Source organism: Staurois parvus, unplaced genomic scaffold, assembly GCF_062004578.1.
Source record: "Staurois parvus isolate SC_StPar_1 unplaced genomic scaffold, SC_StPar_1.0 ptg000438l, whole genome shotgun sequence".
Taxonomy (NCBI): Eukaryota; Metazoa; Chordata; class Amphibia; order Anura; family Ranidae; genus Staurois; species Staurois parvus.
The window spans coordinates 1,675,609-1,963,966 of NW_028318234.1; the positions used below are offsets into that span (position 1 = coordinate 1,675,609).

The 288,358-nt window shown below is 41.9% G+C and overlaps 2 protein-coding genes across 3 annotated transcripts; one reads left to right on the forward strand and one right to left on the reverse strand.

Annotated features, from left to right (window-relative positions):
- Nucleotides 1-3,050: 3,050 nt before the first annotated feature.
- On the reverse strand, nucleotides 3,051-40,558 carry RIMOC1 (RAB7A interacting MON1-CCZ1 complex subunit 1). Of its 2 annotated transcripts, none has more exons than XM_089687810.1 (6): nucleotides 40,426-40,558; nucleotides 31,287-31,393; nucleotides 27,119-27,265; nucleotides 14,457-14,585; nucleotides 6,292-6,406; nucleotides 3,051-3,426 (listed from the first exon to the last, which is right to left on the reverse strand). In XM_089687810.1, the coding sequence occupies exons 1-6, from the start codon at nucleotides 40,529-40,531 to the stop codon at nucleotides 3,179-3,181; spliced, it is 852 nt and encodes a 283-aa protein (XP_089543936.1). In that variant the 5' UTR covers nucleotides 40,532-40,558; the 3' UTR covers nucleotides 3,051-3,178. The 2 variants fall into 2 exon arrangements, with proteins under 2 accessions (XP_089543936.1, XP_089543937.1); XM_089687811.1 differs by having other exon boundaries at nucleotides 40,413-40,516.
- Nucleotides 40,559-65,716: 25,158 nt separating this feature from the next.
- Nucleotides 65,717-237,564, forward strand: OXCT1 (3-oxoacid CoA-transferase 1). Its single transcript, XM_089687812.1, has 17 exons — nucleotides 65,717-65,882; nucleotides 74,015-74,123; nucleotides 83,731-83,821; nucleotides 103,907-104,042; nucleotides 107,847-107,996; nucleotides 127,553-127,659; nucleotides 153,020-153,080; nucleotides 161,092-161,199; nucleotides 164,933-165,047; nucleotides 168,002-168,096; nucleotides 171,285-171,333; nucleotides 175,089-175,161; nucleotides 176,748-176,823; nucleotides 212,948-213,037; nucleotides 232,823-232,903; nucleotides 235,849-235,950; nucleotides 237,362-237,564. Exons 1-17 carry the CDS (start codon nucleotides 65,784-65,786, stop codon nucleotides 237,401-237,403), a joined length of 1,584 nt encoding a protein of 527 aa, XP_089543938.1. The 5' UTR covers nucleotides 65,717-65,783; the 3' UTR covers nucleotides 237,404-237,564.
- Nucleotides 237,565-288,358: the final 50,794 nt, after the last annotated feature.

Genomic DNA, 288,358 nt, shown 5'->3' on the forward strand with positions numbered 1-288,358 from the left:
CAGGAACCTGTTACTGTACCATTTCTCTGTATATGTACTACGTATCAGTGGGTTAGATAATTCTACCATTTATATGATTTACCTTTACATGGGGGGGATTTACTTGAAAATCTTGCAAAAAAAGTTTTTCACATCTTTTGAAGATATAGTTACCGTATTTGCCGGCGTATAAGACGACTGGGCGTATAAGACGACCCCCCTACTTTTCCTGCTAAAATGTAGTGTTTGGGCTATACTCGCCGTATAAGACTACCCCTCTTCCAATGCACACCAGTGGGAGGAATAGTGCCCCATCATTGATGTCAGTGGGAGGAATAGTGCCCCATCATTGGTATTAGTGGCAGGAATAGTGCCCCATCATTGGCATTAGTGGCAGGAATAGTGCCCTATCATTAGTATCAGTGGAGGAATAGTGCTCCATCATTGGTGTCAGTGGGAGGAATAGTGCCCCATCATTGGTGTCAGTGGGAGGAATAGTGCCCCATCATTGGTGTCAGTGGGAGGAATAGTGCCCCATCATTGGTATCAGTGGCAGGAATGGTGCCCCATCATTGGTATCAGTGGGAGGAATGGTGTCCCATCATTGGTGTCAGTGAGGGGTGGAATAGTGCCCCATCATTGGTGTCAGTGGGGGGTGGAATAGTGCCCCATCATTGGTGTCAGTGGGGGGTGGAATAGTGCCCCATCGTTGGTGTCAGTGGGGGGGGAATAGTGCCCCATCATTGGTGTCAGTGGGGGGGAGGAATAGTGCCCCATCGTTGGTGTCAGTGGGAGGAATAGTGCCCCATCATTGGTATCAGTGACACCAATGATGGGGCACTATTCCTCCCACTGAGACTTGCTGACCCTGTTCTCGTATGGTGCTGCTGCAGCCAGCATATGTGGTTGCAGCAGCACCTCTACACAGAACACTTACCTGCTGCTCCGGCACTCAATTTTCGCGGGGCCGCTCGGCTCCGCCCCCTCGCCGGTGATTGGCCGCCTGTGTGCCTTTCCTGAGCTACAGTTCTGGCGGCCAATCACAGGTGAGGAGGCGGAGCCGAGCAGCCGCACGAACATCCAGTGGCCGAACTGAAGGAGACGCCGCGCTTCCTGGACCGGATCGTCGTGGGACTGGATCCAGGTAAGAGACATCAGCCCCTGCAAACCCCTGTACTTAATGCCGCAGCCCCCCTAAACATGTGTACCGGCGTATAAGACGACCCCCGACTTTTGAGAAGATTTTCAAGGGTCAAAAAGTCGTCTTATACGCCGGCAAATACGGTATATTATTTATTTGTATACAGGTATTGGAACTTTTGCATGTTTTGTGTATTCTTTGTCAGAACATTCAGCATGGGCTAGGGGTGGACTGACAACTCATACAGACCTACCTGTCAGAGGGGTCTCCATACATACCTACCTATCAGAGGGGTCTCCATACTGACCTACTTGTCAGAGGGGTCTCCATACAGATCTACCTGTCAGAGGGTGTCCATACAGACCTACCTGTCAGAGGGGTCTCCATACAAACCTACCTGTCAGAGGGGTCTCCATACAAACCTACCTGTCAGAGGGTCTCCATGGACTCATCTTTGTTATGGATGCACTATTTTCATGGGTCTTATTGTCTAAGGCTCCATGCACACATGCGTTTTAATAATGCTGGTAGCGTTAGCGGTGTAAAGTCATGTTAAAAACATGAGTTTTTTCATTAGCGTTTAGCGGTGTTTTCCTGAGTTTGCGCTTTTTTTATTACCCAAAAAAAATTTTTTTTTGGACCTCGGTTTATTTTTGAGCACCAGGAACCTGTCACTGTACTATTTCTCTGAATATGTACTACGTATTAGTGGGTTAGATAATTCTACCATTTGTATGATTTTCCTTTACATGGGGGGGGATTTACTTGAAAATCATGCAAAAACAGTTTTTCACATCTTTTGAAGATACACACAGTTTTATTATTTATTTGCATACTATTGCATGTTTTGTGTATTATCTGTCAGAACATTCAGCATGGACTCATCCTTGTTATGGATGCACTTTTTTCATGGGTCTTATTGTCGAAGGCTCCATGGACACGGGGCGTTTTAATAACGCTGGTAGTGTTAGCTGTGTAAAGTCACGTTAAAAAAAAGTGAGTTTTCCAGCGTTCTTTCATTAGCGTTTAGCAGTGTCTTACCGAGTTTGCATTTTTTATTACCAAAAAAGAAGAAAATGTATTTTTCTCAAAAATACAAAAACGCTGGTTTGCCACGATTTACTGCGTTTTGCCGTGTTTTTCAGTGTTAGAGCATTTTTACAGCTAAAAAACTCTAGAAACCCACTAGTCCTGGGTTTTTTTTCCAGCCAAACAATTCTGATTACAGTCTATGTGTGCATGGGCACATAGGATATCATGCTGGGGGGAGTTTACTGGCTGTAGAAAAAAACATCAAAAAACAAAAAAACAGCAGCTGTAAAAACGCCCCGTGTGCATGAGGACTTATACTCCTGGCACTTTAAAAGCCATAATCCAGATCATACCAGACCTGGCTTCTAGTTTAAGAGCGGGGAAATTTTTGTCTAGAAGGGTTTCTTTGGGATGATGCAAGTCTCTTCCATGTGACATTTCCACCCCACGCTCTGCCTTCACCTATACTTCAGATAGACTTCAAGGTCACCCCACTCCCAGCATCCTCATTCCCCTTTCCTTCTGCCACATGCCTTCATATACCAAACCTTGCAAACCATAGCCTACTTCCCATCCTCTGCATTCATATCTCGTATACTGAACCCTAAGCATCCACCACATCTGTACCCCATCCCTAGCATCTCCATACCACAATAAACATAGTAAGAATTACAAATTGATGCATGGGTGGCATGCATGAATCCTCACTATGCCTAAACAATTGCAGTGCAAACACTCCCACTGTAAGGCTGATCTATAATTTCAGATGCTTTTTAATGTGATCACTTAGCCTGTTAGGGACCAAGTAAAGGTTCTCTGGACAGTCCATCTCCACAGCTATTAACACCTCCTCCATCCCCCATTTGTGGCTCACATTCAGGAAATGTGCACAAAAAAGGAGGTTTCATATGCTTGCCTGAAGCTATTCTTTATTAAAGAAAATGCAAGGGCTGTGGCATAATTTCATAATACTTTAAATATAAAACTGAATTAATAGGCACAATCAGCAAGCACATTCATTAAGCCTCATCTCATTTTTAGAAATTCTAGAATCTTCTTGGCATTCTCTGTATTCCAGCCTTGTCCACTTAGAGGACCTTCACAAACACTAATATAAGTGTCCAAAACTTTCTCCCCAACTTCTTTAAAGTTCAGGATTTTGTGGTGCGTCTCAGAATCAGATCCAGGTTGGATGGCTGAACAGTAGCTGAGGGCCCAGAAACACATCTCTCCACAGTACATCAAAGCCAGGACATGGACGTCGCTGAAGATACCTAAGAGGGAAGTAATGCACAGTTATTATCAGGAACATTCACAAGAGTTTACAAAATGTACATGTATTAAAAAAGAAGAAAAAGAAAAAAAAAAAAAGATTGTCAATATGCCAACATTAAATGGAAGTCCACCCAAAACTCATATCCCAGTTTGTGGTAGATGCTAGAGAGGTAAAGCACCTGATTTCTGCATAAGTGTTGCGGCCATTATAAGGAGGTCCTGCTCTCCTGCTGTATTTTTAGTTTATTTTACATTATGAAAAATGCAACTGGAACACACAAAGTTTGCCGGGAAAACTATCAGAGAATATGGAGCCCACCACTGCTTACCTCGCCACTTAATGATTGAGTGTCTCCAAGTTGCCGAAGTGACGGGAGTCGCTTTGGGTGGGGGGCCCATGGAACACAGCCCCTTTGGAGAGGTGGGGAGACCCCTGTCTCAGCTCCCCATATCCCCATTATGTGTAAGTCACCCTGTGCCTGTTAGGGGTACAGGGTGAAATGTGCTAATATTGGTGTGGGGGTTGTTCATTGTTCTCTGCCATGTGGCTGCATCCCATTGTTCTAGCAAACTATTATGGGATGTAATGTTTGTGTATGGTGTGGGGGTTGGTCATTGTCCACTGCCATGTGGTGCATCCCATTGTTCTATTGTGTGTCTTGCTTGAGAGCAAACTATTATGGGATGTAATGTTTGTGTACTGGTGTGGGGGTTGGTCATTGTTCACTGCCACGTGGTGCATCCCATTGTTCTATTGTGTGTCTTGCTTGGAAGCAAACTATTATGGGATGTAATGTTTCTGGCAGCCCTTCTCCCTGATGGGACGGCCTGCTGATGTGTTTCCTGTTACTGGGTGTATTGCCACACCCTGTGTATATATCTTGTTTCTATGTTAAAATAAAAGCAGTTTATTTCCGGTCTTTCATACGAGTCTGGTGCTGTCTCGTCCTGTTTGGTCAGCGGTGGTGTCCGTGGATCTGTGTTCGGACAGGGAAGCTGGAGTCTAACGGAAATACCCAAGTGCAGTCTGGGTCCGGTTCCATTACAGCACAGTTTTAGGCTTTGTTCACAAATATGTACTATAGTGCATGTCCATACAAGGCCCACCGGGATGCACAGGTATTCCATGCTATAGGCAGTCCCAGTCATGTCCACAGAAAAGTTTGTTCTAACACTCCAGCGCTCAAACTGTTCTACATCTGATGGTGTCACTACCCTTAATGCTTCGTCTAGTGCAGCCCTCCTCAGACCGAGAAATCTCCAAAAGAACTATAAAAACACACAGGAGGGTGCAAATGTCTAGTACATTACCATAACCACCATTTAGCGGATCTAAAAAAACCTTTGGCATACATAGTCACACATTACCGCCTACAGCTGGAGTTGTGTTTGATACGCCTGTTCCTTTTTATGCTTGTAAGTAGGTTTTTGTCTTTTGGATCCAATAAACGTTGGTGGTGGTAATGCACTAGGCTTTTGCTCCCTGCTGCGTGTTTTTAAAGTCCTATTTATGTCACTCAGACACTACTCCCAATTTGACAGCCGTGAACATTGTAATGTTTAATTGGAATAAGTGGCTTCACTGACCAGCAGAATTCACTTGAGAAAAAAATTGGTCCCCACCTCCTCAAAACTAATATAGCTGCCTTTACTGCCAAAATCGTCTCCATATCTAACACCGGCTTTTTTACCTGAAGTCCAAGTGTTTACAATTTGGCCCTATAAAAATCTACAGACACTAAACATCAGCTCAGAGGAGTAAGGGAAGAAGTGTAACAAAACTTTTGTGAAAATTTGCTTACCCTTTAACCGCTTACCGGCCGCCCTATAGCAGAAGTACTGCTACAGGTTGGCACGGGTGCGCAAAATCACGCATATATACGGGATTTTGCAGTTCCGGGTAGGGGACACAAGCCGTGTGCACCCTACCTGTGCCGCCATTCGCGGCTTCGGCTGTCAATTACCCGGTCCCGACCGGTAATTATTCGCTGGTGCATCCACAGCAGTGTGCTTACAGTGAATCACCAACACACCGCCCTCTAGTAAAACACTCTCTTCACATAGTTAATCCTTTGATCGCCCCTCATGTTAACCCCTTCCTCCCCAGTGCCATTAGTACAGTGTCAGTGCTTTTTTTAGCACTGATCACTGTATTGGTGTCAATGGGGATTTCAGTGACACCAAGTCAGTTCCCCCCAGTGTCAGAATGTCCATCGCAGTCCCGCAATAAGTCGCTGATCGCCGCCATTACTAGTTGAAAATAAAATAAAAATTCCAGTATCTATAGAGCCATTTTGTAAATGCAATAACTTGCACGTAAACCAATTAATTTACAAGTATTGGGATTTTTTTTAGCAAAGACATGTAGCTGAATACATTTCGGTGAAAATGTACGACGAAATTAGATTTTTTAAATTTTTTTTACTGGATATGTTTAATAGCAAAAAGGAAAAAATAAAAAAACGGCAAAAAATAAAAACGGCACAGGTGATCAAATACCACCGAAAGAAAGCTCAATTTGTGGGGAAAAAAAGTAATACATTTAATTTGGGTGCAACGTTGCATGACCGCGTAATTGTCAGTTAAAGTAACGCAAAAAATGGCCTGGTCAGGAAGGTGGGTAAATCCTCAGGAGGGAGCTCCAGTCAAAACGTAAAAAACATAAAAGTCGGCAACTACAAAAACTGTAGCTGCTGACTTTTAAAAAAACAGACTCACCTGTCCCTCAATCCAGCGGTGTGCTCACCACAGCCGGTTTTATAGGCCGTCCTCTTGCTCGGCTGTGACAGCTCCCCTTGGGTGGAGCTCCGCCTTAAGGTCAATATCAATAACAGCTATGGTTATATCAATACTAGCTACTGTACCTTTAGCCAACAATGTGGCCGTATTTATGTCCTTAAATGAAACCTCGTTGTTCAGTTGTATAGGACTTCTTGTCTTCAGCATTTTTAGTAGATAGTAAACACCATCCTTGAGACACTGGAAAAACATATGATGGCAGTGTAAGTATTGAAACAGGATAAAAATAGAAAAAAAGAGGGCTTTTGATTGGTCAGCTCTATCACATGGATGGTGCTGACCAATCAGTAGCTGTCTAGGCCCATATGGTCATCCCTGCAAAGAGAGGAGAGAAGCCGCAGGGATATCAAATCCCCAGACCTGTGAAGCAGTTTTTTCTCCTCTCCTTGCAATGATGAAAGTATGGGCTCAACAGCTTCTGATTGGTCAGCACTGTCCATGTGACGGTACTGACCAATTAAAAGCCCTCTAGCCCGAACTATCATCCTTGCAAGGAGGAGAGCAAGCAGCAGAGATTTCTAACCCATGTGGCTTTCTTTCCTCTCCTATAGCTGAGAATTCATCAGGAAAGGCTTGCAGCATCTCGGTGCATAAATATGCGCATGCGCAGACTAGCAACGGGCCAGGCAGATGTGCACAAATAAGGGCATACAGTGAGGAACAGAAGTATTTGAACATCCTGCGATTTTGCAAGTTCTCCCACTTAGAAATCATGGAGGGGTCTGAAATTCACATTGTAGGTGCATTCCCACTCTGAGAGACTGAATTTAAAAAAAAATTCATGAAATCACATTGTATGATTTTTAAAGAATTTATTTGTCTTGCACTGCTGAACATAAGTATTTGAACACCTGAGAAACAGCAAGAATTCTGGCTCTCAAAGACCTGTTACTGTGCCTTTAAAAATTCCACCTCTACTCCACTCAATCTAACTTAGTAGCACCTGTCTGAGCTCTTTAAAGACACCTGTCCACCCTACAGTCAGTCAGACGCCAACTACTACCATGGGCAAGACAAAAGAGCTGTCAAAAGACACCAGAGACAAAATTGTGGACCTCCACAAGGCTGGAAAGGGCAACAGGGCAATTGCCAAGCAACTTGGTGAAAATAGATCAACTGTTGGAGCAATTGGAAGAGGCTAAAGACGACTGTCAGTCTCCCTCGGACTGGGGCTCCATAAAAAGATCTCACCTCATGGGGTATCACCGAAAGGTGAGGAATCAGCCCAGAACTACAAGGCAGGAGCTGGTCAATGACATGAAGAGAGCTGGGACCACAGTTTCAAAGGTCACTGTTGGTAGAACAATACGCCGTCATGGTTTCAAATCATGCATTGCACGGAAGGTTCCCCTGCTCAAGTCATCACATGTCCAGGCCCGTCTGAAGTTTGCCAATGGCCATCTGGATGATCCAGAGGAGGCATGGGAGAAAGTCATGTGGTCAGATGAGACCAAAGTAGAACTTTTTGGTCTAAACTTCACTCGTCGGGTTTGGAGGAAAAAGAAGGATGAGTTGCATCCCAAGAACACCATCCCTACTGTGAAGCATGGGGGTGGTAACATCATGGTTTGGGGGTGCTTTTCTGCGAAGGGGACAGGACGACTGTACTGTATTAAGGAGAGGATGAATGGGGCCATTTATTGTGAGATTTTGAGCAACAACCTCCTTCCCTCAGTCAGAGCATTGAAGATGGGTCGTGGCTGGGTCTTCCAACATGACAACGATCCGAAGCACACAGCCAGGATAACCAAGGAGTGGCTCCGTAAGAATCATATCAAGGTTCTGGAGTGGCCTAGCCAGTCTCCAGGCTTAAATCCAATAGAACCTCTTTGAAGGGAGCTGAAACTCCGTGTTGCTCAACGACAGCCCCGAAACCTGACAGATCTAGAGGAGATCTGTGTGGAGGAGTGGGCCAAAATCCCTGTTGCAGTGTGTGCAAACCTGGTCAAGAACTACAGGAAACGTTTGACCTCTGTAATTGCAAACAAAGGCTTCTGTACCAAATATTAACACTGATTTTCTCAGGTGTTCAAATACTTATGTTCAGCAGTGCAAGACAAATAAATTCTTTAAAAATCATACAATGTGATTTCCTGAATTTTTTTTTTAATTCTGTCTCTCAGAGTGGGAATGCACCTACAATGTGAATTTCAGACCCCTCCATGATTTCTAAGTGGGAGAACTTGCAAAAAACAGGGTGTTCAAATACTTCTGTTCCTCACTGTAGGTGCGTGCAGTTGCGCGTGGGCATGCACACTCGCACATATGGGAGCGTACCTGTCACCAAGGCTGGTGCCAATCGGCTTATTTAAGTGGAACTACTGCCAATTGCTGTTTGGTCTGCAGCTTCTGTGTGTGTATATCCTGATTCCTGTGTTCTGACCTCTGATTTTGACCGAAGTTGCTCCTGACACTGCTTGTCTACTACCTGCCCTGACTTCAGCTTGTTCTCCAGATTCTGCCTCTGCCTGATCCGCCTCCACCGCTGCGGACATTGGCCTGTAACCCGACTTCTCTCCTGTCTGCAGCCTTTGCCTGATCTGCCAGTCTGTTGCGGACCCGGCTTGCATTACCCTGCATCCTGTTCAACCAGCCTGCTACAGCTCTGTAGTCCAGCACGCTCCTATTTGATTCATCGGCCTGCTATCAGCCTGCCTTGCTGTGATATCTGCCTGCTGCCAACCTACTCTGACGAGACATCTGCCTACCACTTACTGCTCTGTTCCTGGCATCCTTTCAGCAAAGGGACAGCTATTACCCACACAGACTACTGGACTGCTTCACTAAAGCTGGCCATACATTATACAGTTTCCTTATTCAATTTCCTTTAGATTTACCTTTAACGATGTAGTGCAAGGGCCTGCCTGATCGTATACAAACTGAAAGCGTTTAGGTATGACCCCATAATATAAGGTCATGGTAAATTTAAAGGAAAATTGTACATAAAAAATTGTATAATGTACAGTGGATATAAAAAGTCTGCACACCCGTTAAAATGTCAGGTTTCTGTGTTGCAAAAAAAATGAGACAAAGATAAATTTCAGAACTTTTTCCACCTTTAATGTGGTCTATAAACTGTACAACTCCTTTGAAAAACAAATCTTTTAGGGGGAGGAAGAAAACATAAAAAAACTATAATAATGTGTTTGCATAAGTGTGCACACCCTCTTATAACTGGGGATGTAGCGGTGTTCAGAATTAACCAATCACATTCAAAATCATGTTAAATAGGAGTCAGTACAAACCTGCCATCATTTAAAGTGCCTCTGATTAACCCCAAATAAAGTTCAGTTGTTCTAGTAGGTCTTTCCTGACATTTTCTTAGTCGCATCCTACAGCAAAAGCCTTGGTCCGCAGAGAGCTTCTAAAGCATCAGAGGGATCTCATTGTTAAAAGGTATCAGTCAGGAGAAGGGTACAAAAGAATTTCCAAGGCATTAGATATACCATGGAACACAGTGAAGATAGTCATCATCGAGTGGAGAAAATAAAAGAGTGGCATTACCAGGAACTGGACTCCAAAATTCATGAAAAACTGAGAATAAAACTGGTCTGGGAGGTTGCCAAGAGGCCAACAGCAAGATTAAAAGAGCTGCAGGAATATCTGGCAAGTACTGGCTGTGTGGTACATGTGACAACAATCTCCTGTATTCTTCATATGTCTGGGCTCTGGGGTGGAGTGGCAAGATGGAAGCCTTTTCTTATGAAGAAAAACATCCAAGCCCGGCTAAATTTTGCAAAAACACATCTGAAGTCTCCCAAAAGCATGTGGGAAAATGTGTTCTGGTCTGATGAAACCAAGATTGAAAGTTTGGCCAGAATTCCAAAAGATATGTTTGGCGCAAAAACAACACTGCACATCACCAAAAGAATACCATACCCACAGTGAAGCATGGTGGTGGCAGCATCATGCTTTGGGGCTATTTTTCTTCAGCTGGAACTGGGGCCTTAGCCAAGGAGGAGGGAATTATGAACAGTTCCAAATACCAGCCAATATTGGCACAAAATCTTCAGGCTTCTGCTAGAAAGCTGAACATGAAGAGGAACTTAATCTTCTTTCAGCATGACAACGACCCAAAGCATACATCCAAATCAACAAAGGAATGGCTTCACCAGATTAAAGTTTTGGAATGGCCCAGCCAGAGCCAAGACCTGAATGTGATCGAAAATCTGTGGGGTGATCTGAAGAGGACTGTGCACAGGAGATGCCCTCACAATCTGACAGATTTGGAGTGTTTTTGCAAGGAAGAGTGGACAAATATTGCCAAGTCAAGATGTGCCATGCTGATAGACTCATACCCAAAAAGACTGAGTGCTGGAATAAAATCAAAAGGTGCTTCAACAAAGTATTCGTTTAAGGGTGTGCACACTTATGCAACCATATTATTTTAGTTTTTGATTTTTACTTTCCTCCACCTTTCAGTTTGTTGTTCAACTGAGTGGTATAGTTTAAAGGTCACATTAAAAAGGCAAAAAAAGTTCTGAAATGATTTTACTTTGTCTCTTTTTTTTTACATCACAGAAACCTGACATTTTAACAGGGGTGTGTAGACTTTTTATATCCACTGTATGGCCAGCCTTAGTCTAAAATATGGTGAGAAATAAATAAAACCAGGGTTTTTTTTTTTAACAATTGTATTAGCATGGAAATGTAGGAGCCAGGAAATAAAGCAAAACTAAACTCCAGTTGGTTTATGTCATAATGTGCTAGTATGCAACACATACTAGGGCAATATGACAGACCCACCTGTGAAATGAAACCCTCCAGCGCTGTGATGTCAGTGCTCCAGCTGCTAAGGGGTGCTTCAATCTTCACCTGGTCTTCCTTCAGGGTTTGCTCTGTTTGGCAGCGATGACATTAATCCTGCGCTTGCACACAGGAATCAGATCATCACAGCACAGAGCTGTGTTGTATATGTACTCTGAGCTGCGCATACGCGGCTCAGTGTAGATTACCACTGACAGGCATTAGTGTACATTACCACTCTGTTATAAAAATAAAAACCCTGCTTGTCAGAATTGTGAATTTAATTCCGCTTTAAAGACAAATGAAAGAGAATGAAAGCATTCGGCTCAGTACACAAATTTAGTAACACTTCAGGAAGCTCGAACTCCAAGCTACCCTAAACCTTAAATAGGCTGGCTGCAACAGACATCTCTAAAATATTAATGCCTATCTTTATGTATGAGAAACTGCCTTTAACGTAGAAAAACAATGATCCTCTGAATGTCATAAATAGAGCAAAATACAAATATCTTGTCATTGTGATATACATACCAAAAAAATGATTAATATATGTCGGGCTCCCAATCTGAGTGAAAATATAAAAAATATATATAAATCAGCTCAATAAATCCCTAAAACATAATCTAAATCCTGGGGGAGGGGCTACGATGTCACAGACCATTTGTGGACAGCGAGTATACACAGAGCACGCTGTAATCAGCTATAGATTTTAACAAAGCGATTTTAAATGATATTGAATGTGAGGGCATTTAGGCACATAATAAAGTAATTCAACTTTAAGAGCATAAGGCACTATTTTTGCATTTCTCTCCCACTGAGGAACACCTAAGGAGGAAAACAAGAGAGTAGCAGCAGCAGAGAGAGAGATCCCTGCGGGGATAGCAGTACGGGGAGCCAACTGACAGATACCCACCACCCTTCATATGATGCAACACAGGTTTCAAAAGCTCCATAAGTGAACAAAAATCACAGTAAGCCTATCATAGGCTAATAAGGAGGTGAGCGCACAACTTAATCACACTAAGGAATCACCGGAAATTTATATTTTATTTGAATTACATCACTAGGAGTTATCACCTTATTTCAACAGAGACATCTTTGCATTTTTCAATATTTATTTTTATAGTAGTCACTATATATTTATTTGATCACATTGTTTTTGGATTTGATCATTTAGATGTTTTTTTGTTATTATTTAGATTATGTTTTAGTGATTTATTGAGCCGATTTATATATACCCGTATTTTCCGGCGTATAAGGCGACTGGGTGTATAAGACGACCCCCTAATTTTCCAGTTAAAACATAGGTTTTGGGCTATACTCGCCATATAAGACTACCCCCCTTCCGAGGTAACACCATTTAAAAACATCAGATTTTTTAATTGAAATGGTTATGACTTACCAGTACTTAAAATCCTTCAAAATCCTCATGTTCATCCTCTGACATCATAAGTTCATGAATGACATCTTGTGATACATTTGTAAGACAGTCATCATATGGATCAAATTCCAAATCAGATGGTTACTGCTGGATGTGCAGTAATACGGTAGCTTCGGCAACATACAGTATACAGTATATATACAGCCCGCTGGATGTGCAGTAATGTACATACAGTATACCGTGCTAAGCCAAGCTGGCTCAAAACAAATGTCCCTATGACAGATGAATCTGTCAGCCCGCTGGATGTGCGGTATATACAGTACACTGCGCTGAGCCAAGTGGTTTCAAAATGTACCGGTACGTCCCTACTGTAATCAGCCCGCTGGATGTGTATGTACGGTAGCTGCGGCTACATACAGTATACACTGGGCCAATCACGGTGAGTGATGTATTCTACTAATGAATACAAAGACTGTTTTGTTTTGAGCCAGCTTGGCTCAGCACGGTATATTGTATGTACATTACTGCACATCCAGCCAGCTTGACCCAAACAAACTCAAGGTTCACATTTTATACCCCGCGTATAAGACGACCCCCAATTTTTGGGGTATATTTTTAACCACTTCCAGATCGGACACTTTTACCCCCTTCCTGACCAGGGCAATTTTCAGCTTTTAGCGCTATCACACTTTGAATGACAATTGCGCGGTCATGCAACACTGTACCAAAATGAATTTTTTACCATTTTTTTGAGACAGATAAAGCTTTATTTTGGTGGTATTTATTCACCACTGCGATTTGTATTTTTTTTGCTATGTAAATGAAATGTCCAAAAATTTTGAAAAAAAGTGTTTTTTTTTTATAAACTTTTGCAAATAAATAATATTTCATTATAAATCTTAGCCAAAATTTATTCCGTTATCTTTTTAGTAAAAAAAAAAAATCCAAATTAGTTTATAACCAAACATTATAATTTTTAAACATTTTTTTTTACATTTTTATATTATTATTATTATTTTTTTTTTTTACATACTGTCACCCTAGCAGTACAGTGTCACCATGATGACACTGTACTACTTGTGGGGGGGTGATGAAGATTTTTTTTTTTTTTTTTTTTTACACCGATTGCTTTTACACCCATATAGGATGTAAAAGCAATCATTTCTCTTTCTCTCTGTGTGCATTCTTGCACTCATTGAGAAGTACTGAGTGAGCTGTGATTGGTCACCGCTTGTCACATGGTACAAGGCTTTTGTGAATAGCCTTGTACCATGTGACCTCTGTGATCATTCACAGATTTCACACGTAGTAAGCAATGATGTCAGAAGTGACATCTTGCTTACTACTTTGCATGTGATCACTGATTGGCCAATCAGTGATCACATGATCGGGACCTCGTACAGAGGTCCCGTCCGACGATCGGTGTTTCACTGTGTCCGGAGGACACAGCGGGCACCGGATCGTGGTGCTGCGCGCTCCCAGGGAGCGCGCACAAGCAGGGTGCGGGGAGGCCGTTTATAAATGGCCACCCGACCCTGCAGTGCCACCGTCCGGCCGTTTATATACAACGGCCGGTCGGGAAGTGGTTAAGCATAAAAAGTAGTCTTATACGCCAGAAAATACTGGTATTTTTTATATTTTCACTCAGATTGGGAGCTCAACATATATTAATCATTTTTTCGGTACTTATATACACATGAATAGAGGTTGTGTTTGATGTCAGCGCACCTGTATTGATTTTAATTAGTGGCTCACAAGTAACACTCAATTCTGGCATTGTGATATACATATCCTTAGAGTCTACATGAATCCATAAATATCTAAACATGGTGCAATCCAAATCCACAGATATGTGTTTAAATGGATTAAGTGGATCTGCAGGGTAAATTGTATAGGGCATTTTACAGCACACAGTATATTCAAACAAATGTATCACAGGCAAATAAGGAAATATACCTGCAGTGCTAAGCCAGAAGATTATTCATTGGTTATCTTATAGTGTTGTAAGTCACAGCTTCCACAAGGAACCTCAATGAGAGATTCTGTCTCTTTAGCTGCCTCTTATGCGTGTCTATAGAGTTGTCTTTTGGTTGTTGTGTTTACCTGGTGAAAAGTTCTCTGATCGCTCAGATTCCAGCTCTCTCTCTCACCCACCGTATGACAGTACATGTACAGCAAAGCTCCTCGCCTCCAGTGCAGACATTCCTCAACATCCATATCAAGGAGGAAACGCTGAAAAAACACAAAATCACAATTATAGCTGAAATAATAAGGCAACCATCTGTACAACATAAAATACTGGGGGACCTTTCTTATCTTCAGCTGCATGTTTTATAAAACATCCTCTAAAACAACAGATGCTATAATTCCTAACTAAAGGGCTTTTTAGACTGAGCTATAATGTGGACACCCTCACTTACATTTAACAGCCAATAAGAAACAAGGAGGTTGTTTTCATTTTTGCTTTAATTTTTACTTGTCCTCCAATTTAAAGGGGAACTAAACCTTCTTATTCTTTACAGCCAAGGAAGCTACCATCTTAGCCTCTGTCTGATCTGCAGTTGCCATGGTGCTGCACATGTGAGCAACTATGACACCAGCCATAAAAATACACGTCACCACATGTCAATGGAAGATAATGTACATCTTTTTTCAAACATTTACAGTTTCTCACAGAAGTGAGTACACCCCTCACATTTTGTAAATATTTTATTCTATCTTTTCATGTGACAACACTGAAGAAATGACACTTTGTTACAATGTAAAGTAGTGAGTGTACAGCTTGTATAACAGTGTAAATTTGCTGTCCCCTCAAAATAACTCAACACACAGCCAATAATGTCTAAACCGCTGGCAACAAAAGTGAGCACACCCTTAAGTAACAATGTTCAAATTGGGCCCAAGTAGCCATTTTCCCTCCCCGATGTCATGTGACTCATGGTCTCAGGTGTGAATGGGGAGCAGGCATGTTAAATTTTGTGTTATCACTCTCACTCTCTCATACCGGTCACTGGAAGTTCAACATGACACCTCATGGCAAAGAACTCTCTGTGGATTTGAAAAAAAGAATTCTTGCTCTACATAAAGTAGGTCAGTGATATGATGCTGCCATACTGAGACTGCCCGACACCCCACAGCGAACCGGATCTGCCGGTATCTGATGGTCAGCGCTGAGGAAGTGCCTGCGGAGCCTGGTCCCGCTGCATTCCCTAGTTCCGGAGGAGGGATACGATTCCTCCAGAGTGTGCTTCACCCACTGGTTCGGGCGTAGTGGTGTGCACGTGGCGCTGGTGCCGTAGTTCAATAATGGACCGCGCCGGAGTTGTGGGAAATCCCTGCAGTGGGAGCAAGGCAGAGACGCAAGGCTGAGAGGGGTCTGGTGAAAAAAAACAAAAAAACAAAAAACACCGACCAAGAAAGCCGTTTAGCAGGGAGCGGACGTCCCCAGAGCCTGGGGAGAGACAGGGTGTCTGTTCACAGTCTGTTACTACATGTCATTGGAGATCGGTGAAGTCTGAGGAGAGGAAGAAGGAGATATCCCTGGGGAGGACTGATCCTGGATGGATCCCAGAAGGGACTGCTAAACATGGGCTGTAGGGACTGAGTGACCCTGAGACAACCTGGAATAGAGGAAGCACGTAAACCTGAGACACCCACAAACCAACCACACAGGATGGAGTGAGCTGCCACCTAGGTCCCCCCACAAGGTGAACCCACTTACAAGAAGGAGGAGTCAGAAGGCATATGACCAGTAAACGGAGCCAGCAGTACGGAAGGAGTTGGTGAGTTGCCGTTGGCAACGCCGAGATGTTTATGCATTGACATTGTTCTATGCTGTTATTAGGATTTCTATGCTTGTGAGGTGGGACCAGGCGAGCAATATATAAAGGTGTGAGGTGTGCTCAGAGGTTAGGAGAAATATCACATTCCCTCCTGAAGTTAACTGGAACTGTACAGGGGCCATCCACAGGTCAGACAACACCAACTGTGATCAGAATAAGCAAAACTAAAAGAAAAAATTTAAGTAAAATGAAAAGTAAATCTGCCAAGGGGAGCGGGGAGAAAACCCCACAGTCAAATGCAAATAGGAGTACCATCAAGAAGTATATGTCCACACGGGAAAAAAGCTCAGAGAAACAAGGCCCTGAGAAACAACATGAAAGGAGTAGGAAGTCTGATGAGGAGCAAACTAGACTGTCATTAGGAAAACAAGATGGAAATTCAACCAATGAATCCATAAATACTGACAGTGTAATAAACAAAGTATTTTAGACCAGCAGGGTGCTCTCAAATTCCCACAAGAACCGAGATGGCGGAAGTGTTCGCAAAATTGGTAACTCTGTATGAAAAATGAAATAGCTGGGATCCATAATGACCTGGGGCGTGTACTACCGAGAGTGGAAGGAGTAGAGGAGAAGATGGACGCCCAGGTCCAGCAACTTGTGAATTTTCAGTCGCAGATAAAATTAAAAAAGAACAGCAGGAACTAGCATACAGATTAGAAGATCAAGAGAACAGAAACAGAAGAAATAATCTGAGGATTCAAGGTTTACCCGAAGTTTCTACAGAAGAGGATCTGAGAGAGAAAGTTGGGAATGTGTTGAATCCATTAATTGGGAGACCAGAGACAGATCCCCTGAAATTAGAAAGAGTACATAGAATAAGGAGACAAACAGGAATTGTATCTGAGTCCCCAAGAGATGTGATTGTACATTTCCATCATTATGCGGACAAAAGAGAAGATCTGGAAAAAATTGAGAGATAGACCCGAAATTAAATACAGAGAGACTAGATTGCAAATATATGCTGATGTAGCCCCAGAGACTTTACCTAGGAGAAGAATGTTGAAACCTCTTTTGGATCAGATGAGAGAGAGAGGAATCCGATACAATGGGGGGTTCCCGGCATGTCTGATTGGATGGAAGGACGGAAAATTGGCTAGGCTAAGATTTCCGGAAGATCTAAGAGATTTTTGTGAAAAACTAGAGTTGCAGATGGTAGATATTGTGAGGTGGGCGGAAAGGTCTAGTGAGAGCTTAGAGTTGAGAAATCATAATTGGCAGCAAGTGAATAAAAGGAGGAAGTGAGAGGGGGTGGTGGGTGGGAGGGGTCGGGGAGAGGTGAGGGATCTTTCTATTTCCGAGCCTACCTCTTCCCTTTGACCGCCTTACCGCTGACCCTTTCTTCGATTCCGACATCTGGAAGTCTAATAGGATAAGTTATTAAGTATCCCTAATGTGGAGTATGAGGGATCGGGGAAGTTTTCTATTTTCAGAGTCATACCCAAAAATAGGAATCGGTATTGGGGACAACTCACGTCAGATTCCAGGCCATTATGTAGGTCAGGGAGGTTTTAAGGGGGGAATGGGGGGAGAAGGGAGGGGAGGGGGGGGAGGAAGGGAGATGGGGGAGGAGATAGTTGTCCATTGCTTGAAAGCTTGGGGCAGGTCTACATGGAATCATGAGAGTAGGAGGGAGGAGGATTAACAAAGAGATATGAGTTTGATTAACATTATGACATATAAATGTGAAAGTGTATATGAAAGACAAAAAAGAGGGCGCACAGGCCTAGTGCATTACCTAAAAATAGGATTTACTGACAAAAAGTAAATACTCAAAAAAAAAAATGATGTAAAATCAGATAAACACGGGAAGCATGTCACACGAGATATGCAGTATGGTACAGGAACCCCTGTGGGTGGTCTGGTGGGAGACTGGAAGCCTCTGGATAGCTGGTGGCTGACGCGTTTCAAGGAAGCGCCTCTTCTTCAGAGCCGATGTGTGTGTGTGCACAACCTGAGACCTCTCTTAAATAGACTACAATCTTATGATAATAGAAGGGGGTACACTCCCAAAGGGCGGAAACATCAGGAAGGGGGAGGAGAATGTGAAGGAGGGAGGGAATGAATACATGCATGGAAAAGTGAATAGGTGTGCAATTCATAATGGTGTGGGGCAGGTGCCTGGGAGGCTCAAAAGGCAGGATGTATAGAGCCGCCCGGTGAGCTCCGGCAGGAGACAGCCGGCTCGTGGCATCCGTAATGGTATATCCGGTCCCTGTGCGTTCCCCGCGGACCAGAAAAGGTAGTATATGCCCCAGTAGGTGGCTGTGTGCAAGTGCGAATGAAGGAGGGGTGGGTGTGTAGAGATCCACCGTGATCTGCTGCGCGTGCGCACCCAGAGTGACAGGGACACTCGGAGTGCCAGAAGCGCATGCGAACACGTGAAAGGGCCGGAGTGAGATGTGTGCCGTCTGTCTATACTGCGCACATATAAGAATCTGCGAGATGACAGTGTCATGTGGGCTAAAGCATGTACAGCACCAAAGGAGTGTGTGTATATGGATGGAGAGGGGGGAGGACTGGAAGAGGGAGGGTATATAAGTATACCACGATGGATGGAAATGATATCCCAAACAGTTTATGTGTATGTGTGAAAATCAAAAATCAAAAGGAAACAAGGAGGGGAGGGGGGGGGGGGGGGGATACATAATGGTATAGTCGATACATCTCAGTATGTAAATGGAGGAAAAAAAAAAAAAGGGGGGGGGGGGGGGCGCAAATGAATAAAAATAATAAATGATAATAATAATAATGCAAAATGAATGAAAAATGAATAGTGTACCATTGCGTAACATATACATGTATATGTGTACGTATACATGCATATTTGCATACATACAGGAGTTTAAGGGTCGTTTCATACGTATGCAGTAGTAGAATGATTGAAAGAGGGACAGGCACACACTACTCTGGGATCCCATCTCAGAGCGAACACATGAAAACAATAATAATGATGATAACAATGATAATAATAATAATAGTAACAATAATAACAATGGTGATAATAATAGTGGCAATGATAATGATGGTAGGAATGCATACACATGTATAAAAACACACACCCACATACACACGTGTTATACATAAAAATCTCTATGGTTAATACGTGGAATGAATAAAATATATATAAAATGTATCAATGGATCATCTAAAAATTGTAAATGAACAATATTAAAAAAATAAAAATAAATGAATGGACATGTATATAGTGATATAATGTAATAGAGAACAATAGAAACATGAAAAAAAAATAATATATATAAAAATATATATATTTGCACATATGCATGCGCACACACACACACAAATGTATACCTACACGTATACATACACACATACATATATCCCACACCATAAGTATAAGGCGTTGGACAAGGTCCTAAGTATTTTCAAAATGTGTGTGTAAGAACAGAGACATGATGAATACTAGGATGAACTAGGGATGAATGGGAATGAACTCCCGAGGGAGCTGGGAATATTGAAGAGGATGAACTAGGATGTAGCTGAAATAGTGTATCATGGTGGGGGTGGGGAGAGTCCAGGGACTATAAGGATAACGGGGACTTGCAGATAGATGACTTAGATGGGGGACTATAAGGATGAAGGGGACTAGCCTTTAATGGATTCTACGCCTCCAAAAAACCATACAAGAGAAATTATTCTGTTTCTCGACATTTTCAAGAACAACATCACAATAATCCATCAGGTTTGAGGCTTTTCGGTATAGAATCCATTAAAAAGGCATTTCAGACAGTGGCAGAAGATTCCAGAGACTATGCAATAGAGAAACATACTGGATCTTTACCCTAGGATGCCTCGCCCCGGGTCGTATAAATGAGGATCTCGAATCCACGGAGCCATCCATTAAGTCATCTATCTGCTAGTCCCCTTCATCCTTATAGTCCCCTAAGTCATCTATCTGCAAGTCCCCTTTATCCTTATAGTCCCCGGAATCTCCCCACCCCCACCATGATACACTATTTCACCTACATCCTAGTTCATCCTCTTCAATATTCCCAGCTCCCTCGGGAGTTTATTCCCATTCATCCCTAGCTCATCCTAGTATTCATCATCTCTCTGTTCTTACATACACATCTTGAAAATACTTAGGACCTTGTCCAACGCCCTATACTTATGGTGTCTGATATATGTGTGTGTATGTATACATTTGTTTGTGTGCGTATGCATATGTTTACAATTTTCAGATGATCCATTGATACATTTTATATATATTTTATTCATTCCATGTATCACCCATAGAGATTTTTATGTATAACACGTGTATATGTGGGTGCGTGTTTTTATACATGTGTGTGTATGCATTCCTACCATCATTATCATTGCCACTATTATTATCACCATTGTTATTATTGTTGCTATTATTATTATCATCATTGTTATTATTGTTTTCATGTGTCCGCTCTGACATGGGATCCCAGTGTAGTGTGTGCCTGTCCCTCTTTCAATCATTCTACTACTCCATATGTATGTAACGACCCATAAACTCCTGTATGTATGCGAATATGCATGTATATGTGCACATATACATGTATATGTTACGCAATGGTACACTATTCATTTTTCATGCATTCTGCATTTTTATTATTATTTTTATCATTATTATTTTTATTCATTTTTGCCCCCCCTTTTTTTCATCCATTTACACCCTGTTCCAAATTATTATGCAAATGATATTTTTCTCATTTACCTAAATAATTGATGTAAATAACAGTCAGCATAATTCTCATGTTATCAATTATTAAGAGTACAATTCAAATTTTATTGAACAAACCTCCTAATGATAACAGTATTTTTTTTAAACATAAAACACTTCCAATGCACTGTTCCAAATTATTACGCACAGTAAGTTTCAAAACACTTTATAGGTTGTAAAGAACTGAAAATTGTCATTTGTTGTGTTTGCAGCATATTTACTGAAATCAAAAGCTATTTCTATCAAACTTTTAACAACATTTTATCTTTTTAAACATTTTATAAGATCACGTTACATTGTAACATAGGACCCCTTATTTGATAGCAGCTTCACAAGTCTTGCATCCATTGAACTTGTGAGTTTTTGGACAGTTTCTGCTTGAATTTGTTTGCCAGATGTCAGAATAGCCTCCCAGAGCTGCTGTTTGGATGTAAACTTCCTCCCACCCTCATAGATCTTTTGCTTGAGGATGCTCTAAAGGTTCTCAATAGGATTGAGGTCAGGGGAGGATGGAGGCCACACCATGACTTTCTCTCCTTTTATCCCCAGAGCAGCCATTGATGCAGAGGTATTCTTTGCAGCATGAAATGGTGCATTGTCATGCATGAATATGATTTTATTACAGAAAGCACAGTTCTTCCTTCTGTACCAGGGAAGAAAGTGGTCAGCCATAAACTCCACATACTTTACAGAGGTCATCTTTACACCTTCGAGGACCCTAAATGGGCCGACCAGCTCTGTTCCCATGATTCCAGCCCAAAACCTAACTCCACCACCGCCTTGCTGACGTCGCAGCCTTGTTGGAACAGGGTGGCCGTCCACCAACCACTCCATCCATCTGGACCATCCAGGGTTGCACGGCACTCATCAGTGAACAGGACTGTTTGAAAATTAGTCTTCATGTATTTTTCTGCCCAATGCAGCCGTTTCTGCTTGTGAGCATTGGTTATTGGTGGCCGAATAGAAGGTGTATGCACAGTTGCAAGACTCTGTAGGACTCTACACTTTGATGTCAGTGGGACTCCAGAGGCACCAGCAGCTTCAAATATCTGTTTGCTGCTATGTAATGGTATTTTACCAGCTGCTCTCTTGATCCGATGCATGGATCTGGCAGAAATCTTCCTCAATGTGCCTTTATCTGCACGAACCCGTCTGTGCTCTGAATCAGCCACAAATCTCTTAATAGTGCGATGATCACGCTCAGGTTTTCGTGAAATATCTAATGTTTTCATACCTCGTCCAAGGCATTGAACTATTTCACTCTTTTCGGCAGCAGAGAGATCCTTTTTCTTCCCCATATTGCTTGAAAATGGTGAACTGCTTAATAATGTGGAACACCCTCCTTTAGTAGTTTTTCCTTAAATTGGGCACACCGGCCAATCTAATTATCACAGGTGTCTGAGATTGTTTTCAGTGATCAAAAGAACCCTGACACACAATTCCATCCATGAGTTAAACTGAAAAACAAAATATTTAATCTTTGTGACACTTAAATAAAAATTTTCAAAATAATTTGGAACAGGGTGTACATACTGAGATGTATCGACTATACCATTATGTATTTTTCCCCCCCTTTCTTCCTTGTTTCCTTTTGATTTTCACAGACAAACTGTTGGGATATAATTTCCATCCATCGTGATATACTCATATACCCTCTCTCTTCCAGTCCCCCCCCCCTCTCCATCCATATACACACACTCCTTCGGTGCTGTACATGCTTCAGCCCACATGACACTGTCATCTCACAGATTCTCGTGTGTGCGCAGTATAGGCAGACGGCACACATCTCACTCCGGCCTATTCACGTGTTCGCGCATGCGCTTTTGGTGCTCTGAGTGTCCCTGTCACTCTGGGTGCGCACACGCAGCAGTTCATGGCGGCTCTCCACACACCCACCCCTCCTTCATTCGCGCTTGCGCACAGCCACCTACTGGGGCATATACTTCCTCTTTCGGTCCCCGTGGAACGCACAGGGACCAGATATACCATTACAGATGCTATGAGCCGTCTCCCGCCGGAGCTCACCGGGTAGCTCCATACATCCCGCCTTTTCAGCCATGTTCACTATTCCATGCACGTATTCATTCCCTCCCTCCTTCACATTCTCCTCCTCCTTCCTGATGTTTCTGCCCTTTGGGAGTGTACCCCCTTCTATTATCATAAGATTCTAGCCTATTTAAGAGAGGTCTCAGGTTGTGCACACACACACACATTGGCTCTGAAGAAGAGGTGCTTCCTCGAAACATGTCAGCCAACAGCTATCCAGAGGCTTCCAGTCTCCCACCAGACCACCCACAGGGGTTCCTGTACCATACTGCATATCTCATGTGACATGCTTCCCGTGTTTATCTGATTTTACATCATTTTAATCTTGTGAGTATTTACTTTTTATCAATAAATCCTATTTTTAAGGTAATGCACTAGGCCTGTGCTCCCTCTTTTTTGTCTTTCACATACAGTTTCTTTTGGATATCCCTGGTCCGTTGAGGGCAGCAAGGCCTGCATTTCTTTTCCCATGTGGGGATCACAATAGCGGGGAATCCACAGTTCAGAACAGGAGTACATGCATTCGGTTGCTACATTCTTCTTATATAATGTGAAAGGGCTGAATTCTCCAACTAAAAGACATAGGGTATTGAGGAAAATACAACGTCACTCTGTAGACGTCGCCTTACAGGAAACGCAATTAACGCATGACTCAAATTACGCAGATTCACTGATGAGGGCCCAGGGAGTCGCAATTGGATTTGCAAAAGATATAGGCTTCAAGGTGGAAGAAACATTGGTCGACCCAGAAGGTCGGTATTTAGGTCTTGGGGGGGTCCTGCAGGGGAAAGAATATACATTGGTTAATGTCTACTTCCCAAACAGGAAGCCTGAAATATTTCTCCAGGATGCCCTTGGAAAGATAATGAGCTTTAAAAAAGGCTTTCTAGTGATGGCAGGGGATTTTAATCTATGTTTAGATCCCTGGTTGATTGCATCTTCAGGTGCGCAGAGATGAGAGTAGAGTTTTAAGAACGCTAAAAAAAAAGGTTAAATCAAAATCAATTAATAGATATTTGGAGAGTGAATCATCCTAGGGAAAGAGATTACACTTTCTTCTCAGCAGCACAGAGATCGTACTCGCGTCTGGACTATATTTTAATTGAGCATAGACATCTAGACTCATTGATTGGAGCTGATATCAAGGTTATGTCCATTTCAGACCAGAGGGCTGCGTGGAGATTAAATGAGTCACTTATACAAGATATAGACATAGAGAGAAGGATAAGGGAGGAATCTGAACAATTTTTTACCTTGAACGAAACGGAGGAAATATCAATAGCCACTATCTGGGAGGCTCATAAAGCAGGTATCAGGGGAGTATTGATAGCCCAAGGGATTAAAAAAAAAGAAAGAACGGGAGAAATAAATGAAGGAGGTGCTGGAAGGACTGGATAATTTAGAACAGATCCATAAAAAGAAGCAGGAGCTAGACATTTATCAGAAGATTATTCACAAGCGAGAATAATTAAAAGATCTAATGGCATACGAGACTACGTTTTTTAACAGTGTCTCAAAAGAAAGATATAGGTGGGGGAACAGGCCAGGGAAATACTTGATGAAAAAGGTTAAAAGATAAGAAATCTAAAAATTATATAGAAAAAATGAAAAATGAGAAAGGAGAGCTGGTTTACTCCACCACAGATATCGCTAATATGTTTCAAAAGTTTTACAGTAAGCTTTATGAAGTGAATCCAAAAAAAAGAAAGGAGTGGAAGAAGAAAGGATAAGGAGGAGTGTTGAATTTCTCAAACAGGCACATTTACCAAGACTCTAAGCAGAGAAACTGGCAGCCCTGGATCGAGTAATATCTCAGAAGGAACTTAATATTGCACTGAAGAACACGGTGGGAGGAAAGAGTCTGGGCCCTGAAGGGTTTACGGTGGGATAATATAGAAAAATTCAAGAAATATTAGTACCTAAATTATGTAAGTATATGAATGCATTAGGGGAGGGAATGGAAATGAGAGAGGAATCATTGCATGCATATATAACAGTCATTATTAAGGAAGGAAAGGACAGCGCACAATGTGCTAGTTATAGACCGATATCATTATTAAATATTGATACAAAGCTATGTGAGAAGGTCTTGGTCACGAGGATGAAGGAATTAATGCCGGAGTGGATACATTTTGACCAAGTAGGTTTTGTTCCAAGAAGAGAGGGAAGAGACAATGGTCTAAGAGCCCTATTACTTTTACAGAAAGCAAGGAGGAGGGAACAGCCGACAATTTTACTAGATGCTGAGAAAGCCTTTGATAGGGTGGATTGGAGTTTTATGTTTAGTACGCTGGAGGCCTTTAGGAATAGGAAATAAAATAATAGGGTGGATAAGAGAGCTGTACAATGGACCCTCTGCATCGATCAAAGTAAATGGGTCCCTTTCACATATATAATGGTACGAGGCAGGGGTGTCCATTTTGTCCCTTATTGTTCGTATTATCCTTGGAACCATTATTAGCTACGGTTAGAAAGAACATAGATATTAGAGTAATTTGTATAGGAGAAGTAGAGCATAAGGTGGCAGCGTACGCGGATGATACGTTGTTTTATATTGTTAATCCAAGAGTGACATTGCCAAATTTAATGGGATTGTTGAAATATTACGGGATGTTGACAAACCTGAAAATAAATTTATCCAAATCTGAGATCTTAAATATTAATGTAGCAAAATCTGAGATGCTGACCCTGCAAAAAAGAATTTCCTTTTGTTTGGAGGGAGAGAGAATTAAGTTATTTAGGAATAAAATTAACTCCTTCATTAAAAAATGTATATCAAGCTAATTATATACCATTATTAAATTAAATCAAAGATGAGTTGAGAAGGCTCTCAATAGAAGGGGTCTTGTGGCTTGGGCGCATCAATTTGGTAAAGATGGTGGTGGTCCCAAAAATCCTGTACAAGTTTCAAATGATCATGATACATTTGCCAGGACCCCTTTTTAGGATAATAAGAAAAATGATATTGAGCTTTATTTGGGCTAACAAGAAAGTAAGAATTGGATATAAAGATGCTTTGCAAAAACAAGGAGAGGGGAGGACTGAATCTGCCAGATGTGAGGAAGTATTATATGTCGGTACTCCTGTCAAGGGTGGTGGACTGGACATATAGTGCGAAAGAAAAAAGTTGGGTAAAAATGGAGGAAAAACTAAAGTATGGCACAGTTGGGGAAGATTATTTGGATTCCACGTAAATTCCGTGTGTTGGGGGTATAATGGGAGTGCTTTGACAAGGGAGGTATTGAGAGTCTGGGATGGGTTACACAAACCTATTGGTTGGGAGTTTAATTCACTTATGATTCCCCTGGTGGGGACTGTTTTTTTTTCCACCAGGGAATGACAAAATAGCAGGGAAATGGTTTAAAGATAGAGATGCATGTTTGGGGGATATTTTAGTCGAAGGGAAGTTGTCTAATGTTGAAGAATCGAGGGAGAGGAAAGATTTATTTTTTGTATTGGATGAGTTTAGATATCAATAAGGATATTTCGTTTCAACACTTCCCCGCCCTCTGAGGGTGGCGGAGGATATGTTTCCATTTGAGAAAATGTTGAGCCAGGATACAGCTATATAAGATCCTCAGCGAGTTGATGAAAGCGGACCCCCCGAGATTCTTAGACAGATGGGAAAGAGAATTGGGCACAAAGATGGATGAGCAACAGAAGGATAAAGTGTTCAAATTGGTGCACGTGGTTGTAAATTTGAGCACGGTGGAAATGAAATATAAATGTTTGACAAGATGGTATTGTACACCGAATATTGCACAGAAATTAAGTGAAGAAGTTTCATCACTTTGTTGGAGGGGTTGTGGAGAAAGAGGGACTATGTTGCATATTTGGTGGGAGTGTAAAAAGATCCAGACATATTGGCAGGATGTAATTGTTTATATACAGGAGATTTTGGGAGCAAGTATCCAAAAAGATCCATGGGTATGTTTATTTTATAGTCCAGAGGTTTCAGTGAAAAAGTTTATATAAAGTAAAATTCTCCAGCAGGACTGTAATATATCAGAACTGTAGATAATCAGTAGTACCATCTGTCTCTTCTAAATTCTGAAAAATGAAAAGGCGTATGGCCAAAGTTCCCTTTAATTTTCACAATACTAACAGATATAATAGGTTTATGATGGGTATATTAAGTACACAAGAAACACAATTTGAAGCACCTGCTTAGAAGCATTGTTCTCTTCAGCAAAACTCTCCGGCTCTGTAATAATCTGAATTAATTCTTGGACTTTCTGCAGAGCATCATCATTCGCAAATTCTTCATCCACCAGCCGATTCTCTTCATAGTAAGTGATGTCTAATATAGCCTGCAGGAGAAGAGTTATGTTATATTGGGGGAGGTGTGCACGATAGGTTCTATGATTATTACTGGGAAAATGTCTGAATGAGGACACAGTGAAATAAAACACAGGTCAACCATGTGTATTGGAAACGTTTCTACAAACCTTACTGTAGATTCCTACCAACGTCTACACAGCCCTTGCTAAGATTGGCGGCAGAATAAGGAGCTTGAAAGCTGGTTCTGACTTATGCCAACAACCAATAAATAAAAGCAGGAGGTCCTTGTAGGTGGCTGGGGCATTGCTAGGGACATAACTACCTTCTGAGGTTGGACAATGGATATCTTTTGAGGTTGGGCCAGGACCATGGCTGCCTTTTTGAGATAAGGCCAAAACTGCCTTTTAAAGACTGAGCCAGAGCTACGTTTTTGAGCTTGGGCCAAGGCTGCCTTTGGAGCTGCTCCCCTCATAAGAAAAAAAAAAAGACTGTAGCTTGAATTACTTCATTAACAATGAAATAGTATTCAGTACCCGCTAACAGTTGCAACCCAAAGTTGAAAAGTAAAATTGTTCTAAAACACAATCGAATCGAGCTCTGGGCACACAGAATTCAAGTAACATATCACACATAGATATATAAGAACACTGAGACCTCAGAAATTTAGGAGTGCCAGTATTTTTGGCCATGACTGTACAAAGTCTAAAATTGCTGTCAGATAATGCACCACTTCGCCAGGAAAATTGTTGCAATTACAAATGTTTAGGCATTCTTATGTTTATTTATTTTGTCTGTATTGGTATGACACAAAAGAATGGAGAAACAATAAGCCAAGTCAAAAAGAAATAAACATGAGAATGCCTAAACATTTGTAATTGCAACAATTTTCTAGGTGAAGTGGTACATTATCTGACAGAAATACAGGGGTGCCAATATTTTTGGCTAGGACGGTATAACATTGTAATAGAGATGCTGGGTGCAATAACTAAAAACAAGTCATATACACACACACAATCAACATGTAGACATGCAGGTACCTTTTAATCAGCATTTAAACCATTACATGTTCTACGCGTGTGAAAGACCAACTACTAAATGAATACCTGCCTGACACATCATAGCATTCACCCGGCACTCCAAGAAATAACAGAATCCAACTGCAATATTCTTGCACTGTCAAAACCTCCACTTTTATCATCACACAACACACAGGAGGATATATCTTATAGTCATCACAATCTGCATAATAACACACACCAGTAAGAGTGTGAGAATTACAGCATGAAATAAAAACATCATGGGACAGCATCACAGCATAGAATTAAGCGGAGTTCCACCCAAAAGGGGAAGTTCCACTTTAAAGATTGGTCCCCCACTCCCCATTAAGGATTGGCACCTGTGGGGAGAAGAGGGAATGGGTACCCGAAATTAACAGGTACTCACTCCCACTTCCGCTACAATCACCTAGGCGATCGGAAACGGAAGTTGTCCTCCTACCCTCCCTCCCTGAAATCTTGTGGGACACGTGACAGATCCCAGAAGACGACGGGGCCATTCAGGAAGGGCAGCGCTACTCACGCATGCGCAGTGGGCACCCAGCTGTGAAGCCGCAAGCTGTCACAGTCGGATGCCCACACTGAAGATGCCGGCCTCCTGGAATACAAGACGGCTGGTGAAACGGGCTGCGGCAGAGGCAACGTGGGATTGTGGAACAGGTGAGTGGCTGTTTTTTAAAAGTAAGCAGCTACAGTTTTTGTAGCTGCTGACTTATTTTTTTACAGAGTGAGTGGAACTCCGCTTTAATACATTACCAAAGCTATGTGGAAGCTGGGAGGAACAAATCCCATCGGAACCAAACTGCCCAGGGGGTCACGGGGAAGCCGTAGGCGCGGCCAGTCGATGAGCCCATATAGCCTTGGCAACAATCCCAGCATCAGAGCATCCTCTGGCCACTTGGGGGGGGGGGCTTCTACTGGTCCAGCCCGGACTTCCGCATTATAAACCTATTTTCTGGAAGCTGTCCAATAGTGGGCGGCTCCACACCCACCACAGGAGGAGCAAGCAGAAGGGTTCCGTGAAGATAACAGAGTCACGTTCAACCACCATATTCGTTATCTGAAAAGTCACACTTTTGCTTCTTATCTACCCCAAAACCTCTTCTCATCTCCCCCAGACTTAAGGATTTCTAACGTAGATGTCCTTAAACAGGTTTTTATCTCCTAATGTGAGGTTACTAGATGTCAAACAGGTTTCAGTCCATAAACAAGTTATCTTGCTCTCAGCAGAATATCTTGTGACTTTGTTCCTTTGACCTAGAGAAAGTGACACATCAGTCACCTCTCATGCCCCTGGCATTTGGGCAACAATGCTTTATTGTGAAAATTATCCAAGAAACAAAGGGTCCAAGGCCAACACATTTCATAGACATTATAAACATGCTAAAGTTAAAAGCAATCTGTATATACTACGAAAAATGTATTAACCCCTACTGTGCACATGGAGAGAAAACACACACACAGAATAGTTGCAAGAAAGATCTCTCATCTATTGAGAATGTTACAACGGCTTTAGTACAGCTTAGAAATAGATATTAGATCACTTAACAATGCACTTCTATGTCTTAGTAGGTGGTCAAGGTCACAGCTGACTTTGGGCCTAGGAATAATGTTATCACAGTTTTTCTCAAGAGAACGCAGCTGCAAAAAAGAATCTTTCAAGAAGAACCCTGTGGGTATAACAAATAAAATAAAGTCTCTAAAACACAGCTCTGAGCAAGGCCAACTTGCTCAAACACTATATGTCAAAACAAAAATGAGTTTTGCCAAGCGCCAGCCACAAAATGAAGATGTATTGTTGTAATTGAACTGGAATACTCTCATACAACATCTCCCATTTGTCATGTGTACTAGTAGGGCAAAGATGCACAACTCCGCATGCGGCTTAATAAATCTGGAGCTGGAAATACACTATAAAGCCCAACTACAGGATGAATTTAAACTCTTTAAAATAATTTAAATGTAAAGCATTGACAATTCTCTGAGTCTTCTCTGTTGCAATGCATATTTTAAGCATATTGTACAATCCATGTGAAGGATTCAGTATGACAAATTATACAGCATTTCTGTTACTATCAGAAAAGAAGATGCACTAGAACACAGCATCCAATAGGGGAAAAAAAATCAGCTACCGTTTTTACTTGCAGGTGCTCTGAAACAACAGGCTCTACCACTACATGGAATCATCCTCCATGAAAAAAAGCTTTTTGGATTGCCCACAATGAAATAATTTACCTACAATAAAGCTTATGCTAGGGCCGCTTTGCTCCTGGTTACTCTAGTACTGACAGTTTCATTCAAGCCAGATATTACAGGTGGCACTCTTCTTCTGGCACTGCAACTGATAGTTCTGGCTCTGGTACAGTGCAGGAAACACATTTGTCACTCCATCCATTCACAAAAAGCCTTGTATTTAACAGAATGCAAAGTTGTTTGTGAATGGACAAGGGCAGAGGAAGGAAAGAGTGAAAGTCATGATACCCGCACTATTGCAGACATGAAATTGCAGCACCAGAGAAGAGCACTGACTGTAATATCCGGCATGAATGAAACTGCCATTTCTACAGTAACCAGCAGCAATGAGGTCCTGGCATTTACTTAACTGCAAGTAACTTAAGTCACTTGTGGACTTTCTAAAAATGAGTTCTTTTATCCAAGTGTTCCATTTTAAGGCCTCGTTCACACCATGGTGCAGAGACGTGAGTTTTTCTGCACGCGTTTTGCATGGGCAAAAAAACAAAACAAAAACAATTGTTCACACCACAACATTAGCGTCACGTGCAGATTTATTTCTGCACAGGAATCTGCAACATGTATAAAACTCACTAAAACGCGCATGAAAACTGATGTCTCTACAAGTGAAATCACAGCGTCAGTTTCCATCAGTTTTTTGCACGTATGGTATGAATGAGGCCTAAAATCGATTTTATTGAAAATGTATTCATGTACAATTATAATGATTAATCCCACAGACAAAATTGTGATAATACTTCACCTGACTATAAAGCCGCAAACATGGTGATCTATTACAGTTCTGGTTGTCTTTGGAACATGTGTCCTTCAAGCTCTGTAGTGTTGCAGATGCCTTTAATAACAGTGGATCTGTTGAACAAAGAAAAACAGGGTGTAATGTGGAAAGTCAGCCCAAACCTGTTTATTTTGTTTTAGTTTTGGGGTTTAGTTAGACATCTTTCAGGTTATTAGTGCTGATTGTGCCCCCACTGGCTACATTTTCCCTCATTTCTTGACCACCAGACCTGGGAAAGGAAGTGAAGAGTAATCTCTGTAACAGGGACGCAAAAAAAAAAAAAACACCTGAACACCTGGCAGAGTTTCTGTAAAGGATTTTATTTATTTTAAAGTGAAATGAAGCAAGGTATTATATGATATGAGTACATGTACTGTATGTCTTCATTCAAAGTGGTTTGGGCTGGTGTTCTGCTTTATGGTATATACCGAAAAGATAAATACCAAAAAACACCCACACTCTTATCTATGTATTTCAGGTACTTATATAGTACGGTCAATTTACACAGCATACATATTTATTACTCATGGATATCAGTCCCTCCCCTAATAGGCTACAATCTAAGGTCCCTAACTCACATTCATACATAAACATACTAGGGCCAAATTAAGTAGGAGCCAAGTAACCTACCATATTTATTGCTAGTTCTGCTTTAAAGTGCATTCTCTGCATTAAGGCAAAAAAATCTTGCCCAAGAACAGAGAGGCAGCAATGGCAATCACTGGGGGGGGTTCAGGTCTGCTCTGTGCAAAACCATTGCACAGAGCAGGCAAGTATGATATGTTTATTATTTTTATACATGTTTATTAACTAAATTATTTATTTTTTTAAAAAAAGCTCTAGAATCACTTTTAGGGAAAAAATGATATCCTTCTAAAGTGCAACTCCACTTTCTCCTTGCTGAGCGCTGAATCTGTCAGCCTTCCTGTTATAGTCATTTGATCAGTGACAGCTGTAATAAAAGAAGTCGTCTAGGAACACATGTAAACCGATCACAGGGGATGAAATTTTGAGGGTATTCTGTACACTCTAGCCATGTACTGAACGCCTGCATCAAAAGGAAGCCAGGTTTGTAATATTTGCCAGTTCTAGTTTAAAATAGAAACAACATTTGTATCACCACTAAACTACAAAAAGGCTTATATAGTATTTATATATGCTATTTGGGTGGGGTAACCCTTTAAAGTAAATTTAACACACATTTACTTAAAATCTCGTAAAATCTTTAACATGGTAAAACAACTGTAAACTTAATTATCAATCTTTTTAAATCTGCAGCTTTCATTGAAATAATAGTTTGTGACCCTTCCATGAAGGTTCTTGTTAAAACACTTCCTGTTACGGAATGGCAACGCTCTGTCACTGTCTCTCAATTGTGCTTTTGCATTGTCACCTTGTCACTTGAGCTTCGGATGGGCACTACATGTTCCACTATTGTCAACAACAACATGGCTGGAGTGAATGCAGATGTGACATGGTTTCAGGAAATCAGCAACACTAAGATACAAGAGGATGAAAAAAAAAGTATATTGTATCTGACGCACAATGATTTAGCAAGTTAAGGGCATCGGTTTGGGACACTTCCGAGATTGTTCAGAATATAGTGACAGGTGTATTTGGCCTCATTCTGACCTGTATTAAGTGGGTTTGACATTCCCATACACATGTATGGGAATGCAAAACCTACCTGAAGCAAACAAAAGGCCCGGTAAGTCATTCACTCAAGAGTTTACATGAACCTTAAAGGGTCAGTCCACCCAATGTTGATATTTCAACTACAGTGAAGGAAATAAGTATTTGATCCCCTGCTTATTTTGAATGTTTGCCCACTCACAAAGAAATGATCAGTCTAAAAATTGAATGGTAGGTGTTTTGTAACACAGAGACAGAATCGCAACAACTATTCAAAAGAAATGCATGTCTAACAAATTATGCAATGATTTGCATGTTTATGAGGGAAATAAGGATTTGATCCCCTTCACAAAACATGACTTAGTACTTGGTGGCAAATCCCTTGTTGGCAATCACAGAGGTCACATGTTTCCTGTAGTTGGCCACTAGGTTAGCATACATCTCAGGGGCACACTTTTCTTGGCAGATCCTCTCCAAGTCGTAAAGGTTTGGTGGCTGACGTTTGGCAACTTGAACTTTCAGCTCCCTCCACAGATTTTCAATTGGATTAAGGTCTGGAGACTGGCTAGGCCACTCTAGGACCTTAATATGCTTCATCTTTAGCCACTCCTTTGTTGTCTTGGCCGTGTGTTTTGGGTCTTTGTCATGCTGGAACACCCATCCACGACCTATTTTCAATGTCCTGGCTGAGGGAAGAAGGTTCTCACCCAAGATTTGATGGTGCATTGCCCTGTCCATCATCCCTTTGATGCGGTGCAGTTGTCCTGTCCCCTTAGCAGAAAAACACCCCCAAAGCAGAAAGTTTCCACCACCATGTTTGACAGTTGGGATGGTGTTCTTAGGGTCATAGGCAGCATTCCTCCTCCTCCAAACACGGCGAGTTGAGTTTATGCCAAAGAGCTCAATTTTGGTCTCATCTGACCACAACACTTTCAACCAGTCCTCCTCTGCATCATTCAGATGTTCAGTGGCAAACTTCAGACGGACCTGGACATGTGCTTTCTTGAGCAGAGGGACCTTGAGGGCACTGCAGGATTTCAATCCTTGTCGGCGTAGTGTGTTACCAATTGTTTTCTTGGTGACTGTGGTCCCAACTGCCATGAGATAATTCACAAGATCCTCACATGTAGTTCTAGGATGATTTCTCACTGTTCTCATGATCATTGACACTCCACGAGGTGAGATCTTGCATGGTGCACCAGACCTAAGAAGACTGACAGTTGTTTTGTGTTTCTTCCATTTGCAAATGATTGCACCAACTGTTGTCACCTTCTCACCAAGCTGCTTGGAGACGTTTGGTAGCCCAGTCCAGCCTTGTGTAGGTCTACAATCTTGTTCCTGACATCCTGGGACAGCTCTTTGGTCTTTTCCATGGTGGAGAGTTTGGAATCTGATTGTTTGATTGCTTCTGTGGACAAGTGTCTTTTATACAGGTAACAAAATGAGATTAGCAGCACTCCCTTTAAGAGACTGCTTCTAATCTCAGCTTGTTACCTGTATGAAAGAAACCTGATAGCCAAAAATGCTGCTGAATGATAGGGGATCAAATACTTATTTCCCTCATGAACATGCAAATTAGTGCATAATTTGTTAGACATGCATTTCTTTCGATTTTTTGTTGCTATTCTGTCTCTCAGTGTTACAATACACCTACCAAACGATTTTTAGACCGATCATTTTTTTGTGAGTGGGCAAACATTCAAAATCAGCAGGGGATCAAATACTTATTTCCTTCACTGTATATTCTAATGCTGGTGGGCTGAATCACACACTGGCAATTTATACCCCAGAGGGATACCACAAGAAAGATTTTCCCATCAGCTTTGTGATCCCAGTGGCTGGACCTGGGAACTTGGTCACAGATATGTTGCTAGTATTCCTGAAAAAATACAAGTTGGTAATGATGCAGTATCTGGTTAAAACTTTGTTGCGGATGGATTGATACCTTAATAAATTGAATTTACTGTGCACAGGTTTCTTATTCTATTTAACACTGTATGTAGACTCTTGTGTACAAATGCTGTATGTTATAAATCAAAGACATAATTCAAAGTGACTTGGTAAGGTGCCTTGATTATCCCACTATATGTCTAAAGGCTGAACAAGATGTAAGAAACAATGTACTATTCCAGGAGTTTATAGTGAGCAGTAATGGACTATTTTATTACTCTCAATGCTATGAATATTGTATAAGGTGCTATACTAAGCTGTACCGCAAACTCTGCAAAGGAGGAAGCTCTAGAAACTGTAATTCTTTAGTTATTAAAACTAGATATAAAGAAATGTATTATACACATAGTGTACCCATCCATTTAGATTGATGATCAGCGTGAACATTGTGAACAAGGTACTATAGAGCTAGCTCTGAGAAAACGCAATTGTCTTTACAGTGCATAATCCCAGATTCCCATATTGTCCATACTAGCCTTTGTCAAACTTGTTACCTTAAAGCAATGGTCTCAAAACTGCGGCCCAGGGGCCTCATGTGGCCCTCTGCTTGCCTTTATCCAGCCTCTGGGGCACTATTCCTCCCACTGATATCAATGATGGGGTACTATTCGCCTACTGACAACAACGATGGAGCACTATTCATCCAAAGGACACCAATGATGGGGCACTATTCCTCTCAATGCCCCTATTCTTCCCCGACACCAATGATGGCATTATGTTCTTCCACTGACACCAGGACATTTTCTACTTCCAATGGTAACAGTCCGGCCCTCCTGACATCTGAAGGACAATAAACTGTTCCTTTGTTTAGAAAGTTTGGAGACCCCTGCCTTAGAGGAACCCTTAAAATAATTTTCCAATCTCAGAGAACCCCGTTAAAAACCAATTCACTCATAGTCAATGGAAAGAATACCCCCTTACTGTGGTGTTCAGAATGCCACCCTTACGATTAGCTAAAACAATCATTGGTGTCATGCCGCTGACTTTGCCAAGTAGCATTGGTCCTGCAACTATGCAGACACCATCAAATAGGAGGCTAATTAGCCACAACTCAAGGAACTCCTAGCAACCTCTGGAGGAACCCTGGAGAAGAATGGCTAGTCTATACCTTCACATCATACAGCTGCACCAAAATGCATGGAAAAAGTAAGCTACACCCCTGAGCTGACTTCCCCCAGTGATTACCGTCAATCAACCAATTTTAGCTTGCAGAACTGAATGCAATTTTTTTTCATTTTGGATAGAGTAAGAGGATTAAAAAATCCATGCCATGTTTTTTTGCCATCTGTATCCAATTGGAGAGAATTCCCTTCACTTCGTGTCCCTTAGCTGTAACAGCCAAAATTTGGGAATTTCTTTCACTTTTGATGATAACAGTAAACAGGAGAAAAAGAGAGGGTGAATCTCACTAATGGAGGCACAAACAGTAATAAAAACCTGATACGCATTCTAATCCCTCTCCACTCTGTCAAAAACAAAAACGTTTTGTCTTTAGTTATACTTCAAAGGAGAAGTACAGCCAAAGCTTTTTTGGCTGTACTTCTCCTGTGGATCACAGGCGTGCAAGTTCATTCTGCACTCCTGTGACCCGTTTTCAGCTGGCAGCGGACTGAAGTCCGCTGTCAGCAGACATCACTCAGCCAGTCCAGGCTGGAGAAAGATCCCAACTTCAAAGTCGGCATCCACCCCAGAGTCTGGAGCGGCACTTGGCTCAGCCTCTCAGTGAGCCACTGAGAGCCCAAGCCAGCCACTCCCTCCCCCTCCACAGCCCAGGGCTCCAGTGAGCAAACTGGGGGCAGAGCAGAAAGCAGTGACTGACAGTCCCGCTCTCTGCTCAGAGCGGCTGTGAGAACTCAGTAGTCAGGTTTTGGATGGCACAGGTGAAAGCCACCTTTTCGATGGCCTAGGATGTGGTAGTTTCCCCAGGCAGACCCTAGGGTATGTAATTGGATGTACAATGTGACAATATTTTCGTGATATGTGTATTACACACTGTTTATGGGACTCTTTGCCCACTGACATTTTATTCCTATCTTCAGCTCCGTCTGGGAGAATTCTTATTTGGACATCTGAGCTGATACTGAAATAAAAAATTAAAAAAAATTAAAAACAATCAAAAAATCATGAAAAAACAGACAAATCCACCTTCCTTCATCAGGGATAAAGCCTATGAAAAACCCAACATTTCCTATTCCTGATATGTGCCTGCTGTACCATGTACTTGTATGAAAATGTATCCTGTTCTCTTTGTATAGCTTCCTTTGTTCCTGGGGTTCCAGCCAGTCCCTTTGCTTTCCTATTAAAAACTAACCACATTAGGCATGACAACACAGCACGGTCAGTTCTCTAGCTGTGCTTGGCCTGCACTCCTCCAATGATAAGACTTATCCTGACACAGCCATTCACTGGGGAGATCAGTGTTCTGCTGTTTCTCCTTCCCCCAGCTCTTATGCAGCTGAGAACAAGAAAGGGAAATGTTTTTTATATCTATACACAAAGGTTTGTATATAAACAAGCACACTTTCTCTGTCCATGCTGCCCTTCCTTATTGTGGATCCCTTTTCAGTTTGCCTTTGTGCAGCTGATGTCCTTGCTCCCATGCTGTCATTTTGAAAAGTATGTCATCCATCACATGCACAAGATGGCACACATGATGACATGCACCTTGTTCCCCAGATCTTCTAGAAGAAGTTTTTTTTAATGTCGTATGGAGCATGGGTGCAAAATGGAATACATGACATCATATGCCATAAAATATTACACCCATTTTTTACTCATTTTTTTTTTTAAGCCTTACCTTTAACAGCAGATGAGATTAAAGTGGTTGCAAGGCTTTTTTACCTTTATGCCATCTATGCATGAAGGTAAAAAAAAAAAAAAACCTTCTGTGTGTAGCAGCCCTCCCAGCCCCCCTAACACTTACCTGAGCCCCATCCTGATTCAGCGATATCCATGAAAGCCTCGGTTCTTTGGGGACTCTCACTCCTGATTGGCGGAGGCAGCAGGGAGCCACTGGCTCCCGCTGCTGTCAATCACATCCAGTGAGCCAATCAGGAAAGGGAGGGGCTGGGCTGAGCCAGGCTCTGTGTGTGGATGGACACACAGATCCGCAGCTCAGGAGCGTGCCTGCTCTGGTGCCCCCATAGCAAGCTGCTTGCTGTGGGGGCACTCAACAGGAGGGAGGGGCCAGGAGAGCCGGCAGGTGACCCCAGGAGAGGAGGATCCAGGCTGCTCTGTGCAAAACAACTGCACACAGCAGGTAGATATGACATGTTTTTTTTTTCTAAATAACAAACCCAAGACTTTAGCATCACTTTAATGCTGTGTGGTGCATGCACAAGATGAAGCACATGACGTTGCGCTTCACTGCGTGCATGCGCAGTATCAGAATACTGTGAGATTCAGTAGATTAGGTACAGGATCTCCCTGAAGGCACTAGAAAACAACAGAGCCCCAGCGCCGGCATCGGGGAAAAGAACAGAGCCCCAGCGCCGGCATCGGGGAAAAGAACAGAGCCCCAGCGCCGGCATCGGGGAAAAGAACAGAGCCCCAGCGCCGGCATCGGGGAAAAGAACAGAGCCCCAGCATCGGGGAAAAGAACAGAGCCCCAGCATCGGGGAAAAGAACAGAGCCCCAGCATCGGGGAAAAGAACAGAGCCCCAGCATCGGGGAAAAGAACAGAGCCCCAGCATCGGGGAAAAGAACAGAGCCCCAGCATCGGGGAAAAGAACAGAGCCCCAGCATCGGGGAAAAGAACAGAGCCCCAGCATCGGGGAAAAGAACAGAGCCCCAGCATCGGGGAAAAGAACAGAGCCCCAGCGCCGGGGAAAAGAACAGAGCCCCAGCGCCGGGGAAAAGAACAGAGCCCCAGCGCCGGGGAAAAGAACAGAGCCCCAGCGCCGGGGAAAAGAACAGAGCCCCAGCATCGGGGAAAAGAACAGAGCCCCAGCGCCGGCATCGGGGAAAAGAACAGAGCCCCAGCGCCGGCATCGGGGAAAAGAACAGAGCCCCAGCGCCGGCATCGGGGAAAAGAACAGAGCCCCAGCGCCGGCATCGGGGAAAAGAACAGAGCCCCAGCGCCGGCATCGGGGAAAAGAACAGAGCCCCAGCGCCGGCATCGGGGAAAAGAACAGAGCCCCAGCGCCGGCATCGGGGAAAAGAACAGAGCCCCAGCGCCGGCATCGGGGAAAAGAACAGAGCCCCAGCGCCGGCATCGGGGAAAAGAACAGAGCCCCAGCGCCGGCATCGGGGAAAAGAACAGAGCCCCAGCGCCGGCATCGGGGAAAAGAACAGAGCCCCAGCGCCGGCATCGGGGAAAAGAACAGAGCCCCAGCGCCGGCATCGGGGAAAAGAACAGAGCCCCAGCGCCGGCATCGGGGAAAAGAACAGAGCCCCAGCGCCGGGATCGGGGAAAAGAACAGAGCCCCAGCGCCGGGATCGGGGAAAAGAACAGAGCCCCAGCGCCGGGATCGGGGAAAAGAACAGAGCCCCAGCGCCGGGATCGGGGAAAAGAACAGAGCCCCAGCGCCGGGATCGGGGAAAAGAACAGAGCCCCAGCGCCGGGATCGGGGAAAAGAACAGAGCCCCAGCGCCGGGATCGGGGAAAAGAACAGAGCCCCAGCGCCGGGATCGGGGAAAAGAACAGAGCCCCAGCGCCGGGATCGGGGAAAAGAACAGAGCCCCATCGTTGGAATCAGTGAGAAAAATAGTTTCATACCCTTGGTGTCAGTGAGAGGAATAGTTCAATAGTCAGTTGTAGGCATTATGCCCCATTGTTGGTGTCATTATAAGTGATAGTGCCTTGTATCAGTGGGTGGAATAGTGCCCCAAGGGCCTGATAAGGGCAAGCAAAGAGCCACATCCAGTCCCCCCCCCGTCCCACAGTTTGGAGACCACTGGCCTAGAACAAAGACAAAATGAATGAAAAAAAAATGATAGATCACCCACCTAAGTTTGCGACTAACAATTACATTTTTAAATCAATGTGCTGCTCAGCAATCAAGATTTTGCTGGGTTTTGTTCTGGCATGAAAGTCTATAGCGACATCCGCTGTAGCTGCATCTCTATGGAATTGTGGAAGGAAGGAGTTGGGTAGCAGAGCACTGCCCAATGCTGGAGAACCATCGGCAGAGACACGGTCAATGAAATGGCGGGCTGCGTCATTGGTATTCGCCATTAATCTCTGCTAACCAATCGCCTATTTGTCATAGAATGATTGCAGAGTGGCCTGGCCATGCATGCAGCGCTGTCTGCAGTGTAAGCAGTGCAGGGACTGAAGACTACAGAACATAAACAAAGCAGAGGGGACATTCCAATCCCTGGATTGTGAAGCTTTAGTCTGCCCCTTCCATGAGCTGTGTCCCCGACTCTTCCTTGTTGTTCTGCTGTCACCGGACAAGCGATATAAGAGAGTAGAGGTCATGTGTGTCCTCCCCTGATCGATCAGACCACACCCTGCCCCCCAGATCTGTCACCCAATACCACGGGAACCCCCTCAGTCCCCCCGATCACCTCCGCTCCTCACCGTCACTGTCCGCCTCCAGCAGACCCGCCAGCCTCCGGTGCAGCTTCTCCGCTCTATCATTACACTGCGGGCTGCTGGACACCGCCATGTTGGACGGGCGGGTCATGTGACGGGCTAGTCATGTGATCAGCTGCTTTCCAGTGCAGAGATGGGACAGAGGGGTCACTATATGCGAGCCTGGCCTGTGTGTTCTCTATTGTAAATTAGACAATGAAATATCCTGTGTGAAGGAGAGTGTGTGTGTGTATATATATATATATGAAATATCCTGTGTGAAGGAGAGTGTGTGTGTGTATATATATATATATATATATATATGAAATATCCTGTGTGAAGGAGAGTGTGTGTATATATATATATATATATATATATATATTCTGTACTTCACCACACCACTCCCCCGTACTCTGCACTGCACCATTCAGGTGTACTCAGTACTTTACCTCACTGCACTATTTAGCAGTTCTCAGTAGTTCTAGGAATGGGGAGCACGTGACCTACTCTGCATGCTCTCAAGTAACAGTGATTTGCCATTGACTGCTCAGGTACATAGCTCTGTAATATGGAGAAGTCCTCAGCCCTGTGCAGCCTCTGACTGGGATCCTTGGAGCTTACACAAGGCTCCATCTCTTTGGCTTCTTTAGTGAACCAATGGGCAGGGGCGGACTGACAACTCATCGGGCCCCCAGGCAATAGGGGATCATAGGGCCCCTGTTTCCTTGCTCACACTCAAAGCAAAAAAAAAAAGCCTATAAAAAGGTACCAGGGGCCTTTCATGGGGCCCCCTACTGACCCCAGGCCCTCGGGCAGTGCCCGAGTGCTCGAATGGTCAGTCCACTCCTGCCAATGGGTGATGTGTGCTGCATTGATCTGCATCTGTTCACAATGTAATGCTGCACTGAGGTGTGTTACGCCGCATACAAATTCAGCACATTTGCATTATAATGCAGAGCAATGCACAGCATCACTTCACTGCAGTCAGTGGTGTATTTAGGTTTAGAGCTGCTCTGGGCAAGACAAAAATTGTGTCCCCCCCCCCCATGAGAGAGCTCAATGAGTGTGTGTATATATATATGATTCTCTCATTCTCCCTCTCTCTCTCTCCCCTACTATCACATATTCCCCCCATTCCTCCTAGCAAATACAACCCCCCTTCCCAAAATCCCAATTACACTTCCTAAAAAAAGTGGAGAGGAAAGAGCCAGGAGGAGGTGAGCTGTGTTGTGTTCTCTGGGTTCTCCCTCCTGTCATCCATGCAGCACATGAGACAGGACCACTGATAGAGCATATGGGACTGTACAGACATACACACAGTATGATTACCACCCCCTACCCACATTTCCTGCTGCCCAGAGATAAGCAGCCCTTGGAGGAGGTAGGGGTGGTAATCATACTCTGTGTGTGTATACAGTCCTATACGATCTATCAGTGATCCTGTCTCATATGCTGCATAGACGAGCACTGTTCTGACAGGAGGGAGAGCCCGGAGAGCACAACAAAGCTCACCTCCTCCTGGCTCTTTCCTCTCCGCCACTTCTCCTCTCCCTGCTCCAGGCTGTCCCCTGGTCCCAGCTCTGAGTGTGGGAGGGGGAAGGGGCTCAGCGGAGAGCGGCTTCTCAGGAACACCTGGGCACCCCCTCGATCTGGCCAGGTCTGTCCCTTCCTCCAGCAGCAGAAAGCTGGCAGAAGGGAGAGAGGGAGAAACCATCCTTCAGCTGCTGGAGGGAGAGATACACAGTGCAGTGTTCTGCAACTTCTCTCCCCCAGCACACTGATCCTCCTGCTGCCTGGGCCCACTACAGGAGTACCCCTCTGATGGCGGCCCGGCATGGGTCAGTCCACCGCTGCTCACCAGGTCCCTTCTTTGGGGGGGGGACGACATGCACTGTGTAGTGTGTACTGTATAGAGAGATGTTTCCTTTTGTGACACTTCAAGTTAACAAAAGTAAACAGTGTGATCCATCGTAACAACACATACTCCCACCCCTATACACTAGCACACATATAGGGGTAGATTTACTAAAACCTGTGCACTCAGAATCTGGTGCAGCTGTGCATGGTAGCCAATCAGCTTCTAACTTCAGCTTGTTCAATTAAGGTTTGACAATAAAACCTGGAAGCTGATTGGTTTCTATGCAGAGCTGCACCAGATTTTACACCATGCAGTTTTAGTAAACCCCCATAGTGTGTACAGGCTGGTGTGAATGAACCCTTCAAATGTACAGGTTCACTTTGATTTGGATAATCTTCTCTATAGATTCAATTCCATAAGATCAATAAGTTATTTTAAAATGTCACTATTTAAAATATTAGTGCAAAAAGGCACTAATATGAAGTGAACACTTCCTTTTTCTGAGCACCACATTATCAGGGACACGATCCATTCAGTAAAAATCTCTTTGATCCCTCACAGCCCTCTCGGGTTCTTCCCTGTGACCTCTACATATTACTGGACACAGTAGTGCTGTGGAAGTCAGGTGGAGGACTCAGTGGTTTAAAAGGCTGCCGGCAGCAGGGCTGCAGCCTCATGTGCCAGGGCTAAACGCCTAGTGTGCCTTAGCTGTGGCTATGTATATAATGTTCGATACTGATCGACTTCCTTCCCACCTTGAGCAATAAAATAAGCGATTCCAGCCAACCATGAGAATGGGGGCATGGTTATTCGGTGAATGTATACCCGAAAGGGGGAATGCCTTCTTCATCAGCACGTGGTGATTTCTTTTTTGGAATTAGAAGAATTGTTTGATGGAAGAGACATTTAAGGACTTTTTATTTTCCCTTATGTTGATTAATCATATATATATTTTTTTTTTTTTTTGCGCTACTGAATCACTTGAGGGTTTTCTTGAATTGGTTGAATTGATTTTGTTTGTAGTGGCAGCATTGTTTTTTGTAACTTATACTTAATTTATTTTTATTTGTTTGATTTTTATTGGCTATCACGCATCTAGCGCAAAAGTCTTTGTTTTTATATGTATATAATGTTATTCTGGAATTCGTAAAGCAAAATACTGTACAAAGGTTAAAAGACTGTTTGTCCATACAGCTCACATGGTTATTACAATAGCCTTCACTTTGACATGCTGAGGAACCTGTGCTCCCTGTTCCAGAAGTGGAAGGCTATCATGTTCAAGAATGCTGCAAACAGTAGAATAAGCAATTTTGTATTCAGAGAAGCAAGATATTATCATTACAATTCAGTAATTAGGTCTACTTTTTAAAGCCCAGCATTTTGTTTGGCTTTGAATAGCATGAGAAAATTAGCCCTGGTGCCCAGCCTGCAGCCTTTTGTTGCCTATTATATGGCCCTTTGCAGAACCCAGCTGTTGTTAATGGAAGCAATTATTTGTGTAGCGCTTACTCCAGCATAGGTGGCTGGTTTGATGCCCAGGTTCCTTCCTATTCAGTACAGAGGCAGCCAGACACACAGCAATAGTCAGTTATTCTTCTGGCTCAATTATTAGTCTAGGGCAGTGGTCTCCAAACTGCGGCCTGGGGGCTTTGCTTGCCTTTATCTGGCCCTTTGGGACATCATGTGACTAGTCCAAAATAGAAACTTGTGGTCATCCGCCATGAAAGTTGCTGGTTCAAACTGGTTTGGACACAAGGTGCTTTTCTTAACCCCTTTACGCCGGCCGCACACAAATGTGCGGCCTCCTGGTGTCTGGGCCTAGACGCCGAACGGCCGCACATTTGCGTTCATGTAAGAAAAAACATATGTGCTGAGAGCGCACGCCCTGCGCGCTCCCAGCACACATGTCCGGTACTCACGGAAAGGTCCCGGTCTGCTCTTTCGATCAGGACCTTTCCCGATCATGTGACTGCCATCACGGCGGTCGCATGATCCCTAAACCATGCCCCGCCCGCCACACCTCCCGGCTTCTGAAACTTTTAAAGGGCCGTAAGGTGCTGGCGAGAAGGGGTTAAACGTGAACAGGAAGGTAGGCGGTTAGGTCACCAAATGGATGCTTACATCACAGGCACAAACTTCAACTTTCGTTTCCTAAGGAAAGGGAAAATGCAGTAACAACTCTTAGAAATGACTGTATATATATATGTTTACAAGAACTTTCATTGTTAGACCCCCAATATTTCTACTCAGTATCATCAGGTTACTACTTAACATTGTTACCCTTCACTCATCAAAGTTCAAAATTTCAATAAAGCATCAAAATAAGATATCCTTATTCCAGGGGTCTCCAGATTTTCTAAACAAAGAGCCAGATTACTGTCCTTTAGACTTTAAGGGGCCGGACTCAGGTAAGTGGGATCAAATACTTATTTCCTTCACAGTATACAATCACGCCTGGACTTTATGACTGTATATACATCAGTTTAACCACTTGCCGAATAGCGGCTTCACTGCGGCTGGCCAGTTCTGGGAGGGCGTCATATAACATCCTCCCACAACGCGCCCCCGGGGGCACGCACCTAGCAATCTCTGTGATCACTGTGTTCTATGGACACAGCTGATCACGTGAGGTGATAAAAGGCCAATCACAGCGGCCTTTTACCACATGATCAGCCTTGTCCAATGACACAGCAGATCACCGGTAAATGCAGTTGCCAGTTATCGGTTGCCCTTTCCTCACGCTGTCACAGCGAGAGGAAAGTACTGCCGATAACCGGCAATTGTCGGTTGTTGAGGAGGGATAGGCACCGATCATCAGGGCACTGATGATCAGTGCCCTGATGATCGGTGCTCAGCAGTGCCACCCACCTGTGCCCAGCAGTGCTGCCCACAAGTGCCCAGCAGTGCCACCCATCAGTGCCACCCATAAGTGCCGCCTATCAGTTCCCATCGTTGCATATCAGTGCCAGCTCATCGGTGACGCCTATCAGTGCCCATTAGTGCCTGCCAGTGCTGCCTATCAGTGCAGCCTCATCAACACACATCAGTGAAGGAGAAAAATTAACTGTTTGCAAAATTTTATAATAGAAACAGAGCATAAAAATTTTTGTTTCAAAATGTTTGCTCTTTTTTTTGTTTATAGTGTAAAAAATAAAACACCCAGCGGCAAGTACATACCACCAAAAGAAAGCTCTATTTGTGTGAAAAAGATGATAAAAATTTCATATGGGTACAGTGTTGCATGACCGTGCAAATTGTCATTCAATGTGCGACAGCCCTGAACGCTGAAAATTGGCCTGGGCAGGAAGGGGGTATAAGTGCCTGGTAGGCAAGTGGTTAAAGCTTAAGAGTTTAGATATATTGATTACCTTGGTCCACCTCCCATGAGGTGAACTTCTGTATACTATATAATCTCCACTGCAGTGTAATAAATGCACCTTTCTTTATCAATTTGGACTATCTCATCTGAAAAGTCTTGTTTCGGGACCCCTAACTTGACACAACAATACCAACAAGTGTCTTTCGATAGTTGGATGCAGGGGTGGACTGACAACTCATGGGGCCCCTGTGTCCTTGCCCAAACTCAAAAAAGCCTATGAAAAAGGTACCAGGGGCATCTCATGGGGCCCCATACTGACCCCAGGGGATCATGGGGCCCCTGTGTCCTTGCCCAAACTCAAAGAAGCCTATGAAAAAGGTACCAGGGGCATCTCATGGGGCCCCTACTGACCCCGGGCCCTCAGGCAGTGCCTGAGTTTCCAAATGTTCAGTCCGCCCCTGGTTGGATGCCTCCTTCTAATATCAGCCAGACATTTCTTCCATGAATTCTTCAATCAAGAACCTAACAAGGAAGTCGGGAATGAGCATGCAGCATTTAACTCTATAGAAAATGACTTGTTATGGGGACACACAAAGAAGAGGAGGTGCCAGGATCACTGGCAGGGGACCTGCGAAGAGAAGGATCGGGGCAAATCTATGCAATACCACTGCATAGAGCAGGTGAGTATGACATGTTTGTTACTTTAATTTTAAAATGTTTCCCTTTCGTAACACTTTCAAATTTGCCTTTTATTTTAATACAGACTTCTGAGAAAATCATATTTTTGGGCGCTCTCAATACACCAGTGTTGTACAGAATGCCTTCAGGTTTGCTATAGTGCATTAAAAATAAATAACAATAAATTACAAAATGGCTTGTATAGCAATTATATATGTTATATTACTTTTTTAATGAAAGTAAAGTTTTCCTGTAATTGGCTTTTATCTAATATTTCCCTTGGGAAACGTATGTTTGTTTATTAACAGCATAAGGGATGCTGGAATGCAAATTTGTTTTAACGTGTTATTGGCAATGTTGTGTGACAATTAATGACACATTTCTTATATGGAATCATTCCCATCAATTCCTTTTTACAGTCTAATGCATTTGCTATACTGACACGTACATTCACTGGATCCAGATTTTGTAGAAACCATTTAAAGAACAACTTCAAGTGCACTGCGATCCCCAGTCATTTCTGTGGGGGACTCTATACTCCAAATCAGGGGTGGGCAAACTTTTTGACTTGAGGGCCGCAATGGGTTCATATATTGGACCCGGGGGCCGGACCAAGAGTAGATGAATGATGTGTATGTGTGAATTAATATAAATGAAATTAAAATTTTACTTACCTTTGCTCCGCGCGTTCCTCTCGCCATTTTCCCGCGCCGTTCCGGTCTTCAGGGCGGACTGTGAGAGGAGCCTAGCTCCCCTCACGTTCATCACGCTGCCCCGCCTACACACATCCTGACAGCCAATCACTGGCTATCAGGATGTGAGTGGCAGCGAGACTGGCCAATCATTGCATTTGAGCGCGCTGAATGATGCAAATGTTTGCCTGCCCTGTCTGTTTTTTTTTTTGTATCACGCTCCGCGGGCCGGATTAAAAGGTCCGCCGGGCCGTAGTTTGCCCATTGCTGCTCCAAATGGACAAGTACGGACCCAATCATATAAAAATAACAGAAACCTAGGCACAAATGAAAACTGACTGGAGAGACAGATTTTAAAATATCCCTGAAATCATGTTTCCGGTAAATCTGTGATCATCTACAAGAAGCAATTGTTGTTTGGCACCTAACCTTATGAGAATAGGAAGAGCCGCACAGTGTCAGTAGTACTGCTTTTTTTTTCAGAATGGTCCTAGATTTTTGTGTTTTATGTCAACAATCTTTTATACAAATTTTGTGCCCACACTGACCTGGCTGTGCCTTAATACTGAAAAGGCAGAAACAAAAAAGTCCCCTGCGCTCAAGAGTGGTGTAGTGTTATAGAAACGTATCAGGTCTTTGGTGCTTCCAACGCTAACATGGGCCAAAGGAAATCACTGTAAAAACAAGGAAAAAGAGGCCACACCAGCCTAGTGCATTACCAAAGATAGCAGCTTTATTAAATCCAAAGTAGATATATACTCACAAACAACTGTGGTTAAAAAGCGAATCAAAGTCCAAAGCAACCAATTCATCAGATTAGCTTCCAATCTCGAGAGGACCTTCAGGACACCTGACGCATTTCCTCAGGCCCTGATGAATCTGAAAGGTCAAGCTAGACCAATTAGATTCACAGCTGAGCATGCTGAAAGAAAAAATGCAGCCATTCGTAGAAAATTCTCAGTACAAAAATAAAAGTAATAGATTGCAACAGCATCTTAGAAAACAGGACCTGGAGGCCAAAAATAAAAAGATTAAAAAATACTGTAAAGACAACAAAGACTATAAAGAGAATAAAATGTATAAATGGCAAGAATTGGGGGGCTATGATATCAATGCATTCCAGGGAGGAATCACAAAAATCCATGCAAGGAAACACTAATAAGGATACCCCCACAAAAAAAACATGAAGCCTCAAGAAAAAAGGCAAAACCCCCAAAAGGCACACTTAGTTCTAACCAAGAGGGACATATGCCCAGAACCCCCCATACACCTAGGTTTGAGATACCTACATATAACAGATTTGAGTTACTGAGGGACTCATCTGGAGTAATATACTGCCTCTTATCCCCAATTTAGGGGCTCACAGTTCTCTAGGCCGTTCAGAGGCAGGGGAAGGGGTAGAGGAAAAAATAGGGGATACGATTATCCACAGCAGGCATGGGGGAAGGAAGGGGATGGAAAGAACCCTATTGTATCCCACATTATGGCCCTATTCAGAGGGGGAGAACATTGTCAACAACCCCAACCCAACAATTACCCAACAAACCCCAGGCCTTAAAGAAGGAGGGGATGTGGGGGGGGGGAAGAAAAAGAGAAACCTAGAATCAGGCATATTTAATTTGACTAACATCAATTTTAACCATGATGAATTAGCTTTATTAAATGAAGAATTAAAGTTCGCTCCAAGTAAACACCTTGATAAATGCGAGGCATTTATTGATGTTGAAATGTTTGCCAGAAAGCTCAATATTAAAAAAGTCTTCCTACAAAATCCATCTAAGGGAGAACAGACTAATAATGATGAGTATATACATACAGGTTTAAGAAACAAGTCCACATTTAATCCCAAAATCTCTACATATCAATATATAGAAATGTTAAAAATATGGTTCTGGAAGATATATCTAATATTACATGTAATAGAGCTAAAACGCATTCTAGGAATATATGGGGGGGGGGCAATCAAATCTTTAGAAAGGAATACAAATATAGTGATTAGATCCGCTGACAAGGGGAGTGGGCTAGTAATTCTATCCAAAGAACAATATGAGAAGGAAATGCAGAGGATATTACAGGACAATACTACATTTAAAAAATTAAAAGGGGACCCTACTGCAAAACTAAAAAGCAATTTAACTAAAACAATAAAAAAATGGAGTAAACAAGGAATCCTAAATAAAAAATAGGCCCAATATTTATTATCTAAAGCACCTAAAATACTAGTTATATACCAGGTCCCAAAATACATAAAAATCAAACTGATCCACCAGGAAGACCTATAATTAGTGGTATTAACTCATTGTATTCCAGAATGGGAGAATGTATTGATTATTTCCTCCAGCCAATGGCTGTAGAAGGCAAGGCTTATCTCAAGGACAGTAGGGATCTCATCAACCTACTAAAAAGCATTGATATAACAGGACAGACTTTGTTAATCACAGTGGATGTAGAATCCCTATATACAAATATAAAACAATTGAATGCCCTTGAAGCCACTAAATGGGCACTCCATAAATATTCTAAGGTAGCACCCCCCCAGAAAGAATTTATATTAGAGGCGTTGGAGATGGCTACGGCCAACAACTACTTCTGGTATAATGGTAAATTCTTTAACCAAATCAAGGGAGTGGCTATGGGAGCTAGGTATGCCCCGAGCGTTGCTAACATCTTCCTATACAAATGGGAGGAAGAGGAAATTTTACATAGAAACATGCCCCAATTAAAAATGTACAGGAAGTACATCAATGATATATTCATCATCTGAGAGGGGGGACTACAGGAACTGGAAACCTTTCTAGGGTCTATGAACATTAATCTATATGGTAATAAATTTACAAGCAATATCCAAAAGAAGGTTATCCAGTTTCTAGATTTGGAAATTTTCATAAGTGGTAACAGTCTAGATACTAGAACATACTTTAAAGGTACTGATAGAAATGGGTACATCTCTAAAAGAAGTTGTCATCACCTGAGATGGTTGAGAGCAATCCCCAAAGGTCAACTTATGAGGATAAGAAGAAATCGTGGAAGGAGGGAAGATTTTGAAGAATGATCAGAGAAATTAATAGAAAGATTGTTAGAGAAGGGATATAAAATCGTAGAATTAGAAATAACAAGAAAATATGAATTGGGATGCATTACTGGTACCTAAGCCCAAGAAAAGTCCAGAAGCAGATTTGGCATTCATCACAGGCTTTAATTTACAGTATAAGGAATTCAAAAAAAGCATTGGTAAAAATTGGGCCATTTTATTGAGAGATCCAGCTTTAAAGCAGATTCTCTCCCAAAAACCTATTTTCATTTACAAAAAGGCTCTGGTTTTGAGGCATATAATTTCCAAGAATGTGTAGAGACCCCCACAAGGCCCCCCACATTCTTGGATGCTACAGGTCCCTACAAATGTGGGAGATGTAGGCATGTAGGACTACACAAGATAGAAAGAGAAGTATTGATAGTTTTGCATCACATGTACCAGGAAAGAATTGCACCATCAAAAAGTTTATTACATGCAACTCGAGATATGTCACCTATTTACTTAAATGTCCTTATAAATTGCAGTATGTTGTTGAACCACAAGGAAATTGTCTACACATATAGGAGAACATATCAAGAGACAGCACAGTGTCTCTAACCATTTTTGATTGCAACACAATAAAACCCCCAGTTTATTACAGTTCTGCGGAATAGATAAAGTCTCTAAACATTGGAGTGGTACCAATATGACATTAAAAGTCTCATAGATGGAAACCCACTGGATCCATAGACTGCAAACACTGGACGGTTTAAATCGGGACATAGACTCAAACTGCTTCCTTACTGATTATTAAGCAAACCCCTTTCTACCGGGAAAGGTGGGGATAGGGCCAGAGGATAGGGGTAGCATTTTAGTTATCAAGGACCCCTCTATGTGAGCATATTATTATTAGCACCTAGTGTGGTATACTCCCATCAGTGTTCTGACTGGTATAATAAGAGATTGGTTTCCTATTTATAAGCCTGTTCCCCCCAAAAAATCCTTAGGGATAAATTCTATTTAGTCCCATTTGATTATAGGATGATGTTTGAATAGTATATCTATATTAAATTTGGTCACAATTCTATCAAAATTAGCCGTAGTTGGCCATCTACTCTAGATATGTATGTAGCCATTACATGCATAAATAATTGTTTGGATCCCCTCATATATATATTTACTAATATTCATATCCATTCAAATCCCTAAGGGTTACATTTTCATATACCACATATGTAGTATCTTGTATCTACCAGATTCATATATCCTCTATAATATTAATACAGTACTTTAATGCCCAAAATTTATATGTAATATTTTCTGATTTATTATAGAATATAGTACATATTTTTTGGCAAAAAACACGATGATTCCGTACTACTTTTTCAATTTGTTTTTTACTTTATTTTTACACATATTGTTTTATTCTTTATTTTATTTGTAACATATATTTTTTACAATTATTTTAATATTTATATATTAAACATTAATTTTGGTTGTATTTTACATGTCTTTTAATCTGTTGTTACTCTGTAAAATATAAACATCCATGCCAAAGGTCCCTGGCACCGCAGGAGCGTGTGTAGCCTTATCCAGGAGTATATTTGTTGCAATGTCGCCTATTTTCCCGTAGCTGCCCAATAGGGTTTAGTCATGCCTGTGGTGACATCCAATCAGCGTGGGTTTGCCTCCATAAAAACTAGCCCGGACATGGTGGCACGTCACTTCCTGAAGATGCCAGCGGGCAAAACGTACGTAGAAGCGTGATTCTGTCACTTCCGGGACCTTGTGACGTCACTTCTGGCCCAACAAAAGCGAAGCTTGGAATGCATGTTGGCCATATTTTGAATCACACAGCTATACAGACTGGTGCCGGTAAGCAGGGTACCCTGACATGTGAGGATAACACTACATGTTCATATTGCAATGAATTGAATAAAAACGCTACACTTAGCACCTTTAAAATCTCTCTGATTTATTAGAGCTACTTGGAGCACCTATTTCCTGTTAATGAGAGCCTGACATCGGTAGTTCACACAGTGCTGGTATCTAGTGATTATGTATCTGCGGCCATTATCTGAGCTTTGCTAATGACTGGGAGGATTATCCTGAGAGAGCCAGAGGCGGACCTCCTACGCATATTATAACAATGTGATTTTTGACCATCTTAATCGGTGTCAAACATCTCTGGTGAGTGAGAAATTCACTTTATTAATCCGCACGAGGTGAAAGCGCACAAAGATTTGATTTACAGCAAGTTACTTTGACGGGACTGTCACTATCAGCATTGGGAATGTTATCTCACGTTCACTAATGTAATATGTACACTACTGTATAAATATAATTGGGAATATTTATGAGCACAACTTTGTTTACTGGATGTTATACGGTACAGAGAGATATTTTGTTGATTACATGTTTTGTGGTTGCACAGCGCCTATTTATTCACGATTGCTTTATGGTTAAGTGAATTGTCACTTTTTAGGGGCAGCTGATAACTCACATAGCCAGCGTACAGTGGGCAGCTTTTTATTATTTTACGCACAGACACCAGGCGGCACAATAATATTGTATAATCTACCTGAGGAAGAGGAGACTGCTCCTTGAAACGCGTCAGCTGTCCTATGGATCCTATCGTGATTGGGAGCTGATCTGGTGAATTCGTTGCTTTGGACTTTGATATGCTTTTTAACCATAGTTGTTTGTGAGTATATATCTACTTTGGATTTAATAAAGCTGCTATCTTTGGTAATGCACTAGGCTGGTGTGCCCTCTTTTTCCTTGTTTTTACAGTGTGTCCTAATACGGCAGACTTAATCTGCAAGATATTTGCTTGTCTAAGAAGAAAGAGTGAAACACTGGCTACAGTTGCTCCCTGTAGCTGCAGGGCATTGCTGAACACAGCTATATCGGAGAGAGGAGGGAGCTGCTGAGCAGGTCAAAAGACTGCGTCAGGCAGCATTGCACTGTGGGAACTGTAGTCCAGAGGAGAGACTCTACTGTAATCAAAAGCTTTTAAACTGCATTTCCCAGAGAGAGAGGTAGCCAGGAGGAGAGGAGCAGAGCTGCATTTTCCTGGGCTGTACAGGACATAACTTCCTCTTGCAGTGAAAAGGACCGGAGAGTGCACATCGATGTCCAGTGTAAATCACCATCACTGCTGCATACTGGCTGCCTGAGCGGGATCTGGAGCACTCCATTTGGGGGTGCCAGCAACCAGAGTCACCTGGGTGAAGAGCAGGCAGTGGACTAACTGTAGTGTGAGACTACATGGTGAGCTGCAATATTGCTGGGACTGGTGATCTGCTGCTGTGGAAATTTACTCTCTGCTGCGGGAGAGAGAGACTGAGCCCTGTAGGAAATTACCATACAGCCTTATAGTAGCCTTATTCACTGCCTGCATGTTTGACCAGAATTATTCTCATGTACACCATTGGTACAACTGGACACCAACACTAGCTGAATAGTTAGAACTTTCTCTTTACGGCTGCTGCTCAGAGACCTTCACCTATTGAATATGCTAAGGAATACCTCTCAGGGGGCATTGCACTATATCCTAGCCATTATCCTAGAGGGCACTCTATTGTAGGCTAGTCATTGTAATATTACTTACATGGCAGTTAATGTATATACTGTGTGCACTGTTTATTGCTAGCTTTGCTGATTAATGGGTTAATTCCAGTTTAGTGTTACAGAACTCTATTCTAAGTTACTTTGGCATAGTGATTATACTGTCTAGCAGTCTGTGTCTGAACCTACCTTCTGTATGCTCACTTATGCTCAAACCACCATTTGCTCTAACCCACATGTATCAAACACAAGGCTTGCCAGGCCATTTCATGTGGCCGTTACACCTCTCCTGAAGTTTTGGCACCTGCTTGTCACTGCCCCCACCTTGTCTCAGCAGTCAACTGCAGAAAGGAGGAGGGAACTCTTCCTACAGATCCTGTGGCTCTATGTGCAGCTGCAGCACCTCCTTGTCTTCACCTCTCCTGATCTCAGAATTCAGCAGATCCCAACAGCTGACTCCATCCCTCCTCTGGTCCTCCTCCAGACCCTGCAGTTTTTGCTTCCTAGATCCACCCCCAGCTTCTTCCCAGCAGCAGACCAAGGTAAGGTAAGGGGAGTGCACTGTTAGAGAGGATGGTGCACTCTTGACTTCTGATGGGGGGAGGCTTTTGACATCTGGTTTAAGGGGGAGTGGGGTGGTCTGGGCATCTGCTTATAATTATGAGAATAATACAATTCTATGCCAGTTGAAAATGAGGGGCACATATTTCTGGTATCATCCACAAGAAACTTTATTAAAGACTACTCAGACTGAACACCTTGGCAGAATCATGTTCTGTCTGAGCAGTCTTCAGTAAAGTTTCTTGTGGATGATACCAGTGGTGTCTGACCCTCCTTTTCAGACCTAAGTCACCTCTACAGCAGTGTGAGTGGGCTCTGCTCCGGTCTGCAAAAGATCTTCAAAGCTTAAGTTTTAAGGTATTACTAATCCCTGCAATAATCAAACGCAGAGGCAATTATTTAAGAGTAAGATACATTTATATAGTCTTACAGATACAGCTCTTTGAGGACAACAATAATGCTGATGTTGCCCATGATGATCCATACTGCATTTGCCAATACCAATAAAAAATATCAGAACATTGAGCTCATTTACCATGAAATGATCTTGTGTCTATTTCCTGACACTAATTCACAGTGCGTTCTTTTACAAAAGTATTTTTTGGGATTTTCAGAAAGTACATACAGCGCAAGATAATACAAAAGACAATAAAAAAGAGAACAAAGAAGTAATATGGGCCAGCAAGTAATATGGGTCAATGATAACAAAGGCAGTGTAAAACAAGATAATCATTGTTACAGCAACAACATATTAATCCAGGACAAGCAAGGTACGGGTGCTCAGTTGCGCTGTCAGGAATCCTGTCGCCGTGCAACGGATCACCTCGGTCCATGGCGGTGCGAGTGCGGAAACGCACGCATGTGCAGTAGCATACACGTCACCGCTAGGCGGGCTATTTAAACCTGCAGAACAGTAAAATCATTGCCTTCTGGTCTACAATGTTCCTGCACATAATACCTGATCATGTTGCCTGTATTCTGATTTGCCTGACTAAGAAAGAACTCCGCCTGCACCGACCTCGGCTGTCTCTGACCATCCGCTTGCCTGCTACCTTGTACTTGATCTGCCCGCCTAATACTGACCCGGCTTGTCTGATTCTGCTACATCCACTTACCTGCACCTGGCTTGCATCCTGACGGCAACCATACTTACCTGCCGCTGCACCCACGGTCCTGCATCCAACCTGCATCCTGCTCACAGCCATACTTATCTGCCGCTGCACCCACAGTCCTGCACCCAGCCACACAAATGCCTATAATGAAGTTTGAATGGTGTTACCGCTCCGCAAACGCCTCGCAAACAGCGTCGCAACTGCACCGCAAACGCTGGCCGGGTGTATGCGGAGCAGCACCATAGATTTGAATAGGAGGCTTCAACTTCTCCTGACTCGACCAGAGGCGTCCGTTTTGCTGCGACGCAACGCTAACGCTCCCGTTTGGACAGCACTATGTGCTGCAATGTGCAGAATTTTCCCAGACGTTTGGGAAATGGTAAAAACGCTTCCCAAACGCCTGTCTGCCGCTTGCTAACAAGGCTAGTGTGAATGTAGCCTTAAGATAATACGATTTAGCTTCTAGGACAAGAAAAATGCTGATAACAGCTTCTAGGAACGTAAAAAATACTAGTGTGTATGGAGCCTTGGGGCCCTTGTCAATCCCTACAGATACTGTATATAAATATAGTATATACCGTATATATATATATATAAAATACCCTTTAAACGTCATTAGTCTTGTAGTAGTACTGTATTAACATAAAAATAATATCCAACCATTCAACATATGGTCACTACATTATCCAGAATGACCTGCTCATCTGTGTGATAAATATAGCTTTCCTGGAAAAAGTAACATCATCTTCTAACATAAGAGCTACACATTTTTACTGCGCATTACATTATCTAGTGTGTGCACATACTAAAGGAAGGGAACATTATGACAAAGTGCATTACAACACATTTACATTGAATATATATTTCTTTATTCATTTATATATTTTTTTATTTCCATTTCATTTTGAAATGTATTTGTGTTATATTATTATTATTATACAGGATTTATATAGCGCCAACAGTTTGCTCAGCGCTTTACAATATAAAGGGAGACAATACAGCAACAATACAGTTCAATACAAGAGGGATAGGAGGGCCCTGCTCCTTGGAGTTTACAATCTAGGACAGGGGTGGGCAAACTTTTTGACTTGAGGGCCGCAATGGGTTCATATATTGGACCGGACCAAGAGTAGATGAATGATGTGTATGTGTCATCCATAGTAAGTATAGTAATATTCCCCCATAGTAAGCATAGTAATTAATCCCCCATATAGTAATTCATCCCCCATAGTAATTCATCCCCCATAGTAATTAATCCCCCATATAGTAATTCATCCCCCATAGTAATTCATCCCCCATAGTAATTCATCCCCCATAGTAATTAATCCCCCATATAGTAATTCATCCCCCATAGTAATTCATCCCCCATAGTAATTAATCCCCCATATAGTAATTCATCCCCCATAGTAATTCATCCCCCCTATAGTAATTCATCCCCCATATTAATTCATCCCTCATATAGTATTTCATCCCCCATAGTACTATTCCCCCCCAAGTAGTAAGCCAAGTCCCCCCTGTGTCAATTTACTTACCTTTGCTCCGCGCGTTCCTCTCGCCGTGTTCCCGCGCCGTTCCGGTCTTCAGGGCGGACTGTGAGAGGAGCCTAGCTCCCCTCACGTTCGTCACGCTGCCCCGCCTACACACATCCTGACAGCCATCCTGACAGTATCACGCTCCACGGGCCGGATTAAAAGGTCCGCCGGGCCGTAGTTTGCCCATTGCTGATCTAGGAGATACAACAAATTATCTGTGTTATGTGTCAGAAAATATTTCTTGGTCTGTGTGTCTAGGTGTGTCTCGGCCCTTTCCTGAATGAAAGCCAACAAGTGTGTCACAGTCAAACTTTAAATAGTGATTAGAAACAAAAACTATTATCTTGACTGCTGGCAGTCTGGCTTGGAGTGCCTATTCTTCAGCCAATGCACAGTCTCACAAAGTCCAGGGGATGGCGCTACACTAATTCTTACATTGTAATTTATTGGGGCTGGTGATGACATTGAGAGACAAGTGTTTTGTGAATGATCAAACGTAGTGCGAGGTGGTGACATGATACCAGCAGTGGCGTATCATCCAGTGTGCAGGAATGTGCATGGAACACGGGCCTCGGGAGGGGGGGGGGGGAAGGGGGGCTGACTTTGCCCTGCCACACAGTATACCAGCATTCTATCATACTAATAGTAATGATGTCGGCAGGGGCCAGAAGCACAGCGGGAACTTTACTATTCACAAAACTAAAAGCACTCTTTTTAGGCTGTTTCAAGAGAGAAGACATTAGGTCATTAGATGCATTAAATTAGGATGCTGTGAAAAGGTTCTGCAGGTTACGCATGTATTTGCAAATGGGTCCAAACTAAACCCATGTTTTTAATGAGAACTGTTAGACAGGACGATTCGGTTGGTTGCAGGCTGGTTGGTAAGTTGATAATAAAGTGAATTACTCGTGAGCTACTATGGTGATATTAACGAAAAACTACCTATTAAATAAAATATTAAAGTGGTGCATCGACACTAGTACACATACTCATAAAACTGTGCGTAGTAAACAAATAATAAATAGTGTCGCGCTCCACCCAAAAGTGTATACCTTGTGGTAAATATTAATAATATAAATCCTCCCACTGAACCGTGCAACTATTTACAATTTTAATATAATTTATCAGTGAGTATAACCTATTTATCCAATCAGAAATGATAAATATGATGCCATACAAAAAACCATGATGACAATAATATTAATAGTGCAAGTGAAATATACCAGTCAGGTGTGACATCAAAAAAAGTGCTTTAAAAAATAATATATAAAAAATTAATAATAAAAATAAAAAAATGGTAATAAAATATCAACATGATAAATAATTAAAAATAAAATATAAAATGTAAAAATAAAATATAAAATATAGAATGTGAAAAAGTCCTCTTTGTGATCACACTGTGTTGACCTCACTCTATAGCCCAGCCATGAAAGAGGCTATATAAGCTGACAGGTCCTTGGTTAAACCAAAAATAAAAAATGTCTGTGCTACAATCAAATTATAAATACTAATGAGTCAACTGTGCTAATGATCTCCTTCCACTGGGGATCTCCTGATTTCCCTTCTTGGCTGTAAGTGAGGAATGGATGGATGAGGATTTCTCCCCTTGTCCTGCAGGGGTCTGTCTCCTATTTCCTCCTCTCCCCTTTATTCCTCCAGTTGAAGCATGTAAAACATAAATATCCACATAGTGCCTTTATCTTTGATGATCAATTTTATTAAGTGCAGAGCAGGGGCGGACTGACAACTCATGGGGCCCCCGGGCAATAGGGGATCATGGGGCCCCTGTGTCCTTGCCCAAACTCAAAAAAGCCAATGAAAAAGGTACCAGGGGCATCTCATGGGGCCCCCTACTGTTCCCGGGCCCTCGGGCAGTGCCCGAGTTTCCAAATGGTCAGTCCGCCCCTAGTGCAGAGACAAATGCGCACTCACATTTAGATTGCAGATAAAATCGCGTATGTTGTGTCAGTGTGTGCTCATGCACACTAACAGTACTCTCTGTTCTGCTGACTCGTAAGGCGTCATGACGTCAGAGCCCCTCCCCTACGCTTTGCGCCACAGGGTTACGTGGCTTCCTCAGGGGTAAGTTGAGTTGGGAATTTTTCTCTACTGTTGTTTGACATGCGTCCCCCTTCCATGTGCTCCTTGCTGCAAATGCCAGTTATAGATTGGGGCAGTTGCCATTTGTTTGTACTGTTTATATACTGGTGAGGGAACGTGCTGGACATCTTGGCTGCCAGTGTGCTATATTCTGGGTGTCCAGTGCGCCCCTGTGCCTTCAAATAGGGATGGGCTCCCTCCAGGCTCACCTGCCATCAGTCTATCCATTATTATGCATGTGCTTCTACTATGGAGGCTATCAAACTTTAGGAAGTTAGGAACTGCAGAATATTATGGTGCCGTGAGCAGGCTCTGCAACGTATGCATGTTTTTGCAAATATGTGCAAACTAAACCCCTGTTTAGCGTGAACTGTTAGACAGAACCATTCAGTTGGTTGCAGGTGTGTTGGTAAGTGGAGCTGGGAATTTTTCTCTGTTGCTGCTTGACACGTGTCGCCCTTCCATGTGCTCCTTGATGCAAAGGCCAGTTATACATTAGGGAAGTTGACATTTGTTAGTACTAGAAGACATTAGATCAGCCTTTCCCAACCTTTTCAAGACAGAGGAACCCTTGAAATAAGTTTCCAGTCTCAGGGAACCCCTGCTAATAATTACTATATCTACAGCTCATGATACATTAGTGTGATGGTCAGTGTGAAGAATGTTCCTTACACTTATGGTCATTGAGAAGAATTAGCACCTTACAGATAGCTAAAAAGAATAATGGTGTCAGTGGGAACCTGTATAAGGGGCAGACATTGCTCATTGCTCAAGAAACCCCTAGCAATCTCTAGAGGAACTGTAGGATTCCATGGAACCCTGATTGAGAAACCCTGCATTAGATTTATACATGGCAGAGATAAACACCTATGAAACCCTCTAAAATTTTGAAAAGGATGGTGCCCTGAATCTTGAACACAAACCCCCCACCTTTCCCATGACCTGCTCCCACCAATTTACAATTATTATTTCTAAGCCCACTTTAAGTTTTCTCAATCCATCATCATAATACTCTCTGCGGCACCTCTTCCAGGAGTGAAGACTACCGCTCTAGAGGCCTCAACAAAAATGATACTGCAGGGTATGGTCAGCAGGCAGTAGTGCTGCCAAATACGGCCTATTCATGTGAATGGACTGTATTACAATTGTGTCTAATGCAAGTGGTGCCTGCTGACAAAGCTAGTGTGAACGTAGCCTTAGTCTGTCATAATGTGCTAATAGGCCAGGCATCCTTTCATTCCAGCAAACAAAGGGGGACAATATCTTGTATTTAATGTGAGTTTGCTTCTACTTTAAGGGTCAGTTCACACCATGCCGGCATCTGAATTGGAATGCGCTGTGCTTTCCTGTTCAATTCACATGTGGTTTTGTGTGGTGCAAGTTCAGCCCTTGAATGGACTGAAATCGCACTGCACCAAAAGCAGTGCATGAGCTACTTTTTAGGCCTGGTTCACACTGATGTGGTGTGATTTCTATGCGTTTTCACAGGCAATTTCAGGAGACATTGTAGAATGACTGAGGCAATTTTACACAGCTGCGATTTCTGTTCTGGCTAATTTTGTGACATAAGAAATAGGTGTATCTCCCACTGAAATGGAATACCTACCAGTATACCTTTCACTGCTGCTTCCATTCAAGTCTATACAGCTCGAAAAGGCACCGCATCTCACCCACAGGACCCTTGTGGAAATCGTATTGTGTTTGGAACGCGTAGGTGTGAACGATCTCCATAATATTAATAGAATCACCTGCGCTACCACAATTTCCTTAAAATGTGATACAAAAAACAAAGAAATAAAAATATATAGTGATGTGATTGCTGCAGTGAATGACGTGTTCCCACACCAGCAATGTCTCATATAAAATTAATTCTGCGCAATCATAATATCCACTCTATGTATAATCTTCTGAATAAATATATCCAGTAAAAACAAAATAAATGTACTAGGGTTGTTGGTTTGAATCCCAACCATGGCACCACCTGCTTGGTGTTTGCATGTTCTCCCTGTGCTTGCGAGGGTTTCCTCCGGGTACTCCGGTTTCCTTCCACACTCCAAAGACATGCTGGTAGGTTAATTGGATCCTGTCTAAATTGGCCCTAGTATGTGTATGAATGTGAGTTAGGGACCTTAGATTGTATGCCCCTTGAGGGTTAGGGACTGATGTGAATGTAGGATATACAGTCAGGTCCATAAATATTGGGACATCGACACAATTCTAAAATTTGTGGCTCTATACACCACCACAATGGATTTGAAATGTAACGAACAAGATGTGCTTTAACTGCAGACTGTCAGCTTTAATTTGAGGGTATTTACATCCAAATCAGGTGAACGGTGTAGGAATTACAACAGTTTGCATATGTGCCTCCCACTTGTTAAGGGACCAAAAGTAATGGGACAATTGGCTTCTCAGCTGTTCCATGGCCAGGTGTGTGTTATTCCCTCATTATCCCAATTACAATGAGCAGATAAAAGGTCCAGAGTTCATTTCAAGTGTGCTATTTGCATTTGGAATCTGTTGCTGTCAACTCTCAAGATGAGATCCAAAGAGCTGTCACTATCAGTGAAGCAAGCCATCATTAGGCTGAAAAAACAAAACAAACCCATCAGAGAGATAGCAAAAACATTAGGCGTGGCCAAAACAACTGTTTGGAACATTCTTAAAAAGAAGTAACGCACCGGTGAGCTCAGCAACACCAAAAGACCCAGAAGACCACGGAAAACAACTGTGGTGGATGACCGAAGAATTCTTTCCCTGGTGAAGAAAACACCCTTCACAACAGTTGGCCAGATCAAGAACACTCTCCAGGAGGTAGGTGTATGTGTGTCAAATTCAACAATCAAGAGAAGACTTCACCAGAGTGAATACAGAGGGTTCACCACAAGATGTAAACCATTGGTGAGCCTCAAAAACAGGAAGGCCAGATTAGAGTTTGCCAAACGACATCTAAAAAAGCCTTCACAGTTCTGGAACAACATCCTATGGACAGATGAGACCAAGATCAACTTGTACCAGAGTGATGGGAAGAGAAGAGTATGGAGAAGAAAAGGAACTGCTCATGATCATAAGCATACCACCTCATCAGTGAAGCATGGTGGTGGTAGTGTCATGGCGTGGGCATGTATGGCTGCCAATGGAACTGGTTCTCTTGTATTTATTGATGATGTGACTGCTGACAAAAGCAGCAGGATGAATTCTGAAGTGTTTCGGGAATATTATCTGCTCATATTCAGCCAAATGCTTCAGAACTCATTGGACACCGCTTCACAGTGCAGATGGACAATGACCCAAAGCATACTGCAAAAGCAACCAAAGAGTTTAAGGGAAAGAAGTGGAATGTTATGCAATGGCCAAGTCAGTCACCTGACCTGAATCCGATTGAGCATGCATTTCACTTGCTGAAGACAAAACTGAAGGGAAAATGCCCCAAGAACAAGCAGGAACTGAAGACAGTTGCAGTAGAGGCCTGGCAGAGCATCACCAGGGATGAAACCCAGCGTCTGTTGATGTCTATGCGTTCCAGACTTCAGGCTGTAATTGACTGCAAAGGATTTGCAACCAAGTATGCAAACTGTTGTAATTCCTACACCGTTCACCTGATTTGGAAGTAAATACCCTCAAATTAAAGCTGACAGTCTGCAGTTAAAGCACATCTTCATTTCATTTCAAATCCATTGTGGTGGTGTATAGAGCCAAAAATGTTAGAATTGTGTCAATGTCCCAATATTTATGGACCTGACTGTATATGTAAAGCGCTGCGTAAATTGATGTCGCGATATAAGTACCTGAAATAAATACATGAATGTATATCAACAATAATTCCAATGTGAAGTCCAATATATATATATATATATATATATATATATATATATATCTACTCTTGTGAAATAATATATACTGCTCAAAACAATTAACCTCCCTACCTGTATGATTATGTCAGTATTTCTGTGCTGAAAGCGGTACCATTATTTTGCATGGAAATATGTATTTTTATTGTAGGTCTGTAATTTTTAGGAATAACTCACTGAAATCTGTCCGAACAAGAGTCTAGTAAACATCCCGGGTAGGATAAAACTTGAAACACAAAATCATAATTTAATAAATAATCCTAAAAATAATAATATAATAATAATAATAAATTTAATTCAATAATATAATCAAACCAAAAACACTGAAATTTGAAATATAGCGCCAAGTTCGCACATCGCTGAGCAAAGTCGCAAAATCGGTTTCAGTGTCTGATGACGAATTTCCCCACGAATCATTATCACTGAATTCTGCAAGTGGTTCTGATTTACTATCGCTGTTCTCTAGTTGGTCTAAAACCGCTTTTGACCAAAAGGGACAGTTTTTGGACACCATGGACTTTTCTAAGTTTCCAGGCAGAAAGAACAGTCAAAATGCAGGCAGGGTGCAGGACAAAGCAGTAGGGACCAAATGTATGTGAAATGGTTTGATACAGTAATGTTTTACTATGTCAAATTCATTTCTAAGAAAATGACAGTTTCTAAAAATTTTTAAATTTGCCGCTGTTCCGGCCCCTGGACGTCCCGACGCTCACAGGGACCGGAACACAGAAGCCGGATGCTGGCATCAGCCAGAGGAGATGGCCGGGGACGCTGCAGGGGACACATCGTGGGAGCGAAGGACAAGGTAAGCGCTGAAGGGAATCCCTGAGCAATGCCACATGGTAAGCCCGAGTGTAGCTCGGGGTTACCGCTTGTGGTACAGAAACTTTACCCCGAGCTACACTCAGGAATACCGTCAGGGAGGTTAAAGGAACACTCAGAGTATAGCATCAAGTCAATTACGCTCCTGGGATATTGATCTGGTCAGTTAAGTAGCAGAGGGGGTTGATTATCAGTTTCAGCTGCTTTCGTGTTAATGAAATTAAAAATGGGTGCACTAGATGGGCAGCAATGAGACGACCCCCAAACAGGAATGGTTTTATAGGTGGAGGCCACTGACAGTTTTTCCCTACTCATCTTTTCTGACTGTTTTTCACTAGTTTTGCATTTGGCTAGGGCAGGGGTGGGCAAACTTTTTGACTTGAGGGCCGCAATGGGTTCATATATTGGACCCGGGGGCCGGACCAAGAGTAGATGAATGATGTGTATGTGTCATCCATAGTAAGTATAGTAATATTCCCCCATAGTAAGCATAGTAATTAATCCCCCATATAGTAATTCATCCCCCGTATAGTAATTCATCCCCCGTATAGTAATTCATCCCCCCTATAGTAATTCATCCCCCCTATAGTAATTCATCCCCCATAGTAATTCATCCCCCGTATAGTAATTCATCCCCCTATAGTAATTCATCCCCCCTATAGTAATTCATCCCCCCTATAGTAATTCATTCCCCATATTAATTCATCCCCCATATTAAGTCCCCCCTGTGTCAATTCACTTACCTTTGCTCCGCGCGTTCCTCTCGCCGTGTTCCCGCGCCGTTTCGGTCTTCAGAGCGGACTGTGAGAGGAGCCTAGCTCCCCTCACGTTCCTCACGCTGCCCCGCCTACACACATCCTGACAGCCGATGTTTGCCACGCTCCGCGGGCCGGATTAAAAGGTCCGCCGGGCCGTAGTTTGCCCCTTGCTGGGCTAGGGTCAGTGTCACTACTGGTAGCATGAGGTGATACCTGGACCCTACAGAGGTTGCACAGGCAGTATAAGTTCTCCAGGATGGCACATCAATACGTGCCATTGCCAGAAGGTTTGCTGTGTCTCCCAGCATAGTCTCAAGAAAATGGAAGAGATTCCAGGAGACAGGCAGTTACTCTAGGAGAGCTGGACAGGGCCGTAGAAGGTCCTTAACCCATCAGCAGGGCCGGTATTTGCTCCTTTGTACAAGGAGGAAGAGGATGAGCACTGCCAGAGCCCTACAAAATGACCTCCAGCAGGCCACTGGTGTGAATGTGTCTGACCAAACAATCAGAAACAGACTTCATGAGGGTGGCCTGAGGGCCCGACGTCCTCTAGTGGGCCCTGTGATCACTGCCCAGCACCATAGAGCTCAATTGGCATTTGCCATTGAACACCAGAATTGGCAGGTCCACCACTAGCGCCCTGTGCTTTTCACAGATGAGAGCAGGTTCACCCTGAGCACATGTGACAGACGTGAAAGGGTCTGGGGAAGCCGTGGAGAACATTATGCTGCCTGTAACATCATTCAGCATGACTGTTTTGGTGGTGGGTCAGTGCTGGTCTGGGGAGGCATATCCTTGGAGGGACACATAGACCTCTACAGGCTAGACAATGGCATCCTGACTGCCATTCGGTATGGGGATGAAATCCTTGGACCCATTGTCAGTCCCTACACTGGTGCAGTGGGTTCTGGGTTCCTCCTGGTGCACGACAATGCCCAGCCTCATGTGGTGAGAGTATGCAGGCAGTTCCTGGAAGATGAAGGAATTGATACCACTGAATGGCCCCCACGCTCGCCTGACCTAAATCCAATGGAACATCTCTGGGATATCATGTTTCGGTCAATCTGATGCCACCAGGTTGCACCTCAGACTGTCCAGGAGCTCAGTGATGCCCTGGTCCTGATCTGGGAGGGAATCCCCAGGACCTGTGTTTGGGGTGTTGTTAACATTTTATTGCCACCCGCTGCAGATCACAAATGTAGCAGCTTTGTATGCTGTGAGTACAATGTAGGCATGGTGTGACCCCCTCCCTAACAATGACTGGAATCCCATTCACACACAGCAGAGGGAACAGACTGGAAGCTGAGTGATAAGAGGAATATAAAGCAGCGATAAGGTGCGATAATGCCCGGCTCCATCCCTCCTCTACACCTCCCAACATGCTGACAATGAGAGGCAGCCGAGCCTCCCCCCCCACGTCATGAATGAGCCCTCCCCCTCCTCCTTGCAGTGATCAGGCCTCTTCTCTTCTGACTCTGCTGAGGGGGGATCTGTCAGGATGTCTGTCTGCAAATATCTGCCTGTCCTGAGAAGGGGCCTGAGCCTGCACTGCACATGGGACCGGAGTGTCAGCTCTGCCTGGACGGCACACACCAAGGTATGACAGCTGCCATGGCCGGTCCCGCCTGCCTGCCCGCCTGACACTGACTGTTTACCACTCTCCTTGGCACAGCATGATGATGGATGGCTGGGAGCTCTGCACACCCGGGGCTAGGCTGCTTCACACTGGATGAGGATGGCTCATGATGTGAGATCTGATTGTATGGTGTGTGATCTGATTGTATGGTGTGTGATCTGAGCAGTCTGATTGTATGGTGTGTGATCTGATTGTATGGTGTGTGATCTGAGCAGTCTGATTGTATGGTGCGTGATCTGAGCAGTCTGATTGTATGGTGCGTGATCTGAGCGATCTGATTGTATGGTGCGTGATCTGAGCGATCTGATTGTATGGTGCGTGATCTGAGCAGTCTGATTGTATGGTGCGTGATCTGAGCGATCTGATTGTATGGTGCGTGATCTGAGCAGTCTTATTGTATGGTGCGTGATCTGAGCAGTCTGATTGTATGGTGTGTGATCTGAGCAGTCTGTATGGTGTGAGATCTGAGCAGTCTGATTGTATGGTGCGTGATCTGAGCAGTCTGATTGTATGGTGTGTGATCTGAGCAGTCTGTATGGTGTGAGATCTGAGCAGTCTGATTGTATGGTGTGTGATCTGAGCAGTCTGATTGTATGGTGTGTGATCTGAATCATCGTTGTATATAATGTGACGTGTGCAGCAAGAGCCTGACTGTGTATAGTGACATGGGCGATGTATCACAATGACTGTGTGTAGGGGGATGTGACACAATGACTGTGTGTAGGGGGATGTGACACAATGACTGTGTGTAGGGGGATGTGACACAATGACTGTGTGTAGGGGGATGTGACACAATGACTGTGTGTAGGGGGATGTGACACAATGACTGTGTGTAGGGGGATGTGACACAATGACCGTGTGTAGGGGGATGTGACACAATGACCGTGTGTAGGGGGATGTGACACAATGACCGTGTGTAGGGGGATGTGACACAATGACCGTGTGTAGGGGGATGTGACACAATGACCGTGTGTAGGGGGATGTGACACAATGACCGTGTGTAGGGGGATGTGACACAATGACTGTGTGTAGGGCGGTGTGACACAATGACTGTGTGTAGGGGGATGTGACACAATGACCGTGTGTAGGGGGATGTGACACAATGACCGTGTGTAGGGGGATGTGACACAATGACCGTGTGTAGGGGGATGTGACACAATGACCGTGTGTAGGGGGATGTGACACAATGACCGTGTGTAGGGGGATGTGACACAATGACCGTGTGTAGGGGGATGTGACACAATGACCGTGTGTAGGGGGATGTGACACAATGACCGTGTGTAGGGGGATGTGACACAATGACCGTGTGTAGGGGGATGTGACACAATGACCGTGTGTAGGGGGATGTGACACAATGACTGTGTGTAGGGGGATGTGACACAATGACTGTGTGTAGTGTGGTGTATCACAATGACTGTGTGTAGTGTGGTGTATCACAATGACTGTGTGTAGTGTGGTGTATCACAATGACTGTGTGTAGGGAGATGTGACACAATGACTGTGTGTAGGGGGATGTGACACAATGACTGTGTGTAGGGCGGTGTGACACAATGACTGTGTGTAGTGTGGTGTATCACAATGACTGTGTATAGTGTGCCATGCATGCAGCAAGATCCTGACTTTGTATAGTGTGCAGCATAACAATAGGGACTTTGTATAGGAGTGCCAGTGACCTTGATGTGATCGGTGGCCTGGTCACCGTCCTGGTCACCGTGTCGGTGGGACAGCTGGAAGGTGACAATGTCTCCTAGCAGTGACAGGAGGGAGTCACATGGTACTGCGTGTCACCTTTGTGTCATGTGCACACTGTGCACTCGCTGCCATTGTCTGGAATTAGATTGCCCCCATACAAGGTCACCTGCACAGCAACGGATCTCAAGGATATTATTCTGCTGGTTAAAGGAGAATTCCCCGTCTGCAAACAACAATAAAGTAATAATGCTAACATGTACGTGTTGTTAGAGGTGTGTGTATATATATATATAAAATGTATTTATTTTTATTTTTTTTTCATTGCAGCCGTAATCTGTGGATTAAAGGTGCAATGCTCTGGCTCCTGCAGACTTTTCTTCCCCCAGCTGCAGTTTTGTACCTTAATTCCTCCGGCTCTGCAAATTATCGATCAAATTCAGCTGCAGTGACTCTGCTGCACTTTTGCTTTTACATTGGCAGATGGGATTTGTAGTTCTTTTTGTTGACAGATTGTCAAATATGACAGGAGCTGGCGGAAAGAAGAACTCCGGCTGTGGACCCTGACTAGGTTTTATGTTGTGACCTAAATATGGGTAACCTGAAATCTGCTCAGAATGACGGAGTAGCTGTAAGGGCTCACTCACACTAGCAGTGCTGTCTGAAGAGCAATTCACGTTCAGATCACTCTTCAGGGAATATTTCACAGGCGGTGCAGAGGCATTGTTGCCTCATCACAGCTTGGTTTAACCCCTTGATCCCTGCACTAGGGCACCGAAACTGGGTGCACAGTGGCCTTATTCACCTTGCGAGCCAGAAAGCAGACAAAAACTCCTTATTTATACACTTTAAAGTAGGATCGCAAACCTCTAGCACATAACTACCAATGTGGCAAAACGCGAAATAAAAATATATAGTGTTGCGCTCCCAAACCTCCAATCAATATATTATTATTTAAATCACTAAATCTCTATTATAAAGAACACAATAATTAAGAATGATGTGTGTGATTGATCATAAATTCTAATACTCATATACTTAGAATTAATTCAGATAAACCATGTGTATAAATCAAACAAATATCAAATAATAAAAAATATATATAAAAAAATAAAAAATAAAAAATAGATAATAAATATAAAAAATAAAAAATATAAAAATAAAAAAAGTGAAAATAATGTCCCAAAAAGTGACTTTGTGCTGAAAAATCTTCAATCTATAATGATTATAAATCGGTGACTGCTTGTGAATCCTCCCTCAAGTGAAGATGTGCGCTCACCTCATAGGAAGCCTGCAATTAGGCTATATAAGCTTGCGGTTCTCCTCCTTTGGAACCTGCTTGTTTAGAACTCCTGCTTTAAGATATCCGTGGTATACGACATATGCTATGGGGTGAACCTCCTCTCCAGAGGGTGCAATTCCTTTATATATTCATCTCCTTGCAGTTCTCCACATACAAAAAAGATCTCGACATGGTGCTTTATCTTTTATAAAGATTGACATTATTTGCTTAGGGTATGGCACTCACATGTAATGTGTACGGATAGTGGTAGCACAAATACGATCCAAAACTACCGCTGACTGTCGGAGCTGTGTACCCGTGGTCCGGCAAACGAACTGACTTCCTCCGAGTGACGTTACAGTCCCACCCCTACGCGTTACGCCACTGGTCACGTGGCTTCACCATGTCGAGATCTTTTTTGTATGTGGAGAACTGCAAGGAGATGAATATATAAAGGAATTGCACCCTCTGGAGAGGAGGTTCACCCCATAGCATATGTCGTATACCACGGATATCTTAAAGCAGGAGTTCTAAACAAGCAGGTTCCAAAGGAGGAGAACCGCAAGCTTATATAGCCTAATTGCAGGCTTCCTATGAGGTGAGCGCACATCTTCACTTGAGGGAGGATTCACAAGCAGTCACCGATTTATAATCATTATAGATTGAAGATTTTTCAGCACAAAGCCACTTTTTGGGACATTATTTTCACTTTTTTTATTTTTATATTTTTTATTTTTTATATTTATTATCTATTTTTTATTTTTTTATATATATTTTTTATTATTTGATATTTGTTTGATTTATACACATGGTTTATCTGAATTAATTCTAAGTATATGAGTATTAGAATTTATGATCAATCACACACATCATTCTTAATTATTGTGTTCTTTATAATAGAGATTTAGTGATTTAAATAATAATATATTGATTGGAGGTTTGGGAGCGCAACACTATATATTTTTATTTCGCCTTATTCACCTGCATAGGCTGTGTGACTGGGGGCATAATTCTTGTCACTGAATGTGTACACACCTGACTGCTGTCTCTGCAGTTAAAGGTGGGGGTTGGGGTAAGGTAAGAATGCGGCTCAACCACAGGGTTTTAATTCCCCTTAACCTCACGTGTGAACAAGCCCTTAGAGTGGAATAAAATCAAAAGCAAACACTTTATTATATTGCAGCTTAACTTTTTTTTAGATGTAATGTCTGCATTAGTTTTCCTTTTTTTTTGCTTTCTTCTATTTTTATCTGGTGATCTGGCCAGTAAGTCTGTTCCTCCTTTTATAAAAGAACAAGCTCTCTCAGTAGAATGTTAGATTACTGACAGGGGTTCTCACAGTGATCAGCTTTTATCTATCTATGTATTAATTTATCCCAAAAGGGGGGAAAAAAACTGCTGTAACTGATTATAAAGTGTGAGCTGGAGTTTGGCTTCAATTGTTAGTGTATCAAAATCTGCTAGCACATCTAACACCCCCCCCCCCAGACTGACAATGCTACTGTCGAATGGTGCTCCTTCATCCAGAGTGGGGGCGCTCTAATACAGGAGGTGTGTTGCTGAGACTTGGTTAACACCTGTGTTGTTGACTGCTGCTGTGGGACCCGCACGTGTTCCTGCAGCTGCGACCACCCCCATACTGAAACTCGTAGGGTGCGGGCAGGTGCGACTTAATACCAATGGACCGCTGCCTGCACTCAAAATTGTCCTGCACTGTGCTTGCAGATCCCGTGCGGGCTGCGATTCCAAAACCAATGCAGGGACCTTTTCCCTGCATACAGGAGGCACTGCAGCACTTTCAAATGAATGGGCTGCCAGTTTCCTGCAAACTGCGGTTCAGAGCCACGCAGAGGTGAACCTGGGGTAAGAAAAGAAAACGAATGCAGCCACTATATCTAATGATTGGTAAACTGCAATATATTACAATTGTGGCTCTTTTGTGCATCTAAACTTTGTTTAGTTTTTGAATAGTATAGGGAATATTAATGAGGAAGTTTAACCCTGCAGCAATCCCTCTCACCCCTCCTCCACGCCAGCATCCTTCATTGTCATGCATGTGCAGATGTCTGCCAAGTGTTTAGTACCTGGCAGAGACCTGTGACGCATCTGCTCATGAAAGGGAATTTCTCACGTTCACATAAATGATCCTATTTTTTTAATGGGCATTGTTGCAATCTGCAGCACGTGCAGAAATCCCCCTGCACGTGCGCAGACTTATCAATGGTGGTAGGTCTGCGCATGTGCTGAACCCTGTGGGATAGGTGTGATGTGATCCCAGGAGGCAGTGGGGCCCAGAAAGTAGGATGTGCTGGTTTGCTCAGCCCACAAAGGTACTGTAGTTTGCAGGGAATAGTGAAACCTCTTCCCCATCTTTGTAGGAGGGGGCAGGAACCAAGAGAAAAGATTGTTTTAACGGGTTAAAACGGAGTTCACTCAAAAGTGGAAGCTCCGCCTATTCCCCCCCCCCCCCTTCCACTGCCACTTCCACTTTTTTTTTGGAGGGGGGGGGGGAGCGGATACCTGTTTTTGACAGGTGCCCGCTCCCACTTCCGGCCCAGTTCGCCGCAGCCCCCTCCTTCCTCCCGCCGCCTCCTGGGAACCTTCACAGGTCCCAGGAGACTGCCGGACCAATTAGGAAGCGCAGTGGGACCTGGCTGTGAAGCCGCAAGCTGTCAGTCTGGTGCCCACAGTAGAGGTGCCATGGAGGACAGAAGGAGAGAGGGATGGCGCGGGTGAGCACATTGCTGGACTCCGGGACATGTGAGAGTGTGTTTATTAAAAGTTTGTTTTTGTAGCTGCTGACTTTTAATAAACACAAAAACGTCTGGAACTCCACTATTAAGTTCTTTCAAAGGACCCCATCCATATTTACAAATGGGGCCTATTGTGATGAGCCAAGGTTCCCTGCGTTTAGCTGCTGGCAGGACGCACCAGAGAAAGCAATGGAAGCTTGACAGCGCCCACAGCTATTCATCGCCATTCACATGTAATTAGTCATACATCGATTACCTGCAGATGATCAGTCATACGTCGATTACCCGCGGATGATCAGTCATACGTCGATTACCCGCGGATGATCAGTCATACGTCGATTACCCGCCGATGATCAGTCATACGTCGATTACCCGCCGATGATCAGTCATACGTCGATTACCCGCCGATGATCAGTCATACGTCGATTACCCGCCGATGATCAGTCATACGTCGATTACCCGCCGATGATCAGTCATACGTCGATTAGCCGCCGATGATCAGTCATACGTCGATTAGCCGCCGATGATCAGTCATACGTCGATTAGCCGCCGATGATCAGTCATACGTCGATTACCCGCGGATGATCAGTCATACGTCGATTACCCGCGGATGATCAGTCATACGTCGATTTCCCGCGGATGATCAGTCATACGTCGATTACCCGCCGATGATCAGTCATACGTCGATTACCCGCCGATGATCAGTCATACGTCGATTACCCGCCGATGATCAGTCATACGTCGATTACCCGCGGATGATCAGTCATACGTCGATTACCCGCCGATGATCAGTCATACGTCGATTTCCCGCGGATGATCAGTCATACGTCGATTTCCCGCAGATGATCAGTCATACGTCGATTACCCGCCGATGATCAGTCATACGTCGATTAGCCGCCGATGATCAGTCATACGTCGATTAGCCGCCGATGATCAGTCATACGTCGATTAGCCGCCGATGATCAGTCATACGTCGATTAGCTGCCGATGATCAGTTCTAATCTATGGCTATGCAGAGCCATACAAAGCAGTGTGCTTACACAGTAAAGCACACACACCCTTTGATCGCCCCAGATGTTAACCCCTTCCTGCCCAGTGTCATTAGTACAGTGTCAGTGCTTTTTATTAGCACTGATCACTGTATTGGTGTCACTGGAAATGCCAGTGACAGTCAGCTCCCCCCCAGTGTCAGAATGCCCGCCACAGTCCTTCTATAAGTTGCTGATCACTGCCATTACTAGTGTATATATAAGAAAAAAAATCAAGTATATATACCGCCATTTCTAGACGCTATCACTTTCACGTAAACACGTATTGGGATTTTTTTTTTTTTTAGAAAGGCATGTAGCAGAATACACTTTGGCCTAAATTTGTATGACTAAATTTGATTTTTTTTTTTTACAGGACATGTTTAATAGCAAAAAGTCAAATATAATTTTTGTTTCTTTCAAAATTGGCGGTCTTTCTTTTTATAGTGCAAAAAACAAAACCCGCAGAGGCGATCAAATACCACCGAAAGAAAGCTCTGTTTATGGGGTAAAAAAAAATGACAAATTTGATTTGGGCGCTGCGTTGCATGACTGCGCAACTGTCAGTTAAAAAAAACGCAGCATCGTATTGCAAAAAAAGGGGCTGGTCAGGAAGGGGGGTAAATCCTCTGGAGGGCAAGTGGTTAACAGCTCACTAGATTTCTGGCAGGATCATTGGGTATTTTTCTGTACATGGTAGTGGGGATGAGCTTAGGTGTGTTCAGATACCAGTCTGAGCTATCCCGTCAGGAAGCTGTCACCGCACATGACCAATCATATGCAGCCGAGACTTTCCGTACTCTATAGCTGCACATGTGCACCCCCCCCCCTTGTATATGGATTGCTGTGGGTGCCGATGCCTTGACCATTTATGAATGGCGGTGTGCAGTGACCGCTTCTTGGCAGGATAGCTCAGGTAGTCTTGGACTGGTTATCTGAACAAATCTGAGTTCTTTTCTACTTGGTATTTCAAAAGACAAACATAGGGAACCGTGTATTTATCATTTTTGACCAGACATACTTTAATATGGATATAATTATAGAGTGAAACATCACATAGGAAAGAACTTGTAGATGAATCTGAACCCAGCAATCCCAGGTTACAAGTGAAGTATTAACAGACTGGATGGGTGTCTGGGGGGAACTGGTCAGACCTGTAACCTTCCACTTGTGTGTCTTTGAACTCTTTTATGAGGCAGTAAACACTTTGCCCTCTGTGATGTGACAGGTCATCTGTACATGGTTAATTGTCTGTGAAATGCCCAAGGACCTCTTCAGCACTTAACTGTTTACTTTCGCTCACTGCCTTTTTTTTTTTTTTTTTTTTTTTCTTTTTATCAGGGTTGTGGCTGTTATTTCTCAACATCCAGTTCCCACAATGCTAAATTCTACAGTGATCCAGTAGAAGCAGTGAAGGATATACCGAATGGATCAACTTTGCTTGTTGGTGGTGAGTATACAGAAGAAAAGTATATACTGTGTGCTGCGCTATAGTAGCAGATTTTTATTTCATGCTGGTTGTGCTTTTCTATTTCAATGTTTTTATTAATTTATAAACAGTTTAAGACCGGAAAAACAAAACACGTCAACGCAGGGGCTATCAATTGCACATAAAAATAAAAAACAGTGTTCTTACATCAACAGAGCAAAAGGTGCGCCCACGCAGGGGCTATCAATGGCACTTAAAAAAATAAAAATAAAAATCAGTGCTCTTACACCAACAGAGCAAAAGGTGCGCCCACGCAGGGGCTATCAATGGCACATAAAAATAAAAAACAGTGCTCTTACACCAACAGAGCAAAAGGTGCGCCCATGCAGGGGCTATCAATGGCACATAAATGACAAAAACATTCGTATAACACCGACAGTAACTCAAACTAAAATCAGCTATCTATAGAAATTGTGCAGCGCTAAGATACTGAGATACGATCCACGTGGATCACAATGGATCAAATATATAAAAGCAATATATGGATATAAAAATAGTGAGGCAAGAATATAATAGGAGGTAACTTTTGTTAATCCAGATAATGTGTAATTCCACAGTCCATGTGAGTGGCAGGCATATAGTAAAAATGCGCACTCACCGGATACGCATAGAATATGTGCAGTATATAAATCAATGAAGATCCGTCCGGAGCTCCTCGTAAGGATGGTACCGGAGATGTCAGCCCAGGGTGGGTGAATTACATCAAGGTTGGCTCTGTGTTCGGAAGACCCCTTTGAGGATATGGACGCAACATCTTCCGGGTAAAGAAATGGTCACCGTGGGGGGGAGGGGGGATTAAAAGCTCACCAAAGGGCAACAAAAGGAAAAGCCCATAGTGTAGTAGTTTAACAATCCCCAAAAAATGTATTAAGTGTATAGGTAGATAAAAGTGCGAACATACATGTGGCAAATCCTTAATGCAGAGACAACAAACAAGCAGCCTAAAGACTGCTATGAGCACTGACCAGCTGGTGTAGATATGGTGGCCGCCGGACCTCCGTGATCCGGCGGCATAACGTCAGGGCGTGCAGGCTTCCTCCAAGACGCGTTTCGTACAAGGAGTACGTGATCAGTTGGGGTATGCCATTTAGCGCTGCACAATTTCTATACATATTTGTTTTGAAGGTTTGTGGTGTCCTTTTGGTGTACAGCTGCTTTTTACCATTTTATAAGCGCTCGCTGATTTTTATACATAAAATCAGCTATCCACCGCCATACCAAAAACAAACCAAAAAGAAAAGGAAGCTGGTTGTACTTTTAATCCTCTTGCTCATGAGAGTAAAGCTGGCCGTACATGTATAGAGAATTTCTAATTCAATTTTCGAATCATTACTGGGGTCAAATCGATGTTCGTTTGACAGCGGTGACCGGAAAATCTGAAGAGGCAGGAAGGAAAACTTTTTTTTTTTTTTTTTCGATCAAATGAGTTTTTGGCCAGTGCATGTTGTTATCGTTCAGGAATATCATTCATTTGTACAAATATTCTCGTCCAAAAATTTACAGCTTAAAGCTGGCCATAGATGGATTGAAGTTCAGCAGGGACCGTCCGAATTCCGATCCATCTATATCCGTTCTGCTTGATAGAAGTCTCACAACTGACTTCTGTCAAACGATGCTAAAATGTTCGATCAGAGACTGCAGCCAAAACCCTTTGTTTTTAATGTGAACTGTTAGTTAATTTAGTTCTGTTGCAGGCTAGTTGGTAAGTGATCTGGGAAGCTTTGTTTGTAACATGCGTTGCCCTTCCATGTGCTCCTTTCTTCAAAGGCTAGTTATAGGTTGGGCTGGTTGCCATTTGTATAGTTGGTGAATTGGTGCGGGGATGCACTGGATACCTTCAGCTGCCATTTGTACCCTTGCTGGGTGTCCCGTGCATCCCTGTGACTTTGGGGAGGAGTGGGCTCTCTCCAGGCACACCTACCCTTTATCCACTGCAATATGTGCTCCAACCTGGGGAGACTCTCAGAATTATAGTTAGGACTGCAGTACACTGTGGTGCCTTGAAGTGACCACTGCAGCTTACACATAGATTTTCAAATGTGTGTGACTAAATCGCTTCTTTTTAACGTGAACTGTTAGGGTTAATTTTAGTTTTGTTGCAGGCTGGCTGGTAAGTGAGCTGGAAAATGTTTTTGAACTGCAGCCAATTGACTGCACTGCTGATCAGTGTATTCTGACAGTAGAGGATTCCTCCACCCTCTGGCTGACTGAAAAAAAAAATCAACTATGGTGCGCCTTTACATGTGTTTGTGCAAGGTCTTTAAAATACATTTTACTCAAAATTGTTCTGTCATCAAGATCTGGAATGTGAACTTTTACATCTGTGTGCAATAGGTCTTATAGAATGTTGCTCCAACATTTCATATTCCTGATTATGTCCCATGTACTTGTATGAAACCGTATCCTGTTCTCTTTGTATTTCTTCCTTTGTGTGAAATCTCCCCCCCCCTCACAGCTATTCACTGGGAAGGTCAGTGTACTATACTTAAATGTTTGTCTTTCATTTCTATTTTAAACTGAATGGGTTGTTTTACAAGGTGAGAGTTCACATATCCTTGAATGTCCTTTTTGATGTTTTGCTATTTTGGTTTGAAAATCTTTAGCATACCAGCAATGCTAACAAGTATTTTAATATATAATCTCATTAATCTGTTGGTTTTGAAAGTGTGTGTTCACAAAGTGTTCCATTGTTGCCTCTCCAGCAAGCCAGGAGAACAGTGAGCAGCACAGGACTGACATTGCCAGATCTCCTGATACCAGCTTTAAGGTTGTAGACACAGGAGTGCCCAGGGGCGGACTGACCATTTGGAAACTCGGGCACTGCCCGAGGGCCCGGGGGCAGTAGGGGGCCCCATGAGATGCCCCTGGTACCTTTTTCATAGGCTTTTTTGAGTTTGGGCAAGGACACAGGGGCCCCATGATCCCCTATTGCCTGGGGGCCCCATGAGTTGTCAGTCCGCCCCTGGGAGTGCCCCACTCACATACCAGGGGGTACACTGCTATTTTTCAGATCAAAGGTAGATTTTTCTGGCTACTGCTTATGTACAAATAAAGGATAAGTTCACTCTTTTTTTTTTTTTTACCAGAAATAATACATGCACATTTTTTTTTGTAGGTAAAAAATGTGCATTTATATTTTTGGTTGCAGGAGCCTGTAAAGCATTGCACCAGCGACCAGCAGATCACTGGTGCCATGAAGATCTGTCAGTATATCTGCTTCCCCATATGGGAAGAATCCATGAAGTACCATGGCGCTCCACAGCACCATGTTTGTTCATTGTGAACTACAAGCCGCCAGTCGTCAAGGCTGCCGGGACTTGTAGTTTTTCATTCATAAAGAACACAGTGTTTTTGTTTTTGTCTTTTTTGGGGTTTTTTTTGGTTTGGTTAAAGCATTTTTTTTTTTTTCATATCTGTCAAGTGCTGTTCAGCCAGCCAGAAAACTTGTTAATTAATAATGGTGTTATCATTGTTCCCTGCTTCTTTTCTGCTCTCTCTGTAGACTACAAAACATTGTTCTAGAGAAGAGGGAGGCGCTATGTAGTCATAACTGACTCCCTTTCCTAGAGTGACAACACTGCTTAGTACAGTTGTCACCCTAGGACAGGAAGTGAGTGGGGTGGGAGGGAGATCCCCTGCTAGCTGTCAAAGGGGGGCCGGTGTATTGATAACAACACCCATATTCATGATGTAACCTATTATGAAAGGTGAACTTATCCATTAACATTTGTAAATGTTCTCTATGATCTGAATGTTCACTCAATGGCTTCAGGTCCACTATAATTGTTCAGGATTTAATAAGTTAGTTATCCAACCAGTCAGAAAAATACAAGAGTACACCATATCCCTTTGCTTTGTAATATCTGGCAGTTACGTGGAGCTGAGAATTCTGGTCAAGATCATCGCCACAGAAATCCCTTGGGTGGCCATACACTATACAATCTGATTGTACAATCTTTATTGGCTACACAAGTACATCCAGTAAAACGGTACTAATGAGTTTTGGCTGCCGTGGTTTTACAAATTACTTGCTTGCAGTTTCCAACCATATCTATCAACATTCAAAGTATTTTTGGACTGCGCATTCCTACACCATACCGCTTTGCTTTGTAATATCTCTGGCAGTTGGGCAGAGCTGAGAATTCTGGTCAAGATGATCGCCACTGAAATCCCTTGGGTGGTCATATACTATACAATCTTTAGATCTACCATCAACTATGTAGTACCCAGATACTACCCTACCCGTGCCCTCCGCTCCTCACAGGACCTCCTGCTCTCTAGCTCCCTGGTCTCCTCCTCCCACGCCCGATTGCAGGACTTCTCCAGGACTTCCCCCATCCTCTGGAACTCACTACCCCAATCCATCAGACTGTCACCTACCCTCCTCACCTTCAGGCGCACCCTGGAAACCCTCCTCTTCAGGAAAGCCTACCCCAACCTCACCTAACACCTGACCTCACCTAACAACTAACCTCCTCCACTCCTCCCACCACTCCATCCCCCACAGCCATCTCCTCCTGTACCACCTTCCCCCTCCCTCCTAGATTGTAATCTCGAAAGAGCAGGGCCCTCGTTTTGAGGAGCAGGAAAGTAAAAGGCAGCAGAACAGAAAAAAAGTATATCATCGCTGCTGGCCTTTCCTTCCTTCTGATGTTAATTCCCTTAATGTCAAGCTGCTCCAATGGCTTCAGAGCTTTCTGAAATACTATGCAGAGCAAGTTTACAGATCCGGGGTTTAAAGTGCAATTTGAGTGCTGGCTTCTTCTAGGTCAGCGAGTTAGGGCTCGTTCACACTTGACTGTCTTACCAACGCTTGCTAAACGCCCCTATAGCGTTTGGCAAGCGTTGGTCCGGCGTTTGTGGAGCGTTTTTCTAACGCTCGGCAAATGCTCCGCAAACGCCGCATGCGCGGTTTAGCGGCGGTTGCTAGGCATTGGCCGAGCGTTAAAAACGGCCAGCAAACGCCTATAATGAAGTTTAAATGGTGTTACCGCTCCGCAAACGCCCGGCGGCACCATAGACTAGAATAGGAGGCATCAATGCCTCCTGACTTGACCAGAGGCGTCCGTTTTGCCGCGACGCTAACGCTCCCGTTAGAACAGCACCATGTGCTGCAATGTGCAGAATTGTCTGAGGCATTTGAGAAGCGGTAAAAAGGCTTCCCAAATGCCTCTCTGCCGCCTGCACACAACGCTAGTGTGAACGTAGCCTAAAAGTGGTTATAAAGCCTAAACATTTTTTACTTTAAGCCCTGGTTCACACCAATGCGGTGCGGGAAATGCAGTGAATTCTGTGCATTTTCTGCACCGCATTGAAATCGCACAGCTTCCATGCAATCTGGTATGGTGTCAATGTTAACCTAACAACACCCTGAAACAGATTGGGGGGGATTTTTGGTGGGGATGTGACTTGAGCCATACAAAAAAAGGTCTCAAATCGTACCGCACAGACATTGTGTGTGATTTGCACAGGAGTATGGTTCCTGTGCAAATCACATGTGATGTGCCACACCGCATTAGTGTGAACCAGGGCTCATACATTCATTGCATTAAGGTAAACCTTGTTTAGGCATCAGTATTGCCCACCCTCACAGAGGCTCGACAGATGGAACAAGCCCACTCGAGTGTTCCCCGTGGAAAGCGGCTTTCTATGGGGGCACTCCCCAGAGAGGAAGAGCCAAGAGTGCCGGTGGGGGACCCAAGAAGAAGAGGTTCTGGGCAGCTCTGCATATCCTTTGCCCAAAGCAGGTAAGTATACGAGTGGGCATACCCCTCAAGACGTGTATGTGCACGAAACACGTTGGGTGGAGCTGCACTTGCTGACGTCACACCGCCTTTGCCAAAGGTCGGAACAGTGGCCATCTTGGAGAGGGTCCACCTGCAGTTTGCCCTTGGCTGAGCATCCTATACAGAGGCTTCATTGCTGTTTCCTATGTCCAGATGAGATGTGCTTACATGCTGTTTACCAGTAGATGTCTGATGAGTGTACATCTGACAGAGGTGGTGGGTTACCTATTGGATCACTTAAGTGTTTCACGGTGTTTTGTCTTGCTTATATGCTCATGGACAATTTTTAGTTAATAATCTCTCTCTCTCTCTCTCTCTCTCTCTCTATATATATATATATATATATATATATATATATATATATAGGACTTTATTTCCACTTTACATACTGCACTTTACTGTTCCACACTCATTGAATGATTTATTGACTTTTTATATGCTGCACTTGACTGTTCCGCTGAGTATTTTTGTTGTTCTATGTCAGATTAGCGCTGCACTTTATTATTTCATTTATTTTGGCGCTGCACTTTTTATATTTTTATCCACAAGGAGTTGTTACCTGTTTACCTTTCTGCTAACTGCTTTATAGTTCCAGCGCTCGCCTATACACGATATTTATAAGTATACCATGTGTGTTTGTTATTTTTAGAAGGGGATGGGGGGAGGGGAAGCATTTATAATCAAGCCATAGATGTCTACAATATTAAAACGAAAAAGAAAAGTCTTAGGAAAATTCTTACAAAATTTTTCAAAACCTTCGTTAATCATTCAAAAGATTTCCTTTTTGGATTGAATAAACTCTACTGAATGAAAACCCACATACACTTTTTTTTGTTTTGTTTTTAGAAATTTTTTTTTAGAAATTTTTTTTTTTTTAACATTGATGGATGTAAGCCGGCAACTTGATGGCCTGAGAATGTTGAAAATCTTTATTGGCTACACAAGGACATCCAGTAAAACGATACCAATGCGTTTCGGCTGCTGTGCCCTTACTCATTACTTGCTTACAGTTGCCAACCATATCTATCAACGTTGAAAGTATTTTGGGACTGCGCATTCCCAGCACCAACACTGGTTTGGACAACATCAGCAGCTGTAGAGCTTTGGTATTGTACTATTCACTGCTAGAAGTTTGTTTGAGAAGTTTTCCATCTTGTTCCTTCTAACTTTCCCTTAACCGTGGCCAAAAATGAACTACTGGACTCTACTGTAGGTAGGCCTGAGAATAATTCCTACTAGCAGATGCTGCAAAGGGTTAATCATGAGACTTTCACATATAAGAAATTACTGGGAACAAGATCCAGAGTGTTGTGAAGTCCAGTAGACAGTAGACATGTAAGAATTGTACTGTCTGTCAGTAGAAGAGAGAAGGGGAAAAAATATATAAAATGTCGCAGGTAACAGAATCTACAGTAGCTCAGAGGTCAGAAGAGAAAACGTTCCAGAGTTTATCAGTTTATTACTGCTAATCTTCCTATAGCCTGATAAATAAAATTAGCTGATCCTTCCTCTTGACTATGAGCTTGTTCCGGCATATGACCAGGGAACTGTAAAATCAGGCAGTTGAGCCATGGTTTTACTGCACCCCCCCCCCCCCCCCCCCCCAGCTTGCAGCTGATCGGGGCTGTACATAGTCTGGCTGAAAAAAGACCATCCAGTTCCACCATAAAAAAAAAAAAAAAAAAAAAGTGATCTTATACCCACAGTTGATCCAGAGGAAGGCAAAAAACCCAGCAAAGCATGAACCAATTTGCTCCTGCAGGGGAAAGAATTCCTTCCTGATCCCCCAAGAGGCAATCGGATATTCCCTGGATCAACTTTACCTATAAATGTTAGTATCCTGTTGTATTTAGGAAAGAATCCAGGCCTTTTTTTTTTTTTCTTTTTTTTTTTTGTTTTAAGCAATCCATTGAGCTGGCCAGAACCAACTCTTGAGGGAGTCTATTCCACATTTTCACAGCTCGCACTGTGAAGAAACCTTTCCGTATTTGGAGATTTAAATCTCTTTTCCTCCAGACATAAAGAGTGCCCCCTTGTCCTCTGTGATGACCTCAGGGTGAATAGCTCTACACCGAGTTCACTATATGAACCACTGATGTATTTATACATGTTGATCATATCCCCCCTTAATCTCCTCTTCTCAAGAGAGAATAAATTCAGTTCCTCTAATTTTTCCTCATAGCTGAGCTCCTCCATGCCTCTTATCAGTTTGGTTGCCCTTCTCTGTACTTTCTTCAGTTCCCCAATGTTCTTTTTGTGAATTGGTGCCCAAAACTGAACTGCATATTCCAGATGAGGTGTTACTAATGATTTGTACCGGGGTAATATGATATCTCTCTCTCTGGAGTCTATACCTCTTATAATACAAGAGAGGATTTTGCTCGCTTTAGAAACTGCAGCTTGGCATTGCATGCCATTATTAAGCTTGTGATCTACCAGAACTCCCAGATCCTTCTCCACCATTGATTCCCCCAGTTGTACCCCCCCCAGTATGTATGATACATGCATATTCTTAGCCCCCCAAGTACAGAACCTTACATTTATCAACATTAAACCTCATTTGCCACAGTTGTCCAATTACACAGAGCATTGAGGTCGGCTTGTAGGTTGGAGACATCCTGTAAGGACGTTATTCCACTGCACAGCTTGGTGTCATCTGCAAAGACTGAAATGGGATTCTTAATCCCAGACCCTGTATTGTTTATAAATATATTAAAAAGGGTCCCAACACTGAACCTTGGGGTACACCACTGATGACCCCAGACCATTCAGAGTATAAATCATTAACCACTACTCTCTGAATACGATCTTTTAGCCAGTTTTCTTTCCATTTACATACAGATTTTTTTCAAGCCAATAGACTTTACCTTACACATTAGCCGTTTGTGGGGAACTGTGCCAAACGGTTTTGCAGAATACAAGTATACCACGTCCACCGCCACCCCTCTGTCCAAGTGTACCACGTCCACCGCCACCCCTCTGTCCAAGTGTACCACGTCCACCGCCACCCCTCTGTCCAAGTGTACCACGTCCACCGCCACCCCTCTGTCCAAGTGTACCACGTCCACCGCCACCCCTCTGTCCAAGTATACCACGTCCACCGCCACCCCTCTGTCCAAGTATACCACGTCCACCGCCACCCCTCTGTCCAAGTATACCACGTCCACCGCCACCCCTCTGTCCAAGGTTTTGCTCACCTCCTCATAAAAAGAAATCAGATTTGTTTGACAACTTCTGTCTTTCATGAATCCATGCTGTCTGTTGCTTTAAAATTGTTTTTTTCCAGCAAGAACTCATCTATGTGGTCTTTTATTAAACTCTCCAGTATCTTCCCAACTATAGAAGTTAAACTAACAGGTCTATAATTACTTGGTAAAGATTTTGACCCCTTTTTAAATATTGGCACCACATTGGCCTTACGCCTATCCAGTGGTACTATGCCAGTCATTAAGAGTCCCTAAAAATTAGAAATTAATGGCTTTGAAATGACAGAGCTCAATCATTTAAGGACTTGTGGGTGTATGCCATCTGGTCCAGGTTCTTTATTCACCTTTATTCTGCCCCCCCCCCCCACGCTTCTTGCTTGCCCCGAGCCATTATCTACCATGAGCAATGATTATGTTGACTTTGTGTGTCCACCATCCTCTTCATCCCTGGTGACCCCTCGCAGTAAACCCTCATAGACTTGTATGTGACCTTCTCTTTAACATGTGCAGGATGAGTATTGTAGAAATATTAGAGATGTATCCAGTATTTGATGTTTTTTTGTGTGTTTGTTATAGGTTTTGGTCTTTGTGGAATTCCAGAAAATCTCATAGCTGGGCTGCTGAAGACTGGTGTTAAAGGGATCACAGCTGTAAGCAATAATGCAGGGTATGTACTTATTACAGGTATTTAGCACTGTACATATTGAATATTCACATCTGTCCCTACTCTAAAGGAGCATGTAAGCATCCTTGTCTCTCAGCTTGGATTCACACGATGAATCGCATAGGAATGCGAACCACACTCCTGTGCAATTCAGTGCTGTGTGATTTTTGAATGGGCTCCGATTGCACTGCATCGCACCAAAGTAGTGCATACTTTTGGAAACACACTGCAACAAGATTGCATGCTAGTTATGTACCATACAAACTGGTGCACTGTTTTCAACCTGCGTTTGGGATATTGTTACTGCCCTGAAACCCACTGCAGATCACAACTGCAGTGCGATTTGAACACGGTGCAGGAAATGCGCACAGATTGTGGGTTTCCCAAATCACGTTCTAGTGTGAACTGGAGCTACAGGGGCATATAAGGTCCAAGCATCCTTAAGGCAGCCTTTCTCAACAGGGGTGCCTTGGAAAAATGTCTAAAAATTGCCAAAAGCATGTATACCAACCAGCGGGTGGAACAAGCCTGCTTTTTTAGTTACACAAAGTCGCAAGTTTTCATTGCGCACCATTTCCGACTTTCTAGCCGCTGGTGTCCTGACAACCAATGACATCATCAGTTTAGAAGGAGGATGTCGGTTGCTTGCACAGCATCCTAGTACCCTTCCCTGCCCCTCTCCATCAGTGCTGGGGTCACATTAACTTCGTGATGGACTAAAACTGAGGGGGAAGAGAAACATTGGAATACTAGTCAGTACCAGTGTGCAAAAGTGTGTTTGCTCTGGAAGAATGGAAGAATTAACCCCCATCGTTGGGTGTCCTACATGTGTGGATGTTGCTGCATTATATAAAACTATTAGAATAGTTTTTCACATTTTAGAATGGGGTGCCCTTTTAAAATTATGGACAGTCCTGAAGCACCCCATTCTAAAATGGGGTACCTCAGGACTGTCCATAATTTTAAAGGGTGCCTTGATTGAAAAAAGGTTGATAAACACTGCCTTAAGGTCACAGGCATTCCTACACCTACTAGAGTCCATTAACCTATAAGTATGTGTTTGGAGTGTGGAAGGAAACTCGAGTACCTGGAGAAAACCCACACAAAAGGGAGGACATGCAGATAGTCTTCCCACCAGGATTTGAACTGGAATCCCAGTGCTGTAAGGCATAAATGCTAGCCACAAAGCCACTGTGCTGTGTACTGCCTGTGACAGACCCAACTGGGACGGGCTTTTGGAGGGGACTAGTGGCTAGCCTTCTGCCTATTGATTATGGCCCATGGAAAGAGCAGATCATTTTCTACTTATGGACAACAACGTGATGAACGCTGAGAGTGAGGCTTGGATTAATTCTCTGCATAAGGACAATAAATCTTCCTTTCTGGAGTGGATGGAATGATGTATTAATCTTGTACAGGTTAAGGGTCAAAGGAAATATGGTGGCCCTCATGCGGATTAGGTTGGAGAAGCTCTAATTGGGACAAAAATATTTATCAAGAATTTCCATCAAAAAATCTATGAAGATGAACAAACTAATTCCACTTTTCAGACTGTTGGGATTTTGTATGAGTTTTTTTTTTATGACAGACAAATTTTACAAGTGAAGGCAAATGCCTGGAAGACTGCATGTGTAATGGACTTTGTGTATTCAGGGGTGGGTTTGTTGTCGGGCTGTCTGGGGTGGGTTACCTAATTAATCAAAGCATTGGCTGGGTGCCTGGCTGTTGATTAGCTTCCTGCTAAATCACTCTTAGCTGTGGGCTGTACTGTTGTGATCAAGCTCTTACCTGATCAGTGTGGGATTTTTATCTCTGTGTAATTGTTTTATTGTTCATATGGGGGCACTGCCCCTATTTCCGAATTTTATAAAACTTGTGTTTTCTGTTCAATAAAGAGTTCCTGTTTGGCATCCAAGCTAGTCTTGTTTAGTCTTGGGTGCAATGCCCATCTAGAATACCTTGCTCCTGTGTCTCAGTGGCGAGGAAGAGGTTCTCTGACGGAATCGCCCAATCTGGGTAACAGGCATTCCATCACTGCTCCTCACTTTTTTTTTTTTTTTCCAGCCAGCACACAAGACACTTTTTTCCTGTGTTCGGTTTGGAAAGGCTCACTGTGACAATTGCCAGACCATATGGTTTTACTAATGTGTTCTACTCTATATACCAGGCACTTCCTATTAATTAAATCTGGTTATTGACAGATTTATAGAGTATGGCGAGCTGATACTTTCTGTTGGCATTTAAATATAATGCTAAATACAGTTAATCCCCTATATATGAACTCTCCTGCCTGCCTAAGTATTGGTATTCTGCACTGCCACGTCTGTGGTTCACACATTCTGCTAGGGAGTTGACACCACTTTAACCACTTGCCTACCGAGGACAATTTTCACCTTTCATCTCTTTTGCACTTTAAATGACAATTACGCGGTCATGCAACACCGTACCCATATGACATTTTTTTTTTTTTCACACAAATATAGATTTATTTGGTGGCATTCAATCACTGCTAGGTTTTTGAAGAAAAAAAAAATTAGCGCTACAAATGAAAAAAGAGACTGAAAATATTTACAAAAAAATGCGTTTTTGTTTGTTTCTGTTATAACATTTTTTCGGTAATGTTTGTACACAAATTTACGCTAAAAATGTATTCTGCTACATGTTTGGTGAAAATAACCCAAATCAGTGCTTCTTATATTTTTTTTTTGGGGTAGGAAAGTTATAGTTTCCACAAACTATGGTATATTTCTAAAAATGGATAAATCCTGAAGTACTGATCTCATTTCTTGAGGCCCAAAAATGCCAGGACAGTACAAATACCCCCAAAATGATCGCATTTCAGAAATTGGACAGTCTGAGGTAGTAAGAGACACGGCGAGGTGTGTGTGTTTGTGTGTAAAATGAAAACTTTGTACATGTTTAACACACTCATCAATGCAGCACAGCATGATCATATAACTGGCATGGCAGTGATCAGGGACAGTGACTGGCGACAGTATGTTTAATCACATGCTTACCGCACTATAGCTGAATGACTGCTACAGCGAGGTTGTCCAGTTCTGGGAGAGCGTCATATGACGTCCTCCCAGAACGTGCCCCTAGCGGCGTGCTCTCAATGATCATTGTGTCCTACGGACGCAGCTGATCACGTGATGAGGTAAAAGGCCAATCACAGCGGCCCTTTACCACGTGATCAGCTGTGTCCAATGACACAGCAGATCACTCAGTAAATACAGTTGCTAGTTATTGGCAGCACCCTCCTCACGCTGTCACAGCGTAAGGAAAGTACTGCTGATAACCGACAGCTGTCACCGAGCAGACCGGCACTGATCATCAGTGCCCATCATTGCTGCCTATTAGTGCAGCCTCATCAATGAAGGAGGAAAATTACCCGTTTGCAAAATTTTATAATAGAAACAAAGAAACTTTTTTTTTTTTTTCAAATTGTTTTTTGCTCTTTTTTTTTTTTTTGTTTATAGTGCAAAAAATATAAAACACCCCAATGGGGATTAAATACCACCAAAAGAAAGCTCTATTTGTGTGGGGGAAAAAAAAAATTAGTACGGGTACAGTGTTGCATGACTGCGCAATTGTCATTCAAAGTGCGACAAAGCTGAAAAATTGACCTGGGCAGGAAGGGGATAAAAGTTACACATTATGATTGCTTATACCAACACATTACATTGGTATGAGCAAGCATTTTTACTGAATAAAATGGATTAATTCAGTAGTTTTTGTTGTGGTCAGCTATGATTGCCCATAGATGATAACATGCTACAGATGGGCTGTAATTGGCCCAGTCTGTAGCATGTGATCACTGTGATCAATTGGTGATCGCAGCACAGCAATAGTAAGCAGTGAATGGCATGAAAGGAAGCCATTCATTGTTTACTGTTGTAATATGCTGTGATTGGTCACAGCGATCACGTGACACTGGCAGCGGGCCGGTGTAGTGATCTGTCATTGTGCATGCCCCGGAGTGCGACCCGTGGTGAGTGCGCCTTGGAGGATGTCATATGATAATAGGGTTCCTGCTTTGCTGTCATTGTATAATAGGCTGGGTGGGAAGGAGTTAAAGAAAAGACTACCCAAGATGTCCTGCTCTCTAGCTTCCTTTTATCACCTCTTTCCATGCTCACCTCCAGGGACTTCTCCTAAGCCTCTGGCACTCCCTACCCCAGTCTCTCTGACTATCTCCTACTCTGTCCACTTTTAGGCGATCCCTGAGAAGCCTGTCCTGCCTCCACCTAACAACTGTACTTTTATATTCTCCTTCAGCTCACCCCCCATAGTTGCGACCTCTTTTGGATCACTTGACCCTCCCTATTTTAAATTTCTAGCGGTAAGAGCCCTCTGATTCCCCCTGTATTGTAACTGTACTGTCTGCCCTCAAGTTGAAAAGTGCTTATAAACTCTTGGCACCGTATAAATCCATTGTTGTTGTCGTGTTAAATGATGCTTCCCCTTTGCTCTGATCCTCTCTGCTTGAAGGGTAAGTTCACCTTTTTGGTGCATGTTCAATGTACAGCTGCGTCATTCATTTACAGTGATCTGTGAGTGAGAGAACTACAAGTCCTGTCTGCCACCACTCCATGAACTGTGATAACATCAATGAGTGCCACCTTAGTTCATCCACAGATTTCAAACTTGAGCCGGGGTTCACATATATGCGTTGCGGTATATCGCATGTGATTCGCACAGGAACTGCACTGCGTTCGTACAGAAAACGCAGCGAATTCCACACCACATCAGTGTGAACAAGGGCTCAATCTATATGGGCTGAAAGCTGTAGGACTTGTCTGCAGGATCCTGACACTGACCGCATGAACCATTGATTGCAGGAGAAAATAATAAATGCACAAAATTTAAATTTTTTTTTCCTGCAAAAATATGTACATTTAATTATTTTTTCCCAAATGGTGAACTTATCTGTTACATTTTTTATACTTTGAGTATTTTCTGAGTACTTTCTGAATGCTTCTTTGTTTTTGGTTTGTGTGGTTTTGTTTTTCTTTTTTAAATGTGTATATTTATATTCAAGAATGTGTGTCACAAAAGCCCTCAGATTAGTCAGTCACTACTCCATATTTATTTATTTTTTTTGTGAAACCTATATCTTTACTCTGTGTTTTCTGCATACTGTTATTTGTGACCTCACAACTATTTACTTTTTTTTTTCTTCTTTAGCCCGAGTTTTCTGTGATTGTCATTTTGAACTAATGAGCCATGTAGCCGTTTTACAAAGTAGTTGACCTATAGCATGTTTTTATTAATAATTTACCACTTGTCCTGTACATTAAGTCTTAATGAAGTAACTCAGGCAGATAAAATGAGATAAGATAGGAGGTAAGAGTGAAAGATAAGGCCATAGATGATACAGAGCGTGCTAGCATTAACTTTTATAGTGTGTGTGTAAACGCAATACATTCCTCTTACTACTTCTCGTTTTTTTGGGTTTTTTTTGGGTCTAGTTAGAGCACAGGTGTCAGACACAAGGCCCGCGGGCCGAATCCGGCTCTCCAGGCCATTTCACCTGGCTCTTGCACCTCTCCTGTGGGTACCCCCTTGTCTCCACCCCCACCTTGTCTTAGCAGTCGGAAGCAGAGAGAATAGAACTCCTCTGCCAAATTCTGCACCTGCTCAGTGCAGCTGCAGCACCCCCTCATCTCTGCGTCCCCTGGTCTCAGCATTCAGCAGACTCTGGGAACTGACTCCACTCCTTCTCTGGTCCTCCTCCAGACCCTGTGCTTTCTGCTTTCCAGCTCTGTCCCCAAAGGGGGTGCATGGTGTTGTAAGGGATTCTTGATATCTGATGTAAGGTGGGGTGCTCTGGACATCTAGTCTTACATATACCGGCCCTATTTTGAGGGCAACCATAATGCTGATACGGCCTGCAATGAAATAATGTTTGACATCCCTGGGTTAGAGCATTTTATTATCTGTCAAATGCTATTCATCCAGCCAGAAAACTTGTGAGTTAGTTAATAATGGTGTTGGCATTGTTTCCTGCTCCTTTTCTGATATCTCTGTAGACTACAAAACATTTCCCTCTGTTCTAGAGAAGAGGGAGGTGTTATGTATCATAAGACTCCCTTTCCTAGAGTGACAATGCTGCTTAGGATAGGAAGTGAGTTAAATGATTAAAAACGGTTTAAATATAGGAAAATGTGTGAAGTGGACAAAAATGCAGCCAGCACATCTAAGGACCGTAAGCTGTAATAGGTCAATTTTTAGGACATCAAATTCAAACTGCTAACTCTGACCTACAAAGCCATTCACAACGCCGCCCCAAACTACATAACTGACCTGATACCCAAATACTACCCTACCTGTGCCCTCCGCTCCTCACAGGACCTCCTACTCTCTAGCCCTGGTCTCCTCCTCCCATGCCCGATTGCAGGACTTCTCTAGGACTTCCCCCATCCTCTGGAACTCCCTACCCCAATCCATCAGATTGTCACCTACCCTCCTCACCTTTAAGCGCACCCTGAAAACCCTCCTCTTCAGGGAAGCCTACCCCAACCTCACCTAACACCTGACCTCACCTAACAACTAACCTCCTCCACTCCTCCCACCACTCCATCCCCCACAGCCATTTCCTCCTGTACCACCTTCCCCTCCCTCCTAGATTGTAAGCTCAAAAGAGCAGGGCCCTCGAACCCCTCGTGTATTGTATTGTTACTCTCTTGTCTCATGTTCTGTCCCCCTTGCTACTGTACAGCGCTGAGCATACCCTTTGGCGCTATATAAATACTGTATAATAATAATAATAATTTTTATTCTTCTTGGGCCTGATATGAACAGTATGAAAATGTTACATCCAGCTTATGTAAAATATTTTGTGTGTTTTTTTTTTTTTTTTCTTTTCACCTGCCCCGTCTCTATTCACTTGTCTCCTGGGATGCTGATGTTGCATATCCTAGAAGGTGTCGCTTTGCTCTGCGGCATCAGATGTCTCACATGTGAAAACAGAGATCTGGCAGCATGCCTGATTTTTATGTTCCCTGAATTGTGGAAAGTAATGCCTCCTGGGATATGTGATCTCTGTATTCTAGGAAGCATTTCTTTTCTACCATTCATAGAAAATGTAAATGGACATGGCATGTGTACCATCTGGCACCATGTCATTGAAGAATGTAGAAGTAGGAAGAGAGCTGATTCATGATGTCATAAAATGTAAGACTGTAACATGGGATAGGTCCTGTAGTAGGAGAGAAGAGGACAGCACTAGATCCTTGGCGTTTGTTGGTACAGCAAAAAATGAGCACAAAAGGTAAATGTGGGCAGGGGGAGAGAATGAAGTTTTCTTTGGGAGAGTGAAGCTCCTGATCAATGACAAATGATTCTCAGGACCCCATATTTTTGCTAACAAGATGAATAAGTTATCTAATTTCAGATAGTGATTGATTGAAACCCTAGATGAATAGAACTCTGTATAGAGGCTTTTTACAGCAAAGGAGCTGAGCTGATGCCATAAAATAGGTGAAAAAGAGCCAAAAGCTCCACCTGGTGGCTGAAAACCCTCAATAGGCAATATTTCATACCGCTGGGTGTCCTCTGAACTCCCACTTTATTGTACTCCAGTTAGCTGCGGGATCCATCCTGCAGTTTATAGAGGCTTGGGGGCTGAAAATGACCCGACCCACAGTTTGAGTACCAAAAAATTGGGAGTTCAGGTTAGAGGGGACTTCGAACCACACTCAACCTCATTTCTCTTGCCAACTAAAGAAAAATTTTGTAAACTTGATTTTAGCTCTGGCTGAAATGGAGAAAAACTATGTAGAAATCCCTTTTGTGTCCTGTGATATGGTGTTTCAGAGCACATTAATGCCGGCCATACATCGATCAAAATTTTGCCAGTTCAGCAGGGGAGCATCTGAATTTTGATCTGTGTATGGGCACTGTGGTTGTACAGAAGTTGATCTACCAATAGACTTCTGTACAACTGCCATGTCAGATATTCCCTGCTTGATCAGCACTGCAGGCCTGCAACCTTGATCAGTGTATTGTGAATCTGCAGGGAGGATTCCTTCATCCACCTCGATTGTGTGGATGGGGGAATCTGCTCAGGTGTTTGTAGGTTTTTTTTTTTCCAACCTGCTGGTTGTTCCATTCCTAGTAAACTAAATTGCAGTTAGGATCATAGTAGGCCATAGCAAACAAAATTTAAAGTGGACCAAATCACTTCTAATGTAAGCTATTTTACAGTCGTGCCTTAATCCTAACTGGATGATTATCACTGACACTGGCTGCAGATGGGTGAAGGTAGACAGACTTTATACAGACCGCAGAGAACAAATCACCTGTGTTTTGGAGCCATTGTTCTAGACCAGTGGTCTCAAAACTTCATCCCAGCCATTCAGCCTGATGTGGCCCTTTGCTTGCATTTATCTAGCCCTTTAGAGCACTGTCTCATCCACTGATCTCAACAGTAGGACACCGTTCCTCCCACTGACACCTATGATGGGACACAGTTCTTCCCATTGACACCTATGATGGGACACAGTTCCTCCCACTGACACCTATGATGGGACACAGTTCCTCCCATTGACACCTATGATGGGACACAGTTCCTCCCATTGACACCTATGATGGGACACAGTTCCTCCCACTGACACCTATGATGGGACACAGTTCCTCTCACTGACACCTATGATGGGACACAGTTCCTCTCACTGACACCTATGATGGGACACAGTTCCTCCCACTGACACCTATGATGGGACACAGTTCCTCTCACTGACACCTATGATGGGACACAGTTCCTCCCACTGACACCTATGATGGGACACCGTTCCTCCCACTGACACCTATGATGGGACACAGTTCCTCCCAATGACACCTGTGATGGGACACGGTTCTTCCCTCTGACACCTATGATGGGACACAGTTCCTCTCACTGACACCTATGATGGAACACAGTTCCTCTCACTGACACTTATGATGGGACACAGTTCCTCCCACTGACACCTATGATGGGACACCGTTCCTCCGAATGACACCTATGATGGGACACAGTTCCTCCCACTGACACCTATGATGGGACACGGTTCTTCCCTCTGACACCTATGATGGGACACGGTTCCTCCCACTGACACCTATGATGGGACACAGTTCCTCTCACTGACACCTATGATGGAACACAGTTCCTCTCACTGACACTTATGATGGGACACAGTTCCTCCCACTGACACCTATGATGGGACACCGTTCCTCCGAATGACACCTATGATGGGACACAGTTCCTCCCAATGACACCTATGATGGGACACGGTTCCTCCCACTGACACCTATGATGGGACACGGTTCCTCCCACTGACACCTATGATGGGACACAGTTCCTCTCACTGACACCTATGATGGAACACAGTTCCTCTCACTGACACCTATGATGGAACACAGTTCCTCTCACTGACACCTATGATGGGACACGGTTCTTCCCTCTGACACCTATGATGGGACACGGTTCCTCCCACTGACACCTATGATGGGACACAGTTCCTCTCACTGACACCTATGATGGAACACAGTTCCTCTCACTGACACCTATGATGGAACACAGTTCCTCTTACTGACACCTATGATGGAACACAGTTCCTCTCACTGACACCTATGATGGGACACAGTTCCTCTCACTGACACATATGATGGGACACAGTTCCTCCCACTGACACCTATGATGGGACACCGTTCCTCCGAATGACACCTATGATGGGACACAGTTCCTCCCACTGACACCTATGATGGGACACCGTTCCTCCCAATGACACCTATGATGGGACACGGTTCTTCCCTCTGACACCTATGATGGGACACAGTTCCTCCCAATGACACCTATGATGGGACACAGTTCCTCCCACTGACAAAACTGTCTGACTCCCTAGGTGGAGCGTGTTGTGTGTGTGTGTGTGGGGTTTTTTTTTTTCTTTTTTTTTTTCTTTTTTTTTTTTCTTCACTTGCGTTGGGACTTTTTCTACTACTAATGACCACAGTCTGGCCCCTAAGTCTGAAGATCAGTAAATTAGCACTTTGTTTAGAGTCTGGAGAACCCTGATTTAGATCAACAATTGCACAGGAAACCTCTCCAGCTGCCATGTTTAGGTCTTGGTTTTTCTAGCACCACTCACTGTAGGTACAAAATAGGTTAGAGTGGGGCTGCATGATAAAGCAATCTTGATGCAGTCTGTGTAAAATGCATACTGTATGCATGAATGTATATTTTATAGCAGGATTGTTTGGTGTATGTGTCACTTGGGTTTCTCGCATACACCTATGCATGGAGAGGGGCTCCAGGGTTAATAGCTAACTGGAATCGAACAAGTGTTTGTGTGGTGTGTGGGGTTTTTTTTGTTTTTTTTTAAATCCCCAATCAGCCCTGTCCTTGGGCCCTGAATCCCAGAGACTTTGTAGAGCTTTGGGTGGGAAAGTCCTCCCTTCCTAGGTCATCACCCTACAGACCTCATTGCTAGAGTCAGCTGTCCACAGGCTTTTATATGTGAGCTGACTGATGCTCGGAGCTCTCCCTCTCTGCTGGTGGGTGAAAAGAAAGAGACGGTACAAGAGCTGAAAATCCATAAACCGTGCCATACATAGTGCATACAATCCTGTTTAGTGCAAAGGACTGCTTCATATAATATTGCTTAGGCTGGCCATACATTATACAATTTTCTTGAGAATTTTGCTTTAGATTTACCAAAAACCATATAATATGAAGTCAAACCCAAACAACACTTTCAATTGTATCCAATTAGGCAGGCCCTTGCACTACATAGTTGAAGGTAAATCTAAAGAAAATTGTGCAGAAATTGAACAGAAAATTGTATAGTGTATGGCCAGCCTAATTGTATACAATTGAAAGTGTTGTTTGGGTTTGACTTATTATTATATGGTTTTTGGTAAATCTAAAGCAATATTCTCAAGAAAATTGTATAGTGTATGGCCTGCCTTATAAGGAGTTATTTCCATCTTTATTTGTTTGGGTATTGCTGAGTTTGCACAAACGCTATTGTCTGCATTCTACATGGTATTGTTGAGTTTGCACAAAACAAGTTTGCATGCACTATATACGGTATACAGCATTGTCGGTCTTTGTACACTTTATATTTATATGTACACTTCATTATATTTCAATGAAGCAGCTGGAAGACACGGGACGGGAGGAAGAGAAGGAAAAGCAGTTTCCAGCTGCTTCATTGAAAGCCATACAGGAGATCGCTGCTTGTCACTGCCCCCACAGCTGCAGAGAACATACCTGATGGTTCCGTTTTCTTTCTGGCCCCCCCGCTCCCCCCCACTACTGCTGTGTTCTTCTCAGTGCTCAGCCCCTCCCTTCATCCTCCGCACCAATAGGAGAAGAGGAGAGAGGCTGGATCTGCTCTGCCTCCCCCTGTGGAAATTGAACACAGCAGCCAACAGCTCTGCTTCTGAGTTATGTAAGTCCCACCTCCCTTCCTTCCACCCACTCCTCTCTTCCTTCCTTCTTCCCCTCCCTTCCTCCCTTCCTTCCACCCCTCCTTTCCTTCCTTCCTTCCACCCCTCCTTTCCTCCTTCCCTTCCTTCCTTCTACCCCTTCCTTCCTTCCTTCCTTCCTTCCTCTCACCCCTTCCTTCCTTCCACCCCTCCCTTCCTCTCACCCCTTCCTTCCTTCCACCCCTCCCTTCCACCCACACCTCCCTTCCTTCTACCCACCCTTTCCTTTAGAAAGTTTGGAGACCCCTGCTCTAGGACACCAAGGTACAGAGGTGTGAGTTGTACATTAGCATTTTTAGTTTATAGTACATTGTGCGACATTGTTGACAGGTTTTCATTTTATTGTATAGTGTCAGTTTAACATTTGGAGAGAGATCTTTACTTTTTTTTAGTTACACTGAAGTATATTGTGTTCACGAAGGTACAAGAGCTGTCTGCTTGTTTTGGGGAACCCATTGGAGTGGAATCCTGTTCATCAGGAACTGACAAGCATTAAGTTAGTGGCTTAAATGAGCAAATGTTTTGTTTTTTATCCTATGGATTTGCTGTACAAAGCCCTCCTGCTTTGAAAGCATTTGTAAAAGTGCATGGACTTCCCTGGGTGTCTGTCTCATAGTTTACCACTGCCACTACCGTATTCTCCTATGGTATGGGAAGATGGTGGTAGTGCCTAGCTAGCACACCCTTTTTGGAAACTCGCCACCAGATTTGTTGCTTTAGTGTGTTGGCTGTAATACGGTGCAGAACAGAGCATTGTAGTACTACCTGTTGTGTGGCAGAACTGTGTAAATCTCAGAACTGGTTGGACAGGAATACAAAACCTTTCACAGGTAACAGCTTGTATGTATTCTGTGTAGTTGGCTTTTTGCCTGGAGTTCAGCTGTAACCAATTCTGGCAAGGCTTCTCTAAAAGTGGACTTTAATTTCTCTAAAGCTGGACTAACAAATGGCTCTGCCCTCTTTCTGCTTCTTTACCCAGCGGCAGGGAGAGCTGGGAATGTCGTAATGACCTTGTCTGCCCCAAGCCAATGCAATGTTAGAGTTCAACAGAGAAACCTAGAAATGCTATGGCAGCTACACCAATATTTGTGCTGCTTTTGTACAAGAACATGTTACTTCTAATCTTATCTACGTGTTCTATACATCCTGAGAACTAACCCAAATGGCCGCTTTCATCATGGCTGGGCTATGAAGCTGTAAGAGCTTTGTGCCCTACAAACTCACTGACCCTGTTATCGGCTCATGGGAATGTTGTCTTGTGATTACTTTAAATTTTAACTAAAGGATATGAATGGCAATGTTTGCTTATCATACGTGACTGGTGGAAACCAACCAAGTCGTTGAATGACATTTCAAAATAAGTGTTAGGAGAGAACAGTTATCTACTTTGTTTAAATCATAACTCCAGTAAAAAAATAACAAGATAATTATGAATATAGGCCAGATATAGTCTGATGGCCAATATTTTATTATTATTATACAGGATTTATATAGCGCCAGCAGTTTGCTCAGCACTTTACAATATAAAGGGAGACAATACAGTTCAATACAAGAGGGTTAGGAGGGCCCTGCTCCTTTTGGAGCTTACAGTCTAAGGGTGAGGGGCTAGTGGTACAAAAGGTAATCACTGTGGGGGTTGGACTGGTAGGGGGAGTAGAAGATTCCATTATTAGCTGAGGGCAGGATAGGCTTCCTTGAAGAGAGGTTTTCAGAGATCGCCTAAAAGTGAGCAGAGTAGGCGATCGTCTGATAAATTGGGGTAGAGAGTTCCATAGGATGGGGGAAGCTCTGGAGATGAGCATGGGAGGAGGAGACAAGGGATCTAGAGAGCAGGAGGCCATGTGAGGAGCAGAGAGTATAGTTTGGGTGATATTTAGAGACAAGATCAGTGATGTAATATGGGGCAGAGTTATAAATGGCTTTATACGTTATTGTCAATGTTTTGAATTTTATCCGTTGGGCAATGGGAAGCCAGTGGAGGGATTGGCAGAGAGGGGTGGCAGATATGGAACGGTTAGTAAGGTGGATGAGTCTGGCAGCAGCATTCATGATGGACTGAAGAGGGGATAGCCTGCGATTAGGTAGGCCAATGAGGAGGGAGTTACAATAGTCAAGGCGAGAGATAAGAAGGGAGTGAATAAGTTTCTTAGTAGTTGTCATGACGGCACATGCACCCCATTACAGGCACAAGACTTGTGTACCTAATAGAATGGCCACTAATTCATATTTAAAGCTCTGCTTCTCCTGTAGGTCACAGGAGTGCACTTGGTTCTGCAACACTGTGACCCGTGTTCAGCTGACAGCAGGCTAAAGGCCGTTGTTGGCTGACATCACTGAGCCTGTGTAGGCTCAGGAAAGATTTTGACTTGGGTCCTGGATCTTTCCTGACAGGCATCTGACTTAGCCTGTCAGTGGGCCACTGAGAGCCTGAGCCAGCCACTCTCCTCCACAGTCCAGCACTCCGGTGAGCACTGGAGGGGCAGAGTAGAGAGCTGGTGACTGACAGTCTTTGATCTCTCAGCTCTCCAATTAGAGTTGGCAGGGAACAGGTGCAGCATCGGATCAATGCATCATCCACGTAGGTGAGCGCGTGTGTGGGGTGTTTTTTTTTTCCCCTCCAATTCTCAAACTTCTCTATTAATAACAAACTTTCGTTTAACATACTTTGGTGTTCCTATTGTAATATCAGCTAAAATTTGTAGTATATGCAGCCACAAATACTGGCCTTTTTAAACATCATTCCAAGCTGTTCAGGAGGTGTCTATTTTTATGTATGTAAAAAGCACCTAGAAGAGAGAAATTGGGCAGCACTGCCCTTTGTTGGGGCATATCTACAGGTGGTGCAGAGGTGATACCTGCTAAATGCCTGATCTACACCAAGCAGCCAAAACGGACCACTGATAGGTAATGTGAATAACATACATCTTGTTACATTTGGCATCTGAATATCTGGGATATATCTGGCAGCAAGTGAACAGTTTGTGTTGTAAGCAGAAAAAAATGGCCATAGCAGTTTGCTGTGTATGGGGCTGTGTAGCCACAGACCAGTCGGGTGCCCATGCTAATTTCATGTCCACAGCCAGTGGTACCTACAATGGGCACATGAGCATCAGAACTGGACCACAGAGCACTGGAAGATTGGGGCCTGGTCTGATGTATTTTTTCTTTTACATCATGTGGATGGCTGGATGTGTGTGAATTGCTTACCTGGGGAAGAGGTTTTTTTTTGCCTTCCTCTGGATCAACTGTAGGTATAGGATTATAACTTTTTTATTTTTTATTTATTTTTTATGGTTGAACTGGATGGACTTTTGTCTTTTTTCAGCCAGACTAACTACATAACTATATAAGATTGAACCCGGATGCAGTATGGAAAGCTGGCAAGCCAGCAGAGGCAATGTGATTTGGTGGGTGGTCATAAGGTTATGGCTGATCAATGTGTGTATTAGAAGGGCTTTGTTAACCACCTCCCGTCCGGCCATTGTATATAAACGGCCGGAGGGTGGCAGTGCAGGTGGCTGTTTATAAACGGCCTCCCCACTCCCTGCTTGTGTGCGCTCCCTGGGAGCGCGCAGCACCACGATCCGGTGCTTGCTGTGTCCTGCAGACACAGTGGAACACCGATCGTCGTATGGGACCTCTGTGCGAGGTCCCGATCATGTGATCACTGATTGGCCAATCAGTGATCACATGCAGAGTAGTAAGCAAGATGTCACTTCTGACATCATTGCTTACTACGTGTGAAATCTGTGAATGCTCACAGAGGTCACATGGTACAAGGCTATTCACAACAGCCTTGTACCATGTGACAAGCTGTGACCAATCACAGTTCTCACAGTATTTCTCAATGGCTGAGAGTGCAGCCAGAGAGGAGGAGAAATGATTGCTTTTACAGCCTTTATGGGTGTAAAAGCAATCAGTGTGTTAAAAAATCATCACCAGCCCCACAAGTAGTACAGTGTCACCATGGTGACACTGTACTGCTAGGGTGACGGTATGTAAAAAAAAAAATATATATAAAAAAATAAAATAAAAATGTTTAAAAATAATTTTTGGTTATAAACTAATTTGGGATGGATATATATATATATGTATGTGTGGTTTTTTTTTTCTAAAAAGATAACGGAATACATTTTGGCCAAGATTTATGATGAAATATTTATTTGCAAACTTTTATAAGAAAAACACTTTTCAAACTTTTTGGACTTTTTCATTTAAATAGCAATAAAAAAATTAAAATCCAAGTGGTGAATAAATACCACCAAAATAAAGCTTTATCTGTCTCAAAAAAATGCTAAAAAATTCACATCTGTACAGCGTTGCATGACTGCGCAATTGTCATTCAAAGTGTGATAGCACTGAAAGCTGAAAATTGGCCTGGACAGGAAGGGGGTAAAGGTGTCTGGACTGGAAGTGGTTAAGATGCAACATTTTTTATTTCAGACAGCCCAGATTAATTTAGGAAGAGATGAAATTACACCGTGTACAAACTGTACTAGAAAATCTGTTTACTCTTTACCCATTGGCGTGACCTGTAGCTAGGCAGCATGAGCTGAGCAGACTGTCTGAAATCAGACAGGTGAGTAGGACCTACCCCTGATGTAGGTGGTTTGATCCAGGCAGCATTCTGTCAGCTGACATTTTAGTCCCAGGAATATCCCTTCAATTTCCCGATTAATCATTAACCTGCCATATAGGTCTTCCAATTCTGCTATTGACAACTCATTTGGATGATAAGATAAAAGCTATCTGTAATACAAATGTTTACCTTGCAGAGCAATGAACCTTACTGATGGTCAGTACTAGATACCCACAGACTGGGAGATTTTCACATAAAGCATATTTCCACTTTTGCAGTCACAATTTGAGAAAACGCCAGTTTGTGTTCCCATTTACACAGCATTCCTAAAATATAAAGATTACATTTTTAGATGTTTCTCATGAGGAAGTGTTGTGGCTGACTGCAAGGTGTGTGGGGTTTTTTTTTTTTGTAACAATATTACAGTGAACCTGCTCCAAATCTGTCCTTATTAACATTCAGCGGAAGAGGCCCAGCCTCTACACCAGGGGTCTTCAAACTACGGCCCACGGGCCACCCAACTAAAAAAAAAAAAAGGTGCCGTACAACAATTAGCTAGGCTGCTCACTGGGTCCTCGGCCACCAGAGCAAACGGCAGCCTGCAACCCCCGGATTTCACCTGCTGCAGCCAGAGGAGCAACAGGAAAGGAGGAGAGTACACCAGGTACAGTGCATTGCGGTGTCCAGTACGTTAGTGTACAGTGCATTGCGGTGCCCAGGGCGGTATTGTACAGTCCATTGCGGTGTCCAGCGCGTTGGTGTACAGTGCATTGCGGTGCCCAGTGCGGTAGTTTACTGTGCTATGCGGTGTCCAGCGCGTTAGTGTACAGTGCATTGCAGTGTCCAGCGCGGTAGTGTGCAGTGCGTTGCGGTGTCCACCGCGGTAGTGTGCAGTGCATTGCGGTGTCCACCGCGGTAGTGTGCAGTGCATTGCGGTGTCCAAGGCGGTAGTGTGCAGTGCATTGCGGTGTCCGGCGCTGTAGTGTGCAGTGCGTTGCGCTGCCCAGTGTATTAGAGTACAGTGCATTTTAAATATTGTATTGTTTTTGTTTGCACTACAAATAAGATATCTGCGGTGTACATAGGAATTTGTTCATATTTTTTTAAAACTATAGTTCGGCCCCCTCAACAGTGTGAATGTCCATGAATGGGCCCCCAGTTTTAAAAGTTTGAGAACCCCCTGCTCTACACCTTTAAAGTGGCAGCAAACTCCCCTGGACATCTTGGCGGCATATAAATCACTGTAATATGGTTTACTATTGGGTACCTTGTCTAAAGATTTTCCAGGTGTGCCATTTTGGGAGAGATTGCCCTCTTCTTCTTTTGATGACATCACTCGGGCATACGCATTGGCATTCTGATTGATTGTTCAGTCTGTAGAGATGCATGCCGTGTTTGTCAGTATGACATTATAAGATTGCGAGAGTGCTGACCATCATCAGTCAGGCTTGGTTTATTCTGATCGCTTATGGGCAAGATTAATGCAGTGACATATGAAATGGGCAGAAGTTCGGGTTGGGGAAGAGCGCAGAGGTTCCGAAAGATATGGCGCTGGCTTAGGATGCAATGAACAATAATTTGTAAGAAGAATTTTATGATGCCCCAGCTTATCCCTATGTGTTAAAAAGTGCATTCAAATCTAGTATTATGCGTTTTTGTTGGATCAGTTTACCACCGCATTCAAATCTAATTACAATTGATAATAAAGATCTGCCTGCGTAGTACAGAGAGGGTTAATTATGGCAAACACAGCAGCCCAGCCTCCTCGGAAACAAAGAGCGCTACTTAGGATTTTTATTGCTGGAGGGTCTAGAAAGAGAGCCTCCTCCCTTATCCTCCCTCCCCCCCTCCCCTAAAGCCAGAACTTTGTGGATGTAGTGGAGAGGGGTTAGAACATCTGTCAGATTTTTATTGTATGTGTCTCCATTAGGGATATTCCCCCTCTCTGTTTGTCCTATTCTACAGTTATCACTGAAAATGAGAGGAAATCACACATTTTAGGTCATCACCAGAATAGGAATAGGGGTGAAATCTTACAATGGGGGCAATTTCAACTAGGGATTTCCTCACTGGAGGGATTTCTTCTCTCCCTGTTTTTGGATAATGGGCAAAAAGTGAAGGCAAATCCATCTAATGGGACTCGGAGGCTTATCCTCACCCTTACTCTATCCAAAACTGAAGGAGGGGGAAGTTTTTTGCCTTTATTTCTACTTGGTGTATTTTGAATTTTGCTGTCAAATTGCAGAACCCCCCACTATGTTGTTGTGTGGTTTTTTTTTTTTTTTTTTGTTTCTATTCACGCAGCATACCTAAACGTACAAAAAAAATCTCAATGTCCTTGCCTTTCTAATTCGTTGCTTTGAAGCCAGTTTTATACATAGGATTCCATAGGCATATTGATGCTGCAAGCAATTCTGAGCAATGTGCAATTAGAGGACAGATATAGACAGCTGGATTTTTTTATGCATTAATATACAATGCATCACCCAAGCTTAAAGATCTTTAACCCTTTGTTAGCACAGACAATGTGCATATCTAATTTTACAACTCATAATGAAATCTGCCAGCTCAGTATAGATGGGATAATTCTGGTAAACATATCTTTCCAGCACCCCCTCAACAAAACATCAAAGCAGAAGGTTGGGGTATAATTTTTAAACACGTATAAGGGTAATCAGCAGTTTTGTTGCCCTTTGCAATTAGCAGTGCCAGCAATATCTCATCTTATGTTCCCTCCATAGCAATTAACCAAGCTGTTACTGCTCATAGGTGCTGAGGCAAGGTTGTCCAGCGCCTGGGGCAAGGTTATCCAGCGCCTGGGGCAAGGTTGTCCAGCGCCTGGGGCAAGGTTGTCCAGCGCCTGGGGCAAGGTTGTCCAGCGCCTGGGGCAAGGTTGTCCAGCGCCTGGGGCAAGGTTGTCCAGCGCCTGGGGCAAGGTTGTCCAGGGCAAAAATGTGCTCCACCCATTCATGATGTGCAAGCTTAGGGGATCCTATGCCCAGCAGTCACTCATTTGTCAAAATCACTGCCATTATCGCTACTCCTGTCAGCTTTGGAACAGAAAGAAGGCACCCCTATCCCTACAATAAACCATTATGCCCAGGGCAACCACCCCTCCCGCCCACCGTTTATTCGGCTCTGCTGTACACACAGTATGTTCCTCCAAATGCTGTCTCCTTTTTCCATGCGCAGTTTTATTATGTTTGCAGGTCCGCTGACTGGCATAGCTATATTTGTGACTATAGGTTGAACATGGATGTTGGAGGCCGGTTGTGTAGGTACATAGTCTACCCCTACCCAGCCATCTTTTTTTGAGTGTAACATTAACTTGTTAGTTGGCAGAGCCGACCATACAAGGGGAACATGAGGCTTCCAATCCAGCTTGGGCAGGGCAAACAAAAGCAATTGGGAAATTTGATTGATTTATTTTTATTATTCCAGCACTTTTAATACCCTTCGTCTCCCTGCTGGTTGGTAACTGCATTTCTTAATAAATGTGGAATTTGTAACTTGATCTGGGTGTGTTTGGCCATATTTTTATTTGAGGACAAAGCTGTCTGGAAATACTGGACATGTCAACTCCATAATTGTTGAGTGGACTTTACATTAGGATAGACTTGAGACCTGACTGTCATAAGGTCTTTAGTAAATAATTGTTTTTATCCTTTTTAACTTTCTCCATGCCTTAGCACTTTCCATATAGAACACACTTGTCTCCACTGTGTGGCTGCCTAAAACCTTCGGTGGTACCCTTGCATGCATGTTATGGCTACCATTCACTTTATTAAAAAGCCTGTCCAGAGCCTGAAAAGAACAAGACAGCATCACCATGTTGAATCGGAAAAGACTTGAGAGCTGGCAGTTTTGGGGGCAGAATTATCCTGACATGCTTTGGAATGAATCTAGATTGACAATGTTTCATTAAATTGTTTGGGTTTATTGACCATTGAAACTCTCCTATGAGTATCCGCAAGGTACTGTATGTTTTTGGGGTTTCAGGTCCACTGTTCTAATTCAGTCCAAATTGTATGTTTCTGCAGGATTGATGACTTTGGCCTGGGTCTGCTGCTTAAGACCAAACAGATCAAAAGGATGGTGTCCTCCTACGTGGGTGAGAATGCAGAGTTTGAGAGACAGTATCTACAAGGAGAACTAGAAGTGGAGCTGGTACCACAGGTGAGATGTAGTTTCTTTAGGAAGATCAGAGACTTGTAGGATATTCTGTTTTGTAGTATAGGGCCTTACCTCCTAAACTGGTTTGTTCTACAAACTTACCCAGAAGATCCTTGAATGTGTGGAACCGAGCTGCAGCCCATGTAATGATTTACCCCAATTCATACTGAAATTTCCTCCTGTTTGTTCCCTTCTGTACTATAGAGTACATTCACAGGGTGCTGGGAAATGCTTCATGATCATGGACCATGTATGCTCTTCTCCCTTTTTAGAATACATTCATGATCTAAGTTTAAATCTTGGGGACCCGAAACTGCAATATTCAATTGTTCCAGCAGCATGAGATGTATATCTATCAGGTACACTTCATCAGTTTATGCATTAAGACTTCTACTTGTGTCATTTTTTACCTTCAGGGACTGAATAGTCTTGCAGAAGGCCGGAGTTAATGAAGCATATTGGGTGTACAACCTTGTAGGCAAGGTCAGAGTACAAATAACTGATCCTATAGCATACAACAGAGCACATGTCTGAATGCTGCCAGCCAAGTACATAATGTGATGGATGAGCTTCATCTTTAATTGGATTCATTGTTGTCTTGTATTTGTCCTACTTAGATATGGGCTCTTCTTGTAATGGGAGATAAACATCAAATGGCTCAATACACAAGACCTTGTCATTGAAATGTTTGTTTTGCACTAAAGGAAAATGGCTTCTGGTGTACACAGAATCAGAAGACTGTAAAGCTCTGTTTTCCACCCATAGAAGAACCCCCTCCCCCCCACCCAATGCATTTTGTTCATTTGGAAATTAATCATAGGCCAATTCTCATCATCTACAGTGCCTTGAAAAAATATTCATACCCCTTGAAATTTTTCACATTTTGTCATGTTACAACCAAAAACATAAATGTATTTTATGTGATAGAGCAATACAAAGTGGCACATAATTGTGACGTGGAAGGAAAATAATAAATGGTTTTTCAAAATGTTTTATAAATATGTGAAAAGTTTGGCATGCATTTGTATTCAGCCCCCCTGAGTCAATACGTTTGTAGAACCATCTTTTCGCTGCAAGTCTTTTTGGGGATGTCTCTACCAGCTTTGCACATCTAAAGAGTGGAATTTTTGCCCATTCTTCTTTGCAAAATAGCTCAAGCTCTGTCAGATTGAATGGAGAGCGTCTGTGAACAGCAATTCTCACATCTTGCCACAGATTCTCAATTGGATTTAGGTCTGGATTTGGACTGGGCCTTTCTAACACATGAAGGTGCTTTTTGATCAAAACCATTCCATTGTAGCTCTGGCTGTATGTTTAGTGTCGTTGTCCTGCTGGAAGGTGAACCTCCGCCCCAGTCTCAAGACTTTTGCAGATTCTAACAGGTTTTTCTTCTAAGATTGCCCTGTATCTGGCTCCATCCATCTTCCCATCAATTCTCATCAGCTTCCCTGCCCCTGCTGAAGAAAAACATCCGCACAACATGATGCTGCCACCACCATGTTTCACGGTGGGGATGGTGTGTTCAGGGTGCAGTGTTAGTTTTCTGCCCCATATAGCAATTTTCTTTTAGGCCAAAAAGCTAAATTTTGGTCTCATCTGACCAGAGCACCTTCTCCCACATTTGCTGTCTCTCACATGGCTTCTCGCAAACTGCAAATGGGACTTCTTTATGGCTTTCTTCTTGCCACTATTCCATAAAGGCCAGATTTGTGGAGTGCATGACTAATAGTTGTCCTGTGGACAGATTCTCTCACCTGAGCTGTGGATCTCTGTAGCTCCTCCAGAGTTACCGTGGGCCTCCTGGCTGCTTCTCTGATTAATGCTCTCCTTGCCCAATATGTCAGTTTAGGTGGACAGCCAGGTCTTGGTAGGTATGCAGTTGTGCCATACTCTTTCCATTTTTGGATGATGGACTGAACAGTGACCTGTGAGATGTTCAAAGCTTGGGATATTTTTAATAACCTAACCCTGAATAAACTTCTCCACAACTTTATCTCTAACCTGTCTGGTGTGTTCCTTGGCCTTCATGATGCTGTTTGTTCACTAATGTTCTCTAACAAACCTCTGAGGGCTTCACAGAACATCTGTATTTATACTGAGAATAAATTACACACAGGTGGACGCTATTTACTAATTAGGAGACTTCTGAGGGCAATTGGTTCCACTAGATTTTAGTTAGGGGTATCAGAGTAAAGGGGGCTGAATGCAAAGTCACGCCACACTTTTCAGATATTGATTTCTAAAAAAAAATTGAAAATCATTTTCCTTCCACTTCACAATTATGTGCCACTTTGTGTTGATCTATTACATAAAATCCCAATAAAATACATTTACAGTTTTGGTTGTAACATGACAAAATGTGGGCAATTTCAAGGGGTATGAATACTTTCGAGGCACTGTACTATCTTTTAGCTTTACAGTCTGCTGATCATGTGTATGGCTGGGTGCTGTTTTCCTTTAGTCTTAGGCTGAGGCTGCTGAGTCTTGCGTCCCAACCAGCATACATTGTCCATGTCACCAGGCACAGGACACGGAGCATTAAAGTGGTACTGTGTATCTGTGGTTTTTTTTTTTTTTTTTTGCACGGTTGGTGACCCTCCTTCCTAGGTGGCACTGTGGGCCCATTCTGTTACATTGTCTGCATTGGAAAGCATTGTAAGTTTGGGTGAAACCTGGTCACATCCATCACCAGTGTTACATTACACAATATATATATATTTTGTAGAGTGCCAAGTAAACCATGCTAAAATTGACATGTTGGGGTTGATTTACTAAAGGCAAATGCAGGCCATAGACGGGTCGAACATTGGCCGATTTTTCGAAAAGTCGGTCGTTCGGCCGACGTTACAACCAACGGTAAAAATAAATCGTCTGACAAAATCATAAAGTTCACCCCATAACTTCTGTCCCATTCAGGTCACGGCTCATGCGCGGATTTTTTATCGGTAAAACGATCAGCCGATTTGCCCATCATTGCCGGGAAAATCGGCCGAACTTTCCAACATGACCGATAAAAACACCGTGCAAAAAACACGAAAAACGGCCAACCAATTAACCCACTAACAGTGCGAAAAATCGGCTGTTTTTTTTTCCTGGCCGAAAAATCGGCTGATTCTTCAACCCGTCTATGGCCGGCAAAATAGGCTGTTCACATTGCAAGGGAATTTTTCCTTTTTTTAGCTTGGTGAATGTGGTGAAAATGTTAGTTTGCATGTGATTGGATGATGGAAGTCAGCAGAGCTTCACCTTGCTCCCTAAGCTAAGTAAAAATTATCTTGCACAGTGAACGGCCTGTTTTTTTGTTTTGTTTTTTTCTTTTAAAAAAAAAAAAAAAAAAATCAAGACTTTGGCTTTAAGTTATTAAACTACAGTTGTCACACTGGTTAAACTCTTGCAGCTTGGAGAGATGCCATTGATGAAGCCACGCACTTTGTTACTAAAGACACTTGGCTTCTGTTCATTAGCTTGGCAGTTGCTGAGATCCCTCTTCACAGGCTGCAGTCTGGTTGTTTTTATTGTCTGTTATGTACTGTCGGCCTTTAATGCCTTAAGCCTAAATGAGATCGAAAGGAAAGTTTGTTTTGATATAAACTCTAGATAATGGATTTATTTTCTAAACTGCATCAAAGAAATTGATGTGTAAAATTTTAGCACAAGCACCATTAAAAAAAAAAATTGTATATAATGACCCAGAACTTCACAAGCTGAATGTTATCGCTCCATTCTACTCTCTAGTGGAAGTACCTTAATACATACATCACAGAAATGTAAATGTTTAACTGAGAAATTGTGTTCATTCCCCACCAGGGAACCCTCGCGGAGAGAGTCAGAGCCGGCGGTGCAGGTATTCCAGCATTTTTTACACCCACGGGTTACGGCACATTAATTCAAGAAGGGGGAGCGCCTATAAAATATAATAAGGATGGAACAATTGCCATCGCCAGCAAGCCTAGGGAGGTAAGGAGAATTTATTTCCCACTTTTTTTTTTTTCTTGTCTGTTTTCACCTGCATTTCCCATGACAGAAAAAAATGAACTTCTGAATTATTTGCTCAAATCCCTTGCTCAAGAGAGGAGGATTAAGTGGTATTAAGCCCAAACCCTAACATGATGCCCTCTGGTGGACTGCCATGAGTATTGTCAGTGGCCTGATTGAATATTTAAATTCTTATTTTAATAATTTGTTTTTTTTAAGTGGCTCACAAAAATGCATAGTTGGTAGTGCTTTAAATAAAATTGAATTAAGATACCTTCCACTGTTAGCTCTAACCTATATTTGCAGGATTAAAAAATGGCACTTTTAAAACACCTTGTCTCATTAAATCATGCTTAAAGTATCTGCAGCTAAGTCCAGGATTTCTGTTTTTAACATTCTACCCAAAACTATATGGGGTACGGATACAATTTAAAAAGTCTTGAGGTTGAGAGTTTCATCTGATTTTGATATGGTTAGGAAAGTTTAAGCACATTTAAATGTTGCTAAACCCACAACAGTAAAACCAGTCTGTATATGCAGTAAAGCATTCTTGTTATACTCACTGTGGAACCTAAGGGGTTAATCCTCCGCATTGTGTAAATGCACAGTGGCTTAGTGGTTAGCACGTCTGCCTTGCAGTAAATGGGTCATGAGTCTGATTTTCGACCATGGCGCCTCCTGCATGGAGTTTGCATGTTCTCCCTGTGCTTGCTTTGGTTTCCTCCGGGTGCTCCGGTTTTCTCCTACACTCCAAAGATATGCTGGTAGGTTAATTGGCTCCTGTCTAAATTGTCCTAGTTTCATCCCTGGCCATGTGGGATCTCCTGCATGGTAGGGGTTGGGGAAAGACCTGGCAACCTACCCTGTAAAAATAATTGCCAAGAGAATTCATGGAAAAAGTCGCATACAAGTGACGGTCCATGCAATCACCAAGGGTCGGATACGACTGAATAGATTATGTAAAAAGGCTGTTTTTATCCTGATTTCTCTGATCGTTCTTTTTCCAGCATCCTCTCTCTTTTCTCCTGATAAGACATATTGGGGTTTATTTACTAAAGCTGGAGAGTCCAAAATCAGACTCCCTTCTGCATAGAAACCAATCAGCTTCTAACCTCAGCTTGTTCAATGAAGCTTTGGCAATGAAACCTGGAAGGTTTCTATGCAGAAGGGAGTCTGATTTTGGACTCTCCAGCTTTAGTAAATAAACCCCATTGAGTTTAGACACTCTGCACATGCTCAGTTTGGTGCGTATTGCTAGAGGTGTGTGTGTGTGTGTGTGTTGTGTTTTTTTTTTTTTTTTTTAGGCTCAGGAACCCGGCTAAGAATGGTCTGTAGGGGTCATTAGGAAATTGCCCCTTCTTTGGTAGTCCATGGGAAGAATACCCCTTTACACATGTTTACCACTGCTCAAGGTAGAGAGACTCCTAATCTCCAAGCACAACTCCTCCTGTAGGTGCTAGCCCAGCTCCTGTGCTGCATAGATGAGAACAAAGGATGTCCGATCAGCTGCACTCCAAACAATCCACTTTATTGAACCAAGATAAAACCAATACAGATAGTGGGGGAGTGGAAGATAAACGCGTTTCACACTAAAGACAGCGCTTATTCATTACCCAGTGGACCCATGTACAAAGTGTTGGTTTTAAGCAACAGCTATTCTCCCTAATCAACACTGGGTCCACCTCCTGCTACACCAAACTGATTTAAAAGGTAAAGACAGTTCTGCAACTAACAATTTTACCATCCCCAAAGTGCAACGCATGAAATCCAACGTTCCAACCACAGGATATGTGCAAGAATTCCCGCGTTGTCCAATGGAGATGGCAAAAATTAAAATAAATCTGTAAAGATTTTGTGGGAAGAAAAAACAAAAAATAACATACCATAAAGAAAACACCACATTATGTATATTGGATCCATCCCAAATAAAAAGATGTATACAAATTATAAAAATAGATCTGTCTTAGATCAATAATAAAGTCTCTCTGTCCTATACGCACCATCCCAGATATAATAAAGACCAAAAAGGCTAATAAGGTGATGGAAGGGGCAGAGACACAAAAAATAATCAAAAAAGATCAACACCAAATAAACGCATGTAAGCAAATGCATATATTCAAAAAGCTGCTAAAACATAATCACATCAGAGAGGGAGGGGGGTGAGGCCATGGCTGGACAAGGAAGTCACTCCTAAAAATGGGTAAGATCCCATTCAGAATTCAAACCATTAGGAATACATGTATGCAAATCTAAAAATCCAAAACACTTCACATTTGCACAGTAATCTAAAGTCATTTTCTTCCCTAGGAGATCTGTCCACCATCTCCATGCCCTGTATGCTCAAAGCACTAAGGTCACCTCTATGAGCACTGCTAAAATGATTAGCGACATTGGTAGACTGATTCTTCTGTATGTCATAAACATGATCATGGAGGCGATCTCGTAGCCTCCTAGTCGTCCTACCAACATATATTGTACTTGACAACTTCTACAGGTCATCGAATATATTAGATGCTTAGTATTACAATTGATAAAGTTCTTGATCCTGTAAACATTACCACTAACTGTGGATCTAAATTCCTCCCCTTTCTTAACACAAGAGCAACAGGGACCACCATCTATACCACACCTATAGTTACCCTTAAAACTCAGCCATGTTTTTTGAGTTTTTTTCTAGAAGACAGAGTATTGCCCAAAGTTGGTGCATGTTGGGAAATCATTTTATGTCCTCTCTCAGAAGTATGGGAAGATGGCGCTCAGTGATCCTTTTAATCCTCCCAAACTCTAGGCTGAATGCAGTGGAGAAAACTGGTGGTCCCTGCCTGGAACTACACCTCTCCTTTGTTATTAAGAAATTGCTCCTGTCAGTATTGTTAGCTATACCCACAGCACGATCTATCGTGAGCACCGGATAGCCTCTCTGTAAAAAGCGATCCATCATGTGTGTCACCTCTCCATTGAAATCTTCATTGGGGGCCATGTCCAAGATGGCAACCGGAGCGGCTGCATAGCTGGGAGCTCCGACGCCCAGCTTCCTAATCCGCTGCCATCCAGGTGGCAGCGGCCTCGTGGTGGCAATCGTGGACCCTTCCCAACTGTAGAGGGGTGCTGAGTTGCTTTGGCTCCCCTCCGGGACGTCGGTCTGTTGAGGCCTGGTGCGGCGTTGTTTGGCGCCGCCCGCGTGAGTGCGGCTGGTGGAGGGGGAGGAATAACTGAGGTCCCAGGTCCCCCTGCAGAGGCAGAGAAGTCGGTGGCTGGTGATTACAGCCACCAGGGCCCTGTTATAAAGGGTGGTGACAGTGCGGCCTGAGAGCCCATCGTGGCTGGTGGCTCTTGGAGGGGCTGTATCTGGTGCCTTTGCACCCCCTCCTGTGTGCAGCACTTCAGGGTGCTATCATTCCTACGGCCCATATGTCTCCTTGTTATGCATCACAGTTTGGGGCCTGCATCTGGGCCTAAAGCCTTTCTGAGGATCTTCTAATCAAAGCTTATATACCCTACTTCCTCCTTCTCTGTGACATTAATTCTTACAATATACAAAAGGCATCGCGGTACCTAGTTGCACCTATGTAGCCATTCTCTCACATCTGCATCGGGCTGTATTGGTCCCCTGGGGCAATTTTCATTTTTGGATAGATAACTTTCGCTGATCACCCCCAGTAGTCTTTCTGCATACCGTCCACTAAGAAGAAAAGTAGGGGTAATGCTCAAAAATTCCTTACAACATATTAACTGAAATCGCAGGAAATTTGCAGCATGTCTCAGGATAACACAGACCGAGCATCCCCATCCCACCTCGTGCAGGATACTGCAGTTCATCCACCTGCACAGACGGTGAGTCCGCACAGCAGCTTACAAAGGGGGACTTAGAATCTTGTTTGGAGACTATGTACACCAAACATGCCACTAAATTCCAATCCAAACTCCACAAAAGTACAAACGTCCTCTCTCAGGAAATAGCGGCACTAGGTTCCAGAACTGACCGTTTAGAAACAAAACACGATGAGCTCAGCTTGGCCTATTGCGAGGTCTCCAGAGACCGTGATCATCTACAAACTGCTTTCACACAGCTGCATGCTCAGGTGGAGGACCTTGACAATCGCAACCGCAGGAATAATCTGTGCATTCGGAGGGTTCCGGAGACTGTGATGGATCTTTCCCAAGCTACATCTAAATTGTTTAAGTCTCTCCTTCTGGACCACGACCCTAGAGCCTTTACATGTGACCATGTCCATAGAGCTCTACGCCCGAAACCCCCTAATGACAAACCGCCTCGGGACATTGTTCTACATATGAAAGATTTCCAGACCAAAGAAGACATACTCAGGGCGGCTCGCAGCACCTCTACGATCTCGTTTGAAGGTTCCACTTTGCAGATCTTCCCGGATGTCTCACCTGCTATGTTGGAAAGGCAGGAAAATGAAGGAAATTGCATCTGTCCTTTTTTTCAGCTCTCATTCGCTACAAGTGGGGCTTTCCCTTCAAGTTGATAGTTCAACACAATAGTAGTACATAGACAGCCACATCTTTACTTGAGGGCCGAGATATCCTGGCAAAATTTACATCTGGTTGATGTTCCCTCGCCTCAACGTCCACCCTCCACCCCTCGGGTATCTCCTATCTGGAACACTCCATCTCCACGTAGGGAACGAAGGAGAGTCAGGCAAGATTCGGCTTGAACATACTTTAGCTCCTTTATATATTATTCACTATATTGATAAGATATTGAGACGTGCTGCGGTTTTATCATAGTCATGTGTTTTGGTTAATTCGGATCATTTCCTTAGATATATGGATGTGCAAGGGGAGAGAGGGAGGAGGAAGAAGTAATTTTTGTCTTATTTTTTTTTTTTTCCTTTTCGCTCTCTTTCTTTTTTTAAGTTTCATACATGGGTCTTAGAACCCTTTTATTTACAGCCTGAATGCAGATTTCATGTGATTTCTTGACACGTGACCTCCACCTGGCACCGAACATGGCCAGAGATGTCACTGCCCTGTTGTGGAGTGGCCGCTCTGCCTCCCATGTTTTGCGATGGCAAGGTTTGGGCCCGTTTGGCCCTTTTGAAGTTAAGTTTCTCTATCTTTTCAGGAAAGGCAGCTAGCCATCCTGATCCATGGTTTATTGTGATTTTTATTCTGTTATATGGGCTCCTAAGGCCCTATTTCCCTTTTTTTTAATGCTTGTTTTTGACAATATCGTTACATGATGGTAGTCATACACGGTGCTGTGGGCATCCTGGGAACGATGTTGGGACGTGGTTGCTCCACAGTACTGTACAGATAGATTGTATCATATGCAAAGCAGATTTACCTGCTCCACTAATTAGACAATCATTTTTTGATACTCTTCAGATGGTTATAATGATGCTGACACTGTTTTTTTTTTTTCTTTTTGTCATGGTAGTTCACTATATCTCACATAATGTCCAGGGTTTCAATTCCTCCAAACAAGTGTAAAACAGCCTTCCTTCAATATAGACGCCTAGATGCAAAGATTATTTTATCAGGCAATAGAAGATATGGTATGCATGGCCAATTTGGTTAACTCTGGCTCAACCATTTTTTTAAAGCGATCCATTTCCTTGCCCCTAGCATGATTGGGATAAAAATCTGGCCTATATTTTAAAGAGACAGGGACCAAACATCCCTGTTCATCCTCCTCCTCAAGACGAGATTCCATAGCTAAATTGGCCAAAACACAGATATTACATTGGTCCAAAAAGTTACTTGTTTGGACCTCTTGTACAAAGTTCCTTTTCAATATCATCTCCATTTATGCTCTCCCCAAAAAAGTGTTTACGCAGGGTCAAAGAGCGGGCAAACCTATTCAAATCAAAAAAGATTGAAATGATGTGTAGGGCAAAAATTAAGTCCCCTCTACAGTACAGATACTGTATATCATCGCAGGTCAAAGTCCTTTTGGACAAGTTCAAAACGTTATCTATTGTTTTGACATCTGTTTCCTTAATGAGTAGCGATCCCGACCTTCTCCACATTCTTCTTTTCTTCTTTCCCCCTTGTGCATTTTTTTTTTTCTTGATGTGCTTCTTTTTCTTTTTGCTCACCTCCATATCGTTTAAATGGCTGGGACCAGGTGTGGCTCTTTCACCCACTTCTGAAGAGGAATCCACCCCCGACGCTGCTAATGTTGGATCCAAATTATCATTCTCAGACTCGGAAAAACTAACTCTCTTAATACCAACAGCATTTCCCTTCTTTTTATTATTGAATCTTGGGTATTGAGATCTCTTCCATTCATACACCTGACTGGGCTCATAATCAAGCTTATCCCGAAGCAATTTCTCCTTCTTACTAGTGATCACCTCCTTTTTTTTTTTTCCCCATTCTGTCCAACCTATCATTTGATTTAATATCCAGACTTTCAAACATCAGGTGACTCCTAAATGGTATAATCTTCTTTTTTGTATAACCGCAATTTCATCCTGTGTTCTATTGAGCTCCTGTGTTTTTAGATTCCACAATGACTTGCATCCACTCATGTGAGGCTGCAGACAATGTGTCAGTCCATTTCTTTTTTTAATTAATCTGTGGCCAGTTCAAAAGTAGGGAACTTTTTTATGCTGTGACCGTGCTAAATATTCAATCAAGGTACTTTTTTATCCCACTAGGATTTCATCTCCTTAACCACATGCCGCCCAGCCACTGTAGAAATACGTTGGCAGGGCGGCACGGCTGGGCAAAACCACGTTTTAAACCGTGTGTTTGCAAAACAAGTAGGGGGCGCGCATGAGGCGCGCCACCGCCCTACCTGTCCCGCCGATCACGGCAGCGGATGTCAGTCGCCGGCAATCACTGACAGAGAGCAGGGCTGCAGTAGCTCTGCTTTCTGTCAGTTCCCTGTCAGCTCCTGACATGCTGAGAAGAGTTTATCTCTCCTGATCAGCCTGTCCCAGTGCAGTACACACCCCCGCCCCCTAGTAAAACACTCCTCTCACACAGTTAACCCTTTCAGTAAATAAAGTTAACCCCTTCCTCCCCAGTGCCATTAGTATAGTGTCAGTGTTTTTTTTTTTTTTTTGCACTGATCACTGTATTGGTGTCACTGGGGATGTCAGTGACCCCAAGTCAGTTCCCCCCCCAGTGTCAGAATGTCCACCACAGTCCCGCCATAAGTCACTGATCGCCACCATAAGTCGCTGATCACCGCCATTATTAGTATAAAAAAAATTTAAAATCTTTACCGCCATTTGTAAACGCTATAACTTTCACATAACCAATTAATTTACACGTGTTGGGATTTTTTTTTAGCAAAGACATGTCGCAGAATGCATTTTTGGACGAAATTTATGATGAAATTTGATTTTTACATTTTTTTTACTGGACATGTTTTATAGCAAAAAGTCCAAAATATTGTTTTTTTTTTTTCTCAAATTGTCAGCCTTTTTTTTATAGCGCAAAAAATAAAAAACGCACAGGTGATCAAATACCACCGAAGGAAAGCTCTATTTGTGTGGGAACAAAAAAGGACATAAATTTCATTTATGTACCATCTTGCATGACCACACAATTGTCCGTTAAACTAGCGCAGCGCTGTATAGCAAAAAAATGGCATAAATTGCAGTATCTATACCATAGTTTGTAGACGCTATAACTTTCACACAAAGCAATCAATATACACTTATTGGGATTTTTTTTACCAAAAACATGTAGCAGAATACATTTTGGCCTAAATTTATAACTTAACTTTGAGTTTACTATATATTTTTTATAGCTGAAAGTAAAAAATATTGTTTTTCTTCAAAATTTTTGATCTTCTTTTGTTTATAGCGTAAAAAATAAAAAGCGCACAGGTGATCAAATACCACTAAAACAAAGCTCTATTTGTGTGAAAAAAAGGACGTAAATTTCGTTTGGGTGCAGCATTGCATGACCGCGCAATTATCAGTTGAATTAGTGCAGCGCCGAGTAGCAAAAAGAGGCCTGGTCATTAAGGGGGGTAAATCCTCCAGGAGGGCAAGTGGTTAATCATTAATCGCTCTAGTTTACGAAGTAAAAAGTTTAGGGTCCCCACATTGTCATCAGCTGTAGACTGTAATAAACGTTCAGTGCTAGATCTTAAAGGATTTTCCGTTACAGCTCTCTATCTATATCATCTATATTTTTCCCGCACTGTAACATCACTGCTGTTGGTGGTCATCATAACATCAACTTTGTTCTGAGACATCTGTTTTGTTATTTGGGATGGATCTAATATACATGTGGTGTTTTCTTAATGGTATGTTTTTTTTTTTATTCTTCTTCCCACACATTCTTTACAGCTTTATTTTCATTTTTATTTTCATTTTTGCCATCTCCATTGTGCGCCGTGAGAATTCTTGCACATATACTGTGGTTGGTGCATTTGGATTTTTTGCGTTGCACTTTGGGGATGTTAAAATTGTTTGCTGCAGAACTGTCTTTACCTTTTTTTTTAAAATTGGTTTGGTGTAGCAGGAGGTGGACCCAGTGTTGATTAGGAGGAACAGCTGTTGCTTAAAACCAACACTTTGTACATGGGTCCACTGGGTAATGAATAAGTTCTGTCTTTAGCGTGAAACACGTTTACCTGCCAGTCCCCCACTGTATTTCCATTGCTGTATTGGTTTTATCTTGGTTCAATAAAGTGGATTGTTTGGAGTGCTGACGATTGGGCATCGGTTGTTCTCAATACCCCCTTACACTTGTGGTTAGAATGCCACCCTTACAGACAGCTAAAAAGAATATTGGTGTCATGCTACTGGTTTTGCCAGATGGTAATGGACATGGTAATATGAAGGCACCGTCCTATGGGTGTTCAATAAATCACAGCTGAAGGAACCCCTAGTAACCTTTTGGAGGAACCCTGGTTGAGAATGCCTGGTGTAGGGTGACCACTCTATTAATGGATAAATGCACTATAAAAAGCACGCACCCTTTATGCCAATTTCCCCTGACCTAATATAACCCACCCTCTTGATCACAGATGAATGCTTAACCTAATACGATGGCCACAGCTTCGTGTGTGTGTGTGTGTGTGTGTGTGTGTGTACCCCATAACTTTCTAGAAGGCTGTCTCATATGTCTGTGGCCTCGGGACATTACCCACCAGGTGCAAAGCATATAAACTTTTCTAGTGACATGAGGATTACATTTAAATTGAACAGGACCCATCCAGATGGTATGATGGCTTTAAATTTGTCTGTTCTTTCCAAGGTCAAAAAAACAAAAAGAAAATATGACCAGCTTTTCATACCATAATTTGAATGCCAGTACAGCATTTGAGTTCTTGTGCTACTCTACACACCCATACAGTCTACCAATTTAGCAGTGCCGACCTTCAGCTAGGAAAATCACTCTGTCACCAAGCTGGTATCATTTGCTGGTTCCAGAAATATGTCCGTGACTTTTGTGTTCTCCTGTGGTCTGCACACTGGCCAGATCCCCCGTTTCAGGAGAGCAGAAAAAAGTGTGTGTGTACTGCATAAAAAAATTTAAAGGAACACTTTGAAAATACATCAGATCTCAATAGGGAAAAGTATCATTCTGGATATCTATATTGATATGGACTGGGTAATGTGTTCAGAACGTAAGGATGCCCCATCGTTTGATGGAAATGAAAATTATCGACCTACAGAAGACTGAATTCAAAGACACCCAGAATATCAAACTGAATAAATGATGCAGCAGGCTAGTGCATGTTGCTGAAGTTTCATTGCAGCAACTGAAAATGGTATTCAGTAGTTTCTATGGCCCCACATGCTTATATGCAGGCCAGACAATGTTTGGGCATGTTCCTAATGAGATTCTTCCTGGATCTGGACCAGGGCATCACTGAGCTCCTGGACAGTCTGATTTAGGTCAGGCGAGCGTGGGGGTCATTCAGTGGTATAAATTCCTTCATCCTCCAGGAACTGCCTGCATACTCTTGCCACATGAGGCCGGACATTGTCGTGCACCAGGAGGAACCCAGGACCCACTGCACCAGCATAGGGTCTGACAATGGGTCCAAGGATTTCTTCCCAATACCTAATGGCAGTCAGGGTGCCATTGTCTAGCCTGTAGAAGTCTGTGTGTCCCTCCATGGATATGCCTCCCCTAACCATCACTGACCCACCACCAAAATGAACATGCTGAACGATGTTGCAGGAAGCATAATGTTCTCCACGGCTTCTCCAGGCCCTTTCACGCCTATTACGTGCTCAGGGTGAACCTGCTCTCATCTGTGAAAAGCACAGGGTGCCAGTGACGGACCTGCCAATTCTGGTGTTCAATGACAAATGCCAGTCGAGCTCTATGGTGCTAGGCAGTGAGCATAGGGCTCACGAGAGGATGTCGGGCCCTCAGGCCATCCTCATGAAGTCTGTTTCTGTTTGTTTGATCAGAGACATTCACACCAGTGGCCTGCTGCAGGTCATTTTGTAGAGCTCTGGCAGTGCTCATCCTGTTCTTTCCTTGCACAAAATAGCAGATACCAGTTCTGCTGATGATGGGTTGAGGACCTTCTGCGGCCCTGTCCAGCTCTCCTAGAGTAACTGCCTGTCCCCTGCAATCTCCATACTTTTGAGACTCTGCTCCTTTAATTTTTTTGAGGTGTGTGTGTATATGTATATATGTATGTATGTGTGTGTAAGTATTGGAAAGCCTGCCTTTTACATGATCTTTATTGGCATCCCAGTCGTCGTCCATCGGGTTCAGTATTGAGTTGGCCCACCCTTTACAGCTATTACAGCTTCAACTCTTCTGGGAAGGCTGTCCACAAGGTTTATGAGTGTGTCTATAGGAAGGTTTGACCATTCTTCCAGAAGCACATTTGTGAGGTCAGGCACTGATGTTGGATGAGAAGGCCTGGCTTGCAGTCTCCGCTCAAATTCATCCCAAAGGTGTTCTGATGGGTTGAGGTTATTACTCTGTGCAGGCCAGTCAAGTTCCTCCACCCAAAATCGCTTATCCATGTCCTTATGGACTTTGCTTTGTGCACTGGTGTGCACTCATGTTGGAACAGGAAGGAGCCATCCCCAAACTGTTCCCACAAAGTTGGGAGCATGAAATTGTCCAAAATGTCTTGGTATCCTGGCGCCTTAAGACTTCCCTTCAATAGAACTAAGGGGGCAAGGCCAACCCCTGAGAAATAACCCCATACCATAATCCCCCCTCCAACACACTTTACACATGCCACAATGCAGTCTGGCAAGTAACGTTTTTTTCTCCTGGCAACTGCCAAACCCAGACACTCCCATCAGATTGCCAGACCTAGAAGAGTGATTTCACTCAAGAGAACATGTCTCCACTGCTCTAGAGTCCAGTGGTGGCGTGCTTTACACCATTGCATCCGAAGCTTTGAATTGCACTTGGTGATGCAAGGCTTGGATGCAGCTGCTCAACCATCAAAACACATTCCATGAAGCTCTTTATGCATTATTGTGCTTATCTGAAGGTCACACAATGTTTGGAGGTATTTAGCCATTGACTCTGCAGACAGTTGGCGACTTCTGTGCACTTCAGCATGTACTGACCCTGCTCTGTCATTTTTACATGGCCTACCACTTCATGACTGAGTTGCTGTTCCCAGTTGCTTCCACCTTGTTATAATACCACTAACAGTTGTTCTGTTTAGTAACAAGGAAATGTCACGGATGGACTTATTGCACAGGTGGCAACCTATCACGGGACCATGCTTGAATTCACTGAGCTCCTGAAAGCGACCCATTCTTTCACAAATGTTTGTAGAAGCCGTCTGCATGCCTAGGTGCTTGATTTTATACACCTGTGGCCATGAAGGAGATTGGAACACCTGAATCTAGGGGTTCCCCCTCATCCCTTTAAAACCAAACACACATTACACAGGTTCTGTGGCTGGATAAGGTGGTGATTAAAGTGTGTGTGTGTGTGATATACAGCGGGTATAATAGGTCTTCAACATGTCACCATTTTTCTAGGTAAATGGATATCTAAATGTGCTATTGACATGAACTTTTCACCACTTGTTGGTAACAACCCATGCAATCCATACACACAAAGAAACCATAACAAATAAGTTCAGAAATGTAAGTTTTATGTGTAATAAAATGCTATGACACAGAAAAAGTATTTAACACTCGAAGTTAAATTTCTTTATTCTTTGTACAAAATCCTTTGTTGGTAATGACAGCTTCAAGACGCTTCCCTGTATGGAGAAACTAGTCGCATGCATTGTTCAGTTGTGATTTTGGCCCATTCTTCCACTCTTTAGTTCTTTCTATGGATTTTCTATTGGATTCAAGTCAGGTTATTGGCTGGGCCTTTCTAGCAGCTTTATTTTCATTCTTTGAAACCAGTTGAGAGTTTCCTTGGCTTTGTGTTTGGGATCATTGCCTTGTTAAAATGTCCACCCTTGTTTCATCTTCATCGTCCTGGTAGGTGGCGGCAGATTTTTATCAAGAATGTCTTGGTACATTTTTCCATTCATCCTTCCTTCAATGATATGACGTTTGCCAGTACCGTATACTGAAAAACAGCCCCACACCATGATGTTCCCACCTCCAAACTTCACTGTTGGTATGGTGTTTTTGGGGTGAGGCGCAGTGCCATTTGCCCTCCAAACATGGTGTGTATTATGGCATCTAAGGAGTTCAACAGACCGGACCTCATTTTCCCAGTATTTCACAGGCTTGTCTAAATGTTGTGCAGCAAACCTTGAACGAGCCTCAACATCCTTTTTTGTGCAATGGACTCCTGCGTGGTGAGCATGCATACAGGCTATGGCGGTTGAGTGCATTACTTTGTGTTCTTTGAAACCATTGTACCTGCTAATTCCAGGTCTTTTTGAAGCGCTCAGTCGCTCTTGGACAACTCTTTTGATAACTATTTTCACTCCTCTGTCAATTCTTGCGAGGAGCACCTGGTCGTAGCTGGTTTATGGTGAAATGATGTTCTTTCCTCTCCTTGATTATGACCCAAACAGTGCTTTCTGGAATTTTCAGATGTTTAGAAATCCTTTTGTTACCAATGCCATCAGTATGTTTTGCAACAGTATGGTTGCAAAGGTCTTGAGAGAGCTCTTTGCGCTTACCCATTATGAGATGTTTCTTGTGTGACACCTTGGTAAAGAGACACCTTTTTTTACAGGCCATCAGTGGAGACTGAACCAGCTGATATTAATTTGCACTGACAAGGGGCAGGATTGCTTTCTAACTACCAATAGGTTTCAGCTGGTGTCTTGTCTTGGCTTTCCATATCTCCTTTGCACCTCCCTTTTGTCATGTGTTCAATACTTTTTCCCTGTATCATTCCATTTTATTACACATAACTAAATTTGTGACCTTATTTGTTTTGGTTTCTTTGTATGTATGAATTTCATGGGTTGTTACCAACATATGATGAAAATTTCATGCCAGTGGCACCTTTAGAAATATATTTACCTAGAAACGTACATATACATGTACATTCTCAAAATGCCTTCAGTCAACTTTTTGTTGCCCAACAGATTTTCACTTTGAAATGAAAACCAACAGTTTGATTAAAGGAGCAGAGGTAAAATCCCAGACCTCTATTCCTTCACCTCTTGTTTTGATCCAGGCTTTTCAGAGTTCTGTGGAATCCTGTCTTAAGAATACAGTGGATGGCAGGGCCGGATCTAGCCTGCCTGATGTGGTGGTGCAGTAAAAAATATCAGTTGTGCAAAGGATGTGAGGTCAGTAGGGCAGTGTACAGGGGGGGCAGCAGGGCAGAGAGATGGGGACAGCAGTTTGTAGGGCAGGTTATCACGGCAGAGGATGAGGTCAGCAGGGGAGTGTACAAGACTCAGTAGGGCAGTGTACTGGCGGTCAGCAGGGCAGAGGATGGGAGATCCTCTCCCATGCCCTCTCTATGACAAATTCCCCTAAATTCGTACTCCTACCACAACCCCTTCCAAAGTACCCTTCACAGCACAGATGCCCCCTCCTGGCTCAAATACCCCCCCCCCCCAAATCCCTCTAGCAGACAATCCTTCCCCATCCCCAAACCACCGTTAGCCTTTCCAACACAAATGACTGCTTCCCTTCACGCCTCTCCTCTCCCTTCATTTTGTACAATTTGCCTGTAAGCTCCCGCACCCCCGTCTTCCCAATTTACAGTCCAGAGGTTCGGGCTGTGCTCTGCTCCCCCTCCTGTCAGAACAGCACTGCGCCATATAGTTGATGACACAGGATCGCTCCAACCACCAGGCTGCCACATTTCTTGCTGTGGGAGATAACCGGTCCTTGGAGGAGATAGGGGCAGGTAATGAAATGGTGTACATCCCGATGGACAGAGCGATCCGGTGCTCCTCCTTGCTCTCTCTTCTTTGTCACTTTCTGGACTTAACTGCTCCCTTGTCCTGGTTTTGAGTGTGGGGGTGGGTGGGGTGAGCTCAGCACTCTGGGGGGGCACAACTGAAATCTGGGGGGGCAGCCCACCCCCCTAGTTCCGGCCATGGTACACAGTGGACATGTCTTGCAAAAGGAATTTAAAATTTTTCTGTGCAAAAAATGGATTCATGGAAGGCACTACACTTGTTTGGCTCCTAGATGGCAGTATACACACAGCAGTCTGCAGGTGACAATTGGACATTTGTAGGTCTTAAAATACAATGACAACAGATGCCGCACTATTCTGTACCCTGTCTGTGTGCACATAGCCCCAGAACATTTCTAGAGGTGAGCTGCCACAGTCCACGTATCCCTTGCCAATATTTCTGTGCCATCCAGCAAATGGCAGCTTTGTTTGTCCTTGATTAGTTTTCTTTACTGTTCGGCTTTATATTTAATCAATTGATTTATCCAGAGACCATCATCTGTATACTCTCTTGGCCTATATGGTAAAGCGTCATGTCTTTATTCTAGGTTTGTCACTTCTTCCTTTTTTGTTGTGGTGCTTTTTTTTGTTTTGGGTTTTTTGTTTTCCCCCTGCAGCATAATAATTTCCAGCGTGGCATGTTTAGTTTTCAAAGACATATTAATCAATGTCTCTGACCTCCTTCTGAACAGTTAAATCGTATCTAAGCCCAAAAACAAAAATTTGAACATATTGCAGCTTACAATCCTTAAATTTGTTGGCTGCATTAGTATTCTTTTTCACACTTTTTAATGTATATTTTAATCTATTAATCTTGGCATTAACACCCTTTCTGTCTATGACAGGGTGTGTTTGGACTACATAACACCTCTCTTTCTTCTCTATAATGGGGGAGTTTCTATCCTACAGAGATAACAGGGAACAATGCTAATCAATAACTTCCTGTGCTTTCTGCCTCTGAACTGTTATCAGTTCACTAGTGAACAGACACTATATAATAAAACCATTTCAATGGGTTCAACAGACCAGAAGGGAGCAAATGACCTAAATTTTTACTTTTTAGTTTTTACATAACATTTTTTTTCTTAGGTTTATAAAAAGTTTATGTACAGTATTGGAGCTTAAGGGCCAGTTCACACTACATGCGTTTCAGTGCTTTTTTTTTTTTTCTGCATCCAAAACCCGCAGAAAGTAGGTTATATGGTTGTCGGTGCTTGCAGTTCCAGTGTGTTCCGGTTGCAGAAAAAAGTAGAACCTGCTGCATTTTTTTTCTGCACAGAACTGTACGGGAACGCAGTAAAACTCACTAACTCACATGTCACTATTTAAATTGAAGAAAAAGAGAGGGGGAAAAAAACACTTCTGGACTGCATTTCTATAGTGTGATCTGGCCCTAAAGGTCTCCAGATGTGGTAGCTGCATTAGTTTTTCTTTTCAGGCTAAGAACATGTTTGGCAGAAAATACTGGTTAATATTGTGTGAAATTCAGTGCCCTTGTCACATACTGTGAGCTTAACAGAAAGGTCAAACAATCTGATCTTCTGTACACTGCTGATCTCCCCACCTTCAGGTACTGGGGATCGGTAGATGTGTTATGAGGTCCAGCCTGGGTGATTATGGTTCCCATTCATAGTTAAAGGCCAAGTTCACCTTTTTATTTTTCCCTATTACCAATATTATTATTATTTATTATTATTCTACAGGATTTATATAGCGCCAACAATTTGCGCAGCGTTTTACAATATATTTATTTATTTCAGGTACTTCTATAGCGCTGTCAATGTACTCAGCTCTTTACATATATATATATATTGTACATTCCCATCAGTCCCTAACCCTCAAGGGGCATACAATCTAAGGTCCCTAACTCACATTCATACATACACATACTAGGGCCAATTTAGACAGGATCCAATTAACCTACCAGCATGTCTTTGGAGTGTGGGAGGAAACCGGAGTACCTGGAGGAAACCCACGCAGGCACAGCAGAACATGCAAACTACAGGCAGGTGGATTCGAACCAATGACCCTAGTGCTGCCAGGCGGAAGTGCTTACCATTTAGCCACTGTGCTGCCCTGATATAGCTTTAATGTACTTTTTTTTTGCAGAAATAAAAAGCTTTCCATTTATCCTACACAGCCCTTACTTCAGTCTCCAGCTTGTTGTATAAAAAAGAAAAAGTCTTCACTCCTTCCTGTATGGACCTTTTTAGGATATGAAAACTGTTAGCACAGTAGTAAACCACTGATGAAAGAAAAAAAAAAAAATCCCCTGCTAGGTAATGGCATAACCAGGGGCGAACTGACAACTCATGGGGCCCCCGGGCAATAGGGGATCATGGGGCCCCTGTGTCCTTGCCCAAACTCAAAAAAGCCTATGAAAAAGGTACCAGGGGCATCTCATGGGGCCCCCTACTGACCCCGGGCCCTTGGGCGGTGCTTGAGTTTCCAAATGGTCAGTCCGCCCCTGGGAATAACGTACTAGAGCGCATTGCATGCTAACACATTATGAAAGACTTGCCTTAAAACAAAGCCCTCCAGCGACGTGCTGTCACCACTGACAGGGCTACCATCTTCGATATTCTTCCATATGGGTTTGTGAGCTCCAGCCATGTGACTGCCGAGCTGCCATGATGTTACTCCTGCGCATGGGAGTCTCGCAACATGGCACAGTGCTTTGAAAAAATGGCATGGGTATGCCGTTCCTTTAGAGTGCATGTTTCAGCTGTAAAAAGAAAAAAAAAATTATCTCCTAAACTGTGCACTTTAGGAGAGCTTCATGTTCCCCAAAAGGAGGTTTATTTCCACATTAGGAAGCAGGAAATAGTTCACTAGCTGAGCTCATTAACACACACCCTGCATCTGCCCTCCAGCTCCAGGGGATCACGCCCAGCAACCTTTTTGAAGGTGCACATTTTTCCAATACAACCGCTGATCACCATTCTCAGGCATCGATTTTTAGTTTTTTAAATTAGTTTATTTCCCTACCTTACTTTCATCTTCCATAGAGCATTCATTTGGGTTCTGTAAAGCTCAGCATACACTATACTAAACTGATTTTACGATCTCATTTAGACCTACGATCAGCTATGTAGTGCAAGGTCTGCCTGATTGGATACAGAGTGAATGGATAGATAGGTGGGTCCTCCTATTCCATAGTTTTGGTAAATCTAAAGGAAATTGTCCACCCGAGGACAAGTAGTGTTTTACAGGATTTTTAGGTGAAAATAAAGGAAATAAAAGTATGGAGGGAAAAAAAGCAGCCAACCCAAATAAGGATTAATAAATAAATAAATAAATATATATATATATATATATATATATATATATATATATATATATACACACACAGTGTGTGTATGTATGTATGTGTGTGTGTGTGTGTATATGTGTGTATATATATATATATATATATATACTGTATATGTGTGTGTGTGTGTGTGTGTGTGTGTGTGTGTGTGTGTATGTATATATATATATATATATATATCATTTTTTTTTTAGGTTTCGATGCAGTTTGGACTAAGCCATGTCTACACAAAGAGCCAGGCCTCTATTTTTAATTGCATTTCCTGTGATCCTACTGTAATATCTTTATTCTACATTTTCCCAATAAACCATAAAATTCATTACAACCACCATAAAATATTTAAATAGAGCAACATGTATTCCTGTCTGACTTGAGTTGAAACCATTAAAGACTAATAGATAAAATGTTCTCTGCAAGGTTTGCATGGGATCCATCAGTAGTTACTTTGCAGTAATGATATTTTAAGAGAGGATTTGTGATTTAAAATGAACCAGGAATTTTTGGACTACAAGGAAATGCATGGTGAACATGCAAACCTGTTTAGGTGGTGCTGTCCAATAGAATGTTAATAAAAACATGTGTTCGGTTCCATCAAGTTGATGTCTGTTCTTCATGACTACATGGATACTGTATCTCCAGAATGATCTGTCGTTCTGTTGCTGTATCCATTTATTTTACTCCTGTTTTTTTATAAATAAATAATAATCATTATTAATAAAAATGTATGTGTGTATATAATTATTTATTATTCAAGATTTATATAGCGCCAACAGTTTGCTCAGTGCTTTACAATGTAACGGGAGACAATACAGTTCAATACAAGAGCTTACAATCTAAGAGAGAGGGGCTGGTGGTACAAAAGGTAGTAACTGTGGGGGATGGACTGGTAGGATGAATAGAAGATTCCATTGTTAGCTGAGGGCAGGATAGGCTTCCCTGAAGAGAGGTTTTCAGAGATCGCCTAAAAGTGAGCAGAGCGATAGTCTGATAAATTGGGGTAGAGAGTTCCAGAGGATGGGGGAAGCTCTGGAGAAGTCCTGGAGACGAGCATGAGAGGAGGAGACAAGGGAGCTAGAGAGAAGTCGTGCGAGGAGCTGAGAGTACTGTTTGGGTGATATTTGGAGACAAGATTGGTGATGTAATTTGGGGCAGAGTTATAAATGGCTGTTTATGTTACTGTTAATGTGTATTAATATTACTCCTTTTTTTTTTTTTTTTTACAAATTTCAGATATATACAAAGTTGAAAAGCTTTACCCTATTGAGTTTCCAGAACCCATAATATTATAGCAGAACTATACTGCATCTGAGTACCACAAACCAAAAATGCTGTTTAATTCACTTGTAATATTCAAAGCAAACTCCCCATCCCTATTTCTCCATGCATTGTTTTGTTGAGAAATCGCCTTGAAAAACTCTTAGCATTTCTGGCCATGGCCATCTTTAGTAAGGGCAGATGATTGTTTGAAAACCAGTAAATGTACATTTCTTTCATTACTTCCTTGTTTCCATTACTAGACAAATTATGTCATACATCTTCAGGAGGGGAGGAGGGGGTTTCTCAGCTTAGCACACCCTCCTGTCCTGTCTGCATGCCTGAGCTAAGGACATATAGATTCCAGGAAGTAAAGGCTACTAGAATCATCTGCCCATACTCAAGATGGCCATGGCCAGATATGCTAGGGGGTTATCTTTCAAAGTGATTTCTCAGCAAACTAAAGCATGGAGATATGAATGAATGGATGGGTGAGTGTACTTTGAATATTTTTAAAAATTTACGCTTTTTGGTTTGTGGTGCCCAGATACCGTGTAGTTCTGCTTTAACCTACCAATGGTTAAGATGACAGGGAACTTCCAATACTAGGGCTATAATAAAGGTTATCTGTCTGGTAAGACATTGTTAGAGTTGATTTGTTAAAATATTTTGTACATTTATTCTAATGAGCACCCTCTTCTAGGTCAAAGAGTTTAATGGCCGTCACTTTGTTATGGAAACCTCGATCACAGGAGACTTTGCACTAGTAAAGGCTTGGAAGGCAGATCGTGCTGGAAATGTTATTTTCAGGTAAGGTTCCTTTTTAAATCTTGTGGTTGTTTTTTTTTTTTTTTTTTTTTTTTTTTTTTACAAAGATGAATTTCAGCAAAGAAGTAGCATATATAACCTGCTTTTAGTCCCATGCCTCAAGATTAGATCAAGTGTTCCTGAGCTGTGATTCAGACCCAGTTCAAAGGCTTTCTTATTTACTTTTTGTGTGTTTTTTTTCTTTTTTTTTTCGCTTGGATATTGACTAGCACAGAGTTATGTTTGATATTTAGTTGCTCTGATTGCAAGTTCCACCCACTCCCAACCTTGTGTCGACCACTGACATCCGTGCATCATATATGTGGCTGTATGGGAAGTGACAGAGGAGAAAGGAACCACCAGGTTAATACGTACAGCTGTGACTACATTCCCTTTGAAATTGCAAGACATGTAGTTTAGTCTGCAGTTACGAGATTTTCCAAATGTGCCTCCAATTGTGCACACTGAACTGCAAGGACTGGGGATGATGGAGTCACAGGGCATTGGATATTTATTTACTCTTAAATGCTGGACCCCAATCTGCATGGCATGGTTTGACTGACTGCAGATCGTGTCAGACTAATCCGATTGAGTTTTGTGACTGTATCACTAATGTTTTGGACCAGGGTAATGCAGTGGATATAGAATATCTTGATTTCAGCAAAGCATTTGATACAGTTCCATGTAATCTAATACAAAGACTGCACAGGAATTTAGTGTTTCTAAACCCCGGACCCTACATTCACTAATATCTAGTCTCCCTCAGTACACACAACATGGAAGTGCAATTATTTTAGTAAATATAAACGCATAAATATCTTTTCCCATCAGCAGTTAGAGCAGTCTTGTGACTTCTGTCCGTGTCCAGCCGAGCATTGGTTAATATATCAAACATAGGTGCAGCGCTAATATAAAGGAATGAATATCGTGCAAAATAATAAATTATTATCCAACAATATGAATCATTATTGTTCATAGATATAAAGTGAAAGTAGTGCTAAATTAAAGTGACCAACATACTGGTAAAAATATATAAAGTGCCAAAGCATTAAAATAGGGTAAATTTTGGTGTATAAAGTGAAGTCCTAAAACGTGATCTCGGGTTAGAAGTGATCCCCTTTAAATCTTCTGGTAATAAATCAAATAATAGAATTGCGCACTCACCAGATGCGCAATATCATCACGCATTTGAGAACACAATCTCTCAGAAGGTCAGCTGGATTCTCTTACTGGGCGTCTACAACCTGGCATGGATTCCTCCCTGGACTAACCATGGATAGTAGCAACTTCCTTCTCCTCATCAAGTGACTCTTTATAGCTTATTTTTGCGCTCACTTCTGTGTTTTATGAGCATTGGTTAATGCTTGTAGGTGGGCTTTTCTTTCTCCCCTGATTATCCGATGAGGCAGCATAATCCCTGACCTTCTGTCTGGACAGTGCTGATTGGCCCTGTGCTGATCACATGCACTCTCCCGGGGGAAAAAAAAAACAAAATAAAAAACCTCTCCAGCAATACACACCAAACAAACTGAGCATGTGCAGCTTGCCCCCAAGGCTGTCAGCAGATGGATTGGGGACAGTAGAAGGGGAGGATCAGAGAAGACAGGATCAAACCGCTGTTACACAAAGCGCAGGATTAACCCCTTAGGTTCCACAGTGAGTATAACAAGCATGCTTTACTGCATATACAGATTGATTTTACTGTTGTGGGTTTAGTAACACTTTTTAATTCTTGGGTGGTTCAGTGGATATGCAGTTGGCTAAAGAATAGATACCATACTGTGGTTGTAAACCAGAGACCAGTCGCTACTGGTGTGCCACAAGGCTCTGTACTCAGTCCTGTTCTATTCAATCTATATGTAAGTGATAGAAATAAAGCTTTGGTGGGGTGAGGTATGTGGTTTTGCTGGTGACTCAAAGCTGTGCAGAAGGGTTGATGTCCCTGGAGGTGTTGGTACTACTGAGTATGATTTGCCATTGCTGGAAGATTGGTCAGAGCAATTGGTCAGAAGCAATGCTTCTAAATGTAAAGTAATGCACCTAAAGAATGCTTTGATGGAGTATAATATTGGGTGTACAGTGTTGACCAGCACTACAGAGGAAAAGATGTGGGAGCACTTAATTCAGATGATTGCAAATTGAGCAAACAGTTTGGCCGTGCAGTGGGAAACCAGGGCACTTTTTTTCAGCAGGAATGTATGGCAAGGGGTGCTGGAGGGTCTATTGATGTTGGTGAGGTGTGTGTATGTATGTGTGTGTATATATATATATATATATATATATATATATATATATATATATATATATATATATATATTTTTTTTTATTTTTTTATTTTTTTTTCTGGGGGGTAATTGCTTCCGGGAGGGATCCACTGTTGCTGGTTGTTGGGGGTTCTATTAATGCTGGCTGCTGAGAGATCTGTTGCTAGTGGATCTATTGTTCCAGGGGATCTATTGTTGCTGGCTGCAGGGGATTTTCTTTTCAATACATTCCATACAAATTGTTTAGCGCCACAAAATACTTGGCTCGGTATTCTCTAAAAAGGCCAGTACTGGGGGGTGGGTAGGGGGGTAGAACAAAACATGATTCAGAAATAGGGAGTACCTCCATCTATTCTGAGGGTAAAAAGCCCTAGGGAAAAGAAAATGGAATTCTAGGCTGCATCACTAGACGAGTCACCAGTAGGAGGAAGGAGATCCTGATTCCTCTATATAGATCTTTAGTTATCACTAGACGAGTCACCAGCAAGAGGAAGGAGGTCCTGATTCCTCTATAGAGATCTTTAGTTATCACTAGAGGGGTCACCAGCGGGAGGAAGGAGGTCCTGATTCTTCTATAGAGATCTTTAGTTATCACTAGAGGGGTCCCCCAGCAGGAGGAAGGAGGTCCTGATTCCTCTATATAGATCTTTAGTTATCACTAGAGGGGTCCCCAGCAGGAGGAAGGAGGTCCTGATTCCTCTATATAGATCTTTAGTTATCACTAGAGGGGTCCCCAGCAGGAGGAAGGAGGTCCTGATTCCTCTATATAGATCTTTAGTTATCACTAGAGGGGTCACCAGCAGGAAGGAGGTCCTGATTCCTCTATAGAGATCTTTAGTTATCACTAGAGGGGTCACCAGCAGGAGGAAGGAGGTCCTGATTCCTCTATATAGATCTTTAGTTATCACTAGAGGGGTCACCAGCAGGAGGAAGGAGGTCCTGATTCCTCTATAGAGATCTTTAGTTATCACTAGAGGGGTCACCAGCAGGAGGAAGGAGGTCCTGATTCCTCTATAGAGATCTTTAGTTAGACCTCATTTTAGAATACAGTGTCCAGTTCTGGGGACCTCACTTACAAAAAGATATTGATAACAAAAATGGTGAAAAGTCTGTTATCTGTCTGAGGGATAAACTGTGTCAGGAGAGACTTGGAAGCTTAACATGTACAATCTGGAGGTAAGAAGGGAAAGTGGAGATGTGAGTTTACCAAGAGTAGTTGATGCTTGAAATGGACTTTCAGCATAGGTAGTGAGTTTGCCAAAGCACATTTCAATCAACTTACTGTTGACGAACATAGATTTATATTCTGACATAAAAGTAAAAAAAAAAAAAAATTCTGCAGCATGTCCTTCCATTCTGCTGACAATGGGGGGCATCATGCGCCTCGCTATTTACAGATAAACACGAAACCAGAGTCTGTTCCCTATAGCAATTGTGTATCAGCATTTCTGGTCAGAAAATTCAGGAATCCCATTGCTCCGCATGAACCACAATGTTGGTGTGTGGGGTATTTTTTTTTTTTTCTTGTCTCCTTGCCCAGCTACGTAGTGCTGATAGCTTTATATCCGTAACTGGAACTGTTTTTTGTTTTTGTTTTTTTTTGTTTTTTGTTTTTTTATAGAGCAATTCCAATATTTTAGTTATTGGTGGGGTTTGATGGTCTGTGTAATGCATTCTGTTGCTTTGAGAATCCCGTGTTGATCATCTGCTATAAATCCTGGACTATTTTCAGTAGGGGATATTCCTTGTTGTGCTCTCTATTGTCTACAATAAATGGAAGCTTGTTGAACCTTACAAAAAAATGGACATGACAGTTCCTATATTTTTGCTTTGATGGATTCTTTGCCTTAGAGAACTCCAGCCATAAAAAAAGGATAAAAATGAATAGCCCATTAAAATATTAAATAGGAAAACAGCTGTTGCTGTAATATTTGCCTTCAATCCAGACTAGCCCCCCACAGTACTTCTTATCCCCACTTAAGTCCGGACTGTTGTGGACCCGCCTCAGCCTGTGTCAGTGAAGCAGCATAATATCAGTATGCTCCGTGTCTGCTCTTGCAGTGATTGGCTGTTTGTGCTGCTTCATTCTCTTATGCTTGGGTTTTGTACAGGGAATAAAAGAGGCTGATACCCAGTCAATTTCAGGTACTTGCACTGCTTGGAAAAAAAATGTATAAACTGAAAAGCCTCAATCATTTTAAAACTGAAATCTAGGTAGCTATAAAAGGATCAAACCTTCACTTCACATAGCATCTACAGGTGAAACTCGAAAAATTAGAATATCGTGCAAAAGTTCATTTATTTCAGTAATGCAATTTAAAAGGTGAAACTAATATATGAGATAGACTCATTACATGCAAAGCAAGATAGTTCAGGCCGTGATTTGTCATAATTGTGATGATTATGGCTTACAGCTCATGAAAACCCCAAATCCACAATCTCAGAAAATTAGAATATTACATGCAATCAATAAAACAAGGATTGTACATAGAACAATATCGGACCTATGAAAAGTATAAGCATGCATATGTACTCAGTACTTGGTTTGGGCCCCTTTTGCAGCAATTACTGCCTCAATGCGGCGTGGCATGGAAGCTATCAGCCTGTGGCACTGCTGAGGTGTTATGGAAGACCAGGATGCTTCAATAGCGGCCTTCAGCTCTTCTGCATTGTTCAGTCTCATGTCTCACATCTTTCTTTTAGCAATGCCCCATAGATTCTCTATGGGGTTCAGGTCAGGCGAGTTTGCTGGCCAATCAAGCACAGTAATCCCATGGTCATTGAACCAGGTTTTGGTGCTTTTGGCAGTGTGGGCAGGTGCCAAGTCCTGCTGGAAAATGAAGTCAGCACCCCCATAAAGCTTGTCTGCGGAAGGAAGCATGAAGTGCTCCAACATCTCTTGGTAGACGGCTGCGTTGACCCTGGACTTAATGAAGCACAGTGGACCAACACCAGCAGATGACATGGCTCTCCAAATCAACACAGACTGTGGAAACTTCACACTGGACCTCAAGCATCTTTCAGTGTGTGCCTCTCCATTCTTCCTCCATACTCGGGGTCCTTGGTTTCCAAATGACATGCAAAAGTTGCTCTCATCAGAAAAGAGGACTTTGGACCACTGAGCAAGAGACCAGGTCTGTTTTTCTTGAGCCCAGGTAAGACGCTTCTGACGTTTGTTGTTCAGGAGCGGCTTGACAAGAGGAATACGACATTTGAAGCCCATGTCCAGGATCTGTCTGTGTGTGGTGGCTCTTGATGCACTGACTCCAGCCTCAGTCCACTCCTTGTGAAAGTCCCCAACACATTTGAATAGCCTTTTCCTGATAATCCTCTCCAGGCTGCGGTCAACCCTGCTGCTTGTGCACCTTTTTCTTCCAAACTTTTCCCTTCCACATAACTTTCTATTAATGTGCTTTGATACAGCACTTTGGGAACATCCAACTTCTTTTGCAATGACCTTTTTGAGGCTTTCCCTTCTTATGGAGGGTGTCAATGATGGTTTTCTGCACAACTGTCAGGTCAGCAGTCTTTCCCATGATTGTGATTCCTACTGAACCAGACTGAGAGACCATTTAAAGGCTCAGGAACCCTTTGCAGGTGTTATGGCTTAATTAGCTGATTAGAGTGGGACACTTTGAGCAGAGAATATTGCACCTTTTCACAATATTCTAATTTTCTGAGATTGTGGATTTGGGGTTTTCATGAGCTGTAAGCCATAATCATCACAATTTATGACAAATCACGACTTGAACTATCTTGCTTTGCATGTAATGAGTCTATCTCATATATTAGTTTTACCTTTTAAGTTGCATTACTGAAATAAATGAATTTTTGCACAATATTCTAATTTTTTGAGTTTCACCTGTACATGCTTGCATGGGTTTCCTCCGGGGACTCTGGTTTCCTTCCACACTCCAAAGACATGCTGCTAGGTTAATTGGCTCCTGTCTAAAATTTGTCCTAATATGTATACTATATTTATGAATGTGAGTTGGGGACTTTAGATTGTATGCTCCTTGAGGTTTAGGGACTGATGTGAATGTGATTAGATAGAGAGATTTTATCTTTTAAATACACTGCTCAAAAAAAGTAAAAGTAACACTTTTTAATCCGAGTATAGCATCAAGTCAATTAAACTCCTGGGATATTGATTTGGTCAATTAAGTAGCAGAGGGGGTTGTTAATTTATCACCAAAGCAGCTGAAACTGATTAACAGATGCACTAGATGGGCAATAATGAGACAACCCCCAAAACAGGAATGGTATTACAGGTGGAGTATACACAATATAATACAAAATCTTATGTAAGACGGTAGTGGGAAAAAAATATATCTATCTCACACTAGATATTCAGCAGCTGCTAACATCCAATCCTATACCGAATAGGTGATTCTCACATACACATAAATAAATGATGTAGCGCTTAAACATAGACAAAAAATGATAAAGTGACCCCCAAGTGGAATAACTGTATACTCATTCCTAGCATAAGCCTTTAAATAGTGAAGCAATCCACATGTGCAGGAACAAACCAAAGTCCTTTATCCACACAGGCACTGCAAACAGTACACACGAGAAAGTCCAGTGATCCGTGTCACATTCCTTTTATGCATGCAAATCAAAGGAATGTGTATGTACCCACACACCCTCGAATGTGATCCAGTAACGGCTAAAATGGCCTCTCACCTCCAACCTGCGACCCTGCAGGGCCACAGCGCTTTTTGTAAAATATACCACCACTAGAACTATGATGGGCTCCTCACGATTGTGTTACTTGAAAATGTTTCCACAGGACACAGCTTCCACCTCTCCTCTAGTATCCTTGCGGGCCAATGAGCCAGATGGATCCCAGCTCAGATCCCCATAAGACAAAAGAAGACATCCTCCATAGTGCAGACCGTTTATTTAAAACATTTAAAAAAAGTAAAATACAAACTCACATAAGCAGAGTTTCATACAGCGTTTTCCCCATATGCTGGGTGTAGGCATAGACCTCAAAGGGTGTTCCAAGATGGCGCCACGCCGGAAGTGCGTCACCACGTTGTACCGTCGACGCGTTGCGTCACGTGACCTCGTGACTTCATCAGGGTGTCCTGATGAAGTCACGAGGTCACGTGACGCAACGCGTCGACGGTACAACGTGGTGACGCACTTCCGGCGTGGCGCCATCTTGGAACACCCTTTGAGGTCTATGCCTACACCCAGCATATGGGGAAAACGCTGTATGAAACTCTGCTTATGTGAGTTTGTATTTTACTTTTTTAAAATGTTTTAAATAAACGGTCTGCTTTATGGAGGATGTCTTCTTTTGTCTTATGGGGATCTGAGCTGGGATCCATCTGGCTCATTGGCCCGCAAGGATACTAGAGGAGAGGTGGAAGCTGTGTCCTGTGGAAACATTTTCAAGTCACACAATCGTGAGGAGCCCATCCTAGTTCTAGTGGTGGTATATTTTACAAAAAGCGCTGTGGCCCTGCAGGGTCGCAGGTTGGAGGTGAGAGGCCATTTTAGCCGTTACTGGATCACATTCGAGGGTGTGTGGGTTCATACACATTCCTTTGATTTGCATGCATAAAAGGAATGTGACACGGATCACTGGACTTTCTCGTGTGTACTGTTTGCAGTGCCTGTGTGGATAAAGGACTTTGGTTTGTTCCTGCACATGTGGATTGCTTCACTATTTAAAGGCTTATGCTAGGAATGAGTATACAGTTATTCCACTTGGGGGTCACTTTATCATTTTTTGTCTATGTTTAAGCGCTACATCATTTATTTATGTGTATATTACAGGTGGAGGCCACTGACATTTTTTTTTTCCCTACTCATCTTTTCTTTCTTTCACTAGTTTTGCATTTGGCTAGGGTCAGTGTCACTACTGATCGCATAAGGCGATATCCGGACCCTACAGAGGTTGCACAGGCAGTCCGACTCCTCCAGGATGGCATATTAATATGTGACATTGCCAGGAGGTTTGCTGTCTCAAGAGCATGGAGGAGATTCCAGGAAACAGGCAGTTACTCTACGAAAGCTAGACAGGGCCGTAGAAGGTCCTTAACCCATCAGCAGGGCCGGTATCTGCACCTTTTTGTGCATGGAGGAAAAGGATGAGCACTGCCAGAGCCCTACAAAATGACCTCCAGCAGTCCACTGGTGTGAATGTCTCTGTCCAAACTATCAGAAGCAGACTTCATGAGGGTGGCCTGAGGGCCCGATGTCCTCTAGTGTGCCCTGTCCTCACTGCCCGGCACCATAGAGCTCGATTGCCATTGGACACCAGAATTGGCAAGTCCACCACTGGCACCCTGTGCTTTTCACAGATGAGAGCATGTTCACCCTGAGCACATGTGAAAGGGTCTGGAGAAGCCATGGACAATGTTATGCTGCCTGTAACATCATTCAGCATGACCATTTTGGTGGTGGGTCAGTGATGGTCTGGGGAGGCAGATCCATGGAGGGACTCACAGACCTCTACAGACTAGACAATGGCACCCTGACTACCATTGGATATTGGGATGAAATCCTTGGACCCATTGTCAAGACCCTATGCTGGTGCAGTGGGTCCTGGGTATCTCCTGGTGCCCAGCCTCATGTGGCGTGAGTATGCAGGCAGTTTCTGGAGGATGCCGGAATTGATGCCATTGAATGGCCCCCACGATTGCCTGACCTAAATTCAATAGAACTCCTCTGGGATATCCATTCGATTCCACCAGGTTGCACCTCAGACTGTCCAGGAGCTCAGTGATGTCCTGGTCCAGATCTGGGAGGAAATACCCGAGGACAACATCCGTTGTCTCATTAGAAGAATGCCCCAACGTTGTCAGGCATGCATACAAGCACGTGGGGGCCATACAGACTACAGAGTACCACTTTAAATTGCTGCAATGAAAGTTCAGAAAAATGGACTAGCCTGGTGCATTATTTTTTCTCTTTGATTTTCCAGGTGTCTTTGAATTCAGTCCTCTGTAGTTTTGATAATTTTCATTTCCATCAAATGATGGAGCATCCTTAACGTTCCTAACACGTTACTCAGTCCATATCAGTAGATAGTTATCCAGCATGATATATTTCCCTTTTGAGATCTGATGTGTTTTTCAAAGTGTTCCTTTAAATTTTTTTGAGCAGTGTGTGCATAGTTACATAATTACATTACAGGTAGTCTGGCTGAAAAAAGTCCCATCTAGTTGAACCATTAAAAAAAAAAAAAAAGTTATAATCCTATACCTACAGTTGATCCAGAGGAAGGCAAAAATACCCAGAAAAGCACGATCCAATTTGCTCCTGCAGGGGAAAAAAAATCCTTCCTGATCCCCCTGAGGAAAGAATACAGGCCTTTTTTTATTTTATTTTTATATATTTTTTTTTTAGAAGGGATTCTTTCCTATACACACAGAATATAACTGGATACTAACATTTATAGGTAAATTTGTTCCAGGGAATATCAGATTCCCTCTCGCGGGGGGGGGGGGGGGGGGGTGAGAACAGGAAGGATTAATTTTTCCCTTGCAGGAGCAAATTGGATCATGCTCTTGCTGGGTTTGTTTGCCTTCCTCTGGATCAACTGTAGGTATAGGATTATACATTTTTTTTTTTTTTAAAGCAATCCACTTTTCCTCCAGTCGTAAAGAGTGCCCCCTTGTCCTCTGTGATGACCTCAGGGTAAATAACTCTACAATGAGTTCACTATATGAACCACTGATGTATTTATACATGTTGATCATGTCCCCCCATTTTTTTATTTTTTTTTTAAATTTAAATATTTATTAATTTTTCATATTATTACAAAATTCCATAAGAAGAGACACAATACATATAAATAATCGTTACATTTCTACTTTGCCCCTTCTAATTACCTCTTTTCTTTCCCTCCCCTCCCAACCCATTCCTACCCCCCTTCCCCCACCCTCCCCTCTGCAAGTTCTCCAATCTCTCGAGGTCCAATAACTTTGAATAACTTCCTAATTTAGAATTTTCTATATTTCTCTTTCAATCCTGATTTTTTCCCATCGCGAATAGTATATTCCCAACCTGTCTTCTTGCATATAGTAAGATTTTTCCATTCTACTAATCTGATTTACTCTATTGATCCAGTCTTCCTCCTTCGGCACCTCTGTTTTCTGCCAGAACTTGGGTATCAACCCTTTTGCAGCATTTAAATAGTACCATATGCCTGATTCTTTATATTTGTTTACTGTTGTCTCAACATTATGTAGGAGGCACAATGTTGGGTCTAACCCAATGTCATTTCCAGTTATTATTTCTATTAATTTAACTATTGTCTTCCAGAAAACCTGAATTTTCGGACATTGCCACCATATGTGAAACACCGTGCCCATCTCCCCACATCCTCTCCAACACATTTTTGAATGTGCTCAACGCTCGGTGTAATATGCCATCGTGTCAAACACTTATAGTTAATCTCAGCGTCTCTCATACTAACATTCTCGTGTATCAGTCTAAATATCTTATTTTGTTGCTCCTCATCTAACACCACCTCCATATCTCTTTCCCATTTTGTTATAAAAAAAAACTTTGTGTCTGTGTCTAATTCTGTGAGTATTCTATAAATTTTAGCAATACCATGTTTCCCATCTCTACGTGTTTCTAACAACCTTTCAAACATATTCCACTCCTTTTTTAATTTTTAGGGGTTTTGGTAGCTTTTCAATAAAACATTTTAACTGGTGATATTTCCACTCATCTATTCCAATAAAAATGTCTCCCTTCTCTTTTAATTCTTTAAATGGTCTCAATTCCCCCTCTACCAGTACATCTCTCAGTTGAATATCTTCCCTTTTAAACCATCTCCCTGATATCTCATCCTTTCCTGGTGGGAAATACTCAGTATTTGCAAGAGGCATTAATATGGAGTTGAATTCCCATTTCATATTTTTGTGTAAATTATCCCATACCCTTAAGACATTTAAAGTGTAAATACTTGTGCTTTCTTTAATTCTTCTAAAATGTGCTGGGACCCATATCATCTTACCCAAACTAATTCCACTCAGTTCATTTTCAATTTTTACCCAACTCTTCCCGTTATGGTTAAATGTCCAATCATAGATTCTTGCTAAAATTACTGCTTTATAGTATCTCTTGACATCAGGTAGTCCCATTCCCCCTTTCTCTTTAGTCCTACTCAGTGTTTCGTATGATATTCTTGGTTTTTTATTCCTCCAGATATGTCTTGTTAACATTTTTTTTATTATCTTAAAAAAAGCCTCTGGGAGTTTGATTGGAACCATTTGGAACCTATACAGTATTTTAGGTATAATTGCCATTTTAACTAGGTTTATACGTCCTATCCATGATGGGTTTCCTCCTTCTAATATTTTTAATTCTTCGTTTATCTCATTTATCAAAGAAATATAGTTTAATCCATACAGTTGTTTATATGAGATAGCAAGTTTTATTCCTAGGTATTTTAAATCTTTTTCTCTCCATATAAAGGGGAACTCTTTTTGTAGCTTTTCCTTTTCACTCTTTGATATGTTGATGTTCAAGATCTCTGTTTTGTTGGATTAATTTTTAAATTTGATAGTTCATCATATTCTTTCAAGATCATCATTATGTTTGGTAGAGTTATTCAGGGGTTGCCTACATAAAACAATAGGTCATCCGCAAAGGCCGCTACTTTGTGTTCTATAATTTCTATCTGGATTCCCTTTACCGCTCTGCTATTCCTTATCATTGACAACAGAGGTTCCAATGACAAAACATACAACAGGGGGGACAGTGGGCTGCCCTGTCTTGTTCCATTGGACATCCCAATGGATTCCGACCTCTCCCCATTTACCGTAATAATTGCAGAGGGCTCCCTATATAATTTACCTATCCACTCACGCATTCTCTCTCCAATCCCCAACACTTCTAAGTTGTCCATCATAAAGCCCCAATCCACTCTATCGAACGCCTTTTCGACATCGATCGACAAGAGTACCACCGGGGCTTTCCCTTTTCTACTTTTCTGGATAAGCATCAGAGTTCTCAACCCGTTATCTCTACCCTCTCTCCCTCTCTCCCTGGGACAAAACCCACCTGATCTCCATGTATCCATTCAGGCATTAGATCTTTCAGCCTATTTGCTAGAACCTTTGCGTACAACTTGGTATCGGTGTTCAATAATGAAATTGGTCTATAGCTGGAACATTAAGAAGGATCTTTTCCCTCCTTGTGAATGAGTACAACATGGGCCTGAAGAGATTCTCTTCTACCCTCCATCCCTCCTCCCAGATCATTCATGTACTTCTTCAGCTTAGGTAACAATATTTCACTATATTTTTTATAGTACTTTACTGTATACCCATCCGGTCCTGGACTTTTTCCGCCCCCTGTACTTCTTAATGCTGCTTTTATTTCATCCTGGGAAATTTCGGCATCCAAGGAGTTCAATTGTACTTCACTTAACTTTGGTAATCCTGCGTTTTTTAAATATATCATCCTTTTTTTGTTGATATCCTCTCCATTTTCTTTTGGAGAGCCTTGGGGACTAATATTATACAACTTTCTATAGTACTCCGTGAACACTTTAATAATCTCTTTAGTTGAGTGAACCAACTCCCCCTTAGGATTTTTTATCTTTTCTATATAGTTTCTATTTTTCTTTTTATTCAGAGCTCTCATTAAGTATTTTCCTGGTCTGTCTCCCCATCTATATCTCTCACTTAATACTTTATTATATACGCTTCTCCTCTCCTCATCCATCAATCTCTCTAACTCATCTTTTTTATCCATTAACTTTTGTCTTGTTTCTCTTATTTTCTTCTTTTGTATCTGTTCCAAATCCAGGATTTCTTTTAAGAGCCCACTAACCCTCTCTCTTCTTTCTCTTTTCTTCCTTGCTCCCATCGCAATCAGGATTCTCTTATATATACCTTGTAGCTTTCCCACACTGTGGCTGTCGATACCTCCTGTCTCATTCTCCTTAAAATATACCTTGATCTCTTCCCCGATCTTCTGAGCTATATCCTCATCCAACAGAAGGGCCTCATTTAACCTCCATCCTAGGCCTCCCGTCTACCGTCTTCCCCATCCCATTTTCATTATAACTGGGGCATGATCCGAGAATGTACTCATCTCTGTTTCTATTTTAACCAATTGTTCTATAAGTTGATGATCTATTAAAATATAATCCAGTCTCGAGTATATCTCATGTGCATTAGAGAAGAAGGTGTAGTCTCTGTCCTTCATATGCATTATTCTCCAAGTGTCCACCAGTTGGTACTCGTGGATCGCTTTTTTCAAAGCTCTCAGAGACCTACCACCTTCTCTCTGCACAGGGGATGATGTATCCTTTTGTGGGTCCATACAGAGATTTAAATCTCCTGCTACTATCAAATGCCCTTTTTTGAAGTCTATTAATTTTTTCAACAGACCCTTCAAATAGATCTCCGGCTTTTTGTTAGGACAATATATATTGTATATATTGGCTAACGTACACTCGATTCCCTGTAATTTACCTTTCAGGAACAGGAATCTCCCCTCCGGTCCTTCTATCCTCCAGCTCAAATCTCATATTCTTTGCCAACCCTATTGCCACCCCTTTTGCTCTTTTAATTGGAGAGTCAGCGTAATACCATGTTGGATAATATTTGGATTTTAATTTCACGTTTGATTCTATCTCAAAATGTGTTTCCTGTAAAAATACCACTGACGTTGCCCTATGATGTAACTCTTTAAACAACTTAAATCTTTTCCCAGGACAGTTCAACCCATTCACATTATATGTTGTAAACTGTATTTCTTCCATCCTTCTTAATTCTGTCTATCTTTCCTCTAATACACCTCCTCTTATTAGACCCTAGTCTCTTGCAGCTTATTAAATCTCAAATAAGCTGTGACCCCGTTTTTCCAACCAATTAAAGATGCTGAGGTACCCCATCTATACTGCACATTCTGTTTTCTCATTTGCTCCAATAGGGGTCTCAAGGATCTCCTTCTCCATAGGGTCTCTGCTGTTAAGTCCGCATAAATTTGGATAGTCAGATCTCCATACTTAATTAATGATCTTCCCTTGGTCTTCTTCCAAATCTCATCTTTAATCACAAATTTTTGGAACTGGACAATTATGTCTCTCGGTCTTTCCTTCTCAGTAGCCTGTTTGAGCTTTCCTATTCTGAACATTCCGTCTAACTTGATCCCGCCTGTTTCAGGTCTGTCTCTTATGGAATTTAGAATTTTTTTAACTAGTTCATATAGTATTTCCCCTTTTGCAGTCTCTGGGATTCCTCGTACTCTAAGGTTACACCTTCTTTCTTTATTTTCTTGAACTTCCATCCTATAGATCAATTTTTTCTGGGTATTTTCCAATTGACTTATTTTTTTCCTTAGATTATCTATATTTTGGGCCTGGGTTTTAACTTTCACCTCTGTTTCTTCCACTCTTGATAGCAGATGCCCTAAATCATTTCAAATAGCTGTCATTTCATGTTTTATCATTTTTTCCAAATTTTGAAACATTTCTATCATCTCCTTATTTGGTACTTGTAGTTCACTGTCAGATTCTTTTTTTCCTAAGCCATCCACTATTTGTTGACTATAGCTGCTATTCATGCCCAGTGATCTAGGACTATTTCCTGAACTAGTGTCCATTTCCCCTTTTGCGCTTGCGCCTTGGGCCCTTTCTGGCGTAGTATTTCCATATGATGTAAATTTCTTTATTGTTCCTGTTTGAGACCCTTTGAGCCCTGCTCCCTTGGGACCTTTATTCTTCATATCTTCTGTAAATCTTGATAGGCTTGCTATTATTCCTATATATTTTACTCTCCTAGGACACCTCCCCTCCCCTCCTTCACCCCTTGTTCTCCTATGTTACTCAGGGGTCCACAACACAATAAGCCTCCAGCAGCTCTCACTCACCCTTCCCTTCTCAGGACTGTGGCTCCAGGCTTGTGTGGAGAGCCTTCGCTGCTGCTCAGTCCTGGGGGGGGATTCCTCTGGGTCTCCGATGCTGTATTTCTTTCTTTCTCCTTAGGGTTCGTCACAGGTAAGCAGGGTGGGTCTGCTGGTGTTCATGGGTCTCCCTGACCCAGGATCGGACAGCCCGCCAGGGGGGTACAGGCAGCTGTGAGCCGGTGGCTCCCTCTCTTATCAGGAAGCCGTCCGACTTCCTCTTTCCCCCAGAGATCCTCCGCAGCTGGCCACGTGCTCCCACAGCGTCACCTCTCCTCTCAGCCGCACGGATCTCCCACTCATATAGCGCCGGGAAAAACCGGCATGTCACTGCAGCCTCAGACCAGCTCTTATCTCTAGCTCTCCGGGTTAAAGTCCCCAGCCCTCCAGCCTTCAGTGGGTCAGCTCCTAGTGAGGGTTGCTGGGTGGATCGGGAAGCGGGACCCAGCAAGGAGCTAGTGCCACTCGCTCCCCACAACCGCCATATTCAGGGTCCTCCCCTTTCCTTCAAGCAGGTTTAGGGATTGGTCCGGCGTCTCCCCTCTCCTGTCAGGTAACCAGCCGGCGTCTCTGCTTCCCAGTGATCCTTTGCGGCCAACAGCGTGCTCACGCCGCACTGCTCCGTTGCCCCGGCAACCCGACAGCTGCACTCGGATCCCCGCCGCTTGTTCACCTCCCGGAGCTCCGTGCCCGCTCTCCCTTCACTGCTCCGGCTTCTCCCCCTTTGGAGACCTCCTCGATCAGGTAGGGCTCCGAACTTCACACCATGGGGGATCTCGGGATGGTCAACTTGGAGGTTATCGGAGAGCACTCACATCTTGCCCTCCGTTGCCGCCATGTTTAGGCTCCGCCCTAGAGGGTGATCATGTCCCCCTCCTTAATCTCCTCTTCTGAAGAGAGAATAAATTCAGTTCCTCTCATCTTTCCTCATAGCTGAGCTCCTCCATGCCTCTTATCAGTTTGGTTGCCCTTCTCTGTACTTTCTCCAGTTCCCCAATGTTCTTTTTGTGAATTGGTGCCCAAAACTGAACTGCATATTCCAGATGAGGTCTTACTAATGATTTGTACCGGGGGAAATTATATCTCTCTCTCTGGAGTCTATACCTCTTTTAATACAAGAGAGGATTTTGCTCGCTTTAGAAATTGCAGCTTGGCATTGCATGCCATTATTAAGCTTGTGATCTACCAGAACCCCCAGATCCTTCTCTACCATTGATTCCCCCAGTTGTACCCCCCTAGTATGTATGATGCATGCATATTCTTATCCCCCAAGTGCAGAACCTTACATTTATCAACCGTAAACCTCATTTGCCACATAGTTGCCCAATTAAACAGTGCATTGAGGTCGGCTTGTAAGTTGGAGACATCCTGTAAGGACGTTATTCCACTGCACAGCTTGGTGTCATCTGCAAAAGACTGAAACTGTACTTTTAATCCCAGCCCCTATATTGTTTATAAATATATTAAAAAGTAAGGGTCCCAACACTGAACCTTGGGGTACACCACTGACAACCCTAGACCATTCAGAGTATGAATCATTAACCACTACTCTCTGAATACGATCTTTTAGCCAGTTTTTCAATACATTTACATACAGATTTTTCCAAGCCTGTAGATTTACCTTACACATTAGCTGTGTGTGGGGAACTGTGTCAAATGCTTTTGCAAAATCCAAGTATACCACGTCCACCGCCACCTCTCTGTCCAAGTATACCACGTCCACCGCCACCCCTCTGTCCAAGTATACCACGTCCACTTCCACCTCTCTGTCCAAGTATACCACGTCCACCGCTACTTCTTTCTTTCATGAATCCATGCTGTCTGTTGCTTTAAAAAAAATTGTTTCCAGCAAGAAATCATCTGTGTTCTTTTATTAAACTCTCTAGTATCTTCCCAACTATTGATGTTACACGAACGAGTCTATAATTAATTAATATATATATTATACATACATGTGAGCACTCACAGACTTAGGTACACCTTTCTACCAGGTGTGGTCTTCTGCTGTTGTACCCATATGCTTCAAGGTTCTACGTGTTGTGCATTCAGAGATGGTATTCTGCATACCTTGGTTGTAACGAGTCGGTATTTGAGTTATTGTTGCCTTTCTATCATCTAGAATCAGTCTGACCTCTGAAATAAATAAGGCCACACAACTGTTGTTCACTGGATATTTTCTCTTTTTCAGACCATTCTCTGTAAACCCTAGAGATGGATGTGGGTGAAAATCCCAGTAGATCAGCAGTTTTTTAAATACTCAGATCAGCCCATCTGGCACTAACATTCATGTCACATTTAAAGTCACTTAAATCTCCTTTCTTACCGATTTCTGGTGCTTGGTTTGAACTTCAGCAAGTTGTCTTCACAACGTCTAGATTCTGAAATGCATTGAGTTGCTGCCATGTATTTGGCTGATTAGCAAATTGTGTTGCCAGGCAATTGAACAGGTGTACCTAATAAAGTGGTGTGTGTGTGTTAGGCATGACTACTGCTTCTACAAACCTGGTACCGTGATAGGTTGCCACCTGTGCAAGAAGTCCATCTGTGAAATTTCCTTGCTACTTAAAGTGGAAGCAACTGGGGACAGCTACATTTTTGAAAACTATTTATCGTTTTCCTTCCACTTCACAATTATGTGCCACTTTGTGTTGGTCTATCACATAAAATCCCAATAAAATACATTTACATTTTTGGTTGTAGCATGACAAAATGTGGAAAATTTCAAGGGGTATGAATACTTTGTCAAGGCTGTGTGTGTGTATAAATATAATATATAAAATAGCGGTGTGTAAATTGATGGTGCTATATAAGTAAGGAGGGGAAGTTGGCATTTTTGCATGGAGGTCAGCAGTTGCATCCGTTGATGACTGCATCTGGACATCACAAACTGCACTGAATATTAAACGTAGTGGTTTCAAACTTGCCCATGCATCTATGTCTCCATGCTTTGTTTGTTGAGCATTATTTTAAAAATGCCTGCCTAGCATTTCTAGCAGCAGCCATCTTTGGGTAAGGGCAGAGGATTCCTGATTCACAAAAAGCATTTACTTCCTCAAATCTATCTGCCTTTAGCTCAGGCATGGAGGAAGGAGGGTGTTGGCTGAAAAAGCTGAAACTGCCTCCTCCCAGATACAGGGGGGGGGGGATAAAATGCCCATGAGTACTCCTGGGACATGACATAAATTTGGCCTAGGCCAGAAAACCGAATGCAACTGAAGAAATGTAAAAAGTAACCAGTAAATATACTATACCTTCTGAGAGAGATTCTAATAGTGAGTTTTAGATTCATATAATATATTCTTATCCTATCATATATAACTATTTTTTTTTCATACAGCTGTCCTTGACCTCTTCTTCGGTGGTCCCCTGTCGGCACTGTCTGTGGTACTCCCATGGCAAGCCCCATGCTATGGGAGCACTTGTGCAGGCATGGTCCCGGTACAGACTGTGTGCGTCCATGCTCAGCCACACCCTCCCCCCGCTCTCTCTTTACAGGATTTGACTGATAGCACTGTGGGCCTATGACTCCCACTGCTGCCTATGTCTCAAGAAGCTGGGAGGGGGATGGGAAAGTTGGAGTGGTGGGTTTTTGTTTTTTTTATTTTTTTTATTTTTTGAAGTTAATGCATTAAGGTGGAAGCCTTCAGAACCACGTTTTTTTTTTATTTTTTATTAATGTTGATTGAGAAAGGTAAGCTCTGCTTTACTATCTAGTGATGAACAACCTCCTGTTTTTAAAATAATGTAGAGACCCAAGTTTCGTGGAACTCTGGGGTTCCTCCAGAGATTGTTGGGGGTTCCTTGAGCAATTGCTTCCTCTGATAAGTCCCCACTGACAGCAATAATCTTTTTAGCTCTCTGTAAGGGAACATCCATCCCAATGTGCACAAATGTAAATGTAAGGAGCATTCTACTGACCATCATGATAATATACTGTGTGCTGTAGATACAGTAATCCTTTATCAGGGGTTCCTAAGACCCAGAAAGCCCCCCCCCAGGGTCCCTCCATGCCGGTTGAGAGGCTGACTCTGACTCGGAGTGATGCCTGTTTAAGTCTGTGGGAAGTTGAGTTCAAAACCTTTAACACTCGATCTGGTTTGCCCTTTCAGTACAGATCTATTGCATGACTGTTAGCTGTAGTATTACATTTTTTTTTTTCCCCCTAGCCTCCCCCCCCTCCAACTGTCTCCTACAGGTTCGGCTCATGTAGATAACATAGTTACCAGGGAAACACGGCCTGGCGTAGCCTCTTGACAGATGCCTCTGGCACAAGTTGCTCCTCTCGGGTTCCATGCAGACTCCCTGCATTGATTTGTTAATTTCTGTTTGGGCATCTGAGTTGTCAGTGGCCTGCTGCAAGGAAAAGTCTGTTTACCAAGTAGCTTTATTAACTTCGGCAGTAAATGTTTGTATTTTTAAAGAGTTCTTCTTCAGTTGTGGCCTTTCCTCTTGTAGACTGGTGCTATGGAGTAGAGGGTGTCGTCACACATGTTCTGCCGCGTGCCATGTGCACCACCGGTGTTATATGGGGCTGTAGACTGACATCCTTTTGAACATGAACATTTATGGGTCATTTTATTAAGTAGTGGAAAATCTCATAGACCAATGTTTGGGCCCCTCCATGCAACTACTAGCCAAGAAAAAACATTTGATCACTGAATGTATTGTCAAAGGAAGCACATTGGCTTTGTGGTGTACATGCCTTGCAGCACTACGGTCCTCGTTTGCAATCCCACTCAAGACACCATCTGCATGGAGTTTGCATATTCTCCCTGTATTCACATGGGTTTCCTCTGGTTATTCTGCTTTCCTTCTATACTCCAAAGACATGCTGGAAGGTTAAAGTTGAACTCAAGGCATTCAGCCACTTTGTAAAATGTGCTGGCATACCAGGAGTTAAATGCACTGAGGTACATGCCACCTTCTAGACTTTAATTTACATCTAACAGGTTTACTGAGCTCTAGGAGTGCAGCTATCACTACACTCTCAGGCTCTAAAAGGTGAGATGCTGCTTTCTCACACCTGTGATCTGTCTGCCACTCCTCTCTGCTGCCCATTTACAGAAGCCTTTGTATTCTGTGAATGTGTTCATTTAATTGGGCAGGGGGAAGGGAGGGTTGGCTACAGTGACTGCAGCCTCAGGAGCTGAGACCAGGGTGGCCAGTGTTGGAGTGCTGGAAGTTGTGTCCCCTGGCACTCAGAATAAAAATGTGCATTAAAGTGATGATACTAAAGGCATCTTTTTGTTTATAGAAAAAAAAAAAGTCTTATACTTACCTGCTCTGTGCAGTGACTTTGCACAGAGCAGCCCTGATCCTCCTCCTTATCGGGTCCCCTACCGGCGCTCCTGGCCCCTCCCCTCCTGTGAGGTGCCTCCATAGCAAGCGCCTTGCTATGGGGTCACCCGAGCAAGCACACTCCTGAGCTCCATGCTCCGTGTGTCCATACACACACTAAGCCATAGCTCGTCCCTGCCCCCTCTCTTTCTCATTGGCTCACTGGCTGTGATTGACAGCAGCGGGAGCCAGTGCTTTCCGCCGCTGTCTTAGCCAGTGAGGAGAGGGAGTCCTGGGATAGCTGAGACTCCAGTGCACATTGTTGGGTCAAGAGGGGACTATTAGGGGGGAGGGGGATGCTGCACATAAAAGATTTTTTTTTTTTTTTACATTCATGCATAGAATGCATGAAGATAAAAAACCTTCAGCCTTTACAACCACTTTAAAGAGATGAGTTCACGAGGTGGAATGCATCTTGTTGGGCTTAACCCTTAACCTCTAATCCAAAACATTTTACAAATTGGCTGAATTCCTGATGTTCAACTTTAAATGATGCCTTTCAAAAGTGAGCCTTGTGTATGTAAATGAATGGGCTATGCACATGTGCTTCTGCAGGCCAGTACTATGCTGAGCAATTGGAGAGGGTCGAGTAAAGACCTCATGACCTACCTAGGAAGATTTTCACTAATCGCAGAGGAATCAGCACAAGGGACACATCCAAATGACTGAAAGTTATGTATGGTCTTCTGATCTTTCTGTTTTTCCTTTTGGTTGCACTTGGGCAGTAAGGCATGTTGGGTTTTCACATCACAAATAAGCAGTTTTATGAACCAAATGATTCGATACTAATGGGTGTTTTTTTTGGGTAAAAAAAATCTTTGACTAAATTGAGGTTGCTTGACGAAGACAATGGCTTATGTATTATATACACATGTGCTATATTATATAAAGTTGGTTTGATTCAGTCTGATTGTTTTCTCTGTTGGGAATAAATGACGGTTGAATTGTATCATGTGCTGCTGAACAGATCATTGATCACACTAGACAGCTCATCACGAGTCTTCATCTGTGTTACTTCATGTGTCCTAGAAGACATTTCACATACCTTTTTTTTTTTTTTTTTTTTCTTTAAAAAAAAGAACCTGTCATGATGAAAGTATTGGAACTGCCATTACGGATTTGTTTTGTGAAAGTGAAGGCTCTGGGGCTGTCATCTTGATCTGACTTCAAGCTGAAATCCTAGCACCAGAATAAACATGGTTGATCTGGAAAGCTCCTGATAGATGCATTATAAAACCTCATGCTGTTTTCTAGAAGTACCGTAAAATAGTCTTCTAAAATCGGGTCATGTGATCACATTTGCCAGCTACTGAGACTCTAGTTGGCATTATGAGTTGCAGTCATATGATCCTGGGAGGAGGTTTGCTTTTCAAGTATTATCACTTGGAACAGAAGGTGGTCTGCTCTCTTCCTCTGTGAGTGGAGGGAGGGGTAGAGAGGTATTTGATGTTTCTGCAGGGGTTCCTCCGCCAATACACAATCCTCAATTGCGTTGGGTCTGCAAGCTTCAGAATTGCCTATGCATGTCCTCCAGCCGTGTAATGTCTGCAAGCTCCCTTGCTGGCATGAACATCTTCTCCTGGGTTCTATTCCTTTTGGCCATTTTGATTGGCTATTCCAGGATTACTAAACTCCCATGCATGCTTATGGGCGATAAAAAGGAACTTTACTGAAAAAGGGCAGGTAGAGGACAAATGACTACTACGTAGCTGCCAGTATCCCCTGTGGGCTCCTGCAGCTGATCTATCACCCGATGTTAATAAATATATATATATATATTTAATTTATTTTTTAATCATGCCTAGTTTTGCACCATGTATCTTTTGCGTGGGGGTGTCACAGGCAGTGAAGAGCCCAGTACTGACCTCATCAAATCTACTGAGACAAGCAGTTAGAGGCCACGGGGCATCTCACACTGCAGATGAGGATGTAGGCAGAGGAGTACCAGGCTATGAAGCTGTAGGCACAGGTGTACCAGGGCACCTTCACATACCAAGAGAAATTCAGGCCAAATGTACATTTTTTTTTTCACTGCTTGGGTACAATTCACATTTCTAGATGTTCCCTACAAATCTACACTTTTTACTTCAACTCCTCCCAGCAGGCCAATAATCTACACTGAGCAGTGTAGGTGTATATTTTTTTAAAGACCTTTGCAAGCAGGAAAAGGTTAGATAGTAGGGATGATTTACTAAAACTGGAGACTGCGAAATCTGGTGCAGCTGTACATGATAGCCAACCAACTTCTAACTTCAGCTTGTTCAATTAAGCTTTGACAATAAAAACTGGAAGCTGATTGGTTTCAATGCAAAGCTGCACCAGATTTTGCGCTCTCCAGTTTTAGTAAATCAACACAAATATGTCTCTCTTGCCATAAAAACCATTCTGCTTGTAAATTAGTGCAATCCCAACCTTCAAGTCTCTGCAAAAGTGCTTACTAAGTGCAGTCCAAAGTGCTCTTTAACCAACATGAATGGTGCTGTGTTCCTCTGGTTAACACTCGTGGTCGACCCCCCCCCCCCACCCCACCTTTTAGGTCTGCACTCACCAGAGTCTCAGGACCCCTTTTTTACAGACGAGTCATATGTGCTTTGTGCAATATCCACTGTGTTCCTCGGATCGTTCGTGTCATCTCTTAGCTTGTTTTCAGAGCTCCAATATCTCCTCCCTTCACTCCACCAGTATTTCCCCAGTAAAACCAGAAAGCTGAACTCGACTAACTGAAGAAAGCTGGAACATAAAAACTGAAAATTGTTCCAGTTTTGGTTTGTAGAGTTCTGCTTGCACTTTTGCAAGGACTTGCAGGTTGGGATTGCACTTTATGTACAATTTGCACAATCTATATTTGGTTATATATTTTGTCATTCAGTGGTATAGATTTCACTAATATATGATAAATGGTTTATTGAGAGGGGGAAGATGTATATTTATTAATATTGGAATGTGTATTTAAAAGATACCCCTCCATAGGAGGAAGGTGTCCTCTAGTTGAGAGTATTAACGTATTTTTACACATTGTATATATATAATTCAAGTGGATTGTGTTTTTAGGGGGAGGAGTTTTTTAGCCCCACATTATAGATTTGATACTTGGATTACCAGCTCCTCCTGTTGAATTATCAACAAACCCTTCGGCTTAACATACAACTGTGCAGGACCCACAGAAGATGACCCAGCAGAACAGGAACAGATTTCAGTATTGACCTGTTCTCTCCCCTGCAGGGTCACTAGTACAATATACGGTATATTGCTTCTTTTAATCTCTGTTACCCCTAGTATACCCCATCCATGCTGCAGAACAGACTCTGCAGAGAAAGGAGATGGTGAGAGTCCTTAGACTGCTTGATTATTGCTGTGCGTGGCAAAGCAGCTCTCAAAAGAACCTTGAGTCAACTGAATGGATGTTGGAGCCAAATGGATAGGAACTCAGGTGTCTATCTAACCCACCCAAAACTGTTGAAACCCACAGCTGGCATTGTGTCTGTGTTTTAAATATGAAATAAATGGCAGTTTAACCTGTCAGTCTAGCAATGCTGAGATTCAATGCTGAGATGCAAATATGTCCCAAAATTGCTTGAAACAAGGAAACCTTCAAAATAATGTGCCCTTTTTTTTTTTTACTGTGTTTTTATGCATTTTATTTACCTGTAACCCCCCCCCCCCCTTCCTATGTAGACATCCAAAAGCCGTGAGATGGTGGTTTCCATCTTGGATGAGATGTCAGCAGTTCTAGCGCTCAAGTGTCATTCTACTGCATTCCCCTTCCCTCTTTACTGGGCAGCTACATAAAAGGTTATGTAGAGATGGGCAGAGGAGCTGCGTCAGCACAGACTGTAATTACTATTACAGGTACTTACAGTGTGTATAAAAAGTCTACACACCCCTGTTAAAATGTCAGGATTCTGTGATGTAAAAAAAATGCGCAAAACCTAAATCATTTCAGAACTTTTTCCACCATATGCAACCATATTTTTAATTTTTACTTCCCTCCACCTAAAAGATTTAAGTTTGTTGTTCAACTGAGTTGTACAGTTTAAAGGTCACATTAAAGGTGGAAAAAGTTTTGAAATAATTTCTTTGTCTCTATCTATCTATCTATCTATCTATCTTTACATCACAGAAACCTGACATTTTTCACAGGGGTGTGTAGGCTTTTTATATCCACTGTATATAGCACAGTAAATTTATGCAGTACTTTAGATATATATTGTACATTCACATCAGTCCCTAACCCTCAAGGGGTGTACAATCTAAGTTCACTAACTCACATTCATACATACACATACTAGGGCCAATTTAGACAGGAGCCAATTAATCTACCAAGTATGTCTGTGGTGTGTTGGAGGAAACTGGAGTACCCAGAGGAAACCCACACAGGCACAGAGAGAACATGCAAACTCCAGGCAGGTAGTGTCATGGTTGGGTTTCAAACCAGCAACCCTAATGCTGCTAGGCGGAAGTGCTAGCTACTGTGCTGCCAGACTTTCTCAGAATAGCAGAGGGCAAGGAGGGAGGTTGTGCTACGGAATTGGCTGTTCCTGAAGTAGTTGAATCTTCTAGAAAGTTCACATTGCAAGTGAATAAAAATTTTTTTATGGGAAAGAATTCGCTACAAGTAAGCATTTTTTTTGCGTTTTTTTTCTGTTTATTTGTTATAATTTAGGTTTTTTTTTTCTGTGCATTTTGAAGCTGGTGACAGGGTCTCATTTTAAAGTCTACTCGATTTGTTTACACTTGGATGGTATTAACTGGAGAATTTTTGTGTGGCTTGGTTTGCAAATGTCTAATGAATTTGATTTTCCAAGTGCTGCTTCCTTGTTTGTTGAGATTGTGCTCTTATACTGTGTGTTTTTGTTTTTTCCCATTTTGAACAGAAAAACTGCCAGAAATTTCAACCAGCCGATGTGTAAAGCGGCCCAAGTCACGGTGGTGGAGGTAGGTGCTGCTTTTTATTTGCATTACCTGCCTGTGAGTTCAGTGGTGCTTGTATTAGGCTGGAATGACTTTATTCAGTTCCCTGTTTCATGACAGCTAGATCTCTTCAGCAGGCTTCATCTGACAGGAAAGTTTTTTTGTCTGAATATATTTTGTAATCCCTTATAAATTTGAGTTTGGTGGTCTCGGAGAATGGTGGATACTTTTCATCGTTAGATGGGAGCACAAATTTTCTCGACAGTGTTGTCAAAGCCTCTAGTCCTTCAAACCCCCCCCCTATTTTTTTTTTTATGTTCCTCCAAAATGTCCAAACGTGTGTGTGTGTGTGTGTGTGTGTGTGTGTGTGTGTGTTGGCCAGGTAAGACGGGCCTGTTTTTAAGATCTTGTGAGCTGCCCAATTCTCAAAATCCTGCTTTAAGAACATTTAAAGTAACAAAACCGTTTTCTCCTTCCTGTGTTCTATGCCATCCTCCAAAGTTGTGCCAATTCAGCAGTATCTTTTTCCTGACTACAAATTTTTATTAGCCAATATTGGTATTGGCAGGCATTATGTATGATTTTTTTTTTTTTTACCCAATGTTGGGCTGACTGTGCTGGTGAAATCTTTGCACCTGAGTATGTGTCACTTTCATCACTAGACGGTCTCTGAGAAGTCATATTTTTTATAATGTTAAATATTGTACAAAAAAACTACACTCTTTTCAAAAATGGTCAAGAATACAAATAATACCCAGAGATGCATGTAGATCCATATCTCTGCTCAAGACTGGCCTCTCCTACACATGGATACAAGCAATCAACCCATCTTCACTCTTTATTTAAATGGGAAGAAGCATCAGTCGCACTCCAATTAGCTCTTCTTGCAGTATTTTTATTAATCAGTGAAGAAGAGCTAATTGGGGTGCTGCTGATATTTCTTCCTATCATCTTCATTACGTAAGCGCACCAACCAAAGATGTAGTAACGATGCAGCTCTAAACTGCTAGAGAGTATATCACAGACAGGACAGACGATGAAGGGAAAAGGCAAAAATCCTCCAAGAAAAAATCCTATAAACCAATGATCAAAGCATATAATATCCTTTCTGTGCTTATAATAGAAAAGACTTGATGGGTTGGCTGCTGGTGGTGAACCATTTGTCCACGTACTCTATGTAGGGAAAATCAGAGTGCACACCACACTAATGAAATGTCAATCATAAACACATTTTCATTAAGAAAAAAAATCCACTTGCATTAAAAAGGTCAGAGTAGCATGTGGAAGTAAGACCTGTGCCCCATCTGGTGAAAATCTGTCCTCCTCCCTTGTTTCATGGCCTGCAGTAAGAGGTGCAGCGTCTAGGGCTGAAAACTCATAGGACCCTTTGCAAGATGAGATCTTGGATGTCCTCGTTATCTGAGTGGTTATGGACCAACCCGCTTGACGTTCTTCCTGGGTCAAAATGTCTCCGAAGTATGTTCCTTGTTGTCCTAGGAGACATTTTACCTGTAGTAGGTTGGCCCATCACTGCTCAGATAACAAGGATGCAAGTGGATTACATCTCACAGCGGGTCCTTTTTAGTTTTTTAGCCCTTACCCCTTCACCTCTTACCATAGGCCACAGAAAGAGGGAAGATGGCTTTTTACCAGTTGGGGCACATTTTACTTCCACATGATGATCTTCCTTTTTTTTTTTTTTTTCCTCCTCATGTGAGTGGATATTTCCTAATAAAGGTGTTAATGTGCGGTACACACTCTGACTGTCCCTGCATAGTGTCTGTGGACAAGTGATTTACCACCATTTTATATATATATATATATATATATTTTTTATACTGCATATCCCTTGCTTTTCCTGTTTTTTTACTGTTGGAGTTCAGTTACTCTTAACAGGTCTTGTCTCTCTTTTCAGTCTGTGAATGAACAGTGAAAGGAAAAGCAGCAGTCTGATTATTTCATTTCTGTCACAATATTCTCTCCTCCCATCAGCATGTAGAATTGGCTTCTGGAGTATGCTATGCACGTTACAGCATTCAATGCTATACATGCTTGCCCAGGCAGAATCACTTGCCTGTTTGCCCTGTTTCAGTGATGATGGGCCAGAGTTGTAGTTCCTTTGCCTCCCGACATCTCCATCTTCTCCATGGCTTCTCGACCGCTTACTGTGTGTGCTGAAATAAATATACAAAGCTGTCTACAATCCTCTTTGATTAATTTGCTTGTTATTTCGGAAAGGATACCTTTTGCATCATCCCCGATATGTAGCTGTCGAAAATGACAGGTGTTGCTCTTCAGCATCTGTGTCTAATAATCAAAAATAAATCCTGACAAATGTCTGGTTGGCACATAACCACCACCAGTACTGGTACCAGAGCTTTGTTCTGGAATGATAAATACCTATACGGTTTATCCCAAAGTAAAATGATTAAAAAGGTTATGGCATGGTTACCTATGCCTGCTGGTCACAGGCTTTGACAATAACGGCATTGTAGTCATACAGAGATAGCACTTCATCTACTAAACTAAGCTGCTGTTGCCTAGGAACTGTTCTTGAGTCTACATCCATGCCTTCCATTAACTATGTGTAATGAACCTTGTGTTTATTGTACTTCCTGACAAAATGTATGGTGTCAAACAGGGCTTCCCCATTGTGAGGGTGGCTCGTTTTAAAGCTGACTTTATTATGAACCTTCATTTAATGAAATGTTCTCTGGTATGCATTGAGTAACCCCAAGGCTTGTACATGATTCCTGGTGCACGGTGTAGCTGCTTTTCATGTACAATTTGTTTTTTTTTTTTAGACAAAGTTTCAGAGTTTTTTCAAGCAGCAGGTCCTGCAAGGGCCGGGGAATAAAATGATTGCTTGCAGCATCCAATAAGATTGCTTACCTGAGAGGAGTCATTTGACTTAATAAACTATATTGCCAAAATGTGTGAACACCTCTCCAAATGATTGAGTCACAATCATGAGTGTTTCGTGTGAAGAGTAATATCTAATACTACACAATGCAAGCCTAATTTAGACTTGTGTACTTCCTACCTTCTGCAGCAGTTTGAAGTTCTTTCTTGGATCCAGCATGACTGTGCCCCAGTGCACAAAACTAGGTATAGGTATGTACATATATATTTGGACACAGGAACAATTTAATTTTTTTTTCAGGTATTTACCAAAACATATTCAAGCTATAGTTCTATAATTATTATTATTATTATTATTACTACGAGTTTATATAGCGCCAAAGGGTTTGCTCAGCGCTGTACAATAGGGGGGGACAATACATGGCACAGTACAACAAAGACAGACAGCGTACGAGGGGTAAGAGGGCCCTACTCTTACGAGCTTACAATCTAGGAATAATCTTACAATCTAGGATAATGGATATTGGCTGAAAGTGCACACTCTCAGGTTTAATTTGAGGGTATGTACTACTTCCAAATTGGAGGAAGGGTTTAGGAATTATAGCTCTTAAGATCAGCCATCCCCCCTTTTTCAAGGGACCAAAAGTAATTGAACAATTGAATGAATCAAAAGCTGTTTCATGGCCTACTCCTTCATGATTTCTTCATCAATTAAGTAGGTAAAAGGTCTGGAGTTGATTCTAAGTGTGGTATTTGCATTTGTAATCTATTGCTGTGAACCTACATCCTGAATTCAAATGAGCTGTCCATGCAAGTGAAACAGGCCATTGTAAGGCTTCAAAAAATGAAACAAATCCATCAGAGAGATGGCAGAAACATTAAGAGTGTCCAAATCAACAGTTTGGTACATTCAGAGGAAAGTAGAACGCATTGGTGAGCTCAGCAACATAAAAGGCATGGACATCCACGGAAGACAACAGTGGTGGATGATCGCAGGATCCTCTCTATGGTAAAGAAAAAACAATTCACAACATGCAGACAAGTGAAGGACACTCTCCAGGAGGTGGGCATATCATTGTCAAAGTCTACAATCAAGAGAAGAATTCACGAGAGCAAATACAGAGGGATCACCACAAGGTGCAAACCATTCATAAGCCTGAAGAATAGAAAACAACTCTGAAGCACGGGGAATCCTGATGTAAAGGGGACTGTACTGGGGGTTTCACCTAGTGGGGGGAGCGCAATTTGCCATCTTGACCCTGGGCGCTGGGTGACCTTGTCCCTGCACTGCTGGTATTCCAGTACATTTTAACATCTGATAGTTGTGTTTTTTTTGGGGGGGGGTTTTTTTCATCTCCTTTACTAAATGTATGTTTTGCTATCTGTGAAGTAATTATGAATGATTCAGAACTTCAGAAGTGCACCCATTTTGTAGTGGTATTTTTTTAACAGTATTTATTTTTAGGATGTTTTTGTAGGGGTTTTCTTTATTCAGTCTCCTTTTTTGCACTGGATTGCCTTCAGAAAATTAAGTTGTTGAAGAGGGGTTCTCTGCAGGGGCGGACTGACCATTTGGAAACTCGGGCACTGCCCGAGGGCCCGGGGTCAGTAGGGGGCCCCATGAGATGCCCCTGGTACCCTTTTCATAGGCTTTTTTGAGTTTGGGCAAGGACACAGGGGCCCCATGATCCCCTATTGCCCGGGGGCCCCATGAGTTGTCAGTCCGCCCCTGGTTGGATGATGGTTTTGCTGGTCATAATCCTTTAGTTTAACAAATTGCTCTGCTTTGCCTGTATGGTATTGGGCAAATATTGAGGCACACAAAAACATAGTGCTTCCAGATATTAATCTCTTGACTGCCATTCTCTCCAACAGACGTCCTACTGCAATATAGATCCTCGTTTATTCTGAACTTTCCCTTAAATACATTCTACTGCTGATTCAATATGCCATAGGAGATTTGACTGGAAATGAGGCTAAAAGAAATGGTGTAAAACTGCTTTTGTGACAGAAATGGTTTGCTCTGAAAATAGAAGAGACAGAGAATGAAGAACAAAAAATGGTTTGGCATACAGCTCAGTGGTGCCCTGGGGGGTTGAAAGAAATGGATTGAGACCTGAAGTAGGCCATAAATTCTAAACCCCCTTTGAGCCGTTAAGCATTAAAATGATAGAAAAATACCACAGTGGAGTATTTTTCATTTTCTCTTCCTGCAGTTAGGCCTGCTTCTGATGGCTTCAGAAATGATTTAGTGTACATTTTTCAATTTTAGGGAGCAGAGAACATTTTTCACTTAAAGGATTAAAATATTTTAAAAGTTAATAAAGTGTGTGTAAACTTTTAACCATCCTCTCATTTTCCTATTGGTCCGATACACTTGAAAGTATTTGATCTATTTTTAGAAATGTAGAATTATATCAGTTGATCATGTGAAAAATTAGAGGCCATTCACACCAGAATACAGTGCAGGAAACCCGTGTTTCATGAGTCTTTCCCACACCGCAGTGCAGTTATGGTCTGCAGTGGGTGTCATTGTTAAGATAAATGATAAGTTCACCTTTTTGGACAAAAACAATGTACTTTTTTTTTTTTTTTTTTTGTATGTGCATTTATTATTTTTGTCCAGCCTATAAAGCATTGCACCAGCTATCAGTAGATTGCTGATGCCATGCAGGTCTCCTGCAGACCTGTCAGAATATCTGCATACCATACGGGATGTACGGTCAAGCAGATATTCTGACAGGAAGCTGCAATGAACTACCACTAAGCGCCTCAGTGCCAAAAAACTTGTGTTGAGGGCAAGGGTCACTTTCCTAGCCCAGTGTTTATGGAGGAATGGGGGTGACTAACAACTGGGCCCTCAGATTCCAGCTTCCTGCCCATGTGAATGGGTGGGGAAGTGCCTCTTCTCATCCACCAAAAAATTGACACGTGTAATAAACACACAACACCGTTTTTGATTAGTCTGTCAGATTAAAAAAAACTGTAGGTCAATCATCGGTTACATTGTCTAGGGATGTAGATCCACATTAATTGATGGCAATGTGCCCTGTACATTAACTAGGAGGCCACCCCCACCTTCCCCAATGTCAAAGCACTCAACCCCCCCAAAAAAAACAAAAACAAAACACTGGGCCAGGATTGTGGGTAAGAGGCTCCTGTCCTCATCAACATGGGTATGTTGAATGCATGTTGTCTGTTTTGGTTTGGGGGAGCAATGCTTGACCCCCACCTTCCTCTCCTGGCCTGCCGGGCTACGTGCTTGGATATGGTACTTCATGCAATGTGTGGTGGTTTTTTTATTTTGGTTTTTTTTTCATTCCTTATGTTTGAAAAACAATTTTGCTTTCAATGGGGAACCCAACCCCCTGCTGACAGCAGGGCTGAGTCATGGTTAAAGACACCAGTGGGTGGATGTAAAAGCTGATGTAAGCTGAATCCATTTTGGTTTTTTTTCAATGCATAAATGTGACTAAACGGATGACGCCCATGTGAAAACACCAATAGTGCAGAGTGCCTGCACGGCTTACCTTGTTCTCTCCACTGAGGGATCTACCCTCTTGGTTTGTCAGAAGAAATCAAAATTGCTGCATTGCTGGAACAGAAATAGAAAGGAAAGTTCTGAAATGTGTTCCACCTAATGGTTCTTTTTTTTTTTTTTCTCAAAGAATGTAGAGCATTCTCTGGTTGGGGGGCGGCCTTCCTTAATACCATCCATCCAGTGCTTCTATGAGATGGCAAGGGGATTGATCAGAATGTAAATGGCCTCATTCCCCATGGCTGGGAACATGTATAATTGGCAACGGAGCACATGTTGGTTTATTTAAAGCCAAAACTCTTGTGATGAATGGCAACCTCCCAAAAAAAAAAAACCTGAAAGGCGTTCTAACCCTTACCTTACATTTTGGCTTTAGGTAGAGCTGGGAATTTGAGACTCCAGTGATTTCTGCTTCGCGATAATGTCGGTGCTTATTTATGTTATGTACAATCTCCTAGATTATAAGCTCGAAAGAGCAGGGCCATAGAACCCCTCGTGGATTGTTTTGTTACTGTACTGTCCCATGTACTGTCCCCCACTACAATGTACAGCGCTGAGCAAACCTTTTATCGCTATATAAATACTGTATAATAATAATGTTGGTGTTATCTGTAAATGTACAGCAATTTTTGATAGAACTTGTGATCACTACTGGTGAGTTAGTGACCTGAACGTATGTAATCTGGGAACTTTCACCGACGATTATGTATGGTCAGCTTACAGAGAGCTAGTTTCATGACCGCGTACGCCTCCTGCAGCATCATGGAAAGTGGATCCTCTACAACTGGCACCTCTACCAGGGTTTGACAGCCAGTCAGTTAAAGGCTCTGCTACCAAAGGGTGTTTTGCTTTAACCGGCGATGGTTAATATGGCAGTTCCATATAAAGCAGATCTGTACTCTGTACATATGGCAGCTGTTATTGCTGGCCTCCACTTTGGAATGCTTAGTTGCCGCACTGTCATTTTACTCAAATGGCTTCAGTACTTCACAAATCTAAATCGGGAATTCTACCTTTGTGATCTGCATGCTTGTTCTTCGTCTGTAGTGGAAAATTGAAGACAGAGACTGCTGACATTTTGAAAATGTAGGTTGCCTAGCAATGGCGCCTTTGTTTTTTTCTACATGTACAGGATTTCTTTTGTTGAGAGAAAGAAAAAACATTGTCACTCTGGGTGATCTATGTACATTGCAAGGATTTTAACAAACTTCGTTGCAGATTCCTATCTTTTATTGTTCTGAAGAAATAGTGGTTTGTTTGTCTGTGTCCATGTGCAGAGTGAATCTGTATGGGAGTGGCTGATTAATTATCAAACAGCTGCTGCACCTGCAGGGCTCTAATGAGGGAAATCTGCAGGGTCTTCATCCCATTGGGAATGGGATTTCCCATAGGGAGTATTTTAACAAAATTAAATTTGTGTTGCAGGGGATGCCAAAAATCTGACTTGTATCCAAGTGCAGATTTCTGGGAAAATCAGTAAGCCACTCATCCAAGCAACAAATTAAATTTTCAGGGGGCGTTCTGTGCAAACTCTGTAAATATTGTTTAGTGTTCAAAAGGCATTACCAGTATGTTTATCTGTACCTAGGCGTGCACATTTTTTTTTTCAACTGGCTTTTCTTCCCTTCAAAACAGGTTGAAGAAATTGTTGACACTGGAACCTTTGCAGCAGAAGACATCCACATTCCCAGTATTTATGTTGATAGGATTATTAAAGGAGAGAGCTATCAGAAGAAAATAGAGGTACAGCATTCGCTTGTCTATGTAAAATATATTTTTGTATAAAATTTGTATGGCCCACTTAATTTCTCCACTGTTTTTAAATAAACCAAACACAGGAGGCTGGTATGAATGTAGAAAAAGGGTAGACTTTTTTTCTGGTAAACATCAGTCCAGGCCTATGTTGCTGAAGCCTGTCAGCAGACTCTTTTAGGGAGATTTACTAAAGACTGGAACACTCAGTTTGGTGCAGCTGTGCATGGTATCCAATCAGCTACTAGATAGAGAGAAAACAGGTGGCGCACACACCAAGTGCATTATCCAAGGTTTATTGTAGGAGTGAAAGAATAATAAAAACATACTCACAGAGGAAGCATGTATCTAAAAAGCATAGAAAAATGACAATGGCCACAACGGCGTATGTATGGACAGAAAGAGCCTCGCTGTTGAGGCATCAACAGCGAGGCTCTTTCTGTCCATACATCATACATCAGCATCAGAGGTTGGTCATCAGCTCTGAGGAAAGGGATTCGTCCCCGAAACGCGTCAGACATTTGACCGCACTGACAGTGAGAACACCTTGCCCGCCGTTGTGGCCATTTTCATTTTTCTATGCTTTTTAGATACATGCTTCGTCTGTGAGTATGTTTTTATTATTTAATTCCTACAATAAACCTTGAATAATGCACTAGGTGTGTGCGCCACCTGTTTTCTCTCTATCCAGTGGCTGATTTCCCTGTTTGAGGAGGGCTGCACCCCTGGAACATTTCCTTTGGTTGTCGCTGTCCTGGTACCCTTGGCTTCCCTTTTGGCTGTGCATATCCTGAGGCGCTGGAGAGTACATACGATATCCAATCAGCTACTAACTTCAGCTTGTTCAAGTAAGCTTTGACAATAAAACCTGGAAGTTGATTGGTTTCTTTGCAAAGCTACACCAGATTTGACACCATACAGTTTTTTAGTAAATAACCCCCTTTTTGGTTTCATCTTACGTGGAGATAGGTGATGCAGCATAGTCAGATCGTATTGCCAATTTAGGCAGAAGCCAACTATCCTATAGAAGTGGCTGAAAGTTTCACAGCCACACTCTATGTAAGAATATATGTGGCCTTGCACCTGTGCCAAGACTATACTGTACCTACACTGCATGCAGGTTAACTGGAACCGTTGTTAAATGCATCGGTGCTCTTAAAGTGCCCCAATGATAGCTGGCAGAAGAACTCGTCTTCCTCACCCATCCTAATCAGCGGCCCCTACAGGTGTAGTACTACACTTCAAAGATTGCATCTCTTATGGGCACATTCAGGACAAGGGTAGAGTAGCTGGGGGAAACTTCCTCTGGCACCTCATGTTAGTTTTACTTTTCACTTGCTCACGTTGTCTATTTTACTCTAGTACTTCAACATTTGTTTTATACTAAACCCAAAACAGTGACTTTCACAGAAGTAAATTACAAGTACACATCAGTGATCGGAAAGAAATGCCCTTTATTATTCTTTGTTAGAAGTCTCCTTTTTCTTGTGTAATGAACAGCTCAGATCACTGTACGGGATGCTCACTCCTCATTATTTTTCTGCTGCCACAGAGTGCCTATTGCTCGCCTTGTGATCTCTGTTCCCTGAGTTTCATTTTCCAATCATTTTCAGGTACCATCAAACAAAGTTCATGGCCAGTCCACTTGCTGATGAAAGCACAGCTTGATGTTTGTCTTGTAGTACAGTAACAACAGGGATCAGCCTGTATCTCTTCAGCTTCTGTGGAAATAGAACATGTAGCAAGTCCTTCCTTGTGCCTTGCCTACTTAATTACAAATAGTTAATAAACTGTTCCTCTCTTACCCTAGATGAGTCTTGTTTCAGGGCTGGCTATAGGTGGACATTGGGACTTTTGAACTGCTCCCATGCCTCTGTGGCCCAATGCAAACCTCATCCTGGTGCAGTTAACCACTTGGACTCAAAATCCAGCCATTAACAAGTTGTTTTCCTTTTCTTAAATAAAATTTGTTATAGGAGAACTATGTTCTCTCTGCTTGAGGGATCTACCATCTTGGTTTGTCTTGTGAGTAAAAAGGTGAGGTTTTTCTTGTGAGGTTTGCAAGTGAGGAAAATTTTCAGCATGGTTGTGTTGTTGCTGAAACAGGAATAAAGGAAAAGATGCCTATTTGCTTATTGTCCTGTAAGTACAACACAACAGTCTATATTTAATGAGAAAATGAGAGCCAACATCTCCAAAGTGAGACACATCTCATTTTAGATATCACTAGAAGAGGTGTCTCCATTGGAAGACTTCCTTTCTAATCTTTTTGTGGTGGGATTTCATATTTCCTTCCCTTTTCAGTTGCAATGACAGTGAAAAATGTAGTGATTTAAATCTCCGTGGCAGAGAAACAGACAGCAAAAAAAAACAACAGTTTCTAAGCCTTTTAAACCATAGGGGTTGACTTAATAAAACTGGAGAGTGCAAAATCTGGTGCAGCTCTACATAGAAACCAATCAGCTTCCAGGTTTTATTATCAAATCTTAACTGAACAAGCTGAAGTTAGAAGCTATAAAAGGTGACTACTTGTGAGCTATTATGAATGAGGTATTCAGTAAACTATTAGTTCTTGTCTGTTAGTATAGTGTACTAGGTTCGCTGGCACTTACACAAACCCACTTAATTGTGTTGCTATTATTCAATTATATAAATTAATTCATAAATCAATTTATAGTGCCGCACTCCTATTTAAAATCCTTAACTTAAAATATTCTCACACTTATAAATACACTAAAAGTGCTTCAGTTGATACATAAATAATATTATATCAAATAAATATCTGTGACTTATAAAAAATAAATAAGATAATATTATGAATTAATCAAGATCATAATCTGTGGTGATACATATCACATGTGATCAATTAATCAATATTGTGCAAATACATAAGTGGCTGTACATAAATTAATAAAGTGCATAAATAAAGTCTCTTATGAATATGTGCAAGTGTGCAGGTGAATTCCTTTTCCTCCCTCCAGGTGCCATGTGATCTCAATATGCGCTCACCTTAATATTTGCCCAAATTTATTTAGGCAAATAGACTTTTAATCCTTCCAGGATTGATGGGATAGTGCTCATAAGCAAGATGTTCCAGGGATAATATAGATCTATTGGAATCCTCCTGTGCTCTCCTCTTTTTCATATGCAGCTGCTCATGCATGAGTATAAACAGGCTCTATAGGTATCTCCTATTTCCCCTCCTGGGGACACCTCTTCCTCGTATACTCCTTTTACCAGTATGGGGAATATATATCAAATGAAACAAAGAAGAAAGACCATGGTGCCTTATCCTTGTATGAAAAAGTGATTTATTGCTGCCAGGTGCGATGATACACAGCAGTATATGGCACTCTTGTGATACAGGTCAGCAGTGGATACAAGATCTGCAGTAGATATATGTTATACTCTGCCTTTGCCTCTCTGTCTGCCTCTGCTTCGATTTCTGCTGGAATCGCCGAACCTCTCCGATGCAACGCCGTGACGTCAGAGCCCCTCCCCTACGCATCATGTGACTTCATCAGGGGGAAATGAAGTTAGAAGCTGATTGGCTACCGTGTACAGCTGACCAGATGTTGCACTCTCCAGTTTGAGTATATCAAACCCACTGTGTGCAAAAAACAAGTTTACCTTTTTATTATAGAGATTATACTTCATTTTTTTTTTTTCAGATGTTCATGTGGGAGATTATCTGTGTGCTTTTTATTTTTATTTTGCTTTACAGAGATTAACACTAAGGAAAAATGAAAACTCAAAACCTAAACCCAAGAAGGAATCAGATATTGTAAGAGAAACAATTATCCGGCGTGCTGCACTGGAGTTCCAGGATGGAATGTATGGTATCCAGTTTTGCACAAAAAGACTCTTGCCCTCAGAAAATGTATAGGCAAAATCTGACTTCGTGAGCAGAGCCAATGGACAAGGCCAATTGAAAAAAGCATAGTAGGAAACAGAAATTTTTATTTCAATGTAGATCAAGAAACTGAACTTTTGCTTTAAAAGATAAACGCACTTGAAGTGGAACTAAACCAGCATTTCACACTGGTTGTGCTCTTAAGTCAACTGCCAAGCTATAAAATGACCGATGTCACGGCTGATCACGTGTGGCAACTGCAGACCATGCATAGGCTAATATTATTATTATTATTATTATTATTATTATTATACAGTATTTATAAAGCGCCAATGGTTCGCTCAGCGCTGTACATTACAAAGGGGGACAGAACATGTGACAGAACAATACCAATACAATGCAAAACATGAGGGGTTTGAGGGCCCTGCTCTTTGGAGCTTACAATCTAGGAGGGAGGGGATAGTGGTACAGGAGGAGATAGCTGTGGGGGATGGAGTGGTAGGAAGAGTGGAGGAGGTTGGCAGGTTAGCAGGGGGTTTGGTAGGCTTCCCTGAAGAGATGGGTTTTCAGGGTGCGCCTAAAGGAGAGGAGAGTAGGTGATAATCTGATGGGTTGGGACAGGGAGTTCCAGAGGATGGGTGACACCCTGGAGAAGTCCTGGAGGCGGGCATGGGAGGAGGAGACCAGGGAACTAGAGAGAAGGAGCTCTTGTGAGGAGCGGAGTGTGCGTGCTGGGCGGTACTTGGGTATTAGGTCAGTGATGTAGTTTGGGGCAGTATGGTGGATGGCTTTGTACGTCAGTGTTAGGATTTTGAATTTGATCCGTTGCGCAATCGGAAGCCAATGGAGGAATTGGCAGAGGGGGGTGGCGGAGACGGAGCGGTTGGAAAGGTGAATGAGTCTGGCAGCCGTATTCAGGATCGACTGAAGCGGGGATAGCCAGCGGCGAGGCAGGCCAGTGAGGAGGGAGTTGCAGTAATCGAGTCGTGATATGATGAGGGAGTGGATGAGCGGTTTAGTGGTTTCTGGGGTTAGGAACGTGCGTATTTTGGCGATGTTGCGGAGGTGGAGTCTGCACGAGTTTGTTAAAGATTGGACTTGGGGCTGGAAGGATAGGTTGGAGTCCAGAATGACACCAAGTACTCTGGCCTGCCGGGCTAATATGGCAGTTTCCTTGGCTGTAAAGGATTGGAGGGTTTATATTCACTTTAAAAGGGGTTGCGTTCAATTGAGATCTAACAGTCCCTCTCCTGCAGTTGCAGATGGAACTTGTAGTCTTTCCTGTCACAGATTCCTGTAAATTAATCTTTGAAAAAAATGGTGCACCTATCTGGGCAGAGCAATGTACATCCATGCCACATTGTAAAGAAAGTGGGATGTCCAGGGATAAGCCCCTATGATTCAGTTAAGTGAAGCAGAAGTTTGAGGCTCTGAGGCTGGGGAATAGGATGGTTTCATGTTCATAACTGTCACATTCCCCAGTGTCAGAGCCTCAAACTGTAAATATGGGTGCAATATCAAAAAATGGTCACCAAGGTGGGGTATGCTTTTAAGACAAAGTGCACCTTTTTTTTGCTCATAGTTTCTTGGCTAAAACTAGTACACCTTCCCAGGCGTATACTTGCCTGCATCTGATGGTAGCAGCCTACTGTGCTTGTTTTGATCCTGTGCCTAAATTCTTCCATGCACTGCTTGCCATTCTTGTGCAGTAGATCCTTATACACTTGGGTCATCAACCAAGGACAGAACATTCAGGACATTTTTATTTTATTATTTTATGTTTTTTTCATAAAAGCTTTTTTGAAGTTTCAACAGATACAAGGTAATTGGGAAAGGTCAAATTACAGAGCATTCGAGCAATACAGTCACAAATACAAAGGAGAAAGGAAGTCTCTCCCTCATTGGCTGCTGTTCATCACAGCCAGTGAGCCAATGAGGAGAGAGTGGGGGCGGGGTTGAGCAGTACTCCATGTGTGAATGGACAGCAGCGGCTCGGGAGCAAGCCTGCTTAGGTGCCCCCGTGCTAAGATCCTTTTTAGTGTCACTTTAAGAAATTTGTAGTGGGTATTGTTAAGAGATTTAGTGGTGTGTGTGTTTTGGTTTTTGTTTTTTTTTGGTTTTGTTTGGTTTCCCCCCTCATTATACTTGTCTAGGTGGATGCAGCATCAGCTAGAGTCTTCATCTGTCCCCTGCCGGCTAAAGGTTAGAACTCAGCAAACACCTGATCGCTGAGTTCACCTCTCCGCTCTGAGCAGAGAGCGGGACTGTCGGTGACCGTTCTCTGTTCACCCCCCCAGCGCTCACTGGAGTGCTGGGCTATGGAGGGGGAGACAGCGACCGGCTGAGGCTCTCAGTGGCTCATTAAGAGGCTGGTGCCGCTCCAGACTCTGGGGTGGATCCCAACTTTTGAAGTCAGGATCTTTTCCCAGCCTGGACCGGCTGAGTGACTTCAGCCGAAAGTAGACTTCAGCCCGCTGTCAGCTGGGAACGGGTCACAGGAGTGCAGAACGAACTGCACTCCTGTGATTCACAGAAGTACAGCCAAAAGAGCTTTGGCTGTACTTCTCCTTTTTAAGTATTGCAGTGAGCTTCTCATATACCATAGTACCCTTTGGTTGCTGCTCGACTTTAGAGAAATTGATAATTGACTTTTTCCATGCTTTAGCGAACATTTGCCTGGCAGCAAGGAACACAGATCTCTGTAGTAAAGCTTCCCTAGGATTTTGTGTCAAGTCGCAGAATAGTAATGGCTGCATCATATTATATACTAGGATAAAAAATTGCTTGGCCTTAGGGCAATGCCACCAGGAGTGTACAAGTGTAATTTTTTTTTATGCATAAATTCAAAAAGGTACAGCCTTATTTCTGAAATACGTGACATAACTATTGTACTTCTATATTGAGTATATACTGTGTGTTAATCCTTAACTGATAATACAGCAAACTTGGGAATTGGCATTCCAATGTTGGCCAGCAACTTTATCAAGAAAGATATCACAGTTCACCTTCAGAGTGAAAATGGCGTCCTTGGCTTGGTAAGTCTGGTCTCCTTTAATATGTAATATAGGTATTTGCATAACGTTTTTCAACTTGCTGAAAAATTGGGACTCCAAAATAACTTTGCCAAGATCAGTTTAACCTGTTGACTCCGATGTAACACAAATATGCAGCCTCACCTCACAGAAGTTGGATTTTTTCCGTGGGGCTTCATATTTGCGTACCTGTCTTTGTGCTGGGAGCACGCCGCACAGCGCGCTCCCAGCATAAAGACCGGGGTGTCATTGAGAGCCCCGGGTCCTGTTCTAACAATCAGGACCTGGGACTACTGATTCTGGGTCACATGATCGCTGTGATAGCCTCTGATTGGCTATCACAGTGATCAGTCACTGCACCTTGTTTTTCTCTCTCTCTATGAACGAAGGAGAGAGATACATTTTATCTCTCTAACTCCTGGCATAGAGGTGAAAAAAAAATGTTTGTAAAATAAATATTAAAAAATAAAGAAAAAAATATCTAGATCGAGGTTTGATCTAGTTAAGTGTCAGGGTCAAAGGTCAGGATTTAGAAAAAAAAAATGTGGTGTCAGTGTCTGTGTGTTTTTAGTTAAAAAAAACAAAAACAAAACAAAATGCGCACTATTGTTTCTGGGCTGTAGTACAAGTACAAACAACAAATAACATACACATATATGGTATCGCTGCGATCGTCAAGAACTGGAAAATCTATTTTGGGTTGCTCTTTGGTGGTAGGTTATGGTAGTAACAAACACACCGCTACATTTAAAAAAACTTTTTTTTTTTCCTCTTTTGGGCCAGTTTTCCTTTGATAATAAAAAAAGAAATCTGAAGATATCTATTGCCATTTACCACCAAATAAAAGCCCAATTTGTCCTGAGAAAAACGCAGTATAATTCACCTGGATGTACAAAGTAGTTGTGGTGATATGTACGGTTTTACTAACCCATGACCTCCTTGCAAAATTGTGCTTAGACATTTAGATTTGTTTTACTCGTAGGCGTGAAGGGGTTAAAGCTAAACTTCAGTCAGGTCTGAACATTACCATTTAATCTAGTTATGGGTTCACTAAAGCATATGTACAGTATTTGCTAATGTTTGTTTTAGGCAGGTGTGAAGAAATGCTGTAAAGTAAGAATGCTTTCAAAAATATATATTTTACTTGCTTGTTTTAATCAATTTACAAAATGCATAGTGAGCAAACAGAATAAAGATCTAAATCAAATGTTTGGTGTGACCACCCTTTTGTCATCAAGCCAGTATCAGTTCTTCTAGGTACACTTGCACACAGTTTTTGAAGGAACTCAGCGGGTAGGTTGTTTCAAACAAATTGGAGAACTAACCACAGGTCATCTGTGAATGTAGGCTGCCTCAGATCCTTCTGTCTAGTCATATAATCCCAGACAAACTCTGACATCAGGGCTCTCTGGGGGCCAAACCATAACTTCCAAGAATCCTTGTTCTTCTTTATGCTGAAGATAATTCTTAATGGCATTGGCGTATGGTGAAAAATATTGGGGGGGGGGTTGGTTTTCTTGGAATCCCCCTATTTATATTAAAACTATGTACTCTTTTGTCGGTCCATATAATTAGTGTGTGTGTGTATATATATGTATGTATATATATATATATATATATATCTCTAAGCTCTGACTATATTGATGGACATAATATACTGCAACATTAGCTATAGTAACAATCACAATGCTCAAAGAAGCAAGGTCTTATTTATTAACAAAGGAAGTAAAACACTAGCTGAGAAATCTAAAACCAATATTAGAGTATATAGAAATAGAAGCAAAGATGATACGGTACTTAAGTTCGTCTTCAGAGCTGAGTATCCTTTAGCTGGGTCCCAGGTAGAAAGAGGGAACAAAAAGAGGGAAGCATGGTCAGAACTGTGTTTAAAAGCCCTCTCAGCCACCACCCACACACACACCCTTGACCCGCCTGGTGTAGTCCTCTGTCCAATGAGCGAACGTCCACAACTCATAAAGGGCTGTCCTCCCTACTCATTTGGAATTATATTATTACCCCAGCCATCCTCCTGGAAGTATATCGTCTCCACCAGGGGCACTGCTATACTGCCAACAATGCTATGACCCAGGTCAACATTTCTTCCTTCTGGCTAGAAGCCATGTAATCTGTGCTTTTAATCTTCGTGTCACCAGAGAATCTGGGCTGAGGCTCTTTTATCTCCATGCCCCACCGCTAGGGGGTCTGTGTGAACTCCCAGGACAAGGATTTTGGTATGCAGGCTTTAGTTCCACATGCCCTGTTGTAAATATTTACTAAGATGATCTTCAACAGGCCAAATGGTTCTTTTGATAATCAGGCAGTAAGAATCCAGAAATGTCTGATTATAGAAACATGTTGCCTTCCAACATTTTGGGGTAGCAGTCTGTTACAGAATAAATTTGAGGCCAGTGACACACCTGCCTGACAATATGGCATGATGGATAAGTATCTGCCTGTATTTCTCAGCATTGAATCTATATACTGACAATGTCCTTAAGAACAATCCTCAGTGGAAAGAAGAACAAGTCCTGAAAGTGATGGTTTGGCCCCCACAGAGCCCTGATCTCAACACCATGGTGTTTGTCTGGGATTACATAAAAAGACAGAAGGTAATGAGGCAGCCTACATCCACAGAAGATCTGTGGTTAATTATCCAAGATGTTTGACACAACCTACCTGCTGCGTTCCTTCAAAAACTGTGTGCAAATGTATCTAGAAGAATGAATTCTGTTTTTGAAGGCAAAAGGAGGTCACCCCAAATATTAATTTGATATTTTGTTTACAGATTGAAATGGAAAGGCAATTTTTTAAATAACAATATGACTTGTCACAATTGTATATGCTTTATTACTAATACATTATTATTACAATTTTTATAATTAAAATAAAATTTATATCTATTTTGCTACATTTAAAGATGATGGCCCAGCTATAAAGTTTTAAAACCTTATTATAGATTTAAAATTTTCAACATGCAGTACTTTTACTTGATTCGTATGCATTTCCCTTGTGTTCTGTGTAGAGAAATTTTATTTTACCTTCAGTGTGGTCATAATACTTCAGCTATAGTGAACAAATAACACCGCTGTGATAGTGAGCATACGAACGTGTGGATTATTCCATGCTTGTGTATCCTGCATGTTGCTGAGCTAAATAGTGACTCTCTCGTTCAAATACTGCTATTTCTATAGGGCCCCTATCCAACAGAACAAGAGGTGGATCCAGATCTCATCAATGCAGGTAATGTACATTATAATATACAGATACACAAATCACTGTGTTTCCTGACTGCTGCTCAGATGGTATCAGGCATAATATACAAAGTTCAAATATCCAAGAATCTGTTTTTGCTGAATTTCTGCTGAAGAAGTAAGGGCAGAGTACAAGACCCTTCTTTATCAGAAAATCTCGAGCTTTCTTATGCAGACCATAGACAGGTCGTTTATCGGCCGGATTTTAGTCTGCACGAAAAATTGGCCGATATTCACGCCGTTAGTGGGGCCAGCCCATCGGCCGTTTTTCGCGGATCTCATTTATTTTTATCGGTCATGCTGGAAAATCCATGAAAAACAGCCATTTTTCTTGGACATTGGTGGCAGCATCGGCAACGGGGCCGACTGATTTTTCGTTTATCGGCCAACAATTCGGCCGATAAACGGCCCGTCTATGGCCTGCCTTAGAAACCACTTTTAAAAGAGAAGTTCTTTAAAAGAAAATGCTCAGGGAAAAAGTGTGGGGGAGCTGATACAAACTTGTATTTATGTACTCCATATAAGTACATGTATGTGATCAACTTTTTTTATAATAATAAAGAGAAAGTCCCCTTCAAAATAATCCTTTGCTTAGATTGAGAATGGGGGAAGGGTGCACCCACTGCCCTTGAGGTGAAAGGTGTCTACACTCATTTTTGGGTGGAGTGTTTTTTTATTTTTGCCTCCTCCATTATCTGAAAGAAATCAGAATAGTCACGCCTCTTTAATAGCCATAGGATTTCCTGACACAGAAAGTAGTCCTAAATGCCTACTTAGATATGCAGTGATGTCCCAATGGAATACCCTTGCATTGATCTCTGTTGTGGCAGCCTTGCACGTATGTAACCGTGTGTTGGACTGCCCTAGTAGAGACTAAGCATTAATTTTGAGTAAACGGGCCCTTTTAACTGGCATACCCGTAGGTGCTACCTAGTCATTGTACCCATTGTTATGTGGGTAGGCTTAAAATAAATTATTCAGGAAGTCAAAATTCAGATCACAGAATGTACATGCCATAACCTACCTTCTCAATTTCCTAAAAGCCCCAAAATTCAGAATGTTCTATGCATATCTTTATATATTTTAAAATTAATATAAATTATAAAATACTTTTAGGTTAATTCTTTAAAAGGATACATGTGTTTATATCAACACCACAAATGATTTATGATGGACACCCTGGAGGCAATAGGGCTGGGGGATAGAATGAGGAAGTGGATTAGTAACTTATATAAAGGGCCTACAGCCGCTATTATGGTTAATGGAAGAAGATCGGAGATTCTCAGAATGTCAAATGGAACAAGACAGGGTTGCCCTTTATCTCCATTGCTGTATGTCTTATCGTTGGAGCCACTTTTGTCGATGATAAGAAAGAACATAAATATAAAGGGTATAAAGATAGGAGATAGAGAACATAAGGTAGCGGCCTACGCTGATGATCTGATGTTCTGTGTTGGAAATCCTCGGATATCACTTCCAAATTTAATGAAAATTCTGAAGGAATATGGGGAATTGTCAAATTTGAAAATTAATCCAACAAAAACTGAAATTTTAAATATTAACCTTACAAATAGTGAAAAAGAAATAATACAGAAAGAATTCCCCTTTGTTTGGCGAGAGAAAGAATTAAAGTATCTCGGGATAAAACTGTCCGCTTCAATTACAAATATGTACATAACTAACTATATTTCACTTTTAAATGAGATTAAGGAAGAGTTGAAGAGATTAGGGAGTGGAAATCCGTCTTGGATCGGTCGTATAAATCTGATTAAAATGATAATAGTGCCCAAAGTTTTATATAAATTCCAAATGATTCCAATTAAACTCCCAGAGGTCTTTTTTAAAACACTTAGAAAAATACTGTTGGGGTTTATATGGAGGAATAAAAAACCAAGAATACGCTATGATATTCTGACTAGAATAAAAGAGAGAGGTGGTTTAGGACTCCCAGATTTTAAGAGATATTATAAAGCGGTGATAATTGCGAGAATTTTTGACTGGACCCATAACCCGGGGAAAAGCTGGGTCAGAATTGAAAATACACTGAGTGGGACAAATTTAAGTAGGATTATATGGTTACCTGCACAATATAGAGGACTAGATGTTAACACAAGTGTGTACACTTTTATTGTTTTAAAAATTTGGGAAATATTACATAGACAAAATGGATGGGTTTTTAATTCACAGTTAATGCCACTAAGGAATTCAGAATATTTTGCTCCAGGGAAGGAAGATATCACAGGGAAATGGATCATAAAAGAGGATGCCCAATTGAGAGATATAATGGTGGGTGAGGAAATAGGAACATACAGGGAGTTGGAGCAGAAAAAGGGAGAAGTTTTTAGCAGAATGGACAACCTTCGATATCATCAACTGAAATATTTCTTTGGGAGTCTCCCAAAACCTGTGAGAACCAGAAAGGAGTGGAATGCATTTGAAAAATTATTTGAGGCACGGGGAGATGGGAGACACGCAGTTGCAAAAATTTATAGAATATTAACGAATTTAGACACAGGCACAAAACTAATATATATAGAGAAGTGGGAAAAAGATATGGGAAGGGAAATAGATGAGGAGCAGCAGAGGAAAATGCTTAGAATAATCCACGAAAACATTAGTATGTGGGAAGTGGAGTTGAACTATAAGTGTTTAGTAAGATGGCACATCACACCAAATGTGGAGCACAAATTGAACAGGGAGATTTCACCACTGTGTTGGAGAGGATGTGGAGAAGTGGGTACGTTATATCATGTATGGTGGGAGTGTTCAAAAATACAGGTGTTTTGGAGTAAAATTGTATACTTGGTAAGAAAAATTACTGAGATTGATATTAGATTGGATCCAGAGCTATGTCTTCTCCATGTCTCAAAGCTTTCAGTGAAATCTTATAAGGATTCAGGAATAGGATATTTCTTGAGCGCAGCTAAGAGTCTTATACCCAGGTTCTGGAAAAAAAGGGAGGTGCCCACAGAGGAAGATTGGTTGATCAGAATGAATCAGATTTGTGCGACGGAAAGATTATATTATATGGATATGGATATGATGGAGAAGTATAATATAAAGTGGAAAAAATGGGAGGAACATAGAGAAAAAGTGAAATATATGATGATGATGTATACCCCTCGTAAAAAAAAAAAAAAAAAAGTTGAGTTTTAGAAATGGTTTTAGAGAAGGGAAACGCTGAGTGGGGGGGGGGGGAGGGAAAGGGAGGGTAGGGGAAGTGGGATATAGATAAGTTATGTCAATAAAAAATTTCCATTTGATGTTTTTTTTGTATAGAAACAGGTGTTTTGTAATTTGTATTTGGAAGTAAATTAATAAATATTTATAATAAAAAAAACCACCACAAATGTAGTGCATTATGAAATGAAGTATAGTTATTCCCATCTGGAGGGCTGCACTAGCATGCTGGGTCAGTAGACCATAACAGCCAGCTTCTACTTATCTGATCTTTTGTGTCACTGCTTTATAATACGTTACTCTTTGCACTACTAGGATTTATTAGGCACCTAAACATGGATTAAAAAAACCCTTGGTAAGTAAGTAGGTACTTAGTAGGTAATCGGCTAGAAGTTAGATTGTTTATCTCCTGTGTATTGGGTTGTAAGAGGCAGTCGACCTTTTAAACAAGTATAAGAACCATGCAGAGAACTTAGTAGGAGCCTCTTTGAAGGTATTGGGCACCTATGATTCTGACACTGGATGAGGACACTTCTTTCTAGTAATCAATATTTGTGTTTTAAGGTAAAGAAACTGTGACCATTCTTCCAGGAGCATCGTTCTTCTCCAGCGATGACTCGTTTGCTATGATCAGAGGGTAAGGGCTCAGTACTGTCTATGCAATTCATTTCTTCTCTGCCTCCTCTGTGGGTAAAATTAGAAGATGATATAGTATGTCATTAACTGTGTGCATGGTGGTGTTTTTTTTTGTTTTTTTGTTTTTTCCAACCAGTGGGTGGAGTGAAAAAAAAAATGTTGACCCAATCCCCCCCATTCACACATTCTCCTAGCCAAAACAGGAAGTGAGAGAAAACCTATTCCTTTAGTATCCGCATTACAAAAATTCCCCTCTATTACTTTTCTGGGGACAGCCCAAAATTTTGGGGCTTTCTTTTACTTTCCCTTTCCATGATAATGATAAATAGGACAAATAGAGAGGGTGAATCTCCCTAAAGGGGAGACAGATGGCAATAGAAACCTAATCCATCTTCACTCCAAAACTTAAAAAAAAAAGAAATTGCCTATAGTTCTACTTTAAGGTAAAAACATCCCTATAAATTCCTAGTAAGCCATAACAAGGCAAAATGAATTCCTCCATCAATACGGAGAATCCTTCCCAATGTGTCTTTGTATTCTGATAGTGGGAAGACTTTCCTGCTGTAAGAATTGAGTGGAAATTTTTTGAGCAAGGTGGTTGAACAGAAGTCAATCGATAGATTGACCGGTAACACAATGGTTAAAGGGAGGACTTTGAAACTCAAGGCAGTGAGTGAGTTGCAAATTCTTAGAAAAAAAGGATTTTAAGGGCTTTGCACATTTTTTTTTCCCAAAAGGTTTGGTATGCAAGTTTAATCAGTATGTCTCTTGCCCCCCCCGGTTCATCACCTTCCCCTCTTCTCTGTGCTTTCTTATGCAATACCGCTCCAGTAGAGAATGGCTGGTGAGAGGGGATTTCAGAAAACATCACAACACCCTGCCTCAGTTCTTCTCAAGAATCCTAGCCCTGATGCAAGCACTGGGTTAGCTCTTGGGAGGAGTTCTTCAAATATTAAAATGCCTTGATGGGTGGATGTCAGTCTGGAGGAGTGAGCGTTACTAGGCAATCTGTATCTGCATGTAGACCACGCTAGGTAACGTGTGATGCTGAGCCTCAAAAATTGGGTTGGGAAGAACAGGACTTGGGTGATGCTGGTTGTCCTTCAGCCTGGAAATGTGGCGGTCTCTTGATTTGCTGAAGCTTCTAATGCACACTGTCAGAAGCTGACAATGTGCAGTGAAATCAGAGTAAGCAGTGTTTAGTACATGAGGAGCCTGTACAACTGTATTGGAAGCTAATCCAACTCCTACTTTGTGGCTGCATATCCAATGTTTCAAGGAAAGATGTTAGTAATGCCACAGATCTCTTACACATTTGCCACATTAGGCAAGTTTCTGGCTTACTCCAGGCAGACTTCTGCAACACTATACAGTCTCGCTTTTCTGCTGTGCTAAATGCGTCTATCTTCTTCTAAAAATGCACAATTTGTAACTTCTTACAACATTGTGGTAGACAAATTGTGGTAAACTGGGAGGCTAGGGTACCTTGTGTGCTAGCATGTGAAATACTTGTGTCCACAGTTTGAAAATGTATTGGTGGTCCCCGGCATGGTTCATTATTTAATCTGCAGTTTATGTATTCTGTAGTGGTCACGTGGATTTGACAATGCTGGGAGCAATGCAGGTGTCGAAATCTGGAGATCTGGCCAACTGGATGATTCCTGTAAGTAATGCTCTGTCCACATTAACCATTTTGTACATGTTGCACTCCAAATTCTTGGCTGTCTGAGAGAGTGTTCCTGAAATAGACCCCCTACGTACGGTCCGCATATCAGCCGAAATCAGCTAGCACAGCAGAAACCAGACAATATTTAGCCCGTTTGTACAGGTCCTTGTCCAAAAGAAGCCAATCTCATGGCCGACTTCTAACAAAGAAGCATGCTGGAAAAACCAATGGCTGTGAACACTGACCAGTGTGTTCTGTCTGGGTAGGGTGGGGCGTGCGATCTCTGTCAGAACACAATAGCACAGTGGAGCAATTGCTGTCGCATAGTTAGTACAGAGGCCTCTTACACCCGTTTTTAACCACTGAAACCACTAAGCAACTTATTCACTCCCTTATTATCTCTCGCCTTGACTATTGTAACTCCCTCCTCATTGGCCTACCTCATCACAGGCTATCCCCTCTTCAGTCTATCATGAATGCTGCTGCCAGACTCATCCACCTTACCAACCGTTCCATATCTGCCACCCCTCTCTGCCAATCCCTCCACTGCCTTCAGCTAATAACCGAATCTCCTGTTTCTCCTATCAGTTCATCCTCCATGGTTAACTTTTGTACCACCAGCCCCTCCCTCTTAGATTGTAAGCTCCAAGGAGCAGGGCCCTCCTAACCCTCTTCGATTGAACTGTATCGTTGCTATATTGTCTCCCTTTATATTGTAAAGTGCTGAGGAAACTGTTGGTGCTTTATAAATCCTGTATAATAATAGTGATAATAACTTGTGCCTCAGTTTTCTTCTCTGCAAGATCCCATTATAAAAAATCAAGGTTAAAAAACCCCAGAAACTATATATATGATGGACAGCACAGAAACCATAAGATGGTGTGAAAGGAAAAAACAAACTAACTAGAATTCAGCTGACAGAATATTTTTTTTCCTCTGGCCTAGGTAAAAATGCAGGCGGTCTGAAAGGGCCACTCTATTAGAACCCAGTCTTAAGAATATTTTTCCTTCACTTCCGCTATACAGAAAGCAAAATGCAGTACCCCCGAGGGCTGAACAATAAATGCCAAAGGGATGTGTGTGACCTTCGTGTTTGTACATTTCCACTGCACAGAAGGCTGTAATTCTTTAAGGGCCCATGCACACTGATGAGGTCTGGTGTGTTGTGTTAAGGCAGCCCATTCATTTGAATAGGCTTGCAACATATCAAACTTCACTATCAAACCTACACCATTTTGTGCAACGCGTTGGCAATGCAAGGTGTGTTAGTGTTACACCTTTACAAAGATGTAAATGGAGGCCCTAAAGGGTAATCAAAAGGTAGCAACTGATTGAGTGCCTTCAACCAGTACTTTTGAGCTCAGATTTCTAGTTGTACTTTCCTGTTTGCTCATCAGTATTTTTAGGCATTTTTAGCTAGCAGTGAAGGAGTTTCTTGGAAGCAGAGGGGCATACGCTTAGCTAGCTGTGAAGGGGTCTAATGGTAGTCAAAGGACATGATTTTAGCAGTGAAGGGGTCTTGTGAAGGCAGAGGGACCCAAGCTTAGCTAGCAGTCAAGGGGTCTTCAGCTTGGTAAGTATCTTTTTGTGGCAACATAGGCTTAGCTGACTGTGAAAGTGCTTCATGATAGCCAAGGGACATGGGCTTAGCTAGCAGTGAAGGGGTCTCGTGGTGACTGAGGGACATGGGCTTAGCTATCAGTGAAGGGGTCTCGTGATAACTGAGGGGCATAGGCTTAGCTAGCAGTGAAGGGATTTCCAACTTGACTAGAAGTTAAGGGGTTTCATGGTAGAAGAATGATATAGGCTTAGCTGGCTGTGAGGAGGTTTCATGGTAGAAGAATGATTACAGGCTTAGCTGGCTGTGAGGGGGTTTCATGGTAGAAGAATGATTACAGGCTTAGCTGGCTGTTGAGGGGGTTTCATGGTAGAAGTATATAGGCTTAGCTGGCTGTTGAGGGGGTTTCATGGTAGAAGTATATAGGCTTAGCTGGCTGTTGAGGGGGTTTCATGGTAGAAGTATATAGGCTTAGCTAGCAATGAAGGGGTCACGTGGTAGCAGAAGAATTTTCAGTCTCAACTACAAGATGAAGTGAGAACATATGACCTCATGACTGAAATTGAACTAAACAGTTGTGTCCTAGTCACCGTCTGTGTTTTTTTTTTTTTTTTTTTCTATGTTTCAGTTGCAGATCCGTAAATGAATGTATTTTGGTTAAGAGCAACGATAAGTTATTTTATTCCCTTTCAAGTATTAAGCCTCTTTCATCCTTGTTGATGATACTGCCCTAGCTGAAACCCCTGTTTACCGTACCCTTTAATTACCTGAGCTTTGTGAGTAATATATGCAGGTAACATTAGTGCATGGTAGTTATTGTATAATTTTCTGGTTGCTGACCAGGACTTGAATGAGGTTTGCTGAACCGTGCTTTGTTCCATTTTTACTTCTACCTATCTGGATGCTCATGATGGCTAAGCCTGAGTGTTCTTAATGCGCTAGAAGCGGGTGCGCGACCTTCTTTTTACACCTAATTTCTCTTAATGGCTGCTGAGAGTTTTGCTCTTTTCATGGCATTAAAACGTTAAATGTCTGCAGCAAATTGAATTTGTTTCCTTTAGCAATAAAATGTATGTTACTTTTTGGAAGACTGGATTGAACAATCCTACTTTGTGTGCTTTAATGTGTGAGGCAGAGGGATGCAGCAGGTGATGCCGCAGCAACTTAAAGCAAACTAAAGCACTTTAGGCAAGGGTCCACTCATTCAATATGGCCCCCTCCCTCTTCCTTAAACGCTGTGTAGTGCTATCCCCAGAGTAGGTGCTGAATTGATTTGTGATTTTTTTTTTTTTTTGCACACCTGGAGAGGAGACACCTCACTCAACTAGCACTTGCCAACATACCTTGAGTTCTGGTTCACATATATGTGGATTGGAACTGCATCTAATCCTCATGACATGTGTAAAAACATTGCTTCCTGTGATACCTGTTCACATATGTCCGATGCACTGGCAGTGCAGTTTTAAAGAGTCATGTACGATTTCCGAGCAGTGCTGCCCGGTTCAGGTGCAGATTACAGGCTGTTGACTTCTATGGGAACCGTTTGTAAACCACAGATGTGTGAACAGGATAAGATCTTGAGCTAATCCTGTCCAGAACCTGATGTAAACCTGACATGAACCAGTGAACAACTTCTGTATCAATTAGCTGTGAAACCTGAGCTTCAATCCGCACCGCTTATGTGCAAATCTGCTCTCAGGTATTTCTAAGAATCTTTTAGGCCAAGAATGGCCTAAAAGAAGAGGATTAGCAAGTGTACCTATATAAAGAATCAACAGGATAGCAACATTAAAGATATAGTTAAACACCTGCAGTATTCTGACTATCAGGAAGTAACATAACTGAATTGCTTTTACCTAGTATACAAAGACAATCCTAATTTTCTATAACGGTCCCTGATTTATCCCATTGGACAGTGAATGATAATGTGGCAGGCGGACTTATCAAAAGCCCAATTCCCTTGCTCTGGGTTAGTTGGACATGAGCTTTATTCCGTGATGAGATGTCATGTCTTTTTAGGTTGCAGTTGGTCTATAATTAATATTTCTCAGATGTGACCATCTGTAGACACTTTTTCCAACTAGCTAGAAAACAATACAAATATTTTCTAATTTCAGGTGTTATCCACAACCCTTTTTATATTCTAAATATAAAAATAAAATAAATAGTGGTCAACTTGTATTTTTTTATGTAAGACCTGAAGTTTTGCTTCTGTTTGGTAGTGTATCTTAATATGCTAGAAAATTTAACACTCCTTCCCCTCTAGACTGACAGTGCTGCTGTCCAAAGGTGTGTCCCCTGTGCGCCTTCATCCAGAAAGGGGGCACTCTAATACAGGAGGTGTTACTGGCTAGGTCATTAGGTGAAAACAGGGGGGAAAAGACTAAAAAAACTAATGCAGCCACAGCATCTAATGATCTATTAATTTCTTTGCAACCACCCCTCCACAAGAGTTCTAGTATTTGGTTGTCCTTGTTTGATTTCTACTGTTCTCTGTCCCTCATTGGACTCCAAGCTATTTTACAGTAAATACAAAAATTCTTCCTAATCAATATTCATAGCAGTCTGTAAACTCCAGTGTATAGTATGCCTGGATGCCTTCTTTTCAATGTTTCACAATTCCAGGGCAGCTGCATGTAGTAAAGTCCACTGTCAACTTGAGCCTTCATCAGTCTGGGAGCTGCTGGCAACTTGATTTTTGTCCCTTATCAGTTCGCCAGGTTCCTTGAGCTATACCACCAATCTCTTCCAATCTATGCAGTAGATGGAACTATGAAGCCATCTCCATCTTGTTCTGCCACAAGGCAACTTTGCACTTCTCCTGCGTCTTTCCAAGGACTCTCTCCAGTGTGTATTGGTTCCAATCATCCCGGTTACCTGGCTGAGGGCCCTCCTGTCATTACACTTGCCTCACAAAGGTCATGCAAAGCTTACTACACATAATACCGAGATATCTTTTCCAAGTGTAAAGCAGATCTTGGCTACATCATCTGTATCATTTGTGCCATTAACCTAATCCTGAGAGCTGTCACCCCCCCCCCCCCCCCAAAAGACAAGTATGTGCACTGCCTCCCAAAAACAAGGCCATGACCAAACACATCAATCTCTAGAAGGACTGAATTCTCTGCATTTAATACCAGGGATGGTCACTACACGTTTCTTTGGCCTCTCTAACACCCCTGCAGTCTTCCAGCACTTTCACAAAATCTTACATGATCTCCTTTTAGGGTTTTGTTTTCTATCTTAACAATGCAATGTACTTATTTTCTCACGGACTTGCCCACATACAGGAGCCAAATCTGCTCACTCTTGCAATGCTTCTTTGAGAAATGGAACCTATGCAAAGGCATTCTTCAAACTTCCACAGGTGCCAGTCTTGAGCTATATAGTATAAGGATGATCTTTCCATAGACTCTAAGGAAGTTGTGGCCATACTTAACTGGCCCCTGCCCAGGGGTCTCAAATCTACATGATACAATTAGGATTCACATTCACCAGCAATTCTGTTCTTGTTGCTTCCATTACAACTCTCACCCAAGCATTGGCCTCCCATTGCAGCTGAAGCTTTCCTAGCCTTAAAGCAATCCTTTATTTCCGATCATCCTCTTAACAAGACAAGATGTCTCCAAACCCACACGCATTGAGATTGTTGCGTCTTCCGTGGGAGTTAGTGCCATCCTTTTTTAGTCCCCCATTGGGTGCCCCTGCAGCGTCTTCTCTGAATTGTTTTTTTTTTAATTGCAGAATTATTCACTTCATCTAATCACCATTTTATCTGGACTGCAAAAACCTCACAGCAATCAAATCTAAAAGGGCTGCAACTCCATCACCAGTTTATCCAAAGCTAAAGTAGATATGATTTGTGTGGCTTGTTCTGATTGTAATTTAGAGATTTCTTATTTTTTATTTTGTTTTGTGTTATATGACATGTTAGTATGAGATGGCAAAGAGTGTAGGCTCTCATTAGTGCAGTGGGAGTGCATTTCTAATTGATTCATTAGTTAATTGTTCAATTGCTGAACCATGCTTTCTCGTGTTAATGAGTGTGTGTATATAATATATACACTATATTGCCAAAAGTATTAGGACACCCCTCCAAATCATTGGATTCAGGTGTTCCAATCACCTCCATGGCCACAGGTGTATAAAATCAAGCACCTAGGCATGCAGACTGCTTCTACAAACATTTGTGAAAGAATGGGTCGCTCTCAGGAGCCAATTGAATTTAAGCGTGGTACCGTGATAGGTTGCCACCTGTGCAATAAGTCCATCTGTGAAATTTCCTTGCTACTAAATATTCCACGGTCAACTGTTAGTGGTATTATAACAAAGTGGAAACAACTGGGAGCAACAGCCATGAAGTGGTAGGCCACGTAAAATATTACAGAGCGGGGTCAGTGCACGGTGTGCAGAAGTCACCAGCTGTCTGCAGAGTCAATAGCTAAAGACCTCCAAACTTTGTGTAGCCTTTAGATTAGCACAACAACAGTGTGTAGAGAGCTTCATGGAATGGGTTTCCATGGCCCAGCAGCTGCATCCAAGCCTTACATCACCAAGTGCAATGCAAAATATCGGATGCAGTGGTGTAAAGCATGCTGCCACTGGACTCTAGAGCAGTGGAGACATGTTCTCTGACGAATCGTCTGCCTGTCTGGCAATCTAATAGATGTGCCTGGGTTTGGTGGTTGCCAGGAGAGTGGTACTTGCCTGACTGCATTGTGCCAAGTGTAAAGTTTGGTGGTAGGGGGAATATGGTGTGGGGTTGTTTTTCAGGGGTTGGGTTTGGCCCCTTACTTTGTGGGAAGAGTTTGGGGATGGCCCCTTCCTGTTCCAACATGACTGCGCACCAGTGCACAAAGTAAGGTCCATAAAGACATAGATGAGTGAGTTTGGGATGGAGAAACTTGACTGGCCTTCAGAGTCCTGACCTCAACCTGATAGAACACCATTGGGATGAATTAAAGCGGAGACTGCAAGCCAGGCCTTCTCGTCTGACATCAGTGCCCGACCACCTCACAAATGTGCTTCTGGAAGAATGGTCAAACATTCCCATAGACACTCCTAAACCTTGTGGACAGCCTTCCCAGAAGAGTTGAAGCTGTATAGGGTGGGCCAACTCAATATTGAACCCTACGGACTAAGACTGGGATGCCATTAAAGTTCATGTGTGTGTAAAGGCAGGCATCCCAATACTTTTGACAAAGTATATGCTTGGCAAAGTATCCATGATTATGAGGTACTCAGACTTCACAAAGCTTAAAGTGGAACTAAATTGCTAAAATAAAAACATTTCTAGGAGGCAGAGCTGTTTTTGGCAGATCACATTTTGGCAATAGTGGTGTGTGTGTGATTAATCTGTTTTCTTGGTATGTGTATATGAGGTTTGAGTAAGCGCTGAATTTTAGCACAAAACGCATCACCTTTTTAATGTTCCTGTCATACCTGTGATGTCATTTTTAATACTTCAGTAAAGTTACTAAGGAGTGCACCAATATTCCGGATTTGTGCATGTTGCTAAAGTAGATCTGGACCAGACATCCTTCAACTTTTGAGTTCTATCCAAAATTTGGAAGAAAAAAATTCCTCCTTGATTAAAAATATTCTCTGGTTGATCTGTGTACATTGCAAGGATTTTAATTTTCAAGTTTTGTTGCAGTTTCCTACCTGTTGTTATTCAGAAGAAATAGCGGTTTGTCTGTGTGCATGTGCAAAGTGACCGTGAATAGGAGTGATTTTGTAATTATTAGTCAGCTGCTGCACTTTCAGGGTTCTAATGAGGAAAGTGGCAGGGTCTGAATCCCTTCAAACATGACTTCTCTATCGGAGTATCTCACCAAAAGTGAAATTTTTGTTACAGGGGATGCCCAAAATCTGACTTATATCTTAGTGCAGACTTCTGGGAAAATCAGCCAATTCTTTCAATTAAAATATGATGTGTGTAGCAATTTGATATATATGGTGTGTGCATGTGTAAGATTTGTTATAGGAAACATCTTAATCTTGCCTAAGCAGTATCCTGAAAGATGTATTTTTTTTTTTTTTTTATTCAACTCCTCCTAGAAAGTAAAATAGCAGTGCTCTTCTGGTGTTTGTGCCTAGGCACTCCTGTACATATGGCCTTTTAGCTGTATATCTGAAGTGTAAATCTACGGATCTGCTGCTTCTAGTCTCAGGAGATCTGGAGTGTGGTTTGGTGATTGCCACAAGTGTACTGACCACTGCTCTCCTGTTTCAAAATGGCCACCTCCATGCAGAGACAGTTCATAACAAGATTTTGTAAATCAGTAATCGGAAATAATCAGCTGCAGGGAGTCATCAAAGAAAACTGATGACTAGTCATTTGCCCTCTGCCTGCCTACGTCTGTGCATAGCTTCCCTGAATTTGGGTCCTGTATAAGGTGATTGTAGCCGTATTAGTGCATTTGCGACAGAAACAATTGAGTACTGTCCGTGATACTTTTTTTATTTGCACTAACATACAATTTTGAGGACAAGCTTTCAGGGAGGGTCCCCTTCTTCAAGTACCAAGGTACTTGAGTACTTGAACACTGCTTGGACCTTGAAGAAGGGGACATACCCTGAAAGCTTGTCCTCAAAATTGTATGTTAGTGCAAATAAAAAAAAAAGTATCACGGACAGTACTCAATTGGTCTTGTATAAAGAATACAACACTTTTTCTACATTTCTACTTGTTTTCCCTTTAAGTATTATTCAAATCAGAAGGCAGACATGACTTTTTTTTCTCATTCTCACGAACTCCCACAGGGTCTGACAGAACATTGGAAAGGGTCACAGTGTCTTTAGGCGGTTGGAGCCAAAGCAGATATCTGAGTAAAGGCGATTATGCACTTGTGTTGGCTGGCTCGGCTCTTTTTCTTATTTCAGGTGCCTGTATGGAGTCATGGGGGAGGTATCGGTGACACCTTTACAGAAGGTCATGTAGTTAACTGCAGAAACAGAGGCTTCTAGCTTGTCCTGAGAACAAATCACAGAAGGGTCAGAGCTGGGTCTGTAATGGTCTATGTATTGTCTGTAAAATACTTGGAACATGGTATATAATAATCATTAATATAGTAGCTAACAATGTTTTTCTTTTGAGCTGATCTCTCTATTCAGGCATAATCATCGTAGACAGAGGAGTCTGGGCTATTCCCTCTTTTCAAAAAAATGAGTTCTAAAACTTGTACTTGGATTGTTTCTTTGCTTTTCATGCTAGTGTTGCTTTAAGCAAATGCTATCATGAAAAGTAAAGAAACAATCCACTCTTTTTTTTGCCTTGTTTCCAGCAATCCTTCCTTGTTTGCTTTGGCCCTCACACTTTAAAGTGTTACCAAACCCACAACAGTAAAATCAGTCTGCATATGCAGTAAAGCATGCTTGTTATACACACTGTGGAACCTAAGGGGTTAATCCTCTGCATTGTGTAAAAATGCTGTTTGATCCTGACTTCTCTGCTCCTCCCCTTCTTCCTGTGCCCCCCTCCTATCTCCTGATAAGACATATCATATGGAGACGCTCTGCACATGCTCAGCTTAGTGTGTATTACTAGAGGGTTTTTTCCCTTTTTTCTTGGGATGGTGCATGTGATCAATCAGTACTGTCCAGACAGAAGTCAGGGGTTCTGCATCCTCCTAGAGCGGAAAGAAAACTCCTCCAAGTTTTAACCAGTGCTCTGCGAACACTGATAGAAGTCACAAGACTGTTCTAACTGCTGATGAGAAAGGGTATTTAGCAGTCTATAGTTTATAATTGCATTTCCATGTTCTATGTAATGTGGGAGACCTGATATAGTAAATGCAGGGTCATGGGTTTAGGAACACTTTAATTTATGGTATCCATTGCATCCTTACATCCTGCTCCTTTTTTCCTTCTGTAACTGTTCCAAATGTACCCCTTCCTAGCTCATGAAACCTGATCAAATGACCAGTCCTCATGATTTCCCACCTCAACTAATGAAGCTTCTTCTGTTCAAGTCCTCTTCCATAGCAGTATCTGAGAGAGGAGACTCCTCTCACCTAAAAACTGGAAACCTATTTTTCACCATTATATGAAGAAAAGTAACATACTCCGTGCCTCAGTTCTTTCTGTTTTCTCCAGGCCAACAGGAGCATCACATGTTTGCAATTCTTGTTCAAGAAAGGCTGTCATGCTTGTTGCAGGAGACTCCCTGCCCAGCTGTTTCCCACTGCACTGGTACCACTACGGTGGTGGCTGAACACTGAAACATACAGTTTGGGACACCTGTGGACACAAACCAACATAATCAGGATAGCAACTGATGCAAGTGTTTGTGTGTGAGTCACGCACTTCCAGACCAGTTAACGCAAGACAGGTGGAGCAGACCTAGCCGCAGAAATCCTTTAACATGAGAGCCATGAATGCAGTAGAACAGGCCCTACACTACTTCCAGCAGCAGATCAGAAGGCAGATAATGCTACCATCATGGCCTACATCAACTGACGGGAGTACCCCGATCTCACGGTTTGATGGCCTTAGCAGACATCCTGCTAGCCTGGTAAGAGGAAAATCTACTTTCCCTGTCGGGTATCCATCTGAAAGGCACGCAAAAGTCTTTGTGTGCATCAGACTTTTCCTGCTCAGAAAGTCTGCCAGAGTGGTCCCTAGACCAAGGAACATTCAACTAGCTTGCAGAGATGTGGGGAACTCCCAACAGTAGATTTCTTTTTTTGCTTCAAGGGTGTATATCAAGACACCAAAATTCTTCTCTCGTACAGAAATGCAGGTTTGGATGCATTTGCCCAGAGTTGATTATTCCCTCTTACTAATGCATTCCCTCTGACCAATCTGATCCTGAAGGTAATCCAAATCAAGAAAGAGATGGCAACAGTCATTCTTATCACACCCTGGTGGCTGCAGAGTGCATGGTTCTTTCACTTACAAAGCATGATCATGCAACATCCCGCTACCACTCAGATCTCTTGCAACAGGGTCCAGCAACACCCTCATCTGAAGACCTTAAGAGCTTAAAAAAAAAACCAAGTTCATCAAAATGTCTTGTCAGCAGGAAAAAGGCAACATTTAACCATTTACGAAAAGGTCTACAAAAATTGGAAGCCTGGAGCAAAAAACGTTATCACGAGTGTAGACCACTTATCCCCTACCATTCTAGAGTTCCTACAAGGAGCAGCTAAGAAACTGTCGCACAGCACCCTTGAGCTTCATGCACAGTGGGCTTGAAAGAAAAAAAAAAACCGCCAGTCGGTGTACAAAAACGTTCTATATGACTGTTTTTTTATGCTTAGGTGATTTTAGGAGGAGTGCCTTTTTTTCTGCCAGAAAACCCCAATCAAAAATGCACAAGATTTTTTTTTTTTTTCCTTCCTCTAAACGCCGAGCTTAAAATATGACTCCAAATGTGCATGGACAAATAGGATGAGCTGCTTCTACAGGTAAAACACAAAACGTCTGTAAAAGTTGTGTGCATGGAGCTTCAAAGTGCAGGGTTCAGCATTGACCTGTTTTGTAGAGGTCAAATTAGCAAAAGAACCAGTGGTAAAGAGACTTCCTCATTCCATTGCCAAGGTAAGACCTTCCCCCTTAAGGAATTTCCTGCCCTGGGACCTATCCACGATCCTAGAGTTTTCTCAGAAACACCTCCCCACATACAGCGTATCGAAACTGTTCTGAAAAAATGCTCACCGTCAAAACAGTTCTGTTGGTATCCTTGGTGTCAGCACATGGGATAAGTGAAATCCAAGCACTCTTCATTTTAGAACCTTACTGCATGATCTTCATAGACCAGATGGTCGTAAAACTGGACCCAGCTTTCTTGCCTAAAGTGTCATCCACTTCCCAAGAAGATTGCAAGATGTCATCATACTTTTATTTTGTATAAATGCTGCCAGCAACGGAAACCTACTATAAGCTGGATGTTAGGAGGCCTCTCATAGCCTACTCAATGAAAACAAGACAAAGGCCGCAAGGCCTCCAAAAGCGTGATTGCTATAGGGATTAAAGGGGTCATATTACACGCTTATTAATTTCAAAACCCTCATACTTCCTAAGGCGGTCACAGCCCATTCCTTCAGACCTTGAGCTTCTTTATATGCAGAAAAAGTGGAAGCAGCACCTGACCAGATCTACAGAACAACGACCTGGTCCAGCTTTAAACTTTTGCACAGCACTACAGGATAGCCCTCCTGTCCAGCCAGGACCAATCTTTTGGTAGAAAGGTCGTTCGGTCTGTGGTAGTCTAAGTATTTCCGACCAATCCTCCCAGATGCTGCCCTGGAAAATGATTTGAGAAGAAAGTAAGGTACTGTACTTGGTACCTCATTTTCTTGGAATCTTCCAGAGCAGCACAGCTACCCAGCCCTAAGTCTTCCATGTGTTTTGTATTTCCAAATTTTATAGTTGTATGCCTTCATGTTAAATATTTTTACCTGTTGATCCTTTTGGCACTTTTGTAATACTGGGGACATTAGCTCTGGAGACCTGTGGGTCCCAAAGGAATTCCCTAAATTTGTAGGGAATTTCACTCACTTCCTGTTTTGGCCATGGCACAGGAAGTGAAGGTAAATCTCTCAAATGGGACACAGATAGCAAAAAATAAATGGACTTGTGGCTATAACCCTCCACTACTCTACCCAAAATGGGGGGGTGCAAACGTTTTGCCTATAGTTCTACTGTAAATACTTTTACTACTTTTGCTTTTTCAGAAGCCATCTGTGCCTAGAAGCAGCCAGAAGCTGGAGTCCAAATTGTCAGATTGTGCCCAGTGCTGGCACTGTCCATTCATTAAAAAAATGGAGATTCCGTTTTCACCAGTCCACTTTGTGTACTATTGCTCTCTGGCGCAACAGACCATGCAGCAGCAGAACAAAGTGCCGTGTGTTATTCTACGCTTGACAGACATTTTATTTAATTTTTTTTTACAAAAATGTTTATTGAAGTTTTTACTAGTTTGAACAGTGCAGAATAATTTTAAGGGGTATTTGTTTTTTCTTTTTTTAAACTGCTTTTATTTAATACGCCTTCAAATGTGTTCATTCTGACAACGTGAAGATTCTAGTTCTCTTTTCATATACTGAAATACATAAATATAATTGAAGGAGCACTTTTTAATCAGAGTATAGCATCAAGTCAGTTAAACTCCTGGGATATTGTCAGTTAAGTAGCAGAGGGGGTTGTTAATCAGTTACAGCTGCTTTGGTGTTAGTGAAACAGGCTAGACCAGGGGTGGGCAAACTTTTTGACTTGAGGGCCGCAATGGGTTCATATATTGGACCCGGGGGCCGGACCAAGAGTAGATGAATGATGTGTATGTGTCATCCATAGTAAGTATAGTAATATTCCCCCATAGTAAGCATAGTAATTAATCCCCCATATAGTAATTCATCCCCCATAGTAATTCATCCCCCATATAGTAATTAATCCCCCATATAGTAATTCATCCCCCATAGTAATTAATCCCCTATATAGTAATTCATCCCCCATATAGTAATTCATCCCCCATAGTAATTCATCCCCCATATAGTAATTCATCCCCCATAGTAATTCATCCCCCATATAGTAATTCATCCCCCATATAGTAATTCATCCCCCATAGTAATTCATCCCCCATAGTAACTCATCCCCCATATAGTATTTCATCCCCCATATAGTAATTCATCCCCCATATAGTAATTCATCCCCCATATAGTAATTCATCCCCCATATAGGAATTCATCCCCCATATAGGAATTCATCCCCCATATAGGAATTCATCCCCCATATAGGAATTCATCCCCCATATAGTAATTCATCCCCCATATAGTAATACATCCCCCATATAGTAATACATCCCCCATATAGTAATTCATCCCCCATAGTAATTCATCCCCCATATAGTAATTCATCCCCCATATTAAGTCCCCAAGTCCCCCATATAGTAATTCATCCCCCATATAGTAATTCATCCCCCATATTAATTCATCCCCCATATTAAGTCCCGAAGTCCCCCCTGTGTCAATTCACTTACCTTTGCTCCGCGCATTCCTCTCGCCGTGTTCCTGCGCCGTTCCGGTGTAGCATGAAAATCTGTCTCCTATGAGGATCTGTCACCCTCGACGTATCTGCGCATGTGCCAGTTTCAGGCATTAGCAGCCGATCGGCGATCTCCGGCACATGCGCAGATACGTCGAGGGGGACAGATCCTCATAGGAGACAGATTTTCATGCTACACCGGTCTTCAGGGCGGACTGTGAGAGGAGCCTAGCTCCCCTCGCGTTCGTCATGCTGCCCCGCCTACACACATCCTCACTGCCATCCTGACAGTATCACGCTCCGCGGGCCGGATTAAAAGGTCCGCCGGGCCGTATACGGCCCGCAGGCCGTAGTTTGCCCATTGCTGGGCTAGACAATGGTACCCTGACTGCCATTAGGTATGGGGATGAAATCCTTGGACCCATTGTCAGACCCTACACTGGTGCAGTGGGTTCTGGGTTCCTCCTGGTGCACGACAATGCCCGGCCTCATGTGGTGAGAGTATGCAAGCAGTTCCTGGAGGATGAAGGAATTGATACCATTGAATGGCCCCCACGCTCGCCTGACCTAAATCCAATAGAACACCTCTGGGATATCATGTTTCGGTCCGTCCAACGCCACCAGGTTGCACCTCAGACTGTCCAGGTGTTCAGTGATACCCTGGTCCAGATCTGGGAGGAAATACCCCAGGACACCATCTGTCGTCTCATTAGGAGCATTCCCGACGTTGTCAGGCATGCATACAAGCACGTGGGGGCCCATACAAACTACTGAGGACCATTTTGAGTTGCTGCAATGAAATTTCAGCAAAATGCACTAGCCTGCTGCATCATTTTTTCACTTTGATTTTTGGGGTGTCTTTGAATTCAGTCCTCTGTAGGTTGATAAATTTCATTTCCATCAAATGATGGTCATCCTTATATTATTCCCCATTGAGATATGATGTGTTTTCAAAGTGTTCCTTTAAAAAAAATACACACTCCTCAAAAACAATTTAAATTTTTTTTTTTTTACAATAACATGAGGGGGCAACTTTGTTACCTGAACATTTTCTACCTTTAATGCAGGGAATGCATACAGGAAGGAACGTTTAGGCTTTAGAACCACTTTAAATCTCCCATCACATAAGGAGCACAGTGCCAGTATGTGTAATGAAGAATTATAAAGTTTGTTATATGGAGGCAAAATGTCAGGCTGTAGAAGGGTTTTTTTTTTTTTTCCTGAGGAAGGAAATCAGCCTGTTTATCCAGCATGCATTTGAAGTGGTCGCAGATTCTAGAGGCTTTATCTCCTGATACAAATGGTTTCAGGAGATAAGCAGGTCTTCTGCTATCAGTCCACGCCAGGCAGTTAACGTATAAAACCATTTCTCCATTTCATCCTCTGTATCATTTAATTTGCATCTCTTCTGTTGTGAAGAAGTGTTTTAATGCAACAGCGTCCTGAATTTTGTAGAACAAATCTTCTTGGTGTTAAATGCATATAGTCTATTAAATTGTACGCATATGGTTAAGGTGCACATTTCCCTTTTGTACAAAATGCTGTGAGGTTAATGGAGGTAACTATACTTTTTAAGTCATCATAATGAGCTTTTCTTTTTAGATCGTTAAATATCCCATTGAAAGTGTTTTCTGCTTTAAATGATAAAAAAATGTTTGGTAATCTTGCCCGAAAGCCAGTGCTTTTCTGTGCATTCTGCAGTTTTATCTCAAGCACTGTTATCAGGCCTGCCTGAATAAACCTGTACTACAGAATTCCTCCCCTTGTGTTAGGAGAGGGGGTTTTGTAGTCCTAACATACTACTTGTCTTTGGGTGATCAATGCTTTTCAGTAGATACAGAGCAGTAGGTAACGAAGAAAAAGTAATGCAATAACCAAAACTAAGGACCGGTGAGCACTATATGGAATGTGTTTTGTTTTTTTTGTTTTTTTTTTGTAGGTCTGGATAACACGTAATACAATAGCTATTCTAGTGTAACATAAAAAAACTGTAAGAAAATGGACTTAGACTAAGTAGTAATAAACACTCAGTGGTTTTGGCATAACACATCACATTGGTCAGGATTTATTTTTTTTATATCTTATCTCAACAGGTTTTACAACTTTTCAGTTCTGCCTCTCTAAACTTCAAGTCTTCACAGGAAAGAGTTAACAGTGGACAGTGCAGTCTCAAGCCATTCTGTTGGCTTGGAAAGGTGACAGGGAGGAGCAGGGGAGTGCATTGCTCTCCTAGGTTACAGGGCTGTGTGTTTCTATTGATGCACACAGTGTAGGAAGACATAACTCCTTTGTCCCTGTGTGAAATTGCATCTCCATAGGATGCTTCAAGAGAAAGGAGCCACCCTGAAACAGGAAATTGGGGGCAGCGGCACCAGCTTAAACTGGGATATAGGCAAGGATTAAAAGCAGAGGATTCTGCTTATTCATTGATTTAAATCAACTGCTTGTTGTATAATAATAACTGCTTAAAATGCTTAAAAAATTAGTTTTTAATATCCCTTTTTGTTTATGATCTTTTCAAAAGTGCAGGGACAAAACTAATACATTGGTAGTTTGCAGTGGTGTAGGGTGGCTCCAGTCTCTGGTGCTCGCCAAAAGAAAATTGTTTTCCTGAAATGAACCTTTGAGGGAGGTAGGTGGTGTCAAGCTTGGTTTACAAGGCTCAAATTTATATTCACTTGTGTGGGTATGGACCACTGTTTTCTCTCCAGGTGGTGCTGCTGTTTGCTTACCATAGGAATGCCCTTAAACTTTTCTAGCGGTTGTATGATCACATGCACGCCCATGCAGAATCCATTTATTTGCAATTGAATCTGAATGCAAGACTTGTGCTGTCGTCTGGTTGGCATAATTAGTTGCTTAAACTCCGTTATGGAAATTGCTAATCTACTTCTATGGTCTATAAATACAGCTTCTTTTTGACTAATGATGCATTTGAAGCTTTTGGACCCATTGCTGGCACCCAAATGGAGCATTTTGAAAAACATAAAAAGATTAAAACTGATAAATATGATAAATGATGCCTGCTGGAGATTCATTAATATGTATGGCCTAAACGGTAGAACCAATATGTCGCTGGAGCAAATAAATCACTGGATCAGTGACAGCAAAGCCCTAAAGCTAATGAGTGATAAATATTAAATTGGTTTATATAAAATACCATCAGATGACATTTCAGCAGTTAATACAGTTTTCTTCTTGGAATACTGTGTGCTAACCTGATACTTGAATAGTTTAACCTTCTGATGCTGTGGAGAGATTGGAATCTATTGAAATAATTGGTTTCTCCATTGGTTTTCTGGGCTTTTTTCTGATGTGCTTGAGATGCATGGTGGTTAGAGTGCTTGAGTAGGGCTACTGCCAATAGAGTTGTCAGGGATGCTCTCTAGGAATTGTACCTGGCATGTTGGTCAGGGAAGGCTGGACAAGGGAAAAGTGCCAGGAAATATAAAATATATAAAACCTCCCAGCTGGTACCTCCTAAGTGGGTCACAGCCCATTCCACCAGAGCTTGGGCATCTTCATATGAAGAAGAAGCAAGAACAATACCTGACCAGATATGCAGGGCAGCAACATGGTCGAGCTTTCAAACTTTCTTGAGGCACTACAGGATAGATCTCCTGTCAAGCCAGGACCAATTTTTTGGTAGAAAAGTCCTTCAGGCTGTGGTCACCTCCTAAGCATTTCTTGCCATTCTTCTCAGATGCTGCCCTGGAAGATAATTTGAGAAAAAGTTTAGGTACCTGGTACCTTATTTTCTTTTAATCTTCCAAGGCAACACAGCTACCCAGCCCTAAGTCTTCCATGGGGTTAGTATTTGGAAATTGTGTAGTTATGCCATCAGGTTAAATAATTTTACCTGTTGTTCTTTCAATACTTTTGTAATACTGAGGCAAAGAGGTATGTGTCACTTTTTTGTGACCCTGAAACTGAAAACCTCAAAGGATTAGATGAAAAAAAATTTAATATTTGGATAGTAAAAATTTGGACCCCAGCTTCTGGCTGTTCTTTTAGGCACAGGTGACGTCACTTTTTCTTCTTAAAAAGCAAAGTGCTCAAAATTGTCAGATTTGTGCACAGTGCTGGAGCTGGACACTCATTAGGAAAATGGAGGTGGGGTATTTGCCCAAGGTCTGCTTTGCTCTACTGCAGCATGATCTATTAAGCGGGAGTTTGTGTGTTTTTGTTTGTTTTTTTGTTTTTTTTGGATTTTATGTATTAAGGCATCAAGTATGTTCATACTGACAATGTGAAGATTCTTGTTCCTTTTTCACATACTGAAACTTATACAAAGGTATGCAATGTGGGATGACACTTAATATCCAAATCCATTAGAAGGTTATTAGTTTAACCACCTCCCGCCCGCCATATAGTAATATGACGGGTGCAAGGTGGTTCTCTCGTTCTGGGAGGATGTCATATGTCGTCCTCCCATTCTCACTGCGCATGCGCGGCTCAGGGTGCGCGCAGCGTGGCGATCGATGGTGCACTGTGTCCCTCGGACACAGCGGATTACCGATCACGGAAAGAGCTGAAGATGTCGGCACGGTCATGTGATCAGCTGTGTCCAATCACAGCTGATCACATGTAAACAGGGAAATGCCAGTTATCGGCATTTCTCTCCTCTCGAGCTGTCACGCTGACAGCTCAAGAGGAGAGCAGAGCCAGTAATTGGCTTTCCGCGGAGGGGACATGTACACTGATCATCAGGGCACTGATGATTAGTGTGCCCTGATGATCAGTGTAGCCCCAGCAGTGCCACCTGTCAGTGTCCATCAGTGCCTTATGTCAGTGCTCATCAGTGCCTTGTGCCAGTGCCCATCAGTGCCACATATCAGTGCCTACCAGTGCACATCGATGTCACATATCAGTGCCCATCTGAGCTGCCTTTCAGTGTCACCCATCAGTGCCACCTATCAGTGCCAGTCAGTGCTGCCTATCAGTGCCAGTCAGTGCTGCCTATCAGTGCCAGTCAGTGCCGCCTATCAGTGCCTGTCAGTGCCGCCTATCAGTGCCAGTCAGTGCTGCCTATCAGTGCCAGTCAGTGCTGCCTATTAGTGCCAGTCAGTGCCGCCTATCAGTGCTATATATCAGTGCCATGTATCAGTGCAGCCTTTCAGTGCCTATCAGGGATGCCTGTAAATACCCATCAGTGCCGCCTACCAGTGCCTCCTCATCAGTGCCACCTATCAGTGTCCATCAGTGCAGCCTATCAGTGCCCATCAGTGCAGCCTCATTAGCGCACATCAGTGAAGGAGCAAAATCACTTATTTACAAAATTTTATAACAAAAACTTAAGAAAAAACTTTTTTTTTTCAAAATTTTCAGTGGTTTTTGTTTTTTTTAAGAAAAAATAAAAAACCCAGAGGTGATTAAATACCACCAAAATAAAGCTCTATCTGTCACAAAAAAATGCTAAAAATTTCATATGGGTACAGTGTTGTTTGACCGCGCAATTGTCATTCAAAGTGTGACAGCACTGAAAGCTGGAAATTGGCCTGGGCAGGAAGGGGGGTATAAGTGCCCTGTAGGCTAGTGGTTAATCCTCTTATGCTTTGGAGAGATTGGAATCTATTGAAAGAATTTGTTTCTCCATAAGATTGCTGGGCTTTTTCTGATGTGCTTGAGATGCATGGTGGTCAGCGTGCTTGAGTAGGGCCACTGCAATCAGGTGTCAGGGATGCTCTCTTGGCATTGTACCAGACATGTCATTCAAGTGAGGCTGGACAAGGGGAAAGTGCCAGAAAATATAAAATGTATAAAATTTCCAAGCTGGCCTAGAAATGCATTGGAATACCCTAATCTGAAGCTGGGCTAAAAAGTCTGGACTTTATCGCCTGCAGCATTGCACAGTGCATTGGGTAATCACCTTGCTACTCAGATACTGAGGCACCTTAGGCCTCATGCACACTTGAGCTAAAAACGCTGCTTTTATAGGCATTGAGCTGTGTTTTTCTTTTTTTTTCCTCTGCCTCTTAACGCCTCTCCATGTTAACCTATGTGTACATGCACATTATGGGCATATACAGGTGTTAAGAGGCAGGGCAGTGTAAAGGCAGCAAAAAACCCATCACTTGTGCGTTCAAGAGAGGAGCGTTTTGGCAGGAAAAAAAGCCTGACACGGGTTAACACTAGGCGCTTTTAGCGCTCGAGCAGTTTTTCCTTTCAGAGGCCAGAATAAATTAATAATCTGATCAATCAAATAAGTAAATGCCCAAATGTTTGACATGCCTAAACGCATTTAAAGAAGTGCAGCTTAGGAGTGTTTTTGCAGCTAATTATGCAAAAAAGAGGCAACCACCCCAACCTATAACTAGTCTTTGCAGTGAAGTGCACATAGAAGGGCAACGCATGTCACAAACAAGATTTCCCAGCACACTCACCAGCTAGCCAGCAAAACTGAGTTGACCCTGTTGAACAGTTCAGAGGGTTTTGTTTGCACACATTTGCAAATATATACATAAGCTGCAGTGCCCATGTCAAGGCTCCTGTGTACTGCAGTCCTCACTCTATAAATGTCAGAGTCTCCCTAGTAGGAGCACATATAGCAGTGGATAGATTAAGGGCAGGCATGCCTGAAGCCCATCCCTTGAAGGCATATGACTCCCAGCAAAAGCAAAATGGCAGCTGAAGGCATCCATGCCCAATTCAACCAACTGTACAAAAAAAAACTGGCAACCACCCCAACCTTGGTGTGTATGAAGCCTTACAAAGTGAGATGTCAGCAGGTTAGAAAGATAAAACAGGTCAAGTATAGTAAACAAAACAATAACAATTTCAAGCCTTAGCATGTTTAAAATGTAATTTTAGCATTTGGTGTCTGCTTTGCTGGCCTACTGTTGGTTTCATAGTTACCTGATAATAATGTTCACTTTAAAGTTTTGGGTTGTGGCTTTGTCGTGTCTGTTGCGGATGCTGTCTATCATCTTTGTAAACCTCCAGAAACTTCATATTTAAAGCCTATGCACATGCAACTCAAAATCTCCATGGTTTGTGAGAAGACAGGAAAACTTGGAGCACCAAGTATTTTATTTACTAGGGTCTTCATTAGTTGACCAGCCATGGGCATACAAGTTTTATAACAGGAACATAACAAAATCACATGATTGCCTAAATTTTTTAAGAAGGGAACATAACCTGGGGTAAAGTCAAGACCGTGTCTACTAAATTGTCACAGAACTTCAGTCCTTCAGAGACTGGATTAATACCGTTTTTGGGTTTTCTTTAGTTGGTGTATGTTGTCCTTTTAGATCTGGTGATGTGTATCCCTGCTATAACTGCATGGCACTTGACAGGACTGCCATAAACTGGTCTAGAGTTGTAGTCAGACCACAAAACCCCAGAATGAGAACACCTGGCCCGGTGACCTGCACACAAACACATCTGCTGCCCGAAGGAAGTGAACCTTATCCCACCACCTAGAGATTAGAAGATCTTTTATGACCATCAGGCTGTAGTAAACCTCATGAAGACTGCTGGAATTGCTGTTTGCCAGCTAATTTTGCTCAAACAGTAGCAGCAGTGCCATATTTGTGCTGTGAAAAGACATTATGCCACAGAGCTAACATATAGTAATAAGCAAATAACATTTCTGATGGTCTGAAAAAGAGAGAATATCCAGTGAGTAGCAGTTGTGTGGACAAAAATGCTTTGATGTCATAGGTCAGAGGAGAGTGGGTAGACTGGTTCAAGATGATAGGCAACAGCAACTCATGTAAATATAGACCAAAATCTCTGAAACATGTTTCCAACACCTTGTTGAATCTGTACCACTAAGGATTAAGGCAGTTCTGAAGGCAAAAGGGGGATCCAACCTTGTACTAACAAGCTATACCTAATAAAGTAGCCGATGAGTATATATAACATATAGCATAACAAATGACATGAGAGGAAACTGTAGAATAATTCCAGTTGGGAAGAGCAGCCAGATATTATATTAGTATGGAAGGTATGACTGTTGCCCTCAGCCTCCCCCAGTACTCAAGTGATCATCATCTTCTCACCTATACTGGATTGGCCTGTGTCCATAAAGAGCCAGCTGAAGTCTGGTCATGGACACTTTTTAAATAAAAGTTTTATTTTATAGTGAAATGCTGAAGAAAGACTGAATGTGAGGCATTGATTTCTAAGGAAGCCAATTAAACCTTGCATTATCGCATGAATTAATGATTCCTTTCTGTCCAGTATCGTATTTGTTACAAATTTAGAACCTAAACCTTTTTTGTAATATCTTATAGCAAGCAGCAATGGAATGAGATCGATTTAGCAGTTGCAGAAACTGGTTTTGGTCTTAGTATTTTTATAACTGTGATGCTTTCTGGTCAGTGCCACACTCCATGGTGGGACTTGATAGATTTGCTACTGGAACATAACAGATGCAGAAGGTTGTGCCATAAGCTTGTAGTGAAATCTGCTGAAGGTCTGTAGACTTTATCAAAACAGGTGAATAATTTTTATATTGGCAGATTGGTTTTTAATCTATGAAAAATAACCTCTTCGCATCTCTTTCCGAAGATGGTGGGGGAAGGAGGGCACTACTAAATCAATAATACTGCATCCTGTACTGAATGCCACAGAGATGTATCTGGTCTACATTTATTTAAAAAAAGAAATATATGGACACAAATCACGACCTACACAGTATTTTGGAGAAGATTTGCCTATCTATAAATCTGTTTTATATGCAGCAAAGGGAACATGTCGTGACAGAGGTTTGAGATCTTCCATTGCCAACTTAGGCTCCATGCACACTGGGCTTAAAAAAAAAAACTCCAGTTCTTTTGGCGGAATATAGAACGTTTTTGTACAGGTGTTAAGGAGCGATTTTAGTGTTTGGGTTTTTTTTTTTCTGCCAGAAAACTCTCAAAAAATGCAAATCAGAAGGGTTCCAGTATGCCGCTAAATATCCTAATGTGCATGGACACATAGGATAACATTGAGCTGCTTCTACAGCCAATTCTCCTGTAGAAGCAGTGTTTTTTTAAGCCCAGTGTGCATGAACCCTTAAAGTAGAACATTTTTGCTTTTTAGTTATTTCGTTTTGGGTAACGTGGTGAAGGATTAGAATGCCTGTCAGGTTTTTATTGCTGTGTCTGCCCCCATTAGGGAGATTTAATCCCAAATTTTGAGCTGCCCTGGCTATAGGAGGGAGGGGAAGTTTTCAAATAGGGACTCTAGTTCTGGTGACAACCAGGGATTCCCTCTCGCTTGCTTTGGCTATGGAACAGGAAGTGGAGGGAAATCTCCCCAAAGGGACACCTATGGATAAAAAAACTGACATGGGTTATAACATGCCCTCACTCTATCCAAATGAAAAAAAAGTGTTTTGCTTTTAGTTCCACTTTTAAAGTCTATGTAAACCCTAACAATAAACCTCCCTTCTTGTATGTAAAAAAAAAAAAAAAAAGGAAGAAAAAAAGAATGTTTGTTTAAGTGTCAAAAATACCTAATGATCCTGACAGAATTATAGTTTCCTCTATTCTGTGTGCTCTTATTTTTTTTTTTTTTTTTTTAAGCAGTCTTATCAACCCTGGTCAGGTTAACTCAGTTGACTAAAGAAAGCCTTTACCTTCTGTTTTGATGTTTTGGGGTAGATACTCTGTAGTACCAAGTCACTTTCTGTCCTAGATTGACAACACTTCTCAATCCTTAGTGTAAATGGTCATTGTTGCCCTAGGACAGGAAGGATTACCAGTTAGTATGATGGAGGGTGACCCTGGAGTTGGCCCTTTGTAATGGAGGGTGACCCTGGAGTTGGCCCTTTGTAAAGCAGTAGCAGGACCCTTATTATTCTGTTCTGACAGCTACCTTTTTAACTATGGACTTAAAATGCTGTCGCTGAATCAGATGCCCTCCATGATTTGTGAGAATTGAGTGGCTTATTTGCACGGTTGGTGCCATAACTGGGAGCGCTTGTACAGATTTCTCATTTCTAACCATTAACTCTAAAACCGAATGTAATCTCCTCTATTTAAGTAGCTCATTTAGTACACTTTCAGAAATGAATGACTTGAAATGCCTAATTATCACAGAAAGCTGAAGACTGGCTGAAAGTTAATTCCCAGCTAACCTTGCTGAACCCAACTAGGATATCATCATTTCTTGTGTATTTGATTTTACTATTTTTCCTGAGAGGTTGGTGGAAAGGGAAAGCAAATATGGCAATTAAAGGAGACCTGTGCTACAGGAAATTTTTATAAGCAGCTATTGAACACTTCCTGAAATTGCTAGCATGTTTTTGGATTCAGTGCTTTAAGTCGGTGACCTAGAAGAAACATTTGGCACTTGAAGTCTGAAGCCGGAGCTTCAAATCTGTTAGGGACTAAAACACTGAACTTAATTGGCATAACAACCAAGTCAATTATCATTTTCAGAAGGAGAGATGAGCAGTGGCGTCCCGTATTTTTCCCAGTGCTGTCTTATTTATAGCCAAACCCCAAATAAAACATTTTTCTGTTTTTGTTTCAGATGGAGTAAAAGATGTTTAAAACTGTTCTTTGTGGTTTGTATTGCTGTGCTCAAAGACTCCCTTCTCTACTTGACTGGGTGATTTGGTCAATGGGACATGAAACCAAAGGAAATTAATCATCAGGGGCATGGCAACATAATACATTTTATAATACTGTGGGGAACAGTTAGAACCTTCGTAAGGTTTTAATTGCTGTCTGTGTCCTGTCCCTGTGACCTCCAGTCCCTAATATAAGATCTTTCAACAGATGAGGGCCACTCCCCCATGGAGTTACAGGTGGCTAAAAAAATTCTTCAAGAAGTTTTAAATCTTCCCCGTTCTGGAAATGTCATGTTATTTTGAAGTTTGTGGTTTTTTTTTTTTCTTTTAAAATTGATGTTTTTTATTCAGGGGGTCTTGCATGGTTAATAAGAGGAAGACCTCTTGTCATTAGTCAGTCAATAAAGCTGTTTGTTCACTTAGCTGCTCTCGGATGTGAGGGCTGGAAACCTATGACCCAGGGACCAACACAACCAAATTGTCCTTTTGCAGGTAGAGACAGATTTTTGCGGGGATAAAGTGTGGCATGGTGCTAGGTGGCCATGACGAAAGGTGGGCATTCCTAAAGTACCCAGTGTATGAAGACATGCGTTCTGCCAGCATCAGCTTACTTTGCAGTTTTTTTGCTTCTGATCACATAACATCTCAGAACCACAATATATTGGTGCAAGTGGCTATTTAAAGCCAATCATGACTCGCTAGCCTCACTAGATTTAGCCAGGCCTACTAGCCCATTAATCCTTACTGGCACTGGTCTAGGGCCAATGCCCCACTGCCTTTTTAGGAAAAATGTCCATGCATCAAGGAGACTGTGGACTGATACCATGGCTTTTGCCCTAAGCCATACTAGCAGACTAGTATGAGCATCCTTTCATTAAGTAAGGAAACAGACTGACTACACAACAGAAGTCAGTGTTTCAGAGTCTAAAGGGAGCTTGAGCTGATAATGTAGGGTAAACTGAATATGTTCTCTGGAATACTATTGGTCTTCAAGTGCAAATAATGAGCCTGCCATAGATGACCTTTTGTTGCCAAGTTGTAAAACGTACTTGGATCAATTGTACTTGGGTGAAAAGAAAGAAGGGACCTTTGGGATACAGACCTCCTTCTCTCCTGCTTCTCCTGGAGTACAAATCTGCCCCTTCAGAGGAATGTATAGAGAATGCACTCCAGAGAGGACAGGAAATGAGGAGAAACCTTCCATACACTAAGCTTTGTCATATAAAAGGCATAAAAAAGCCAAATAATTTAACACTTTGCAACAGTACCCAAAGGCACGTTTCTGTTTGATCAATCTACGGACTGGAAAATGTACATAAGGGACTTATTCATAGATGTGCATTCTCAGAAAAAAACTCCTCAAAGCATCTGCTGGTTGAATGAAGAAAATAATTGCATTGACATTTACCGATCTGTAATATTTATTCCCTGCAATATTTGTAAAATATGGTAATTGCCAACTCTTCTTACAATGTGCCTGTGCAGAACACAGGCGGACATAATTATAGACACATCACAAGTGCTGCTTTCATTAATTACACAAAGGATTGACAAGTTGTGTGTCACAGCCTAGTAAAGAATAACTGATACTAGGATGTCTGCCAGGCTATGTAACTGGAAATAATACAGGTCAGTGATTCTAGCTTGTGTTCACTGGTGTTTGGGTTTATTCTCGGTGGATCTGCTTTGGGAAAAGAGAGTGCAGTCTTAACTGTAAATGATCCGATTGGCTGACTGTCATAACGTCTGTAATTCCTTTACTTTGATTTTTTTTTTTTTTTAATGTTCCACAGAATGGAACATGTTTTAGGTATATGTACCTACCCTTCCACTGTTGGAGAGCAGTGACTGCAAGTTTCACCTACAGTTAAAGGTAGCCATGCACTTAAGTCTGTACAATCTCCATACTTTCTCATTTAGATTTGTAAACGTGTTTAGTGGGGAGAGAGAACCCAACCCATTCCTTCCCTACCTTTACCCATTTATAGGGGATTGCAGAATGAGATTGTGACCGATATAGTCAGCTTAAAATTGAAGCCCAGCCAGAAAACCAATCCCTGTAAACTTTACCCCATCATTTACTCTATAGATAATCCTCATAGGTTAGAAACCATTCTAAATGCCTCAAATGCTTACCTTGATGATCGTGATGGGTTTGGAGTCCTCCCTCTTCTGGATTCCAGACTGATGATTGTGATGGGTTTGGAGTCCTCCCTCTTCTGGATTCCAGACTGATGATCGTGATGGGTTTGGAGTCTTCTGGATTCCAGACTGGAAGAGTCCTTTTTTTTTTCTTCCCCCGGTGCCACTGTTTAGTAACACGAATGCTTCATTCAAGTGGCTGTCCTTGTGAAGAGTCCTTACAGGTTCTAAAGACCCCATCGGTGAGGTGATGCCATAGTGCAGGGTACCAAAAAGGCTGATAATCCAACACTGAACTCCATACCCATTGCGGTCTTCAGTTCCAAAAGAGGCACCATGTTTGCAAGTGAGGGATTAGGTAGAGGATAACATTTGCTCTAAGTTGGGCTTCCATGCTTTCTGCAAGGTTAATTTTATTAAAAGGCATTGACATGAAGTAGAAGCTATGCACATACCATTTAACATGTCACTTTTCTCAACAAGAAAAGGAAAGATTGCTCTGGTGACACACAGGTTTTCCAACAAGCCGAACTTTCACCACTGCCCACAGGAAGCCTTGCATAGCCCAGAGTTTTTTCAGTAATTCCCTTGAGCCATCATTCTATGTAGAAATGGATAATCCTTGTATTGTGCGCTACCCTTAGATTGGTCACCCTGTCTGATTATACAGCAAGCCTGTGTGTTAGGCTTAGTTCACACTAGCTTTGAAAGCAGGCGTTTAAGGGGCGTTTTTAACGCTTCTCAAACGCCTATGGAAATTATACTATGGGCAGCACACAGTGCTGTTCACATTAGCAAAACCGCTCCTAATTTTTGTTACCGCTGGAATTCTAATGGAACTGTTCCTCAATGAGGAGGGTCTCCTTTTTTTTTTCTTCTTCTTAACATGGAACGTAAACTTGCCTGTTGTAAACAATTTGCAGTGTCTAAAATTAGCAATTATATTTCATTTTTCTTTTTTTCTAATTAAATAAACTGCCTTTTGTAAGTGCATTTTTATCCTATTTTCCCCTAATTGTTTCCAATTGCATTAGTGGCTGCAGGGTGTTCTGCTTTTGGCGACTGTCCTTGGCTCTCTTTCCTGCAAATGAAGCTTCTTTTTTTTTTTTTCCCAAAGAAAATCTGCCTCTGCCCATACTGAAGCACTCTGCTACCTGCTGTGTCGTAATATCTTTCAGAAAAGAACATCAGCTTCACTTACAGCAGAATCTTCAAGATACACTTTAAGGATAATAATCATAACTATTCTAATCCAGTGATCTTCAAGTCATAAAATGTGATTACATGGCAAATCTACTACTTCATTACTACTACTTTAGAGTTTGTGCTGCCCTGTCAGGTTTTTCTGATGGCTGAATAGCTGCTTTTAAAGTGACCCGGTCAGGCCTGTCTTTTAATATTGATTGGACCCTGGGACATTTTTTTTTTAACACCCATCCCCCCCAGTGATTGTGACTGGTTGCTAGAGGTTACTAGAGGCTACAGTATATCATTACTGCTCACTGACTGGCTGCTAGAGGTTACAGCACACACTACGGCTCACTGATTGGTTGCTAGAGATTACTACACATCCTTGCCTCTCACTGATTGGTTGCTAGAGGTTACTACACATCTTGACCGCTCACTGATTGGTTGCTATAGGTTACTGTGCATCATTGCCACTTATTGGTACAGCACATAATTATAGCTCACTGATTGATAACCTCTGCATCCCAAACCTCTCCACTCCAGCTCCCCACCTTAACTCTACATGCGTGTTCTGCTTGTCTATGCACCCACCTGCCTTACCTACATACATCTTTCTTGCTCACCTGTGCACCCCAAACTGTAATTCTTTCTCTGCACACCTTTGCAGAACAGGCTGGTGGTAGGCTCAATGACCACAATTGCAGGCAGGACTTTCAAGCATGCCCCTGTTTACCTCCCCAGGGGGCAGCATTCACAAGAGGCGATGGTGGCTAGTACTGTCAGCACCTGTGGTACTGAGCTCTTGATCCACAACATGGGGTTCCCCAGTGCGCAGAGTCTAAGCCCAAGCCTGCTTGTTCACCAGGGCCCCTGATGGTGGGGATGGACTTGCAGCAGGCTGGGACCAGGTCGCGGCCCCCCAGTTACACCCATCTGAGGTAGAGGAGACCGCTAGCGGGAGCAGGGTACAACGGGAGAAGACACAGGGAATACAGTAGGCAAGCCGAGGTCAGGAACGAAGCCGGAGTCGGTACACAGGCTATATAGGATTCACAGTAGTAACACAAGGGAGCTCCAACAACAAGACGTTGCTGAGGCAAAGTAGGACAGACTGAGCATGTCTTAAATAGACAAGCCAGCTAGGAGGTGGGACAGGACGTGATAGAAGGGAAGGACATAAAACCCAGAGGATAGCAGATGACGCCCACAGGTGAGTACAGACAAACACACATGTGAAGGAATCAAGAGCAGCAAAGAGGTAAGAATAAACACACAAGAGGCTGCAGGCTAACTTGTGACAAGTACCTCAGGGGGCATGATATACATATGAATGCCGCCTCTATTTACAGTTGTGTTCAAAATAATAGCAGTATGTTGAAAAAAGTGAATAAAGCTCAAAATCCTTCTAATAGCTTTTATTTCCATACACACAAATGCATTGGGAACACTACACATTCTATTACAAATCAAAACATGAAGAAAAATATATCAAATTTGCGTTGTTCCTCTAAAAAAATTGAAGAAAAGTGAATATTAGACTGTTCAAAAAAATAGCAGTGTTTGTATTCTTCTTTACAAACTCAAACATTCACTATATAAACTGAAAAATGTTTGAAGATTTTGCTTTCCTTTGAATGACTTAATGAATATTTAGTTGTATAAGCACTGTTTCTGAGAACTGCTGTACATCTGTGTTGCATGGAGTCAACCAACTTCTGGCACCTGTGAACAGGTATTCCAGCCCAGGATGATTGGACTACATTCCACAGTTCTTCTCTATTTCTTGGTTTTGCCTCAGAAACTGCATTTTTGATGTCACCCCACAAGTTTTCTATTGGATTAAGATCCGGGGATTGGGCTGGCCACTCCATAACGTCAATTTTGTTGGTCTGGAACCAAGATGTTGCACGTTTACTGGTGTGTTTGGAGTCGTTGTCTTGTTGGAACACCCATTTCAAGGGCATTTCCTCTTCAGCATAAGGCAGCATGACCTCTTCAAGTATTCTGATGTATTCAAACTGATCCATGATCCTGGTATGCGATAAATAGGCCCAACACCGTAGTATGAGAAACATCCCCATATCATGATGCTTGCACAACCATGCTTCACTCTCTTCACAGTGTACTGTGGCTTGAATTCAGTGTTTGGGGGTCGTCTGACAAACTGTCTCTGGCCACTAGACCCAAAAAGAACAATCTTACTTTCATCAGTCCACAAAATGTTGCGCCATTTCTCTTTAGGCCAGTCAATGTGCTCTTTGGCAAATTGTAACCTCTTCAGCACGTCTTTTTTTCAACAGTGGGACTTTGCGGGGGCTTCTTGCAGATAGCTTGGCTTCACATAGGCATCTTCTAATTGTAACAGTACTCACAGGTAACTTTACACCTTCTTTGATCTTCCTGGAGCTGATTGTTGGCTGAGTCCTTGCCATTTTGGCTATTCTTCTATCCATTCGAATGGTAGTTTTTCGCTTTCTTCCACGTCTTTCAGGTTTTGGTTGCCATTTTAAAGCATTTGCAATCATTTTAGCTGAGCAGCCTATCATTTTCTGCACTTCTTTATGTTTTCCCCTCTCCAATCAACATTTTAATCAAGGTACGCTGTTCTACTGAACAATGTCTGCAATGACCCATTTTCCTCAGAATTTCAGAGAGAAATGCACTGTAACCAGCATGTACAACATTTGCTGCCTTCCTTCCTTAAATAAGGGCAATCATTGCCACCTGTTTTTCAAAGAATGAATGACCTCACTAATAGAACTCCACACTGCTATTATTTTGAACATGCCCCTTTCAATTAGTGATTCAATTACACAGAATCAGCAGCATGCATGTCATGACTGTTGGGTCTGTTGGATTTCTATTACTCTACTACACCTGCTAGTAAATAATTTGCCATGTAGAAATATCATTTCTACCAAAAACAGTGAATGATCAGGTTAGTGATGTCTGACTGCTATTATTTTGAACACAACTGTACATGTGAATGCTGCCACTATTTACAGGTGGATGACAGGCATTTGCATATAAATGCTATCATGATCTGAGTCATCTGTACACTGCAATAGGGCAGAGCTGGGCAATATAAGTGACAGCACTTCACAATGAGATTTTGGGACACCGCTCAGGTGAAAGACTTCAAGGGACAAGGGTATGTAAACCGGGACAATTATCAAATATGGGCAGCTGCTTTGGACCCCACAAAAATGACTGGGCCCTGGACCCGGTTATGAGAGAAGTACTGGGCCTGTCATTGCTAGTTGTCTGGTCTCAAATTTACCAAAATCCCTTATCTCGATTTATTATTCCAAGGTCGGTAATGCAGGAAGTATTGACACAAATGCTTCATCATGGCAGACAACTAGATTCCCCAACAAGCCCGCAATCCATGTATGTTATGATTGGCTGAGTGACATGGAGGTTCGACACACACCAGGGCCAAAGCAAAAGGAGTAGTGATATTGGCAGCAAGCCATACTTACAATGGAAGCTGTGCTATTTTTCAGAAGCATAATAACTTTAAGTGAATAGAAAATAGGTTAAAGACCACCTTGGAAATTATTGTCCCAAGAGTTGGGCTTAAAGTGGAACAGTAGACACCATTGTGAATGTTGTCCATATTTTACAGATAATCAAAACACTTAGTGGTAATGTTTTTGTTATTGGGAGGGTGCGGGAAGCTGTGTTGTGTTCATGGTGTGTCAATTTTTGGGTCCCCTTTGCTGTGCAGGTTTTCTTGGAAATACTTTGGCATCTTTTGGATGTCACAGGGAGATTCAGGGTGATGGGGTAAATGCATACATTCACCATTCAAGCATTCAGTGATTGAGCAAGATCTTGGGTTTGCAGGTCACTGAGCTCTGTTGTGTGCTTGGCACATGCACTAGATTTCCTTAGAGCCATAGGTGAACAAAACGTTGGTTGAAGTAAATATGGAGTTTTATGTAGAAGTCAGTGGGGCTCAATGTCCTCTAAAGTACAAGATCCTGACTTTGTCTATGTTTCTGTTTGTAGAATTTCTTCTTTTTCAACAGTCTGATAAATAAATTGCATATTGTATTTTCTCCAGAATCCGTTTGGGATCTAGGTGTATACCCAGCAGAATCCTACTTGCATGACTGTATGTATTTCCAGTTTCTGTGGTTATTCTGAACCTACCAGTGTGGCAGAAACTTCCCTTCCATGTAATTTTCTGTCAGTGTAGTAGAAATATTAAACTGTAAATGCCTTCAGAGGCAAAGACCATTGTGAATGGCTTGTGTTCTCTGTAAAATGAGTTGGAATGTGTCAATGCTATATAAACAAGTTACTATATTTTGTAGCAGAATACAGTATATATTTTTATGACTACCTGCATGCACAGCAGCTTTTGCAGTTATTTTTTTACATTTAAAGTATGGCCAAAACTCTTTTGCCCATACTTCTCCTGTAGGTCACAGGAGTGCACTAAGTTCTGAACTCCTGTGACCCAGATTCAGCCAACTGAGGCTAAAACCTGCTGTCTGATGATGTAACAGAACCGGTCCAGGCTCTGCAGGGATCCTAACAGTCTGGATCTGCCCAGATTCCTTACCAGCACACCACTGAGAGCCTGAGCCAGCCATATCCTCCCCCTCCACTGTCCAGCGCTCAAGTAAGCACTGGATGGCAGAGCACAGAGCTGGTGACTGACAGTCACCTCTCTGTGCTCAGAGCAGACCTGAGAACTGGGTGATCAGTGTGGAAAGTAGAAGCCCATAAACCACATGCTGTGGAAAGTAGAAACCCATAAACCAGATGCTGTGTGTTGTATGTGTTTGCAGTTCAGATCACACTGCACAGCAGAAGACTCTAGTCTGAGCTACCCATCTATACTCCTTACTGCTTCTGTGTAAGTGGATACAATGGTATGCTTTTTATCACTTAATATAGTAAAGGCCCCATTCACACAGGGTCATTCACACATATTGGCGTACAGCCATGAGCAGCACAGTGGCTAAATGGTTAGCACTTCTGCCTGGCAGCTCTAGGGTCCTTGGTTTGAATCCCAGCCACGGCACCTCCTGCCTGGAGTTTGCATGTTCTCCCTGTGCCTGCGTGGGTTTCCTCCGGGTACTCCGGTTTCCTCCCACACTCCAAAGACATGCTGGTAGGTTAATTGGATCCTGTCTAAATTGACCCTTGTATATGAATGTGAGTTAGGGACCTTAGATTGTACGCCCCTTGAAGGTTAGGGACTGATGTGAATGTACAATATATATGTAAAGCGCTGCGTAAATTGAGGACGCTATATAAGTACCTGAAATAAATAAAATAAAAATTAAAAAAATGAACGGCTGCTGTTCCCAATTCCACATCTGAGTGTCTGTACAGCACTGCATCCCAATCAGTGGGACTGCCTTCATGGGGATGCAAGAACACCAAAGCATCCCCTTGTGGATAAACAGGGCTCTCCACGGGCTTGCACTTTAGGATTTGGTGGGCAGACGGGATATGCTGTACAGTAAAGTTTATCCAGATAAACCTGTCTCTATGGGAAGTTGGGTGTGTCACATGACACACAGCAGTGATTGAACACCCCCTGAAGCCCAAGGGGCCTGTTTTAGATAGCCAGTGGGTTTTATGGGGGACTAGGTATCTGCAAATGAAGTGAGCCTGTTGCAATGCCTTGCAAAATTGTACAGGCACAACAGTGAGGAGGAAAAAAGGCATCAGTCTTCTACCAGGTACCAGAGGCAGAAGCAGGTGGGCCAATAAACAAGTGAGCCTGGATTTGTACTTTAAATTTGCTGAAGTGTAAAAAAGTGCAGGCAGCTTTAGATTTAATAGATAAGGGGTCTACAAACTTTCTAAACAAAGGGCCAGTTTATGGTCCTTCAGACTTTAGGGAGCGGAACTATGACATCAGCAGTAGAAATGTCCTTGTGTCAGTGGGAGAAAACCGTGTCCCCTCTTTGGTATTGCGAGGAGAAAGAGTCTCATCATTGGTGTCCATGAGAAAAATATCAGTGGGAAGAATAATGCCCCATCATTGATGACAGTAGGAGGAATAGTGCCCCATCGTTGGTGACAGTAGGAGGAATAGTGCCCCATCGTTGGTGACAGTAGGAGGAATAGTGCCCTATCGTTGGTGACAGTAGGAGGAATAGTGCCCCATCGTTGGTGACCATAGGAGGTATAGTGCCCCATCATTGGTGACAGTAGGAGGTATAGTGCCCCATCAATGGTGACAGTAGGAGGAACAGTGCCCCATCGTTTGTGACAGTAGGAGGAACAGTGCCCCATCATTGGTGACAGTAGGAGGAATTGTGCTCCATTGTTGGTGTCAGTTGGAGGAATTGTGTCCCATTTCTGATGAGCAAATGTAGCTGCTTGCATGATTATCTTTAAAGACTATATAGCAGCAGCAAAATATTTCTGTGGATATTCGTTTATATTTAGTTTTACATTAAACCTATCCTGTTTATAGTACGTCTTAAAAAGAATACAGGCTATAGAGTCTTTTAAAGTCTGGATTTCAGATTCCCATAACATTATTTATTATTATTATTAGTAGTAGTAATAATAATATTATCTAAAACTTGAACATCTTTGGTTTAGTCGGAACACTTTTGTCTCTTGCTTTTACTGTGACCTGGTATCTTGTCTTGCCCTACAGTAAGAGAAATGAACCTGTGACCGAGGGAATTGTCTGACCAGCATCTTGCAGTGCATTATCTCTGCAGTTACGACTCCGCTTTTGTTGGCCGGCTCAGGCTGCATTTCTGATTAGTTCTTTTCAGCCAGCAAGCTCTCTATAGATTTCCAACTGATGCCACCAGCTATAATTGTGAAGAGAATTGCTGCATTCACATTGACCCTCTTATGGTACTAGGATTTTTTTTTTTTTTTTTTGGACAGCTAGTTTTTCTTTTATATTCTGGCCGTTTTGACCCTCCTGCAATTCAGTAGCAAAGCAGAAACAAAGCCTTACAGACCTTTTCTTGGAAAGGTATTGTACTAAGAAGAAGGTTGTGTATCACAGGTTACATATCTAGGGGTGACCTTGCAGAGTATTGTAATCCAATAGGTCATATTAGATGGATCAACTCGTATTGCTACTACAGTGTTGCAGATGCTGTTGCTTTTGAGCGATCTTGAAAATATATATATGTGTGTTTTGCAGTGCTTTTCCCAAACTGAAGTTATTGTAACAGCAAAGTAGGATAATTTTTGCCCACACCTTTTAGAAGTTTGATTTTTATTCCTAGAAAATCTTTTTATTGTATAATAAACTACAGCAATTTTTGCATAGAGAAGCCATGTGCTTATGTCTGTTATATGCTCTGCTTTAATGAAGAGAACTTTTGCAAATGGGATAGCAATGATATTTACAAGAGTGTTTGTTTTTTCCCAGGTACCTGTTAGATTAATTTTAATAAATTTGAATGAAGCTATTTTTGAATTCATTCAGTTGTGTTTAAAATTGTCGAGAGTTTAGACTTAATCCAAAACTAAATAAAATGTTTGCCTTCAGTTATGCTTTAAGTGGAGATGTCTTAGAACATTTGTCAGGTTTTATTGTCTCTGCCTCAGTTAGGGAGATTCTCCATCTCTAGTTGTCCTGTTTACCATTATCATCAAAACTGAACATAAAAGAAACCCCACATTTTGGGTTGTCTCCAAAAACATACTGAAGGAGAATTTCCCAATGGGGATGCTAGTTCTGGAGACCTGGGGTTCCTCCAGGAATTTCCTTAGTTTGAAGGTTTTTTTTCTCACTTGTTTTGGCTATGGGACTGGAAGTGAAGGTAGATCTCCCAAATGGGACACGGATGGCAAAAAATAAACTGACAGGGGTTACTCTATCCAAAGTGAAAAAAAAATCGCCTATGGTTCTACTTTAGTCTACAGCTTTTCTTATTAAAGGTTCAACTTGAAAACCATGCTTTCCTGGAGTTAAGTTCTACACCTGACAATCTGATGCCAGATCTTCATGTAATGCAATGGTTAAATGTAAGAGGCTGTACTGGGTGTTATCCCAGAGTCTGGGGTTAAAGCTCACTAGAAGTTATGGGCCCATGTTACAACCCATGCATAGGATCTAAGGAGATGCCACAACCCTTGCATATAGGATCTAAGGAGATGCCACAAGGATCAGTTTGCATTCAGCTTGCATTTAGGATCAGTTCAAGATGCCTCTGTGTTCCTTAACAGGTGTTTCTGACCTTTATTTGCCCTTCCTCAGACCTGCAGTTGACCATTTCCGAAGCTGCTTCAAGCTGCTTGTTTTCTTAAAGGAGATGTTTTATAATGCAGTACAAGTCTACTTTATGTAAAAGTACAGTATATGACTTGTCTAAGAGCCAAATATATGCCTATTGGTTTTTAAGCTAAAAAAGCCTATTGTGTTCCATTTTTGTTTTGGTTTCACTTGATTTATGGGGCATAACACTCCTTTCCACTGTGTAGCGATTATTCCCTTACTGGCCACTAAGGCAGTCAGATTGGATGGTGGAATGACAGTTGGAGGAATTTAGTCCGGAATACTTGCCTCAGTGATAAAGTGAAGCTAAATCTGGCTTCTTTCTGGCCAATTATGGTATTAGACATGTTGTAGCGTCTCCTGTTTTGCCTGCAAATGTAAATGGACTAAGAGTTCATGTTTCAAGGTTGTGATTATGGACTTGCAGCTTCAATATATCTGAAGGTCGACCTAATTCTGTGAAATATATATTAGGCATTGATTTATGGTCATAATTTTTTCCTCATTCTTGTTTCAGGGAAAAATGGTGAAAGGCATGGGTGGTGCCATGGACCTGGTGTCTAGTGCTGGAACAAAAGTAGTTGTCACGATGGAGCACTCAGCCAAAGTAAGTTAGTGTTACTAAAGTCAACATTTTTTTTATATATTTATTAAAACAACAAACGTGTTATACCCACCTGCACTGTGCAATGGTATTGTGCAGAGTGGTCCCGATCCTCCTCCTCAGGTTCCCCGCTGGAGATCTTGGCTCCTTCGTGTGTCCCCCTAGCAAGCCATTTGCTATGGGAGCACACGGTATCTGTTCGCTCCCGAGCTGTGTGTCTCTGAAGCTGCACTCCATAGACACACACCACGGGACTTGGCTCCCCCTTCCTCATTGCTGACAGCAGCAGGAGCCATTGATTGTTCCAGTCCCTGTGTGAAGAGGAAGAGAGGGGAGAAGAGATACAGCCTTCCCTCTCTTCCCCTTTACACAGGGAAGTGGGAGGACACCGGAATAAAATTTTTTTTATCTTAATGCATCTGCTTATTGTATTTCAATATGCGCATATAGTCACTGCATTTGTTCTATCAACCAATAAAATTATTTCTTTCATATACGAGCACTGCAATGAAGAGCAAAGTGAAGTATTGGCCAGCTTGGTAACCATTGTAGCCTGGTAGTGCTATTTTCCTGGGTTTAGCTGCCAGTTGGAACAGTCTCTGAATAGCATTTGTACCTGTTTCCCTTCCAAAAGCATTGATTTCTCCAAGAAATGGACATAAGTAGTGGTTGGGAGGGCAGCAACTCTGCTGGTACTGTTCCTAATATAGGTATGCATAGCCTGTAAATGTTTCATATTTTAATATAAAATTAACCTCCAAACTTCATGTGGCCTTCAGATTAGCACAACAGTGCGTAGAGAGCCTCATGGAATGGGTTTCCATGGCCAAGCAGCTACATCCAAGCCTCACATCACCAATGCAATGCAAAGCGTTGCATACAGTGGTGTGAAGCATACCGCCATTGGACTCTAGAGCCGTGGAGACATGTTCTCTGGAGTGACGAATCACGCTTCTGTCTGGCAAATTGATGGATGTGTCTGGGTTTGACTGTTGCCAGGAGAACGGGACTTGTTTGACTGCATTGTGCCAAGTGTAAATTTTGGTGATGGGGAGATTATGGTGTAGGGTTATTTTTCAGGGGTTGGGCTTGGCCCCTTAGTTCCAGTGAAGGAAACTCTTAAGGCGTCAGCATACCAAGACATTTTGGACAATTTCATGCTCCCAACTTTGTGGGGAACAGTTTGGGGATGGCCCCTTCCTGTTCCTACATGACTGCGCACCGGTGCACAAACCAAGGTCCATAAAGACATGGCTGAATGAGTTTGGGGTGGAGGAACTTGACTGGCCTGCACAGAGTCAACCCGATAGAACACCTTAGGGATGAATTAGAATGTAGACTGTGAGCCAGGCCTTCTCGTCCAACATCGGTGCCTGACTTCACAAATGCGCTTCTGGAAGAATGGTCAAACATTCCTATAGACACACTCCTAAACCTTGTGGACAGCCTTCCCAGAAGAGTTGAAGCTGTTATAGCTGCACAGGGTGGGCCAACTCAATATTGAACCCTACGGACTGACACTAGGATACCATTAAAGTTCATGTGCGTGGCAGGCATCCCAATAACTTTGGCAATACAGTGTGTGTGTGTGTACACAGTGGATATAAAAAGTCTACACACCCTTGTTAAAATGTCAGGTTTCTGTGATGTGTAAAAATGAGACAAAGATAAATAATTTCAGAACTTTTTTAATGTTTTTTTTATGGGCAGCACAGTGGCTAAATGGTTAGCACTTCTGCCTGGCAGCACTAGGGTCGTTGGTTCGAAACCCAGCCACGGCACCACCTGCCTGGAGTTTGCATGTTCTCCCTGTGCCTGCATGGGTTTCCTCCGGGTACTCCAGTTTCCTCCCACATTACAAAGACATGCTGGGAGGTTAATTGGGTCCTGTCTAAATTGTCTCTAGTATGTGTATGTATGAATGTGAGTTAGGGACCTTAGATTGTACACCTCTTGAGGGTTAGGGACTGATGTGAATGTACAATATACAGTTGTGTTGAAAATAATAGCAGTCAGACATCACTAACCTGATCAATCACTATTTTTGGTAGAAATGATATTTCTACATGGCAAATAATTTACTAGCAGGTGTAGTAGAGTAATAGAAATCCAACAGACCCAACAGTCATGACATGCATGCTGCTGATTCTGTGTAATTGAATCACTAATTGAAAGGGGCATGTTCAAAATAATAGCAGTGTGGAGTTCTATTAGTGAGGTCATTCATTCTTTGAAAAACAGGTGGCAATTACTGCCCTTATTTAAGGAAGGAAGGCAGCAAATGTTGTACATGCTGGTTTCAGTGCATTTCTCTATGAAATTCTGAGGAAAATGGGTCGATGCAGACATTGTTCAGAAGAACAGCATATCTTGATTAAAGAGTTGATTGGAGAGGGGAAAACATATAAAGAAGTGCAGAAAATGATAGGCTGCTCAGCTAAAATGATCGCAAATGCTTTAAAATGGCAACCAAAACTTGAAAGACGTGGAAGAAAGCGAAAAACTATCATTCGAATGGATAGAAGAATAGCCAAAATGGCAAGGACTCAGCCAACAATCAGCTCCAGGAAGATCACAGAAGGTGTAAAGTTCCCTGTGAGTACTGTTACAATTAGAAGACGCCTATGTGAAGCCAAGCTATCTGCTAGAAGCCCCCGCAAAGTCCCACTGTTGAAAAAAAGACATGTGCTGAAGAGGTTACAATTTGCCAAAGAGCACATTGACTGGCCTAAAGAGAAATGGCGCAACATTTTGTGGACTGATGAAAGTAAGATTGTTCTTTTTGGGTCCATTGGCCGGAGACAGTTTGTCAGACGACCCCCAAGCACTGAATTCAAGCCACAGTACACTGTGAAGACAGTGAAGCATGGTTGCGCAAGCATCATGATATGGGGATGTTTCTCATACTACGGTGTTGGGCCTATTTATCGCATACCAGGGATCATGGATCAGTTTGAATACATCAGAATACTTGAAGAGGTCATGCTGCCTTATGCTGAAGAGGAAATGCCCTTGAAATGGGTGTTCCAACAAGACAACGACCCCAAACACCCCAGTAAACGTGCAACATCTTGGTTCCAGACCAACAAAATTGACGTTATGGAGTGGCCAGCCCAATCCCCGGATCTTAATCCAATAGAAAACTTGTGGGGTGACATCAAAAATGCAGTTTCTAAGCCAAAACCAAGAAATAGAGAAGAACTGTGGAATGTAGTCCAATCATCCTGGGCTGGAATACCTGTTCACAGGTGCCAGAAGTTGGTTGACTCCATGCAACACAGATGTACAGCAGTTCTCAGAAACAGTGCTTATACAACTAAATATTCATTAAGTGATTCAAAGGAAAGCAAAATCTTCAAACATTTTTCAGTTTATATAGTGAATGTTTGAGTTTGTAAAGAAGAATACAAACACTGCTATTTTTTTGAACAGTCTAATCACTTTTTTTCAATTTGTTTAGAGGAACAACACAAATTTGATCTATTTTTCTTCATGCTTTGATTTGGAATAGAATGTGTAGTGTTCCCAATGCATTTGTGTGTATGGAAATAAAAGCTATTCGAAGGATTTTGAGCTTTATTCACTTTTTTCAACACACTGCTATTATTTTGAACACAACTGTATATATCCAAGTAGTACAGTATGAATCATAAGGGGGAGGGAAGAAGATAGAAAGGAGGGGGAGAAGAGAACTGTTATAACTTAGAGTCATAACATTTGAGAATACCAGTCAGGTTATCAAGGTTGTACTTACATACTTAGTAGTGTAATCCAAAAAGGTTAAATGCCGTCAGTAGCCGCTGACTTTAATATAAGGATGCTTACCTGTCAAGGCATCCAGCGATGTCCTCACCCGAGCCAATTCTTTAGTTGGTTTTGGGTGTAGGTGTCGGCATCGTAAGTAAGGGAAATCTTACTCTCCTACTGCGTATGCGCCATGCGCAATGCCCTTTGTGAATGTTCCCGCAGTCTTCTGGGACCTGTGAAGTGTCCCACAAGGCTGCAGGTGGAAGGAGTGGGGGGGGGTCAAACTTCCGGCTCAAATCACCATGGCACGTCTGACTGGAAGTGGGAGCTGCTACCTTTCAAAGCCAGGTACCCGTTCCCCCAAAATAGTGCCAAATGTGGCCAGGGGGATGCAAGCGGAACTGACCTTTTTGGGTGAAGATCTTCTTCAACATTTGCCATCCCCTGTACAGGAAAGCTTAGATCAGGAGAGAGAGTTTAAGAGTCAAATTGATCTGGTGTGCTCATGTGCTAACCTGGAACATTCAGGTAGGGGGAAAGGGGATAGAGAAGAGTGATAGAGGGGGCTCTTCAGTGTACTGCTTTTTGTTTGTTTTTTTGTTTTTTTTTCTTTCTGTCCAATCACAGGGAGAGGAGGAAAAAGACCTGAAAATGTTGCTTGACTGGGGAGGTAAAAGAGCTCCCTTTTTTGTATGTGTTTCATCTATCTGTGTGTTTTTGGCTGATGTTCAATTTTAACTGAACTCCATCCAACAAATTGTTTTTTTTAAAGCTTTTCCCATAAGAGGAAAGGATAAAGTTAAAAAAAGTGTATGTATGTATGTGTATATGTATATATATATATGTGTGTGTGTCTGTATATATATACAGTGGGGATCGAAAGTTTGGGCACCCCAGATAAAAATTTGTATTAATGTGCATAAAGAAGCCAAGGAAAGATGGAAAAATCTCCAAAAGGCATCAAATTACAGATTAGACATTCTTTGTAAATGATGGAAATAAAATCTAACTTTTGTTGACATATTATAAGAATGTCTAATAATTTGATGCCTTTTGGAGATTTTTCCATCTTTCCTTGGCTTTTTTATGCACATTAATACAAATTTTTATCTGGGGTGCCCAAACTTTCGATCCCCACTGTGTGTGTGTGTGTGTGTATATATATATATATATATATATATATATATATATATATATGCATGTATGTATATGTGTGTTTACATACATACATACATACATACATACATACATACATACACGCAGCTATAACTGTAGCATTAGTGCGCATGCGTGATGGTTTTGTGTACGTTTTCACAAACGCCGAGCAGTAGCTTGCTAGAGGCTGGCAGAATTTGTGTGCTGGGCCTAGATATTGGGGGCGCATATACACACGCAGCAGAATTTTTGGCTGCATGCAAGAGAGGCGAGGAGGTCATTCTTCAATTGGTTTAATTCCGCTTTAAACCATATTAGGCCTACTGGGTTTTAGTAGTTCAAAATTTGCAATGGACCATAACAAGAGCCACTAATGAGCTTTGCTTTCTAATGGATGATCATTTCATAAAAGTAAACTGGTTTATTAGGGAGAAGTTTATATCCTCAAGATGCCCACAGCTTTATCTGTATGATTAATCCAGACTGTCGGCAAAGCTTTTTACAACTTCAGTGATATTTTATAAATGCTAATGCTGTAAATAGTGTGTAAAATTGATTTGCACTGGTTTTTAAAAGAACAGGATGTTCTCTGCCAGAACATTATCTGAAGAGCGGCTAACAACTCCGAGCCTTTATATCTCAATGTGTGCATAGATGTTCTGTATGTGCTTTGGCTTATTGGCACAAAACATTATTTTTTCTCTATACAAGTGCGTTCTTGTTATAAGGGAAAGCAGTAATAAGCTTTGTGACTTTTATTTATAGTCTAACTACATCTTTTTTTTTTTTCTGTTTTTTATGCCTGTACAGACTCTTGAAAGTGTTACTAAACCCACAGCCGTAAAATCAGTCTGTATATGCAGTAAAGCATGCTTGTTATACTCACTGTGGAACCTAAGGGGTTAATCCTCCACATTATGTAAAAAGGATGTTTGATCCTGACTTCTCTGGTCCTCCTCTTCTTCCAGGGCCCCCTTCTTATCTCCTGATAAGATGTATATATCATGTGGAGATGCTCTGCACATGCTCAGTTTGGTGTGTATTGCTAGAGAGCTCTTATTTTTTTTTCTTGGGAGAGTGCATGTGGTCAGCACAGAGCCAATCTGCACTGTCCAGACACAGGTTAGGGGTCCTGTATCCTCCTAGAGCAAAATGAAAACTCCTCCTACAAGTTTTAACCAGTGCTGTGCTGGACACTGATAGAAGTCACAAGTTTATATTGACTAAAATAATTGAATTTCCACGTTGTGTGTACTGTGGGAGAGCAGATATAGTGAATGCAGGGCCCAGGGTTTAGTAACACAGAAGCCTCTCTAGTGTTCAGTGTGGAAAGGTACAGCCTGTGCTGAAGGTCATGTCCTTATAGTGCCATCAACAGCTAACACTGCACAGGCTTAAAGTGAACTGACCGAATCTGTTGCTAAGGTGCAGCCATCTTGTGGTTTCTGTAAGTCCTTTTTTTAGTCTTCAGAATGACTACGGACCAGTGGGGGGGGGGGGGTTAGAGCTCTGTGTAAAGGAGGCTAGAGAGAAGAGGGGGGGCCAGGGATTTTTTATTTTTCTTGGTAAACTTGCACTTTAAGCTCTACCTTTCTCTTGTGCTAAACCTTGGCCCAACAGTTAACTGAGAATTGCCAGGACTTCTACTGCCCACTGAAGGAGACTACTCTGAAATAAATTCCGACATGGGTGCTTGGTTACTGCCTTCATTTCTTCAGTATTGGTACCTTAGATACAAATTTAATCTAGTATGATCACACAATGTAAGCAGCCCATACAATGTCGTTCAAAAATTGTCCTTTGCTTTTAACATTCTATTTTAAAATGAATTAAATTTCTGAACAATAACCAGATACACTGGCCGAAAGTGTGTTTCATCGAGGAATTAGCATTCCTGCCCTTTCAAATTTTCCTGTCACTGCTGTCAAAAACAAACAAATATCGATTTGACCCCACTAACGATTAGAAAATCAAACTAATATTCTTGAAATGAAAATTCTCAAACAAAGATCTGTAAGTGTATGGCAAGCTTAAAAATAAATAAAACAAGAAAGCTGAACACCAACCACACAGATGATTTTTTAATCTTCCTGCCATAATGGTGCCAGTCTTTCTCTGGCTCTGTATCTTGTCTGTATACAGGCCTCTTCAGCAACAGGAAAATATGACTGGGATCAGACTGGCTGGAAGGTTACTTACAATAAGCATGCGAACAGTTACCAGAAGGTTTACCGTTTTTTAGACCTGGTTCTAACAGCCCCTGTCCCTTTCATTTGCCTTAAATCAGCAGGAGATGCAGTCCAGGAGCCTACAGTATATCAGGCAGCACTCTTTCAGAGAAGCCTTTCTTTCAGATAGACAGCTTTTGCATTTTGGCCGGTAAAGAATGCAGAATCCCTGATTCTCAACCTCCCTGCACCCCTGACACTGCACCTTTCTTCTGGCCAGCAACCTCTGCTACTGCCTACTCCACTACTCCTCCATATATCCCTGCTAACCTCACTTCCCCTTGTGTCAGGATCCAGATTTGATACCAAGATCTTTGTTGCGTCTGGCAGTGGCTTCTCCTACTGTGTAATTTGAAATGCTGGACTGCTCCGTGCCTAATCCCTTGGACAACCTTGCTATGTATATGGTTTCTGGTGAACCTTGAACTCCTTGCCTCTGCCATGAAGTTTAAGCTATGTCTCTGCACTTCCTATTTGCCAGATTGTGCTCTACTCCAGCCAATATCTTGCTCCTTGTACTCCTGCTGCCATCTGTACCTTCACTACTGCTGGTTACGGACCTTTTGGCTTGTTCCTCAGCTATGATTCCATTTGATCTCAACCTGCAGCCACTTGTTACTGACCTTTGGCTTGTTACTTTAACTATTCTACTGTCTACTCTCTACTTGCCACATCTTTCACCAGTCACTGGATTGCTCACCTTTTGGTGGAGCAATCTTGAGGACTTCAACCTGGCCTTTCAGCCTAATCATTGACATGACACCCTGTCACCTTTGCAGGAGGTGATTCATAGCCTGGATTTCCTGGTTTCTCTGCCATCTTGTGTTTTAACTCTGCCCTTTTCTGCCCCCCCCTGGTGACATGTCCTCCGCACCTGTGGAGTCTGTAGACTTAAATCCTCTCTGGACACTGTAAAGACTTTCTTCAATCACAGACCTGGAAGCGGACCTCCAAAACCAAGGTTCTTCAAGGTTTCTTGACTGAATTGAGAGCTGTGCACTTAGCAACTATACCTCTATGATCAGTCAGTCCTCCCGATCTCTGGGGGCGCTGTACACCTTGTGCTCCCTGGGGAAAGGGAGGAGGTGCACACTTCTAGGTTGAGAGGAAGTGGAAGTCATACACTGAGGTGTTATAAACCCACTCGTCATCTGTATTATGGAACCCTTCCAATGCAACAGCCATCATGTAGACGTCCAACATCCAAATAGTGTATTGCATTTTCTATAATGTCTTGAACTTTAAATCTTTACCCGTGAGAAACTACATTTCTTGCTGCAAGCTTCTGAGTCTATGGCCCCTGACTACTTTTGATGGCAAAACATGTAGGGAAGAACATTTGATACTGGCATCACTACGTCCTTTACCATATGGAAGGATCTTCTAAGTTGGCAGTTTTTGCAATGAATGCAGTGGCATCACGATCTCCACCTCCTCCAAGCAGAGATGGCTTTTACAGGGATGCCACAGATATGACATATATGTATCTGTGCCCGCACTGCAAGGGTAATTATGTTTGGGGAACAATAAAAGGTGATATACTTGCCAATACTTGACTCCTCCTAGCAGCTAGGTTGCTCCCTCCAGCTTTTGTACCCCCGCACTCTAGCGGTCTAGGGCTCTGACATCAAGACCAAAGCAGGGTCCACAGCCCTGCTCTGGCTGTGAGGATGCCAAGGGACAGTCCACATGGGGGACCGGAGGATCAGGTAAGTAAAACTGTTTCTCCTTTCCCCTGGACAAAACAAGCTAATAACCTTTTGTAGTGCAAGCACAGCCCCACATTGGTCCAAGCCGGATCAATGGAACAATGAAAAAAAAGCCATACCTTGATTTCTGCTTAAAGCTGTAGTAAACTGCATTAAATAAACCCCAAAACTAGTTCTCTATGCAGGGTAATGTCCTAATATAATAGTATGCACTGCATACTAGCACATTATGAGGAAAGTGAAAAGATAGTGATGGACCCGTAGGTTTATTTTACTGGTATCATCTTAGTGTTACGAAACCCACAACAGTAAAATCAGTCTGTATATGCAGTAAAGCATGCTTGTTATACTCATTGTGGAACCTAAGGGGTTAATCCTCTGCATTGTTTAAAAAGCTCTGATCCTCCCCTTCTACTGTCCCCAATCCATCTGCTGATAGCACAGAGCCTTGGGCGCACGCTGCACATGCTCAGTCTGGTGTGTATTGCTAGAGGGGTTTTTATTTTGTTTTTTGTTTTTTTGTGTTTTTTTTTTTTTGGGAGAGTGCATGTGATCAGCACAGGATCAATCAGCACTGTCCAGACAGAGGTCAGGGGTTCTGCATCCTCCTACAGGAGAGTGAAAACTCCTCCTACAAGTTTTAACCAGTGCTCTGCTGGACACTGATAGAAGTCACAAGACTGCTCTAACTGCTGAAGAGAAAAGGTATTTAGTAGTTTATATTTACTAAAATAAACGCATTTTCATGTTCTGTGTACTGTGGAATAATAGATATAGTGAATGCAGGATCCTGGGTTTAGTAACACTTTAAGGTATTAATGTTGGTGTAAATGGTCTGGTTCCTGGGCAGGCGGCTTCTTACATCACACTACAAGCCAAGGAAACTGGGGGTGTAGAAGAGTTGAAATTGAAGCACCACACCACTGCTAAGAGGTCCAGATATAATTTTATTCCATTAAAGGTCAAGGGTACTATTTTAAAAAGTATCCAACGCATTTCAAGGGTCTAAGTGCTAAACAAGCTGCTAATTAGGTCTGTGCTTTTAATTCATACTAAAAAAAAATTCCATTGTAGGCCCAGTTCACTTCTGGTTGTTCACTTTTGTTGTCAGTCAAGCCCTGATGAAGGGGGCACTCAGACTGCCAAAACATGTTGGCTTCTTTTTGAATTGAACCCCTGACCTTTAACGGAACAAAATCATATCTGGACCTCTTAGCAGTGGCGTAGCACTTCAATTTTATCTATATTTAATCGCAAATTATGACAGACTTGTCTAAAAAAAGATTCCTACGGTGGTGACGCATCACCGCTAACAGGGAATCCATCTTCACCTGTTCTTCCGTCCGGATTCGTGAGCTCCAGCCATTTTAATGGCCGAATCAAAGTCCTCCATGTGTGTGTGAGTGGTAGTCAAAGCTATGGCACAGCTCTCTCAATGGACAGCATGCAGAGCACATGCGCTGGTGACGTTGCCAGCTGCTACACATGTGAATATCTCCTAAACTGTGCATGTGCAGAAGATATTTAGATGGGTAAGCCATATTATAGGTACAAAACAGCAAGTGAGTTTACTCCCACTGTAAGACTACACTATGGAATAATACATTTCCGTGTGTGTGGGGTTTTTTCTTTTCTTTTTTTTTTCCTTTTTTTTCCTTTTTTCTATCGAACTCCATATTGCTGCAAATTTTGCAAATATTTTGAACATATGTTGATCATTTTCTTCCAGCCACAGCGGGTGGACCTGCTAACAATCTCCAAGTGCCAAGTGGTAAATAACCACAAAAATATATGAACCCAGGTCCAAACACAAATACGGAGGCCTCAGCATTTAATGATCGGCGCTTGAATAGCTAAACGGAGATGGATGTGTTATTTAGGTGCAGTCGCTCCTGTTGCCACGGAAACTGTTCATTTCAGAATGCCTGTCTTGTTTCCCGGCTTCTCCATAATCTAGTTTAAGGCAATATGTGACAAAAGAGCATACGAGAATTGAATAATTGTACTCCTTTTTGCTTTATTTTTGTGTGTTCCATATTTAACATTCCATACTTAAGTGCTAGAGGGCTTTTTTTTTTTTTTATTATCCTCAGACTGTTCCTATTTTGCTTGCTAAGCACCCTATTCAAATACATTGTTCTCATTTTAAACCTCTCCTGTATTATTGCATTCTTGGATTTTTCTTTTTTGCTGGCCTCATGGTACATGTGATAGCAAGGTTCTTTACCTTACTGTTTTTGGTCTGTTTTGGTCTTGTTAAAAATGTATTGTTTTTTGGTTCAATTTAGCATTTAGAGAATACTGACCTTTATTAAGAGACATTGGGGATGATTTAGCACAGTGGCTAAATGGTTAGCAATTCTGCCTCGCAGTACTAGGGTCATTGGTTTGAATCCCAACCACAGCACCATCTGCCTGGAGTTTGCATGTTCTCTCTGTGCCTGTCTGGGTTTTCTCCGGGTACTCCGGTTTCCTCCCACACACCAAAGACATGCTGGTAGGTTAATTGGATCCTGTCTAAATTGGCTGTAGTATGTGTATGCATGAATGTGAGATGGGGACCTTTAGATTGTATGCCCCTTGAGGGTTAGGGACTGATGTGAATCTAATCTCTCGCGTTCTCTCTCTCGCTCTATATCTATATATAGAATCTCTATTGCTGCGTAAATTGATGGAGCTATACAAGTACCTAAAATAAATACATTTACTAAAACTAGAGAGTGCAAAATCTGGTGCATCTGTGCATGTTAACCAATCTGCTTATAACTTCAGCTTGTTCAGCTACGCAAACAGGTAGTTGATTTGGTTTCTAAGCAGAGCTGCACCAGATTTTGCACTCTCCAGTTTTAGTAAATCTACCTTTAGTAATCTAAAGCCTTCCCACAGAATACATTTGACTCCCCTTTCCAGCAGTCCCAAGGTGTGGTCCCCTCCGTCAATGGCACCACCAAAATACCCGTTGTCGGCTGATGTCAGAGCTGTGATGTTGCCCCGTCCTTCACATGAGGCTCTGTCGGGTGTATGACAACAAAGCTTTCACATGATAAAAAAAGAAATCATGAAGAGTCATTGGAACTGTTGAGGTCCTCCAGGGGTAATATGCAAGTTTGCAAGGTAACTAATGTGCAAATATACCTTGCAAAGTGCTCTCCTCCACCAATGCCATTTTCGTGTTTCCCCCACGATCGCTCTGATGACAGCACTTATTTCCTCTTGTCTCCCTCCTCATCAAGAGTCATTCTGTCTTGATTACTCGGGTATGGATGATGCAACTCACACGAGTTATTTTATTCTGGCACCCAGCACTTGCTTTGTATTGCCATCATTCCTCATGCACACCATACTGGAATCGACCATATGATTAAAAGGGTGGTGCACTGACTCCTAGACTGGTCATGGGGTACAACAGGGATGAAATTTGTCGCCAGTACACTAACCAGCTTGTTTCAATAGTGCAAAGCTCTTTATTTGTGTATGATCATATAGAAAAGCAATGTTTCGGGACCCTTCCTAAGGCTTATGCCTGAGGATGTGTCCTTGTGTGGTACTAAAATGTTGCTTTTCTATTTTATCATACAAAGAATAAACAGTCTTCCACTTTGAAACAAGGTTGTATGAGTGCTGGCAGCATTTTTCATCCATGTAGGGCCATTAGTGTACAACATGTAAAAAAAAAAAAAAAAAAAAGGAAGTGCAAGAGATTTAAAGGCAGAAGAAATATCTAGTCCAGTGGTCTCCAAACTGGCCCTGGGGCCTGGTGCTGCTCTTTGCTTGCCCTTATGCAGCTCTTGAGGCATTGTTTCTGCCACTGGCATCAACAATGGGGCAGAATTCCTATCACTGACAACAAAAATGGAGCACTATTCTCCCACACGGTCTGGTCCCCCTAAAGTCTGAAGGAGAGTAAAGTGGCCTTTTCTTTAGAAAGTTTGGACACCCGTGATCTAGTCTCTTCTGCCATAAATTGCTAGCAATTAAAAAAAAAAAAAAATTGTTCCAATTTTTGTAGGAGCACAAAAACATTTCAGTTCCATTAAGCTTGGCTAATGCTGTATGCACGTAGATTCTCTGTATCCATGTGAACTACTATAGCAAAATCTGTTGAGCTGAACTGATTTTTTTGCTACTCTGCATAAAGCCAATAAAGTGCATAATAAAATATTGAAATAAATTGTGAAAAATGCAGCGCGACAATAAAATAAATAAATGTAATGGTGCTACTATATCAACTGTGATCTGCTAAATGCGTATTCATCAATAGTTACAGTAAACGATACTCCTCCGTGCTTGTGAACACTTAATAATCCAATATATGCTTACTGGTCATATTCCAATGAATACATATAGACCCACTCCTGATGAAGTCACATGTTGTGACGTAACGCGTAGGGTACTCTGATGACGTCAAGCCGTAAACTGGAAGTCTACATGCCTCCATTTTGCAAGAGGTATTACAGTATGTATTCAACTTGGAGTATTGTACAGTGAGTTTTAACCCTGTGGTGTCCCAGGAGCACACATTTTAATGTGAGTGGATATGTATTAGTTTAAATAAAGGCTATTTTTGTTTGTACATACTACACTATATTCAGCATTTTTTTACATAATTGTGGAGTATATTGGATCTATACAAAAGTGCTGGCAAAGAGTGGGAAGACTTTGTAGCATTATACTTGCCCAGGTTAAAAGGAAGAAGTTCAGTTTGACCTGTCATTATGAGTCAAACTTTCAGGTGAGCACATAAGTGTGTTGGAGGTGGAAGAGCACTAAGGGGTGATACAGGAGCACCGTACACTTGTATACAATAGTTTCACTACACCGGTCTACACAAAGTTATTGTGGAATTAGAGTGACTGTTCACAACCATCTGTTATATAAAGTTGCACGATTCTATGTTGTAAATATTACAAAGCACTGTGGATGTTAGATTATGTGTGGGTCTACATGTATTCATTGCAATATATGACCAGTAAGCATATATTGGATTATTAAGTATTCACAAGCACGGAGGAGTATCGTTTACTGTCACTATTGATCAATACGCATTTAGCAGGTCGCAGTAGATATAGTGGCACCATCTTATTTATTTATTTTATTGTTGCGTTGCATTTTTCACCATTTATTTATTTGTTATATGTGGGAACACATCACATGCTAGCTGCACATCTGTTAGGAGGTATTTATTGTGCTGAGGTTTTTCTAAATGTATAATAAAATGTACATTTTTAAGATTCATGGGGTTTTGCTAATTCTTTAAATTCCGTACTTTTTGATGAATTTTAAATATTTTTCTCTCGATCTGCCTAATAACAGCCAGCGAAACAAAAGTTTATATATATTAGTCAAAAACCAAATTACAACCCCATTTGCCGAATGTTTATATGCCATGTCTTGCGTGTTAGCAGAAAGTGTTGCCTGATGCAATTATCTATTTTTATGTTCGTTATTTAATGTCATTGCACTGTATTATGTCTCTTTACACGATACATATAAGCATTCAGCTCTGTGTCCCAGGAGATCATGGAATTTAATATCCCTACCACAGCCGCACAAGAATAGTTATGTGCTGTCAGCAATAATTCAGACATGATGTAGGAACATCAGAAGTGACATTAAGAAGTGCTTACCAATCACTCGGCAAACACATCGAACGTGGCATCTGTGATCTGTGTTCATTTGTCAAGATGAAGAAGTTCAGATTAATGGCAGATTACGGCCCCTTGGCCCTGTGACTTATGATGTATCATGCCTCATTAAGATGGAAGGACATGCTTTTCTTATCTTAATTTGTGAGAAATCTCCTCTGGGTTCTGATTCATGTGACGTGTCCTACTTTCTCCTTTACAATGCTAAATCCGGGGAAAAAAGTTGTTGACTTGGCTTCGGTTTTACTACTTGGTTAACTGATCTTTCTGACATTTATTTCAGTTTAATCAAATGTTGTAAATGAGTCTGCTGTACACAGGCTAAATGAGGAAGACAAAAACATGTAATCGCTACTAGCTTATTGTGAAGCTTCTCATGTTCCTTGCCAGCTTTGAAGAGATGTTGCTGAGTAAGAACAAACTCCCTGCTAGATCAGTCGTGCTCCAGAAATTTAAGCTCTATTGCAACATACTTTCATTAATGAACTGACTACAAACTGTTAGACTAGTTATCTGTTCTTGGGTTTATCTTTTGTGGCAAAGTCCTTTTGCATAACAGTCAGGGGAAGGCTTGTCAAGAGGCCCCTTGTGCTACTCTTGATTTTAAAACTAAAGGCTGCCATTAGTAGAGTGAGTAAGTCAGTACCACTAGACCAGGGGTCTCCAAACGTTCCAAACCAAGGGCCAGTTTATGGCCATTCAGACTTTAGGGTGGTGGATTGTGGCCAGTGGGGGTACAAAAAGTCCCAGGCCCAGCATCAGTGAGAGTAAACAAGGTCTCCGTTATGGCGTTAAGTTGCATAGTGCCTGTGGTCAGTAGGAGGAGGAGTAGTGCCCCATCGCTATCAGCAGAAGGAATATTGGCTCAACACTATCAGTGGAAGGATTATTGACCGATCATTGGTGTCAATGGGAGGAGTAGTGCCCCATCAATGCTATTAGTGGAAGGAATATTGGCCCATCATTGGTGTTCGTAGATGAAATGGTGTACCATAATTGATATTAGTCGGAAGAATAGTGCTCATCATTGGCGTCAGTTGGGGGAATTAAGCCCCACTTTTGGTGTCCGTGTTAGTAATAGTGCCGCATCTGGCCGTAAGGCCACAGTTTTGAGACTGCTGCCCTAGACCATAAAAGATCTCTGTATTCATAATGGTCTCTGAAGGGAAACTGATACCCAATGTCCTTCAACAAGGGGTGGACTGACCATTTGAAAACTCGGGCACTGCCCGAGGGCCCGGGGTCAGTAGGGGACCCCATGAGATGCCACTGGTACCTTTTTCATATATGCTTTTTTGAGTTTGGGCAAGGACACAGGGGCCCCATGATCCCCTATTGCCCGGGGGCCCCATGAGTTGTCAGTCCGCCCCTGCCTTCAACCCATTTCCTATGAGTGCAGAGCATCAAGGCCCCCTGTGGGTACCTCACCCTGGTGCCCTGCACTCAGACTTTAATGTTGCTAAGAAAGCGAAAACTTCACAGCTACTCAGAAGCATTGAGAGGACCCAACATTTAAAGAGGCTTACTAGAAAAAAAATAAAAAAGGGGGGGGGGAATTAGTGGGCTACGGGATGAAGCTGGATTGAGGATAAAATGTTATATTTGTATATTACACAGTGCAGATCATTCTTATAGCGCTATGGCTAAAGAGAGCAAAACTGCAATTGTTTCCTATCGGACACACTCTTAATGAAGCCTTGGATGGAGACTGGGAAATCTGCGGACTCATTTGCTTGTGTGTAAAAATCCAGCTTTAGCTATTGAGCTCTGTAAACAAGATTTCTTTTTCAACAGTAGATAAAGAGAAACTGTAAAACTAGTCTTATACAGAACTAAATTCCTCTTGATTTGCTGTAATCTTCTCCACCACTTTCCAGGTCACCTGCTAATCTTCAGCCATTGGGAGACATAACTTCTGGGCTAGTCCCCTGGAGACATGTCCCAGGCACAAAGCTCCATTCTAGACATGACATATGCAGAGAATTAGTCAGGCGTGTACAGTGCAGATTGCATATTCTGTACAGTGTACAAAGGATTACAAATTGCTAGGAGGTAGATGGAGAAATGTTGGCAGATGTGATCTGCCAAAAACAGCTCTGCCTCCTAGAAATGTTTTTATTTTAGCAATTTAGTTCCACTTTAAGCTTTGTGAAGTCTGAGTTCCTCATAATCATGCATACTTGGCCAAGCATATACTTTGTCAAAAGTATTGGGATGCCTGCCTTTACACGCACATGAACTTTAATGATATCCCAGTCTTAGTCCGTAGGGTTCAATAATGAGTTGGCCAACTCTTTGCAGCTATAACGACTTAAACTTTTCTGGGAAGGCTGTCCACAAGGTTTAGGAGAGTGTCTATGGGAAGTGCATTTGTGAGGTCAGGCACTGATGTCGGACGAGAAGGCCTGGCTCCCAGTCTCCGCTCTAATTCATCCCAAAGGTGTTCTATAAGGTTAAGGTAAGAACTCTACGCAGGCCAGTCGAGTTCCTCCACCCCAAACTCGCTCATCCATGTCTTTATGGACCTTGCTTTGTGCACTGGTGCGCAATCAAGTTGGAACAGAAAGGGGCCATCCGCAAACTATCCCCACAAAGTGGGACATGAAATTGTCCAAAATGTCTTGTTATGCTGACACCTTCAGAGTTCGCTTCACTGAAACTAAGGGGCCAAGCCCAACCGCTGAAATACAACCCCACACCATAATCCACGCCCTCCCACCAAACTTTACACTTGGCACAATGCAGTCAAGCAAGTACCATTCTCCTGGCAACCACCTTGGAAACCCATTCCATGAAGCTCTCTGTGCACTGTTATGCTAATCTGAAGGCCACATGAGGTTTGGAGGTCTTTAGCTATTGACTCTGCAGACAATTGGCAGCTTCTGCGCACTGTGCGCTTCAGCATGCACTGACCCCACTTAGCCACAAAGTGGTAGGCCATGTAAAATGACAGGGTTGCTGTTGTTCCCTGTTGCTTGCACGTTGTTATAATAACACGAACAGTTGACCGTGAAATATTTAGTAGCCAGGAAATTTCATGGATGGACTTATTGCACAGGTACCAACCTATCACAGTTCCACTCTTGAATTCACTGAGCTCCTGAGAGTGACCCACTATTTCACAAATGTTTGTGGAAGCAGTCTGCATGCCTAGCTTTCTTGATTCTATACACCTGTGGCCATGGAGGTGATTGAAACACCTGAATCCAGTGATTTTTGGAGGGGTGTCCCCATACTTTTGACAATATAGTGTACATTTCTCAATGGAGTGGAAGAAAAAAGACACTGTTGCAGCCACACATGCTGAAAAATGAGGGACTGGGACAGGTTTTTAACTTGGGTAATTTTTTTTTTCCCTGAGATTAGTTGGCATTTTTTTGTCTGCAGTCACCCAATAAGAATAAGACCAACAGCTGTCGTGTCTTAAGTGGGCCATAGATGGTTTGAATCGCAGCCAGTTCAGTAGTGAACAGCTGAGATTTCAACCATATATGGCAAGGCTCAAAATTTCCACTCTTATTGGCGATTTCTGCCAGATCCATGCATTGGATCAAGAGAGCAGCTGCTAAAATACCATTACATAGCAGCAAACAGATATTTGAAGCTGCTGGTGCCTCTGGAGTCCCACGGACATCAAGGTGTAGAGTCTTGCAACTGTGCATAAACCTTCTATTCAGCCACCACTAACCAATACTTACAAGCAGAAACGGCTGCATTGGGCAGAAGAATACATGAAGACTAATTTTCAAACAGTCCTGTTCACTGATCAGTGCCGTGCAACCCTGGATGGTCCAGATGGATGGAGTAGTGGATGGTTGGTGGACGGCCACCCTGTTCCAACAAGGCAGTGGTGGAGTCATGTTTTGGGCCGGAATCATGGGAACAGAGCTGGTCGGCCCCTTTAGGGTCCCCGAAGGTGTAAAGATGACCTCTGCAAAGTATGTGGAGTTTATGACTGACCACTTTCTTCCCTGGTACAGAAGGAAGAACTATGCTTTCCTTAATAAAATCATCTTCATGCATGACAATGCACCATCGCATATTGCAAAGAATACCTATGCATCAATGGCTGCTATGGGGATAAAAGGAGAGAAGGTCATGGTGTGGCGCCTCCATCCTCCCCTGACTTCAATCCTTCTGAGAACGTTTGGAGCATCCTCAAGCAAAAGATCTATGAGGGTGGGAGGCAGTTTACATCCAAACAGCAGTTCTGAGAGGCTATTCTGACATCTTGCAAACAAATTCAAGCAGAAACTGTCCAAAAACTCACAAGTTCAATGGATGCAAGACTTGTGAAGCTGCTAGCAAATAAGGGGTCCTATGTTACAATGTAACGTGACCTGTTAAAATGTTTAAAAAGTTAAAATGTTGTTAAAAGTTTGATTGAAATAGCTTTTGATGTCAGTAAATATGCTGCAAACATAACAAATGACAATTTTCAGTTCTTTACAACCTATAAAGTGTTTTGAAACTTACTGTGTGTAATAATTTGGAACAGTGCATTGTAAGTGTTTTATGTTTAACAAAAACCCTGTTATCATTAGGAGGTTTGTTCAATAAAATTTGAATTGTACTCTTAGTAGTTGATAACATGAGAATTATGCTGACTGTTATTTACATCAATTATTTAGGTAAATGAGGAAAATATAATAATAATTTGGAACAGGGTGTGTATGTGTATGTATGTATATATATATGTATGTGTGTGTGTATATATAGATAGATAGATAGATAGATAGATAGATAGATATATGTGTGTGCATATAAAATTTATATATTTTAGATAGAGTAGGAAACTTGATAACCTTTGTTGGGTTTTTTTGCCCATTATAACCATAGCCGAAAGAGAGCAGAAATATCTGTGAGAAAAATACCTTCTTAGACCACCAGTTGTCAAACCAGTATCTCTGTTGGAAGATTTTTCCTCTGTTATGGTTCTGGTGACCAATCAAAATTTAAAATTTTTGGTTTTGTGACATTGGTCACAAGGTTGCCCATGTAGATTCTGGTTAAACCTAGATTTTCTTATAAGGCTACAAAGCTGAGATACCAGGAAGAGTATAGGGCAACAATGGTATATATTGTCTCATGAGAGATACAATCCAATATCCACATCATCCATCCTACCAGAATGCTGTATATCCTTTTTATTTCCAATAATACAGAGAATCCATGCAGTGAAACCCATATAATTTTGACTTCCAGTAATACATAGCACTCATCCAGAATTGCTAAAAACTGTCTTCAGTGTTTGTACCTACTGTATGTTTTCTGAATAAGATAAGGTCTTCTGCTTTATTACAGGGAGGAGCGCACAAAATTTTGGAAAAATGTAATTTGCCACTTACTGGTAAACAGTGCGTTGATCGTATCATTACAGAGAAGGTAAAACGTTTTTGTTTTGTTTTTTTGACCATTCCCATTGCTGTGTGTGCTTTGTATAGGAAAGTACATCTTCCTCCTTATGACATTGCTCAGGACCTGGCAATTGACTGCTCGGGGCCAAGCACTGCATGTTGAGAGGCGTTCTTATGCCCACCCTTTCACAAAATCGACAGATGTTGCTGACCATGCAGCTTAGGAATGGAACAGCAAGGGAAGTACCAGGAAGTACAGAGCTATTTCATGCCTCTGTGTTTTTTTTTTTTTTGGGGGGGGGGGGGGGAGGTTGGCACAGGGTACTTTACAACAGCTATTACACTTTGCCACATAGGGAGGCTTATGGAAGGTTGAGCATCACCCAGGCTTCTTCCCTTTTTTTTTTTTTTTTTTTTTTTTTTTAAATCTTAACCCATCAGCAGGAACTCCCACTGGGAGCCAGACTTTTGCTGGCTTCTGTCAGCTAAGTATAAAGATTTATGGAAACTGTAGTGACTGAATAAAAAGGTCAGCAGATAATAATGAAGAGCAACCATACATGGATCGAAATTCGCCAAGTTCAGCAGGGATCAATCCATGTATGGCAGGCTGGTTGTACAGAAGTTGATCTACTGATTTGACTTCTGTACAACCAACCTGTCAGGTTTTTCCCAAATGAACAGTGCCATCAGCTATAGTCGGTGGCACTGCTCAGTGTATTTTGATGGTGGGGAAGTCTCCCTGCCATCAGAACACAGAAGCACAGTGAGAGTAATTCCCCCACCCACCTCAAAGGTGTGGATTAGAAATCGGGTCCTTTTTTTTTTTTTCTTCAACCTGCTGGTTTGAATAAAAAAGCAACATTTAGGCTTGCCAAACCTTAATTATTTTTATGTACATTAACATGTATGGAAATCCCAAAGACCCTAATCACACGTACACTAAGGGACATATGGCATGAACACCTTGAAGTTAATTGTACCATCAAATGCTAGGGTTTATGGTGGCCTTTAGTTGTTGACTGTGTTCCTCCAGAGATATTAGTGAGTCATGTTGTCACCCTTGGACCCTTGGAAGTGTGCTACTGGCAGCATCACCAAGCGGAAATAAGAGGGGGGGGAAAGCCTGAAATGAAACCACCACATCTAGAGACAGTTACCTGCAATTAAATTAATGTTATATTTATGTCCTTGGGTTTAGATGGGCTTTCAGGAGTACTTTTAAAAATGTATTAAATCCCTGGGAAAATGTCCTAAGATCTCTGTGGTATATAATCAATCACACTGATATGGTTGACTGCCCTTTCCATCTGCTGCCTGTGCAGATAAATCTGAAAATTGCCCTAAGGGTAAGACAGGCTGGCTAATCACAGATGAGGAGAAGGCAGTAAATTATGATTCTTATCTGTCTTAGTGCAAAGTAAGACTGCCCTGTAATTTAATCACTGAAGTCTACATAAATGTACCTGTCACTTATACTTAGACTGCTACTAGTGCAACCACTAGTCACTCCATCCATTCATTCGTTCTTCATGAACAAGCAAGTTCTTGGGAATTGAGAGTCTTAGTGCTTTCTGTCCACTATACAAAACGGAATCTAATGCAAGTCCATATGGCATGTAGTCGCCCAAGCCAAGATATTGCTGGATTTCCTAAAGGATATCTTACCCAAAAAGAAAAATGTATTCTATTGCAGCTCACCAGTTCTTGGTTTTGGTGGTTGCATCTTCTTTTTTTTCATTTTATTTTAAGGCTAAGAACACACAAATGCAGAAAAATAAGAATTCAAATGTTCTTGTAATTTCCTGTGCTGAAATCTCAATGTTATCAGTTTTCTTTACTACCCTCTTTGAACTGCAAAAGGACTCCTCCCTATATAATGAAGACAAAGAGTGGAGGAGAGGTTAATAGTCCAAGTCAGGAGAGTACCCACCTAGGGTGACAACACTGCTCCTTCAGATACAGTACATGAGTGAACATTGATCACAGCTGGCCATATATTCATCGTTTTTTTTTTTTTTCTTTCAGCCAGAGGGTTGATTGAAAGAAACCAAACCTATTCCCCCATCCACACATTTGAGGTGGATGGGGGAATCCTCCTCACTGCACCATTGTATTCTGACATGGGGTACACCTCTGCTGTGAGAATACACTGATCAATGCTACAGCACTGATTGAACACACAATTTCCAACAAGCCATATGTGTGACGTTGATCATTTGATTTTGCAATGAAGTCACTAGGGGGGTGTTTTTGCTTTAAAGTCTATGGGATACAACTTTGCATTGAGGTCACTAGGGGGCATTTTTGTATTGATGTCTATGGAGCATGTTGTTATCAGCACCTTTTTTTTTTTTCCTTCTGGCAAAACGCCAATAACCCTATTTTTGACAGCCAACATATTGGTGCATCCCTAGTCAGTTTATGACGTCAAAACCTCTATAAACTGCATTGGCTGCAAAAATGGTTAAATGCGATTCAAAACAAAACCTCAAATAAAAGAATCTTACTCTTCTTGCAGCGTTCGCTAGATTGTCCACATTCATATCACCAGTATCCAAGCTGAATCAGACGCTGAATTCAGGATTGGATCAGCTAAGCTGTCTATGCTTTTCAGTAAGCATTGTTCCAAAGAGGACTTTAGAAAATCTGCCGTCATTGGCAGCCAAATAGGTTTAAAGATATTCCTATACTTTTTAAATCTGCCATATTTACCTTAAATCTGCTCAAGCTGTAATGTGCGAATATTGCTTCAGTGTATTTGGAGTAAGCCAGGCTCTCCTCTGTATGCTAATGTTTTTATTTCAGCTTTATCCAGGCTCATATAGATGATTATCTTGTTATTGAGTTGGGTCCTGGCCACAGCATAATATTGCTTGCTGAAAAAAAAATACCTGAAATCCTAGCTGATATTTTTTTGACATTTTCCAATCTGATAATAACCTGCATTTTATGTATATGTCTCTGTAATAGGCAGTCTTTGATGTGGACAAGACGAATGGGCTAACTTTGATTGAGATCGGTGAAGGTCTTACTGTAGACGACATCAAAAAATGCACAGGCAGCGACTTTAAAGTGAGTGGTTGGTATTTAAACACCTTTCACTTTGTTCTGTTCTCAATGCCTTCTTATCCGGACTAGCCATTTAATTAAATTTGGGGAGAATTAAGAAATTTGATAATTAAAGGAATAGCTGGTCTATGTCTAACTTGGTGGTGGCAACCCTAAAAGAGTTTTTGTACAGTTAATGCGTTCAGTCTTTGGTCAGCCGGTACAAAAGAGTTTGTGCTGCTGCAGAGTTTTCAGTCATTTCATGGAGCTGTGTGTGTATGTATGTATGATAGGTGTGTGTGTATTTATGTATGATAGGTGTGTGTATGTATGTATGATAGGTGTGTGTATGATAGGTGTGTGTGTGTATGTATGTATATCCTCATCCCTTCCTGCCAGTTGTTAACTTATGTAAAGCTAGCCATACATTTTTCCTGCTTTATCAATTCCTCCATGCATTCTAAACTGCATTGATGGAGGGATCTCTTCTTTCAGCTTTGTATACTAAACGCAAGAACAAATGGGACCCTAGATTCAGATTTTTTTAAGGGTCACTGAAATTGTCTTCGGGCACCCTGGCTCTGGTTCGGCAGCGCTCAACAACCAGGGGCAACCCTTTTGAAACTGGGAAAGAACCTACAGTTGAGAATCCACATACATTTATACAGTCCAATGACCGCACCAAACACATCCAAGGTTTTTAGAAATGAAATTGATTAATCGCAAAAGTAAATGACTTTACCCTCTAATTTCCTTATGGACATACGGTATATGCAGCAGGGGGTTGCAAAATTAAGATAGCATGTTGCCAGTGGTGTAGAAAGATGAGGGCCATGTTGAAAAGATTTTAAAAAAAAATTGGTGCCCCTGCCAATGGATGTGCTGGATTGGACTTTGTAAAACTATGTAGGGAAAGTTTCAGGGTGTTGACACACCCCCATATACCTTCTGCCTGGTCTTGTGATTGATAATGGGGATATGTTACTGTGATGGGCCATGCCTAATCTCTCCATACATGTAAATGTGGGTTTTGGGGTTCTGAGGGCATTCCCGGTAGCTGAGTTTTTACTGTAAGCATGATATTGTAACTTATTGGCTATATTTCTTGTGCTTTAGTTTTATATTCTATACCTGCAATAGTTTAAACCCTTTTGCAAAATAAATTTACGTTTTTGTATTTTCAGCAAGTTTTTTTGGTGGATTGTGGGTGTTTGTCCAAAAAAGATCCAAAATAATTTGGGTCCCTGGTCTGTTTTTATGCAAAGTGAATTTTGGTTTTACAATTCAATTGCTTTGACCGTAAGAAGGAATACAGCAAGCATGAAGGCTGAACATGGTTCTGTAAATAAATTCTAGAGACGTTCTGTGTGTTGATGTGAACATGTCTACTTTACTCATGTCTGATGTACAATACATTGTTTCTTTTACTCCTAAGGTTTCACCAGACCTTCAACCTTTGCAGCAGATCAGCGATTAAGATTCATGGAGTCTTCCTTATCGGTAATCACCTGAAGCAATGTTTCTGATGGCAATACTAGAGAGAACTTTATATTAAAGACTTTTTTTTTTAACATCACAGATGAATTGTTACAGGGGCTGAGGGAGGCTGTGTCATTTAATAAAACTTTTGATGAGAAATATCGGTTGTTGTTTGTTCAATGCTTTAGATTCTGAGAATCGCATATTTTGAATGGTTTATTTAGTCAAAAAGTCTACACACAAAATTCTGTGGATGATTGTACGAATAACACCTCATCTTCCCGGCAACACTGATCTGGTGGAAGTGATGGGGCCTTTCTTCTGACCTTTTATGATGGATTAGTTATCAAAGCTCTTTAATGGGAACCACCGCACAGCCTATGGACCTCACTAACGAACTGAGCGCGTCTATCAACATCTGACTTGTGTAATATGTAAATCCAATGATTGCCAGCACTCACCTGAATGCTATGCAAATGACAAACCGCACAGTGGATATATTTATGTGAGCGATTTTACTTGCCAAATTATTTGATTTTCACATGCCTGGCATACTGCATAGTCAGCAGCTTGACACCATCTTCCCTATTACAGTTAAAGAATAATAGTTTTGTTCAAGGCCTTATATAAATGTCATGCTACCCTAGGCACACCTGGGTAATGGTGCCCTTCTGTGCAAGCTCTTCCATTTGCATCAATTTAGTAAAAACATTTGCTTGAATATGTTATTGAAACATGTGGTCTGCTTTCTGCAGCACTATATTTTAACTGTACAGACCACCCAACGAGACCAGAGAGATGGTTTCATGTTTGAAAGCTCTTTGTAGTTCAGAAAAACTCCTGTCGACTTTCTCAGAATCCATTTTCCCTACAGCTTTTCTTGCTACAAATATCTAGATATGTCAAGAACCAAGGATATACAACTGGACATTGAACTGTCCAGAACCAGGGAAATACAACTGGACAATGAACTGTCCAGAGCCAGGGATATATAACTGGACATTGAACTGTCCAGAACCAGGGATATACAACTGGACATTGTACTGTCCAGAACCAGGGATATACAACTGGACATTGAACTGTCCAGAACCAGGGATACACAACTGGACATTGAACTGTCCAGAACCAGGGATACACAATTGGACATTGAACTGTCCAGAACCAGGGATATACAACTGGACATGGAACTGTCCAGAACCAGGGATATACATCTGGACATGGAACTATCTAAGGGCATTGGGCAATGCCAGACATGCCCCCAAAAAAATGCTAAGTACACAGTGTGTTTGTAGAATGTCCAGTCCTTCTGCCCTGCTGACGCATCCCCCTCTCCTACATGCTATAGCTGCTGCTGTAAAAAAACATAAAAAAAAAAAAACAGTTCATTTGGCAAATAGAGCTATAGAAATTAACATTGTTAATTTTCTATCTTCTCTGTTTCATTTATATGTAGATCAAAGGGATGAGCTTCTATCGGCAAATGTCAATTTACGAAAACATTTTACTCTTCTTAAATGTCTCTATTTAACCCTTAGTTTACCCCAATTAGCCCTAGTTTAACTCCTTCTGCCCCTTCTCCCTTCATCTATTTTTCTGCTTGTCTTTTTTCTATTTTATTAACCAATACTAGTTAGTATTGTTTTCATTATTTGTTTTTGTCGGGGGGATTGGTCTTTTTTTGTTTTTTTGTTTTAATTTTTTAGCACTGGTCACAAAAGTGCATTTTTTTTTTCAAACTTTAGATTGCATTAAAAAAAAAAGTTTTGCAAGACATATCACAAAAAAGCCTTTACCATAAGTGTTTTCAATTTATTGCACAATAAACGGGTCAGTAACAGACATTTTCCTGGTCCATAATGGGTTTTCAGGTGTGAGAAGTGAAGTTGTTTGAGTAGGAAAATACTGACAATCTCTGTCCCAGTGTTGGGCCGACAGTATCATGAAGTGCCTAATTAGCCAACACTGTTGACTCTCGCTTTCCTAGACTATGTGCTTCTCTCCTAGGAATTACAGGAAACTTGTATAAAGCCAATCCAGTGTGTAATAAACCCAAACAAAAACACACCATAAAAATATGATCTTTGCCTATTATAGGCTGACATGAATGTGGAAGGGCAGTATATGAGAGGGCCAGATGTGATTGCAGTTACCCTATCCTAAAAATTATAGCACCCAAATGGGAAATAGGTTCCAGTATAAAGGACTTTAGAGGTGTCACAATATGTAAATACAACTTTGGGGGAAAAAATAAGCTGTTTACTACAAGATATATTAAAAATATCACAGCAATTCATATCAAGATGTGAGTTTGGTATAGTATTGTGCTAAATGATTGGATATGAAGGTATAAATTGATTTCTTATAAAATATGATTGTTATAATTCTACATTTATTTTGTTATGAATGCCTGTGATATAATTATGTGCTTTTAATACCTTTTTTTTTTTTTTTTATGAGCCATACATTTTCTTAAAGGAAATCTAATTCTTATATATTCTTGAAAAATCTAATTTCATGTTTTGAGGTCTGTCGGCCATCTCCTTCTACAACTTCATAGATTCCCTGCATGATTTGGTGCCTCTACTCTGCTGTTTACTTCCAATTTCTAAGGACTACATATCCCATGCTACCTTGCTGCCTGTGAGCAGCAAATTCTATGCTAACTCCTCCTTTCAGCACCTCTGTAGTTCAGAAGGCAGGTTCTGTGAAATGTGTGACCCAGCAGTGCCTACATGTCACAGAATTCAGGGAGGTAAATGTGTGAGGATCTTCACACAGTAACTTTACAAACCTCAAGATCCTTCAGATTAATAGGAGTAGGCTAGAAATAATTGAAATGCAATATGGAAATTATATAACATTATTATAATATATACATATATTACATTTTGACCATAGTTGTGCTTAAAGAAAAAAAAAGTGACGTGCTGAATGAAAATACAAACTTTATTAAAGTCACAAAATACATGAAAAAAAGTTTCAGTATATGGAACACATTTAATATGAAATCATTTCTATTGTTTGAATTTATCACTGCTAGCTATTTACCATCGTATCTCTTCTTCTCTGCAGCCTTTTCTGCAGACCAGATTTTTTTTTTTTTTTTTTTTTTTTTAATAAAATGGTCAGGCTAAATTTAATATGTATTTTATGAATAGCTGACAGTTTGAGCCAGTCTTTTCCAAGCCACCATATATTTCACTTAACCAATAAATTGCATTATCTGTTCTTGTAGCGTCTTATCACCCAGCATGCAATGTGTCTTAAAATGTTCATCTGCTTCTTAATCAAGAGCAGGGTGTGCTGCAGCAGCCTAATTTCTCTTGCTCTCACTTTCATTGCCTGTAATTTATCGTGCCGCTGTGATTTGTTTCAATAAGAAAGGAAGGAGTCTGGAAAGTTGCGATTCATCATTCTGGAAGAGAAAGAGAATGGAAAATGATTTGAAGGGTGCTTAAACTGCAACTCCAGGAAAATTTTTATTAAGAAGGTATTCATGGAAACTTTTTCTTTCTACAATGACGGCATGAACTCCACTTTTTTTTTATATTGCCTACAAAGCACTAATCGTACTAAAAGTCAAGGGGCAGTACAGTGATCCAGTCGGTATAATGTGATTTTGTTTTCCAGCACTGGGATTTGGAGCGATTACATACATCCTTTAGGAGTTGTACTAGTTAAAGGAGAAGTAGAAAGCTTTTTTTTTTTTGGCCCTACTTCTCCTGAGAATCACAGAGGAGCACTTAGTTCTGCACTCCTGAGATCCATATTCAGCTGAAAGCCTGCTGTCAGTTGACATTACTGAGGTGGTTCAGGCTCTGGAGGGATCCTGACTTTAATGTTGGGATCCACCCAGATTCTTGACTGGCAGATGCCTGAGCTAGCTTCTCCTGCCCCCTTCCACAGTCTGCTGTTCCAGTGAAGGCTGGAGGAGCAGAGCAGAGAGCTGGTGACTAACAGTGGCTCTCTGCTCACTGAAGACTGAGAACCAAGTGATCAGTGGTCTTTGCTCAGCTCTTGGTCTTAAAGGGGGCAGATGCAGCATTGGACTGATGATTCATTCACCTAGGTGAGTGTGTGTGTGTATGTGTTGTTTTGGTTTGTTTTTAATGCCATACTTCTCTTTTAACCACTTGCCCTCCTGAAGATTTACCCCTCTTAATGACCAATCCACTTTTTGCTACTCGGCACTGCACTGATTCAACTGATAATTGCACAGTCATGCAATGCTGTACCCAAACAAAATTTATGTACTTTTTTCACACAAATAGAGCTTTCTTTCGGTGGTATTTGATCACCTGTACGCTTTTTATTTTTCGTGCTATAATCAAAAAAAGACCGAAAATTTTGAAGAAAAACTATACTTTTTACTTTCGGCTATAAAAAATATATAGTAAACTCAAAGCAAGTTATAAATTTCGGCCAAAATGTATTCTGCTACATGTTTTTGGTTAAAAAAAAAAAATCCCAATAAGTGTATATTGATTGTTTTGTGTGAAAGTTATAGCGTCTACAAACTATGGTATAGATACTGCAATTTACACCATTTGTTTGCTATACAGTGCTGTGCTAGTTTAACTGACAATTGCACAGTCATGCAATACGGTATATAAATGAAATTTGTCCCTTTTCACACAAATAGAGCTTTTTGTGGTATTTTATCACCTGTGTGCTTTTTTATTTTTGGCACTCTAAACAAAAAACATTTCGAGGAAAAAAAATTTTTTGAAAATAAACTATTTTTCTCATTTCTGTCATAAAAAAATATCCCCCCCAAAAAAACTGTTTTTGGTTAAAAAAAATCCCAATAAGTGTATATTGATTGCTTTGTGTGAAAGTTATAGCGTCTACAAACTATGGTATAGATAATGAAATTTACACAGCTTTTACTTTCTGACTGCCCATCACATTTTCTTGAGGTGCTAAAATACCAGGATAGTACAAACACCCCCCAAATGACCCCTTTTCAGAAAGTAGACACCCTAAGCTATCTGCTGAGAGGCATATTGAGTCCATGGAAGATTTATTTTTCTTTTCCACAGGTTTTTTTTTTCAATTTTCAAAAACGTGTGGCAATAAACTGCAAAATACTCACCATGCTTCTTATCAAATTTCTTGGGGTGTCTACTTTCCAAAAAGTGGTCATTTGGGGGGGGGGGGGGGTTGGTGCTATCCTGGCATTTCAGGGCCTCTGAAACTGTGATAGGTAGTCAGACGTGTAATGAGGAAATAAAGCCCTTTAAAAGCCTGATTGTGCTTATTGGATTTTCTGGTCCTGTACGTGGCTAGGCTGCCAAAACGTCTCTCACATGTGGTACCTCCATACTTGGGAGAAGTAGCAGAATGTATTTTGGGGAGTAATTCCACATATAACCATGGCATGTGTGAACAGTAAATTATTTAAGTGACAATTTTTGTGTGTAAAAAAAAAAAAAAAGTCATTTTCCAAAAACTTGTAAAAAACAAATTCTTCTATTGATTTAACATGCCTCTCAGCAAATAGTTTGGGGTGTCTACTTTCCAAAAAGGGGTTGTTTTGTGGGGTGGGGGCATTTTTTGCCCAGCATTACAAGTTTATGCCACACATCACTCATTCTTCTAACCACCTGAAGACCAAGCCTTTTCTGACACTTTGTTCACATGAAAAAAATCAGTATTTTTTGCTAAGAAATTAATTTAAACCCCAAACATTATATATTTTTTTAACGCAAACACACTAGTGAATAAAATGGTGGGTGCTGCAATTTTTTTATGTCACATAGTACTCATACAGCGATTTTTCAAACGCAATTTTTAAAAAAACACACTGTTTTTACTTTTATTGCGCAAAAACACAAAATATTGGCCAATTTTTTTGGTAAAATATAAAAGATGATGGTATGCCGAGTAAATAGATACCAAACATGACGTGCTTTAAAACTGCGCATGCCCTGTGCAATGGTGACAAACTGCATACGTTTTTAATATCTATAGGCAATGTTTTAAAAGCCTTAACAAGCTACCATTTTAGATTTACAGAGGAGGTCTAGTGGTAGAATTACTGCCCTTTGATCTTTTTTTTTTTTTTTTTTTATAAATATTTATTAATTTTTACAAATCATATACAAAGCATTTCAACATTTCTATTAAAATAGTTATCAAAACCATATTTTCTCCTTATAGAATTTATTTATATATAACTTCCTTTTCTTACCACCCCCCCCCCCCACCCAAACCCCCCACCTCTATCCCCCTATCCCCTCCCCTCCTTCCCCCTCCCTCCCATACTCCACATTTTCTCTTCTCTGATTAAGTCCATATTATTCTTTTTTTCCTAAACCCAATTCTAAACCCACTTCCAGGGATATTATCTTTTCATATATTTCACCTTTTCTCTATATTCTTCCTAGCCTTTCCATTTTTTATTATACATCTCCAACTTGTCCTCATGCGTATAGTACAATCTTTCTGTCCCTGAAATCTGATTTACTCTACCCATCCAATCCTCCTCAATTGGCACCTCTCTTTTCTTCCAGAACCTGGGTATCAGGCTCTTTGCTGCGGTCAAGTAATGCCATATCCCCGAACTCTTATATGCTTTCACTGAGAGTTCTGAGATATGGAGGAGACATAGTTCTGGATCTAATCCTATTTTGATTTTGATCATTTTCCCTATCAAATAAACTATCCTCCGCCAGAACACCTGTATTTCTGGACACTCCCACCACATATGATACCACGTGCCCACCTCTCCACAACCTCTCCAACACATCCGTGAAATTTCCGTGTTCATCTTGTGCTCCACATTAGGGGTAATGTGCCATCTATTCAAACACTTATAATTTATTTCTACTTCCCGCATACTAATATTTTCGTGAATTAGTGTGAGCATTTTCCTCTGCTCCTCCTCCTCTATTTTTCTTCCCATATCTCTTTCCCATTTCTCTATGTGCATTAATTTTGTGTTGGTGTCAAGTTCCATTAGTATCTTATGTATTTTTGCCATTCCGTGTCTACCATTTCCCCGTGACTCAAATATTCTCTCAAATGGATTCCAGTCTTTTCTAGTTCTTATAGGCTTTGGAAGGCTCTCAAAAAAGTACTTCAGTTGGTAATATCTTAGTCTATCCATCTTATTAAAGACTTCTCCCTTTCTTTCCTCCATATCCTTTTATGACCCGATTTCCTCTCCTACCATTATATCTCTCAATTGCGCCTCCTGTTTTATAATCCATTTCCCTGCTATGCTATCCTTACCCGGGGTGAAGTATTTTGTGTTCCTAAGTGGTATTAATTGTGAATTATAAACCCACCCCTTTTGTCTGTGTAATAAATCCCATTCCTTTAAAACATTAAGAGAGTACATGCTAGTGCTCTCCTCTAATTCCCTATATTGTGCGGGTATCCAAATACTTTTACTTAAACTTATTCCACTCAGTGCTTTCTCAATTTTAACCCAACTTTTCTCCGGATTATGAATCCAGTCGAATATTCTCGCGATAATCCCCGCTTTATAATATCTCCTCTCTCTCTTTCTTTACTTCTAGTCAACATTTCATAACCTATTCTAGGCTTTTTATTCCTCCGGCATCAACTCTTTCAGTCTATTTGCCAGAATCTTTGCATATATTTTAGTGTCTACATTCAACAGCGCTATTGGTCGATAACTCGCACATTGCAAGGGGTCTTTATCTTCCTTCTGTATCAATAGTATATTAGCCTGTAAAGATTCTCCCCTTATCTCCATCCCATTCCCCAAGGCGTTCATGTAGATCTTCATCTTGGGTATTAAAAGCTCTTTATATTTTTTATAGTATTTGACCGTATATCCATCCGGTCCCGGACTTTTCCCTCCCGCCATGCTTTTTAACGCTGTTTTTATTTCCTCTGCAGTTATTTCTGCCTCTAAAGAGTTCAGTTGTGTTTCTCTTAATTTCGGTAGGCCTGTGTCCTCTAGGTATGTCTTTCTTTTCCCTCTATTTACTCTTTCCGTTTTCTTAAACGTATCCTGAGGTATGATATTATACAGCTCGTTATAATACTCTTTAAATATTCTAGCAATATCCTTGGTTGAGTGTACAAATTCCCCCTTGGGATTTCTTATTTTCTCAATATAATTTCTATTTTTCTTCTTTCTTAAAGTTCTCATTAAATACTTTCCCGGCCTATCTCCCCATCTATACCTTTTACATGTTATTTTATTAAAGACTCTTCGTTTTTCCTCATCCATTACATTCTCTAATTCTTCTTTATTAACAGCTGCATTATCTCCTTAGATCTTTCCCTTTTATGCACCTGTTCAAGATCATATATTTCATTTAATAATCTATCTTTTCTCTCCTTTCTTTTTTTCTTTTTTGTCCCCATTGCAATGAGTAGACCTCTGATGTAGGCTTTATGTGCTTCCCACACCGTTGCAACCGACACATCCTCGGTTTCATTCTCTTTAAAAAAAACATTCAATTTCCCTCTCAATTCTTTGGTCGATCTCTTCATCCATGAGAAGTGCCTCATTCAATCGCCATACATATCCTTCTCTCCCCTCTCTACCCCATCTTAACTTCATTGCAACTAGGGCATGATCCAACAGGGTACTTCCTCCAATTTTTACTTCCACCACCAATTCTATCATTCGATGTTCTACTAATATGTAATCTAATCTAGAATAAGTCTCATGTAAATGCGAAAAGAAAGTATAATCTCTCTCCTTCATATTCCTAATTCTCCAAATATCCACCAATTGACACTCATGCAACAATTTCTTTAACATTCTCAAGGACTTGCTTTCCTCCCTCCTCACACAGGAATTAGTATCCATCCGCGGGTCCATACAGATGTTAAAGTCTCCTGCTACTATCATACACCCCCTTTTAAAATCCATCAATCTCTTCAACACTTCTCTCATAAACGTCTCCGGGCTCTTATTTGGACAGTATATGTTTGCTATTGTACACTCAGTTCCCTGTAATTTACCTCTCAAAAATAAAAACCTTCCCTCCAAATCCGTTAATCTCTCCTACTGCCCTTTGATCTGATGTTGGTGGCGATACCTCACATGCATGGTGCAACCGCTGTTTCCATACTGGCACAGGGTCAACGCTTTTTTTTTTATTTTATAATTTTGATTTTTTAAATTATTTTTACTGTCCCCTTTTTTTTTTTTGTTCACTTCAATGGGCATTGTCATATATTCTTTTTTGAGAAATCTGGGGTCTATCAGACTCTAGAGATCTCCTCTGCCCTTACATTATCTAATCAAACCAAGATCGATGTGATCAGATGCTTTCCCAATTTACAAATGGCGCTGTTTGTATCCTGTGAAACTGAGGTGATGAAATGCTTGTAGCTTCCGATTTCTTAGATTATAGAGATGATTGGCACCATTCTGGTCTCCAATCAGCTCTATGGTCAGCTGGCAGAAACACCGGCTGCATTCTCAGGTTGCCCCGATGGCACAGGACTGCCTGAGAAGGCAGTGGGGGAGGGGGGCATAGTCTCCCACTGCTTGTAAAAGCAATCCTGCAGCTAATTAGCCACTAGGATTGCTTTTACATAAGAGCCGATCGCTGGCTGAAAAAAACAATACCAGGATAATGCCTGCAGCTATGGGCATCATCCTGGTATAACAATTCAAAGTCCAGTGATGTACCAGTATCTCTGTTTACGAATTTAATTCGTTCTGCAGGACATTTCGTATAGTGAAAAATTCGTAAACCGAAACACTGTTTCCCATAGGATTGCATTGTAAACCAATTAATCCATTCCGAAGGTCAGAAAAACAGTAAACGCTACTAAAATACTGCATGAGTTATTTTATTAACTCATGCAGTATTTCAGTAGTGACAACTATGTGTTAATGTTTCATCTGTCAGCGGGGTTCCCCACTGACAGCTGAATGTAAAAATTGCTGGCAATTAAAAAAAATGTTTTTAATTGCTGGCAGTTCTTTTACACTCAGCTGTCAGGTGCCAGTTTTTAAATGTAATTACTATTTATTTATTTTTTCTTCACTATACAGTAGTTCAGAAATTCATCTGTCAGTTCCCCCCTCCAGCTAAAAGAGAGAAAGTTTCTTAGTTTATTTCCCCAAGTTAAAAGAAACAGCGTTTCCTTTCAGTTTCTTAAAAGATACAAAGTATCCTTTTAGCTCTGGGGAAAGTGACAGATAATGTTGTGAGCTATAGCGAAGAGAAAAAAAAGCTGGCAATTGCATTTAAAAATCAGCACTGACATACACTTCATATTGTAAAAAAAATGTGTAAAATTTGTAAACCAAGGCATTATTTTCAATGGATTTCCATTCGTAAACTGAAAATTATGTTAACGGAGGCATTCGTAAACCGAGGTATAACTGTATATGCTATGTTTTTGTTTTTTTTGCATGCAGCCTGTGGCCTGAATGAAAAAAAGAGAAGAAATCTCTGCCAGAAAAAGTGTGTAGTATGCCCACCATTAGAATATACCGCCCTGCATCCACCCACTTCTAATGATGGGCACCCATTAGGTCATATGTTGCCACATGCGCCAGTTCCAAGATTGTACAAATGTCTAACTAGTGGCACGCTTGAATAAAAATTATCCATGTATAAGTGGTACTCCATAGGGAAAAGGGATGACACTGAGTCCCAAACTATCTTGCCACTGCTCCCAATGTAGTCTGAGCATCTGGGGGGCTCCACGGGACTATTTTTTCCCTCGTAAATCCGAAACTTAAGTTTAGCCAGTTGTCCTCTCACAGGTCTTCCACATCTTGACCCCATATCTGGCACGCTTGCTGGGGAGAGATTGTTTGAATGCAAGGCGGCCAGTAAAATTAATGAGGGTCTCCTCAACGCAGATTTTTTGCTGGGGAGTATACTTAAGGTGATTTGTGAGGGGCTGAATTTTGTTGAGCAGGTCAAATTCAGGGTCATCCTGAGGAAGCAGTGTATTGTTATTGAAATGCATAAAACACATTATACTCTCTTATCTATGCCTGGCCATGACAACAGAGAACACGGGCATATGATGAATGGGGTCTGTGGACCAATACAACTGCAATTCCTTTCTTCTTTTTTTTTTTTTTTTTTTTTTTTTTTTTTAGTAATTCCCATGTTGAGGGTTAGGTCCAAAAAAAAATTTAAATTCGGAAACCGTAATGAGTTTGCACGTGAATGGTCTGGCAAGGTTTGAATTTGGGTTGGCGGCGATAAATTGTTCTGCATATAAATTGCTTTGATCCACAATCAATGCATACAGATTTTGCGTGAAAAACGGCTCCAAAAAAATCAAGGTGAGTAGTTAAATGTGCTATTTCCACCTGAATACCAGGTTGGGCAGTGAAGGGGGAAGTACGGGTGCTGCAGAATTTGTGGGCTGCCAATCGGGATTTGCAAGCACATCCGGAAGGATACTAGGGGCTCTACGGGCCTGTGTGCGAATTTTTGGTGGTTGCGGGTCAATACTTGTGCTCGCCACCGCACCAGCTTGTACTGGATTTATGGGACTCGCCACGTCACCAAGTGATACTGCAGTGCTGGTATTATTATTATTATACAGGATTTATACAGCGCCAACAGTTTGCTCAGCGCTTTACAATATAATGGAGACAATACAGCAACAATACAGTTCAATACAAGAGGGTTAGGAGGGCCCTGCCCCTTGGAGCCTGTAATCTGAGGTATCTGAAAGACCAGGATGTACTAGGCCACTAATACTCACCAGTTCACCAAAAGGTAGCTCCGCACTAGTACTGGCACTCTGCTGCATATGAGAGTCATCAAAATTTACCAACAAGTGCTAACAGAGATCAGGCCTGATTCTGCCAACACTGCCGTTGTGTACAATGTATCAAGTGACAGTGACCTACTGACACTGCACTTGCTGGGGGAGAAGGGGGTGGGAGGTAAGCATAGGGCTAAACGCAGGTGCCGGGGCTGATCCCACTAACGCTGCATTTTTGGGGACGCTATACTAACGCTGAACACTGGTATAGTGCTGATCTGATCACAGATATTGATCCGTTCAGACACTATACTAGCAATGTAGGTTTATTGTGTATGAGCGTCTTCCTGGCAATTGAAGGGTTAAATGTGATGACTGGTGTACTGACGGGCAATCTGATGCTCTCTGGGAGGGGTGTGAAAACCACAGGAGCGCAAATTGTGTGTATGTATGTATGTATGTGTGTGTGTGTGTGTATATATATATATATATATATATATATGTATGTATGTGTGTGTGATTTTGCGCACCTATGCCACCCTGTAGCAGTATTTCTGCTGTAGGGCAGTCAGGAAGCGGTTACAGAAGCAGTTTGTGTTATGACACTGCATCACTTTAACTGACAATTGTGCGGTCATGCAACGCTGCACCAAAATTAAATTTACATCCCGTTTTCCCCATTAATTGGGCTTTCTTTTGGTGGTATTTGATCGCCTGTGTATTTTTTACTTTTTGCGCTATAAAAAAAAAAATGACAATATTGAGAAAAATATTTTGGACTTTTTGCTATAAAACATGTCCAGTAAAAAAATTTAAACATCACATTTCGTCATAAATTTAGGCCAAAATGTATTCTGTGACATGTCTTTGCTTAAAAAAAAAAAAATGTAAATGAATTGGTTTACGTGAATATTATAGCGTTTTACAAATGGCGGTGTAGATACTGGAATTTTTTTTGTATACTAATAATAGCGGCGATCAACGACCTATGGTGGTAATCAGTGACTTATGGCGGCGATCAGCGACTTGTGGCGGGACTGCGGCGGACGTTCTGACACTGGGGGGGAACTGACTTGGGGTCACTGACATCTCCAGTGACACCAATAAAGTGATCAGTGCAAAAAAAAAGCACTGACACTGTACTAATGGCACTGGGGAGGAAGGGGTTAACATAAAAAGACAATCAAAGGGTTAACTTTGTGAGGGGAGTGTTTTACTAGTGGGCAGGGGGTGTGTACTTCACTGTTACACACTGTCCCGGAAAGCTAAGCTCTGCTCTCCAGAACAGTGTGCTGGGAACTGACAAGGAGCAGAGCTGCATTGAAAACCATGCAGCTGTGCTCTGTGTCAGTGTTTGCTGGCAATCGCCGGGACCTGGTGGGTAATCACCGGCCGGGACCCGGTGATTGACACCCGTGGCTGTGGGCAGGGCGGTCGCGTGTGCCCCCTACCATGTAAACAGGATGACGTTTATAAACGTGATCCTGCCTACAGGGGCCGCTTTGCTGCAATAAATGTACTTTGGGCGGTCCCCTAGTGGTTAATAGTTCTATCAGCATTGTTCTGTTTTAATGCTACTTTTTGCACTGCTGTATCTTCTTAGACCTAGTGGGGTTATGTACTAAAGCTGGAGAGTGCAAAATCGGGCTCACTTCTGCACAAAAATCAATCCACTTCTAGTTTTTATTCCTAAAGCTTTGTGTTACTAAACTCACAACAGTAAAATCAGTCTGTATATGCAGTAAAGAATGTTTGTTATACTTACTGTCGAAGGAGTTAATCCTCTGCATTGTGTAAAAAAGCTGTTTGATCCTGACTTCTCTGATCCTCTCCTTCTTTCAGTACCCCCCTCTTATCTCCTGATAAGACATATTGGGTGGAGACATTCTGCACATGCTCAGTTTGGTGTCTATAGCTAGAGAGGTTTTTTTCTTGGGTGAATGCATGTGATCAGCACAGAGCCAATGAAACCCTGTCCAGACAGAGGTCAGGGGTTCTGCATCCTCCTAAAGCAAAATGAAAACTCCTCCTACAAGCTTTAACCAGTGTTCGGCTGGACAGTGATTGAAGTCACAAGACTGCTCTAACTGCTGATGGGAAAAGGTATTTAGCAGTTTACATTTACTAAAATAATTGCACTTCCATGTTCTGTGTACTGTGGGAGACCAGATATAGTGAATGCAGAGTCCTGGGCTTAGTAAGACTTTAATTTAGCAAGCTGCAGTTAGAAGCTGATTGGTTTCTGTGCAGAAGTAAGCCTGATTTTGCGCATTCTAGCTTTAATAAATAAACCCCAGTATGTCTGGACAGTGTGGTCACCTGCTGACTTGGCACTATCCACAGCCAGCTTAACTCTTCTAAAAGATACAGAAGCTGATTCCAATGCAATTTTACTTCAGCTAAGTGCAATACATACAGTAGGACTTGTGAAGTAAGAAGACAATGGTGGAAATTTACTAAAACTGGTTCACACAGAATTTGGAGCACCTGTAAATGGTAGCCAATCAGCTTCTAACCTCAGCTTGTTCAATTAAGCTTTGGCAACAAAACCTGGATGCTGATTGGTCGCTATGCAGAAGTGAGCCTGATTTTGCACTCTCCAGCTTTAGTAAACTTTCCTAAGCCCTGTTTCTGCAAAGTACTAACACTGACAGTGGGGAACATGGAAGAAGTGGGGAGGGTTTAGCTAGGACTGAGGACAGGCGGGAGAGGACAGAAGAAAACAAAAGCACATAAATATGCAAGTTGTATTGGCTGGAAACCACCACTGGATTTTGGCATACTACCGAACAATAAAAATCTGATGCAGTTCAATACAACCCAGAAAAAGTGAAATACAAATGGGGCAGAACAACATATTTAACCACTTTACAACCATGCTCTAGCTGAAAGAAGACTGTTGTCCAGTTCTGGGAGGGTGTCATATGACATCCTCCCGCGCACCTGGCACTGTCTGTGATACTATGGACACAGCTGATCACATGGTGAGGTAAAAGGCCAATCACAGCAGCCTTTTACCACGTGATTACATGTGTCCAATGACACAGCAGATCATCGAGTAAATACAGTTGCTGGTTATTGGCAGCACTTTCCTTACGCATATCTGTGCCACCTCTTCAGTGCAGCCTCATCAAGGCACATCAGCGAAGGAGAAAAATTACCTGTTTGCAAAATTTTATAAGCGAAACAAAGAATACTTTTTTTTTTTTCAAAATAGTTTTTTTTTTTATAGTGCAAAAAATAAAACACCCAGTGGCGATTAATTACCACCAAAAGAAATCTCCTATATGTGTGAAAAAAAAGATAAAAGTTCATACGGGTACAGTGTTGCGTGACCGCGCAATTGTCATTCAAAATGTGAGAGCGCTGAAAGCTGCAAATTGGCCTGGGCAGGAAGGGGGTAAAAGTGCCCGGTAGGCAAGTGGTTAATTACATGCTGTGGCACAAGTGTGTAAATCACTCAAGTGGCTGAACGGAATATCACATATTTCAGCAGCAAAGACAGTTCACATACAAGTTCTTTGTTCTTTATCTAGAGATTTGACTTGAGTTTGGTTTTAATTTTTTTACCAAAAATGAAGCCTGAACAAAAACAACCTGTATATGTAACTTTTTTTTTTTTTTTATGGGACTAACAATAGTCTTTCATCAACATGGTGTACAACAGATATGCTATGCTTTTACACAATAAACATGAGTTACAGTAGATGCCATTAAAAGACTTGACCTTTTACACTGGATAACAGACTATAAATGTTGTATGTTAAAGCCAGACTAAATGTAAATCTTCCTGATTTTTAGGTCAATAATGAGGTTATGAATTAAAGGTTTCTGATGTCCATGTAGTTGGTAATTTTCTTCAAGCTCTCGTTTTTACCTTTGATGAATTTCCTCATGTAGAATATGTGCAAGTTACACTTGAGACTGGAACCTATGAGTCTTGCTCTTCTTTTCAACTCACGTCTGGTTCTGCGGTACCAGACGATGGCAGGGTTTTCATTGTGATGTCTATTATGGATAGCTTATCATTGCTGCCGTCTTCTGAAAGTACTATTTGGCTTACATGTTAATTATTTCACCAACATTAATTGACTGACCCAGAACAAGTTCTTAACATGACCATAATTGCAGAGATATTGTATTTAAAATGGGCCCTTGATGCACAATTGTACATTATACAATGTTCGAGATATGAATAATATACATATTTACTCAGTGAAGGGAATGTTTGTGTATTATTAGCCTTTTTGGCCTCAATTTTACTGTCATATCTGTTTTATCAAGCCTGGAAAATGGAGGCTTATCAATCACAATATGAATGCTATCCTACTTCTTCAGCTAGCTCCAGCTGAATTATCTTGTGAAAATGTCCCTCTGTTTCCAGCATCATGCATGTTTTTGTTTGCAACTACTTAGATTACTACCCACTTGCAGCCCATTTGGACTAAGATCCCAGAAAATGAATTAATTTTGATGAAAAAATAAAATAAAATGAATGAATGAATATACCCACCTAGACTTGCAGCTATACATTGCTAAAAGGCATAATACGGAAGGGACATTTAATTAACAGTAGGTTAACCACTTATAAACTGGCACGTTAAACCCCTCTGCCTGTGTCCAGGCCATTTGTGCCATATGCAATATATTTTTTAAGAAATACTTTCTCTTGCAGCATTGTACCCAAATTAATTTGATATCATTCTTATGAGACAGAGACACCAGTGTTGCCTGCATCCCCATGCTGGTGTCCCATTGTTTTCTATTGGGACCATGTGGGTTCCTGAACTCACTCTGTGTGCATTCAGGGACCTGCACCCACACGGATGTCATATTTGGACACAGTTGCTGTGTTTGTGCAGCCATCTGTCCCAGTAGATAACAATGGGAGGCCAGCATGGGGATTCATGCAACAGCTGTGCATTCTTGTGCTGGCAAAACATGACCCTCAACGGGGCACACATCATTGCACCATGGGAATGAGGTCTTAAGCCAAAATGTATTCTTCTACATTTCTTTGGTTATGAAAAAAAACAATTGGTGGATGTTTAGTCTGTGTTGTAGGGCTCTTACACATGGGCTGGCTAACTCTGTTTGGCATAATTGCAGCCATGTCTTCTCTGCCCAGGCAAACCAGGTGCAGCATATAGCCTTTCATTAACATGATTGGTTGTGTGCTGCTATACTCATGTATATGCCAGTGCTATTGTAAACGCAAGTATAGTTTACAGCTGTATGACACCTAGAGGGGCTTAAAATCCAAAGAGCACCTTCAGGCTTTCACTGGGCTTACCATATTTATAATTTTCTAAGAGGCCCATGCAAAAGGTTTATGTGCAACGGGTCGAAGGCAAATGGATGGATGAGTACACTGCTCGCCAGTGCCTTTTACTGCATGTTTTAGAAGATGTATGAGGTATGACAAATTAATTATGGTGGTGAGTCATATAGCCATTCGCACCCAAGCGTGTTCTGACATGTTCAAACTTGCACTTGCCTGGGTCGAAGACTAGTTGATTGTGTCTTTACAGAGTAGTGGAAGAAATAACATGTACAGTATATGCCAGTGCTATTGTAAACACAAGTATAGTGTACAGCTGTATGACACCTAGAGGGGCCTAAAATCCAAAGAGCACCTTCAGGCTTTCACTGGGCTTAAATTACACATCTTATTTACTGACTACCTATGACATTTTTAGATGTGTTGGAGCATTAGGACAGTAGAAACGCTCCTATAATGACCATATTTATGAAAGCACACACACCAAATAATTTTCTAAGAGGCCCATGCAAAAGGTTTATGTGCAACGGGTCGAAGGCAAATGGATGGATGAGTACACTGCTCGCCAGTGCCTTTTACTGCATGTTTTAGAAGATGTATGAGGTATGACAATTTAATTATGGTAGTGAGTCATATAGCCATTCACACCCAAGTGTGTTCTGACATGTTCAAACTTGCACTCGCCTGGGTCAAAGACCAGTTGATTGTGTCTTTACAGAGTAGTGGAAGAAATAACATGTATGTGCATTACGTTATTGGGGGAAAATCAGTACCAGTGGATTGACATCAAATTTTGCTTGAACTCTGACAAAAGTGCGAGTGAAACGTTAGCTCTGTTACAACAGGCTTATGGTGAACATGCCATTAAAAAATCAAGTGTTTTGGAAGACATAGGTGGTTTAAAGAGGGGTGTGCAGATGTCCACATTGATGCAAGAAGTGGACAGCTGAAAATGCAAAGGACAGAAGCAAATGTGGACAGAGTGTAAATCCCCACACGCACAGTTCGAAGATTTGGTGTGCAAATGATGGCAGAAGAATTAAACATCAACAGGGAAGGGTGGCAGATTCTTACAGAGGATTTGGGAATGAGAGAGATTTCTCCAAAGATGGTGCCTGAAATCTTGACAGAAGATCAGAAAGAACATAGTCTTCAAATTTCATCCTATCTTTTGAAGAATGCAGAGGTGTTTAACGGTCCATTTGGGGAATTAAATAGTCACACCTCATATATACCATGTTACCTTTCCTAACTTTTTTCAAAAGTGATCATGTGATTGGAAGACTGTACTACCAGCCAGTCAGTGACAGCGTGATTACAGTGCTGAGGTCACATGATTGTGCATGCTCCTGACATAAAACATCGATGCTTCTATATGGCAGCACAGATTAAGGCCTACCTCTGTGCTGCCTCATATACGCGTACAGCTGGCAGGAAGGTGTTATGTACAGGTATAAAATTTCCTTTGTTTTAATTCTGCTTTTAAAATTTTATGTCATTTATATAAAAGTTTTAGGAGCTTATCTGAACAAAAATATTTTAGATAAAGAAGTACTGAGGACATTCTAGATACAAATGCTATGATGTATAAATTCGTACTTTTATCATGTTGCACTCAAGATTTTGGAGGCTTGGATTTGCCAGTGTTGGGATTCACTAATGTTTTTTTACTGAACATCAAGGTAACTTTGCAAATACATCATTTGTAGTATTAACTGACAGCGAGCCTAGCAGGAGAGAGATATATCAGAACTGATATTTCAATTGTTTTTAAGGTGTAGCCTCAGTGGATTTTATCCTAATCCTGGAGAATTGAAGACCTGGAACAACAATTGGTGAAGTCTAAAATGCCTACACTTCTATCCTACTTGATTGGAATTGCAAAATCGGTTCTGCTCTGTTTAAAAATCTAGCAGTAGCATCTTCCTTGTTTCTTCCCTGTAAACTGCCATTAACAGTAATAAATTCACCAACAGATCCCTCTATCCTTATAGGAACAGATAGTGGAGAAAAAGGCCTGACGTGGAATACCTTGAGTTTATCAATTAACCCCAATAATTATTAGGGGTCACTGAAGTATTAATTATAATTAGAGCAAATTCAGCAGCGTTTGTTAAACAGACCAGGATTTTTCAATTGGGGTGCCGCAGCAAAATGACATATAGCCCTTTATAGTCCGATCATGAAAGGGTTACTCTGTTATTGTCTGTGTATAAAGAGGAGGGAGGGAGTACACCCCGCACCTCCTTCCAGCTGTTTGGTGGGGGATGACCACCTAACTGTGCCTTACAAACTACATTTTAGGGTTTTTTCACAGTGTGGGATTGCATGTTAAATTCGGATTGCTTATGCAGCATTTTCCCATACTGTACAAAAATGTGCTGCCTTTTGCAGATGCATGGGGGTGCCATTAACTCTTAATGGCAACCCCCCGCCATCCACTGGTTGCATGTACATTTGTGCCCACTAAAACGCATGGTACCGCCATGTATTTTGGTGAGGTACGATTTATATATTACGCCGGCAACTTTTTAGCATGTTTCGTGAGCCTAGAGCAGCCTATTAAACAATGCAACACATTGAAACATGCAAAAAAGCACTCGTGCTCAGAAGCACCTCCATGTGTGAATGACCCTTCGGACTGGTGTGCCCCAGGACAGTGCACAAGAATTGCAAAGGGTGCATTGACTGACAAAAAGGTTGAAAAACACTGAACTAGACCACACAACCTCTTTCACACGGGTGGCTGCAGAGTGGTAAAAACAGGCAGTTGAGCACACTCTCATCCTGAAGCCTACTATACAGCCATAGGAGGAGGTTCACGTGCCACAGCTGTGATGCTTTGTGTTGCCGCCATGGAAAATATAATGTGAATTGTTGAGTTGACAGGCTTCACCACCTATGAAACTTGCCCATTCAAGACAATGGGGCCCCATTGCAGTTGTGGCTCATTAATTCCACTAAAAATGTAAACAGTGTAAAAGGAGAGAGATATGGACACAGGGAGAGCTGCAACCAGTTTTGTGTGTAAACAAACCTCGTTATCAATGTGGTTGACTGTCCTGGGGATCATAGGATCGGGAACAGCTCTGATTGGTTCCTGATCATTTATATGAAACCTGCTGCTCTAAGGGACACCAAGGCCTCAGAACTAGCAGCGCACACCTGTTCTCTACTGGAATGTTAAGTAACTATCTCATGACACGGAACTGTGCCTCGTGTTAATATGCAGATTGTGGGCTTCAAGGTCTTAAAGAATTATTTTGCTTCTAACTTTTAATTTCTATATTTAGTCCAAAAAAAACCCATCACATGGAACATTACTTACAATCAATGTGAAGTGTCCCTTTTGCTGATGGCTGTGGTTTTAGCTGAAATCTTCCATTACCCCCGCAGCCGTAATCTTCTGGTGCCTTGAGATTAATAGAGCCAGAGGACCTATTAAAAGCAAACTATGAATGGAGCACTGGTGGATGGATGAAAGGTTTGCCTCCTCCAGCATGAATGGAACAGAGGGCAGAAAGGAAGGGCATAGTTGGTGCTCTTGATGAATGCCTGTGCCAGGTTCCTTGGCTCTATTAACCCCCACAGCAGAAATATAGGGACTACAGATCAAAGTAATACAGCATGATAGCCTGCTAGAGGAACTAGCATTGTCTGAAGGACAATTTAGCAATGGCAATTGCAACATTTCTCACCTAAGTTCAACTTTAGCAACATTTTGCAAAAAGCCCTTTTGCACCTCTAGATCTGAGTCTAGAGAAGGAGAGAGTGCGTTGCGCATGCATGCAGTTTGAATGGGCCAGAGCGGCTGCTAGGGGGCACACACTTGCAGCATCAAGCCAGTCATAAGGGGGCTCAAGGGGAAAGCAGTTTTTGCGCCGAGGCCCCACCATGGTTGCATGTGTAATGGAAACCAGGTGCAGCATATGAAGATGGGGTGTACTGATATATATTAACCTGGGAATCTGGAATTGCATAGTGGGCTTTTTGTAAAATATTATGAAAATACATTTTATAAGGGTATTGGAAGTTTGTCCAGGCCACACAGTATCTGTGTCACAATTTAGAACTACAGGTACTTGGAGCATAGACAGTAAATTATTCTTAAAACTGCTCCCTCTTCCCTCCTATTACCTATACTAACTACCCTGTGGAAGGAAGATGCATATACTTAACTATTTGCAGGGCACTCCGGTCCACTCACATGATGGTCTCCCCTGTGTCAAATATCAGCAACTTCAGGGAAAAGAAGGGAGCGCCAACAATGGATGGCCCATAGTAAGCCTATGGGTAACATCACCACTAAGGCTATTGTCAGAGCGTTTCCTCTTCTTCCCTGTAGGTGGTGATGGCTGACACGGGGAGATCATGTGAGAGGACGGGAGCTGGCTGTAAATAGGTAAGTACATGCATCTTTCTTCCACAGGGTAGTTAGTATAGAAAGAGCTAGAAAGGAGGTGGGAACATTTTTAGGATTAGTTAGTCATATCCCAAAATTCCTTGGAAAAGGAAAAATGGAAGAACAGTATTGCAATAGCTGCTATACAAAACAGGTGCCCTTTTAAACCCTGACAGCTGCCGTATGGAAATGGCTAATACAATATTTGCAATACATATTGTGACACAGTACCAGTTTATAAATAAAGGGTAATGATGATAATGAGGGTCATTGCATTGCCTGGAATAGATTATTTTCACTGTACATTTTAGAAAGAAAGCTATTTAGTGGCTCCCGGAGCAATGTCACCTAAGGTCACCTTTGCTGCCACACTCTGGAGTCCTGTAATTGCTAAGTGGTGAGTTGGAATCCATAGAACAAGGTGAGCTCTAAATAGAACTCAGCAGGTGACCACATGATGGCTTTGTGCGGCGGACGCATTAAAATAAACAGCCGCGTCGTGTGTCTCCTGCTATATTGGATCCATTTGCAGGATAATGGGCCAGTCAGTCCTGTTTAAGTAGCAAAGCACAATGTATATTTTGGATGCTCAGCGGAAACGTCAGGTGCACAAGACATTAGCCGGGAGCCTCAGAAAACAAAACACTGCTTCCCATGGCTTTCATCTCATGCAATCTATTTCTGACTCCAAAACCCGCGCCGCCGTTGGTTCCTTTGACTTCAGGCTGAGTTAGTAAAAATACAATTTCCAAAATAACTCCTACAGTTTTAAATTTGAATTGCAGACCGATATAAAAGACCCACAATTATTCAGTTCTGTATTCATTGATAAATCATTAAATGTATTTGTTTTTAAATGTAACTAGTACTAGTACTATACCTTGACTTGATTTCAGCCTTTCATTTCCCTGTATAGCAGAGGTTAGACTGGGATAGTCCTCTCCTGGGAGGGGAGCAGCATTGGTAGCCAAAAAATTGAGGCAAATGGAAGACGCCAATGGGAGGAGAGAACAGATTCAACAGCAAGATGACGGCTTCATTTTTGTGCTGCTCCATTACTGCTCACTCAGCAGGATGGAAGCAGAATTTCTTAAAGTTATACTAAAGGTTATAAAGTTTTTTTGTTATATAAAGGAGATTACAGTTACCTGTTCTGTAGAACAATTTTGCACAGAAAGGTCACTTTTCTCCTCTTCTTGTAGTCCCCCACTGGAGCTTTCTACTCTCCCTCTTTGGGTTGCCTCATGCAGCAAGTACGCTCTCCCGAGCAGGTTTTTGTGCATCCACAGACACACACAGAGCAGATGTCATGTTCTCTGCTCAGTCCACTCATAGCTTCTACTGTGAAAGCAGGAAATGAGGGGAGAGGTGGCAGGTAAGACAGTTACTATATATTTATTTCATCTTTATATATACAGTGTATGTTTTTAGACTTTGCGTATGTCTGTTGTGTGCTGTGTATTGTGTATGTGTGTTGTGTATCCTGTATACTTCATACCTGTCCTACTTGCCTCTCAAGGCCATAAGTCACAAGAGTTGGGTTGTTTGCAGAGCCTGGAGGGTTTGGGTTTTTTTGGGATTTATTACGTATGTACTGTTCATTTTTACTACCATGTTGTGTCATTGTGCTCTATCTCCACAGATCTCATTTGAAAGTCTGATTGCTGATGCTCCTTTAAGCATAATGTGGATCCACAATTCAAACATGGTGACCTTCATTTGTTTTTGTTTTTTTGTTAAATGTGGGGGAACTCCATGAAAAATTACAAATGCTTAATTCTATTGCTTTATCTAAAAATTGTGGGGCAGGTTTTATAGTACTGTTGGAAAACACTTACAGTAGATGAGCATTCACCAACTACGCCTAAGTGACCTTGGACTAAATGGACGTTTTATTTGATATACACCTCTCAGTCCAGAGAAGTCTCAATATTAATACCTAAATCTGTCCATTTTGAGTTGGTCGATCTGCATCTGGACGGGATCGTTTTTCCTATTTTACTGGAGGCTGCGAATGGACAGGCTCACCCCAGGGGGTGGGGGACATCCCATTGCCAGGCCTACAAGATTTGCTAGATTAGGAATTTTCTATGCTGGACACATGGGGACACAAATATCTGGACACTAAAATACTCCTATTTTCTGATACACATACTACCGACATACTCTCCAAATCTTTAGTCACATCACTCCCCTTGTTGGGTGACATTAAATTGGTCACTGAATCTCAATCTTCACCAGATTGCTGGACCATTACTGACCCTGAACAAGTAGCTGATAGTTTTCAAAAGTTCTTTTAAGAAATGTACACATCCAGTTCCACACATACCAAAGATCAGCTTGAAACCTACCTGTATCAAGTAGACCTACCCTGCCTTACACATGCAAACCTAATGCCCTAGGCCCAGATGGGTTCCCAATTGAATTTAAAGAGAGCCTAGCCTAGGGTTTCTCAACCTCTTAAAGAGCGAGGGCTACTTAAGTGATTTAGTAACCGGTAACTAACCACAATGATATAAAATGGTTCAGAACTTTGAATGTTTTATTTTGAATATCATAATGAACATTTTCCTTCTCCAGCCACTGAATGCCAATGGGAGGGAAAGGAAAAGAAGCCTAGTGGGGGGTGGGGGGGTTTAAAAGCATGTCTTAATTGCAAATGTAAATGAGCCCTTACTGTCCTGAGCCCCCCATAAGGTTGCTTTCACACTGATGCATTCAGGAGTTTTGGTGTGCTTTCAGAAATTGCACCAAATTTGCAGGCTATAATAGAAGTCTATGGCTTAGAACAGTGTGAAAGCAGCCTAATAGTTGTTAACCCTTATAGGTATTAATATGACCATAGCAAAAGTGCAGTGTATGTGTTGTTTAATACACTGACCGTATTTTCCTCTTTTTCTCTTCTGCTGAATTAAACAGGTTAATTACTAAATTAATCCATTCCAGCCAAACAGGCTTTATCCCACTGGAGAACACCACTTTAACACTAGGAAAATGCACAACTGCAAATACAACAGGACTCCGTTGGTACAGGATGCTGGTGTCATTAGATACAGCCAAAGCATTTGATTCTGTTGGGTGAGACTACATTTGGACTGTACTCTAGAAATTTGTCTTTGCACCCAAGTTTCTAGTCTGACTGCTTTTTTATACCTTGCATCGGAAGCCAAGGTGACAATGAATGGATATGCACGTCTGCGCCCATTCTGTTGTCCTGGGGAACCAGGCAGGGATGTCACTTCTCCCCACTTTTATTTACTCTAATAGATCCTCTGGTAGCCCTTAGACAAGATGCCCTAGTCCAGGGCCCTTCTCTGGGAGACCATCATGAAAATTTTTGTATTTCAATGACCCTTGGCAATCTCTCTCCAGTGCACTACACCTAATCACTTATTCTGGGCTACGTACTAACTGGTCCAAATCTGTGCTATTGACCATTCATAACTTCCCTTGCAGTGAGTAAGCTCATTTAAATATTTTAGAATTATAGTGTATAAGGACCCAACAGAGTAAAACTGAACCTAGAACACTTGATCCTACTGTCTAAAGCTACATGTCAAGCCTGGACTAGATTTCCTATAGGGTAAAGGGGCAGGATAGGACTTGATTCTACTTCGTAAACCTTGCTATGTCCTATGGCATTACCCAACATATAATTCACTTACATATTTTAAACTCCTGGAATCTATACTAAAACCTTTTGTGTGGGATAGTGAACTAAAATGATCAATCCTCTTGAACCCTTTAGACTATGAAGGATTAGCATTGCAAGATTTAGACAGCTCTCACAAGTCCACCACTGGGCAAGGGGGGCACAGATTCATCTTCCTATTCTGGTTCAGGGTTTAGCGGACACTTTGGTTGTAGACCCCTTCCTAACAGTAGATAGAAGAGCTAGAAATATTCCATCCAGCTGTAAAAAGCCAAATGATCTCCTGAAACAAGCCAGAATGTTATGGGATTTGGCACTTAGCAAGTTGAACATACAGTACCTTGAACAAGTATTCGTACCCCTTGAAATTTTCAACATTTTGTCATGTGAAAACCTAAAACGTAAATGTGTTTTATTGGCATTTAATGTGATAGACCAACACAAAGTGGCACATAATTGTGAAGTGGAAGTAAAATAATAAATGGTTTTCAAAATATCTGAATATTGTGACAAGCATTTGTATTCAGCCCTCCTGAGTCAATATTTTGTTGTAGAACCACCTTTTGCTGCAATTACTGCTGAAAGTCTTTTTGGAGATGTCTCTACCAGCTTTGCACATCTAGAGAGGGACATTTTTGCCCATTCATCTTTGCAAAAGAGCTCAAGCTATGTCAGATTGGATGGGGAGTGTCTGTGAACAGCAATTTTCAAGTCTTACCACAGATTCTCAATTGGATTTAGGTCTGGACTCTAACATAGCCATTCTAACACATGAATATGCTTTGATCTAAACCATTCCATTGTAGCTCTGGCTGTATATTTAGGGTTGTTGTGCTGCTGGAAGGTGAACCTCCGCCCCAGTCAGAAGTCTTTTTCTGACTCTAGCAGGATTTCTTCTAATGTGTGTAAAGTGCAGCACTAAATTATATAATAAAACGTCCAAGAGTTTTGAAAAATACCAAATGAAGTTTACACATAGGTGCAAACAAAAACATAAACTTCAGTGAAATAATAAATGAATAAAGTCCATGCAGTGTAAAATATAGGTGCTAGTGTAAATCACAATAAAAATGTGGCAAAGTATAGTCCATACATGTGTCAGTGGTACTGCAAGACACAAAACAGCAACGTGTTCAACTCCAAAACAGTGCAAGGGAATCCAGCGAACACTCCACCACCACTACGCACTCACCAGAATGCTACTGGTACAGTAGCAATGATTGATGGTCAGTCAGATACAATGTTCACAATCCTTAGCCAGAGATCCTCCTAGAAGAAAAGCTTATTTTTCAGTTTATTTTTACGACTATTTCCAGCCACAACTCGCTCTGATTTCTCTGCTGTCAGTAATATTGTGTTATTTTAACTAGCGTTTGAAAAGCAGACAGGTTGAATAGCAGGTAACACGACTCATAAACATCGTCTTGTCACCTTGTCCACCACCCAATCCCATTCCCTTCCTGAGAAGGCCACCACCTCTCTGACTCTGATAGGTGTGTTCCTTGGCCTTCACAATGCTGTTTGTTCACTTATGTTCTCTAACAAACCTCTGAACAGAACAGCTGTATTTATACTGAGATTAAATTACACACAGGTGGACTCTATTTACTAATTAGGAGACTTCTGAAGGCAATTGGTTCCACTAGATTTTAGTTATCGGTATCAGAGTAAAGGGGGCTGAATACAAATGCACACCACACTTTTCAGATATTTATTTGTAAAAGATTTTGAAAAACATTTATCATTTCCTTCCACCTCACAATTATGTAACACTTTGTGTTGGTCTGTCACATAAAATCCCCCAAAAATAAATTTACGATTTTGTTTTGTAACATGACAAAATGTAGAAAATTTCAAGGGGTATGAGAACTTTTTCAAGGCACTATATCTGTACCTTCCAAATATAGATCCCTTTGGAAAAATGCATATTTTCAGAATTCTGACAGATTCCTGACCCAGGACTCTGAAGCCATGATGGGATTATGTATCTTTATCCTATTTTGCAAGACAGATGAGTGAAGTCTTTTCAGCAACTTAAAAGGAGATTTTTGGCTGCCTGCCTGGTATATTCTATGAGTATTTTCAGTTGAGGCATGTAACCGATTGCTCAATTTGAATCACTCTTTGGAGAAATTCCTAATCATCCAGTGATTCCCAGTTCATATACTACCTCTTCTCAAAAACTGATTCCCGATCTTTATTCTCTACGTATTAATCCAAGGGCCAGAAATTTGGCATTTTCCAACAAAATATCCTGGAAAAGAGAAGTAGGTCTAATTGAAGATGAAGAATGGGAGGAATCAATAGAGGCTTATAAAATAATCTCTCCTAAAATGTCAGATAAACGTATGCATATGTACTGTACATCCTTCACAGAACATATTTATTGCCAATATTTTTCTCAAAATATGACTCTTCTCCTAACCCACTATGTCCAAGATGCCAAGGGACCACAAACATGCTCTTACATATGTTTTTGGATTGTCAAAATTTTTAGGCAGTCTGGAAACAGGTGGTCCAATGTTAACATAAGATGGGTCACCTACTTCTCTTGACCCAAAATGCTGGTATAGTGGGAAATTTAGAATCTAACGGATATGATATAACATTTCTCCAGGAGGCATTGTTTGTGGCAAGAAAGTCTATTGCCAAAAAGTGGATGATAGCTTTGCTCCAACAGTAGAGCAATGGATGGCTTAATGCTAGTATTTAATATATTAATGAAGAAAATTGATCATAAGGGCCCAGAGCTGATGCTAGTATTTCATATAAAAATTGTGTTTTCACCACCATAGGCTGCCCAGCCAAATTTCATAAAATATGGGATAGATGGTTAGACCAAGGCTTTACATGTTGAGCTATGATTCCTTTTTTCCAAGGGCGAGATTATTATTATTATACAGGATTTATAAAGCGCCAAGTTTGCTCAGCACTTTACAATATAATGGGAGAGAATACAGCAACAATACAGTTCAATACAAGAGGGGTAGGAGGGCCCTGCTCCTCGGAGCTTACAATCTAGGAGATAGTCATTACTTCTGCTATTTTTACAATTACATAACACAAGTTATTATTATACCCTATTCAGTTTGAGGTTCTCAGATTCACTTTTGGAGTATAGTAAGGAAAGCCGTGAGACTATATAGAGTGAGATCCCATTAACATGCATGTAGTATTTATTTTCCCAACATTGAATTTTTTGCTCAATGTTTTTATTGCTGGTTGTGTTATTATCTAAGGCCCTGGCTGGTAATGTACCTAGGACAAATTCAATGTTATTGTGATATGTACATACAACGCTTTACAGCTGAGCCTCCTGTGTATATTATATTTGCTCAGGCAATGTTATGATATGTATGGTATTACAATGTTATTTTTTGAATCTTCACCACTGTAATAATACTTCTGAATGTACTTGTATGTTCATACAACCACAATAAACAGTTTGTATTTAATTAAAAAAAGAAACAAAATGAATGCAAAAGTTGAAACTTTTAACACTTTAAGGCCCAATAATAACAATAAATGTGTCCGAGTGCTGCTGGAGTTTTTTGAACTGCACGGGTCACCGGTGTGCGGCTTCACGGTGTGTGCAGAAGAAACTAAACTGCTAGTTTGTTGTTGGAAATAAGTTCCATTTCCAAAATGTAAGAATTGTGAGTTTTCGGTGGAATGTAGTGCTTTTGGTTATTTCTGGAGCTTTCGGCTCTGGAACTAGTTCATGTCATAAAAAAATTAGGTTCTAGAATGCTTTCACACATAGTAGAAATGGATTGTACTAAGAATACTAGACAAATGCAAGTGTTTCTAAAATAACTTTTCGTATAACACAAAAAGTTATATTAATCTGCAGCAGAAACTCACGTCATTAAACTGGGTCAGAAACTGACAAGTGGATCTTCTGAGTCATGGCGGTTCATTATGAGTCCTGGAATGGCATATGCTGACATTCAGTCCGTACCAGTCCAAGCACAGTAAATTGACAGCTAAAACTTCCTTATTTTTACAAAAATACATTTTCTGAAAATTATTCTTAAATCCTAAGGCCCTTGTTAGTGGCGAAAGCTAGGCAACAATTTATACATTATAAAATGTCCATGTCAGTTTTAAATGTGACAGTCCTCTTAGGAATCTGTGCTTATTCTTAACTTACATTTTACATGATAAAAATATAACTTTTCCTTATAAGAAAAAAAAAAGTTTCATATCTTTGTTTTAAAGCTGAACTTCAAACAGCCATAAAAAACATAGTTTTATCTAGTTGTATATGTGTTACAACATAGCCAAATACATCAATAAGCCAATATTTTGAAGTAGAGTACTGATCTTATTTGTTTGCTGCTTCTCCTTCAGCCTGAGTTCCCATATTTATGGGCGAGGATGCAGTGTGATCCCAGCGTGAATTGTTAAGGTATATCAGGCTGGAAATAGCACCCACACTGCACTAAAAATCTCACAAGACCCTTTTAAAAATTGCACCGTGGGTGGCCCGCATGTATGTGAATGGACTCCGCAGAAACGTATTTTATTTTACCTGTCATGCAAATCTGTGCGGTTCAAATTGCATCAGAATTTGCATATATATGTACACAGAGGCTCAGTGTCCAATAACAGGCAGGAGAGCAGGTTGGTGATCAAGCTGTGTGGTTTAACTGCTGCATTAAAAAGCTAGGTATCAACCTGGCTATAGTCTGGAATCATAATTAATATAATGAAGTGCACATCATATCTTGGTTTTGTGGAAGACACATAAACTAGAGAACAGGGTTGCAAAATTTTCGGATCTTGCAGAGTGTTCAATATCATCTGCTTTCTTAAATGGTAAAATATTCCCCGTGTGGATAATTTACTAATCATATGAGGTGTATACAGCTGAGTAGCCCCCAAAAAAAATAACCTAAAAATTACTGTGAAGTATACATATGGAAATATAACCATTATGTCATAAATATTCCCCATTATTAGGAATGACAAAACATGAGATGACCATCTCTCAGTCTTTGCTGACCTTGGCTGACCCTGTGGTCTTTTGCACCAACAACAAATTCGTTTGTAGCCAACTGGGCAAGGCAAGTGGAAATCATGTGGAGCTATGTAAAAAAATATATACAAACATACTATCATATTTTTCATTTCCATTGAACCCTGGAGTCAGTAGAGTAGATATTCATATGTTTTTATGACCATGCCTTCAAGATGAGGTTGGCAATTTCCTGGACAATCCTTGATAACAGATTTTAATGCTAATTTGTGTTTTGAGATGCTTTTTCTCAATATCTAACCATACTAGGTTTTTGATTCTCAATAAGTGGTACATGTACCAGGGGAGCAATTGTGATGAGTTCAGAGGGTAAAAACAATCAATGGGCTGTTTTGAAAACATTTATGCACAATTAGGCGGTACTAGTAAAAAATGTAGACAAGACATTAAAATAACACTTTATAAAATACAAGCAAAAAAGTGAGGGCACCACCTCTAGATCATTCAAATTATTCCGATATAAGAGTAGCTGCCTTAAAAAGTGAAAAAAACTATAATCTAAAATAACCAAAAAAAAGGTGTTACTTATGCTGATAATAAAGTGGTAATAATCTGCATATGATACAATAAATAATATCGCCAAGTGTCACATGAGAATATGTAATATATCCTCATGGAATAAGCATAATTAATAGGAGTCCACAAAAGGAAAGTCCACAGAAATTAGGCCTTCCACATCCAGTGTCCAAAAGGTTATTTAAAGTAATCCACCCATAACAACTCACCAGATGAAAGATAATCAAGGCAAAATGTAGTCAGCCAACTAAGAATAGCTGATTCACCCCAAATTCTTCAGTCTTCCAAACAGCTGGCTTTAAGAATCAGGATAGGACAGTACAAACACTCAGGAAAAGAGATTTTCCATAGTGTAGCAAGTTTATTAAAATCCAGTTGGTAAATAAAAGTAAGTATTGCACTCACATATTAGTGTGCCCAAACAGCACCTCCAAAAAGGCAAAAGCAGATGCTCCGCACCATCACTCTCTCAACCTGAGCTGGCGTGCATTCCACAGCTCGACTCCATCACCAGAAGTGACACACAGAGAGACCAGAGGTGACGACAAATGGATAGGCCTACAAAAACCAAACAGTAATGCTCTTCTACCTTTCCAATATGTAAAATGAGGTCCTGCTCATATCTAACATGGAGCACTGTGGTTTGTGATCACTACAGAACACACCTGGAAATCTCAGAAAGCAGAGCAAAGATTTAACATGTTGCTTGTCAGAAAGGAAGGTAAGTATAGAACGTCTTCTTTTACAGGGTGGCTTTTTTAATGTAGGGTTCTTGCCACGGTTCTTGAGATTAGGGGTACCATACCAGGGCACTTTTATAAAGGGACATATGATGTTATCCATTCAGTCATTTCTGACTCTTACTGATTCTATTGGACAGCTATTTTCAGATTTTTTGGTTTTATACTTGTAGCCATTACTCCCCCAGGAGCCACTTGGTATGATGTGTCCTCTGTTCTGCCACAACGGCTCAGTCCCCATTGACACAACTGGTTATAAGTTGAAGGCTGCTCACACCTGTGTAACTCAAGCATTAGTATGCTAACACTCTATAACAGTACACAAAAATCGGCCACAAGCAATGGGATGGTAGATTAAACAGATGTATTATGGCAAAGCAGTTAAACTATGCATGAATCATTAAACAGGCAATTGAACACTTTTAAAGTTGCTGTACTACATAATGTGAACACTGACCCAGAGGATGGCAATCAACTGAACTATAGTACTGCTAAACCAAATATTAACTGATGTAAACGTGTGTAAAAGAATTGACATTACATAACCCAAACATATATGTCCCCATGTGCACGCTATTCATACAGCTCCAATAGTGGCTGGGTTTTTATGCATTCCTGATAAAACGGTACCCCTAGAGGTGGCTGTAAAGCACCTGATGCCTAATTGTCAGTATTAGCCAGCTAGCATCGGGGCCCTTCTGTAAGGTAGTGCACATGAAGCTGTCCCTTTAAGAGTGTGAAATGCATAGCTGAATAACTGCTAAGTAAGGAGCAGTCTTTATTGTTTTAACTGTGTGAGATTAAGCTCTTTAATTTTGCTCACCACTCTTGGCATGCAACAGGTTCGGTCCCATACACTTGGTGGTCAGTTGTCCCATATTCATGATCAGGTCCTCATGATCAGATCCTCATGCCAACGGGTATCCCTAGTTCTGGTCACAAAGCACAGGAACTCTTTATGGCTCAGTCTCTCAGGTTCCTGAGTGCTCAGAATGGAGCAGCGTGTCTGCACAAACTGGTTCCTGTGCAGCCCTGTCTCTTTTGTAGCTGTCCCCCTGGTGGAGCACTGGCAGGTTCAACAGCAGGCATTTGTCCGGGAAAACTCTGAGTCTCTCCTCCCCACTTTGCAAGGGTCACTGGATGTTGAAGTCCAAGCCCCTATTAGTCTGCCCTGTATAGCACTCCTGTTAGACCTACAGGTCTCTTCCTTTATCTATGATTGGTCCACTTCCCTGCTACCAGGGGTAGGGGGACAAGAAGAAAGGGGATTTTTTTACAGAGAGCCATATCTACAGCATAGCGGCCGCTCTGATGCTGCCAGGGGGCAATCGGGAAAATCCACACATAGCTCGCAACTGCACCTCTCCCTGTCACTGTAGCAGCCCGGTGGGGGGGGGGGGGGGGGTTAAGAGAGAAGCAGGAGAACATTTAATGGACATGAGAATCACTGAATTTGGTCACCCACAAAGACTTTGGGATCAATTTTTAAAGAAGTGCTTGGCCTTACTGTGCCCATGCCAATGCTTTAAGAAGAAAAAAAAAACTTATTACACTTTATAAAACAGAGTGGTTTGCTCTACAATTGTGTGTGGTTTAGATTTAGAAGCAAGAGCAAAGCTATTAAAATAAATGGCGTAAATAGAAAAAAAGCAAATTAAGCCAGGAAAAACGACCAGTCACATGAGCTGTCAAAATAATGTGATTGGTCTCTTGTCCAATCACAGAGTTCTCTTTCTTAAAGCATAGAGAATCCTATGACACACTGTTGGCTCCACATTATGGCCTGCAATTTAAGAATGGGCTGTAAAATGATCTCCCTTTTAAATTGACTTCATAGACAATTGAAAAAAAAAACCAAATACACTGCTCAAAAACATTGAAGGAAGACTTTTAATCAAAGTATAGCATCAAGTTAATTAAACTCCTGGGATATTGATCTGGTCAGTTAAGTAGCAGAGGGGGTTGTTAATCGGTTTCAGCTGCGTTGGTGTTAATGAAATTAACAGGTGCACTAGATGGGCAACACTGAGAAGACCCCCAAAACAAGAATGGGTTTACAGGTAGAGGCCACTGACATTTTTTTCCATACTCATCTTTTCTGACTGTTTTTCACTAGTTTTGAATTTGGCTAGGCTGAGTGTCACGACTGGTAGCATGAGGCGATACCTGGACCCTACAAAGGTTGCACAGCTGGCAGTCCAATTTCTCCAGGATGGCACATCAATACGTGCCATTGCCAGAAGGTTTGTTGTGTGTCTCAGCACAGTGTCAAGAGCATGGAGGAGATTCCAAGAGACAGGCAGTTACTCTAGGAGAGCTGTACAGGGCTGTAGAAGGTCTTTAACAAATCACCAGAACCAGTATCTGCTCCTTTGTACAAGGAGGAACAGGATGACCACTACCAGAGCCCTGCAAAATGACTTCCAGAGGGCCACTGGTGTGAATGTCTCTGACCAAACAATCAGAAACAGACTTCATGAGGGTGTCCTGAGGGTCCGACGTCCTCTAGTGGGCCCTGTGCTCACTGCCTGGCACCATAGAGCTCAATTGGGATTTGTCATTGAACACCAGAATTGGCAGGTCCACCACTGGCGCCCTGTGCTTTTCACAGATGAGAGCAAGTCCACCCTGAGCACGTGTGACAGACATGAAAGGGTCTGAAGAAGCTGTGGAGAATGTTATGCTGCCTGTAACATCGTTCAGCCATGTTCAGCCATTTTGGTGGTGGGTCAGTGATGGTCTGGGGAGGCATATCAATGGTGGGATGCACAGACCTCTACAAGGTAGACAATGTCACCCTGACTGCCATTAGGTATCGGGATGAAATCCTTGGACCCATTGCCAGATCCTACGCTGGTGCAGTGGGTCCTGGGTTCCTCCTGGTGCACGACAATGCCTTTCCTCATGAGGCGAGAGTATACAGGCAGTTCCTGGAGGATGAAGGAATTGATACCATTGAATGACCCCCACGCTCACCTGTTCTAAATCCAATAGAACATCTCTGGGATATCATGTTTCGGTCCATCCAATGCCACCAGGTTGATCCTTAGACTGTCCAGGAGCTCAGTGATGCCCTGGTCCAGATCTGGGAGGAAATACCCCAGGACACCATCATCTCATTAGGAGCATGTCCCAACATTGTCAGGCATGCATACAAGCACATGGGGGCCATACAAACTACTGAGGACCATTTTGAGTTGCTGCAATGAAATTTCAGCAAAATGGACTAGCCTGCTGCATAATTTTTTCATTTTGATTTTCGGGGTGTTTTTGAATTCAGTCCTCTGTAGGTTGATAATTTTCATCTCCATCAAACAATGGGGCAATCTTATGTTCCTAACACATTACCCAGTCCATATCAGTATAGATATCCAGCATGAGATTTTTCCCTATTGAGATCTGATGTGTTTTCAAAGTGTTCCTTTAATTTTTTTGAGCAGTGTATGTAAAATAGTAATACTAATGAAGCACATGTATTATTTATTTTGTAAAAATGGCATATCATTTAAAATTGGTCCCTGGACCGAAGCCTGTGCAGCCATTTAGCTGACTATCTGTCTATGTATCTGTCTAGCTATTTATTTGTTTGTCTGTTCAACATCTACCCATGCATTTCTTGTTTTTGCTCTTTTGAACTTAAATAGTAGCTATAATATCTCAGCAGCGTATCAATGGACGTTTAACATCTTCTTACTCCCATAAAGCTGTTTACCTCTTATACATCTGTGTCTCTTGTTTCATTGCCTTCTAAGTCACTGAGCAGAAGACACTCTGCAGGAGTTCTGGGCAATGATCAGAACAAGACTCCACCGTGGAATAATGAACAATACTCATTGCTTTTTATATGGTCATCCCATCTATATAAATATTATAAAATATTCAGCCTACACGTTACAGATGGCAGATATCAGCTTGTTTGAGCACCGTTCTCAGTGTGAGCAGAGGCAGCAGATTGGATGTTGCATGTTGTTGTTTGCCGCTTAGCTGACAAGATGTTATGCAAGTTTAGATAAAGCAAATGAAACTTCTGATTTCCTCTTCCCGCAGGATTCCATATTTATAGGCATCTGCTCCTATCCCACAGTGATTCCATACAAATATACAATAGTGACAAATTAACAAGCCATTTCTACTTTAATTAATGCAATACACAGTTTTTTTTAGGTAGCTTTGGCTGGACACTTATATTAGTATTAAAGGGCCAGTACAGCTAAAATAAAAGGTAAAATGTATTCCAGCAATCTATAACATTGGCAAAGACTCAAAAGTTCTCATACTGTGGCTTCTGTTCTATATCACTCAGTCTGGGCAATAGTGTGCCTGCATGAGTTTCCTCCGGGTACTCCAGTTTCCTCTCACACTCCAAAGACATGCTGGTAGGTTAATTGGCTCCTGTCTAAATTGGCCCTAGTATGTGTATGTATGAATGTGAGTTAGGGAGCTAAGATTCTAAGCTCCTTTAGGAAAGGGTCTAAGACCCCATGTACACGGGACACTTGTGAACGATGGAAACTGACTGCTGGAAAACGTAGGTTAAAAAATGTCTGTTTAGCCTCGTTTGCATAACACATTTATGCGCGTTTTTGTGCGTTTGCGGTTAGAAGAGTTTTTTAAAGATAAGCACAGGAGAACCACCCAAATGCCCAGAAAAGTGATAAATTATTAACTATTTCAGACTGTTTCAGAGAAATACAGAGAGTAGAAGCAGAGACAGCAGTATGTGTTGAGATTAGCTTAGGTATGAGTTGCTCATTAACATTTCTTTTGTTTCCAAGGGTGGGAAAGGTGCCTGGAGGAGTGAGTCATTAAGGCCACCTGGCAGGGGGCTTCATGAGGAAATTAAGGTGTGAATGGTCATTAACATATCTTTTGTTTCCAAGGGTGGGAGAGGTCTGAGGTGTGAATGTCATTACAATGTGTGACAAGCTTGGTAGGAACATCCTGTGTTCAGTGTTTTGTTCATCCCAGCACCTTGAAAATGCGTTGTATGCATTTTTCATTATGAAAAAAGGCTCTGGACAGCATCGGGAACTGGAAGTGTTAAAAAAAAAAATTTCAGACGCAAACGCTTATAAACACGATTTGCCACATTTAACCGCGTACATGAGCCCTAATGTGAATGTAGAATACACTCACTGGTCACTATATTAGCTACACCCTCTTTTGCCTTCAAAACTGCCTTAATTAATTGTGTCATAGATTCAACAAGGTTTTGGAAACATTCCTCAGAGATTTTGGTCCATAAATGACATGATAGCATGCCTTTCTATTATCTCAAACCAGTCTGCCAATTCTCCTCTGACCTCTGACATCAACAAGGCATTTTTGTCCACACAATTGCCGCTCACTGGATATTTTCTCTTTTTCGGACCATTCTCTGTAAACCCTAGTGATGGTTGTGTGAGAAATCTCAGTAGATCAACCTTTCTTTAAATATTTAGACAAGCCTGTCTGGCACCAACAACCATGCAGCGTTCAAAGTCACTTAAATCCCCTTTCTTCCCCATTCTGATGCTCAGTTTGAATGTCAGCAAGTTGCCTAGTAATCTGTGTTACCAAGCAATTGAACAGCTGAATAAAGTGGCTGGTGAGTGCATATACATGTAAAGTGCTGTGTAAATTAACAGCGCTATAGTTGTACCTGTAATAAATAATAAATAAATAAGACATCCACTTATTCAGACATCTGCTACAGACCTGTCAAGTCTCCCAGAAACATCAGGAGTTACGTGATATTTTGTGGTTTTCTCCCGGCAGCTTATCTTTATCTCCTGGCTGTCAGTGATCACTCCTATCCTGTGGCCGCCTTTTATGTTACCAACCACTTCTGCTCCCAATCCTTCTGCGCAATTACATTAAGGTAATCTAAAAAGTTTGTTGTGTTTTTTATGTTATGGTAAAAATTTATTAAAAAAACACCTGTTGAGGAGAAAAGTTAGATAATACACCAATCAGCCATAACCTTTTCACCACTCACCTAATATTGAGTAGATCCTCCTTTTGCTATCAATACGGCTCTGACCCATAAAGGCATGGATGCCAATAGACTTCTGAAGATATGCTGTGGTATCTGGCACCGCTGGACTAGATCTGGAGAATTTAGAGGCCAGGTCCACAACTCAAAATTTTTGTGTTCCTCAAAACATCTGAACCATTTTTGCAGTGTGGCACCATTCCCAACGAGCAGCGTGCATGTGAAACCATTCCTAATGAGCAGTGTGCTGCGCACATGCGCAGTGGGCATCCAGCTGTAAAGCCGCAAGCTGTCACAGTCGGGTGCCCACAGTTGAGATGCTGGAACCAGGGAAATAAGATGGAGGGAAGGAACAGCTCCCACATGGAAGAAAAATATATTTTAAATATATCTTAAAAATATTCTTCCCAAATATATTGACATATATTTGAAATGGTACAATTTTGGCCATATTCAATATATTTCAAAATATATTTCTATATACGTACATACATACATATATACACACTGCATGTTGAAATGTGATTTTTTTTATATTACAAAATATATGAAAAATATTTTTAAAAATATATATTTATTAAATATATTCTTCAGATTTTTTTTAACATATAAAAAAGTAATTTTAACATATATTTCTATATTCATTCCAAAAAATGTAGATTAAATGTATTTTTAAAGACATACAGTATATTTGAAAACGCATTTTTAAAAATATTTTTTCATATATTCTGTAATATATAAAAAACACATTTCAACATGCAGTGTGTATGTATGTTTTGTATGTATGTATATATATATATATATATATATATATATATATATATATATATACAAAAGTCCATCCAGTTCAACCATAGAAAAAGAAAAAAAAAAGTTATAATCCTATACCCACCGTTGATCCAGAGGAAGGCAAAAAAAAACCCAGCAAAGCATGATCCAATTGCTTCTGCTGGGAAAAAAATTCCTTCATGATCCCCCGAGAGGCAATTGGATATTCCCTGGATCAAGTTTACCTATAAATGTTAGTATCCAGTTATCCACATTTTCACAGCTCGCACTGTGAAGAAACCTTTCCATGTTTGACGATTCAATCTCTTTTCCTCCAGACGTAAAGAGTGCCCCCTTGTCCTCTGTGATGACCTCAGGGTGAATAGCTCTACACCGAGTTCACTATATGAACCACTGATGTATTTATACATGTTGATCATATCCCCCCTTAATCTCCTCTTCTCAAGAGAGAATAAATTCAGTTCCTCCAATCTTTCCTCATAGCTGATCTCCTCCATGTCTCTTATCAGTTTGGTTGCCCTTCTCTGTACTTTCTCCAGTTCCCCAATATTCTTTTTGTGAATTGGCGCCCAAAACTGAGCTGCATATCCCAGATGAGGTCTTACTAATTATTTGTACCGGGGTAATATGATATATCTCTCTCTGGAGTCTATACATCTTTTAATACAAGAGAGGATTTTGCTCGCTTTAGAAGCCACAGCTTGGCATTGCATGCCATTATTAAGCTTGTGATCTACCAGAGCCCCCAGATCCTTCTCCACCATTGATTCCCCCAGTTGTACCCCCCCTAGTAAGTATTATGCATGCATATTCTTAGCCCCCAAGTGCAGAACCTTACATTTATCAACATTAAACCTCATTTGCCACATAGTTGCCCAATTACACAGTGCATTGAGGTCGGCTTTTAAATTGAAGACATCCTGTAAGGACGTTATTCCACTGCACAGCTTGGTGTCATCTGCAAAGACTGAAATGGGATTCTTAATCCCAGACCCTATATTGTTTATAAATATATTAAAAAGTAAGGGTCCCAACACTGAACCTTGGGGTACACCACTGATGACCCCAGACCATTCAGAGTATGAATCATTAACCACTACTCTCTGAATACGATCTTTTAGCCAGTTTTCTATCCATTTACATATGGATTTTTCCAAGCCTGTAGACTTTACCTTACACATTAGCCGTGTGTGGGGAACTGTGTCAAACGCTTTTGAAAAATCCAAGTATACCACGTCCACCGCCACCCCTCTGTCCAAGTATACCACGTCCACCGCCACCCCTCTGTCCAAGTATACCACGTCCACCGCCACCCCTCTGTCCAAGGTTTTGCTCACCTCCTCATAAAAAGAAATCAGATTTGTTTGACAACTTCTGTCTTTCATGAATCCATGCTGTCTGTGGCTTAAAATATTTTTTTCCAGCAAGAACCCATCTATGTGGTCTTTTATTATACTCTCCAGTATCTTCCCAACTATAGAAATTAAACTAACAGGTCTATAATTACTTGGTAAAGATTTTGACCCATTTTTAAATATTGGCACCACAGTGGCCTTACGCCAATCCAGTGGTACTATGCCAGTCATTAAAGAGTCCCTAAAAATTAGAAACAATGGCTTTGAAATGACAGAGCCCAATTCTTTAAGGACCCGTGGGTGTATGCCCTCCGGTCCAGGTGCTTTATTCACCTTTATACTCTCTAAATATTTTTGGATCGTGTCAATTGTGAGCCAATGTGGATCATCTGGAGTTGTGTCAATACCATGCCCATTATGGACAAGAGCTCCCCCATGCTCCTTTGTATACACAGAGCTGAAGAAGATATTTAACACATTTGCCTTCTCTTTGTCCCCAGTCATCCACTCTAGATTATTCTGTAAAGGGCCTACGCGTTTGAGGCAGAACCTCTTCCTTAGAGCCAAGGAGGAAGAGGTTCTGCCTTGAAACATGTCAGCCATTTGGAGGCCTACAGTCCCCCAACAGCCACCATATAGGGAGATAGGACCATGCTGTCTTTTTTGTGATGTGGATTTGATTTTATTCTTTTGTGAGTATACTACTTTTTATTCAATAAATCTCATTTTTAGAAGGTAATGCACTAGGCCCGTGTGCCCTCTGCTTGTTTCTTTGCATACGTCTCCAAACTGCGGCCCAAGGGCCGGATGTGTTCCTTTGCTAGCCTTTTTCCGGCCCTTAGGGCACTATTCCTCCCAATAATATGGGGAACTATTCCTTCCACTGATACCAACAAAGAAGCACTATTTGTTACACTGATACCAATGATGGGGCATTATTCCTCCCATTAATACCAATGATGGGTATTAATGGTATTAATGGGAGGAATAGTATCCCATGTTTATTTTCACTGATGCTGGGCCTGGGACATTGTCTACCCCCACTGGTCACAATCCTGCCCTCCTAAAGTTTGAAGGACAGTAAACCAGCCCTTTGTTTGAAAAGTTTGGAGACCCTTGCTTTAGGGAGTATCTCACAAAAAATATATTTGCAGAGGATGCCTACAATTTTACTTGTATCTTAGCGTAGACTTCTTGGAAAATCAGAGAGCCAATCACACAAGCAGGAAATTACATTTCTGGGAAAGTTCTGTATACCAACTGTGTACATAAAGCCTCCAAATTGCCATATTGCATTGAATTTTACAGAAATTTGTAGCAGCTGTAAAAAGGAAAGGTCCATTTTAATAACATTAAAGTGTTACTAAACCCACAACAGTAAAAGTAGTCTGTATATGCAGTAAAGCATGCTTGTTATACTCACTGTGGAACCTAAGGGTTTAATCCTCTGTATTGTGTAAAAAGGCCGTTTTATCCTTTCTTCTCTGCCCCTCCTCTTGTTCAAATGTCCACGCTGATAAGACAGACTGAACCCATAGCCCTTCTGCACATGCTTAGTTTAGTGTGTATTGCTAGAGAGGTTTTTTAGTGTGTATTGCTAGAGAGTGCATGTGATCAGCACAGGGCCAATCAGCACTGTCCTGACAGAGGTCAGGGGTCCTGTATCCTCCTAGAACAGAAAGAAAACTCTTGCTACAAGCTTTAACCAGTGTTTTGCTGAACACTGATAGAAGTCACAAGACTGCTCTAATTGCTGATAAGAAAAGGTATTTAGCAGTTTATATTTACTAAAATAATTGCACTTCCATGTTCTGTGTACTGTGGGAGACCAGGTATAGTGAATGCAGTGTCTGGGGTTTAGTAACACTGTAATATCTTTTTATGTAACATAGTTACAGTTGTGCTCAAAAGTTTGCATACCCTGGCAGAAATCGTGACATTGTGGCATTATAGGTTGTGTAGCAATTATATATACTATATTAGTTTTTTTATTTACTATATATTTTTTTTTCACAAAAAAGGACCATCAAATCATACAAATAATTCCAACCAAAAATTAGTAAAAACAGCTGCTTAAACTGGTAGTTCTGTTAAAAATATGAGTATATGCAAGACCATTTTTGACACAGTCAAAACATAAATTTATTTATTAAATATGTAAATTACAAATATTTATGTGCAGTAATTAATTATTTTACACCAAACTGAGGCCCCACAATTACTAACTACACAACTGATTCAGCTCATACAAATTCACATCAAATGCAATGAATACACTATACATAGTCATATAAAAACATATTTATATAATAGGTTAAAAACAAACTATTAACCGAGTAAATAAATTACACATTACACCACCTCCCACTCTACAAAGAAGTAAAAAAAAAGCACATTGAATGCCCCACATTTCAAAATGAATTGTCCCTGGGAAACATTATTAGGACACATTCCCAACATCCAGACATATTTTCTTAGTTTAGTTTGAATTTTTGCCTTGCAGTACTTGGGTCGTTGGTTTGAATCCCAGCCACGGCACCTCCTGCCTGGAGTTTGCATGTTCTCCCTGTGCCTGCGTGGGTTTCCTCTGGGTGCTCCGGTTTCCTCCCACACTCCAAGGACATGCTGCTAGGTTAATTGGCTCCTGTCTAAATTGTCCCTAGTATGTATGTGTATGTATGAATGTAAGTCAGGGACCTTAGATTGTGCGCCCCTTGAGGGTTAGGGACTGATGGGAATGTACAATATATATGTAAAGCGCTGCGTAAATTGGCAGCGCTATATAAGTACCTGAAATAAATAAATAAAATGGTATCTACTGTTTAAACTGAAACTACGTAAAAAAACCCTTTGCTTTGGAAATGTTTACCGAAAAGCTAGTGGAGAAAAACGTTGCTCCCGTCTATTCCCTAAAATGGAGTTATTCTCCTATTGGGTGTCACCTTGATGAACCTCACACAACATAAAGGAGTATATCTCATTCATCAAAGAAGCCTGTACCATTCCAGTGATGATCATGTGTCATTGCTCTCTCCATATGTCAGCACCAGGCAGAATGGCTACAGATGGAGTTGTTGACTTTTGACAAAACATCAGTAACAGCGCTCAGGCTGCATACTTTGAAGAACAAAGGAGTGCCTTAGAATAGATGAAGGAGCAGATTATGAAGGTATCACAATGCTTTATTGTACTGGGAATGGGACATTTTCGTTATATCCAACACTATAGAGATAATCCAGAACCATGGTTCCCAGATTCCAGTCTATAAACCTATTGTTTACAAATTGGCAATATAGTGGCTACAGGTAGTAAGATATTTTCTCCAATGCTCAAATTGGGGCATCCCAGAAGGCAGTCAGAGTGCTGTTGATACTGTATAAATATGTCTTACTTGGCTCCTGAAAGACCCTGATGTATCAATAAGCAGAGGTCCAATTAAAAATCCACTATTAGAGCAGTTTTCATCTGTCTCAGAATGTTTAACCTGCCCTTTAATCGGCAGTGCAATGCTGCTGGTAGGTGGGAAGAGGCCACACAGTCCATGGAGCAATGGAAATTAGGGAGTCAGAAGAGTCCACCACCGCACTATAGATGGATTTCACCAATGGCATACGTTAGGATAAAATCAAAATATTTTCTACAGATACCAATTGTACTATTTAATTTAACCATCTTCCCATTGCAATTATTCAATTTTGAATAACTTATTAATTCACAAAATGTAGCACAAACAATTGTATCAGCTCAAATCAAATAAGTTCCACAGATGATAGACCATTGAGATTCATCCCTGCCCTTGAGCTTTTAGTCTATAGAAATGGTGGTTAAGCTACCTGATGTAAGGGGCTTCATGTACAATCCTTGCATAAGCAAAAAGCTGCTCATAATTTTCAGTGAATGTAATTCTACAGGAAGCTGTCAGAGGTTCAAAATGAAGATGGCTACTTGTATGCTACAGGAGATGGAGACTGCTTGTATGCTGCAGGAGATGGAGACTACTTGTATGCTACAGGAGATGGAGACTGCTTGTATGCTACAGGAGATGGTCAGAGACTACTTGTATGCTACAGGAGATGGAGACTACTTGTATACTACAGGAGATGGAGACTACTTGTATGCCACAGGAGATGGTCAGAGACTACTTGTATGCTAGATGAGATAGCCATAGACTACTTGTATGCTACATGAGACGGTTGGAGACTTCAGGTATGCTACAGGAGATGGCCAAAACTAAATGTATGCTACAGGAGATGGTCAGAGACTAGAAGTATGTTCATACCTCCCAACTTTCTGAAATGATAAAGAGGGACACATTTTAGCACACTGTATACAGTGGATATAAAAAGTCTACACACCCCTGTTAAAAAGTCAGATTTCTGTGATGTAAAAAAATGAGACAAAGATAAATCGTTTCAGACCTTTTTCCACCTTTAATGTCACCTATAAACTGTACAACTCAATTGGAAAACAAAATTAAATCTTTTAGTGGGGGGGGGGGGGAGTAAACATGAAGAACTAAAATAATGTTGTTACATGAGTGTGCACACCCTCCTTTAACTGGGGATGTTGCTATGTTCAGAATTAAGCAATCACATTCAAAATTAGGAGTCAGTACACACCTGCCATCATTTAAAGTGCCTCTGATTAACCCCAAATAAATTTCAGCTGTTCTAGCAGGTCTTTCCTGACATTTTCTTAGTTGCATCCTACAGCAAAAGTTATGGTCCGCAGAGAGCTTCCAAAGCATCAGAGTGATTGTTAAAAGGCATCAGTCAGGAGAAGGGTACAAAAGAACTTCCAAGGCATTAGATATACCATGGAACACAGTGAAGACAGTCATCCTCAAGTGGAGAAAATATGGTGCAAGAGTGACATTACCAAGAACTGGACATCCAGCCAAAATTTTGAAAAGACGAGAAGAAAACTGGTCTGGGAGGCTGCCAAGAGGCCTACAGCAACATTATAGGAGCTGCAGGAATATCTGGCAAGTACTGGCTGTGTAGTACATGTGACAACAATCTCCTGTATTTTTTATATGTCTGGGCTATGGAGTGGAGTGGCAAGACGGAAGCTTTTTCTTAGGAAGAAAAACATCCAAGCTCGGCTACATTTTGCGAAAACACATCTGAAGTCTCCCAAAAGCATGTGGGAAAATGTGTTATGGTCTGATGAAACCAAGGTTGCATTTTTTGGCCATAATTCCAAAAGATATGTTTGGTGCAAAAACAAAACTGCAGATGACCAAAACAACACCATACCCACAGTGAAGCATGGTGGTGGTAGCATCATGCTTTGAGGCTGTTTTTCTTCAGCTGGAACTGGGGCCTTAGTCAAGGTAGAGGGAATTATGAACAGTTCCAAATACCAGTCAATACTGGCATAACACCTTCAGGCTTCAGCATGACAACGACCCAAAGCATACATCCAAATCAACAAAGGAATGGCTTCACCAGAAGGAGATTGAAGTTTTGGAATGGCCCAGCCAGAGCCCAGACCTGAATCCGATTGAAAATCTGTGGGGTGATCTGAAGAGGGCTGTGCATAGATGATGTCCTCGCAATCTGACAGATTTGGAGTGTTATTCAAGGAAGAGTGGGCAAATATTACTAAGTCAAGATGTGCCATGCTGGTAGACTCATCCCCAAAAAGACTGAGTGCTGGAATGACATCAAAAAGTGCTTCAACAAAGTATTCATTTAAGGGTGTGCACACTTATGCAACCATAATATTTTAGTTTTTTATTTTTACTTCTCTCCACCTAAAAGATTACAGTTTGTTGTTCAAGTGAGTTGTACAGTTTATAGGTCACATTAACCCTAGGTTCACACATAAGCATTTTCCGCAGCATTTTGAGTTTTGCAAAAACACAGTACAGTCCACTTAACATGATTTCCTATGGCACATGTTCACATCTGCGTGTTTTCACCCGGTGCGTTTTTTTTTGGAAAGGGTCAGAGATTTTTTTGAACGCAAAAAGTTGCATTTTTTGTTCTATAGACTTGTAGTACATGTAGGCATGTAATGTGTTTTTGCTGTGTTTTTGATGTGTTTTGCATTTTAAATCAGCTTAGTAACAAGAATAAATAAAAAAACCGCAAAACAGAGCAAAAACGCAGGTGCAAAAATACGAAACGCAATGCAGAAGCAGTCAAACGCAACCTGCATAGGTGTGAACCTAGCCTAAAGGTGGAAAAAGTTCTGACATGATTTATCTTTGTCTAATTTTTTTACATCACCAAAAACTGACATTTTAACAGGGGTGTGTAGACTTTTTATATCCACTGTAGGCAAAGGACACTTCCCTACCCCGGCCCTGGTTACATGGACCATGAAAATCTAACATGTAGAAAATTATTGCCTAAACCACACAAGTGCTTTTTTTACCTCTATTTTTCCTTTCCAAGAAATGACAAATGCAGTAATGTAAAAGTTAGATAAAAAGCTAAGTGCAACAAAGCAATTTTGATAGTAAAGTAGTAAAATTTGTATAGAGATGCACACATCAGACCAAAAAGAGGGACAGCTGAGGCTACATTAAGGGGCAGAGGGATTTAGTCTCAAATGAGGGACAGTTGTGAGCTATGGTATACTACAGAAGATGGCCAGAGGCTACAGAGAAGTTACAGGAGTTGGTCAGAGACTTCATGTGTGCTATAGGAGATGGTCAGAGACTACAGGTGTACTACAGGAGTTAGTCAGAGACTTCATATATACAATAGGAGATTGACCATCTCCTGTAGTACACCTGTCGTATCTGTCTGAGACTTCACGTAGGCAACAAGAGATGGTCAGAGACTACAGGTGCACTACAGGAAATGGTCAGAGACTTCATGTAGGCAATAGGAGATGGTCAGAAACTACATGTGCACTACAGGAGACGGTCAGAGACTTATGTATACAATAGGACATAGACAGAGACTACAGGTGTACTACAGGAGATGGTCAGAGACCTCTTGTTTGCTATAGGAGATGATGAGAGATTTTAAGTATTCTATAGGAGATGTTCAGAGACTATAGGTGCACTACAGGAGATGGTCAGAGACTGCTGGTGTACTACAGTAGATGGTCAGAGACTTCATGTATGCAATAGTAGATGTTCAGAGACTACATATAAACTACAGGAGGTGATCAGAGACTATAGGTATGTTACAGGAGATGGCCAGGGACTACAAGACATAGAAAGGGTGGTTGTAGACTGGGGACATGCTGCAGGAGATCGTCCTAAATTTCAGACATGTAATATGCAGGGGCGTATCTGCAGTGAGGCAAACAAGGCATTTGCCTAGGGTGGCATTTTTCAGGGGGGCGGCACCACCCCCAGGCAAAAGGGACAAGGGACCAGGGCTTTGCAGGGCGGGAAGGCTCAGCAGGGCTCGGGCAGGCGGGGATCAGAGGACCACCTGCCCTAGGCACTGTGTCATCCCATGGGGAGGGGGCACAGGGAGCTTTTCAGTGCCTGAATGACAGGAGTACTGCTGCCGTTTCCTCTGTCATTTGGCTAGGGAATTGCACAGCAATGGCTGGAACAGCTATTGGTGGAGTGGTTTCTGCTCTCTCCTCACTCCAGCAGCCGTCTGATGTGGGTCGAAAAGACTGGGCAGGGCAGCACCACCTCTTTCCCCAAGAAAGAAGATGTGAAGGTGGCTGGGGCCCTCTGGTGGAGGTAGGTGGGACACACTGGAGCTGGGTGGGACTCACTGGTGGAGGTAGGTGGGACACACTGGAGCTGGGCGGGACTCACTGGTGGAGGTAGGTGGGACACACTGGAGCTGGGTGGGACTCACTGGTGGAGGTGGCCGGGATACACTGTAGCTGGGCGGGACTCACTGATGGACATGGGTGGGGCACACTGTTGGAGGTCCTCGGGACCTGCTGGTGAAGGTGGGCAGGACCCTCTGGTTCCAAGTCGCCCGTGATGTCACATCTAGGTGGACAGAGAGAATTGAAGGCTCTCTCAGCAGATGGAGACTCACATGGAACAGGCAGCAGTAAGTTGGCAAGGAGTGTGCTTGAGATTCTTTTTGTTTTAGTGCAATTCCAGACCTGTTGTACTGGTTAGTCTCTCTGAAAAGTGAATCTTAGTGGATCACTTTTCAGAGGGTCGTATAGCAGTGGTTGACAGATGTTCAAGAGGTGGTACTGTTGCCTCCTGAATACCTGTTTTTCTAAATCATTTTTTCTAATGCCAAATGGCAATTTTACATCGTGGGACCGGGTCTCCTGTAGCCTGTCTGCAGACTCCTATATCCTGTCCGCAGTCTCTCGTATCCTGTCCGCAGTCTCTCGTATTCTGTCCGCAGACTCTCGTATTCTGTCCGCAGTCTCTCGTAACCTGTCCGCAGTCTCTCGTATTCTGTCCGCAGACTCTCGTATTCTGTCCGCAGTCTCTCGTAACCTGTCCGCAGTCTCTCGTATCCTGTCCGCCGACTCCCGTATCCTGTCCGCCGACTCCCGTATCCTGCCCGCAGTCTCCCGTAACCTGCCCGCAGTCTCCCGTAACCTGCCCGCAGTCTCCCGTATCCTGTCCGCAGTCTCCCGTATCCTGTCCGCAGTCTCCCGTATCCTGTCCGCAGTCTCTTGTATCCTGTCCGCAGTCTCTTGTATCCTGTCCGCAGTCTCCCGTATCCTGTCCGCAGTCTCTTGTATCCTGTCCGCAGTCTCTTGTATCCTGTCCGCAGTCTCCCGTATCCTGTCCGCAGTCTCCCGTATCCTGTCCGCAGTCTCCCGTATCCTGTCCGCAGTCTCCCGTATCCTGTCCGCAGTCTCTTGTATCCTGTCCGCAGTCTCTTGTATCCTGTCCGCAGTCTCTTGTATCCTGTCCGCAGTCTCTTGTATCCTGTCCGCAGACTCCTATATCCTGTCCGCAGTCTCTTGTATCCTGTCCGCAGTCTCTCGTATTCTGTCCGCAGACTCTCGTATTCTGTCCGCAGTCTCTCGTAACCTGTCCGCAGTCTCTCGTATCCTGTCCGCCGACTCCCGTATCCTGTCCGCCGACTCCCGTATCCTGCCCGCAGTCTCCCGTAACCTGCCCGCAGTCTCCCGTAACCTGCCCGCAGTCTCCCGTAACCTGCCCGCAGTCTCCCGTAACCTGTCCGCAGTCTCCCGTAACCTGTCCGCAGTCTCCCGTATCCTGTCCGCAGTCTCCCGTATCCTGTCCGCAGTCTTTTGTATCCTGTCCGCAGTCTCCCGTATCCTGTCCGCAGACTCCCGTATCCTGTCCGCAGACTCCCGTATCCTGTCAGCAGTCTCCCGTATCCTGTCCGCAGTCTCCCGTATCCTCTCCGCAGACTCCCGTATCCTCTCCGCAGACTCCCGTATCCTCTCCGCAGACTCCCGTATCATGTCCCCAATTTCCCGTATCCTGTCCGCAGTCTCCCATATCCTGTCCGCAGTCTTTGATCTGCAGTCTCTGACCATCTCCTGTAGTATGTCTGCAGTATGTCTGCAGTCTCTGACCATCTCCTATAGGAAACCTCATACAAATGAGCACAGAGAGGCCACTCCAGGTGGAAATATGTGAACAGTTAATCATGAGCTCACCACTGCTGCCTTGTTAATCATATGCATGATGAAGAGAACTGGAAAAAAGGCGCTGTGGAAAAATGCTCTCAGACAAGCACCTTAATGAAGGTGCATCTTTATTGGGTGAGACAAAGTAGCAAATATAATAAAATTAACCAGCCTGAAGTGGACAGTGTGACTCCAATGAGGGGAGCTGAGATCAGAGAATGCTCCTGTCGGCTTCAAATCACGTGGTGTCAGCATACCAGCGTCCTGGGTGGTGTCACCATGGCAAGCGAAGGCAGTGTCCAGCGTTGGCTTCAGCTGGGAGCATATGTAGGGTTACCAAGATGACATGTTTCGCGCAGTTGCGCTTTGTCAAGTCTCAAAGCGCAACTGCGCAAAACATGTTGTTAACCTTCATTAAGGTGCTTGTCTGAGAGCATTTTCCACAGCGCCTTTTTTTTGTTTTTGACCATCTCCTATAGTATGTCTGCAGTCTCTGACCTTCTCCTGTAGTAGGTCTGCAGTCTCTCACCTTCTCCTGTAGTAGGTCTGCAGTCTCTCACCTTCTCCTGTAGTAGGTCTGCAGTCTCTGACCTTCTCCTGTAGTAGGTCTGCAGTCTCTGGCCATCTCCTGTAGTATGTCTGTAGTTTCTGACCGTCTCTAGTAGTATGTCTGTAGTCTCTGATCATCTCCTGTAGTATGTCTGCAGTCTCTGACTGTCTCTTGTACCTTGTCTGCAGTCTCTGACTGTCTCCTGTACCGTGTCTGCAGTCTCTGACCATCTCCTGTACTACGTCTGCAGTCTCTGACCATCTCCTGTAGTATTTCTGAGGTCTCTGACCATCTCCTGTAGTATTTCTGAGGTCTCTTACCATCTCCTGTAGTATTTCTGAGGTCTCTTACCATCTCCTGTACTAGGCCTGCAGTTTCTGACCAACTCCTTAGGTGGAGCCTAAAGATGAAGGGGTGAAGTTTACAGATTAAGGGGGGGTCTTAAACAGGAAGGGGTGGGGCAAATTTAGAAGAGGGGGGCACAGAATTTTAGTCTTGCTTAGGCAGCACAAAACCAAAATACACCACTGGTAACATGAAACTGCTAGATATCATGTCTATTATTGCCCTTTTATAAGTCAATACATCTACTTTTATAAGTCAATGCATCTACAGTTTTACCCCCTTAAAATGACTTGAGCCACATTTGATATATCTCTTAACAAGATCCATGATCAAAGACCAGAAGAAATAGGAAACAAAACAGAGAAAATGGAAGGACAGCACAGTAAAAGTAAGTATGGAACAAATACATCAAAAGTTAAACTACTACGAGTCAGTCTAATAATTTTCTTTCACTGGCTTGAATAAGCAAGCACCAAAATGAAGATTACTGTCTGCAATGCCCCTGAGGGCCACACAGTAAGTGTCAAGGTACCGTAGGGACACCAGGTGCCTGATAATCCCCTGCAATTCTGCTTTGACCTGTGATACCATTTTCAATGTGTTTTTTTTTGTTGGCAAACTGCGGTAAAAACTGACCTACAGCAAAGTTCACATAACATAAACCATATATCTAAGGAATATGTCAGCAAGAAAAAAAAAAGAAGGTTGGTTGTTCTAGTTATTTGTTGCTCTATGTGAGTCCTCATATCTACAAGCAATAAACCAGCCCAATGACACACAGATGAATGTGAATGGCGATTTCAGTGAGAATTATGATCAAAGTTCACTGCCGCCCATTACTAACAGTGTTTATTTCTTCCATCAGTAAATGCTGTGAATATTATGACTGTATTATTATCAACAACAGACATGAAAGATAGGCAGGCAGCTTTCTTCTCTGGAATACAAAGAGAAGGAAGAGACAGATGTTTCATTGTACAGCTAAGCAGTGTAATTGGCTGCTAGCATTAAAGAGCAACTCCGGGCAATGAGAGAAATCAGTCTGAGAACGAATGATTGTCAGGAGACATGGTACACATTCCACGTCAGTCCATTCTACTAACCTTTAACCACTTG

Coding starts and splice junctions, on each gene's coding strand:
- RIMOC1 (XM_089687810.1), bottom strand. CDS start 40,531: ATGACCCGCCCGTCCAACATGGCGGTGTCCAGCAGCCCGCAGTGTAAT. Junction 31,394..40,425: donor GCTGGAGGCGGACAGTGACG/GTGAGGAGCGGA, acceptor TTTGTTCAACAG/ATCCACTGTTATTAAAGGCA. Junction 6,407..14,456: donor ATCAGAGAACTTTTCACCAG/GTAAACACAACA, acceptor ATGTTTTTCCAG/TGTCTCAAGGATGGTGTTTA.
- OXCT1 (XM_089687812.1), top strand. CDS start 65,784: ATGTCTGTCTGCAAATATCTGCCTGTCCTGAGAAGGGGCCTGAGCCTG. Junction 65,883..74,014: donor CCTGGACGGCACACACCAAG/GTATGACAGCTG, acceptor TCTTTTTATCAG/GGTTGTGGCTGTTATTTCTC. Junction 107,997..127,552: donor TCGCCAGCAAGCCTAGGGAG/GTAAGGAGAATT, acceptor ACCCTCTTCTAG/GTCAAAGAGTTTAATGGCCG.